The sequence below is a fragment of the Sparus aurata genome, chromosome 16 (assembly GCF_900880675.1).
Source record: "Sparus aurata chromosome 16, fSpaAur1.1, whole genome shotgun sequence".
NCBI lineage: Eukaryota > Metazoa > Chordata > Actinopteri > Spariformes > Sparidae > Sparus > Sparus aurata.
Genome location: NC_044202.1, coordinates 26,974,153 through 27,227,791, shown reverse-complemented (window position 1 = coordinate 27,227,791; position 253,639 = coordinate 26,974,153). Strand labels below are relative to the sequence as shown.

General features: G+C 41.1%; 2 protein-coding genes across 10 annotated transcripts; one reads left to right on the top strand and one right to left on the bottom strand.

The window, feature by feature from the left end:
• The first annotated feature begins 14,771 nt into the window (after positions 1-14,771).
• daam2 (dishevelled associated activator of morphogenesis 2) lies at positions 14,772-151,751 on the top strand. 7 transcript variants are annotated; one of them, XM_030443354.1, is made up of 27 exons: positions 14,772-14,961; positions 71,816-72,106; positions 86,922-87,011; positions 101,187-101,261; positions 107,073-107,167; positions 117,115-117,448; positions 118,079-118,189; positions 118,731-118,834; positions 119,168-119,234; positions 119,360-119,477; positions 119,896-120,034; positions 121,930-121,953; positions 122,462-122,520; positions 122,743-122,927; positions 123,762-124,067; positions 124,354-124,461; positions 126,176-126,205; positions 130,099-130,205; positions 133,300-133,384; positions 133,801-133,907; positions 134,846-134,934; positions 137,050-137,218; positions 137,612-137,719; positions 138,092-138,152; positions 138,609-138,740; positions 146,562-146,732; positions 147,189-151,751. In XM_030443354.1, exons 2-27 carry the CDS (start codon positions 71,939-71,941, stop codon positions 147,399-147,401), a joined length of 3,255 nt encoding a protein of 1,084 aa, XP_030299214.1. In that variant the 5' UTR covers positions 14,772-14,961; positions 71,816-71,938; the 3' UTR covers positions 147,402-151,751. The 7 variants fall into 7 exon arrangements, with proteins under 7 accessions (XP_030299214.1, XP_030299215.1, XP_030299217.1 ...); XM_030443355.1 differs by lacking the exon at positions 14,772-14,961 and adding an exon at positions 52,895-53,199; XM_030443357.1 differs by lacking the exon at positions 14,772-14,961 and having other exon boundaries at positions 71,939-72,106; positions 123,765-124,067.
• Positions 151,752-172,141: 20,390 nt separating this feature from the next.
• On the bottom strand, positions 172,142-196,360 carry mocs1 (molybdenum cofactor synthesis 1). 3 transcript variants are annotated; one of them, XM_030391719.1, is made up of 11 exons: positions 196,080-196,360; positions 195,232-195,343; positions 185,677-185,844; positions 183,274-183,438; positions 182,598-182,659; positions 181,415-181,526; positions 179,677-179,789; positions 179,134-179,244; positions 178,924-179,044; positions 177,192-177,239; positions 172,142-176,931 (listed from the first exon to the last, which is right to left on the bottom strand). In XM_030391719.1, the coding sequence occupies exons 1-11, from the start codon at positions 196,275-196,277 to the stop codon at positions 175,850-175,852; spliced, it is 2,292 nt and encodes a 763-aa protein (XP_030247579.1). In that variant the 5' UTR covers positions 196,278-196,360; the 3' UTR covers positions 172,142-175,849. The 3 variants fall into 3 exon arrangements, with proteins under 3 accessions (XP_030247579.1, XP_030247580.1, XP_030247581.1); XM_030391720.1 differs by having other exon boundaries at positions 195,232-195,340; XM_030391721.1 differs by having other exon boundaries at positions 176,536-176,931; positions 177,177-177,239.
• Between the last annotated feature and the right edge of the window lie 57,279 nt (positions 196,361-253,639).

Below are 253,639 nucleotides of genomic sequence, written 5' to 3'. Positions count from 1 at the left end.
TACTGTGTGTGTGTGTGTGTGTGTGTGTGTGTGTGTGTGTGTGTGTGTGTGTGTGTGTGGATGCTGTGGGACTAAGAGAGTGGCAAATGTGTACTGAGTGTAATGCAGCAGTCATTTAAGGTACTAGCAGCCAGATTGCATTCAAGCAAGCTCACACACACACACACACACACACACACAAATCATACGGAGGGATGGGTGGCTTTGACCCTGTCTCTAATTTCAGTGTATGTGCGTCATGATGTTTTTGGTATTTCACCTGAACCCTGTATGTTCTCCCAAATACAGCCTACCAGGAGAGTGCTTCCAATTGTTTGGTTCAAGCAGCTGTCAAGGCAGGTACTCCTGGTCGTACCTAGTGTTAGGACAACCTCTAAGCAGTAAGCAGTAAACACTTCAAAGAAGCAGCTTTTTTTACAGGGCCTTCGGGTGGTGTAACACACACCCTAGCAGCCATGTTGGGGGTCCACAGCTCAACACAGTATTAAAGGTCCACTTTCTAAGAAAGACGTTTTTGAGTCTCTTTCCCAGCTCCTGAAATACTGACACTAACACCCAAATGAAAAATACACATTTTACCTCCAACCTGTTGTCCTTTGTATTCATCTAAATTGTTATGGTGTGAGTAGCTGAGTTTTGGTGTTATCGGAACTAGATGGCATTCGGCTAGCGGTGCTCAAAATTATAAGAAAATATATCTGAAAAACTCAAAAGCATTGTTTCTGACTATTATTTCTGAACAGTCGGTTCTCCAGTAGACCTCTAAAATGTCTATGTTTTACAGTACATACTATAGAAAGTCTTTCAGGAGGAGATCCAGTCATGCAGATGACAGGCAGTCATCCATGGTAATACTAATTGCTATATCATAGGCAACTGGACTGGACAGTTTCTTGAAGACGTTTCACCTCTCATCCAAAAGGCTTCTTCAGTTCTGAACTGAACAGTTGTCTACGATATAGCACTTATCTAGATGGCCATATCTTAACAATGAATCACATACATTCCAGTTGAACCAAAAACAGAATTTCTTGCACTTCTGGAAACCGGGGACAATGTGGCATCTGTAATACTACACAGCTGTATTAGTAAGACAATCCTCTGCTGACATCATCATATTTTCTTTATCTCACATGACTCCTGAATACTGATTGTGACCTTTGCTTTATCAAATATTTTTCATGGAGTGTGACGCATGACAAACAGTAATTGTTTGCAGAAATTCTGCTTGCTTAATCACTATTTCCCCTGTTTCTTAGCAATGGAAATGAACAGAAAACTATTTCCCCATTAAGGCCATGGCAACAAATATCAGCAGAAATGTTAAACCAATATATAGATTATACCACATGATATCAAGATAGAGCTTTTTCATACAAAATGCAGACTTTTTGATAAGTGCCATGAGTTCCAAGAAGGAAGCAGCCACGTCCACTTTCTACAAAACAATTATACAGTGCAGTTAAATCTGGTTCCTTGACAGAAAAGTGCATGCAATAAACACCAACCGAGGGCTGGACTGGGCTTGTTAGGGAGCTGTGAACTCTCTTTTTGTAATATCCTGTTTTGGTCCGTGAGTTGTCTTTAGCTTTAGCTGACATAGCTGTGGTTTCACCCCAGAAGAGGCAACCAACTGTACTGCATGAGTTGGACACACGGAAACAGACTTCAAATCTGCTTGCAACACGTTCTTTCACAAAAAAATAAGTCCCAAAAACACTCTATATTTAATCTTCAAAAGCATTGCCTGCATGAATGCAAACCAATGGAATTCTTTCCTTAGGCAAAGTGAGGTAATTTACTATTATTTCCAAGGCTTTTATCAATGATTTCCCATACTAATTTCCACTGTTTCATTTTTCCTCCTGTGTTGGTTTCACTGGAAGATCAGGTGACATTTAAAAGTATGTAAGTGTCACAATGACATTGTCACCATGGATGATAATCACACATACTGACAAGTGCAGGCATGCATGCACACAGTCACATTCACACAGGTACATGCTTCATCAACCCTGAAATGACTGTGGTACAGTAAAGTCTGTTTTGATATATAGAAAAGTTGAGACTACTTGCCTCAACTGAGTTCATTTCAAAACTTGTATAACCTTAGAGGCAAAAACAACTTGTGCTACAGCAGCAAAGAAAAAACCAGTTTTTTCAGTAATCTATGCCAGCATTCACCACCTTTGTCTCCAAGCACTGACCTGGCATTTAATCAAAAAGGTGTGCTCAGTGTCAGAGCATTTAGCCTTGCTGGGAGTGTGTATAACACTGCCTTGACAGACTGTTTGGTTTGGTTTGTGATTGCAATTCTGTTTGGATGTTTGCAAGATGACTTTGTACCAACTTCAATGCATTAACAATTACAACAGGATCAAACATGTATCATGCAGCGAGGATACAATCTAACAATGACCTAAACAGAGAGGCAGACAGTCCTTCCTGTAAATATACACATGATCTTGAACTTTGTCATGTTGCCATCACATCACCCTTGAATAACATCAAACTTCTCATTTGAACAGTCTTGAACGACATGAAAACAGAGTAGCTATAAGAAAATTTGATCTTCTTCAGGGAAAGAGTTGTCTCAACAGTTTCAGTCCTTGTTACAAAATCCAGCCCCATTAGATAAATGCACACAAGAAGATCACACATCTACAGTACTTGCCCCTGCCTGATTACAGTGCAAGAGTAGTCTGACACCAGACACAAGCAATCTGTGGAGTACTTTCTCACTGTCTCTGCCGGTGATTATTTACATGAATGCATGGGTATGTACTGTACCTGTGAACATCATTTGCAAGTGCACACACCCAGTCTACTAAGCTGTAAACACTGTCCCCTCCACAGCCCCTGGCTAATTGATCCCTTATGAATGCATCTTGACTTTCTTTTCAAACTGAGTGTTTTAGATTTCGCCAGGCCAGTTATTAGAGACTAGGGGGGAAGATGATGCTTCAGTTTAAGTATTGCCTCTCAGTGATGTAATTGTTGAGGTTAGATAGTTTCCATAGTGTTTGTGTATATGTGTGTGTTTTCCCAGTTCTGTCTGAGGGTGTCCACAGAGGCTTTGTGGTAGAATGCCAAGATGTTCCTTTAACCACAGGGACAATTAGAGGCAAGCGTCTGCTACTATGGTACCTTGCTTATAGTTTAAGCCACTCAGTTTCACCACCCATATGCTAAATGTTAACACACGTACACATATGCAGTGGTGTATGGAAAGTCATGTTTTGAACACTGGGTAAGTGGTGACCATGTTTACTGCCAAAACACAATCAAATACAGACGAACCATCAAAAAGATTTAGCATAACCACACCTTCAGTCATACTGAGTATTCTAGCTACATGGGAGATGCTTAAGTTACATGTGCATCCACCACATTTACTCAGCTATATTGAGTCAGCCTGGGAAAAGGTTAGTGCATTTGTAAAGTGGTTGGGTGCTCGAGCCAGAGAAGGGATGGTGCTCAGAGAGTTAAATTCAGAGTGAATAACTGTTCTGGTAGCTGTGGTGACAAGAGGGCAGCCCATGCACTGACCTTTACATGTAAGTTCTCGTGTAGGGTTTATATATCCTATTTTTACCATGTCACCACTGCTCTTAAAATGTTTAACATAGAGGAAGCAATAACTTCTTCAGTTCCAGTGCTCACACTTACCAATGATGTGTCTGTAAGGACTGTAAGTGTGTGGAGCATTTTCAGAACTCACCAATAACAGTCATAAGCCTGAACAGATCTTTCCAACATTTCACTTTGCTTTAATTTTTTTTACATGAAGAGCAAATTACTGTTGAACTTTGAGTATAATTTAATTCCCTTTTCAGTTTAATAATAGTATTTAATTCTTCTTAATTCTTTATTCTGCTGATTGGGTCGGTTATGTTTTTTATGAATAAGGAGGTTCAGTGAGCTAGAAGCACAGATTTTTAAATGCTTACAGCTTTGGATCAATGAGTAGAACTCTTTAAAAGCTGCAATAATACATTTTGTGGGGGCAGTCCAACAGTTAATTTCAAGAAAATATCTATTAACAATATGACATGTAAGAAGCAACATTAGATTTTATTTATTCATTCTCCTTTGAGCCCTATTTTGGTCGCCACCTTATGTGGCTCTAAGTAGCCTATATATTTTACTGTCATTTCAATTATGGCCAGGAGCAGCACTGACCACATTGCTGAGCGTCTCAGGCAGTCACAAGCTCTCCAATCCATGCTTTTTTTAATGTGGGGTTGCAGCAGCTCTCCTGCCTTCCCCTCCAGTGCGCAGTTTTCTGGTCAGTAGCTGTGTCCAAGGGAATTCTTTAGGGCTTTGGCTATGCGTTGTTCTCTGAGGCTTCTGCCCTCTGTTATGCTTGCTAGGCCAAGGCATATCAGACATTCTTGAAATACTGTATATGGATCTCCGAGACCAGCAATATTGCTGGACGGATTTAGAGATGAGCAAGAAGTCATGGACGGAGTGACATTAAAAGCATATTTTGATCTGTGGGAAAAAAAGTCAAGGAAATGGGAAAAGTATATGCTTTTGGATTATTTGTTTAGGAATATGTGCTTTCTTTTTGCTCTGCACTCTAAATGAGTTTTGTTTCACCGCAGACAGAACATGATGCAATCTCTGCATAATGCAATCTGAATGTAAAATACGATCCATTGTAGGTTTATTTATTGTTTGACATCCCTTAACATGAAAGAAACAGAGGGCAGAAAATGCTTCACTGTTCAACCAAAAATGAAAATCATTTCTGGAGCTTCACAGCAAAACATTCTTGCAAAAATCTGAAGTAGCTGAGGCCTTGCTTTAAAACATAAAAAAACAAACGAACAATAAAAATGAATATAAAGGCTTTTTACAGCTCATCCAGTGCCATCCAAGTGTCGAGAAAGTCCCAAGATTTCAAACTGATTTTTGAGACACTGTACCCTGGATATAAGGTCATGTTTGTGCACCCATTTCACTCAGGCTAAATGTGGATTTGTTTTCAAATGTAAAAAAAAAAAATAGAAGGCAGCCATAAAATTGCTCAATTCACATTATCTGACGTAATCAGATAATGACGTAATCAAAGTTCCTGGAAGCAATGGAATCCCAAACTGACTTGAAAAGACATCATTGCCCTATCAGACAGGGTACTTGCTAACTTGCTTTTAGCTTATCAGCTACAGTGAATATTTTGGCTTTAAAAGAGTGTAAATAACATCTTTTCCAATCAATTTGGGATCTTGGGACTTCCAGAGACTTGGATTATGCGTGATGACCAAGTTCCCATCTGCTTCAATGGTTAAGTAGAGTGCTGCTGCAATGCTGGTTTCTGGTCCAGAAATGTTTGTTTACTGGGAAACTTCAACCGACTTTCTATCATCATGGGGCCGAGTAAATAATGACAGAAATGTCATTTGGGTCAAGTGTTCTTTTAAGCTTATCCTTATTTAAATGTCACAATATTACCAAAATTCAATAAAAGTACATTTCCACACAACATTTCACTCAGTACCTTTGCTTTGCACTATGCAGTGACTAATGCAGCATCCATGTTCTTGAGGATTATCATTGAGTTATATTTTCCTACTGTCGGTAAATATTTGTTTCCTCATAACTCTCTTTGTAGACCTCCTCATAACAGCTTGATCAATACTTATCAAAGTACTTGCGGAATTATTGCCAGCATATGTAACTGATCTATTTGCCTGGAAAATATGATGCATACCTTCTCCTTTTATAGCAACTCTCATGCTTGGCATTTTTAGCAAGAGGGAATTTTAAGGCCATTGTTGCAATAATAGACATGTCCAACATTTTGCTGATTGCAGTCCAGTAAATCTCTTGTGTCTTATGTTAGCTTGTTGGAATTCCTCTTGAGCATCTGTGTAAATGACCACTAAACATTTTTAAAATCATTATTTTTTTCATTCTCAACTCCTCTGACTTTTATGTACATTTATTTAAAAAAATAGATTTTTGTGAACTTATGTTCACGTAAAAGCTGTAATTCACTTACAAGTATGGATAAAACACATTTTGGCTGTCGTATAGCTTTTCATACACCTTATGTATATGCCTGTCATGTTACTCTCACTCCTCCTTGTCTATTCCTTCCAGCCGCACCATCTCTTCACCCCAGCTGCATGTGGTCAGGAGTTTGGACAGTGGGCAGCGTCATGGCTGGGCAGTCCTGCTGGCCTGGCGCTGCTAAGCAGTGGGGAGAGTGGGTGGATTAGGCCCCTCCCTCCACGGGTCTGAAAGGCCTGGAGCTCAGAACGCAAAGCTAACCGCTCTCACTGCACAGTATAAATAGAAGAAACTTGGGTTTGAGCAAGCCCATGTCTTTGCTTCTTAACTGTAAAAGCAGACAGGACAGGCAAGAGCACAAAGGACAGAAAACAACAGACAAAAATGTGTGTGTGATGAAAACATAATGTTATTGAGAGGTGGAATTTCCTTGTGAACTTTTGAAGTAAGCAGGAAAAGAAGGATAGGGAGGGCAGAGATGGAGAGAAAATGAACACGTATGAAATGAGAAACAGGGCTGAAAGAGCACTGGAGGATTATTTGCAGCTGGAATGACAAATTCAGTTGCTAAAAGATCTGTAATATATTGGAGATACTGGCAGAAACTCCACAGTAAATCCACTTTTTTCCATCTTCTCCAAGCGATGACCAAGCAGAGCCAGCAACCTTCTGTCCAAATCCACTTCCTAACACAAGCCAAGTCCAGGTGATTGTTCAGCACACACAGTGTTATGTAAGAATAGCGGGAATGCTTTCTGGCTAACGAGCTGAGGGGGAATTTGACATGAGAGCCCCTGCAGGTCCGTAGAATTCCAGCTGCCATGGAGGATTCTAGCATCCAAATTCCTCTCCTCCACAATGTGGTAGAGTTATAATGAAATGCCTAGTGGTGCTGAACTCTTCTGTCTTTGAAGTCCTATTCAGGACTGTGTGCGTTGGGCTACTGTTGTTGCATGCCATTCCTCACACAATAAACTGTGTTATGTCACTGTTACCACTGGCAAAACCCTGTGCTGTGTCACATCAGAGGTGGCTGATCCGTGCTCCAAAAAAAAAAGATTTCTACTTTTTAAAACAGTGCAGAAAAAAACATTAAGTGGTCTCAATTGCTTTACAATGCATATGACCCTTACGAAAAAAGGGTAAGGGTTAAGTCAAGTAAACTTAAGTACAGTTCAAGTATTTGTCCTAAGTCTACTTCATGTAGTAAGTACACTAATAACAATGTACAAGTAGTGTACTTGTGTACTGCTTCAGTAGTTCTTAGGACTAAATTGGCCCAATTTTGGGTATAAGAAAGTACACTTCTGAATGAACTTTAAGTGTAAGTTTTGAGTACATAACTAGTTTACATCAAAGTTTTATTTTGTAATGCAACTATAGTGTGAACTATACTATCAATGAACCTAAAATTTTAGGTTATGTTAGTTACAGTAGTTCCAAACAAAAACCAGCCGACACACGGTATGAATACAGACATAGGGTTGGAAACTTTGTGTCAAAATCAAGAATATAAGTATATCTAAAGCATTCTTACTTATTTTTAGTGTAAGAGGTATAGTTATAGCACACTTCAATAAGCATATGCTTTTTTAAGGGAAAGTGTTCTGAAATTTTGCCATAACCATTATGCATTAAATTATGCATCAACTATGCATTATTTACCACTTTATAGCATAATGCTATAAATGCGCAAACAGCGTGACTACAGCAGTGTGACTGCATTTGTCTAGAAGCTGGCACAACCAGGAATAGGGACAGTTTATTGAGGATATTTCGACAGCAGCAATGGGTTTGTGTATTGATTAGTAGCTTTGTGTCACTTTCAATTAGGCCATACTGAAGAGATGGTAGCATGTGTGTGTTTGAGGGCACTGAGAGACAGAGAGAAAGAGAAATGTAGGGAGGCTTTGTTGACCACCAGGAAATGAAAGGGAATGTATCACACAAGGCAGAAATAGGACAGAGAGCCATCTTATTGTTTCTCTGATTTTATATTATAATCATCAAAGCTCATGAAGGAAAGGGAGGAAAACGGAGAATGATGGAGGCAGCAGGGGAAACACATACAGATAACTTTGGATTGTTCCCAGTGAGAGCTAATATAGAAGTTGATTTGGAGGTATAATTGAACTTCACTCTCTCTGTCTCTCACATAGGATGGATGAGAAAATTAGTAATATATGCGTGTGTGTGTGTGCGCGCATGCATGTGTGTGTGTGCGTGCGTGCGTGTGTGCGTGTGTCAAAGGAGAGTAGACAAAAATCAGCAGAGCATGCAGTTTGATGCACAATAGAGAGCCTCTGTGTTGTGTTAACAGCCAACCAGGTCATCTGTTCAGAGCATGTCAGTGGACGAGAAACAGGAAGCTTGCACACTCCTGTGTGATAGTGGTTTTCAGGTATTCACTTTTTTCAATTGTAGCCATTTATCTCCTGTAGGATCACAAAAACACTACCTTCCAAATGAAAAACACATACTGTGTTGTTTGTCATTTTGAATCATTTCGTATTACAAGACCATTGTGTTTGTGTGCATGTTTAAAGCTTGTACTCTCTACTGTTTTGCTCAGCCCAGTTGCCAGAACAAATGTTTGCATTTTAAGTTTCTGCAAACCACAGATATGTTGGATTGGCACATTTAATTTGTATCATATCAATATTTTTACATTACATGTCATATTGCGCTTTATAACGCATTTACAATACTGACAATCACGTCAAGATCGGGAGTGACTGGTGGTGTCTTGACAGTTAGGTGAGCTGGCTGCCAGGCTAGAGACCACTGTTGAAGAAGGTGTTTTCAACATTTGAAATAGCTAAAACAACTGCTTAGTTTTAACGAAATGTGGGGATATTTTTCAGCTGTCAAATGAACTTTTTCAACAAATCCATGGTTTGCAAAAATTTACATTTATTGTAACATTTATTCTGGTGATTTGGATTGTTTTACCAGGCTGATGGCTAATATGTTGTTTTGTAATAGCTTACATTGAAATTATGTGGGATGCAAAACAATGGGCCTCATTCACCAATATCTTCTTAAGAATCTTCTTAGATTCTTTCTTAAGTTGTTCTTTAGAGGTTCCTTAAGAAAACCCTACGTCAGATTCACCAACTCGTTCGTAAGCCTCAGAATTGTTCACAGCTGTGTTCTTACATTGATGAAAGCCGCAGGAGCAATATATATGCCATTGTTTTGCGGGCCTTGGATGGAGAAATGCCACGTATAAATAGGCTGGGGGGCTTACTAATTGATGGCATGTTTCCAATTTACTTGAATTTTTCAGTAATCATTTTATCATTGGCACATTTAATTTATTTTAGAGTTTAAATTCTTTGTAAATTACCAAAAATATGAAATAAATAAATAAATGAATAAATATGACAGAATTATCACTGTAATATTGCATTTGTGCAAACACAACCATGCCAACATTTTGGCACTGAAATGTGCGTAAGAGTACTCCTGAGTGTTCGTAGGATTTGTTCTTGCCTAAGAAAAAATCCTAGATAAGAAAAAATTCATGAATGCCACAATCTTTGTAAAATCTTCGTAAGTGGGACTTAAGAACAAATTTGTTCGTAAGAACGGTTCATGAATGAGGCCCATTGTGTTTTTAAAGGTTTTGTACCTGTCATATTCCTCTCAGTGGTTCGGTCCACTAGTCCAAACCCACACCCACACACGCCAGAGCAAGTGTCTGTGGAGCAGTCTCTGGGAGTGTGTTGGTGGTGGTGGTTGACCTCCAGTAAGTAGCTACTTTTAAGATGTTAACTCAAAATGAAAGATGTGTCTGATTTACCTTTACCACTCAATAGAACAAAAGACATTTACATTTACATTCAGAACAGGACTGCCTTTTGTTTGGTCCTGTACCTCATGGTTGAACCTTGTGTGTCAAAATTGCCACAATATTGGTACTAATCAAGTTTTTTACCAAGCTGGCATTCACCTTTCAGTTATTCAGTACAGTGTAATCCTGGTCATTCACATTTCCTTTACATACATTTTCGCAAAATAAAGTTGCACCACATTTTATTTTTGTTGGCCATGCACTAGAACAAGTGGCATTTTTTGGAATTATCTACTCCGCATGTCTATCTTTGTGCTTTTATAATTTTAGTTTAGAAGAAAACTGTCCTTAACTCTATTGTGAATGAATATGGTCAGGAATATTCTGATTTAGCTGTTAATTTCCAGTTATGCAGTTATGGCCTTTGGTTTCCATCATCACTCAAAAAGCTAAGCGGACACACTTCCTGGAGTAATTTTCACCTCTTGCATTGAATTTTTCAGCCATTTATTCAGCTGGCTTGTTACTCAGGCCATCTGAGGTAAGTGCCCCTGGTCAAGGGCAACAAGTAATTTCATGCCAGGAGGTAGACCTAATAAGCAATGCCATATCTAGAGACCCACAATGTTATGCACCTGCACCCCATAGTGTGAATAGAAATTCATCATGAAGGTGCTATTAGGCTTGCGCACCATGGCAACGATGTTTAATTTTGACCTTGATCCAGATACATATTAAATAAGGACCTTTTGACTAACTTGAATACTTTTAACATGTTGAGATGATTTTGGATCCCACTCTTAAAAGTAGGCGCTCAGAACCATAACCCTTTAATAGGCAGGACAAACAACAATATTACTTATCTCATTTGAACCTAAGTTCAACATTTCCACACATATTTCTTGATAATGTTTTATATTTTGGATGTTATGAGTCATATCTCACAGAAGAAATTGTCCTATAAAAGTGTGAACATTAGATGAAGAAATGTGATACATGATACAGCCATTACTACTTTTACTACTATTACTACTGCAGTTATTACTACATTACTAGCCTTACTTTACTGTACCTCTATTATAGCCCTTACCATTAATGCTAATACTACTACTACCACTACTTGAAAATAACTAGGATTAATAGTCTACTTAACACCTAGTAAGTAGTAGTGATTTCTGATCAGGCTTGATAAATGATTACAGATAACCTGGTCTGATTGAAAACCTTTAATCATGTCCCTGACACAGTTTGTACCTCCGGTTTCATGTTGCATGTTAAGTTGTGGAACTCAGTAACAGATTTAAAGGCAAGAATGCAGTGCTCAAAAAGAATCCTGTATGTTTTTACGTTTTGAATAACATATCCATAATCATCTAATGTTTTTTTTACCACTTTGGAGGGGTTTATATAGATCGTTTGATATTATGGCCCTATTTTGTGAGTGTATGTGTGTGAATACACAGCACCATTTCTGTTCTGCCCGACACCCCCGAGACCCAGAGGTGTGGAGTGGACCTTTTTCACATCTGCAGCCCCATCAAATCAAGAATGTCGACAAAAACAACCTGGCTCCTGTCTGATAGACGCTCAGAGAATCCTCCTGTAACTGCATCTGTTAGTCTTGGCTTGTCTCTGTGTTGGATGTGAACGGTTCGAGGTGTGCTCAATTTTTGCTACCTAGACAGTCTTAGAATTGGGCCTTTCCTTTAGCGAGATTCTGAAGTACAGCAGTCCTCTTGTCTTTCAAATGTTCAAAAATTCCAAGTAGAGTTTGCCATAGCCTGTTCCCCACTAATGTCTCTGAGGTCAGTGTAAAACCTGGAATAACTATCTCTGAGCCTTGGACAGATATGCATGTGTTCACTGGAAAAATACTTAATTTGTGCTGCCATCACTAAAGACACCGTTCACTACAGGTTCATTATATATGTAATATCATACGTCATATACTTGTGTTAGAAACAATAGAATGGTTAGGATAAGTCTGAGCTGACTGCTGGCACCAACAAAAGTAAATCTTGTCCAACATTGTGTATGCGGGTGTCTGTGCGTGTACATATGTTGCCAAGGCTTATTCACTGACTCAGTTTTGGAGGTTCGGCTAAAATTCTGAGGTTAAATGTACTGACAGAGTGTCATTATCTGACATGAATCTAACTCTAAATAAACCCTGGTTTTGTCCCAGGGGCTGCCTTGCTCGATGCCACTGGAAAATGTCATCTGGCCTGGCCACTGAGCTCCTGGATAGTTCTTTTTACTCCTGAAAGTGAAGACACATACTTGTCATCTGACAAACATGGTTCTTACAGTCAGTCAGTGCGTTTACATGACACTCAAGAAAACCGAATTACTGCGTTAGTCTGACTAAAATCGGACCGGATCGGATTTCTCATAGTCGAATTACACCACGTAGATTATTCGATTGAAAGTCGCATCAACTCGAGTGACACAATAATTCCTTACCAGAAGGTGAACAGAAATGTGGTGGCTTGGGTAAGATTATAAACATCCTTTCAGCCCCATCCCAAACCCACAGTCTCAGGTCTTTTTTTATCTTATTTTATTTTTCTCAAATGTGTATGTTTTGCAAGGTTTCTGGAGAGTTGCCTGTATCAGAGGTTATTCAAGGAAAAGCGTAGATTCCAGGTTGACCCACCTTTGGGCTAAATGACTACGAAATACTCTGCATCTGTTCTGCTGCTTTTTGATACTTGGGAAGCTATCTTTACATAATTAAAGTTTTTAAGGATTTTTTTATTGAATGGAAGCACAATGACCACTAATTACCAACACTGACTGCTACACTATTCTGTATGTGCTATGAGCTTTCAAAGCTGTTTTGTACAAATAGCATGAAGGAATTTAAGGAATCCCGAACAATGCAGGTAGCAGCTGTGTTTCTGCTTTCATTTTTACCCCATATAAAATTGCTAGCTAGAAACCCTTTACTTCTTTCAACTGCTCTTCAAATGACATGAAAAGCAAATCATGACAAACATCAGTCCTCTCTCACCTTGGAGAATGTTTTAACCGTCTGACCATTCTGCTGTTTGTTATGTGTGGCAGTCATGAACCTGCTGAACATTAACAAGCAGCAGAAATTAAGGTTTGCTGACTTTTCCTCTAATATTGGTCAAGCTCTAAAAACACTCTATGCATTGGCATACGGCATCTGAATACAACATTACCAGGGTAACAGCAGTTTGTCTTAACTTTAGTGAGCTTCCTCTGCAGCCACTGACGACACTATACAACTGTTTTCCAAGGTTAAAGTAATAGTCCTTAAGACAAGTAAATATACTTCTCATGTGTTGACAGAAAACATCGCTCCAGTTGTGTCTTGGTGACCTGCCAGGCTCTAAACATATTCTTACTTTTATCAGTCAGAACTCCACGGCACTTAGTTGCTGAGTCCCCATTACGTTCATTATGTTTGATTGTGACAAGTTCAGTTCAGGCCACAAAACTCACTTCTGTGACACTCTGACAGTCTTGTTTGTGGACCTTCAGCACCTATATCTTTCAGAGGAATGATCTCACACACTCTACCCAACAACATCACAACAGGACTCATTTCATTCTCAAACACATGAAATTAGTATTGATGTCCCTGTTCGAGCCCAGGTCAAAGTGGATGCCCAGAATTTGCAATTAATGGAGGATTAGAGGCTGTGAGGAGATCAAAACACAGCCAGTCATACTGTTTCTTCATATTTCAGAGGATTAAATGCTTGGCAGCTGCAGCAGCAAGACCTTTATTTTTGGGAAACATGATTGTACATTACTTCATTGGAAAACATGAAATCTGCAGTATATTCTAACCTGTTCAAAACGGACTTCAGTTTGTTTGGGTCAAATATATTCACTATCGATTAATCTGCCAATTATTAGTTAAGTCCACACAAAAATGAGAATTCAGTAGTTAATTCCTCTCCCATATGCTGATGGAAAGTTGGGTGAAGTTTTGTAGTCCACAAAACATTTCTGAAGCCTTACTGCAAATAAATGTTGCAGCACTCTCCTTAGCAGCTGAGGATCCATACAACTCATCTGGCCTAATTAAAGTTTCTGGATGCCCTGAGAACCCAAACTGAGTTGAAAATGTATTTACACACTCAACAATTGGTCTTGTGTCCACTTCAGACAGGGTACATGCTAACTTGCTTTTAGCTTTAGCATCTACAATGAATATTTCACCTTCATTAAGGGTGTATATAAAGTCTTTTCGAATCAATCGATTATGCTTGACAAGCTATATGGAGCCACTGGGAGGCTCTGGAAATGTTTGGTTGATTGCAAATCTTTCCGGTAGTGGGGTAAGTCGATAATGAATTAATTAAAATTTTCGGGTGAACTTTTCCTTTAATTGATTAATTGTTTAGTCTAGACATAAGCTGTCCAAAGGTTTTGAAAAATGCTTGTCACAATTTCCTAGAGTGCAAAGTGACATCTTCAGATTGCTCCTTGTGTCCAACCTCCAGTTCAAAGCACAAAGACTAATCATTTCTATCATAAATCACAAAGAAAAGCAGCAAATCCTCACATTTAAGAAGCTGGAACCAGAAAACATTTGATGACAATTTATTTTCTTTTGATTGACCCCTAGATTAATCGCCAAATCACTGCGACTCTAGTTTGTAGTCACTCAAATGACAGTAGCTATATAAATATATGGCTTTATTATTTAATGTGCTGGTATTCGGCCTTTTACAAAAAAAAATTCATTTCCATAGTTGTTTTCCTACAGGGAGCATTTAAATGCAGTGCAGTAACATGTTATTGGATGCTTGGTTACTGATTGGTATCAATGACAACATGACCGAGATAATTCGCTATTAATGGACACACACACACACACACACACACACACAGGAGAGACAGACACACAGACAGGCAGGCAAACAGACAGAGTGCGGTAGCTTTAAGAGGGGAGGCGTGGTGCTGCTGTTTTGACCGATTTGTCAATCCCTTCACTCGCCACTATCATTCAGCTGAATGAACAGCCCCGTACAGCCAGCACAGGGCATCGGCTCTCTGTGTATTCAACCCGCCGAAGGACTCGATTTGGTCATATTTGCTTGGTGACAGCGACAAGGGATTATTATTATCGGGCAGTGACTGTTTCTCCGTAACGAAGCTGGGAGGTAAGTTTGCGAATTTACTGTAAATCGAGCTGAACTGACGGTGCCGTGTGATGGTGCTCACTCCCCGGTTCCTTCTTCATCAACCGTGGAAGCAAAGGGAGCCATCGGCTGCAAAATCACACACTTCTGGTGGAGGTTCTGATCGAGGGCTAGCAGCGCTGGCTCATTTTGCATATGAAGTGAAGATAGAAGGTGTGAGATGGAAACGTGTTTTGACTGGCTGCTGTTTTTCCGTCCATCATGCCAATTAAGATCCAATACCTGATTTGAAGCCTAACTGTTCGCTGGTTACGTTAATATTAATGGGAAACGTGATACATGGCTTAATAGCACCCGTTTCCAATTCCAATGGAGCACTTTACTGACCGCATATTGATGCACATTGGATAATTTATATGCATTTCTGCGCATGACAGCCTGCTCCCATTGGTTGTTCTTCAGTGTATTTGACGTATGGTGACAATATGATCATTTTCGGTTTTTAATAAGAGTTATGTGATATAATGATGGACAGGATGCGCAATGCATTTGACCCCGATATTAGGCGGCTGTATGTTCACTAGGCTAAACGGACAGACATGTAGTTTCTGTGAGCATCCATGGAGGGCGCTGCTCTGTCGCTACTCTGCCCACCCCAGTCACACTGTAAAAAATGTCTGTTCACCTCATCTGGGGTAATTAGTCTTACCATTAGATTTTGCTCAAATCCGCTTAAAGATTTCATCATTTCCGATTGAGCTTTACCCTACTTTTCCATTTTTCCATTTGTTTTTTCTCCAAAGAAATTTGAATGTCAATATCTTGATAAAACACAGTAAGATTCTTACGAACTTGACATTGTATTTATGGAAATCCAAATGAACCAGGATGAGGGGATTTATATCACCCCTTTGGATGATATGCTCTTGTTAGCAGAAAAATGCGACTTTCAGACTGAATGTCAGCATACGTTCCTTGTTGTGATGGACTCTTCTTGCAGTGGCTGTTGCTATTCTCTTGGGCTAAATTTGGCTGCACTAACTTTTCAGGTTGTGTTTTCCATCCAGACATCGGCATGTCAAAACATTTGTTCCTGTAACATAAAACAGGTGTCTCTAAATATTAAAAATGAATCGAGACACTGCTGATCATCTCTCACATCAGTTTCAGTTTTGGAATAGTTGCTTTGTACCAAATTTACAGCAAACCAATACTTTTCGCACTGTGGAGCATCCATGCAAAAGCTCACACTGCTAGTCGGTTTATGGGATTGATAGGCATCAAGAGCTGTTTTAATCTTGCTGAACATCTGGCAGAGATGCAGCATAGGATCCTCTTGGTCAGTTGTTGAGGCTTTACAAGCACAACGGCATGCTAAGCACAAAATTATCCCCTCCTCCTCAGCCACACGACTTTTCCTAAGGAGTACTTAGTATCTGCTACATTCCTCTTAGTGGATTAAAATTGCACTTCTTACGAGTGTCAAGCAAGCCACAGTTATCCTTAACTGTTTTTGGCCAGTTCAGAGAAATAGAAAAAAAGAGGGGAAAAAGTAAGAACGATGATTATGGGTGAAAAGATTGAAATGGATTTAGACATAGAAATGACATTTTAATCAAGCTTACCCATTGGGAGTTAGTGGCTTGCAGGATTTGTCCATGTGAGGCAGCTGAAGGAATTCTCAACAATGTGTAATGTACATACTTTACAGGCATAAATAGGCTACCCACTGAAGCCCCAGACTTGTTTAATGGATGTCAGTGCTGATGGATTTATTGAAAAGCCCTGCACTATAACAGAGCTGCAATCCATTGAGCTTTTAATACATTTTAAGCTTTTTCACAGGTTCAGCACCAAATTGATCACACACTTAAAACAGGAATATTTGGCTGTTTACTCTCTAGTCAGACTGGAGCAGCTGTTCCAGCAATTTGGCTGGAGTATTTTTAGGTCCACTGTTTGGATTATTGTGCACATCCTTGTCCGGAGGGAGGGAAGAAAAATAGGTCCGTCATCCAAGAGTAACATGGCCACTGGGCTGAGGTGATCTACTCCTGGCTGTGCCCATGCTGACAGAGCTTTTGGTTGTGTTTCTGTGGCGGAAAGATGACTGAAAGCCATGGTCAGCTCAGGGTGGCTACGTGTGTGATACCAGGTATTGGCCAGACGGGGCTGTGGTGTGCGAATGTGCCCAGTCTCTGCCATGGAAAAAAAAGGTGGCTATGCAGCAGGGGAAATACAGGGCCATTGTTCACAACCAGCCGCTGAGGCTGAGGCGTACTCACTTCCACCAGGGCCAGATGTTTTGGTTGGCAATTGACTGTGCCAACTGGGGCTGTAAGGTGAGAGTCTGGTGTGGTGGGCAGGATATGGCAACAGCTGAGCCAAGGCAGACTGCTTCTTCTGTATCCCTAACTAGGGGGGTCAAGAATCCCCAATTGGTTCGACTTTTGATTTTAAGGTCATGATTCAATTAGATTTTTGATTGAACTGTTTTGTTTCACCATTGACAGCTATTAATTTCTTATTTACATTTTCTGATTCTTCTTTTAGAAGATAAGTGTATGTTATATCAACGGCTTGGCTTTACTCATTTGACTTCTACCCTTAAATCCCATTTGCAGTATAAGGTATTGTGCCAGTTTCTACTCCTACCCACTTTTCTGTTTGTGTGGTGGTCAGGGAGCTTACTGTATCTGAGAAGAGCTTCTGGCACGGAGTGAAAAAGTCTGGGAGTAATTAGCTGTGAGGGTATAATCCTATACCAGACACAGCGTCTGTTAAAAGTGTGTGCCCCCCCCTTCTCCTCCCAGACAAGTGGTTACGACCCCAACAAAGTCCCACCTCCTATTTTACTACCACCTTCATTTATGAGTACATGTGAAAATAGTGAAACTAGTTTGCTTTGCAGATTTGTTTTTGCAGCAGGGGGTGACCATACTATCACACCATGAATCATACTCACATAGGCCTGCACAAGGAGTGCCAAATCTCTGGAGAAAAGGGTTTGCTTTTTTGATTGCTTTTTTGTTTTTGTTGCAAGATGTCGGTGACAAATTGTACACATGCACAGAAGCAGCCTAAAAACTGCACATGAAAGGTTTAAGACACATCTAACAAAGAAGCTGCTCTGTTGTCTGGTGGTACGGAGGGGGATGCTTCTGTATCAGTGTTGTCTATTAATGTCCTTTGAGTTCTGTGCAAACATTTCACTTCACTGATATTACTGATACTCAGTAGATCTGTACCAATGATGTTCTGGGAAGTTTTTATCACCTGCTGTAGCTCCTTGTGTACGAGCCATTCCAGTTTGTGATGTTTCCTGTCAGAATTCTTTATATTGCTCCTCTATTTTATTGGGGATGCTAGATTATTAGCAGATTTTTACACATTTATTTGTAATGAAAATATATGTATTTCTAAAAGAGAAATAGTAACTGATTCTTGAGCTTTTCATTAACCCCAATGAACAATCTGGTCCCAACTTTTGTAGAGGGGGTTCCAGCCACCAGAACTGTGTGTGCAGGATTTGCTGATGGGTGGTTGCAACAGGGTGTGGTCCGTTTCTCCCATACAGTAGTGAGGCTGTCTTCTGTTGTGAATAGTCTGATTTGGAGAAGATTTGTAGCATGGCAAGACAGCCCCGGAATGTAAGACAGCCCTGGTATCAGATTGGGGTTACCCAACTGTGAAGCAGTGCTATGATATGATCTTAATGTAAATTAACTGGCATGTTCTGTTCTTTGGATCCCTCTTGCATCGTTATTATGGTGTATATATGAAGTCATAGACTCTAATTACAGTCATTTCTTGGAAAAACCAACATCCATGGGTCATGTGTCATACCTCTGGGTTGAAGGAGGAAATCTCTTGTTCAATTGGAACTATTAAACAAAACACTGCAAGACATTTTGTGTTCTTCCTCTACCCCTCCTTCTTCTTATTTCCCCTCCTCAATCTGTCCCTGTCGTCTAATTTCCTGTCAGTTTCATCACATACTCCCACACACTATCCAAATGTAAAATAAACGTGTTACACAATGATATGGGTAATTAAAATATCAGAACCCCAGCTATTTTATTGTAGGAAAGACACCTCAAGTTCTGTTTTTGCAGTTCTACACAGTGTATCATTGTTAGCCAGGCTTTTATGCACTCTCCCCACTGTAGTGTTTTTGGAAACAGTAGCTTGCTGCCTTGACTACCTGATTAGACTTGACTGATTTAATTCTTGGTTTCAACATGTATTGTTCTGATTCTGCGGAGGGGAGCTTGAGGCCACAGTAAAGATGGTATTTCGCATTAAGTGTGCATGATGGCAGGGTGACGGGTCCTTCAATCATATCAGGACCAAACAGATGGGGAGCAGGTGCTCATGTAAGATTGTCTCTCTATGTCTTGAAGAATTGTTCCTCCATCACTGGGAATGATTTAGCACTGGGGGTAATGGAGGTTAAGAATATCCTAATGTGTGACAGCTCCCTGCCCCCTACCTCACCATCCTTTGTCCCAGCCTTGGCCCCCCTTTACCCTCTACCCCTTTCAACCTGTAGTCAACTAACTCAATGCAATGGTTGTTTCAGTCCCCTGTCTTAATGTAGTCACAGGCAATTAGCTCCTATCAAAATACGCTGCTGGATGCAGGGTTGAAACTCAGGCATCCAAACTCTTTTACCCTGAGCTAATGAGTAAGGGCCAGATAGGTTTTGTCAGTAGATGGAAGGGATAAAAAGCAGGAGGGGTTCACTTGGGACCTGTGCATGTGCTACCTCGCTGAGCACAAAGCAGCTCTTTCACTTGGGATCTTGAGCACATATGGAAATGTTTACTAAACCTCCAGCGCGTAAGTCCCCAGTATTCTTTCGGCTGCTGGTTTCTTCTCACCTCCACAGCTCAGATTTACTTTGCTTTTGAAATTTGCTTGAAACTGGACATTATCCTACATTAGCCCTTTCTCCTTGGTACTCCTCAAAATCTGAATCCAACAGTACAACACTACTTTGAGGTGTACTCATTTAAAGTTGATGATGTTCTGTTTTGACCTTTTTGGTCTGTATCCAGTAGACATAACTGACCACTGTGATTTGTGTTTTTGAGCCACTAAAGACCACTTACATTCATCTACTTAAGATCATGTCTGTAATTCACGTGTTCACATGTGCCCAGTTAATATTACACTTAATTCATTGGTACTTTCACCACGGAACATGGCATTCATTTATGGCTTTGTTGAACTTGTTCAGTTAAGGTTGACCCATGTGAATTCAAGGTCCATGTTTAGTAGTGTTGCTTGCCTTTTCTTGAATGAATTAGTACCCACACAAAATTATAGGAACACTATTTTAACAGGAACACAATGCCAGCGTGACATCATCTCCAAGGATCGGCTTCTAAACTACACAGCTGGATGTAGATAACGGAGCTGCTTGGATGTTTATTTTTTCCCTTCTGCATTCCAGCTTCTTATTTATAATGGCTACGATATCCCACTCATGGGGTTACTTCTATAAAAGGAAGTTGGAAGACTTTTGCCGACCCACTCAAATAGGAGGCTTGCATGCCACATTTTCTCAAGATGTAACCATTAGATTTTCAGGAGAAAGACATCAATCACACGGCAAAAAATTGTGAGTTTGGCTTGGGTCAAAGACAGTGAGATACATGACTGAAATCTTGATTGAGAGCACTGAGTCAAAACATAAAGCTATCAACTCCCTCAGTGGGCTTCTGCTTTCTTATTATCCAGGTGTATCCTCAAAGCAGTTTTTTCTCCTCTATTATGATTTAAAACTGCAGTAAGGAATTGTGAAAAGAGGCTGTATAAAGTGATCAGAATAGATGCAGCTCTTTGTATCAGAGGTCAAACCTATGTTTTTGTTGAGAATATACTCCACACATGGTTAACTGTGGTGAAAGGTGACCTTTGACACACGACTTGGTCCAACTGCCAAGCTGGCCCTCGAGGAAATGGATTGTGTTTACAAAGAGCTTGTCATTATGTGCTTTGAATGAAATTATCTTGACATGTTGGGCTCGGTAGCTAATGGCATTCAGTATCTATTTGGGATCATGTGGCCTTGCTTTTCCCTAAAAGCAAGAGCAGCCAGCTCCTCTTTAACCTGAGAATTTCCTCTACTTGCAAACTGAGTAGATTGGGTCTCCATTATCAAACTGACAACAAATCATTTGGCCTGGATTGTCTGCCCTCAAGATCTTTTTAACATGCATTGTTGTTTTCCCAGGATCAATTTGGCCCTAAATTAGCCTAAACTCCTCAACATTAACAATCCAGATGTCCTCAGTGGCCTGACACCCGTCATTTAATGCCTAGCAGATGGTATTTGTTGCAATGGATTTTGCTGAAAACAGATTACCTTAATGAGGTCATTTTCCAATGAACTGTGTGGGTTTGGCCAAATCATCTGTAAGAGGCCCAAACTAGGCCTCTAAGGTTCAACGATTTACTTAAGGCTACTTAAAGGGCAAACAGGCCTGGAAGAAAGTCAAGTCCTTTCTTGCACCACTGAATATCCTTCACAGTACAGTGTTTGTCAATCGAGTGTATTCACTGTGAGGGGCCTATGTACAAGAAATGTGACATAGGATGTTTGTCTTTGGGCTGTGTTATTATAACTATCAGATCTTCCTCCTCTTTCCCTCCCTCCCTCAATCTCCTTGCTTGACAAGGGTCCTTTTCGCTGGCCCTTGCAGTTCTGTTTGTGTATTTGATTGTGGGAAAATTTCTTGACTGTCCGTGAGAGTCCCCCGCTCTCTGGACTGACTTTTCCCTTGGGGTCCTTCAGGCTCAGAGAGGCTGAGCTCCACCATTGCGCTGAGACCCCTCTCCTCCCAGCAACCTCTTGTGGTAGCAGTGGTAGTAACATTCCCTTGCCTGGTCTTCTGAGTCCCAAACCGCTTGTCTGAGCTGTCTGTGTGTCGCTTATAGCCAGGCTCGACTACACAGTTTATCTTCTTAGAATGGGGAGAGCTTTCAGGCATTTAAGCACAGCGATAAAAAAAGCCTGGCAAAAAGCACTCTCTACCAATAACTCATTTCAGACGGGGGCTGAGATCAAGACATGGATATGTGACACAGAGTTATGAGACTGGGCCAGGCTGTGGTGGGTTTACTTTGGCTGCCATTGAGGAATATGTCTCCAAAGCTGGATATTGAATATGAGAGAGGTCAAATTTATAGCTTTTTGTTTAAAGTTCCAATGATTAGACTTGTTCTACTTCAGTATAGGTAATTTGACAGAGTGGATTACCTTGTGTGGCATTTCATATAGATTGTGAGTTTCAGTTTTCCTTATCATTCTCATGTTGTACAGTAAGGTACCCCTCACTTTTGAATGCCCCCCTTGCCCCTCAGAGCGGGGTTGTTGTTAAAAAGATAAAGGGTAGTGGTTGAAATTAGACAACGCTTCAAGACGCTCAAACATTGTCAGTTGTCATCAATTTCATTTATGTAAACTGATGCAACTTGACATTTCTAATATGCGGTCTTCAGCTTTGTTGATGTCTCTTGCTTTACCATGGCAATTGTGGTATTCACAATGCCATTTGTCATTATCTGATGCCGATAAAAAAGAACACAGCAACGTTGCCTGGCCACTAGTGCTGCTTTATAGACTAAAAACAGTAGCAACCCCTGCAAGTGTGCATTGATATTGGAGAGCAGTACCAAGTGCATCAACTTCACTGTTGGACTTAAGTTTCAGGAGTCATATGCCTTCAAAGGGGGGAAATGCAACATTGAAATACTTAAAAAATGCAGAACTACAGTGTTTCCCCCTAATGCACCTAGCAGCTGCTCACCTCTGATGCTGAAACGTAATTTTGAATGCTGAAACGTGATTTTGAATGCTTGAACTTGATTTTTGTTTAAAGGGGGGACAGGAGGAGGGGGAGGATAGGTGAAGACAGGAGATGAGGAGTGGAGAGGACTGTGTTTATCTGTAAGGATAGGCCTATTTGATTTTATGCTTTGGACGCCTCATATCTAGGTCAATTAACACACCTGCAATTGGAGCATATGAACAGAGGAGATGATGCCTTCTTCAAATTTTGAACACTAAAGTTGTATTTTTCCTTGCTACTGATGCTTCATATCCAGACCAATTCACAGACAGGAGTAAAGCATTAAGCATATAAACAAGGTACTTGTTCGCTTAACTGATTATATCAGCTCAACGATTCAATGATTCAACAGCAGGCAGTAGATGTCAGCACTGAAGCAAGTAAAGCTGAACACGGATTCATGATTATCATTCTTGCAGAAGGGGAAAAAACTGTCCGGCAACATCATGAGTGTTGAACATTAACATAACAGCAATGCAGCCATTTGGAACCACAAATCTGTAAAATAAAACATTTGGAAGATACATGTTAATATAGAGATAGTAACATGCCACATGCCCCTACTGTTTTCCCCATTCTGAAGGTCTTACTGTGTGCAAAAGACACAGTCACGCAACAGCTCTCTATCAAAGACAATCGACAGAGGGCCTCAGAGATATTAATTATTATTCATAATAAATATTCATAAAAGATCATAAATGTTAAGTCATCATTGAAAGTGTCGTTAAATTCAAGCAAATTAACACTGATCATTCAACACGGGTGATGCAAGTTGAGTCAAGATAAAAGAGCTTACAGTGAATAATTTAAGAATAAATGACAGCTAGCTAGTGAATGTAAACAGAGACACACATAAAATAATAGCTTGTTTGTCAAATCACATGGGTGGAATCCCAGGGGGACAGGTGGGTCATGACCCCCCCTATCTCTAGAAACATTTAATTTGCCTCCCAGTATATCACTGTAAACCCAACTAGCAGTGTTCATAGGATCAATGTAATTTTTCGTAGTGGACACAGTGACAAGTGTTTGTTTGCAGAGTTACAGCACTACTTTTGAGGTCCAACTCCAATTTATGTATGCCTTCCAAGGTCGATATTAGATTTTCACCCCTGCGGACACCTCCGCTGTTGCAACTCCATCCTAGTGGAAACACTGGGCTGTCACGCAGAAACCAACAGTAACAGTGTAATGTTTGCTAGCTAGATGGTAAGTTACTGAGACATCAGCAAACTACACTGCTCAAAAAAAAAATTAAAGGAACGCTTTTTTTATTGGGTATGGCATGAGGTCAATTGAACCTGTCTGATATTGATCTGGCCGGTTTAGTAGCAGATGGCGTTGTTAATCAGTTTCAGCTGTATTGGTGTTGATGGAATTAACAACAGGGGCACTAGAGTGGCAACAATGAGAAAACCCCCAAAACAGGACTGGTTTTGCATGTGGAGGTCATTTCAAGTTTCTCCCTCTTGATCTTTTTTGGCTGGTTTTTCCACTAATGCTGGTTTTGGCCAGAGTCATCATCACTACTGGCAGTATGAGGCGATTCCTTAACCCTACAGAAGTTGCACAGGTTGTCCAACTCCTCCAGGATGGCACATCCACATATGCCGCAACAAGGAGATTTAATGTGTCTCCCAGCACAATCTCCAGAACATGGAGGAGATTTCAGGAGATAGGCACTTACTCTAGGAGAGTTGGACAGGGCCGTAGAAGGTCCTCAACCCATCAGCAGGACCGATATCTGTTCCTTTGTGCAAGGAGGAACAGGTTGAGCACTGCCCGTGCCCTACAGAATGACCTCCAGCAGGCCACTGGTGTGAATGTTTCTGCCCAAACAATCAGAAACAGAATTCATGAGGGTGGCCTGAGGGCGCGACATCCTGTAGTGGGCCCTGTGCTCACCGCCCAGCACTGTGGAGCTCAATTGGCATTTGCTAGAGAACACCAGAATTGGCAAGTCCGCCACTGGTGCCCTGTACTTTTCACAGATGAAAGCAGGTTCACCCTGAGCACCTGTGATGGACGTAAAAAAAGTCTGGAGAAGACAAGAAGAACGCTATGCTGCCTGCAACATCGTTCAGCATGACGGATGGTGGTGGGTCAGTGATGGTCTGGGGGGGCATATCCATGAAGGGACGCACAGACCTCTACTGGCTAGAAAATGTCAGTGTGACTGCCATTAGGTATCGGGATGAAATCCTTGAACCCATTGACAGACCCTACGCTGGTGCAGTAGGTCCTGGGTTCCTCCTGATGCACGACAATGCCCGGCCTCATGTGGCAAGAGTATGCAGTCAGTACCTGGAGGATGAAGGAATTGATACAGTTGAATGTCCCTTGCGATCACCTGACTTAAACCCGATAGAACACCTCTGAGACATTATGTTTCGGTCCATCAGGTGCCGCCAGGTTGCTCCTCAGACTTTACAGGAGCTCAGGGATGCCCTTACACAGATCTGGGAGGACATCCAACAAGACACCATCCGTCGTCGCCAAAAGTGGTTTGTTAAGCATAGTTGTGGTTTTCACAGTAAAAAAATCTAACTTTTTCTACTCGGATTTCATGTTTTTTTGTGATTTTAGGTCCATTGTGTTAATACAGTATGTCAAAATAAAAAAAATAACTGTACAGTCACACATGTGAGGTTGTGCTAAAAATAATGACACCAAGTAAATAGCTTTTAAGATGAAATATAATGGCAAAATCAAAATTATAGCTGCTGCGCAGCGATGGGTCTGGTCCGGGCTATTTTTTGGCCAAATTAGGCAATTCTGAGCAACAAACAGGAGAATAGGAAGACAAGACAGTTGACAACAATGTTCACTTTGGACAACTTGAGGCTTGAACTCACAACTTCTGGAACCAAAGACTGTCATCTATCGCTCTGAGCTAATTGGCAAGTGGCATTATAACAGTGGCTTGACAAATTGATTAAGCCATGCACTGTTGTGCAGGTAGATTTGAAACCACTGTATGTGGTAATTTGTTTGTAAAAATAATTAATTTGCTCCATAAGTGAATAACTAATGTTTAAAAATGCTGCTTGCATTGACTGCAATTATTACCATGAGAGCAGAATTCAAAATGTTCTCAAAAATTCAGCTTTTTAGGTAAAATTCTGATATTTGTCAAACATCATCTACCATGACTCTAAAAAATGTTCAATTTTTTCATGAACATTGAAGAGTTATTTATCTATTTATTTGCAGGTAGGCTATATGTTTACAGTAGTGTTCACAGTCAAACATTTTCATGCACTGTAGGCAAAAATTGTGGGAGGTCTTCATACGTTTTACAGTTTAAAAAAAAACAGAGTGATGGACTTCATGATTTTTAATAGGTTTAAATGTACAAAAGTTTCTTTAGTACTGGGGCTACAGTTTGATGAAAGTGTGAAGTTCGAGCAGGTTGATTTATTATGAATTTTCAAAGTTTTAACTTTAGACGTTTGCTGTAGCGCCACCATCAGGACTATTGGGTTGGGTTTACAGCTGAAGTAATCTGGCATGAGACTGGACCTTTATGCAAAATTTGGTTAGCTTTCACCCATGGTCCAGTCCACGCTATTTGTTTTTATTTAATTTAGAGGCTTGCTGTGATGCCACCATCAGGACAATTGTCTTGTGTTTCTTATTGAGGACATCTGACATTTTGATCTGTCATCATCCTCATCATCACCCTTGCTGGGTCTCGAACACACAACCCTTGACACCAAGAACCAGCTCCTAACTCGCTGAGCTAATTGGCTGGAAGTGAAACCAGGTGTGTAGCTGCATTTGTCGACTCAGGGACTCAGTGTCCAGGCAGCTGTTGTCAAGGAAGATTTCAAAAATGGTCAAAATGTCAGAAATTCTGTTACCTAAACAAAAATCTGATAATACATAAATTGCATCTTGACAGCATGGAAATGTTGGCGATTTGTTTTTAACTCTTAAGTGTTTTGCTTCATAAGAGAAAATCTGATGTTTAAAAATGCCACTCTTACATAGACTCCAGTTGTTCATGAGAATTCAAAATGTTCTCAGAAATTCAGTTTTTGAGATAAAATTCTGATTTTTGCCAAACTTCATCAACCATGACTCCAAAATATTCTCAATTTTTTTCATGAAGATTGAAAATGTATTTAGCAAGAATTTGATAGTATATGTTTACAGTACTGTTTGCGGTCAAACATTTTGATGAACTGTAGGCTTAATTTTTGATAAATCAAAAATCAGAGAAACAAGTTTTGTGGAGGGCGGTCTGAAGATGCTCTCTAGCAAGTTTGGTGACAATTGAGCAAAAATTGTGGGAGGAGGTTTTATAAGTTTTACAGGTTTTGAAAAAAACTGAGTGATTGACTTCATAATTTGTAATGAGTTTAAGTGGACTAAAGTTTCAGCAGTATTGGGGCTACAGTTTGGTGAAAGTTTCAAAACTGTAGCATGTACTGTTGATTTTGTAGGTATTTTTAATTTTTTTTAATTTAAACGCTTATTGTGTTTTATCAAAGTTGTCTCTCTTTTTTCATCAGATATATTGTACTATTCTTATCCTGTCCTCACCTGCCGTATAGGAAGCTATACAACTATAAATTGTTTGATCTGAAGAATAAAAAAAAAAATGGTCTGAACAATACATTTTCAGAAAGGTCCTGCCTGGTGAGCTCACTTTATTTAAAACCAAAGCCCATTACTAGACAGTAAAACATTTTATAAGCTCAACACCCTCATAATTCTTGCTAAGAAAAGTGGATAGCTAAATTTGGCTTCTATATCTTCCCATGCATTTTTCTCCAATCATGTAATGACTTTATGGAACAGTTCAAACTAGCTCCTAAGTAGAATAGAAAGCTGTGACAGGCACTTTTAATGTGTTCTTCAGGCCTTCTCTCAGCTTGTAATGCATCATCTGAGCTAACCTCCAACCTCCATCTTATTGTATTTGCGTTTTGAGATGGATGGGCGAATGCAGCTGAGGATCCAGGAATGATAACATATGGTTCTGTCTTTTTGCTATCGTGTAACTCAAACAGACAAACACCAGTGAACAGTGGAACTGAGCCATAGATCCTTCATCCCTGGCAAGTTCTTTTCAAAAACTCTTTTTTGCCAAGTGACAAACCGCGTGGTTGGCAACAACTAAAGCATTCAGAGACCGTATGAATAGGGGTCTGTCTCAGGAGAGGCTTGTTGAAATGGGGCCTTTGGCTTTTATCCCTCTGGAGAGGCGAACGATCTCACAACGGTTTTGTGCTGGCAGTGCACTTCAAATGGACTGTTGAAAGGCAAGGCGTTTATTTGTGCTGCGTTATAAACTGTGTCCTTTTTCCCAGATTTAGCATCTTTGGGTGTTCCCCCCAAAGCACTACCAGACCATTCTCTCTACTCTTTACTGCTGCTGTTCTTACTTTCACCTGTAATGATACCCCTGACTCTACAACTTGTCTGTTATACCACTTCGTTGCTGCTTTCCTTGTGTACCTTAATTATCAAGAAGTTCTTCTTCTCATTAGAGCATGGTTTCCCCTGACCGAAACCCAGTACCCATTGGGACCTGTGAGGACCCTAGAGAGAGGGGATGACATGCGGCAAAGGGCCTCGAAACCTGGGTCGATGCAGCAAGGACCCAGCCTCTGCACATGAGGCACATGCTCTACCAACTGAGCTACTACCAACTGCCCTCTTTATTCTGATCACATCTCTATATTCAGGGAAGACGGGTATGCTGCAACTGTGGTAATAACTGCATGACAGGGTAACACAAAAAGCCTCAGAGGAGTGGAGTGGATATACACATATCATCATCATCATCATCCTTTGTTGGTAAATATCCAATGTGGACTTCATGTGACCCCCTCAGAGCTGTTCCTGAGTACTGGGATACTGGCCCCCCTCTTATCCTACTCTTAGTCCTCCTGCTTCATGCAGCAGCCTCTCAGAGCAGTGTGCTGTTTTTCCCCCCTTCATTTGTACAAACTAGGAAACTATCTACGATCAGCATTCAGGAAGTGTGGGGGTAAACAAACGACAGGAGCCAGCGGGGGAAACTCAAATGACCCAGCCATGTCCTAGCAACCATGAAGAGCAGGTTATTTTTGGTGGTTTCTGTGTCCATGTGCATTGTGATTGAAAGAAGGGCTTGTTTATATTTGTTTGTTACAAGGATTGATAAAATGAAGCAGCTTCCTTTCATTTCACGCATCATCACTGGCTGTGCCATATGGTCTATGATTCAAGGTATTTCCAGTCCTGCCAGTGACATGTAAGTTGGAGTGTATTCACTCCCGTACATGCAGTTCTTTGTGACTGTGGTTGTGTAGCTCTCTTCTCACTCCCTTCAAATGATATGCTGTTGGTAGTGACAGATGGTACCAGTTTTCCAGTTACTTAGTGTGTGTATTTTTTTTTTTCAAACTGAAGTGTCAAAAGAGTGACAAAGGCTTTAGTGCTGCATATGTGGATTTGTGCATATGTGCATTGAAAGGTCCATCCTGTCAGCAATGGAGTGATGGAGAGATAACCCATAAGCCATTACTGTGTATGCCAAAACTTGTGTCTGTTTGAGCCACACAGAAATTAGTCTGCACAGCTACTGGAAACTGATACAGTACAATTATCTCTCTCTCTCTTTGGACTACTAGAGGTGCAACGGATCAAAAAACCCACGGTTTGGATCGTTTCACGGATCAGAGTCACGGATCGGATCATTTTTCGGATCAGCAAAAAAAAAAAAGACAAGACAAATAAACATAACTTTGTTAATGCTGCGGTTGTTGAGCAGCCTTCGTTTTCACTCCTGTCAGTGAAACATCGGGGTGATGTCACTTCAAATGCGTGGCCATGCTTGATGTGTTTCCACTGTCATATGGCTTTCTTGTGCCACAGTGCCTACACACCGTCACGGTTTTATCCACTAACCTCTTTCCTTCATCATTATATTTGACAGGGAAGCCAAAATGCTCCCATACAGGGGATTTAAATGACGCGGGCGCTCAAACTCCTCCGTTCCTCCGCTCGCCATGACCACGCTGCACTTAACAAGTGTGTGGATTGAACATGCGCACTACTTTTTTTTTCATAAATCAATCTGCGGATCACGTGTGTGCCGAACCGAAGATATTGATCCGAACGAATCACGGATCAATGATGATCTGTTGCACCACTAATTTCTACCTCTCTCAATTCAATTCACTAACATTTCAATGAGCTTTGTTGGCATTAAAAAACCATCTAAAGCAGATATCAACAGTAATATTAATAACCAAATCAGTTATATATAGTCAATAATGATAAGTTACAACAACAGTAAGAAGATGAAATGTATAGCTACTCAGGGTTCTCCCCAGACGGTGGAACAGCGGCGCTGCGCCGCTCTACCGCTCGGTCAGCGCCGCTATACTCCGCGCGTGACAGTGTCGAGCGTCCGTCCGTCCGTCCGTCCGTCCGTCCGCCGTCCCCCGGTTGACGGCTAGGAGCTCCTGGCTGACGGCGATGAGCGTCCGTCCGTCCCCCGGCTGACGGAGTTGATGACCGGCTGTCCGTACGTCCATGTCTCTCCCCCCCCCCCCGGACTGACATTGACGAGCGGTCGCGCACCCCCCCCCCCCCCCCCCCCGGACAGACGGTGCGCCGCTATACTAAGAATTTCTGGGGAGAACCCTGGCTACTGTATATGCTCAGTGACCAACCCTAATAAAAAGGTCATTGTTATTTGAATATGACAGTCAGCACAAAGCATACAAGCAATCTGACTACGAAAAGCACAATCGGTTTTAAATCTGCTTGTGTTTCACTGGATGAATATTTAGCTGCACAGATGTAGTTTTGTGTTGTTTTGTTTTTCACTCGATAGGCATTTCAGTTTGTCCCTTTTATGAGTGTGTTTCAAATTAATTAAATTAAATTAATTGGAGAATTTTGGTAAAGAATAACACTCTTATTTCTGTAGATTTGTGGCAATGTTATTTAAAAGTTTTCTGTGTGCACCGTGCACATTCTAGGTGAGCCATCTAGAAAATGGCATTTTCTAAGGTCTCCCTCAGTCACACAATTCAACCCCACCTCCACCTCTTTATTCCAACCTTCACATTGTGCAGCAGCTTCAGGGATTAGCTGTGCCATGTAGCGAGGACCCTGAAAGATATTGTGAAGATCAAGGAGAGAGAGAAAGAGGTGAATTATGTGGCAGTTCAGCAAGGTGGCAGAGATGTTACCGGACTGTAACATGCAGAGATGGTAGTACACAGTGACAACATGATAGTCTGATTGTTTAACATAAAGTTCAAAGATTAAAGCAGGATGATATTTGATATCTTTTTTCTTATCTGAATCAGTTTTCTTTCAAAAATAACACATTTTCAAGAACTCCTCATAATCTGTTTCTAAAATCACCTGGCCTCCTTCTCTCTCTCACTCATTCCCTTGGATCTAAACGACTTGTGCTGGGCCCTTATTCGCTGCCAGGTTGCCTTGCTGACGGGTTGCAGTATATAAACGAGGTGATGTTTGGGAGCGCAGTGCAGCAAGCCAGGAAACCTTGTGCATTCTTATCTCTTGGCCCGTGGATAGTGCTCCCGTGGTCCTTGGTAGGGAGCAGGAGCCACATAATCAGTATTTTTAGACCTGGCCCAAAAAAATCAAAGGTCAAAGGTCTGGTAATGTTGTCCCACACTCTCAATATATATACATGCATACTGTACATTGTTGTAGAGCACAAGCCATGCTGTAATTTGTTTGTGGGTTGCATACATTTGAACTCACACACGTAGACACTAGCTTGCTTAGATGTACTCTCACACACCCTTCCCTTGCCTTTCCTGATATTCTATCCAAGAGCTTGCGGAAGAGGAATCGGATCTGCTGATCAGAGGCCTGCAGTTTTGACTGGTGAAACAGAATAAAGGGAAGAAGCCATGCTGTTATTCGTTTGTGCGTTGCATACATTTGAACTCACACACGTAGACACTAGCTTGCTTAGAGCACAGCTGATACAGTATTAAAACAGACGCTGATCACAAATCTGTCTCAGGCTTTTGGCTGCTGCTCAGTGGTGTGCGGTTCATTTCCAAGATCTCTTCCTTTTTTAATTAAAATCTAGTTCTTCTTAAAAACTTTAAATGTAATAGAATGTCATTTGTCATTACTTTTACTGTAGTGTATTTATAGCTGTGTTATTTAGGTTTGGATGGAAAGATGCAGACTGCTCTCCAGCTTGGCTTGGCTCCCTTTTTTCACTGTCGCTCTAGTAAAACTAAAACACTGGCCCAAAGCTGAGGAAGCCATTTTTGCTCCCCTAAGGAACAGTGCCACTCAACTAGGAGGCTGTTGACAGTGGGAGAGCATGATGGTGCTGAAGGAACCCTTTTCCTCGTTTATTGATCGGTTTCCTTCTTCTAGTCATCTCAGTCTCAAAGATCAGTGCTCATGATTATTGAAATGACCGCCGTGCGAAGTTGTGAAGCTAGGTCACTGAGTTCTATTGGATATCATGCTCTCCATCTAAGAGGGCAGCCATGTTAACAGTCTGTGAAAACCACAGCACAGACTGTAGTGGTCATAATAATGACAACAATAAAGTCAGGTCTCACTACAGTCCTAGGTGAAAGAAATCGAAGACTCATTGTTCTGCAAAGGAAACTAAGATGCAGGGAGAGGAAAAGCTGCAGGGGGAAAAAAATGCTGACACACATTTTTTTTTTCAGCGTGCAATGGGACAACAGTTCGAGGCCCACAAGACCATTTAACTTAGATACCATCTAATGGGAACAATATGGGTTGATTGTACACTGCAGAGCAGATGCGATTAACTCAGAATTGTACTACAGGGGTCAAGGCTTTTGTTCGGAGCAGGTTTTCATGCTGTAGGGGCCAGTGAATGGGACATATGCTCATTTTGGGACAACTTTTATATACTTTACAACCCACTGATGTATTTCTGCAATGATGTGCATTTTTGAAGCATGGATAAGGAAACATCTGCACTAAAATTAAATTAATACATTATACATGTAAATGAAACCTATACGTAGTTTTGGCCACCATCTTGTTCACTGGATGCTGTACATGCCCCCTGTGCATGTTGTGATGCCCCTGAAGATACAATGAAAGGTCACATTCTTGAGTACTGACTGGTGGCTCAAGTCATTCTGTTTCAAGTCATCAAATTAAGTCATGTCCTTGATTAAGGCAAGTGCAGTCCCCATTCGAGTGACCCCTTTCAGTCTTTTATATTGCTGACATAGGTCAGTAAAACACTGAAAGCCAGACACCCAAAACCCCCCAAACTAAAAATCTAATAGGAAAGCATAAAATGAACACAATCAACTCATTACAATCCGTGTGTCTCAAGCCTAGTCAAGTCACAAGTGTTTAAGTTCCACTTCCAAGTCAAGTCTCAAGTTACTAAGTTGCAATTAATCAATACCTCACACTTAAGCTGACTTTGGTACAATGATATTTCTGTTGGCAACCAGGTATTTGTGTCATGTGTGAATGTTTGATTGGATTATAGTTGTGAGAGACCAAACAAAAATCAACCAAGAGGAGACTTCCGGTTTGACGAGCATTGAGTAGGACGTGTTTTCCTCGAGCTCCCGCCACCTTCAATTTTTAAAACCCACCTTTCTAACAATTTTTCCTTCTCTCACGACTGCTTTGCTTTACTTTTTGCTAGTTAGTAGTTTTTTCCCTACCATAAAGCCGCTAAGGCAAGCGAAAAACGGGAGCCGGTGGCTGCTGCAGCTACTGGCAGCATTAGCAAAGTGGATTTAACAGCCTCGTTAGCCAAACTCAAGACGTCCATGCCAGCTGAGATTAAAAAATCTTTTGACTAACTGAACGGGAAATTGGACGGGCTCCAGGAGACTGTTAACACTCATGGCGAGCGCCTGAACTCCTTGGAAGAAAACGCGGAAACGTTTCACCAACACCTAGCTGAAGTGGAGGCTTGCTGTGAGAGGCTGCAGGCTGATAATACTAAGCTAAAGTCAAGGCTAACCGAGATGGAGGGAAGAAGCAGGAGGAATAACGTTCGCCTTATTCCCGAGGGGATTGACAGTCTGCAACCCAGCAGGTTTTTTTCGCAACTGTTACAGGACGTTTTTGGGCTGGACACTTTCCCCTCACCTCCGGAGTTGGACCGCACGCACCGCAGCCTAGCCCCCAAGCCGGGAACTGGAGGCAGGCCTCGGCCAGTCATTATCTGTTTTCATCGGTACCATGACAAGGAACTGGTGGGGCACTGTCTAGCTCAGTTGGTAGAGCGCGCGCCCCGTGTGCCGAGGCTCTGCAGCGGACTTGGGTTTGACTCCCGGCCTGGGTCCCTTTGCTGTGTGTCACTCCCCCTCTCTCTCCCCCTGTTTCCTGTCATATCTTCAGCTGACCTATCAATAAAGCCATAAAAGGCCAAAAAATACTTTAAAAAAAACCCAAAAAAAACAAGGAACTGGTGATTCGGGAGGCAAGGAAGAGGGTTGATTTGAGGTTCCAGAATAACCCATTCAGGATCTACGAGGACTACAGCCCCTACGTGGTTAGTCAAAGGAAGAAATACGCGTCGGTAATGTCAGAGCTGTATAAGCTGGGGCTGGAACCTGCACTGCTGTTCCCTTCACGGCTCCGTATTACCAATGCTGACGGCACCCGCACCGCGTTCAGCTCTGTGGCAGAAGCGGAGAAGTTTGCTGAGGACTTTAAGAACTCTAGACTGGTTAGTTTTGATACTATGATATGTGACTGCTTCAGTTTCAAGAGGTGAGTACTGCTGCGTGCGGTACACGAACCGTTTTATGTTTACCTCTGCCATGTTTACTGTTTTGATAAGGGCATGCTTTAAAATACTCACTTTACGTTCGTGATGAGGGTACACTAAGTGATTTGTTATGTGGTGGGTTATATCTTACACCTGACTAAGTGGGATGGAAGGGGTTTATCTTATGGGTAAACTAGTTAAGGAAGTATTACAGTTAGTTAGGGTGTGCTGTTTGTTCTAGCAGCTAGCGTCACCTGGGGGTTTGGGGGAGGGACACCTTGTTTCACTGTCTCTGTGAATGGACCAAAGTGTTGTAATTTTTTTATTTTTATTTTTTTTCTCTTCGTTTCTATCTTTTGGTACGCAGCCAGAACATCTGGGCCTTTAATATTGTATAAAAAGTTGATTAATGAGTGGATCTTTATTTTAACATCTGGATCTTTGATTTGATTATAATGGCTGGCTCACATGGAATGTTAGAGGCTTGAACCATCCGGTTAAGAGAAAGAAGGCCCTTACACACCTTTACACACAAATTTAAGTGCAGGAATAGCATTTATTCAAGAAACACACCTCAAGAATTCAGACAATGCTCGGCTGAAATGTGGTTGGGTGGGACAGCTCTTTCATTCAACTTTTCAAGGTAAGGCTAGAGGTGTTGCAATATTAATAAATAAAGGCATCTCCTTCACACCTTCCATAGTTGCAGCCGATCCCAATGGACGGTACGTTTTAGTAACCGGTAAACTTTATAATCGTAATGTTATTTTAGCCAACATATATGCTCCAAACTGTGATGACCCTCAGTTTTTTTCCCGTGTCATTAATCGGCTCCCTAGCTTAAATTCACACCTGCTGATTATGGGAGGGGACTTTAATTTCTGTCTGGACCCCGGAATGGATAGGTCATCTTTTAGGCCGGGATATGCAACATCTAAATCTGTTTCTTATATGCAGTCATTTCTTTCCACTTATGGCATTTAAGATATCTGGCACTTTTTACATCCAAAAGACAAGCAATACTCTTTCTTTTCCTGTGCTCATCAAACCCATAGCAGAATTGATTAATTTTTTATTGATAATAAATTAATAGCGGAGGTTCAGTCATGTGAATACCACCCTATAGTAGTATCAGACCATGCTCCTCTTTTACTTAAACTGAACATCCCTGATGCTATAACGCCCAGACGGACGTGGAGATTTAATTCTCTTCTGCTATCTGATGAAAACTTTCTGAACTTCATGTCCGACCAAATCTCACTGTTTTTAGATATTAATATGACACCAGATGTTTCCATGGCGACTGTCTGGGAGGCCCTTAAGGTGTATCTAAGAGGCCAGGTAATATCATTTATGGCCAAAAAAAAAAGGACTCAAAATCAAAACAAGTGGAGTTGGAAGAAGAAATAGCTGATTTAGATAAGAAGAATGCGCAAACTCCCTCTTCAGATCTGTACAAAGAACATTTAAAGCTAAATACGGAATATGACATACTTACTTCACACACCATTGAAAATGTATTGTTAAAAAATTGGAGTAATATGTATGAACACTGTTACGCCCCTGATCTAGGGGAATCAGAGACATAACATGATATGCTGCTCCCCATTCTTCCCACTCCCAAGAAGGCCAGTGTCACAGGATCTTTTAAATTAAAGGTAGCATTTTATTTTGCTTCAGAGGGAGAGGAGGCCAAAACAACAAACAAAAACATCTATCTCCCTACCTACCCTACACAAATCAAAAGTATTAACAAAAAGACAAAATCTTACCGAACTCCTAAACAGGGGAAAACAGGAGAAAAGGTTAAAGAAAAGGCTTCTCCCTCCTACTAGGCTACATACAATTTACTAAAAGTACAAGGTTACAAAAGACTCAGGTTGACAATTTACACTATGTTTCACAAAACACAAACTCAAAATCCTTAACAAGCTAGACACTGGTCCCAGTTGGATGTGGGTGAATGGTTGGAGAGAACGAGTGTAGTCAGCTGGTGGTTTAAAAAGGCTCCTCTCCCGCCTCTGGCCAATCCTGGAGCAGCAATCAGATGGCTCCAGTCAATCAGTGGGTCCAACCTGCTATCAATCATCCACAACACACTCAAAGCAGACTGCTCACACACTTGGAGAAGGAGGGACAGAGCAGCATCACATCTCTACACACACAAAATAATAATGACCTAGGGTCATAACAACACGGAGACAGAGCAGGGGAGGTTCTGGCAAGACAGCTGAAAGGTGCCAGGGCCAAGCAAATAATTGAAGGGTTGAAATCACAGGATGGCGAGATTGTCACTGACCAGTTAGGAATAAATTATGCATTTCAATGTTACTACCACAATCTTTATAACTCTAATAATTCTTGTGACCCTTCTGCCTCCCTTTAGAGATCTGCCTATTCCAACTTTGTCTCCAGATCAGAGGCCTGTACTGCCAAGGGGGCTCAACATAGCCAGGCTTTGTGCTCATGATGCAGCTCAACAAAGCCCCAAGTCCCCAATCAGAGTTAAACGGTACTGCGACGGTGGTTATCAACTTAATTTGTTAAGTCCGGTTCTCTGCTTTGTGCTCTGCGCTCGTTCACATAAAAGAGGGCATTTGACGTCATATTATTCTACTTCCGTGCGAAAATGGATCGATCCCGGGCCACATATTTTACTCAAGATGAGCAGATTCTTATTATGCAAGGTTATGAAGAATTCAAAGAAACCATCAGAAAGTAACACTGTCGCCGCCAACAGAGCGAGGGAGGGCTACTGGTAGAAAACTGCTGACCGTGTAAATGCGTAAGTTAACAATGATTAATATTATGATCAATATTATATTAAGCCCTTAGTGTTTTCATTTCTGAATGCTCAACATTATGCAACTTTTACATATTAACCCTCATCCATTTAAAAAATAAATACACTGAAGCAACAACTCTCTTTTTTCATTTTTGAATGATGTCTATATTGTTTTCACATTTTACTGATCTCAGTTATAGAATGCGCGTGTGTGTTTTATTGAAAGTGAGGCTGAGTGTGCGTAGGCTATAAAAGTTCAGTGTTTTTTTTTTTTGTATTAGTGTGTCGGGATGAACAAGCAAATGTAGCTACTGTCCCTGTACAATGACAATAAAGACCTTTTTGACAGTGAAAATAGCTCAAGCCTGTAAGATTTGTGTTTGGGCGTACACTGCCCTACAACGGGTGAAACAACTATCAGTTCTTCAGTTTATTCACGGCCACATCAAAGAAATAATTAACCTCACTCATTATATGTGACAAATAAATACTAGGTTGGCCTAATTAATATTTCATATTGCATTTTATTAAGATGTGGAAGCAGCAGTCGGACATGGCAGCAAGTTAGAGCCAAATACAAAAACATCATTCAAAGTGGTATGTAGCCAAGCTGCCCCATCATTTTGTCAGTGTGTGTTCTTGCTCAGATTGTCTGCATCACCAACTGAATGTAAGTAGGTTCCCGTGGCAACAAAACGAAGGGCTACACAAACAGTTTGCCCGACAGTGAGCGCATTCCTGACACTCGGCTCAATAAGTGAGCAAATGTACCGTATTCCCTCGGCTGAAAATCTATATCGCTCATAGAGAATTTCATCAGGAAATGCCAGCGGATCAGCGCGATCTCGAAGAAGCCGCTCACTTCGTAGTGCTGCCCGAATTATTCTTGCTCCCAGGTCCATCGGGTTCTCAATGAATGGTGACGCCATCTCCGAATGAGTTACACAGTGAAACAGCGGCGCTTTTATAGCCGATTTTAAGATGAAACTCTGAACATAACCTGGTCGGGACCAGGTTATGAGCTAAGCATAAGTTACCATCGTGATCTAGCTGGGTTAAAAGAGAGCCACCTTTGTAGTACAGGGAAGCCTGTCTTTAGACTCAACATACCTCGCTAACCCACTAAACTGGCTTCGCAGTACACCCCTCAGGTCACTGCCTTGGAGGCACCAATACAGCTGCAGGAGATTGAGGAGGCAATCAAATCATTACAACCCCGGAAATCACCTGGCCCTGATGGCTTGCCGAGTTAATTTTACGCAGCGTTTTCTAAACAATTAACACCTGTTTTTGCAGAAGTATGCGTAGACTCTCTAAATAGGGGGACTCTTCCTGATACTTTGAATCAGGCTTGTATAACACTGCTCCCGAAAAAAGGTAAAAACCCCTTAGAGTGTGCATCTTACTGGCTCATCACACTTTTAAACTGTGATTATAAAATTCTGGCCAAAATATTGGCCCGTTGTCTAGAAGGGGTTTTGCCCCATATTGTATCATCAGACCAGACTGGTTTTGTGAAAGACAGGCGCTTCTTTTTCAGTGTCCGTCATTTGTTTAATATCATATACACTCCACGTGCCAGACTGATTCTGAATGCCTTCTCTCCATGGATGCAGAGAAGGCATTCGACAGAGTGGAATGGGGCTACCTGTTTGAGACTCTGCGTAGGTTTGGGTTTGGTGATACATTTATATCATGGGTTAGACTACTGTATGCTTGCCCTTCGGCAATGGTACTAACAAATAACCATTATTCAAAATTGTTCAGGCTACATCGGGGCACCCGTCAGGGATGTCCTCTTAGCCCCCTTCTTTTTGTGCTAGCTATTGAGCCTCTAGCCATAGCGATAACAAACAACCATTCTATCCATGGCATTACAAGACTTGGCACTGAACATAAACTATCAATGTATGCTGATGATCTGTTATCATTTGTGTCCAAGGCTGAGACTATTATTCCCCCTTATTCTGGAACTTCTTGCAAAATTTGGAGAAATCTCGGGGTATAAACTGAACCTACATAAGAACGAATTATTGCCACTGAATTTGACTAACACAACATTACAAAATATTACAATGCCCTTTAAAATGGCCGTTAACAGCTTTGTCTACCTTGGGGTCATTGTAACAAGAATTTTTCTGTGATCTCTTTAAAAATAATTTTGATGCATTGCAACACAAAGTTCAGCAGGACTTATCCAGCTGGTCACTCCTTCCACTCTCATTGGTTGGTAGAGTGAATGTTGTCAAAATGTCTGTGCTACCCAGGTATTTATATTTATTTCAGAGCCTCCCAGTGTTCATCTCCAATGCCTATTTTAAGAAGCTTGATTCAGCAATATTATCTTTTATTTGGAACAGGAAGAAACCCCGTTTGCATAAAGAACACCTGCAGAAGTCAAAGCAGGATGGTGGCCTAGCACTTCCAAATTTTCGATATTACTATTGGGCTGCTAATCTTTGTGGTTTGTCCTTTTGGGAACATTGCTATTCTGGCAATAGTGTACCAAAGTGGGTGGAGATGGAGAAGCTTTCCTGTAGCTCCTTGTCCCTACCAGCTGTAATTGGTACATCAGTTCCACTACCTCCAAACATAACCTTTAATAATCCTGTTGTTCATAATTCTGTTAAAATCTACTTACAATTTAGAAAACATTTTGATCTCCAAAGTATGAGTCTCTCCAGCCCAATAGCATCAAACAACTTTTTCTCTCCTTCAATGCTGGATGCCACATTCCATGTATAGCAAAGGCAGGGGCTGAAAATGTTTAAAGACCTCTATATTGGAAACTCATTTGTTTCTTTTGAACAACTATCCGTTAAATATAACTTACCCCCTTCTCATTTTTTAGATACTTGCAAGTAAGGCACTTTGTGTCAGCCTCCATCCTGGGGTTCCCAGACAAACCTCCCTATAATGTTATTTACGAGGTGATGGGCTCTATCTTACACTCAGCGCAATTGACTTTGTACACTGGCGCTTGTGTAATTCCTATTTTGCATTCGGCGCACATTGGAATTTTCCCTCCGCAGACGCACGTCCTTAAATTAGGGAATGACTTTGGGGTTAGCGCAAAGAAGAGGCGTGTTCCGGCGCAAACGTTCACTGGTGCTATTTTGCTGTTTCAGAAAACACTTCCGCAACAGACCAGAAAAAACCTAGTCTAAAGTCAGTGGCGCTTATTCAGATGCTATTTTAAGGGCGCATGCTTGGCCATAATGTAGTGTGTGCTTAACGTGCATACACTTTGCTTCTCTCATCTACAAGGAAGCAGTTCCCATTTTTGCAAACCATACAAAAAAAAGTTGAAAAGATTTCAACAGAAGAACTAATTCTTTTTCCCTCTGATATGCCGTAGCCGTGAGGGTCTGGGAGTGGCAATGCGCGATGTGCTCCTAGTGGAGCGGGTGGACGGAGATGGAGTGGGGGGAGGAGGAGGAAGGGGCACAACAGGAGCAGGTGGTGCGTTTGGAGACTTGAGGCGATGCGCCTGAGAGGTCGCAGCAACATCAAGATGGGCATTAATACCTTGCCGCATCCCACACAGTGCGGTCCGGTCTGACAATGCTGCCACGGCGTGTAGGGGGTCTGGATCCTCTGCACCTTGGTGTTTGCGCTGCTCCCTCATCAGCTGGCTGTTGCGCACTGCTCGGCCCGTGTGCACTGCTCCCGAGGCCAGGTGCGATGTCCTGGGGATAGAAACAATTGTGGCAATTTCCTCCCACGCCCGTTTAACCAAAGCTAATTTGGATGGATTTCTCCCATCCCCATACAAGGCCACTTCTCGGTCTTTTACAGCCCTGACGAGAACGTCGGTCTCCTCGGCTGTGAACCGCTCCTGGCGTGCGCCTGGCAAATTCGCCATTAAAGTAGCAATGCGCCATGGAACAAGTGCGCCTGCTTTTAAAGGGAATGTGAGATGACGCTCTGATTGGTTTATTGCACGTTACGCCCAAACCACACCTATGACTAATGTAGCTACTTCAGACCAACCCATTTTAGATTTGCGTCGGGCGCAAGAGTCATTTATCCCGCCGGCATAATAGCAACAGCGCCTGAGATCCGCCCACAAAGCTACTTGCGCTTTGCGTTTGATACTTGCGTTTCAGATCGTTAAGATAGAGCCCGATATCTTTCAACCCAACTAAGAAAAAAGTAATTTCTATAATGTTATGCTTGATCTCCAGTTTAAATTCTCCTTCCATGTCTGCCATCAAAGAGGCTTGGGAGCGAGATCTCAAAACCGGTATCAGTGAAGCAGACTGGACTAAAGTTTTGAAGAAAATTAATTCATCTTCAATGTGTGCGAAACACTCTCTTATTCAGTTTAAAGTGGTACACCGAGCTCATTCACAAATCCAAACTGGCAAGAATTTACCCTCATATTGACCCAACGTGCGACAGATGTAAACTGGAGGAAGTCGCTTTAATACATATGTTTTGGCTTTGTCCCAAAATACAGCAGTATTGGGAGGATATTTGTGAAGCACTTTCTTGCGTACTTGGTGTAAATATAACATTAAATCCCCTTTTACTGCTTTTCGGGGTCACCGGGGACTGCCTGTCAGGGGTTGGAAGCTCATTGCCTTTGCAACTCTGTTAGCATGCCGCTTGATCCTCTTGAAATGGAAGGATGCTGCCCCGCCTACTGTTTCACATTGAGTAAAAGATTTATTATATCATCTTAAACTGGAGAAAATTAGATTTGTGTTGAGGGGTTCTGAAAAGAAATTTTATCTGGTGTGGAGGCCTTTTCTGACTTTTTTTAACCAACCATCGACAAAGGTACAAGAGTGAATCTTTATTCAGTATTCTGACTGATTTACTCACTGAAGGTCTATATATATTTGTGTTTTACAGATTGTTTTTTTTTTTCCTTTATTTTTTTTGTGTGACAGTGAGGGCAAGGAGTTTGTTTTTGTATGGGGTGGAGTTTTTTTTTGTCTTTCCTTTCTTGAAAAACTGCTGTTTTTTGCACACTTCTGTCTAAAGGTTAATAAATATATTAAACACTAAAAATCAAACAAGAACGAGAATTGATTCTATGACCTTGGAGAGCTCAAGCTGAGTACACTTTGGTACCCCTAAAAGCAGTAGTGACAGCAGTTTTGGGTGAAGTGGAAAGATGCTAGCATCCCAGGGAATGCTTGAAATTAAGTAACGTGTACAACGTGCTGTTTGACCAAATCGGATGATTTATAGCTAGCCTCTCACAGGGAGGGGTGAGATGCAGCGAGGGGATGTGTGACAAAGTGGGTGAGACCACACCATTTGTCCCTTTACATTTCATTTCTATTTGAGTTAGTATGCTTGTGTAGTTTGTTTAACCAGTAGTCCATCTTTGTTCAATATTATGCAGACACATCCTATCCCGGGTTTGGTTTGAGTTTGCAGTATATATTTAAGTACAGATCATTAACATCAACGTGTCCGGCTAAATCAAACACAGACAAGTAATGTTAAGTTAAATAAGTTTATTGGTTTAATTCAGTTTATGTGCAATTAAGTAATCTTTACAGATGCATTGTTTTGTTGCTTTTGTTTCATACTCACCATGTGGTCCATTGGCAAAAGGAGGAAAGGGATATTACTTCCTGCTTTTATAACCTGGATGACATCATCAGTGAGGTCATCGGGCGGTACCATCTATGGGGGGGGATGCAGATTGTGTGGGAATGCGAAATGTGCATAGTTTGATATGATGTGACATATTTGAGCACAGATGTGTGTGTGATAAAAGCCTATGTGAATTCCCATTGGGTGATGAAATTAAGATTAATAATATGGATGCTTACCGGTTTTTAGAAGGGAGAGGAGGCTTCCCTGCGGCTTGGGTGAGTCCAGGTGGATTCCTGTCTTTGGCTCCCAGCATGCAGGGAAGTCAGAGGAGTGTGTGGTGTCAAAGAGAGAGGACACCAGGTGTGCAGGAGAGTGCACAGTGTGTCTCACTGTAATATTGAGTGGAGTTATTTTCAGTCAAGTTGAGTTAACTGTTTTTTTCTTTGATACTTTTTGTAAATATCTTTTTTGTTGTTTGGTTCACTGTGCATTTTGGTGGCACTTTCTGCAAGAATTAAAACTCTATTTTTGATACTTGAACCCTGCGTTGAGAGTCTGCCTCCTACATTCCATTCACTCAGGCCAGCCCTACCACAGGATGTGCACATTTTTGAATCGTCCCATCTCAGAGGCCTTCATGGTATTGCTCTCAGTTGTTTCTATGTATAAAGTGAAGGAGTTGCCTAAAAACTTATTTTCTTAGAAATAGTGCTTGGAAGAGAAATTCAAATCTGCCCTTTTTACTCCACTCCAAGATCTCTTCCTTTTTCATTAGAATCCACTTCCTCTTAAAGTCAGTCTTTTCAAGGTTTTTCTCCTTACTTTTGAGTGTGACCATTCAGAAAAGCTTTAAAATCTTCAGTTTGTAGTCAAACAGCAGGTTGTACACACTGACCATTCACTGTGTGAAGTTGGCATGTTTGTTTGATTGTTCAAAACTCCCAACAGTGAAGAGAACAGGGGTAATGGGGTATCTAGAGACTGCTTGACAATCCAACAAGCACTCATTTGTAGGTATCGTGAACCCATTTGTTTTTCAAAGGGCAGCTAGGATCAGCTTTTGACAAGAATTTATTTAACTAAATGTCCCCATCAGTAAAGGAATACAAACTGGTGTATGTGTTTGTTAGAGCAAAGTGGTCAGATTCCAGCTGCATCACAGTAATGTGTATTGTGGCAGTGTATTTGTGTACACTTTAAGTAGCAGAGAAAGAAAAACCATGCAGGGCTTACCTGTCAGTGTGTGCAATTGAGAGGCCAGATGGATTTCAGTGGCACGTGGTGCTGGGCGTGTGTCTACCGCTCCAGGAGGCTGCCCTGGGCTCAGCTGGCTTTAATCAACAGCATCATTTACTCTTCTTGCGGGTAATCGGTGCACAATGGGCCCCCTCAGCAAGGCTCCCCCCCACCCCTGCTCCCCCTACACTCCCTCTCACAGCATGGTGCTCTATGTATTTACATTGTCTCTCTTGCACACACAACTGAACAGTATGTGTTCTCCCCCACGTCTAGAGAAACATGTTGCTCTGACACATATTGGCACAATGGATGTGGTATCCTGACTTTTGCTAAATGCAGATATTCTTTCTAGAACCTAGATGAGTAAATAGTATGAATAAGTATAATATTGATATACACTATCAATCCCCTGATGCATGGAAGCACTTGGTAATTCCTGCCTGTAGTACACAGAGGGATATGCTAAGCAATATTAGGGCAACAAAACATTAGCTGACAAATGATTAGTCAAAAAGCCAAAATTACCCCAAACAACTTTATTAGGGTTGAGTGCACATAATTACATCAGTTACAATCCCATTTTGAACAAGCAAACTATGTGCACACTTTACTTTTTTAGTTTTAACCAACAATTTGAGTAATAATTTTACAATCCATTTTAGTTTTTTTAACCAAATAAAATGGCTAAAATATCTAACCTGGGTGTATGTTTGAAGCCTGTCTATTTATCTGACTATTTGTATTTATTTGGGAAAGATGACTACAAAAAATATGATCCAAGTTGTAGGAAACCCAAAATTTCCCTAAGTAGTTCTTGAATGTTCTTTCTGCAAGCAGTTATGCAGTGTAGCACAGTGGCAGACATGGAGGGCGGGTAGACTTCTGTAGCTGTGATATCTTTTTGTGCACTGTGACATGGATAGGAAAGAATGGAGTGACAAATTAAGATGGGGCTCTTATCAGTTTAGGTTTTGGTGTCTCCACTCAGTTTGTGTATACTGTGTATGTGTGATAGCTTCCTGCAGACAGGCCTGAGTGCTACTTGTCAGCTGAAGCAGAGGTTTGGTCCCTGAAACTATTTGTTAGAAGGACCCCAGTTTGTTCCTTTCAAAAACTAAAGGAATGTGTTGACCCAACGGACAACGACATTATCCATGTGACGTACCAAATAAGGTCACTGAAGAAACTGCCTTGCAACTTTAAGGGAGCTCCTTCTCAGCTGGGGACAGGATGTGGTAAAGGGCCCCGTAACTAATGGGGATAGTCAATCAGTGTAATAACATGTCTGACCCTTCCCAGAATATAAAAGGCAGCTGGACAGACAAACTCTCTGTGTGGTTGGATGGAACATGAGGCACGTGTGCTTGATGTCAAGGGGGTTGAAGGTCAACTGTTCTTTGGCCTGGCTAGATTGCTAAAGAGATGCAGCATATTGCATGGTTGTAGATTCATTCATTATAGATTTGGTGCATTTTTGGGTGGACACTGTTTTCTGAACCTCATAGATATATTATTCTTAAAGTTACTGTTTTCCCCTTCTCAGTTAAAAATGGTACACGTTTCCTTCAACAGCAAGTTGAGTTGATAACCATTTGATTTGTGTTGGAATGCATAGCGACACAGAAGAGACAGCCATGACCTGCTGTATAGAGATAAACAGGAAGTGTTTGTTATTATTCTGTAATCTCTGGAGAGCTCAGCCCCTAAAATGCATTCAGAGCAATACTGTGGAGTGCAACACCCAGCTAGGTCATCATTCGTAGCGATTCATCTACTAAGAGAAAGAGAAAGAGGGGGATTGAGAAAAAATGAGCAAAAAGTGGCACCCTGTCATTTATTTCCAGCACTGTTGCTAAGAGTAAACTGTGGGTTCAGCTGGGTTGCTTGGGCCCATTATAGTCAAGCCAGACCTAAGAGTTTGTGAATAAAATTGGTGGGCTATTTTTATGAAATCCACTTCCTCTGGTTTGTGATAAAATCTTTTGAGAGAGGTTTTTTTCGTCACAGTGGCCTTAAAGGATTGGTCAGTTCTTGCTGTCTCAGCATTATGCTAATTCGTAATAACAAATGTGTTTTGTTCACTTTGCCCTATTCTGTGTGTTATGACACTAGCTAATCATCATCGTTTGCTCAGCCTGTCATTAGCTAACTTAAATATGCCTTGCATGTTTTTTGTTTGTTTGACGCTGTAATCTGCCATTTCAGCTGAGGTGAGCAACAAAAATATGCCCCAGTCACTGGTGCCCCCACCCTAAGGTAACATGACCTTGGATGTCTAGACAGCACCATGTGCGTCCAATGGTGCCACAGTGTTTAAAGTGTTTCCCACCCATGACAAGAGGTCAAAGGTCAAGACAAAGGACATAAGTTCATGGACGCACCTGTTCACGGGAGGCCTTCTTTAGCAGAACAGATGACTGAAGATATAATGACAGCCATGACCATGCGTGTGTGGTTTGACATTGAGGCAGAGTGGGGATACCCACTTAAAGCAAATGCACTTATTAGAATTGGACTAAACTTTCTATCACACTTGCCAGACATGCCCCACCATATATGGACATAGGGAATGGTTATGTGGGACGTAAAAGCCTTGATTTACATTATTTTTAATGGATTTTAAGAAGGGACATTCTTACACCTGGAAAAGCTCAGATGGAGGACTTAGTCTTGGGTTCAGTCCTTGGTCAGCAAAGACGGAGGTCATTCTGAAATGTCTCTCATGAAATGATCGGTACTTTTGAACATTTTCTTTTGACTGGCTGGAAGAGAAGCAGCAATAAATTGTAATGTCAGCCATACAACTGAAGTTGCACTCTGTAGAGGGAAGCCCCATGTTGCCAATATAATAGCGACTGGAATAAATAAACCTTGCTTTTGAATGGAAGCATCTGGAAAAAGAGCAATGCCCTTTCCTTTCGGTTTTACCATCAGTCTTTTTTTTCCATCAGTATTCTCTGTCTCCAATCTCTATTTTACAGTTCACACACCTGGATTCATTGTTGTAAAAAAAAAAAAAGTGAACTATGAGAAGGGCTCTTTGTACTTTGCATCATATATTTCTGAAACCTGAAGGTTATCATAGAAAAATTGTACACTGGTGCGTTTTAGAATGATTGCACTCTGAAATTTAAATTATTCTGACATTAGTCAAAGTCTAATAATGATGGCCTTCATGCCCAAAGATCAAGGCATTACATCATTGGTTAACATGATGAAGCTGTCATGAGTCAGTCAGCGGAAACCAGGACCATTGTCCAAACATGACAGCATGTAGCTGGCACATATCCAGGCAGACAGCAGAGGTACTGTGGGAGCAGGCAGTTGGGTGACCTCTGACCCTGCCCAGTCTGCCTCCAGGACAAAAGAGCCATTCAGATGCCCAGTACTTCTGCAAAACACCCAAAAAGCAGTCAGCTCACAGTTCAAATGACTGGTAATCCTGTTGAAATACCTGGTTTCTCTGTTGTAATTGGTAAAAGCAGATGGAGGTAGATGGATAACACAATGGTGTTGGAAGAGAAGGAAATATGAAAGGTACTCTTCACCCCAAAATCCCCAAGATTTTTTTTTCCTTTTACCTATAGTGTATTTTATCCATCTAGATATTGTCAATAGAGAAGTCTACTAATGGAGCTAGAGGGCACTCTAGCAGCTTTTGGTGCTCAAAGTGCCCCCCCAAAATTTTGAAAGACAATTTTTAAGAGGAAAAATTTGCATTGTTGAATTTGGGGTGAACTGTCCCCGTTTAAGGTTGGAGGGCATCCTAGCAGGTGATAGTTAGCATATTATATACAGGAGGGCTGTAAATGATACAAACAGGAAAGAATGTAACCATAAGAATGCAGTAACTACAATTAGATTTATGGTTTATGGCTTTACTGTCATTAGGCTACTTTTCTGTGGAGGCTCCTGAAAGATGGATGGTATAGTGTTCCCCCACTATCATGATTTATAGCTAACATACAATTACAGCATGTATAAAAATGTGCCCTCATGTTTACGCTGTTAGAGAGTTCAACCTTTGTGCAGTGGTGGTATTTTTCTCACTGGCAATTTATCTCCATGCGGGCATAAAAGAAATGGTTGTGTGCAAAGTGCTGTCACAAGGAATTCCTCACCGAAACAAAACAAACTTAAATGAGAGTTGCCTGGCCAAAAGAAACCCTAAATAATACATTAACAAACAACATGTCGTAAAACATGACTGTTTGCCATGTTTGCTCTGGCAGCTGCCTGCTTGGAGGACTCTTGCTACTTCTCTTCAGTGACAAACTCTTGGAAATACTGCTTCAGATGCCAATATCTGCAGTTTTAAATGCCTCTTAACAGCCGTTCCTCCAGCTATTTCTTCGCCTGTTATCAAGTTTGACTGCTCCTGGATATGAGAGTTCTGAAGGAGAAAGACCCACTTCTTCTTTTCCAATATTCCATTCACCTTTTGTCCAATTCTCCACCAAGTGCCAAGTTCCTTCTTACTGCCCCCCTCACTACATTTAGCTCTTGTTTTAGCCAGCCAAACACTGACTATTCCTGGACAGTTGTAATTTTTGTTTGTGAAAGATCACTACCTGGAATGCTCAGTTAAGTATTTCATCTTCTTCCTCAGTGGGGTCAGGAGGGTTTACACTTTAGCTTAGGAAGCTTCACTCAGCAGACTGACAGCTGACTGGCAGGTTGTCTGGAGCTACTTGTCATTTCACTACACACAGATCTGCAAAGAGGAAAGCATCCTACCTGAAGTGTCAGTCTTGCCAGACATACCCCTTAGCTAGTTTATCAGTCATGACATTTGCCATCCAGTGTGATTTACTGTGGGTAAACACAAACTTCGCTGGTGTTTAAAAGTATAAACCCACAGGGGCAGTGCAAGAACGCTGAAGAAAAATTTGAAGACCCCACAATCTGCTGTGATTTCCCTGTTACAGTGACAGTATGGAGCTGCAGATGAAAGTGTGTAACCATAGGTGTTGTGCTGCTGGAGTGAACAAGAGGACCGCTCCAACACTTCTTTGCTCCAAATGAGAAAACAAGTTTGCATCATCCAGTTGAATAGTAAATATTAAAGATATGAATTGCTAAAACTACTTAGTTGTACACCATGTTTTGATATAAGGTTGGCATATGAACAGTTCTTTATGCGCATCTCGTTACATTATGTATGTATTGGCCTGGGCACATGCATTTTCGTCCTGTAATTCACTCTTTGTGAGAGGGCTGAGGGACTGTCTGCATTTCACTCAACCTACACACTCAAAACAAATAACTAAGAGTAACAGCATCAGCATATGTGTTTAGGACCAGAGCCAAACTATTAACCTATATTCATTTAAAACGTGACATGGCATGACGAGTCCAGGCTTTGCGCACAGAGCCAATTACAAGCTTCTGATTTGTCTTTTTCCATGGCAAAAATATATTAGAAGTGGGACAATCATTATGACAGATGTGACATTGCACAGCAACAGCTTTAAACATTCAGCCTACCTGCTATAGTCGCTCCATCTGTCACCCACTCCAAAGTTGTCATAGTGCAACTCATCGAATAATTCTAACATGCAGGGGCAAATTAGCCTTGGACAGAACAATTACATGACATTTACTCGAGAGCAATTCATGAAGGGGACACCAAATATAGTGCTGAAAGAAAAATGTGTCACCCTGCCAGCTAAGAATAACTACATTGCTATACAAACACTGATAGTTGTGCTTACACTGATGTACTGGGGGGAAGATAATATTTTTTCCCAGGATGTGGAATCGTGTCCCCCTTAACTTACATTTTTCATGAGCTTGTATGATTCCTGTCTAAATAATCATTAATATCTCTGAGGGAATCTGTCAACTGTCTTCGATAGTCGTCACGCTGCGGTGCCCCTTGTGCCAAGTAGGCTATCCTCCAGGATGAAGAAAATGGTTCATGTGGAATACCTCCTGTCATTTATTAAGATGATCAAAGAAATGTTATTTATTTCACAAATTAGTGTCAACTTCAGTTTTCCCAACACATGATTGCGTTTGCTGGAATGTTACTGTACGACACTTAAGAAGTTGTGAGACGTTTTTTTGTCCCTCCTGCGAGAATGATTATCTTGAATCTGTGTTTAACACTGCTTAAGTGTGGTCATCTACCTGATGCTTGTTGTTAAAATTCTTGAGCTGACATATCAAGGTAAGAGCAAAGTTCCTTGTTCATATGCTTTATTAATTCAGTAATTGCACAACTTTTCTAAATGCACCTTAAATGGATATTTATTTAAGTTTTGAATACTCACCAATCAACATGGGACTGGACAAATATGCTTGCTTTATTACAATGTATGTTTGTTATTATTATTGCAACAATCCGAACCATATCTAGATATCTATATATATATCTCTATATATCTATCTATCTATATGTATCTATATATATCTATATCTATCTATCTATATCTATATCTATATCTATATCTCTATATATCTATATCTATATCTATATCTATATCTATATATATATATATATATATATATATATATATATATATGAGAGAGAGATAGATATGGTTCGGATTGTTGCAATAATAGCTAGCTATACAGATATATGAAGGCTATGCTTTTGTTATTTTTTTCAATAACAATTAATTGTTAAGAATAATGTTACTGTGTGCATGTATGTTAGTGCCGATCACATGCCGCACAAGCACATCTTAGGTGCACTCTTACTTTAACAAATAGCACTACACCCCTTTGTGTAACCTGTTATTTTCTTTCTCTCTACAAAATGAATGCTGTTGTAGACAATTGAAATCAAACAGACCCCTCAAAAAAGCAAGGAGAATAAATGGCCATATGGCAGTATTTGATTCCAGAGAGGGCATGATGTTGAACAAGCCTAGTCAATTTGCATCAATTAGCCGAAGTGCTTTAATAGTCTGATGTAGGACAGATGATGTGTACATGATACATTCACATGCGCCATATGTGCGCACTTGCACACATACACACATACATTCAGACCAAACTGTTTTTGGTTTTTTTTTCGTTGTTTTTTAATTACTATTTGGTATTTATTGTATTGTGTATGTGTGTATGTATATATGTGTATGTATGTGTATGTATATATATGTATGTATACACATGTATATATATTTTTTATCATTACTAATTATTAATATATATTATTTTTTATTATCTTATTTGTTTATTGTCTTGTTTTTCTCTCAATCCTTTTCTTCTTTCCCAACGTATGTGTTTTCTTTTATTGTTAAATGTTATAAAAATTTAAATTTAAAAAAAAAAAAAGAATAGCTGATGTAATTTATCATACTGTGATGGATGATACAGGGAGTGCACTTTACTGGACTTGAGCCTGAGCTTGGCCTTTTCCTTGGGGTATTCTCAGGTTGGTGTCATCTGTTTTCTGTCCCTCAAAATGAGAAAATAATAATGGTATTTTGACTCACCCTTCTTCTTTCTTTTGCATATCAGTGGCAGTATGTTTTCACAGTAAATGCATCAATAACAGATGGTGATTATTGTTACCATTTGGGCCCTGCTGTACAAATTAGGCAAGTGTTTCTCAAACTGTTTTCACATTAAAGACCCCAAAACTAACGCAAACTCGACCACAGAATTAATATACAGAGCTGTAAAATTCAGTTGAATATGTTTTGGACATGAATATGAATTTACCAGTTGCAAAGAAAGTATTTTTTGCATCTAGTAAATGTCCAAAATATATTCACAGTGTTGTGTCAAATAGGCTAATGCATCTTGCACAATCAACAAAAGAAGGAAAAAAGTCCTGAAATAACTGTCTTCTGATACCCAAGGAGTTGAATTATTACTAACCAAAATCAGGTCAGCAACCATTTAGCTATATGCTCATGGTGTAAGCAAGTCTTGATTTAATTGTCAAGCATTGATCAGAAATCGCCACCAGATGAGCCGTCAGTGTGCTCCACCTGTGTGTCTGCTAAGCAGTGTGCAATAAAGTTATAAATGTGTGACATCTACAAATGTCCTGGGTTAATGATACCTTGCAGATTGATGTGTAGACATTTTTCAGATAAACTGAAGACATAGTGTTTGGAATTCAAAAGTAGTTAATTGGCTCAAATACTTTGTTGATAACATTGTTACTTGAATTTATTATTGTTTTGTTTTTTGTTTTTTTACTTTGCTGAATATCTCAGCTGATAATGGCTGTGTGGAGTCAGGGGTGTTGTCCATGACTGGCTGAGCTAATGGTGTGAACTTGACAAGCTCAACAAGAATCAAGCATGTCGTCATACCTTCTTCTCAATGAACACTGATTGGGCCTCAGGGAACGCCTTTTCCTGTGTCTGTCACAGGGGTAATTCCTACTGGAGACTCCCATACTTGGTTTCCTCTTTGTGTGTGCCTGTGCTTATGTGAGTCTGTGTGCTTTTATGCATGTGTTGGCAATAAGAAGACGCTACAGGAAAAAGGGGTTTCCTTTGGGCGTTGTGCGTGATATCCCCCCATCCACAGCCTTGTTCTTTGTCTGCTCAGTTAGTGAATGCATTGGGTGGAGTTGGGATTGTGGGCAGGGGTGGGAAGCATAGGCTGCCATCGGTCATTTCCTTTATTCTTGCCATCTCTCTTGCATAAAAAAATGCATTCATATCAAAAGAAAATCCATCCCCTTCTCGCTGACATCCATATAAATGCTGTCATAAACTGGAGCTGAAATCTAGAAGGGGAGAGGAAAGGGGTGCGTGTGATCTTAAGACAGAGTGAGAGAGGGAGAGAGAGCAAGAGAGGGAGGGGGTAGAGAGAGCTGGGACAATGTCAACAGCTCAGCTCCCAGCACATTCAGCTGAAATTCAGAAGATCGAAGAGAGCAGACATAACGCAGCAGCTTCGACTGGGAAACATTGTTACCCTCAGCAAAGACATGGATTTTGTCCACAAAATGCAAAAACCAAATAGCAAAAAGAGGGATCTAAAGCCATAGGCTACAAGAATGCTTAAAAATGTTCTTGTGCACATTGCTTTGTTGGAGGGCACTTTAATTTCCATTCCAAGTGACGCAACACAGGGACAATCGATCTGTCAGGGCACCCTTTCTGAAGTGGGTAAGTAGCAGATACTTGATCTTGACACTGATACGCTTAACCTTCCCCATTCATTGTGAGTAATAGCTGCACCATAGTGGTCTTCACCCAGTTGGAGATTGCATACAAGACGGGTTACAAATGTTAAAGTGTAAACCTAGTTTGTCAATGCAGTGCGTCCTGCTGCTCAATCCAGCCAGAAAAAGACTACTGCAGCCAATAAAATAAACATGTCACTAGGCTCTGCAGAAAGCTGAACAAGAAGAAAGCATGTGGGCAAAAAGGGCTACTAATCCCACTAAGATGATAAAGTCTACAGTACTTTTTTCTTTTACTGCTGTGGCTTTATAGGTAATAAACAGCAGCAAAAGATGGGTTGTGAAATGTGCATCATGTTGATATTTGGGCTCTTTCTACAGTGGTGCCAACAGCACGCCTTGCTTTACCCCTATGCATGCTGGTGCATTACATGAGCAAGGCTTTTGGCATATTTTGGTAGCTTTCAATTCAAGTTTTAGCTGAAATTGCTAATAGTTTCATTGTCTTTGGAAAATGTTGCATGATTTCAAAGGCAGATGGGGGTTCAGCTTAATTGAGTGCTGGACGAGTAAGTCAGAAGAGATCTGATGTCTAGAACAAATATAATTTGTTCCAAGGAAATGTCTGGCATGTAAGGAATTAAGGGAGGATGGGACAGTGTCGTATATAATGAGTACAAAATTATTTTGGGATCCGAGACGTGGGCTGACCATCAACACAGTCATAAACAACACAGTCAAACCTTTGATGTAAGTAGTGGCCTGGCAGCACAAAATTCCATATATGGTGCACATCTCCTCCCAGCAACAACCAGCCTTAATTTGCTTGGGATGTTGTTGTTTTTTATAGACAGTGCCTGTACTATTCCTTCAAGGGAAGCCAATACACCATAGCATAACATAAAAACACGGTCCTAATCTTCCAGGTTTCTTCCTTTGAAAACATTTTAAAGCCTGCTTACCTGTTGAAGCATTGCCTATCTCAGTTGTATCCTAGGGCCCTGTCACACCAATGTTGGGACCAATGGTGAACGTCTGTGGCCCAAGTTGTTGTGGTGTGGATTTTGGATGATTGAGCATGTAGAATCAGCAGTGCAACCAGTTGGTGAGATAAATCACACAGATTGGCTCTGCACAAGAAAACAAACAAAAAAGAAAGGGAAAGCTCCCAGAGCCTCTTGCTGCAGTATTAGGGGTGTAACGATTCATCTACTACATCAATGAATCGATTTATATTCCTACGATCCAACTACATCGATTTGTGCTCGGCAAGTTGGCCTTCCAGGTGACATATATCAATTAAAAATCGTTTGAAATGGTAAAGAATCAATTTTATCGATACTAGGAAATTGCACATTGGATTTAAGCATGGCAAACTTATTTTTATATTATTTTTAGCATTTTTAACAATAAAGACACGTTAAACGTTACTCGATTCAGTCTGCCTGTCTGTGATGTCTTCGGCATGTGCCGGCAGCAGCGCGAATCTCAGAACGACAACAAAATGCAGCATGGCGGATAGCAGACGAGATGGCGAGCAGGAAATTTTCAAGCAACCATTTCGGTCCAGTGTGTGGAAACACTTTGGCTTTTGCAAAGATGGAGATATTCTAATTAAGTTGCTCGCTGTTTGTAGAATATGTAGAAGCCAAGTAAAAAACCACCGCAACACGACTAATCTCTCCAACCACCTACTAAGGCACCATGGGATTTTCACACAACACTGAACGTCCAAGCACCTCTTGCAGTGTTACTGTTGCAGCAGCAGCACAAGGTAACGTCAGCAGGAGTAGCAGGTACACCTACTGTTAATTCAACCTGAAGAAATGTTGGTTGCACTTACTGTACTCTTTTTATATTGAAAATGAGAGCAGAAAAGGTTAACCTCCTGGTTGCACTTCATTCAAATAAAAGGTTAATACATTTGCCATTAATGTTTTTTACTTGTTTATATCCATAATTAATTTAAACCTGATTCCCTTACAAGAAACATCAGGTATATAGGAAACTTCACCTGTACTGTCCAGTATCCAGGTATTTATTTCACAGTCACACTGGTTCAATTTTTGGCTAAAAAGTTACTGAATTGATTTCAAGTCACTGAGTGGCATTGGGTTGTATCGTTCTAAATGAATCAAGATCGTCCTTGAATCGTATCGTCAACCACGAACCGTGATACAAATCGAATCATTGTTAAAATGAATCGTTACACCCCTATGCAGTATGCATGATTTCACCCATGTAGTGCAGTTATACAGTCAGCGTGAGGTGACACAATAGTCGGCCTTCGGTGTGTCTGTGCCCTTAGCTGTGTCAAAAGAACAGTGATGAATGTTCATGCACCAACGTTCCAAATATCCATCTGTGAAATTAGTTTAGGATGCCTTCGTTTGGTTTGTCCAAGGTCCAATGGCTTGTGTATGGACAACATTCCATACAGATACCTCAGGGTTTGTGAACATTTAACTAGAGGCTAGGCTTTCAAATAGCTGACACGAGAAAAAAGTAATATGAAAAAGCATAAGACAAACACTATTTTTGCAGCTTTCAAGTCATTTGTTAATTTACGTTTAAGTTTGAAGGTTGATGAACGAGAGGTGACAGGGCCATGTGTGTTTTCATTGATGTCTTTTTGCATTGTGAACAAGATAGTCCATTTCCACCACATTAGAGGCTAACGCTCCAGTCTGCTGGAAATCCTCCCAGACTCACGTGCACAGAGGGCAAGCAGAGTGACATCACTAAAAGATTCAGTGTGTTGGGAGGGCTTTACAAAAGGTGAGGACTCACATGAAGCATACACGCACCCTCTTTTCATATTTCATCGATCATTACGGATGCATGAAGTACTATCTCAGGATTAGCGGGAGTACGAGGTAGAGTTAGTGAGTGACGGTCGGCCTTTCATCGCTTCAGCCCTGCTGCTGACTGGCAGCTCAACAGGCCTTAGAATAGGGACAGAGAAAAAGATGAATTCTTTAAAGCTGCTTAAATTCAACTATCTGATTTTTCTGATCTGATCTTTCTTCATGTTTTATTTACAGTAGCACAGTTATGGACAAAACTTAGGGAGAATTTAGGAAGAAGACTGCTGTTCATCTCCTTTGCTTGAAGTCCCCACACTGACTATGTGTCAGATGGCACAATTGTATGTGTGCCAGTGACACACTTTCTGGGGCTTATGATGTGTAAGCATATCTCCTCTTTACAGTCCCTCAATTGAGTGGAGTGTTACTGCAGGCTATTTAAAAAAAAATGCTGGTCACTTCAGAGGGCCGTCTGTATCTGCATTGCTATAACTGTCCCAGAGGAGCATTCCAGACATTACCCAGAAGTCCTCTGTCCTCTATACTGCAGCTGTTGACCTCTCACCCGGGCAAGATTAATAGCTTAACAATGAACTATATGGAGCACCTAGGTCCACCCACTGACGTCGATTGACATATTCAAACTTTGCCACAAATGATGAGCTGTCTGTAAGAACTGCTTCGCTAACCAGTGAGTTGTTAGCATGTATGTAAACAAATTGGTGGTTAGGGGTGATTTGGGTTTTTTGTCTTTGTTTTTTTTTTCTTTCACTGTCCAAAAGAGCAGGAATTTTCTCAAGCATCTGTATAATTTTAAAAGAGCACTCTACTGATGGCCAAGGCTCTTTCCCTCATAGAGACAAGATTCTAGGGCGTTTGAAGAACACAGGGTCTCTGGAAAGTCCAGCTTCTTTTCTGCCTTGATAGTCTTGTTAACCAGCTCTGAGGTTGCACTTGTGCCAGTTTTTTCTAGATATGTAAATATACAATAACACATCTTTAGTTAGACCGAGTGCTCATGACTCTGGCATTCCTCCCACATGAAATAAGAAAATTATTTGACCCGGCAGGGTAGCGCTTTGGGGTTTGAGGGAAAGGGATGCCGAGTATTGGATTTCATTCCAAGCCCTGTTAATATGTGGGAATGTTGGGCCTGTGGAATGTGCCATGGCCGACTTTCTTCTCATTCCCAGTATTAATAGCGCAGTTATCCCAGTGATCCGGTCTATTTGGTGAGCAGATATGTAACTCGCAGAGATGTGCCCATCAGCCAGGAAAGAAATGGGTCAACAGTGGGTCTGTGCTCTGGGTCTGTCTCCCTCCTTTGATACAACCTTCCTGAGGCAGCATTAACATCTGTACTGTTACAGTCAACTGGTGGACTTCTTATTGCAACATGTGGATGACTTTCTGAGTACTATGCAAACTGAATAATTGAGAGTAAAAGATGTCACGTGAGGTCGAACAAAATTGCAGTTTAAAAAAATTACATTTGAAAAGGAATCTCACAAAAGGTTTCCTGTCTGGTCTCCAAAATTTGTGATTGATTTGCAATGACTTCATCCTAATAGTTTGCTTCTGTTCGGGTTCTTATTTAAACTTTTGTTCATGCAACTTGTGTCTGTGGTTTGTGGGTACTATGAAGGGGTTTAACATGTTTATAATAATTTGCTTCAAACTGCAACTGTGTATGGTTGGGTTCCCCCTTAGCTGCTGTATGGAGCTGCTACATTTTCTCTGGTCAAAGCAAAAAAATCAATTAAAAAGCACAGTTGTAAAAACCCTCTGTACATCATATGGTCTGCACCATTATGAATGTTCCCCACATTAGGAAATTATTTTTTTTCAATGAATCAAACTAAATGGAATTGGTATTAATGACATCCCTCGAGGATTGGAAATATCTTCTCTCCCCTCCTACTTTTCCAGTGGTTTATTTGAGGCATTTCCTCTTTATGGGTGAGGTGGGTTACTGTGCCTCATGGTCCCGTTAAAACCAACATTGCTTATACGTTTGTTTTGAATGAAGCCAAAAGCCAAAAAGACCTCAGAGAATTCTCAAACATTTGCTGCGAAAGAATTTGTGATGTGATATTGAAAGACTGCCACATATAGGTGGTGTAAATCTGGCTTCTCACTGTTATTTAAACAAAGTGGTTGATTGATAAGAATGATACCATAGGGACAGTTTGAACAGCTTGTCCAGAATTGCACCTTTATAGCAGTTGATTCCTCAGTGATTAAAAAGCATTCAACAACCATTGCCATTACTCTAATTGGGAGGATCTAGCCTTCACATACAGATCAGTAACCAGTATGTAAACCTGGGGCGACTACATGTAATTACTTGTCCTTCAAGTGGCTGTCTGAAAAAAGCTGTTTCTAAATGTGATTTCATTTGACTTGGAGACATACTGGAAATATTTAAGCAACAGTTTTAACCACACTCTGTTAAAGTAATTAATAATAATTGTGGTCAATTTAAATGTAGGGACTTTTTTCCCTCATGTTATGCACAGTATATGTGTTATATGTTATATTGTATGACAGCCCCACGGAACTGACTCAGCCACACCTCCCTTAACATTGTTCTGCTGCTATTGTTAAAGATGTTACAATATATACAGAGACTAGAAAAGTGAGGCGCTTTTCATGTGCTTGAAGTCCATTGTCATTGTGCTTTAGAAGTATCACTATGAGGTTTTCCAGTGCATGTTTTGTTACTGAGTCAGACAGTCTTGCCATAGACTTTGTCCTGGCAACACTGTCTGAAGGCATGGCTCCAGATCCAACAGCTGAATAGATTTTCAGCTGCCTCATCCTTGCAGTTTCAACTATCTGATTGCAGGGCAGAAAGGAAGCGATTGAGAGAGAACGTAAGCAAAGAAATGAGGGAGGTTTGCAGTACTGGTAGAGGGTAAAGAAAAGGGTGGGTTTCTGATCTTCTGATTCTGGGTTCTTTTCCTGGCAGATGCACGTAGCCATAAGAGCACAGACAGCCCTTATCAGTAGCTGCCTTAAATCCTTGGAGTGTCTGTGAATTGAGCCAGAGCATGGTGCCCATCAATATGGTTTCAATAACTGCTTATTGCTCACACAAAACATACAAGCAAACTAGGGTTGCAACACTTCAAGATTTTCCATGACTATCTCAGAAAATATTGTGGTTACACAATATCTCAAAATTAAACAATTATTATTATTTTGCTTTTTCAAAATTTTCAAGGGCTTTATCATAATTTTAGAAAAATCTTTTGTCCTGACAAACATGAAATCTGATACAAACTTGAAATATATGGTAAGTTGGCAATATTGAGGCTGGCAGTGTGATTGGAGTGTTGAAAAGGAGGGTAGTTTTGTCATCAGGGTCATCAGGTGGGACCATTTTTCATTGGAATTTCATTGATTGGCCCACAATTTCTCCAGAGCGCTTAACAGTGATAAAATGTATGTGCAACCCCCCCCCCCCTTAGGTCCATAACCTCCTGTCTTAATTTTTCAGACCAGTTGTTGTCTTACCTTTTGATCCAAAGCCAATTGCTGCTTTTTTGCTGCATGTCACAATGATTTTATTGCCCCCTCAGTTGCCAGTTAAGCATACTTGGTCTTTTCTTTTCGCTAATAGGTTTCTTCTAAGGCACTTTCTCCGAGGGCCATGACCAGCCTTGCTTTGGTTCATTTGAATTCTTCCTTGTTTAAAAGAATCCTTTATTTTTTTTTTACTAATCAACAAGCCTCAGAATGCTTTGGAGACAAATCATGCTGTCATAGCTAAAAATAACTGTCCCCCTGAGGATCAGATGCGCATGGGTTCCAAAGCAAGGGGGGAACTTTTGGCATTGCACATGCCAAAAGAACTATCCCTGCCTGCAGTCGCCTACCCTTTCAGGCCCCAACAGTATTGTCCAAACCAAATCCTCTAGCCCATTGTCCAGGTCCACATAAGAGAGCCACTTGGTGTACAGGCACTCATGAATTGCTGGCCTTGTGTATGCTTTCAGAGTTAGAGCAGGAATGCATCTCATGCTAATGTGCCATGATATAATGGCAGTTCCTCTGCTGTCAGCTCTGGTCATTTATCAGCTGAGACTTGTTACTAACCACAGAGACTCACACTGAAATGGATTACCTATGTCACACATCAGGAATGCAAATATCAATGTGAATGATGGACTCAGGACTGCATGTTGCTAATGCACAGTTTATTTGTTAATGTTTACATCACTTTGATTGTGGATGGATTTAGGCCAGCTGTTTACACTATTCACAAATCACCATTTCTTTGCATAAATCTGGTGAACTGACCACCCATGGTGCTAAACCTATGTAATTAAGGAAGTGATGCATGAATTAAATCTCTTAATTAGCGTGAGACAGTACAAACTAAAATGTGCACTAATGTTACTGATTAGCACTACACTGTGGCCTCTGACCCTTAAAGGGTTTGATGTATGATGTGTACATGGCTTCACCAGGGCATGTAGCAATGACTGTGGGTGGGCCTCAGGTCCAATAGGGTCCATGAGAGGGTGAGTTTTTAGTGTCCCAGGTGATTTGGCTTGGAGCCAGTGGCTTTGGAAGGAGAGAAAGAATTGAGGGCTAGGTCCATTAGTCAAGGGACAGACAGGCAGACAGAAGAGAGGGAGGGTAGGGCTGTCGTAGAGGGCATGTCTGGGGCAAAAGCGTCCAAAGGGTGGCATGGCTCCAATGTTTCTAACTGCTAGGTTGAATAGCTATTTCATGTCAAATTAATGAGTGTGAGTGATTCACTTCCATGTCAAAGGACACATGCAATGTTTACATATCAGTACACAACCAGTACTACCGACAAATATGAGGTCATGCAGACATGTGCCAAGACAACACCATTAAGACCTTTCGGTGTGTTCACATGTCCCTCCATGTTGGTATACTGCTTTAAACATTTATGGTTCCAAAGACAGTTAGGATAGTGCCTGCCCCAATTGGAAGAAAGGTATGAATGTACAAAATCTAAATCAGAAATTATGTGATGGTCAATGGTTGGATTATTCCATCCACAACAATAATCCGAGAGGAAAAGAGTACTTGAAGGATATACTCAAGGTAGCACTGTCACTTTAAGAAAGTAAAGCTAAGTGTAGTTGTGTAAAAGATAATTAAGACAAAAGTAAAATGTCAGTTAGAATATACTCTGTGGTCAATTAAAAATGTAATGCAGTAAGGTTTATTCAAACACATGTTAAACCACACAGACCTACACATTTTATCACACCCCGCTTAATGCACATATACAATGCTATGTAGCTAGGCAATGCAGCAGTCCTTCCCAGTAGTTGTTCTACTCACCTGACTCTTTGTTCATCTCCTTACCATTTTCAGTAGATATTATAAGCTCACTTAGCATCCACTGCAAAGAGAACATCTCAAACGTTTTTGAGCTGGAAGAGTCTGCAATCCCAATTGTGATGGAAACTGTCGAAGACAACAGAAAGGGTGTTTGGGCCATAATGTTGCTGTAAAGTGAATTATGTAATCAGGTGTCACTATTATAATTAGCATCAATTATTTTAAGTAGGAACCCATCTTTCTGTGGGCAGGTGTTTACTCCCAAAAGGTAAATAGTTTTTCACCGCTGTCGCTGTCTGTACTGACGCTGAGGCTGCATTTAAGTTATTTAAATTTTTTTGGCAAAGGAGAAACTTTTGTTTGAACATCATAAAGAGCACGTACAATGGACAATAAATGGACCAAGTGTTCAAGAAAGAAACATTGTCTTGAAGCATCAGTCAGTTGGTAAGGAAGTTATCAGCGCCTTAAATTAAGTCGTCTGAGCGAACACATCTCAGTAGCTTGAAGCATTGGCTTAGCTCCTACAAAGGGCTTATTAAGCAATACACGAAATTTCACTTTTGGAGGATCCAATGTGATTGTACTACTGGACAGGAACAATTGTTCAAGAAAGTTTCCACAATATTACAGCAATAGATTGACATCATCAGCGTTTAGATTGGTTCCCTATAAACCTCGTTTTCTGTCTGCAGTTTTGTTTTCCAACAGGCACGAAATCTCCCTGGAGAATCACTGGTGATCCATTCAGGCTGACATTCTGGCACCATTTGTATCTGTTTTCATGTGTCCATTTTAGACTAGATGAATGAATAAATGTATGTTTAGTGGCGTGTTGTTGGTAGATGCGACTCTGACGAAAATGAAATCAAATCTTTGCCATGGCAACGCCAAGAGTAATACGACTTGTAAACACAAGGGGCAGCTGAAGTAAAGTTACGTATTTAAAACAATACTCAAAACAGTGCAACTACACACAAATAACAGCTTTTGTAAAGTAAAGAGAGCAGATGCAATGTTAACTTCCATCCCTGGTTATCAGGTAATCCTTTCTCAGATCACTTTCCATTGTTGATTCTACTATTTGGCTGACATTTCTTCAGAAATAGCCATTCATTGGATTAACATTTTGAAAATGTATTAATGAATTAGCTTTTATTGCTACAGCTGGCAACATCTTCCTTTCCTGTGCTGGATTCTAATTGTGTACTGAGGCACAAAGGAACATACATTTGACCATGAGCTCCATAATGCCATGTTGGAAGACTGTCTTCCTTATTATAATAATGGGAATTAATAAATCCTCTAAGCTGCGCTGCAGCCCTGCCTTCAAAGCCCCTCCTCATAGAGGAGCCTGCTGTGCACGAGCAGGCCTGTAACCACAGTAACAGAAGACCCCAGATAACCAAGATGGCGCATTCAAAATAACAACAACAGCATTGTTCCTGATTGTTCTATTTCTGACCAGTAAAACTAAAACACAATGACGAGTGCCTCATGCTGATCACTGTAGATATCCTGAGAAATAAACAATATACCTTACATCGCGGTAGAAGAAGTTACTAGCTAATCATTCAGGTAATCATCATCCCCATGCTGCCTTTCTAAAGCATGAGTAATTATTTCTCTAAACCAATTCAACTACTTCAGAGCGTCCTGAACACAAACTGCAAACATTATAACTGCCTGGCCACTTGAAAGACACTTTTGCTAACCAGTAGCCATAAACACAAAGCTAAACACTGGAGTTAGCATACAAGCTAACAAGCTAGATTTGGCAGCAAGCTACGTAGCTCAACTGCAACATCACATGGCGATATGCGCTGTTGTGAGCATTACTGTAACCGCTGCCACCATAGCCTTGTGGTTAAAACACAGAGTGAAACATCAAGCAGGGGTCCTTACTTGTCCAGCAGAAAAGTCCTTACAAATCCCTCAGCTGCATGCCACCAGTTTGCCAAATGATGCCAAGCCTTTACTCTTCATGGCATTTGGCATCTTGTTCCAGCCTGTGCCGGCATGGCACTGCTCCCATATCTCTGGTGCTTATGTAAGTCTGACTGTACCCTCCTCTGCAGCCCAGCACCCTGGAGGAATGGTCCTCATTTGTGGAACCCAGAAACAATGTGTGTGCAAAATACTGTCTGCTGCAGGCTTGCATCTGATCTTTTATTCAGTGCCTCTTTAAAATATTCTCACTCTTTCTTCTGTGCCTCTGCCTTTTCAAGTTGTAATTTATTGCAACCAGTTTTGCTTTTGTTGTTTTTTTGCTGCTGCTTCTTGTTTTTCAACCCACATTTCTCTTTCCTGACTTTCTCTGCTTCTCTGTCTCTAGTTGGCATTATTTGGATGAAAAAGCTATATTGGTAGCCATTAATCCATGCATGTAATACAAAGAAGAAGACAACGGCATCTTTTTGAAGTGAAAGTAAGAACCAGGTACAGATACAGGTGTGTGGAGGAGGGTGGAAAAGGGAGGAGAGTGAGGGAGGATGGAGGTGAGTGAGAGGCATTTTAATGAGTGAGTACACTGCAGTAGTTGTAGTTTAAGGAGAAAGAAGGAGGGGAATGTGCAGAGTACAATTTGGAGACAATGGGTGAATGATGCAGCTTTTTTAGATTTGTTCCAAGCATGTCTATCTATGAGGGACTGCCAAAAAAACCCACAAGCAATCCGCTTTTGTACTTGCTACTAAAAGCATTGAGTTGTGTGACAGATGTTGGGGAGAGAAATGAAATTATGCAGGCACAGATGTTTGAGAGACTGATCTCTGCATAGATATATACCTCATCGTTTGACTCTCGTCAGCACACACATACACACACAATCCTCACTGCTGCCCCCTCCTCCTCCACTGACCTACTTCCTGACGCTTGGGATGAGGTGATGAGATAGTGGGCTGGATGAGAAGTGGCAGCAGCATCTCCCTTTATCCCTGCCTCCCTTCCTCTATCCCTCCCTCCTTCATCTTTCAGTCTCTCCCTTTCTCCTTGGCTGCTCTCAAGACTCTCCAAACACAGAGCAGCCAGCAGGCTCCTCTCTCTGCTTCAGGGCTCTGGGTGTGTGAGTATGCAAATGCTGCATGTGTGTATGTCGTTACATCTGAATCTTGAGTGGGTGTGTCTGAATCTTGAACATGTGACAGTACGACTGTGCAAACACGTTGCAGGGTTTTTGCTGCAGTAGCATGGAAGGAGGGAATTTGTCATAATGTGTGTTTACATGGTTCCTACTGGCGTATGTGTGTGATGACAAGTAGTCAACAGTGATACATCTCTATGCACCTCTTCCTCTATCTCCCATAGTGACACACAGATGTTTTTTTTTTTTTTTTTTTTATATGTGTTTACTAATTTTACATCATAGACAAGACACATGACAAGACCAAACAGGGACGAAAGACAAGCTGGGAGTAACGACACAAAAAAAACAGTTAACCAGTTCCAGGTGAACACGACAGGTACATTATACAGCACAGAGTGAAATCAAGTCCAATGGGAGCCAAATACAGAAAATTGTCTTCTTTTTTATACAAATGCTCTAGTCATTATTGCAGAAATATTTACATTAATATAGTCAAGAAATGGTTTCCATATTCTTTCAAAGGCATTCGTTTTGTAGTGCAGGAGACAGGTCAGAAAGTCCAGAGGTATATATTCCATTATTGTCCTCTGCCATCCCGCAACCGAGGGGGCTTTGTCTGAGATCCAGTGCTGAAGAATATTTTTCCTGGCACAAAATGTCATAACATTATACAGTTTTTTCTGATACATATCAGTTACACGGCCGCTAGGGAGACCCAAAAGGAGGGAAACCGGGTCAAATTCCAGCTCCTTTTTCAGAACCTTTTGTATTTCAAATAAGACTTCACTCCAATACTTTTGTATCCTAACACAGGACCAGAAACAGTGAGTAAGATCACCAATTTCTGTCTTACATTTAAGACAAAGTGGAGAGACATCCTTTCTGTATTTGGATAGACGGTTTGGGGCAACATGTGCTCTATGCAGTATCTTAAGTTGCATCGCTCTAGTCCGATTACAAACTGTGATTTTCTTTGCATTATTCCAGATGTCATCCCACATCTCCTCAGTTATAACAACACCCAGCTCCCTCTCCCAGATCACCCCCAGCGCCCGAGCACTGTGACCCGAGCGATCCCTCAGACCAGCATAAAAGGCTCCAATGGAAGCATTCCCCTGAGAAAGAAGCACTTGTTTTTCTATCTGTGTGACATTAACATCAGCAAGCAGCGATGTGTCTTTTATAATAAAGTCTCTGACCTGAAAATAACGAAACAGATCATTTCTTGGTATGCCATATTTTCCCATAATTTGATTGAAAGTCAAGAGGGTAGAACCATCAAAAAGGTCTCCCAAGGAAGAAATACCCCTGGCTGACCAGCACCTGAAGGCCGTGTCCAAGGTCCCCGGGAGAAAGTCAGGGTTATCAGTAATCGGGGTGAAAACCGATGTGAGCCCTGATCTGCCTTCCATATGCTGTGTGATCCTCCATGCTCTACACAGATGTTTTTAAGTAGCACTAGCCTATAGAGATCCACATGCCTTTACTCTTTCAGTGATAGCTTCCTTTTCCTGTGACTTATAACACGACCATACATGCATCTTTTTCCCAGTCACGAGCTGGAAAGAGCGTGGAAGTCTAGTCTGGGTGTGCGTGTGTGTGCAGTTTTTCATGTCGTGAGCAGTTGATGTGTGACAGCTCCCTAACATGAAAAAGACCACAGAGAGAATAAAGCAACTTTGAAAATAGAGAGCTTATCACAATTGGCTCACAAAGAAAGATGAGAATGATTATGAGTTCAATGCTTGGGCATGCTTATGTCTGCTGTAAAGTTGGGCATTTTGATATGGTGTCATATTGTCAACCAAGGAACTTCCACATTGGCTGGATTTTTCAGCCATGGAGGTTGCCGCTTGGTTGTAGTTGCTTTTTGAACAAGTACAGTTCATCTAGGCACTCAGTGCACTTGTATACCACTTCCGGATAGTGTTCTGTGCCATATTTGTTTCAGTTTGAACAGATTTTGATGTTGTTTTCTGTACGTGCATGATTGCACTAAACTAGGCACCAGGTGACAACAAGACTTCAGGAAGCTGCACAGTCACTGAACATGGCAGTTATTAGCCACGAAATTGTTATAGCATGTAATCCCCCTAGCTACCAAGTTATAATTTTTACACTTCTACAATCTACACTGTACTCTGAGTTTAGAGAGAAGGGGAACAGTAGAGTGGCAAAAAGGCAATGAAGCTGCAAGGAGTAGATGCGATAAGTGGCAAGAAAAATGACAGATGTTATTGTCAGAGGGGGGTTGGTGGAGGGATATGTCAATCTAATCACCTTAGTTCCTCACCAGAGAGGAATAATGGGAGATGACAGCGAGTCAGAGAGGGAGGAGAGATGGAGGGAGAGAGGGAGGAGAGATGGAGGGAGGGAGAGAGAGGGATTAAATTAAAAGGTGAGAGATATGAGGGCCTCTTAGGGACACATATGGCAGTGGACATGGTCAATTTGGATTGTGTTTGTGGGGTGACTCCACTATACAGAGAATGACAAATGTCACACATGCACAATCACACAAGTGTTGATGCTCCCTTATATTTCCATATACACTACTCACAATAAGTTAGGGATATTGTCATTTACATGAGTGCTTTTCCTATTTGGTCTGAATTTTAATGAAATAAGTAAAAGTTCCCTTTGATATTACTAATAATGAATGAGAAGAAACACCATTTTCATTAGTTTAATATTTATTACCCCAAAAATTTAGACAATAACAAGGATAGCCCCAAATAACAAAAATTGACAGTGTCAGTAGTGGGTGTTTCCATCATTTGCCGCAATGACAGCTTGACAGCGACGTCTCATGCTCCTCACTAGCCTCATGATGTTGTTCTGAGGCAATGCGTTCCACTCCTCCACAAGTGCTACACGCAGTTCTGCCAGGTCACGTGGGGGTGGGGTACGATCATCCAGTCTCTGCTTCAGCTGGTCCCAGACGTGCTCTATGGGGTTCAGGTCAGGGGGACATTGCTGGCCATACCATATGAGGCACTCCGACTTCCTGAAGTCGAGCTGTGACAATTCTGGCACGATGTGGTGGAGCATTATCATCCATGAACAGAAAGTTGGGGGTGTGCTGGCTGGAATTGGGGGATGATGATGGGTTCTATGATGTCTCTGAGGTAAGAACGTGCAGTGACTGAGCCATCTACAATAACCAAATCTGTTTTGCGCTGACTGGTGATGCCTGCCCAGACTGTTGCACCTCCTCCACCAAAGGGAACCCTGGGGACCATGTTGACCTTGGCGTATCGCTCACCTCGCCTTCTCCAGCAACGCTGACGACCATCATTTCTGTGCAAGGTGACCCGACACTCATCAGTGAACAGGACGGTAGACCACTGCTGCATTGTCCAGGTCACATGGTCTTGTGCCCACTGCAAACGTTCACGGCGGTGTCTTGGTGTCAGTGGAGTCACCTGCAATGGTCGTCTGGTCGTCTTCGAATGGTTTGTCTGGAAACCCTAGTACCCCTCACATCTCGTAACTGGGCCTGCAGCTGTGTGGCAGTTGCATAACGATGTCTGAGTGCATAGGTCCTTAGGTACTGGTCATCGTTGCGGTCTGTCACTCGTGGGGCTCCACTCCTGGGTCTGTCATGAACTCTGCCAGTAGTTCTGTGTCTTGATGCAAGTCTGCTGATGACACTTTGAGACACACCAAGTTCACAAGCAACATCTGACTGCCTGCCACCGACCCGAAGGCGCGCTATGGCCAGGTAGCGCTGCTCGTCCGTTAAGTGACGTCGTGTGTTCATGGCTGTTTGAATGATGAACTTGGAATTACTTATTGTCAATACCAGCTTTTTATACCCACAGAATGTTGAAATTGATGCCACATTGAAAAGGGTTGTCTTTTAGTTTTTTGGTATTGGCCCCAATATATAAGGCACACTGTACACAGTGAGACCATTAAGTGGAAAACACAAAATGAGGTGTGTCTATCACCCCAATACAATTGCCTCCCTATCCCAAAACTCTCTGAAGTGAAACAAACAATGTATGTATGAAATCCACTGAGTCTCTCACAATATCCCTAACTTATTGTGAGTAGTGTATATCCTTATATTCCTGTGTGTATTTACTGTATAGTGTGTATTTGGATTTCTTGGCCTACTTTCCTTAGGCATGGGGTGGAAAGTGACCAGCAGAACTGGTGTTGAGTGAGGGCTGGCCACACGTGGGGCTCTGTGGGAGAGTGAAGATAGAGACAGTCACTCAAACAAACACACAGATACTGGACAGAAGGTTGCGTTTTATGCTGAATGGCTTTAAAACCCTGTAGAGTGGCCTCTTTTCCATTAGGCTCCGCCAGCTGTCCACAGCAACAATAACTAACTCACCACCATTAAGATTAGGCTTTGGCTCGTACTTTATCTTATGGTAATAAAAACGATGAAAAGCTGTCACTGTTAATAGTTTGAGGCAAAGCCTTTTTCAAGTGTTAATGTATGGAAAAATCTCCATGATTTACCTCCCTGAAGTGGGCTTTTGTTACAGTCATCTCACTGCTTAAAAGCGCTGTACTGTTTCCTTTTTGGCTGAAGTTCATAAGAACCTTAAAGGATAAGTTCATATTTGTCAGGTCCATCTAAAAACACCACACACATCCTCATATGTGCATTGAAACAGTATTTAGTCACTGTATTTGTCCCTCATGTCCATATTAGTCCTCCTGCAGTAAAATTTCTTCCAATGTAAGCAAAAGAGAAATTTGCACTTCTTTTCCTGAGCAAAAACATACACTGCTATTATCAGCAAAGCCTTTTCCATCTGAGCCAGCCCAATCAATCATGAAAGTGCAAATTTATATTATTTAGGTGCAAAATTCACTGTCGAGGAAAATCAAACAGGGAATGATGGATGATGTTGTTCTGATTTGTGTTACTAAGACTGCTTAAGGCTGAAGTTAATGTCTGCAACAATTTCTGCAAATACAAACTGTATTATTTTACATTTAGGCACAAGGGTTAAATTGAAAAGATTTGCCTAGCCCTGCCTAGTAAAGCGTTCCACTGTCAGAGTGCAGTGTCGGTGCTTTTATCATATCGGTTGATACTGTGCCTATTTATTTTTCATAAAATGTACACAGTAACTGACACAGCATTTCTGGGTCTCTGCGTTGAATTGTGTAATCTGCTATGTCCATTGTACACAAAGGGTCCCTTTAGTATAGGCAACAGGACAGAATTAGAGACCAATAGTAAAGATTTTAACAAAGGACTCAAACAGTGGCTAAAATCTAATCAACAGTGCACACATGAATTGTTCTTAACTGGTTTACTGCTTGCTCATATTGCCTTTGCTCTGTTGTCTTTTTATGTTCCTTATTTGAAAATTGCTTGTATGTTTTTGACTTCTTTTTCCCATAGTTTTGTTGCTGTTTTTTTTTTGTTTTGTTTTTTTCTTCTTTTTTTCCTATCTTTGTCTGGTGTTTCCTTTTTCCATTCTTGTTATTTTAATTGCCCTATTTTTTAATTGCCCTATCTTTTCAAAAGCTGCCTATGGACAAGTGTTGCGAATTAGCACTTGTGCTAAAACACTTAAACAATGCATCTGGTTTGTCCAATGTAATTGCTATGTCCATTTCAAATAAACATTAAAATAAAATACATACTCTTCACTATACACAGGGAACAGATGACCAGTAGATGCCCACAGGTGACTCCTGCCCTGGAGCTCAGTAGCAGGTTAATCCCCCCTCACTGGGCGTTTGGGGTTGACACCTCAGCTGTCATAACACACTCACTGGTGCAGTATCCAATGTACCTCACATACAGGCACACATAAACAAGATGCCGCACATTGTATAATTTCCATTGAGCACACTGATGCAATGTCTACGAAACAGTCTACAAATTTGACAGTGGTTATACCGTACAGAATAATTGACTTGTCAGAAAATTAGCCAACTGATGGTTGCACAGGCATCTCCATGTTCAAAAAGAAACCAAAGAAGAACTTGCTTTTCATTTCAAATAGCCTCCAGTTCTGCTCTGCTTCTTCTGCCCTGAGAGGGATAGCAGATTCAAGGAGGCGAAAAAAAGTAAATGAGCAAAATCCAAAAAGGCAAAATGGAAATATGATGTTTTTCTCTTTTCATTTTCTTCCCCTTTAAGATCCTGTCGAGGGCCTAGCACATTCATAAAGAATGTACCAGCCAGCTATTTTTAGGCTGCGCAGTGATAACTCCAAGGCTGAACAAATGTGTGAGCGAATGATGCCGGAGAGTCATGCTCAGTCAAGATGTAGTAGACTGTAGCTTTTCTTTGTGGAAACTGAAGTCATAAACTTTCACTGCCATGTTAAACGCTATAGCCAATTCTTAATGCTTGTTTAGTTTACACAATCGGAAATCTGAAATTGAAAGTGTATGCTATTTAAGATCTGCTTCTGTTAGTGTTGGTCATGTTTTCCTGTTTGCAACTTCATGGATTTTCCTACAAATGGCATCAAAATGGATTTTTTGGTCAAATACTTTTGTGGGATGTGCATGTCCGTGGTATTTGCATAACAGGCTTGAACTCCATTCATTCAAAAATACAGTAGATTGTTGCATAAAGTAGAGCTTTGGCAACTGTGTGAGCCGCTATGGGTGTAAGCGCACATTATGTAAGTTAAATATGCAGTTGATGGGACATAATATGGTGTAAAGAGTGTATTATTCATACTGTCAAGACCACCCATATCCTTTTTCGTTGTTTTGAGGATATCCTCCAGGGTGTCTTGGCCTATTCAGTCCTCTGCTCCTGTTGTAGTTATTGTCATGCATGACTGTATAAACACACACATATACACAGTGTCTGCTCCATTGAAGAAGTAAAGGCACTGCTGGGGCAGCTCTTGGTGCAAATCTACACAAACAACACACAGACACACACACTGCACAGCCACCATTGTACCTTAGGGACAAGAGGTTTCTTTGTCGAGGGACAAGAACAGCCAATGACAAGATGAGGATATGATGGTGGCCCCTGCTGTGAAGGGAATAAAGATGATGTGGAAAGACATCCTAGAGCATGTCTGCAGTGTACTTTCCAGGGATAGCCTCTAAATAGTCTGTATTCCAAGCACCATGTCATCTTTTTCCTAAAAAATTCCCATGATTGAGTTAAAATGTTTCTTTGGTAACATTCTTCCATTGTGTAGCTGTAGTACTGCTGCTGCTTGTTTATCTTCCTGTATTTATTTTACACTAAATAAGCAGCTGGAAACAAATCCCTTCATTTCATGTGCACTAGAAATTATTTCATTGCTAGAAAACATTGACTGGATTATTATTATATTATAACATAAACATGCTTGTCTAAATGTATTGAATGTCATAGAAAGTTATTCTAAAGTCCATGACAATGCTTTTCTTCTCTCTTCCAGATCATGCCCCCTAGATAACAGCCTCATCCTCCTCTCCTCTCCACTCCCCCTCCCTGCCCCTGGCCCCTCCCTCTACCTTCCTGGTCCAGCACCATCATTGCCACCTGTGTCACCACAGCCAACATGCCCCCCAGGAAGAGGACGCGGCCGGGCCTGGGCTTCCTGTGCTGCTTTGGCAGTAGCGAGCCCCCAGAAATCAACCTCAAGGACAGCGTGCCCCTCCAACTGCTGGAGTTCAGTGCCCCCATGCCCCCCGCTGAGGAGCTGCATGCGCGTTTCTCCGAACTGGTGGTAAGTGAGAAAGAGAAATCTTAAAGGTCCCATGTTATGCTTTTTTGTGGTTTAGGCTGTCAGTGTTTGTATAGCACCTAGACCTGCTTGATATGGAAACAGAAAGGAAATCCCACTTTCTAAACGATGGGCCCTTAAATCAAGGAGTTGAGCAAGCTAGTCTGATGAGTCTTTCTCTCCAGTGAATTTAACCAGTTAGGCCTAGACCTGGGCCTCAGTTTTAACACAGACCACTTTGCATTTGTGGTATCATAAATTTGAATTTTAAATCAATCACAATCAGTAGTTTCAGTAGTGGAGCAAAATCCCACTAATGACCCTTTTACACTGGACAAAAAAACTGCAAACATCACCTAAAATCTGGCTTTTGTCTTGTCTAATGTGAACGGGTACAATACACTCCACAGTAGTCACAGACATTTTTTTTTGGCCTTTTAGGGCTTTATTGATAGAACAGCTGAAGATATGACAGGAAATAGGGAGAGAGAGAGGGGGAGTGACACGCAGCAAAGGGACCCAGGCCGGGAGTCGAACCCAGGTCTGCTGCAGAGACTCGGCACATGGGACACGTGCTCTACCAACTGAGCTAAACAGCGCCCCAGTCACAGACATCCAGATCTGACTTGCTGTGATGGACACACAACAAGCGGCTGAACACGCTTATTTCCACAATGGTATTACCTAAGTCTAAGCTCGGGATGCTGGTTTGTTAATACTTGCCATCCAAACTTTGCTGAAGCAGCACGCAGACTTCATTAGGTGGCACTGAGTTTGAAAGAAAGACTGAAGTAAAAGATACGTAAAAATAACTACCGCTGACTTGGTGGCTTGGCTTTCGCCTCACTACACAAGCCTTGCCAGCTGCCTGATGGATAATACACACGTGCAAATCTCAACAGAGATGAGGAAGAGAGGATGTCACACTCCTTAGCTACTTCCTCCATCAGCTACGGAATAATAAGTGTGTCTAATAGGGCTGGGTATTTACTACAACCTCACGATATGATACCTATCCCGATACGGGGGCTATACACGTAAATTTTGAAAAATGACAACATCCTTTACACAATTAACAATAGTCCTTTATTTTAAATAATAGGACTGCATAGTTAGATGCATTATCTGTCACTAAAGCTGGATTCTTATCACCAAGCCCCCATTCATCCATCACAGACTGAAGCAAATCTGCAATATCTGATCCAGTGTGGCTGACAAACATTGCTCTTGTTTGCAGAACATGGGAGACAATCTCCCATTCTGGAGAAATGTGGTTGCATGTAAATGTCACATATGACTGTGTTGCTCTCGATGTTCATGCATCACATGTGATGCCGACTCTCTCTGCAAAGGAGATGGTTTCTTTGACTTTTTCTTTCATATCTTTGTACAACTTCGGCACTGCTGTTTCTGTGATGAACCGAAGAGTGGGAATTACGTAGCATGGCTCACACTCGTTGAGCAGCTGCCTGAATCCTTTGTTGTCCACTACGCTGTATGGGCGCAAGTCCTTACAAATAAAGCATAAAAGTGCCTCTGTAATCTTCTGTGCCCGTGCAGAAGTAGATGGGTAATTAGACTTGAACGCGTCACTCATTTTTGGTTGAGACGGCATAGAATTCCCGGGTGTTGCCTCCGTAGCACCTCTGCTAGCACCTATTGCTCTGGATGGTGTCTCGCTATGTGGAGATGGAGGTTGGTCGTATTACTGCAGTATTTCACCTTGCATTTACAAAGCCTGCATACTGCATAGCTCATGTCCAAATCCCGACCTCCGGCTGTTCTCCAAAATCCAAAATGTGCCCATATCTTTGCTTTTAGCTTGGATGGGGGTGGGTAAACTTTCTCATCTATACTTGTTCATCTGTTTTGGTGAAAAGCGTGCACTGCATTGTGTAGATGGCCCTCTACCGCCACCTCTGGCCAATATATGTACTGCACCTTGGAAAACGTGACTTGAAATGTCAGTCTAGGCATTTATGGAAATATCGATTCTTTAAAGTGTGCATCGATGCAAGTATCGGCAGAAGTTTGTGAAGGTATCCGGCCATATCAATTTTTTGAACAGGCCTAGTAATTCGGAATATTATTGATAAGACTTCAAAAAACTATTTTAAAATCTTCTCAATGTGGTATTCTGAGATATGACCTGTTGCTTTACACTGGTCCCTGTGTTTTTGTGATGACAAATAGTCATGCTGGCCCTAATGTCCTGTATTACTGTACTGGAATTTCCTTTTTTCAAATTCTGAGCAGTCCAACTATTTTCCTTTTCCTTTCTTTGCACCTAGTTTGTTATCCTGACCAAACAGGATTAGGGACAGAAATTGGAAGGACTCAGATCTGGTGGAGGGGTTCTTGATGGTTGTAGACCACACCCCAACCCAAACACCAACCCCCCACCCCACAAATTAAGGGGCTCATCCTTTCCACTACGTACAGGCCACCCTTTCGTAACAGTTCTATCACGTGCAAAGATTACACTTGTTGGCAGAGGTTGTTAGACTGTATTTGTGTCAGACTGCCATGGCTGAGTTGGCACATTCCCATAGTGTGGAGAGGGATCGAGCATAGCTGTCAGAATTTAAAAATCTTCTTTGGGTTTCAGCTGCCATGTGAGCCAGTTCTGGCTTTGCCGGAAGAACAGGGATTTGCTGTTTCTGTCTACTTGTTGCTCAGTTCCTGTCTCTTGGTGTGTTTAGGCCCTGTCTGTCTCCATCTCAGCACTTTTGTTATTCTCCCTCAACCTCAGATTTCCTTCTTTCTCTGTCTCGGTCGCCCTGTCTCTACAATGTGCTAAGTTGTGTGGCTTCAGGACTCTCCCTGGCACTGTCAAGTTTTAGTCGTGGGGAATGCTAAACTCCACTGCCTGCAGGATATATCACTCCTCCAACTGTCAAAATCAATTCAGGAAATTAAGTGAAATTCCATTTGTGATAGGAAATTATTCACTGTTATCAAGGCATCTGTTTTCCCAATGGTAATCCTTACCCTTCCTCTCAAACTAATTGACCAGACGTGACTCTAGGCTCTTAATCTTAGTAACATACGAGCCATTTTCAGCAAAAATTAAAACGTAGAATTGTAGCAGTCAAGACACGTGCCTCAATCAGCGTCCTTAGACTTTAATGGTCTAATGTCCTTTCAGTTAAGTTTTGTTCCAAAGGACCTAAAGTTTATTTTTTCAAGTTTTTACATGGAGAAAAGTTTTGTAAAAGAGAACAGAGACATGCAATGCTGGGCTAGAATAAAACATGTCTGTCATATGGGAGCACTTAGCCAAATTACAGCAGTCCTTGGGATTGAGAGGACCAAAAGACCCACAATTTACTGTGGGGTAAACATCCACGCATGCGATGAAGCTGACACAGATGTATCAGCTGAAGAAGAAGCAGAGCAAACAGATCCCCAATTTTCAAACCCTCTTGACTTGCAGCTTTTTGACCCAGGAGAGAAAGAGGATTTGGCGTTTCTCATTTAATCTGCACCCTCCCACATGTTGTAAATATATTATTGTCATGACAGTTGTTGGATGGCTACGTCTGATGGTGTCGTTCACGAGCTTAGATGTTTGGTCTTTGGGGAAATGTCTGTTAGGATGTGGTTCATCTTGTCTATAGTGCAGAATCCCAGCACTGAATTTAGCACTCAGTGGTGTTGTGTCTATAACATCATACATGTGTGCCCTGTCGATCACATGTAGTCTCTTTTTCTTTAAGATGTCAGAACACCTGCACTCTTGAAGACTGCAGGCAGTCAATCAAACATAGACAGGGACACACTCCTCTACATCAACATTTCTGAGATTTCCTCCCAGTGTCTTTTTTTTTTTTACAGCCTTTTTAATAATAAACACCATAAAAACATTTAAAAAACATGTTGACATTATTATTTTATACAAAAAGGGAAGATTGGACAATTGTGACTTCACTTTAAAGTCTCTATGCTATTATGTTTGAAAAGGAAAAATTATGATCCGGTTAGATAATAACTCAACCCGTAAAAGTTTGATTCATGTCAGCTTTGATTGGATGACCAATGCACAAACAGCTTCTGGTCATCTGGCTAGGACATTGGCCCCTCACATCTGTTGTACTGATAATGTAGCCGACATGCTGGCAAATTTTGACTGGCCATTAAAAAATCTGTACAACCAGACCCCAAGCAGTCACTCCTTGTGGACACAGTGCTTGTAATGCTCACTTAGAGCACCAATATCATTAGAGGATAAGCTGTGCTTCAGAGGAGGATAAAGAAAAATAGATAATAACATACCATAGTGTGTTTCCATGACAACAGGAGATGGGGATTATTGTTATGAAAGCCTTCCCTGAGGAGGAGAATGAGACTCAGTGGAGCCTCTGGAGTGGGAACGACAGATCTGGGCCAAACGGAAGAGTAAACCACCTCCACCTGTCCTCACATCCATAATGGGGTCTTCCATTGTGTCTAGATACTGCAAAGTGCACACTCATCTTACACTGTTAATGGAAAAACAGACTTATCTCAGAAATATTTATATGAAAAATTGTTGGCCTGAAATTCTGTAGGTTTAACTTGTCTGTTGTGCCATGGTGGTTACTCTGAACATTAAATGGAATACATATTATCATGTGTCTGTCCCTTGTACCTGTTTGTCATCTGACCTGGTGCGGGTAGTCGAGGTAGAATAGAATAAATAAACAACTACGAACCTCTCATCATATTTATTTCAGCCATTGTCAAAACCCAAAGAAGCACAAGCATGTTCTGTTATTCAGACCACACTTTCCACTGCTGCTTTGCTATTGATCCTAAATATTGGAAATGTATAACCTGTAATCAACCTCTAACTTCTATGCAGGGCCGTTTCTGTTTTTTTGGGGGCCCTATGCAAGATGCTGTTTGGGGGCCCCTATTTTGTCAAACTACGATGGATAGATTCCTAACCCTTTTGGGTGATCCATAAAGATGCAACAATCTATTACATTTTAAGAGGAAAACAAACATCTTAAGTTGACCCACACTAGTAAGGTGAACTGATAATATGATATGACAATACAAGGTAAACAATAGGGATCCTTGATAGGTCAATAAATTAAACTGATGGAGTGTCCTCAATTTTATTTTATTTTAAGTTGACATTAAACACATAACATACATACACCCAAAACTAAAGTTGAAGTCGTAGAGAAAATAAAATAGGCTTTACTTAGAAAAGAAAATCACAATGAGCCAGCATCCATATCAATATGCAAACAATAAAAACAAAAAAACTAATGAGAATAATACTGTTAGTAGTAGGTAGTAAGGAACCTTTCAAATGTAACACAAGCCCATCAGGACCAACACAATAAACCAGCATACAATATAAATGCAACAATGAAAACAAACCAACAATAAAAACAATACTTTAAAGGAACCATACAGAACTATATAACACAATCACACCACTTTGTGATGATTATCAGTATCATCTGAGTCTTGTGTTTTAAGCAGATCTACCTTAAGCCCCTCTTCAAAATTTCTGCTTCCTTGCCAGCATATGAGAGCTGCTTGTCAATCTCTGGTGCTGAAGGCGGCAGTGCTGCTTCCTGTTCTGCGGCTCCAAAATACTTCAGAATTGCTCCTGCAAAGACAAAACTCCTCAGGTTACCAAGCAAAACAGATCCTAAGCAAATATTCATACTATATAATTGAGTTATGTTACGCTAATGGAGAAATTCATAATCTGTTTTTATTTTAAACCTTGCAATATACAGCACAGTGTCCCTTTAAAGCATGCACCCAATTTCAAAGTTGTCACTTTTAAGCAGTTTCAAAGAGTTATAAAACAAAGATAAATGACTGATGAGCTTTATGTGATATTGAAGGAATATCTAAGTTTATATTTCACAGAGTATTACAAAGTGAACTACTTGCTTAACTGATGATTTGGTCTTAACATATATTCTGTGGGCAGAACTAAAGGTCCTATATAGTATAGTTCACTTTAAATTGACTTGTGTTATTATGATTCTTTTGAATAAAACAAAGTAATAAATCAAAAACATAACTAAGCTGTAGGCAAATGTGTTCAAATTATATTGTCCTCAGAGCAATAATCTTCGGCCACAATAGTCCATAATAATCCACAGTAGGCCTCATATGCATCAGGGTTGTTTAGCACACTTCACACTAGAGACCTACAAACTGAGGAAACACTAAAATTGATAAATTAATCATACAAACAATCCTAAAGTAATGTTATGTGACAAACATTGAAGAGCAGAGGAGGTCTATGACGGACCAGCAGCTCTACTGGATGAGGATCCAGCATGACATGACAGATATCTGCCTAACACACACACCCTCCCTCACAAATATAATGCCAACGAACTGGACCTGCTGTGATTCACCAAAACGGGTGTCACTTCAGTCAATCAGTGTTATGGCATTCACATGTGAGATACATTTTATTTTAGCCCTCTCCTAAAGCAAACACTTAAGCTAGCTAAAAAATTTGGCATTTTAGCTAGCCCCTCCAACCAACATAACGAAAAAAAAACACTTACCTTTATCCAGCGAGCGTTTTTCTTCATCTTGTTTCTTCTTTTTTCTGCGGCAGATGAATACGCTAGTTTGGTCGCCATGCCGTGAATGACCTGAACTTATGGCTCAGCGCAATTCCCCGCCCCCTCCTAGTTTAGTAGTACTGGTCGTCATAGCAACGCGGCGTGGTATACACCAGATCTGACCAATCAGCGGGCCAGGTGTCAGGTCCTTTTCACATCTTTTCCTTCGGGTCATTCCTCAAGTATTGCAGCTGACCTTGCAACTTGAGGGGGGCCCCTTGTGGCGCGGGGGCCCTATGCACCCCCATAGTCCGCTTATAGCAAGAAACGGCTCTGTTTCTATGCTATTAGGAACAGTGCAGAAGAGATGACTTATTGACTTTGCGGTGAAGCTTACAAAACGAATACTGCAGAATAAAGCATGTGTGGGAGCCATGCTTGGTTCCCTTGTGCAAACTCTTTTCTGCCAAATGTGCAACAACTTATCGCAGAGTAAGTTTAAAGAATAGACCTGTTTAAGTCTGACACGAACCCTTATGTGCCAGTAAGGACCTGCCAAACTCATGCAAATGAACCTGGAAACAATTGCCACTGATTTGAAAACAATGAACAAAGACCACATCAGAGGGGCTATTGGATAGCATCAATTAAACTACATATTTGCAGCTGGCTGCATAATTTCCTGATAGCAAATGTGCCACTCTGGGTTCTGTATATTTTGGATCTGTGTGCATTTTAAACAGTTGCTTGGAAACACTGATGGAAAGTGTGCACACATAGTTCATATATGTGCCATGTGTGAAGTTTGGTAGACCTTTCAAGAAGAATGACGACTTTATTTGTTCATTAAGGCATTTCTCCGATAATAGCGTTGTATTATCAAATGTAAAATTGCTGCTGCTCAGTTATGCAAAAAAAAAAAAAAAAAAAGAGTGAGGTCGGTTGGGGACAACTATGGGGCTTTTTCATACACATGTAAGGGCTCAGTTTGACTCAATACCTCAGCCTTGCATGGCGCTATCCACTTGTCTGTAACTGATGACACACTTGTCTTGTGTAGTGGTCAAACGAGTGGCTGTGAGTGGTCAAATCCATTATATTTGTATTCATATAGTGTCAATTCACACCAAAATCTATCTCATGACACTTTCCAGTTGGAGCAGGTCATACTCTTTACTTAATTCAAACTGGTCTTGAAGTAAAATCCAGAGTGTTCTTTATCTAAGACCGAGACAAGTCAAAGTAATAATATAGTCAATTTCTAGACCAGACCTAGACCAGACCTAAAAAGTAGTCTTGAAGCTGACTTGAGTTTTGCATCCTTTTTGAAGGGAAGAAGAGGGTCATCATTAGATCATTGCAACTCACATTGAGCCATTTGAGCTTGTTTTGCCCCCACTCCAGAGCTCCATCTCAGGCACGGCTTGGCATAACTGGTAATGGAAATGCAAATCGTGGTTTGTCTCAACATGACCAAAAGTGCCAGTGGAAATACCCCACCTGACAGCCATTTACAAGTTACAGCTGAACACATCGTATTACTTTGGAAAGGTCAGCATATTGTCACAATGAGACGACACATTGCAAGGGCCTGAACCCAACTACACAATGCCACTAACCATTACGAACATAAATGTTTCAGAAAGACAAAAATAAACAAAGAAGATGCAACCAGTTTAGAAGTACTCGAGTCAGAGAATATTCTGTGGAATAAAACTGATTACACAGGCCCACTAGATTGTTCTTGTGAAGAAAAGAAAGATGCCAAGTATGACTCAGCAAATGGCATTATTTCTTTTGCATTCAGATTGAAAATTAATGTACTCCCCTTCTTAAAAGTGAGACTGGTTGTCTTATTATTAAAAAGAGACCCTGTCTCTCACCCATCTGCAATGAATTGTATGTTGAGATGAGAGAGGATATAATGTACAGTATAGCTAGCCAAATTGGCGCAACTGAATCAGGTCTACTAGGCCAACATCTGGCAAGTACAGTACTGGCAGACATCAGATTAGTGTGTGTTCTCTCTGCCTTTCTCTCTGCTCTCTTTTTCTATCTGCTTTGTCTGTCTCTTTCCTAAAGTGAGAAATCTCTTTCTTTCTCTGTCTCATCAGTTTTAATCCAACCACTCTTGGCACTCGTTCAGCTGTCCAGTGTCAGACGCACAGCATCTGCGTGCCGCAACCTTTAGTAGCATCCAGTCACTGTTTTTAGAACCACATAGATTTTGTTCAAAGCAGCAATGGTAAAATTAGCCTTTCCCATTTGAAACCTCCACTAGCTTTTTCCAGGAGAACTGGAGAAACTCTTTAAAACATAAATCCACTACTAATGCTCCCCCCAGTGTGATTTTTGAGCCGGACATGAATCAAAAATGCATTGCATAACAAGAGGGAATGGAAATATTCTCCACCCTCTGCGCCACTGGGAGTGAGTTTCCTCCACAGTGTACGCATTGGGATGCACCATCTTTCCTTTCTGTTCCCCTCTCTTCTTTCCCTGAATTTGTCTAAAGAGCTTCCCATTTTGAAAGCTCCCTTCCTACCTCTGTTGTAAAGCCAGCTCTTACTGTCCTGAGCCAACCTTATCATGGAAGTGGTCAAGCCTTGTTTGGCCAAGGGGAGAGGCAGTAGGCCAACACTGGCTACTGGGTGACTCATCAAAGAGAGGATAGTACCACACCTCTGAATGTTGCAAAGTGGTGTGAACACAGTGTGTGAGTGTGAGTGTGTGTGTGTGTGTGTGTGTGTGTGTGTGTGTGTGTGTGTGTGTGTGTGTATGTGTGTGTGTGCGTCTGTGTGTGTGTGTGTGTGTGTGTGTGTGTGTTTGATGTGATGAATTGTAACATGAAGTAAAGCAGTCAATTCCATTCTTACCACAGCTTAAGAATAGAGGTTGGTCCTTGGATTTTTCTTGGTTGTGATAAATGTTTCAGATCCCTCCCTTGCGCACGCACACACACACACACACACACACACACACACACACACACACACACACACACACACACACACACACTGCATGTCATTTGGGTCAATAATGGCAGCTACAGCTTCCTGTGAGTCCTCTGGAGACTTCATATGACTTCCTGCCATCTTGCCTGTCTTTCCTCTTCCTTCCTCTCTTGCCCAGAGAATGCTGAAGGATATATATACACTGTGTGTGTGTGTGTGTGTGTGTGTGTGTGTGTGTGTGTGTGTGTGTGTGTGTGTGTGTGTGTGTGTGTATGTGTGCTACGGACCGGATAGACCCTGTCAGCCTGTACTGTTAGATTTCACATAAGGTAAAAACATATATTCATATTCAAATTCACTCTGGAAATGCCACTTCATGGACAAACATATATATGACAGGATATAATTCTTGGGCCACACACATTTCCCATTTAGGTGGAGCCTCACACATTCTCAGCCAGTTGACTGAGACGCACCCACTTCCACTCTTTTGCCAGTCACTCACATATACTCACTGACACTCAGTAACCACTTTCCTCACACTTTTTCACCATTCCACTTTGCCATTCTACCTCGACTCCTGTGGTTCATCTCTCGTATTCACTCTCTTAACCTGGAGTGGACATATAGTCGAAACAGTAGCGAGTATATACATTTTCCCACAGTGCTCTGACTCCACCCATATTTAATTCCAACTTATCCTTCTCCCTTTATGCTCTTTCCATATGGCATAGATACATATTTCAGATATCCCACAGACACGTTTCATCATCTGATTGCTGTTATGTCATGCAAACTAATTTATGTAAGGCATGATTGGTGGCAAATATGCTAAGATATCTCAATCATCATAATCCCTGGGGGTTGTTAGAGTACAGAACATCATGTTGTTAACTGTGTCCTGGCGAAGGACCACTTTACTAATAGAGAAATGGAGCAGGGACCCCCTACTACATATATTGTGTAAAATCTCTTGCATGTTAGACTGGGCCTTCAATAAGGCTTTATAGGCCACCATATAAAGTGATATGAAAAAGTTTAGGCACCCCTCTGAGGCTGCATAATGATTTACTCTCATTCATCTTCTAACAAAAGCTGAGTACTGGGGTATTTTCCAGACAACGATTTTAAGTGTAGCATTGTTCAGTTGTATGACATTAAATCAGACGTGAAAAATAGGCTGTGCAAAAATGTGGGCACCCTTGTCATTTTGTGGATTTGAATAACTACTCAGCATTGATTAATTGGAACACAAACTTGGTTTGGTGAGCTCATTCAGCCTTGAACTTCATAGACAGGTGCATCCAATCATGAGAAAAGATATTTAAGGTGGCCAATTGCAAGTTGTTCCTCTCTTTTATGCTCCTCTGAAGAGTGGCAACATGGGGGCCTCAAACAACTCTCAAATGACCTGAAAACAAAGATTGTTCAAAATGATGGTTTAGGGGAAGGCTACAAAAGGCGATCTCAGAGATTTCAGGTGTCAGTTTCTACTGTGAGGAACATAGTGAGGAAATGGATGACCACAGGCACAGTTCTTGTTAAAGCCAGAAGTTGCAGGCCAAGAAAAATATCGGAAAGGCAAAGGTGAAGGATGGTGAGAACGGTCAAAGACAACACACAAACCACCTCCAAAGACCTACAACATCATCTTGCTGCTGATGGTGTCACTGTGCATCGTTCAACAATTCAGCGCACTTTGCACAAGGAGAAGCTGTACAGGAGAGTGATGCGGAAAAAGCCTCTTCTGCACATACGCCACAAACAGAGTCGCTTGAGGTATGCAAAAGCACATTTGGACAAAGCCAGCTTCATTTTGGAATACGGTGCTTTGGACTGATGAAACAAAGATTGAGTAATTTGTTCATAACAAGGGGCGTTATGCATGGCGGTGGAAAAACACAGCATTCCAAAAAAAACACTTGCTACCCACAGTAAAATTTGGTGGAGGTTCCATCATGCTGTGGGGCTGTGTGGCCAGTGCGGGTACTGGGAATCTTGTTAAAGTTGCATGGATTCCGCTCAATATCAGCAGATTCTTGAGAATGATGTTCAAGAATCCATCACAAAGTTGAAGTTACGTCAGTGCTGGATATTTCAACAGACAACGACCCAGAACACTGCTCAAAATCTACTCAGGCATTCATGCAGAGGAACAAGTACAATGTTCTGGAATGGCCATCCCAGTCCCCAGACCTCAATATCATTGAAAATTTGTTGAATGATTTGATGTTATTTTATGTTGAGGTTCCCAAATTTATGCACCTGTCTAATTTAGTTTTGATGCATTTTGCATATTTTCTGTTTATCCAATAAACCTCATTTCACTACTGAAATATTACTGTGTCCATCAGTTATTATAAATGAAATTGCTGAACCAAACACCCAATGATTTATACCTGAAAATAATGGAAAATGTCAGGGGTGCAGTACACCTCTGCAGTAAGTCTGAGGACCCCCTAGGAGTCGCAGACCCCTGTTGAAGAACCAGGATTAAGAGGATTAGTTCAGAACATCACAATATGCACTTATATTGTTTGCAAATAACTTCATAGTAACTCATTTATGTAGGGGCTCAACAGCTGCCTCTAGTCTTTATAGTAAGCTTGGCTAATGTTAAACATGTACAAACTTCAGGTATGTACCTAATGCACTGACACTCTACCTTATCTCCTGTGCTATTGCAGCACATGTGAGAAACCACTGCTTTTGAGGAACAGGAATTTGAACGTCAGGGCAGTTCAGTCAGTCTGAAGTCAACATGACTAGCAATCTTGAATGCCCTTTTTTAATTTGTAACATTATTCAGATCTGGAAGTTACCTGCTCTTCTGAATGGTTGAACCTGTGTGTCTCAGACACCTAAATCCTCATTTTCATTGCTTACGTATATCCTCCTCTAATGCACTGCCTGGCCAAAACAAGGTAACCATCTGAATTTAACTAAACAAATGGGTAAGAGCCTTCCATTGGATAATTACTGCAGTTATTGATATGTTTCAGCTGGCAACAAGATATTTAACCCTAACTGATGCAGTGAGTAGCTTCTCATTTCTTAAACAACCTTGTCGGAAGATATATCCTGTGGTCGTGGACAGATGGAACTCTTTCGTTTCAGAAGGGTCAAATTATTTGCCTGCATCATGCAAAGAAAACACCTAAGTAGAATGCTAAAACTACTAAAATTGGGTTAAGAACTATCCAACGCTTTATTAAAAACAAGCTGGAATGATAGTGCTGAACTGAACCATTATCTTTGAGGAAGAAATATGGTGTGAAAAAAATCTTGAATGATCACGATCAGAGATCTCTTAAACGTTTGGCGAAATCAAATCATGAAAAGTGTGAAAAGTTTAACAGTGAAGGTAAGAGCATTTCCACACGCACAACGTAAAGAGAACTCAAGGGATTTGGACTAAACAGCTGTGTAGCCTTAAGAAAACCGCTTATCAGTGAGGCTAATCAGAAAAAAGGCTTCAATTTGCTAGTACCTACTGTACAAGCCTGTGGGGGCATGATCAGGGGTTGCTTCAGTTGGTCAGGTCTATGTTCCACAACTAAAAGTTTAGGTCAGCTGACTACCTGATCATATTGAATGACCAAGTGTTTCCATCAATGGATTTGTTCTTCCCTGATGGCACAGGCATGTACCAAGATGACAATGCCACGAATCATCAGGTCTCAAATTGTGAAAAAATGAAATGGTTCAGGGAGCATGAGACAGCATTTTCACACATGGATTGGCCACAATAGAGTCCAGACCTTAACCCCATTGAGAATCTTAGGGATGGGCTGGATCTCGACTTTTTCTTTGGCTGTGCAGTATATAACTCCCCTAAAATTGATAGGCCTGGGGAGTAACGGGGAGGAGAGAGAGAAAAGTTTAAGTGTAGAGATCATCTGCCATGCTCAGTTTCCATCTGGTTTATATCCAGGGATCTCATTCTCACTGATTTCCCCATCAACTCCTCCAAACAGCAGCAGCTTGGACAGCAGGGTTTTGACCCAGCGACCAGGCATTAGGCCAGAGATGAGCTGGCTTCTCTGCCATGAAGCCTGAGCATGTTGAGAGAGGACTGGGTCCAACCCAAAGCTGAAATCTGTAAAGATAGAAGGACAGAGAGTCAGAGGTTGGATGATAAGCCACCTCAAGATGGCTAGTTTTCTGACTGAGGCTCAAGTACACGAATAACAGCAGCATGCATTTATAGTTGCTGGTAATGTAGACCCTGGGTGATCAGCTCTGTGTGTGTCACAATTAATCACTGAATTCATGCTGCTGGGATGAAAACTTGGACCAAAGATTCTAAAGTGTCTTTGTAGTTTGTATTAGACCCCCTTGAAGTTCACACCCTTCAGATTTCTTTTTTTACCAAAGCTACAATAATGCTGCTGCTGGTTATCCCATGAAAGGGCTGGATGAGAGATGATGTCATTCCTCATCGTGTCAAATAGTTGTAATGTGGGCCACCTCAGCCCACCCCATCCAGCTGAATGGATGAAAACAAACTCTGTGAATCTACTGGCCCGGCTTTAAGGGGCCCCACCTTTGGCAGCGGTAGCCATCTTCACTCTGGGGGGCCTAGGAGGCCCGGCACTTCTGGCTGACGTCATGGTAGCAGAATCATTATGATGAGATTAGTTTGAGCTTGGGCACAAAGCCCTAGCACTAGAACATCTTATCTTCGCCTCTAGTTTTTTTTGTCTCTAGTAATTTCCCAAACCACCTAGCCCTTTGGTATTTCTTTCTTCTCCTCGTTCTATCTGTATATCTCTCTTTGTCAACTTCCTCCACCTCTCTTCTTCTCCCCTCATCCCTGATTTATCTGCCTCTCTTTTTCCAAGACTTTACTTTTCCTCCCTGGCACACAGAGACTCATTTCCTGGTCTCATATGCATTTCAAAAGGTGCAGGAGGCTCCTTGCACCAAGAGGAAGAATTGAGCAGAACAGCAGGGTGAATATTAAAACACTCCTCTGTAGTCGATGGAGACCAGCTCTCAGTCAGGCAGTAAGAAGGTTGGCCAATCAGATGTCACTGTGTGAACTCCTCACCCAGTGATCTGCATGTTTTGTTCTATCCCGCTATTAATGTAGGGACAACAGAACAAGGGATTTTCGGATTGTGTCCTGAGGGATGGTGTGATTATGATCATTTTTCTCCCAGTTACTACTTAAAATGGTGCTTGACTGTTATGTTTGTTTTTCAGGTTCTGTCATTATGAATATTTTTGTGATTCTTTGTGTGCTAATTTATTATCTAATATCAAGTTCTACTGAATGGTTTGTGCAGAGGTTTGGAAATCAACAAAATGTGTCTCTTCTTGTTGCAGGATGAACTGGACTTGACAGATAAAAACAGGGAGGCCATGTTCGCTCTGCCCGATGAGAAGAAATGGCAAATCTACTGCAGCAAGAAGAAGGTGAGTTGGTCCCTGCAAGATGGCAATTTGGTAATTTTTTAACAGGTAGAGCATGATATTGATCCAAGACTAAACTGACCGAATGGTGCTAACACTTACTCCAACCCTAATCCCTAAAGTGAGGGTTGGTATAATATTTTATAGTATTTTACTTCCTATGCCCTCAGTTCGGTTTTAAGTGGGTATATTCGCTCAAAACGTGCTCTGTGCCGTTTAATAGTGGCGCATCACATTGCGTCAGCTTGTAGCCACAGTGTCAGATATGAGTCACACTTAGAAAAGCCCATGGGATGAATAAACATGTTAGTCCTTTCTTGATTAAAAGCTCTGTTTTCACAGTCTAATTTTCTTGGACTGTTCGCTCTCGTCTTTTCTGTGTGTATATATGACTGACTCAAATCAGCCAGCTTAATGCTTTACACAGATTGGAGTTGCCTGAGCCACTAGTGCTGTAAAGGCCAGAAAAGCTGAACCGGTTGTGTAAAAATGTTAATAATTCATATTTATTTACCACTTATAGATCTGGGTCTGGATAGGATGGCTTGTGGGTCAGTACCTGAACTGCAGTCTGCCTATCAGCCATCTCATCTACTGGTCCCTGCTTTCCTTTACTGTACATATGCTTCAGTCTCTGGCTGGCCCTCAGTTGACTGGATGCCTGAACCCACAGCTTAAATCTGAACTGTCAGCAATGAATGTTATTGAAGGGTAGCTTCTTAACAGAACCAATTCTGAATCAGACGTTATCGGAAACATGTACACATATTACGCCAGCTACATAATGCACAATATGTTTTGCAGGCAGAAGTAAATACAATAGTATATGTACACATACAGCACACACAGAGTACACAAATACACCCCAGGCCCCTATTCCAAGGCCCTCAATCTCCGAATATCCCTTCCCACCTTGGAGCAAGCATTCTCCTTTCGCTGCTTAAGAATTGTCAACATACCATGGAATAACTAGAATATTCTGGTTAGACCTCTCTTTCACCCCTTTCCCCTCGCCAAAACATCTCTCGCTCTCTTCATACTCTTAGGCTTGTCTCAAATACCCGCCAGGAAATGACATTGTGCTTGGAGAAAAATGGGGAATTCAGCCCCCCTCTCTCACTCAATAGCAAATTGAATAAATGGTCATAAACCCTCCCCTGTGTCTCTTTGCTAATTTGTTTTTTGGCAAGGGGTTGTGTGCTGGAAGCACAATGAGGATCGTACCCCTCCTTCCTCTTTCCAATACATGCAGGCTCAGCTTTGCTGATATGATGGGCTCTGACAGCCTTTTCAAAAAGGAGTAAACACACTCCACTGTATATGTGTGCGGACGCGTGTGTGTGCACCTGCATGTGTAAAAGCTTGTACTTGTATTAAGGCCAGTATTAAGTTACTAGGAAAAAGAGCAGCAGTGGAATTGTGGTGTATTTGGAGGGATGTCAAGGCGAGGATGGAAGCTGGAGCACCACACTACCTTACAATGAAATGCAATACTGGTAAATATTATACAAGAGGAGGCTATAAACCTTTCCCTGTTACATTATGATAACTATAGAACTTACAGCCTGGTGCACCTTTTGCATACATTGCATTGTATTTAAGGGGATTGAATTATTGTCAGAATGTGCATTTGCACATGTGAACCCACATAAAAGGTGTAAATTCAGTAATCCTCTAATATCAGTCATTGAATATCTTATTAAAGCAACCACAGACATTTGTGAGAACCCTTTGTGCTGTAGTAGAAGCTAGTGGAAGCAAAACCTTGGCACCTTGGCAATTATTTCCTCTGTGAGGATACAGTGAAAAAAGCAGCCATGTGTCCCGGCCAGGAAACAGAGAGCAAAGCCGGGGTAACAGTGCAAAGCGGAAAGCTCCAGGAAAAGTCAGACAGACCCCTTATTCATGGATAGAGGCGGCGTAACGGAGACTGAGGGAAAAAAATAACTGCCCTGCAATATCGGATAATAACTTGCATGTCCATATGTGAAGGCATGAATACTGTCCCCATGTGCATGAACCAACATAGACAAGAACAACCATATGCGCAGGAAAATGAGAACTCACAGGTTATTCTGACATAACCGACTCACACTACACAGTAGTGCCCTGTGTTTCCATGAATTACTGCATGACAGAGATTTGAATGGAGAGCACAGGACAGCAGAATTTCCCTCACCCGTTCCTGTCAGTGACAAACACTGGTTCTATTGTTTACTCCAGCCAAGCGACGGCTCCAGTTGTTGTGGTTGGATAACACTTGGAGGGAGCCATTGAGGGCAAGACAAAGGGACAAACTAACTTTGTTCACCTGAAAAACAAACTGGCCAACACATTACCCCAAACCACCCCTGTGTAGCAAGTTCAAATTATTTGCTGTACAGTAGAAACTACATAAAGAAATTGAATTATTTTAATGTTTTCACATAAACTAAAGAACTTAATGTTTCTTCTTGGCCACTTCATATGCTATGCTGCACCAGTTAAGTTGCTGTTCCTGAGCTATGGCGTTAAATAATGGCCATCATTTTATGTAGAACATTATTACATCATAGTGAAGTTGACCTTCGACATTTTGGATATAAAATGTCATGACTTCATAATTTGAGCCTATTCCTACATATCCTACGTGTGTTACATTTAGTCAAATTCATCATTTAAGTTATTAAGTAATGGCTAAAAATGTTATTTATGAGGTAACTGTGACCTTTGACTGCCAAACTGTTATCAGTTCATCATCCTTGGATGTTCGTGTGAATTTTGAAGATATTCCCTCCAGGCACTCTTGAAATATTGGAGGGTCCAAGTGGACATGTGTGCAAAATTTGATGAAATCCCTCAAGGCTTTCTTGAGATATTGCATTCTCAAGACAGACTATTGCTGGTATGAAGATATAATTAATGATTAATGCAACTTCATACAGAACATACAAGGTAAATGATCAATGAATGTATTAAATGAACAGAAATCATGATACGCTTTTCTATAGGTGCATTATTCACACACCAGCATCAGAATTCATTTCTGTAGTTTAGTTTAAAAAAAAAAGTTTTGGTTTGTTTATCTGACACTGATCCTCTTATACTGTCCAGCTAACACCAGTCAGCAGTGATGTAAGGAAATTTGCTTGAATATGGTCTCTGTGTACCATGACTAACTCAAATATCTTCTTGAGGCCTGAAGCTGCACATACACTAACTGTATCTGCACATCTGATCTGAGATCCTCAGCCAAGGGTGTTGGGTGTCTATGAGAGAGAGAGCGAGAGACAGAGAGAGAGAGAGAGAGAGAGAGAGCCTGTACAGAGGCTATTCCTCTCCTCTACCCCCAAGAGGTTAAAAATGAAAGTGCCAGGAAGGCCTACAAACAAAAAGCGTTGAAGGAAAAACCAGAAACACTCTTTTCTGACCTATATAAGAGTGGAGATATCAGCAATCTGATCTTCCTAACAGACCAGCCACTAGCATGGCACTCCTCTATCAGTGCCCACTACCCATCTGTGAAGAAAGAGGGAATATGTAACGGCTGGAAACTAAAAATCAGAGAGGTAGAAGATCCAGACTCTTATCATGGCAACAGTCAACTTGTATAAGAACGGGAACCTCAAACAATTTGAGCTGGACTTTCCCCTTATAAAGGAAAGGGCCCAACAGGAGAAGTCCACCCCCACTGACAACACCCATACTCTGCCAGCAACAGACACCACCCCCACCACTGACCAGCCCCCTGAGGAGAACGAGCCCACCAACCCAGAACATGCCCAGGACCCCCAGCTGAACCACACCATCACTGATATGAAGGTGAAGTTTACAGTGTTGGAGAGAGAGCTGGTACAATTAAGAGAACTGATCAGCCAACAGCCGACCCAGAACACCACAGGACATCAAGACTCCTGTATCATCAGCACAGAACTGACCAAGCTTAGAGAGGACAGAGACAGCTACAAAAGAGAGCTGACCACCCTGAAGACCGAGGTAAGAGAGCTGCAGCAAGATGGAGAGAACCGCATGGTACTGCTGACAGCTCTGACAGAGGAGGTGAGGGAGCTGAGAGGAGAGAGAGAGAGCTACAGGAGAGAGCTGACTGCTCTGATGGAAGAGCTTCAGGAGAGAGAGAGAGCTACATAGGCCCTGAAAGAGCAGCTGGACTCATACCCAGACCACAACCAGGACCCTGTGAGCCCCACTGACAACAACCAGGACCCACCAACTCAACACCCTCCCTCTACCCACAGCTCCATCTCTAGCTCACGGTCTAACACCACACCCAGACCTCCTACCAGCCCACAGATCAACACCACCCCTCATCCCTCCAGACCAGCACAGCAGAGAGAGAAGCCAGACATTGTCATCCTCATCGACTCCAATGGCAAATTCATAAATGAAAAGAAACCCTTCCCCATCCACACAGTGGCTAAAATCTGGTGTCCAAACACCCAACATGCCATGGACCTGCTGTCAGAGGAGCGGCTGGGATCTCCAAGCCACATCATCATTCACACTGGCTCAACAACCTGAGGAGCCAGCAGGAGAGAGTGTCAGGGTCACTCAGAAGAGTGATAGAGAAAGCATCCACCACCTTCCCCAACAGCAGAGTGGTCATATCAACCCTGCTACCAAGGAAAGACTTCCACCCTGACACCATCCACAGGATCAACAGCAGCATGTCCAGAGACTGTGTCCTAAGGCCCAACGTACACCTGGCCCACCACCCCACCCTGGATGTCAACTGTCTCTACGACCATGTCCACCTGTTTAAAAACACAGTCCCCATCTTCGCCCGGACACTGAAAGACGTCGCTCTCAACAGAGACCAATCAACACCCCGCAGAAGGAGCAACTCGACCCACAACCCCCTCAGACCAACAAGGCCCCCCACTGGACCACCAACCAGACAACCCCAATGGAGAACAGATCATCCTCACCTTCCTTCATGCCATGTCCCACTAAGACCCCACCAGGGCAGCTATGATCCCCCTCAAACCAGACCAGAGCCACTCTTGCCCCCAAGGCTCCCACCCCAACCCCAGCGACAGGAGCTACACCCTGGCCCACTAAGCTATGCTCAGGCAGTGAGGAGAGCAGCAGGCCATACCCTCACCACCCCCCCTGCCCCTGAGCCCACCCCCACACCCCCACACAATGAGCTGAGAGACATCCAGCAGATGCTCGGCCTGCTCTGCTCTCACCTGGTAGGTCAGGTACCACAATACGCAAATGTATTTATTTATTTATCTTTTTATACATTTCTTTATTTATCTATTTATTCTTAAAAAGAAAAAAAAAGAGTGTTATGTTCTGAAAAAAAAATGTTATTTTATATTAATGGATTGAAACTGAAATTTGAAATTGAAATTTATATAGTCAATGTGTTCTTAAATTAATTACTTTATTGACAAAAATAATTCTGGAAGTTTATCTCATTTTAACATTAAATGCTTTTTGAGGTTAGTTTTTTTAGATAAATGAAATCTAAATCACTTGTTATTTCATGTTGGAATATCCAGGGTCTGAGGTCCTCTGCTTTTGGCCTCAAGAGCAGGACCCCAGACTTTAAGAGAGAATTAGGAGATACAGATGTGTTAGTTTTGCAGGAGACTTGGAGTAGAGGAGACATGCCCACTGGTTGTCCCTTAGGCTACAGAGAGATAGTGTTCCCATCCACCAAACTAAAAGGAGTAACCCAGGGCAGGGATTCAGGAGGAATGCTGATTTGGTATAAGGCAAACCTTGTACACTCAATACAATTAATCAAAATAGGCGAATTTTCAATTTGGATCAAAATAAAAAGAGAAGTAGTTGCCACTGATAAAGACATATTCATGTGTGCAGCATATATCCCTCCATGTCTCCATTCTGGAAGATGAGATCAGTCACTACCAGGCCCAGGGAAGTGTACTGATCTGTGGGGACCTTAATGCCAGGACTGGTATAGAACCAGATTCTATTACTCCACAGGGAGACAAACATATACCTGGCCAGATCAGCATCCCCCTCCCTTCTTACCCCCACAGGAACAACTTTGATAAACCTGTCAACAAAAGCGGGCACCAACTACTGCAGCTGTGTAAAACACTGGGTCTGTACATGGTTAACGGTCGGCTTCGAGGGGACTCCTATGGTCTCTACACACACAGCTCTCCTCTTGGCAACAGCACCGTAGACTATAGCATTACAGACCTGAACCCCTTCTGTAAAATAACACTCTACATTAGAAAGACATTAACAGACCCTCATGCAGCTGAACCCACTAAATTGAACTATACAAATCAACCTTATAGATGAACGACCAATAGCAAGGACGACTACCAGAAAGCAATCAGACATCAAACAATTAAATCTCAGTTAGACCATTTTCTTTCCACCTCATATGCCCACAGTGACGATGGCCTGAATCAGGCTTTACAGAGTCTGAACAACATATTTTACAACGCAGCACATTTATCCAACCTGAAAAAACACCACAGATCAAAAATGTCAACCAGTGAAAAGTGGTTTGATACAGACTGCAGACATCTGAGAAAAACACTCAGGAATTTATCAAATCAAATACACAGACAACCCGACAACCCTGAGCTCCGCCTCCATTATTGGGAAACACTGAAAAAATACAGAAGAACACTCCGAACTAAAAAGCAGCAGCATGAACAGCATCAACTTGATGTAACTGAAGAGTCCATTGACTCAAATGATTTCTGGAAAAACAATACTTTGAAAACCTGTATAGTTCTATTACACTGAATTCAGCCCAAAATGATCTCCTCAACAAACTACGAACTCTAGAATCAGTCGTTAAAGACAGTCAAAACCCTTTAGACTACCAAATTACTGAAGAGGAGCTGCTGGCTAAAATCCAGGCCCTACAACCAGGGAAGGCCAGTGGTCCTGATGGCATTTTAAATGAAATGTTGAAATTTAGTGACTATAAATTCAACATTGCCATATTAAAATTATTCAACCTGGTTCTGAACATTGGACATTTCCCTGAAATCTGGTGCAAAGGAATCATCACACCAATCTTTAAAAATGGAAATATATTTGATCCAAACAGTTACAGAGGCATATGTGTCAGCAGCAACCTGGAGAAGTTATTCTGCAGCATCTTAAACAGCCGACTGCAAAACTTCCTCAGTGAGCACAATGTCCTGAGCAAGAGTCAGATTGGTTTTACACAACAACATCGAACTACAGACCACATCTACACCCTCCACACTCTCATTAATGAACACGTCCACAAGAACAACAACAAAATTCACTCTTGTTTTGTAGATTTCAAAAAGCATTTGACTCCATTTGGCATAATGGTCTGTTCCTTAAATTGATTGAGAAAGGTGTCAGGGGGAAAACCTACGATATAATTAAGACAATGTACACAAATAATAAACGTGCTGTGAAAATTGGCAACATGGAAATAGACTTCTTCCCCCAAAGTAGAGGAGTGAAGCAGGGCTGCAGTCTGAGCCCCACCCTGTTTAACATTTATATTGATGAACTGGCCAAATCCCTGGAAGACTCAGATCCCTGGTGTCACCCTGTCTGACACAGAAATTAAATGCCTACTTTTTGCAGATGATGTAATACTGCTCGCTCCATCTAAGGAGGCATTACAACAACAACTGGATCATCTGCAAACCTTCTGTCAGACCTGGGCACTGACAGTCAATCTGGAAAAGACTCGAATTATGGTCTTCCAGAAACGACCCAGGAGTCAGGGAAACCCACACAGGTTCTTACTGGGCTCCACTGACATAGAACACACACACAGCTACACATATTTAGGACTAAAAATTACTTCAACAGGGAATTTCAATCTGGCCGTGAATGATCTCAGAGACAAGGAAAGAAGGGCTTTCTACGCTATACAAAAGTCTTCAAACATTGATATACCTGTTAGAATCTGGCTGAAAATATTTAAATCTATAATCGAACCAATCCTTCTTTATGGTAGTGAAGTGTGGGGTCCTCTTGTAAACCAAGACTTTGAAAAATGGGACAAACACCTAATGGAAACCCTGCACACTGAGATCTGTAAGAGCATCCTCAGAGTTCACAGGAACACCCCCAATAATGGATGCAGAGCTGAACTGGCCCAATTTCCCCTTTTAATTGGGATACAAAAAAGAGCCATCAAATTCTACAAACACCTAATGGAAACCCTGCACACTGAGATCTGTAAGAGCATCCTCAGAGTTCACAGGAACACCCCCAATAATGGATGCAGAGCTGAACTGGCCCAATTTCCCCTTTTAATTGGGATACAAAAAAGAGCCATCAAATTCTACAAACACCTAAAAGCAAGTGAGCCAAACTCCTACCACTACAAAGCTCTCCATCTCCAAGAGGAGCAGATAGAGAGGAGTCCCCTCAGCCAGCTGGTCCTGAGGCTCACCTCCTCTAACAGCACCAGGCCTCAGGACCGCCCCCACGAAATCTGGACCAACCAGATTATAGCTAAACAAAAAGACAATTACATTAACTATTGGGCATCCACCACAAAAACTCAAAGCAAACTTCAATGTTATTCAGATCTAAACAGACAGTACACGCTGACAGAGTACCTGACCACCGTGACTGATGAGGAACTGAGAAAGACTTTAACTATGTACAGACTCAGTGTCCACCGCCTGGCCATAGAGACGGGCCGACACCGGCAGACCTGGCTGCCCAGAGAGGCCCGGCTGTGTCGGCTCTGTCCACACAGACAGCTGGAGACTGAGACACATTTCCTGCTACAGTGTAGCGCATATCAAGACATTAGAACAAAGTTCTTTACACAAATTGAATGCAAACGGCAAGATTTTGATTCACTCTCTGACCAGATAAAAATGCAACACGTACTTGGAGAAAACAGTGTCAGCGCCATAGAAGCAGCTTGATATGTGAGAGCCTGTCACAGCCTGAGAGACGAGCAGCACAACAACACATGACAGCAGTTTGTCTCCTCACTCACCAATCACCTCCTCTACTCCATGTGGGCTTTTTGTTTGTTTTTTTGGGGTTTTTGTTCTTGATCTGTTTCTTTGTTGTTGTTGTTTTTCTTTTCTCTTTTTACATTGACTCCTACCATATTGTATTAATATATTGTTGTTAATTGTTTCTTTCTTTATTGATTCTAAACAAACGTTAATTACTTATATGCCATTTTGCCATTCTGCCATTTTTTTCTTTTTATTTATCTATCTATGTTATTCTATTTAATAAATTTTTTGTGAGAGAGAGAGAGAGAGATTCCCATTAGTAATGCTGTAGTGACATATACACACACACACACATACAGGCACTGTGCTATCATCCCATTACCACTCAATATGACCCTTTATCAGAGTCAAAAAAACTAATTACAAAAAAAAATTTCTGTGATATTAGTTTTGCTTTCCAAGTTCATATTAATATGTGTCCTCATCTCAGATTCTGTGAGTGGAATGCCATATACGTTTTTAAAGTGTGCTAGCTGATGGTACCATATGGACCCACACACTAGCCTCGTCTAACATAACAGTAGCTTAAGGATAAATGATTCGCCATGTGTGCTTTACACGAATGTGACCCCTGGCAAAAACTTCTGCTGGAGCATGTGCTAAAATATGTGTAATGTTAGCAACCTGAAACAGGCGGCAAGCATTCAATATCCTGTCCATTTCCTGCTGCCCTAGGTGAGACTTAATATACCGGCTTCCTTAGATAAATATTACCTATGGAGAGATCGGCTCTTTGTAATTTCGGACAATCCCATTGCGCAGACAGGAACATGCTGTGTTGCCAGCTGCAGCAGAGAGTGCTGTACAGAAGAAATACTGACTTATGTATACTTTAATGACAGCTAGTGCATTACAATGTCTTGCTGTAACAAAGTGCTAATGGTAATCACTGAATGAGTATGTTGGTATATTTTGGTGCAGTTGTGTCTTTCATTTCTGGCCAAATTAAACATCAAACTCAATTATTTTTGCTAACAATTTATTTTAGGATCATCAAAGCTAAATGATAAATTTATGTTAATTAAACTTTAGTTAATAGTTATTTCACTGTGAATAAACCATTTATTAAGCAATGTAGAGGTTTATAAACATCAGTTGCAAGTTTATGATAAATAATTGCTTAACTTGTAGAGCACATGCCTCCGCCAAGGCAAAACAGTCCCTTATACAATTGAGCTGAATCCAATATCAATATCATACCCACTATATCTGGATTTTTATTTCCTTTTGTAATTCCTCTCCTTTGTGTATGAAGTGGCCTTATACAGTGTTAAATTCAGTACTGTGCTGCTTGCCAGTGCTTTCATGGTTTTTGACAGCTCATGAGAGCCCCCATATTACAGACAGGGGACCCCCTGGGCCTCTCTGAACACATGGGAACTGAGTGTGAGCTGCCTAACAAGCGCTCCAATTGCCAGAGAAACTGGAGACCTCATGGAAACATGTTAGCATGTCTCTGAGAGCCAATGTATAGACTACACTTGAAGGAGCGACTGGGCCAAGTTGGCTGCCAAAGCTCGGACAACATGGAAGTGAAAACATGGCTTCAGACTAACTTTTTACACCTTACCTTTTCATTTAGGTGCACCAGCACATAATTTAGGTACCCCCATTAACACATTTAATTAAATTTCTTTTAAAATTATGTAAATGATCATAAGGAGGAATAAAGGTGCAGATAAATGTTTTTCTTCATTTGAACCAGAGCACACATGACACAAATTTGGGACCTCAATTGTTAAAAAAATAAAAACACAAAGTTCTTGTGTATAGAGTACTTGACGTAATCAAATAGGCCTAAATAAATCAACCTACATTATTATTTAAAAATATATATATATTGTTAAAGATACATACTATAGAGCTGGCTGAGTATAACTTTAATGGCCTAATGATTAGTTAGTGTATGGCCAGTCCCACACGGACGTGCACATGTACAAGACATACGTAAATCCTACTACACACTGACAAATCTATAGAAAATATGTTTATAGGCTAATATTAGTCCAAATGTAACTGTTTCAGCACCCAGTTAGTATAAGTTAAAAGTATTTTCTTGGATACATGTTTTTAGTGTGACCTGCTATATATAACTCGCACAGGTACAACCAATGAAAAATCATGTGTTTCACAGATTTTGGTGCATGTGCAACCAATATACTCATGTCCTGGTGTCCTGGACAAATATGCTGATTTCTTTTTTGTGGAGCCGTCTAATATGAGTGTTCAACAGGTTCAATAACTAAGCTCATGTTGAATCACCTGGTATTGTTTACCGCCCATCATCTCGTGCTCTTGCTCATTATATAAAATGTAATTTAAAATTGACATTAAAGTGCTCTTTGCTCTTAAATATGGCTAATTTGACCTTTCTACCCCAGTTGTTCCTGAAACTTGGACTTGAAAGTTTCTAACAATCTGCTAAATTACTATTGTCAGTGAAACCTTTTGGCAGTTTAGAAATCTTTAAGAGGGCTTGTAGCATAACAGCGGAGGAGCTGTAATATGTCATTTCATCTACTCTTTCAACAGGTGCCTCCACAAATGCAATAGTCTGCCAAAAAGTCTGGTTTTACTCAGGTGTTTGGGTCTTGAGAGAAACAATATATCCCTCAACAGATGGTTGCAACAAGAGGAACACCTTACAGAAATATACCTGATACACTGCTGGGGTTTTCTGTTGTCCTTTGCTGCAATCGGACTGTAAATCATATTTAATGTTACCAGACATGAGGAATGTACAAGTTAGTGTAAGTGTGTATTTGCTGTAATAGAATGAAGGGGTTGACCTTAAACTGTAGCAGCAGAGCATGTGAGTGGGATGTTTTCACCCAGAAGAAGAACATAAGCGGAAAAACATTCAGAATATACATATAAAGTCTTCAGTGCTATTCACATGTGTATGCATACAGACAAACACAACTCTATTTCTATTCTCTCAAAAGTATATTGTTTGCTCTATTCATTTATCACTAGCTCCGTTTGTTGGAGTCTGGTTTCTTATCATGATATTTTAATACAGGTCATCAACTGTGATTTCCTCCCAAAATGGTTTGATCAAGAAGTAAGCACACACAAATCATTTGATCCTTTCAGAAATGTAATTAAATGGGCACATTTTTAGGAATTGTATGGACTGATATGACTAGGACCCTTAAAACAAACCTCATGTTGTGATCATTTCATTTGTACCAAAACAAAAATTACAGTACTTTACTCCAGCTTGTGAAACTGCCAGAGTAAATGTTGTATTGGACTCAACATGTTTCTGAGTGTGTGGCAGCAGTTCACAGCTGAATGGCCTGAGAGAGGCAGTTAAGTTGTTAATCTCAGCGTCAGAAACTATCTGGCATTGCATCCCAAGCTTTTCAGCAGTAAAGTGGATCAGGCAGCCAGCTTGAAAACACAAACTGGGTAGTACAGTAAGTTCTATTGTTTTTGTCTTAGTTTAGCTCTTTAGTTTGAGTTCAATAGCTGGCACTCAGTTCTGTAGATCTGCAGCGGCCATTACAGGGACTAAAATCCAAACTGGCCAATTGCTGTTTTTGCAGCTCAGTCTTATGTCTAGGCTTGAAGTTCATAAGATAATAGAAAATATGATGATTTTATGTTGGGAACAGTCTGGTTTAGAAGAGAGTGTCTGGCTTGATCAACAGAAAAGTTATCATTTGCAGATATTGAAGCAACATTTTAGAAATAAAGTAATTTGGTGGCCTAACATATTGATTTAGAAATTGGCCATTGGTCATTTTTGGACAGCCAGGGCAATTCATGCAGGTCAAAGGGCTGTTTTGTCTCTGACACTGATTCTGATCATTTTTGGGTGAGACGTTCTTTCAACACAAATTGAATTCCAATCTCATAAATAATCTGTGGGTGGGGCATTTTCAAAATAACTTTTACAATATACTTAAATTTCTTTTCAGATGTACTGCCATGGAATGTTTGTTTCTTTTATTACTGTCAAACATAGATTCATTTCAGCTGAAGGCCTTGCCTTTCCACAAAATGTATAGAATATAAAGAGGCAATTTTTTAAATGTCCTCTTAATTTTTGATTCAGAGATTAATTTGCTAACATGTGTTTAGATTGAAAAAATTTCTTTAAACCATATCCTTCGAAAACAATTCAATTTTGCCTTAATGTGGGATACTGTAAGTTTCCAAATTTCACTGACGTGCAAACGGTAAGAAGAACAACAACGCTCCACCAGTACTCTAAGCTCAGGCTAAACAATACCAGATGTGAACGGGGAACATGGTCTCTGTTTTCTCATGTGCCTTAGTTGCTCGTGGCATCATGCTTCCTCTGATTGGCCCGGACAAATTGATCTCAGACAGAGCTATTTGAAAACCATTGTGGAGTGCATTACGTTCCTTAAGGCAGTTCTTTCTCTCTGTTTTTTCTCCTTCTCCTTGTGATAAAAGCTGGACCAAGTGAATAGTCTGAGATGTTGTGACCCAGTTACAAGTAGTGGGATGAAGATGTTGGCATGTGTAAAAAAAGGGTTAGTCATCTGTAGAGCATGGATGATTTCTGTAAATTTCACAGCTGTCCACAAAAATTGATTTTGGTATTTCATTTTTAACTGATGGTTTCTCTAGTGGAAAGGTCAATTTCATGAAATACACCAATTTATTTTGATACCTTGTCATGATGTCACTAATGACAATAGACAAGTAAGATATGTATGTACTCCTCATGTCACCAACACATTGAGGAGAATAAAAGTTCTGAGTCAAGTTTGAGCCCTTTTGCAGTTCAAAGCTCACATACACTAACATGCTCACGTGTCCAGCCCACCTTTGCTCCACGAAACTGTGGGTTTTTTGATATGCACTATTTACTTACCCTTTAAGCAACAAATATATAACTTTTTTACTATGACATAACAGCTTCAAAATGATTGTGATGGTACAGCCATAACTTGTTTCTGCAATATGTCACTTCACTGACAGGGTAGCATCACAGTGTTGTTATGGCATAGTGAGTTTTGCCTGTAGTTAGCACCTTCATTACATCTGACACATTTTTCAAATGTAGAACTTGTATTTACAATTGTGGTGTTGGACTCAAAATTGTGAGGGGGCATTGCAAAATCACACAAAATGACAATTTCTACATGATGTTGCTTTAAACCAGCTGTAAATTGCAGTCAATTTTTAAAGTGACTCAATCTGTCTTTGTGTTCATGCACAGGAGCAAGAGGACCCCAACAAGCTGGCCACCAGCTGGCCTGACTACTACATTGACCGCATCAACTCCATGGCTGCTGTAAGTCAAACACATTTCACACAAACACACTGTCTATTTCCCCTCTGAAATCCCCAAATGTATTAAACTTCCTTGACAATTTTAATTTTACTATAACAATGTTATTCACTTACCCGAGGTCACTGTTTTCTTAGTCATATTTTCTCAGATTCTCTTGGCTTGCTTTTATCGCCTCCTTGCTCTCTGCTTGTTATATTTGCATGAACACATTCTTTTGCCGTGACCCCAGCATTCACACATGCTGTGATGACAAACAGACCATTTAGACACTCAGCAGTTCGGTCAGTGGGAATGACTGTCAAAGACAGAGAGCAAAGCCGGGATGACAGTATTCATTATTTCTAGCCAATATGAATGCCAATAAAAACAGCATGATGCCATCACAAAAACTGCCTTCTACCATGATCTCAGTATCATTTTAAACATTACTGCCGTTTTGTGAGTTGTAATATATTGAATTGTACATTCAGTGTTGACCAGTATGTGCTGATGACATCTGAACCTGATTCCTTTACATGGATGACAAGATGGCTCCAAAATGTTTTTAGATCATAAAACATGACATTTTAAGGCTGTTTAAGGATGACATATAAGCCTGAAATTTAGAGGCTAGCAAGTCATTTGTGGAGACAGTCTTCCAGCAAGAGCCTCTCCTGTAAGTAATGGACTTTTCAGCATTCCACTTTTTTTGTTGTTCAAATTTTTTTTCCAACATTTAGTACATTTTCTTTCTTTCAAATCTTTCCAGGCCATGGATCAGATAAACTGTTCAACAATAACTCACACAGACCACTGTAAACATGGAGCCAAACATAATGGCATTTAATATGTTTATTTCCGTTTTGTTTGTTTTCTGGCATATACGCCTGTAGCAACAACCCATGTTGAAGGTTGCTGTTTTTACAGCTGTGATTGTTTATCGGCTCCACTCAAGAGACAAGAATGAGAATGAGCCACTTCTGAGTGGTGCACAAGTACCTGAGCTTGAGGGTGAAGTCTGGAGAAACAATTTTACTGACTTTGTCTTAAAGGCTCAAACAGCATCCAAACAGATAAACAACGTATTTTGAATATGGTCAAAAAAAGTACTGATTTCTGAGTTAAGATAAGTCTTTATTGTATGAAAGTATGAAAAGTGATGTGACATCATAAGAAACCCTTGTTTCATCTGGGTCCATCTGTTATCTGTCTCACCTTGCTGATGAAATCATGTGAGTTTTTGATGTGGTGTTGAGTGTTACCGACCAGAGGAGCTATGATACTGGCTAGGTGCTTAGATATGTTATAATTAACTGAGTTAATGCTGCTGCTGATGGGTATGAGTAGTGCTCCTTCCTTGTTTATCTTGGGGAGTCCATAGATGTACAGGATGGCTTCACCCTGGTACAGTCTGTAATTTAATGGTCTGTTCGGAAAATTCTATAACTGTCTTTGTGTAGCCTTTGGTAGCATCTCGCCTCAGAGTCTCATAGATGTTTGTATCACTAAGCAAATCAGTGACTTTGGCAGGATGGTGATGTTCCACTCTCTTCTGAGTGTTGCCAGGGCCATCCTTTCCTCAGTAGTGAGGTTAGAGGGGGTTCTTTTGCATTAGCAAGAGCGGCTGATACTTTCACTGTAGCTTTTCTGCCTCTGTGTCTGCCAGTTTGTTGTTTCTGATGGCTGACTCTGTTGCTCTTATGAGATCTACTACTGGTATCTGTTATGGAGCCGCTGCAAAATTCAGTCCTTTGGACATCCTGGTTGGGTGAGCTCTCTCACCCACTTCATTCTAAAAAAGCACATTATTAATTTGAACAGTCAGGAAAGTCACTTAAAGCCATTTCAAAACAGTTACAGGAAAATAAATGGAATAATGAAGAGGGAGAGGGAGGTGAAGATGGCCAAGGGGAATTTAACCAAATGTTATAATTTCTGTATGTATACTTTTGACCCAGCAGAATTGTCCAATTTTCATGAATTCATAAATTCATTTTTGAACCAAACTTCAGCAATGTTTTTTTGTGACAAAGTTGAATTCCAAGGATTTCTACAAGTGTATGTAAACCTATCACAATTTTTGAGATAATTTGACTGACACATGCTTTAAAATCAGTTTTATAAATGAGGCATTCCTTTACTGTACACTAGCTATTGACTGGTAGAAGATCTGCAGGAGGCTCTTGCGCACACTGTAAGATCTTGGTCTCCTCAGGGACATGGGTCCGTTCTGTCCCTCCATTAAGAGGTGTTGTGTGTTCAGTGTCATTTTTTATAGATCTGGACCCCATGGTACTTATTGAGCCATCTCCACTTCCTCTCCCTAAATAACCAGATAACTGGGACAGGGGGCTCATGATGCTCTTGTAGTCCACCACAGCTCTTTGGTCTTGTTGCTTCATGTCATTACATTTGCATCAGTCTTCTATTCTACTCCTTATTGTGTTTGCTGATGCATCCTACAGTGGAGCATAACAACCTGAGTCTGTAAATCATTTCAAAATAGTCTACACCATCTAGAGTCTTCAAAATCTCTTTCCCTTCTCTCAAAAAAACAAGTTAAAAAATGTGTCAGTGTAATTAGATATTTTCACTTTCTTATTTATTGTAGATAGTGTCATCAATTGGAAACAAATGCATTCACATTGCAAGCGAATTAAATTAAATTAGAACAGTGGCAGAATTAGCTTGGCATGTAAAGGAATATTGCAAATGTATGACTCTATAAAAGATGAAATAAATGAATGCGAAAAATATTTCTGCTGTCTGCATTTTTGCACAAGTAGCCTCTTGTTCAAGCTCCACTATGGCAAAGTCTTTCTGAATCACCATATCTTCACCAATTTCCTCCCCTATCTGAATCATTTTTAACTCCAACTTTCAGTCTTTCATTTTCTCCACCAGCATGCCTAGACAACCTCTTGACGAGCAAATTTTAAAACTTGTACATGACTTCATGTCTTGGCTCCCAGGCAGGCTCACCAGGGACAGCCCTTCCACAGTAGCTAAGTTATTGGATGAGCTCATTTTAATGTTGCTGCCCAGATAGATTATTGTACAACCAGCATCTTGATGTTCATTCATAAAACCTTGTCAGAGCTCTGAGGTAATTCTTTGGTTCACAGTGAGAATTCAGACGTCTTTCTGACTCTGACAAGCGTTTCTGCAGCCTTACTGTGTCCAAGCTAGTGTGTTTAGCTTCATAACTTAATCATGGATATGGTCTTCTATAGATAGAAGGAGAAGACAATCAAACACTGAGGCAAGCTAAAGGTCTTCTAAAATGCCAGGGATGTAAAGAAACATGCAATACTAAGCAATTACATTTTTTTCAAATTCTCAACCACAAAAAAGTTTTAAAACACAACATTTTCTAATGCTGATTTGAATCCCTATTAAATGTTGTATTGTTGCTGTAAAGACACTAATTTAATGAAGCCTTTACAAGTACATTTATTACAATACATTATGCATTTCAATTATTAAATCTGCAGCAAATCTTTTCAGCTGTTCATTAGCTTGGCATAGCTCTATGCAATAGAGAATTATCACCTGAATCTGCAGCTTCTCTTAGCCTGGCTGAGCTTCATATAACCAATCACAATCTCTCTTACTAATCTCTGGGTAGAAAAAACCCTGTGCCATGTAGCTTACATGATTCTTTGTGATGTTATTTTAAGTAAAGGTTAAGGTAATGATTCAGGACGGAAATTGATCACAGAAATAAAGAAGTTTGCACATTTCACATATCAATGCAATGCTAATCAACTACCAGAGGCCTACTTGGAAATGATGATACGGTCTATAGTGAGTTTCAGTTCATAGTTTAGCTGTCAACTGACAATTTCTTGACTCACCAAACTCCTAGCTTAACTTTAGTCTGTAGCAGCTAACTGTGTTCAGCATAAATGCTGTAAAAACTCATTGTGCATTACCTGTCCACCAAACAAAAGGCAGACACAGTAAAAGATGAACATAGTAGAGCATGTAGCAGCTAAACAGCCAGACATTTCCCTCCATAATCGAAAGGGAGCTAAAACAACCTAAAACGAGAGTGAATACTTGTCGACGTTCAGAAACCTGAATCCAAATGAATGATGATGTTGATCAGTAACTGTTGGATGTGTAAATAAGCAATTGTTTGTTTCAGCAGTGGATTAAGCTAGTCACAACTTACTCTGAGTTCATTCATATATTATTAATGTATTTATAGTCTATATCTGTCTTATCTTCTGTAAGTTTTCTATGACAACTTAAAAGTGACAATAAAATGTTTTGTTCATAAACACTCGCTGCCCAAAAATGTTAACACAGCTTTAAACTTTCTATTATTTATTTTTGTGTGCTTTTGTTTAACTTTAGCAAATAAAGTTTTTGTACTTGATTTAATTTTCAGTTCAAAAACTGCTTTGAATTGGAAAACTCGTTGGAAAACACACTCTAAACACATTGTCCCTGTAAAACTTGACAAAAGGCTATTGTTTTCTGAGGTAAATACTCACATTGTAATGTGCTTCATTAGTGGAAGGTAGCATTTCAGTGGTTTATATGCAGTCATATCAATTCAACTGATTTGCACACATAATAAAATGCAAAATGCATTGGATGCAAAAAGGTTGTTGTAATATAACACTATTGTAAGACAATGTCACAATGAAATGCCAATAAATTGGTTTGAAAGTTGTTTTTTCCAATTACCGCTTTCCACTGTAGTCAGTTTTAGTTTTTAGTCCGTAGGAACAATTGGATAATAGTTAGGTTTCAGCTAACATTTTGTCAGCTAAATTAGGCTCTGTGCCTCTAAAAATAATGCTGGTTGCTTTCATTTATGTTGACCAAATACTTTTTCACTTGGTGTATCCGTGACCCATGTGGTCCAAATTATGGTTTTGATGAGCTGCATTCATCCCTCACTCAGTTAATGATGTACTGACGACTAGCTTGGAGGCATAATTCTGGCTCTGGGGGGCACTTCTCATAATAAGGATTTAGGGGAGGACCTTCTGCTGGTTTACCAACTGGCTATAATAGTATCCTTATGTGAATGTTGGCCACAGGTTCGAAGGAGCTTACAAATAGCAGATGTAGGAAGGAGTCTTTTGGCTAGACTCATTGACACGGTGAACTGGCTCGCAGCACGTCCAAATCATTCACTCTCCCCAACACTTGTTGTGTCCAACTTCCCATTGACTATGAACATATTCGTTTTGGGAAACAGGAGCCAGAGCCTTTTCTTCCTGGCACACAGTCCATGAACCATCTGGACTTGAGGCTAAGTCTTCATGATGGATGTTTTGACTGCACTGTTTCTAGATTAAACACACTCACACACTGTACAGAACAGAGCTGTTGTTAAGTAGTCAAACATGGGGTCTGACTTCAGCTAGCCGTGTAGGTGCTGTTGGTCCAAAAAATGTTCTTGCCAGGAATATTTACATCTAACCTTGACCTCTATGTATTTTCTAAAGGTTTACAGATTAGAAAAGAGGATGACATTCAATCTGCTTAAACAGTGGTGTCTGAAACATTAGCCTGTTAATGAGGCCATTATTATCTGTGATGATAACTGAAATTAACACATTGATGTGTAAAGGAGAGGAAATACGTACTGTTGCTGTTTAATTGCTGCCAATTATGATTAACATTCTCATGTTAAACCAGTAGAAACAATGAAAATATTTTATATAATGGTAGCATGTTGCATAAAATTGCAGCGTTGTTTGCCACCAGGTAGCTTTCCAAATGGCATGGTATGAAGCCAAATTCAGTCATTTTAATCAGTTGTCTCCACACTGAACTCCATTTTCATTTAATTTCTCACCATTCCTACAGATGCAGACCCTATTTGCCTTTGATGAGGAGGAAATGGAAATGAGGAACAAGGTGGTAGAAGATCTGAAGACAGCACTTCGGACTCAGCCAATGAGGTAAGCAAATCTCTCCGCCCAACTAAACTGAGAGCTTTTCCTCTGCTGCAGACAGTACACAGCTCCGCATTGCTCGATTCTTCTTTGAATTGTGCATTCCTGCTATTTGATTTAATGACATTGAGTACAGTTCATGTAATATGAAACACAAAATATTTACTTTTCATTTCTGCCTGTTATCATGTCAGGACTGCAGTATAAGAAAAGAAGCCTGTTTAATAACTTTGAATTGAAATAGGCCCAAGCTTTGTTATTTAATGATGTACATTTCTATTTCTCCCCGCACATGGTCATCAGCAGCTGTCAGGCCTCACTCATCACCACAGAGTAACATTCAAAGGCGCAAGACAGCCAACTATTATAGATTGCCTCCCTCTCCCCCATCAGCAGCTCCTTTTAAAGATGTCATTCAGCCTATGCCAGTTGTGTGACACAATGGTCTGGATCAGAAAGTATGTGTTGAGTTTTCTCAAGGGGAGCTATGAAGTGACAGACATAGTGTGCAGAGTGACAAAAACCAAGAACAACGTCACTGTCTGGGTCACGTCTGGGTTGTGAGTGTGTATGTAGGCCAAGTGTGTGTGTGTGTGTGTGTGTGTGTGCGCATGGTTGTGCATCCATGTATGCACTTTCACTCACTTAACCATCTGATGTTGACACTTTCAAAGTAAACCATAAATTTGATAAACACTTGAATGAAAATGGTCCCGGTTAACTCTTTATAATCAATAGATTAAGCATTACGGATGAATGAATACCCTCATTTAACTATTCTAGGAGTATCATGATTCTCAAAGTCCACAATTTAATTGATTGATTTTGATTAGATTTGACCTTCAATAATAATAAAAAAAGAATAGAAAATAGCACTGATGGCTATGCTATTTTGAGACTTGTGTCTTCAGTTTGTTACAAGGTTTGTTTTCTTTAAATATATCCCCAGCTGGCTATGTCGTCTTTGAAATGCATTCCTTTTTTCTATGGTGGCACACGCGTCTTTGGTTTTAATTATCAAAATTCATAGATTTTGTATTTAAAAATCAAAATAGTGACCACCTTAATTCTCATCCATTCCAGATTGGAACTACAAATGTAGCCGGTGAGCCCAATGTAAGCACACTATGAAGAAAATGATTATTTCAGCCTGTACAGCATCAGAGACATGATTGGGAGAGAAAATTCCAATTAGTGGGATAAGGTCTTGGAACTACATTTCATGACACATTGCCACAATATTCCTTTATTAATCCTGTTGAGTGCTGAAACATCTGTTAGAAACTACACTGAAACATAGTACAGAAGCAGTTTGAGTGTGGGATTACTTTTTTTACTTGAGATGATGGGGTCAAGCACCATTGCATATTTTAAGATAACTATGGACCATCAGAAAAATAAAATAAAAATGGAGGACCATTTCTAGGACTTAAATGAGGCAGAGTTATAGATACTTCCTTTTAAAGGAGCAATGTAGCAATTTCTTGTACAATGAAGTTTGTACAGTTCAAACTGTAAATATAGTTCATTATTAAAGATGATTTTGATACTATGGGAAATGGAGAATAACCCAAACACAGTATCCGATACTTCAGGTCAATGCTGATATGGCTTTTTTCTGGTTTTTGCCACTCTGCTTCTCTCACACTCATTAACTCCATGTATTATATTCAACTGCATTTGTTTTGCCTCATCAAGAGTCACTGTGTTGCACCTGCAGCCATGCTGTTCTCAGAGTGAGTTATTGCTCATTAGCACACAGATGTGTTTAAGCATTGGTGTGGTGATGTGGGTAGCAGGTGTATCCCACAGAATATCGGTGTTGGGCATATGGGCAGTATGTTAATGTCTTTCCAGGTCTCGCCTTTGGGATAAATGGGCGACTCAAACAAAAACAATGACTTTGTGCTTGACAGTTTAGATGTCTGTGGGAACTGTGTGGTTTGATGTGGAAAGTTTCACCTTAACACCCCTTTATTTGTCACCTCTGTGTCGTTGTTCGCGGGGTTATGCAGTATCCCTCAATGGCAGCATTTTATAAGACGATAATGGTGATGTCTATCTGTATTCTTCTTTGATTCATGCCTATCTTTGGATGAAAGCCTGAAAAATCCCCCCTTCTTCCTTCCATTGGTATTTCATAGAGGCAGCTGGGCCCGGTTGTGAAGAGGTGCCCTTGTGCTCTCAGCTGCCCGCTCTCTCGGGCCACAGGACCCAAACACATGGTAGGCGTGCAGGGTGCCAAGCAGAGCGCACAAAAGCAGCACTTGTCAGCAAGCCACCCACTGTTGCCAATGAAATGACAAGATGACATCTTCAGGTCACATATTCTGTTGCTTGTAACTGTATATGGGATGTGAAAAATGAATTTAAAGGTGTTTTTTCCTTGCTTCTGCTACCAGTTACATTCATTAAGTTGCAATGGTCATCAGACTCAATTCTTAGTGCAACTACCATGATTGGCCTCAAGTTACCCCTCATAAAATGACCCTAACCTGTTCTACAAGTTACAAGTCTACAAGTTAGGTTAAGATGCTATATATGGTGGTGAGAGGGATATCAGAATCTGCAACAGGAGATAAATGGGGACTGGTGCATCCCCAGGTAAAAAAATAATAATCAGTGTTTCTCAAGAAAAAAACGAAGGTAAAAGCTGCTTTTTTTTTAGCTTTTGTCTCACAACTCTGCCATTTTGGTTCATCCTCACCTCTCACAAAACATCGGTTATTGCCGCAGCAGGCATCTGTTTTAGCGGAAAAGCACTCTAAGCCCCTCACCTGATTAGAATAGAAATTCATGTGAAAACATTGGGTCAGAATACATTTTTGGCATGTGCATTTTTGTTCTCCTTGTGTCACATTTTCAGTGTAGCTGCTATTAAGTGTAGGAGACAACTTCGCCCTTTCCACTAGTACAACTTTAATGGTAAACATCCGATTTTAGTGTCAGTCCCACAATTGAAGTGGTTTTCACGGCGGTTCAATTGCTGTATCATTTGATATTATAGACCAGAGTGTACTACAGATAATGGATTTTGTAACTGACCATAGTCACAGACATTTTTCTTTAACTGTGTAGTTAAATGGTTTGAATGATGAGTCTGGTGAATACCAGCTGTATTATCTCCAATATTATCTGTGCATTTGAAGTAGTCAATCATGTGCATGAATGTAAAAATAGAAAGTATTAAATTTCACAGTACATTTCTTTTAAGGCCATTGTCTCACTTTAGTAATACTCTAATGCACCAAACTTTACAGTTTTATTCCTTGCTATGTATATTTGTAAGGATTTTACAGGTTTGCCCATATATCATTCATAGCTTGATTTGTGTTACAGCGTATTGGCGAAGATAGATTGTTAGATATTTTCTGATTTATAAATAATTATGATAAGTGAGAGAAATTCTAGAAAATGTCAAAAGGCGTTGTGGGTCGTCTAGGAAATGTTATTTTACATCTTAAACATTACCTGAAAACAGTGAGAGGAGACAGCAGGTAGGTAGGTTTCTTGCTGTGAGGGATGCACTTCATTAGCTGTTTACCAGAAATTGTTTTAATAGTTATAATCATTAAGGAAGTTTAATGGCCCAGATGTCTTATTACAAATACAAATAAAATTGACCAATTAGAAACAGCTGTAAAAATGAGACATTTGGAAAATTGGCTGAATTTCCATCCTTATGTACAGCTCATCTCATTTTCTGTACCGTAAATATGGCTTTGTTTACCAGTAGATCAGATGGAGTTTGGACGGGTTGAGTGTTTACTCGCATAAAGCTGAATCTCAACTCAAGAAGGCATGTTGGGGCCAATATGCAAACATAAGCTGCTATAGCCAGCTATATAGTCAAATTCAATCTGCTCAGTCTGGATTACATTTTAATTTAGTTTCCAAATATTAAAATATTTATATTCTCCTGTGGTACTTTAACTACTTTGTTAAGTGTATAAGCGCCGCTGACCTATTGACTCCTCTTCACATCTGAACTGATGTTTATGTCTGTGCTGATGAGCATACTGTGTGCATTCTTGTATCAAAGATATGACGGTCCTCAGTCACTGTCATTTCTGTGATCAGCAGAATTGCAGGAGGACAGGATATGAAGTTTTCCTGGAAGTTGTTGAGGCCATCCTGGCCCAGAATGCACTGAAGTCCCAGGCTCATGTCAGTAGAGCATTGCAATGCTTCCCAAGACAGCTCTCTGGACTTTGTATCTGCAAATCTCTTCCAGCAAGAATATTGACTTGAGTCAGCTGCTCCTGTGTCAATACGCCTTTGGACGATTTGCTACCACCACATGCAAATATTATCCTTCAAAACATTTTGCTGCCAGATCTCTCAAAGGTTCCGCTTAGCAGAGAGTGAACTTTATAGCTGTTTTCATATATTACCAGATACATTTGTGGGAGAGCTGAATATCACACCTTAACAGAGTCTTGGATGGAGTAATGTTTTTTGCTTTTCTCAGCACAGATTTCTCACCGCTTTGCATCTGAGGGTCTTAAATCAGGGACAGATAGGTACAATAGATACAAGCCAGTTTAGAAGTAAAGAGACTGAGCCTACTTGTGAGGGAGGTTTGTGTTGGAATAGCATGAAACATATGTAGAAGAGAACAAAGGTGGCAAAAGTGGGGATATATTCAGCCCTTACTTTGATCCTAGATACATTTGGCCTTCCACATAATTATATACATCCTGGTGAAACCTTTGAATATATGAATGTAAAATGTTATACTCAAATGTTTAGATATAAATTGTACTTCTCTAAAGATAAAAAAAAAGTCTACTGTGGCCTAGGAACAATAATGGCCACCTTCACCATAACCCATCATGATGCCATCCTCAATTTTATGGAGTTGTGACAGCACCCCTCACACAACCCATGGCACTGGGCCAGTAAAGGAAGACATTTAGAACATGTATCTTCAGCTGAGTGACTCCTCTCTGGACATAGAGGTCTCTGAAGCGCTTCTCTCTTGATCTGGGTCCTTTCTTATGATTCTCACACAGTTTTTTAAGACTTTACTGTGAATTTTGTTCCAACTCTGTAGCTGATGCAACTTCAAATGTAGCAAAGTACAAATACTTCAATGTTTTTTTTCTTATTCTCTGTGCCAACTATAACTTTGGTCTAAGGGATTATGTTTTCTTGTGAACGCGATATCTCAGGAATGCCTTGAGGGAATTTCTTTAAAATTGACACAGATTCCCACTTGAACGTGTCAATGAACTGATTACATACTGGTGATTAAAGTATTTTACACCCTTATAGACATAAGGCTGGTATTCAGCTTTAGGTAATTACTCTTGCACCATGTGAGAAGGCTAAAAGTGAAAACATACATGTCAGTAAATTGCAACTTAACTGTTGTGTTGGGCATAAAACAGTGAGGCTGTAGTTCTAGTTTAATACACAAAAAATGTTTTACAGGTATACAAATACACCTTTGTTGCAGTGAAACGAGTAAATGTAATTCATTACGTCCAGCCTGTGGCTTGGTAAACAAGTTAAGGAGCCATTGTGGAAGCATTGCCCACTTTACTCCAAGTCACACAAACAGACATAGACCTGTCCCTGTATAGGGAACCTAGTCCATAAGAGCCATTTGCCTAATGCCATGATATACTGTACACATCACAGTTGTGCACCTTGGCCATCAGTTTTATTGTGATCTGTATATGTGTGTGTATTTGAGTCAGTTTTATGTATGTTGCCCTTTGTTCAGCTCCTATTTTACCACGATAGACCTTACATCAAGAAAAATGTATTTGAGTGAGAGCAGACACTTCTGTAAACTAGTTTAAAGCAGCACCTCTGAATAACCCCCTGGGCCTTTGTCCACACTCAAGTCATTTGATAGTAGAAGACGACGTGTGTGCATGATGTGTGTGTGTGTGTTTGTGTGTTGCCTGAACGTAGGTGAGTGGATGTTTGGAAGAGATCTTAAGTGTATGGCAAATGTGGTGATTTAAAAAAGGGTTGAAGAGAGGCGGAGAGCACATGGTTTGCTTGAATGTGTGTGTGTGTGTGTGCGTGCAGGTGTGTACGTGTGTGGAAATGTTCCACATTGATGAGTTTGTATGGTTAGGCTTTGAGGCAAGCATGAACTCTCGACCGACTGCCGGCAACCTGTGTTCAAAAAGGCAGAATGTTTTGTATGTGCAACTAAAACTTTAAAAAGTCCAGTTGGTTTGAATGAATTTCAGAATATTAGCATCTGGATTAGTTTTCGGCACCATCCTGATCATTTAGAATACTGTCTGCCTCTGGTTGAGGGGTTGAATGCTTTTTTGATCAATGGAAATTACATGACCCGAAAATGGTTTTGTTTGAATTTTGATCAGCAGCAAACCAAATGTTGCATTTGACCATTCTTGTCACATGCACACTGCATTAATTTTTTGTTCCATTGTCACTTTTGTTTTGACTAGTCCAATTCTAAGTTGTGTTCCTCATTTCTTTCTTTTGTCTGTCTGAAGAATTTAATGTTTGTGTGTGCGTAGTGGTATTGTTCAGCTCTGCCTGAGCTCATATAGTATGCAGTGGTTGTCTCTGTCTTGAATGCAACCCTAGTGGCTTTTCAAGTATGCAGTGGTTGTTCCAAAAAAGGGGAAAAAAAGAAAAAAGCCTGCACGCCACTCAGCTGAGCATGAATGTCAGCAGATAGGAGAAGAGGGGACTCCAAAGTCAGAGGAGATGGGGATCAATTGATTCAAGTGCTCACTGGAGAGAAAATGAGAGATGGGGGAGGAGAGAGTGGATAGATGTCAGCTCTCTATAAAGTTTTATTACAGTACAGTAGAATCGTCACTGTCGAAGTCATACGTATACGTTTGTGTATGCATGCATCTTTCCTCCTACATTCCCCTTTGCAAGCACATGCACTTGCATTTGTTTATGGGGTATAGGAGGTGTGCTTGTGTCTCTGGTGAGCTGTCAGCAAACCAACAGAGTGAAGTAAAGCAGGCAGTGAGCAAAGCCTTGAATCCCGTCCACCTTTTTGAACCCACACTCCAGAAACAACATGTCTCGCCCTCTGCTTTCCATACATTCATCACAAGGATGTTCAGCTTAATTTCTCCTGCAGCATGAAACCTCTGAGGTGGCCTCGTAGTTCACAGACAGACACAAGCGTATTGCTGCAGGAAGCACATGTCTGCTGAAGGGATGTGTGTGTTCTCTATGATTTCAATGCATTTCTAAGGAGGTCTGACTGCATGCATGCATGTAGCATGGCCTTCTCGATCTCATCCAGCTCTGGTGAAGATTTGAGGATTATATGTCTTTGAGAGATTTACTGGTCATGCCAGGTAAAGTGTGTCTGCGTTTATATGTGTGTTCTCATGTTTGGTATATATTGAGGGCAGGAAGTTTTAACCAACAGAGTGAGGACATTCTAGGAAGGTTAGGACATTTTACCAGGTCCTCATAGCTACAGAGCACTGTTCGAAGGGTCAGCCTTGGTTTTAAGGGTCAGGTTAATATCATGTTCAGGTGAGGCTTATGGTAAGAGTTCGGCTCAAAGGAACAGTTCTCCCCCAAAAATTTTCTTTCAGTGATCTATTCACCCCCATCTTGATGGACATTTGGGTGAAGTTTTTGTAGTCCACCTAACATTTCAGGAGCTCCACAGCAAAGTGTTGCAGCATTCTGCTAAACAACTAAAAACAGTGCTCACCATAGTGAGGATTTCAACCTAAGAAAGGGCACAAAAAACTCTTTTTCAAATCAGTTTGGATTGTCGGACATCCAGAGACTTGGATTATGTTGGACAAGCTCTATGGAGCCATTTTATGTCATCTCTTTGGTTGTTTTTTTACATGTTAAAACAAGTCCTCTCCTAGGCCTACTTATGTTCCTAAGGAGAATGTTGCCAGGCTGTTTCTGTTCCAGACAGAACAAGTGTGATTTCACTTCACTGAATTTTCATTTTTGGGTGACCTCTTCCTTTAAGCGTTTATTTGTGATGGCTAAGGTTAGGGTAACGGTCTAGGGAATACATTATGGAATTAAGAGTCTTCATAATATGGAAGTCTAAGCATGTATGCGTGGTGTGTGCTTATGTCTGAATCTTATGGAAATCTGGGACTGATTGTGTGTGAGTGAGGGAAGAGCTGTGGCCTCAGTGTATGGGATAATAACTGGATGATTTACATTTTTTTGTGCAGTGTTTTTTCCACGCCTGCCCGAGCCAAGACAGCAGTGGGAGGGGATGGAACTTCTGACATTAAAACAATGTATCTGTTACAATAAGTAGCAGTAAATCACATCTCGCAGACTTTCTCCCTCTTTCCTCACTGTCCCTTCCACTTTCTGACTCCATCTGTCTTTTCCTCTTTCTTTGTTCTCACTCGTCTCCTCGCTTCTCTCCCTCTGCCTCCCATTCCTTAACAAAGACCTCATTTGTTTCAGATAATTTATGAGGCCTATCAGGAATCTTAGTGCATGGGAAGGTTATTTACAATACAGCCCTCAGTTTGTTCGAAAGATGTGACATCTCTCAATGTTTACGTTTTCTGCCCGTCATTTGGTTCATGAACATACCTGTTCAGGATGGGAAAACAGCGGCTCTGAAGGATTTTTAAATTGCGTGCCTCATAATGTCGTCAGGGCAATCTTTGCTCATGCAAGTAGATTGGTTTTTAACAGTAAGTGTGCTTTAAAGACTAAAGTTGTGAAGTTTGTAAGATGTGGGAGGCAGAACGAGTCTAATTAAAAGAATCTATTGGTTGCTATTGGGCTGGATGAAATGAATATTTTCATTGGCGATTAAACTATTGATTATCTTTGTGATTGATAAAGTAAATGGTGATATTTATTTATAGTCATAGAGGAGTAAATAAACCAGAATATGTTCACATACTGGAATCAAGCTAGAATCAGAGAATGTAGTTTTTGTTTTTCTTAAAAAAATTACTCAAGCCAATTAATTGATTATCAAAATTGTTCCCAATTCATTTAATAGTTAACAATCAACCAGTGAATGGAGTCATTGTTGCAGCTCTATTGGTTTCATTGTGGGAAATGTGGAAACTAAAAGTCAGGATATCAACTTAATTCATTATTTAATGTGTCTTGTGAGTACCTGTGCTTTATGGAAGTCCAACACTAAATGACTGGAGTACATCTCTGACCAATTTGCTAATTGACAAAAAAACTTTTTTTCAAGCCACACCTTTGTTTTTTCTTACCCTTTAAATGTGAAACGTACTGCCTCTTTATCAGTCTTTAGATTATTGGGGTTTTTTTTTGTTTTTTTTTCTGCTGGTCAGACAAAACAAGTGAATTGCTGGATTTTGTGATTTTGTAGACAAAAATGATGCATCTAAATGACAGACTGAACAAAATATCTGATTATAAATGGTTTGCATTTTTATAGCGCTTTTCCAGTCTAACGGCAGCTCAAAGCGCTGTACAAAACATGCCACATTCACCCATTCACACACACATTCATACACTGATGACAGAGGCTGCCATGCAAGGCGCCAACTGCTCATCAGGAGCAATTTGGGGTTCAGTATCTTGCTCAAGGACACTTCGACATGCAACTAGGGGGAGCCTGGATTCGAACTCGTGACCTTCTGATCACTAGACAACCCGCTCTACCCACTGATCCACAGCCGCCCTTATCTGATTTGTTGCAGCCTTAAAATAGATTTGGATTTGAATTGATTGCTGAAATTAATCATTCTAATGCTTAAGAAGCATATGTTTTGTCTATTGTTATGTCTATTAATATTTTAGAGCATTCTGTGCCTTTACTCTGAGAGATATGGTGAAGGGTCCTCAGTTGGACTTGAACTGGGAAAAAGACACATCTTTTGTTTTTTAATGTTTTTTGTTGAGAGATCTCAAAAGGCCAACGTTACATATGGGTGCATTGTGTACATGCTATTCACCCTGCTCATGTTTTACTTAACTCAGAATCTTCACTCATTTTCACTCAGGTTCGTCACACGCTTCATCGAGCTAGACGGCCTCACCTGCCTCCTCAACTTCTTGCACAGCATGGACTACGAGACGTCAGAGAGCCGCATCCATACCTCCGTCATCGGCTGCATCAAGGCCCTGATGAACAACTCCCAGGGACGCTCGCACGTCCTTGCCCACCCACAGAGCATTAACACCATCTCACAGAGCCTGCGGACGGAGAACATAAAGACCAAAGTGGCGGTGCTGGAAATTCTGGGGGCGGTGTGCCTTGTGCCTGATGGACACAAGAAGGTGCTTCAGGCTATGGCACACTACCAGAAATATGCTGCTGAGCGGACTCGCTTTCAGGTGAGGCAAAATGTTGAATGTGCAGACAGCTGTCATGTTGCTTCAATTGTTGTCATGTCTCATGACACAGACATCTTTCTGGAGCCTTTACTGGAGACCTGGGGCAGGCAGAGATTATGGGAAAGTAATGCCCATATAAATCAAGTTGCAGTCATTATGCTGCAGCACCTCAGACTGCTGGCTTTAGGTTAAGTCAACACTCTGGTCATATTAAAGGCAGGTGAGGACATCCAGAGTTATAGAGCTCAGGGTAGGTGTAGTGCTGTAGTGACAAGCAGGACTGAGTCAACAAGCCACATTTCACCTGTCCCCCTAGGGTGAGTGGTAAATCGTGCCACCCCGGGCTAAGCTAACACCACAGGAGCTGAGTGATTCCAAACATATGAGGCCTTCTAATGTTTGTTTGAGTAACGAATAAGCTGCTAAAAGTATGACGGTGTCAGTATAAGAGGGAACAAAGGGTGTGAGAAGTGAAAACTGTAACCCTGTGTTGCCACTTTCTGTTCAATGTTGTGTTAACAACTCAGTTTTGGTTTTATTTTTGTTGCCATCTGATGATGTCAGTGTTGAATTATACTTTAGATCAAACACACTTGCTGACTAACCTTCCCATATGTCTTGACCATGTAGACACTGCTTAATGAGCTGGACAAGAGTACAGGCCGCTACAGAGACGAGGTCAATTTAAAGACTGCCATCATGTCCTTCATCAATGCTGTGCTCAACGCTGGAGCTGGGGAGGTCAGCATGCACACTCATGCCATTAAGAGTATAATCAAATACAAATAGTGTGTGTGTGTGTGTGTGTGTGTGTGTGTGTGTGTGTGTGTGTGTGTGTGTGTGTGTGTGTGTGTGTGTGTAGCCACATAAGAAAATGTGAAAAAAGTGAAGGGGTCTCAATACTTTCTGAATGTGCTGTGTATATATATATGTGCATGTATGTATATGTGTGTATATGGTTTACATTTAAGAAAAGAGTAAAACAACTTTCTTCAAAGTTTCAGTTAAAAGGTATTGTACATTTAAACTTAAAGGTTCAACATACCTACCTTAAGTTTGTTCATCCATCAGACACCTAGTACCTCTATGCTCTCAGATGGGAAAGCCCTTTAGAGAGAAGATTCACATGATTTATCTGTGGAACATCTTCGTTGATGACAACTTTTGCACAAGTGCTAAAATGGGAATGGGAATTATAAGTACAGATACCCAGATAAAAGCTACACATTGAATAGATATTTCATCATCGTCTGTTAATGTTCTTCTTTTAATCTTCCTCAAGGACAACCTTGAGTTCCGCCTCCATCTAAGGTACGAGTTCCTAATGTTAGGCATCCAGCCAGTTATCGACAAGCTCAGAGAGCACGAGAATGCCACTCTGGACAGGTGAGAATAAGACTAAGGAGCAATCAACCAATTAATGATCATCCTCCTCGGTTATCATTGTGCAAAGCAGGCATGCGTCACCTTTTTATCATGTTGAGATTTACTTTACTTCCATATTGTTTACATTATATATGATGTGCCAAAAATCATTCAAAGATGAACAAATGCAAACTATAAAATAATGCATTATTTTCTCTAGTGGGCTTTATAAGCTGGCAGGGCTCTTGAATTGTCAAAGAGGGCCTGTGGTCTCCAGGAACCCTAACACGCCGTTTAGTTTATTTGAGGTACAGTAAACTTGTTAATCTCATACTGTTGGTTCTTTCTGTCCAGGCATTTGGATTTCTTTGAAATGGTGCGGAATGAGGACGACTCTGAGCTGGCCAAAAGATTTGATATGGTGAGTAATGTCAAACTAATATCAGTTCCTGTACTTTCTTGGATGCATTGCTTAAAATATCCAAATTCAAGCAGAGCAGTGGTAAGACATAAAAGTAATTCAAGAGTGGTTCTTTTTATTAACAGACCCATGTAGATACTAAGAGTGCTGGTGCCATGTTTGAGATGATCAAGAAGAAGCTGAGCCACACTGATGCCTACCCCAACCTCATCTCCATCCTCCAACACTGTCTGCAGATGCCTTGTGAGTAGATTGATAACAAGAAGTTTATCTTTGGTAGTTGATAATAATGGCAATATATTCACATTTACTAGAGTAGTGAACCTTGTGAACAGACTTATGGGATCATATTGATTGTTGTAGGGATTAGTCAAACCATTAGGTGTTGCCAGAGTTATTGCTTGTGAAAAACCTTAGATTTTGATCGCAAAACACATTAAAATATAAATCATGGTCTTTCTTTCTTTGGCCGGTGACCATGGAATAAGTTGGATAATGCTCTTCGAAGTGATCATAGTCAGGAATTAATGACCTCTGCATCATCCATTTATCACTGAAAATTGACATCTCTTTATTCTCATTATCCCTAAAAATAAATCATATATGAAGTGCAGCTTTCTTCATAGGCCAAGTTTTGATTTTGAATTGACTCCACACCCAGATAAACGTGGCGGTGGCAGCCTGCAGCACTGGCAGCTCTTAGACAGGATCATACAGCAGATAGTCCTACAGGACGACAAAGGAGAGGACCCTGACATCGCACCTCTGGACAACTTCAGTGTTAAGAACATCATTCGCATGTAAGTGGAATCTTGCTTGACTTAGTCGAAGCCGTCTTTTGTCAGTCCTTTAGCAGCATTATACCCACTGATAGCTGCCATCCAGTATATTTCCTGTTCGCGTTACCATGTGAATACAAAAAGATGTCAGATGTCATACTCTCATTTCTGAACATATCTTGTGGGTAGTGCATCCGATCAGCATCACTTCTAGGATTAAAGACAGCCCTGATATCAGCACATTGTATAAAAATAAATAAGATTAAGTGTTTGGGGCATGGCTACAAGGCAGAACAGCACTGGAACTTATAACTGGAGTTATGCATCAGAACTTTGGTGTAAGGCAACATTTACAGCAACCAAGTATTCACTTGTGTAAAAAGACCTTGTTTTCCACACTCTTGGCCTGGCTTTCATTTTCTTTTTACTTTTGATGGGAGTGAAGAATTTGAGGTGAAGTGAAGGTGGCAGCAGGGGGCTGTGGGTAGAATCGGAGGAAGAGGGTGAATTGGCATTAAAGCAGAAGACTGAGATCAAAAGGAAACTGCTCTAATCGCATTAAGCAGGTAGGCTGGCCAAGTCAGCCATGTATAGGCGTGGCGAAGCAATCACTATGCTATATGTAGAAGATAACACAGAGAAATAATCATTTTATAAAGGAAAACAAAGCCATTATGACTTGGAATTAGATTTTTTCTGTATGTCATCAAGGGCACAGTCTCCAATGTCACTTACAGAGATTTGGATTCCAAATGATCATTGACATTTGCTGGTGTATGTGGTTTGGGTTTCCCTGACTTTAAACTGATCTGCACTTGTGTTCAGGAGGGAATGACCCTAGTGTGTGCTGAGTGTAGGTAGTGTTTAAAGATGGTATTCTGGGCTTTGTCCATAAAATACATTTGGTGTGTGGTTCTTCCACCAGTTAACTTTATTTTTACCTTCTGATGTGCTGTCATTCTTTTCTGTCATCATCTTTTTTGTATTCCACTAGCCTCAGGTCAGTGATGAATGTGTTAAGGCTCAGCGATGAAAGAAACGTTCAAATCTAGCGTGGTAAACTTTGGACCCTGCTAGCTCCTTCTTTATTCACTAATTCAGCAACTGTTCATGCAATCAACTCACTTCAATGTAATATCATACAGAAAGTGAACTTGGATCATGCTTCTAAGCCCAGCTGTCCATTACTGTCCAGTGTAGATCCATCACAGCAGTCAAAACCTATCCCTAACTTTACATTATTGCCAAAGTCTTGTTGTGTTTCCATTAACTCTCCTAGAGTAAATTATGCCTGGAAAGAGGGTGCGACCCTAAGCTTTCCTCGTGCTTTGGCCGCATGCCGGAGGCCCTGACTGTGAGCGGGTGAAAATGTTTGTCTGGTGTAGCAGCGGCTCAGAGGGGGATGTTAAAACAACTGCTAAAACAACTGGGAGACAAAGTCATTCATCATCTGCGGTCCCTATGAAGACAGCTCTGACTACTCACTCTTGACACAAAATTAACACTCTTGTACACAATTTCCTTCTTCCACAGCTTTGTAACGGTATTTATTTGACTGGTCAACAATAACATAATTGGGTCTTTTCCTTTAAATGAGTTGGATCCATGGAGTGTTGCCCAAGCTGTAATTAAAGTAGCACTGACTGTAATCAAGTTCAGACTGTCATGTTCACTAACATAAGCATTAAGAAGACCTGCATTTGATTAATGCTTTGAATTACCTTGTGGATTTCCTAGTATGAATTGATTACAAGTGTTAAAGTGTGAATCATTACCACATTGAAGTTACTTTATCCTTATTGGCAGACATTCCTCAGCTCTCTCCCTTTTTGGTACTTCGTTCTTTCATGCTCTGTCTATTTCATTGTGTCTCTGTGCTTAGTGACACTGAAACATGTGTGTTCTCTCAAATCTAGTCATGGCTTCCACTGGTGCTCAAGGTTTCACTCTCTAGTATTTCTCCATCTGAATTAATTTCTCAAAACACTCCAGTTGATAATTTTTTAACTTCATTCAGTTTTTGACATCTTACATCCTATGTTATATTATACCAATGTGCAGCTTCCTTGATTGCTTCATTACCAGGAACTCTCATTTCTCACAATAATGTCAGAGCATTGTAACCCTCCTCAACCTCAAGCCGAACATAACTTTACTCAGTACTGCAGGGTTTATTTGAGCACTAATGTGTCACACAGCTTTAAAGAGCGATCTGCGTCAATCCAGTCAATGTTGGTAATAAATCTGAATTCCCCTCACTAAAACTAAATAAGGAACTGATGTGATCAACAGATTTCCGATCAAATTATTAAACTTTCTTCAAAATGCTCTGACTTGACTTGGTTGGACTGCAGTTGACCTCTATGTGCAAGCATTTTGTGCAAGGCAATGCTCAGTTTGTCCGTCTATTTTTGTGTTTGTGCTAATTTCTGTCTGCCTGCTTCACAGGTTGGTCAATGAGAATGAGGTGAAACAATGGCGAGACCAGGCAGAGAAGTTCAGGAAAGGTAAAACTTGTTTTGCACACTGCACTCTGCAGGTTGAAAGAGAAAATGCATCATCAAATGTACCATGCATTCTTATCTCCATCCATCTGTTTTTATAGACTGAATGTAAATGTTTGCCAACAAATCACTATCTGCTTCTCTGTGTGTATCTCTTCTTGTTTGCATTTTATTATCTGAATTTATATCCCATTAACAAATGTCTGCCCCATTGTTTTCTTTGAGATCATGGAGAGCTGCTAGCTAAACTAGAGAGGAAAGAGCGTGAGTGTGAAACCAAGACCCAGGAGAAGGATGATATGATGAAGACTTTGAACAAGATGAAGGACAAACTCCAGCGCGAGGGAGTAGAGTTGCGCTCTGCCAGGGAGCAAGTCCTGGACCTGTCCTCACGCATCAATGACATAGCTGTGAGCAGCACTGCTTTTAATATTACATTACAATATGAATCATACAACCTGCTCCATGAGTCTGTGATGTGCTTTTAAGTTATGGCATAGCCTATCGTTAAGTGATTTGTTCATCTTAGAAATGGACTTTTCTTAATTAGTTTTTTTCCTACTTTTTTACAGTTTCTTAAAAAAATGATTTGACTAAGTTTTTTTTTTTTAAATGCTTCAAAAAGTTTTGATATTAGTTTGCTTTCTCACCCATAAGACAGGTTTGGTATCAATGTTATCTTACTGCATTCGCTACAGAGATTGGTTCAAGGAATGTTTAACCTAGCATAGCTCAAACACTTGTGGAAGGAATAAACATTTAAAGCTGCCTCCCAACAATTTCAAATAAGTCATAGTTACCCATTGCACATTTACGTGTGTGTTTGACACAGGTAGTAAGAGAAAAGGAGACACTGTAGCTCCATGAGCTCAATTTACGTTAGCTAATGCATTAGGGCTAAAGCTAGCTATAATGTCAAGATAGTTCGCTATTTTATTGGGGTCAGACACATATCGTTGTCTTGTTTTCTAAAGTCCATTATGGCAGTCAACAAGCATATTTCCCAAAACGTCATTATTGGTATTTGTCTCTGTTTCAGGCATGACATTATCATTTTTAAAAAGCACTTGCAGGGTAGCTCTCTATCATATTTCAGCTGTTTATTTGGAAGGGTGACACTCATTTTTGATGACATGTAGCCATTCAATTTAAATACACCTTTCAAGCAAGATGAAAGTCTAATGAATTAATGTAATATGATATTCAACTCAACTTTATCTGTTATTTTCAATCTCCCGCTCCAGCAGGGCAGCAATGTCCCTTTCCCACCTCCTCCTCCCCCTCCTGGTGGCCCCATGGCTCCACCTCCACCACCTATGATGGGTGGCTTTCCTCCACCTCCTCCTCCACTACCATTCAGCTGCCCACCTCCACCACCACCTCCACCTCCACCAGGAGCACCTCCTCCTCCGCCAGGAGCCCCTCCCATTTTTGGAGCACCACCTCCTCCTATTCCCTCGTCATTCAACTCAGCGAGCACAATGCGCTCCAAGTCCATCCCTCAGCCTTCTCATCCCCTGAAGTCCTTCAACTGGGCCAAACTAGGAGAGGTAAGAATACAGTGAGCACATCTATTGTGCCAAACTGTTTTCCTATTGTGTAAAAACATTTAAACTTCAATTCATTTGAAAGAGAGAAGCTTGTTTTGCACTATATTAATGACAACCACAGTTGTACAAAATGTAAGATCATTATACTAAAATCAATTAGTAACTAACTACAGTACAATCAGTAGTTAGTATTGAGTAAGTCATGTAGAACAACATTAGAAGTAGTATATTCAATGTTTACCAGTATTTAATTGTTAATCCCTTGTGTTTTTTTTCCCATTTTCAGAATATGATCAATGGCACTATCTGGAACGACATCGATGACCTGAGAGCTTTCAAGATTCTTGACCTCAAAGACATAGAGAAGATGTTCTCAGCCTATCAGAGACAACAGGTTTGCACAGTGGAATACAGTATTCTGGAATGCAGTTTTCTGAACTGTGGTGCAGTGGGTGTGTTTGTTTTAGCAAGCATCAACATAACAACAACATACAGCATAGACACAGAAATCTGTTGTATACCTGTTGTTTTAATAACTGTTAGCATATTGCATTTGAAGTCTGAATTTTCCTTGATTCACTAGTGTGAGAGAGAGAGAGAGAGAGAGAGAGAGAGAGAGAGAGAGAGAGAGAGAGAGAGAGAGAGAGAGAGAGAGAGAGAGAGAGAGAGAGAGAGAGAGAGAGAGAGAGAGAGAGAGAGAGAGAGAGAGAGAGAGAGAGAGAGAGAGAGAGAGAGAGAGATAGAGAGAGAGAGAGAGAGAGAGAGAGAGAGAGAGAGAGAGAGAGAGAGAGAGAGATGGGATGAGGAGTGGGATGTTGTAGGAGGACTTTTGATCGTGCCAAGGCTCCAGGCTAACATGAGCAGCTGTTCACTGCTGAATGCCTTATTGTAGCGATGCCACAGAGCTCAGGCTTTGCCCTGGTATCTGCAATGCATTTGTGTGAGAATTGGGACACTGACTGGGTCTTCAGGGGCTCATGGATAAAGGCAACACAAGGAAACAGTCATTACAAATACTGCTACAGATACTACTGAAGTCATAAGTACTCACGATAAAGGAAACTTTTTACTAAAGCAAACACTCTAAAATGAAAAAGCAATTGACTAAACCATGTTGAACCAGGGACTAACTAATAGGATGATTACAGTATGCACGCTTTTGGGGCCATACCATACAGAACATAGCAATTACTCCCCACTGTGCTACAAACTAATTACACACCACTTGTCATGTGATAATATTATGTGCAATTGCATAAAATGATTTACTGCCTCCAATGGTTTTAATTGGAACATCAATATGCTCTAACAAGTTTCAAGCAATCCCAATTTAAAGTGAGGTCTCTGCGGCTCAGTGAGGAGCATTCCTTTAGCTTATTGTAACTGTTTGATTCCTTAAAAATACGTTTTACCGCCATGTTTTAACACCTTCTGACAGAAAAGAGCAGAGGTTCTCTGTTCAGGCTTTTATAAAAGAGTAATGGGTCATGTGAAGTTGTTGCTGACACTGGTTTACTTTGGGTATTTCTGTATTTATGTAAAATGCAGATCTTTATGAATATAGCTACATCAAAACCCAATACTCCCTGGCTTTGACAACTCAGTCCCATTTAGCAAGTGCGAGAGTGAATTTAACTGGACAATAATGAAATGTTTATACATCGGATAATTGCTTTTTTCAGCTCGTCACTGGTCTTCCTTTCAATATGGTCTTTTGTTTACACTCACTCTCTTTAGGATTAATTAACTGCATGCATTTTTTATATTCTTGTTTTTCATGTTATGTAGATGCAATCATAAGAATACATTATAACAATCTTGACCTCTTGAAGAATACAGGAACAGAATATAGTTTAAAAGCTTTTTGGTTCAACTATGCAGCTCAGAGATATTTCAGACTTTCACTAAAGATTTCATGAGCCCCTGATGACTTGGAAAGTAGATTCATATTGTTTTTTCAGACAGAAGGCTTTCCAGCTTCAGCTTGTAGTGTGCGTAGTTGTAGTTCTTTGCTTTAGCCACCACTTTTTTTCTGCTTGAGGTGCTAATCTTTGCATGTGTTTTCAATTTGTTTTGTGTCTCTCTGCACTCTCCAACTGCCTGGGCAGGACCTGCTCACTAATCAATCCTTCAAACAGGTGAGTTAAAGATCTTCCAGCATCTTCATTTCATTGTTACCTACCTTCACTGCTCTGTCACCTTTTCTTCTGCCAGGCTGCAGCCACCCAGAGAAGCCAAGTGTAATTAATGTGTTATTATGTGACTGGTTGTAAGATGTGGATACAGTGTTTGCTGTTGTTCTTTTTGAAAATGTCTTAGGATGTGTAAAAACTTTTATCTTAATGGTCCAGACCTTAATGTTAAAGCTGCTAGTCCTTTTTTATATATGTATTGCTTTTTCCATGTAAACACCAAACACAGAACAGAACAGTTCAGACATGACATTGCAAGATTAAAAGTAAAAAAACTTGGTAAAATAAAAATGGTTCTTCCCCAACCTCCCTGCCCTCCCAGCATGTAAACAAATGGCAAAGTTATGGGAGGGATGTTTTTGAAACAGTAAAGGTGTAGAGACAGGCTATCCAGGTTTAGGTAACCCTGTAATATGGAAGATAACCGTGTAGGTCCAAAATGCACCAAGTAAGGGTGCCAGACTTTATAGAAAGCATTCACTGAGGAGTGGTGCATACATGTCATGGATTCATTAGGAATACACTCCATTATATGATTGTGTCATGACTTCATTGTGGGAGCAACTTTCTTAATCCAAAAAGCTAAATATTCTCCCTCATGGCAAAAGTCAAGAGCTTAAACAGTCTCTTGTGTATCTAACACAAGAAGGAGGCACATAGGGTCTAACTCTTGGAACAACAAAAATAATTGTTAGTTCATTCACAATACCAGACCAATTGTAGCTTGACACATGACCAGAAACAGTGAATATGATTGCCAGTCTCAGATTTACATTACATTACATTACATACACAGTGATGAAACACATTAGCATCCATTTTGTTCTTAAGAGCAGGTGTTATATGTGTGTGATCTACAATTCTAAAATGAATAGATTTGGTTCAGTTAGATGTCTCCATAGTCTGTATCCATACTTCTTGCCAATCCAACTCATCAGTTGAAATGGCAAAGTCCCTTTCCCAGGCCTGGGAAGTTAGGAATGAATTGGAATTTAGGGTTCAATAAAATACAGTAATGCATTTATTGGATAGTTGCAAAGATAAGGCCCTTTTTATGTGTGCGATCTCACTATTGGTTGCTAATGTGGTATCCTTAGTGATAAAGTGTCTAACTTGCAAGAACCTAAAAGAGTCACCCTTCTGTAAGCTGCTTTTAGCTGGGGTTAGTCCAGTCATGGAATAGATCTCCTAACTTTGTTATCACCTTGATGACCCAAGCCTCAAAGCCCTGGTTTTAGCAGTCAGGCAGAACATTTGGGCTGTTTAGAAAAGGAGTAAGAGGTGATGTTAGCTGAGAAAAGCCCTCAATGGTATGGCTGTGCCTCCAGGCTTTAAATATCCGATCATATGAGGGATTTACATACACTCCCAAATATAAAAAACAATTAGGGTGACCAGCGGAAAGGAAACGGCTCTGATAGGTTTGAAACTGATGTTAAAGATCCCAGCAGTGGGCGCCGTTTAGCTCAGTGGTTAAAGCAGGCGTCCCATGTACAGAGGCTTTGTCCTCACTACAGCTGCCCCGGGTTGGAATCCTGGCCTGGGGCCCTTTGCTGCATGTCACTCCCCCTCTCTATCACCCTGTTTCCCATCATCTCTTCACCTGTACTGTCTATAAAGCCATATAAAGGCCAAAAAAATACATTTCCCAGCAGCATAGCCTCAGACTTTGCAAAATTAATTTTAGACCCTGAAAAAGTGCCAAAAGACTAAATAGCTTTGGTTAGGTAGAAGATGGACGTTTCTGAACAAGATAAAAATACCCAGTCGTCATCCGCGTGAAGAATGATATTGTGCTTTCAATTTCCAGTGAGGATACCAGATATTAAAGCATTCTACTGTATTGCTTGAGCTAGTGCTTTGATAACAATATCGAAGAGCAGCAGACTAAGATGGTCGCCCTGTCTATTTCCTCAGCAAAGAGAGAAATTGCTGGATATGAGCCTATTTGTCAGAACTGCTGCTGTTATTGCCCAGGCCAAATTTATCCAGCGTATAAAACAAATGCCTTCTTTGCATCAAGAGAAGCACAAGAGCAGGTCCTTTAAAAGGCTTGAGATAGCCAAATTATATTAAGGATCCTCAAAAGAATGGTTGAACCTAGCCAACAAGGGGTTTAAAACTTGCATCCAAAACCATCTGGCCCTGATGGCTTTCTTACAAAGCAAGCAATGCTTCCTCTCATGTAATTTGGGCAATTTTACTGTAGTTTTTGAGCATCTGTTACCTGCAGGAGTCACAAGTCTGAAAAAAAATTAACACAAAAGTTCTAGGTCGTTAGCTATTCAGATGTGTATAAATTTGAGTAAGAAAGTGCAAATTCCTTATTAATAGTTTTTGAATCAAATGGTCTGACAGCCTTGAAGTCCCTAATTGAAACAGAAATTTGGGAATTGGCCCTCTTTCTAACGAGATTAACAAAATATCTACCAGTTTTCCCGCCGACAAAGTTGGTAACTAGCTGTTGAACATGGCAAAGGAGCTGCTGAAAACAGCTAAGGACTCATATTACAATATATTTTGTCAAGAGATGTAGGAGACCAAAAACTCAGAATCAGAGTCAGATATTGGATTTGTGTATGTTGTGTCACCAAAAACACATTAATATTCATATTGCTCTGTGTCTGCTGGATGCTTAAACACCTTCACTGTATCATATTAGTAAGGCAATAATATGTCAGTGCTGAAACAGTTTAGAGTATATAGCAAGTGAAAGAAGGTGCATAGCTGGTTGGCTGTAAGCTTGGGCAGTTTCCCAGAGAGGAGGTTCAGAAAACCCTCATGTAAATGCATCATACATCTTAATCATCATTGCCATATTTTTAATAATCATCCCCATTTTCATCTTAGTTATTGTGTTGATTACCATCGTTACCATTATCATCTTTCTTTGCCGTTGTTGTAATAATTTATCATCATGAACTGAGCAGAGACAAACCTATATTTCAAAGCAGCCACTTGTTTAAAAAGCCATTACAACCAGGTTGCCTTGTACAGGAGAAAAAAGCAGTCCAAAAAACATGACCACATTTCAATCATGCCACTTAATAACTGTTATAAAAGATGAAGGCACTAGTCTCCAATTACATTGGGTTGAATGCACATGCTATATACAAGTAAGCCAAATAACCTTTAGTGCATGGGCAGAGTGGGCTTTTGCATACCCAGGAAATGGGAATTGTCCGCCTAAACCACTGCCAACCTCATTCTGCTGTCAGGCAGCTCAGGTCAAAGCAGGCATGGAAAAATGACATGTTTTTTTTAACAAGCCATGTCTGTTGTACATACATCATAGTCAGCAACCTTAAAAAAGAAATTTTCGGGCAAGCAGGAAACCAGCTAGGACCTTAAATAGAATGTGTTTTGCGTATAGCCACATGCATTCTTTCTTGTGCAGATTTTTATTACTACATTTGTGAGAAGATAACACAAATATCTGACAGGCCTGAACCAAGTTTTGAGCAGTTTCCTGTTTCTGAGAGGTTTATAGGTCTGCCTGCATTGTGTTTGTTGTGGTGACTCATCAAATAAAATCTACCATCATGAAGTCCTGCTTTAGATTTTCTGTTGGCATTAGCATGAATTTTTTTACTTTGTGAAGCCCAGAGTTAAAACATTTTAAAACAGTCATGCACCATGGCCTAAGTGACTGCAGAAGCAGGCAAGGGAACCTGACCTGAGGCCAAGGGGGTCATGTCATCTCTCAACACGATGAAAATGTCAAACAGATGTGAGGAGGCGACATTTCATTTTGCTGACTTTGCTCTTTATATGAGCACTCTTATAATCAAAACTATTTTCCTAAATTAATCTCATTCTTTGCTTTTATCTATCTGCAGAAAGAGACGGGCTCTATGGATGACATATACGTCAGCACGCGGAAGGTCAAGGAGCTGTCAGTCATCGACGGGAGACGTGCACAGAATTGTATCATCCTACTGTCAAAGTACGATCCCAGCTAAACAATTATTATACACACTGCTCAAAAAAACTAGGGAACCCTTAAATCACACATCAGATCTTGATGACTGAATTATTCAAGTTGAAAATCTTCCATCATTATTGAGGGCTGGATTGAAAATCACACCAAAAATGAAAATTAGAAATTGAAATCACAGGCTGATCCAACTTGCATGAATATTACCGGCAACTCATAATGACACTCAGTAGTTTGAATGGCAAGCCAGTTAATCAATGAGCTCCTGGACGGTCTGTTACGGTACTTGGCTGTGTCGGATGCACTATGTATCACTATGACACAACATCCCATCAGTGCTCAATAGGATTTAGGTCGTAGGAACTGCCTAGACACTCTGGCAACACGACCCAGGGCCCACTGCACCAGTGTACGGTTTGTCAATTGCTCTTAATCTCGGAAGCTAACAGCAGTCAGGGTACCGTTGGCTTTGACATGGGGGTCTGTGCTACTCTCCAAGGATGTGTCTCCCTAAGCCATCACTGACCCACCACCAAACTGGTCATGCTGGATGATGTTAAATCAATCTTTATTTGTATGGCGCTTTTCATGCAAAAAAGTAGCACAAAGTGCCTTACAGAGATTAAAAAACAGCAAATAAAATCAAGAGAAGAAAATCAAAAGAACCCAACCCTCCCACCCCCACAGATATGCACAGAGACATACACAAATACATACACACTCACACATATGCACACAGACACACAAACCCACAGACCCACACACTCACACCCACACATACACTAACTGTCACTAAAGAGACATGGCTGGGCAGCGAGACCTGAGGCGCAGAGGAAGCTACCTTTGGGGGGGCCAACCACACTAAGAGAGATCCCGGTCCAAGGCCGCAGAGAGCACCACCACAGAGACCACCCCAACCCGGGAAGACAGAAGGTCCCGCACCAGGGTGCAGAGCCTTCTAGCCACTCGGGCCGAAATCGTCCATGGGACAGCACCCCCAGCGGCCAGACCAGAGACAACTCCCAGTCTGGCAGGCCCCCATGTTACAGGCAGCATAACGGTCACAAAGGCATCTCCAGAGTATTTCACTCCTCCCCCGTGTGCTCAGTTTAAACCTGCACTCATCTGTGAATACAGCTGGGCACCAGTCGCGGACTTGCCAATTCATAGGTTTCACGTGATGTTGGGCTCCCAGGGAGCGCCCCCTTGGAGGGCAAAAGATCATTCTCCACAGCATAGGAAGAAAATTATAAATTTAGTTTGGAACCAGGATCGTTTTGCAAAATGCCAAATAGTCATTGTGCTATCGGATGCACTAATAGGCGAGGAGACAAGCCTGGGCTATGCCTCTACCGAATTTCGTCCGAAAAGAAAACCCAGTGAGGAGATTGTGGATTTGTGCCATAAGATGTACCTAAACAATGACAGCCGTCCAAATACACACGTATTTCCAGCGAACACTTCATCAAAGTTGAGCTCAAGTAAACACAAGTACATACTTTTATTAATTAATTATCATATTTTTAGCCATAAGTCACATCTGTTTGTAAATGTTTTGACATGGTTTGTTGTCGTGTATCAAGGTGACCAACTGCAGTGGTCTTGATGAATTAAAATTAGCTACTTAGCTGAGGAGCTGGGATGCTGCTTTGGCCACAAATAAAGTCATAATGCAATGATTTGGAAATCCCTTTACACCTTTAAGCTTGCGTTTAGACTGATAAACTTTGTTGGTTGATTTTCTTTGGTGATGTCCAGGGTACATATGGAATAATTTCATTAATACAATAAAGTTAAATATCTAGTGTTGTAGTACTCGCCTAGGACTTTTGCCACTTTATTGCACCTGTTGTCACTTGCATCATCGTTATATGTCGTTAACATTTGCACCAAAGCAGGTGAAATTTAATCATGAGTGCTTCCTAAATGGACAGAGTAATATCCCTGAAGTTTAACTCACTTGACACTAAGATTATGTCGACTGAGTGTTCCCTTAATGTTTTTGAGCAGTGTATATTCTACCATCAATAAACAAGTAATTATCTGTTGATAAGACTATAATCTTTGTGAAATACATGACCCTAAAGCTTTTGCGTCAGGGTATAGAGCTATAACTCTGAGTGAAGTCGCTTGAGGCAGGTGCTGCTTATGTCTGGTACAGGAGTTTTACAACTGTCAGTCTTAATTGAATTACCATCCAAACACTTTTCTGAAATAAAGAGCCAACAAGGTCATATGATGGATGGAAAAAATTGTCCAGGTGAGGATGCCGCTCTGGAGAAGTATTCAGATTTGAAGGTTTTTGTCTATTTTTAAAGGACATCACCATGAAACTTCAACAGTTGGTTACTTACATTAAGGCAATTATATTTTAATTGGAAGATTCCTAAAATGTTGTGTTTAAATATGCAATGAGGCATTGTCTTATCAAATTAATTAGTTGCTTCAATTTGCATACATTTCCAGTACAGAGGAAATTAAATTTCTTGTTTCATTATGTTGACTTCGTGAGGCTTTTTGATTAAAGATGCACTCATTTGCTTAAATGTCCACAACAGAAATTTGAACTAATGACCTAAATGTGTATTTTTGGGCATTAAATTGGCCAGAATGGCAAAATTAACCACTGCAAGACAAAACTATCCCCTTCAGTCATATAGAATGAATTAAGACACAGATAAGATCAACCAACAATATGGTTACCATTTGCAGTCTCCTAACAGCAGCGATCCAAAGCCCTTTAGAGAATTTGAATCTTAACCCTTCTTCAAAGATCAATAAACAGACTTCCCGAGACCTCTCTCTGTCAGACAAAACTGCAACATGGTCCCTGAGCTCAATCACGTGTCAAAAGCAAATGGCCTGAGGGCACAAACTAGACCCAAATGGGGTCAGCAGTTGGTCAATAAGGCTTTGATGCAGCGACTAACAATGCTGTTATTGATCCCAACCCAGCACACTTGATACTGATGAGACACACTGAAAACAGCTGCCAGTGCTCCTTGGGTTGGTGCTGGTCCAGACCAGTATTCAGAGTATCATAGTTTTCTGTATTGTGTTTTTACATGGCAATCTAATGGTAAATTTAATTCTTGCTATGCAGGTTAAAAATGAGCAATGAAGAGATCAAGAGAGCAATCTTAGAGATGGATGAGAGAGAAGAGCTAGCCAAAGATATGCTGGAACAGGTAAGGTTCGGTACTTGATGAATGATGGTGTGTAAAGTGTGTAGCATGGTAGTAGCATTGGGCTGTTTGGGTTGGTAAAAAATAGATTTGATTGATTGGGAGAAAAAAACAGCTGTTCTATTATTCTAATAAGACTTCAAAGAGGGTTGATGTACCTTGCCAAACTAGCACTTTCCTCGGAAAGTGATCTATATTTTTATTGTTTAATGTTAAAAGGGCCTGGGTCTCATCAAATGATTTTGGTGCAAAATGTTGTACTGCCAACATTTTTGTTCAAAATATTACAGCGAAAATAAAAATCATAGTCAATTAAAAGTATTGCTGAATTTCCTGAAAAAGTTCAGTACCATTTACTTAAGTTTGTTCTGCAGAACTGCATTAGCATTTGGCTTAATGCTCTTCTTGTCCCATTGCAGCTGCTGAAGTTTGTCCCTGAGAAAAGTGATATTGATCTCCTGGAGGAGCACAAACATGAGCTTGAGCGGATGGCCAGGGCTGATCGTTTCCTCTTTGAAATGAGCAGGTACAAATACTACATTACTATATAACACTCTGCTTCAGGTGACAACTTCTTTGTGATAGTTATCTGGTTTCTGTATCTACTATACTTTTAATGCAGCCAAATCAACTGCAAACCATGGAACAACACAGATCTGCTAATTGCAGGGCTGGTTGATTTATTTACTTATTTTTTATTAGGGCAGTTAGGGCAGGAAGTGAATTATGGTGAGGAATATATAGTATATCAGTATTTTGTGTGTAGTGTATTTTTAAATGTAGTGTAGTCTATGTCATGCATTTAAAATAGAAGATATAAGAAGTGAAGAACCTTGCAGATGTTTTGCAGAATCAAGACATCAGCCACAAATAGATCCTAAAATATTGAAAAGCACAATGTCTGTTCATGAAGAATAAGCTATAAAGCAGCATTGGAAGGTTGGGATCAAGATCAAGCCTGAAACTTCATCGTGATTCATCATTTAGCTGAGAAAATAAGTCCCGGCTTCGTTTGAGGATTTGCATCAAATCAGAGAGAATCAGACTCTTTTAGAGTCATTTCCTTTTTTTCTGCAATCCATCCTTTCTCAAAATCTGCTCTGTTTGTACAAGATAATTAAACCTTTTCATTCCCTTCAGGGAAATATTATCCTGTCCGCTTTCTTTCTTTCGACTGCATTTACTTTGGTCTGAGGAATACATCTGGGACTTATTTATTTTTTGTGCCTTTTTATATTCCCACTCCCTTCCTCAGTGAGCATTTTGGCACGTTTACTATACCCATTTGTCAACTCTCTAACTTGATGAACCTATTACAGTAGATGATAAAAGGCCTGGGAAAACTGACAGAGAAAGTTTTTTTTAAATTGGGTGAAGCTTTGAACTTACACTCTCCTGGAGACAAATCTAACTCGCTCCTTTTTCTCCATACCCCTCCCTTTACCACTGTCATTCCATCATCAGAATTGACCACTACCAACAGAGACTGCAAGCTCTATTCTTTAAGAAGAAGTTTGCAGAGCGTTTAGGTGAAGCCAAGCCAAAGGTTGAAGGTAAGGACGATGACCTTGGAGAATACAAACTTAACTCTCAGTGATTGCTCTTTTAAGGATTTGGCATGTAATACCTATATTTGTCTTGGTATCTTAGTATATGATAGTGTCAACATATCCCATCTAAAAGACTTAAAAAAGTGTTTTACACATCTTGTGACTGATACATGTCCTTCCTCTGTGCGATGGTGTTATATACATATTATATATACATATAATTTTGTCCCAGCTTTCCTTTAATTGAGTAATGTAAGCTTCTATTTCTGCCAAACTTCGCTTGAAGAAATGTAAACATAGGCACACATTTTACAGCGTGCAGACTGGAAGAGACTGAGTTCTACTAATTCAAAGCCATTAACCATAACTGCACAGACATAGATAATCTTATTTCTTGATGGTCTTATTTGCTTATTTAGGTCATATAGAGGCCAATTAATCTTTTTCAGAATTAGTTAAAAACTCCTTGTAGTATGTTTAATAGTATCGTTGCCAAGGATGTGTTGTTATTCTCTTGAACCTCTCCTATGTGCCAACAAACTTATACTGTATGACTGGTTGTTGTGTGAGGCCCACTGTGGTTTTTATGGACTATGTTGACGATAAGTAAAATACAAAATGGCAATAGCTTTATTCTTTAAACTGCAGAAATATTAGGCTCCTTTCTTATTTAAAACTGTCCTTAAACAGTACACTTTTTACTTATTCTCGCAACACTGTTGAAGCATAAGATTACATTTTGAAGAACATGCTTTTACAGCATACTAAATTCAAATGACTGTACACGCTTCCATGCCTAGAAGTAAAAAAAAACAAAAAACAAAGGGACCACATTTGAATGATGATCAGCTCTTTTCACAACGACTTCTTCGGCAGCACGTGTGTGCACAGTGGGAGTGGGGGGGCTGACTGTATATTTGCCCACTGTAGTTTTCCCTTCAAGCCAAGCTTCCAAGTTACCAAGGAGGCTGTTTTGGAAAGCTGGCCCATGTCGAGAGGGGAGAGCCTTTCTCGTAAACACTGCAGCTCACTTCAAAGACTCTGGGAAATGGTTTCCAATGAGGTCCATAGACGTGTGCGTGCACATGTGTACACATTGGTGTATCATGACTGAGTGACTTGAAAACAGCTTTTCTGCTGGCTGAAATTACTTTCTCGGTTTTGATGACCACCGTAAAAATATTTTTGCTAACTGTGTTTTATTTGCATCAATTGCCGGCTAACAGTTTAGCCCTTTGTTTTTTTTTGTTGCCTTTTTGACCCATTTTCTGTTCTAATCTGAGATGGAATAAAATATATCTTCTGACATACATTCCTGGCTGCAAGGAATGGAAAGAAAGAATGAACAAATGAATACTGTTTCAAGCCTCCAGAATCTTTGTTGTTGGATCCAGAGGTTCCCAGACCACACTGTTCATCTATGCCCATAATGAAGTTCTCATCCCCTTTTATTATTCATGTTTCTTTGTCATATACTTTAGATGAGACTATATTATTCTGGACCACCCAGCATGTTCAATAGAAACATTTTAAAAGACAGTGCGGTGGGCTGCCAGGACTATCTGCATTCAGCAGAACCCTGTCAGCAGAGCCAGAAGAATGGTTCCCATGCTGTATCAAAGCAGTCAGAACTCTAACAATAACAATATGGATATATGAATATGGTTAATGATTTTCACATTCATGCTGAGGTTTCCTCTGTGGAGAGGGGGAACCACCTGCACTTTGCCAGATAAGTCTGTTCTCTCGAGGGGAAAGAAACAGGCAGCATGGGGTTGTGTTTGGAATATTCCCTTCCCCCTGCTGTTTTATGGATGGTTGGAAGGACTTGATGGGTTTCCCCATTGAGCTGCCCAGTTGTTTTGGGGAATATTGATCAATCATCATGAAGAATGTTAAAAACAGAGGAAATAATGAGAACCTTTGGGCCATGTACAGATTAGACATAGTGTATCTGTGTATCTGTGGGGGCTGAGTTGAGAAACAGAATGCAGGAGAGTGGAAAAAGGCCAGTTCATTATGCAATATAAAAAATGATGCACTCAGCAAAGTGCACATGTATCAATCACCAACTATATGATCTCTCCAGCATGCTTCTCTTTCTCCATTTTCCTTTAGCCATCCTGAACGCATCCAAGGAGGTGGTCCGGAGCAAGAGGATGACTCAGATCCTGGAGGTGGTGCTGGCCTTTGGCAACTTCATGAACAAGGGCCAGAGAGGCAACGCCTATGGCTTCAAGGTCTCGAGTCTCAACAAGATCGCTGACACCAAGTCCAGCATAGACAGGTGGGCTAGGAGAGACTGTGGACATGACATGAATCATTAAACGATCACCCAAAAATAAAAACAATCAACAATCTTGCCCTCAATTGATGGATATATGGGATAAGTATTGGAGTCCACAAAGGATTTCTGGAGCTCCACTGCAAAACTGTTGCAGCAGTCTCTTAAACAGCTGAGATAGATGGAGACTTGTTTTTTGAGTGAACTTATAAAAACGTTTTTTTTTTTTTTTTTAAATGAATTGATCATACATTAATGTTTAAAGTGTCACTGGGACTCCTAGCAGCTAATGCAGCATGATTTTCCATGGCTTAATATAGACAAAATGCAAACTGGGTAAAAGCCTAGTATTCACGGTGGCACTTTCTTTGTGTGTCCTCACTTGTGATTCAACAGGAACATCACCATGTTGCACTACCTGATCATGATCTTTGAGAAGAACTACCCTGACACACTGAACATCCAGCAGGACATCAGCAGTGTACCAGAGGCGGCCAAAGTCAAGTGAGTGCACAACATCTCACAATACACACAGTATGTATCTTTATTGAGTGGTGTACACTTGTCGTACTAACTGCATGTGGTTTAAAGTATTAAAGTGAAACAGTTGGCATATGGTTAAAAATACTCTGTAAGATATTTGAGTAGTAGTTGATTTTGATTATAATTTAGTTCTTTTCTATCACAGATTTGGAATCTTTTACTTCCATCCATCCATCCATCCATCCATTTTCGTCCACTTATCTTTTACTTGTAAAATTAATTGAAATGGAAATCAGGACACAACATTTACCCCCACAGTTGTAGAGAATTGCAGCACAAGAAAATTGACAGAGATGGCTTCTATAACAGTTTTTTTTTTTTTCCTGTCACTAGTTTGGCAGAGCTGGAAAAAGAGGTGCACAGTATCAAAAGTGGACTAAAGGCTCTTGAGGCGGTGAGTTTTTTTGCGTTTGTGTCACGTTCCTTCCCATTGGTTCTTCTCCTGTCTGTAATTACGTTTTCCGAGCATGACAGAGATGTACAGCAGGGTGAGATATTTAAATGCTGGCAATGCTGACATGGAACGACAAATGTCACATTTGCAGCCCCACACGGAAACAAGGCCTTTGTGCATGCACACATGAAGGCACACCACAGAGATGCACATTTTTTGTAGTTTTGAAAAAAATATATTTTCCTTTAATGAGGAAATTTAAATCATCCCCATCCATCAGATGCTCTTCCTTGGGCTTTAGGGAAAGTTCACTTTCTCTCTGTCTCTATTAGAGTAGAGATAATTGTGTGCCTCAAACACTTAGAGAGGACTAAGTGTTTGAAGCACACAGTAATCTCATAATTTTAATTTCTATCTATTTCTAAATTCACACATCTGTATCTTGTCCCCCTTAAGGAGCTGCACTACCAGCAGAGCAGAACGAGGGAACGTGGGGATAAGTTTGTGGCTGTGATCGGGGACTTCATCACCGTGGCTGGCTTCGGCTTCTCTGAACTGGAGGACCAACTGAGTGAAGCCAAGGACAAGGTAATGAACTGCTGAACCCCTCAGCTCTACAGTGAACACTAAATGTAAATGTGAAAGTTGTTCTGTCAATAACATGTTGTCTTCTTTCATACATTTTGTGTAAAAGGTGAAAACAGTTGAAATAGTGTGTTCAAACAGCTGTGATGGAGGCATGGAAGCGAACAGTCTGGTCCAGCAATGCAGTGACAAACACCTTTTACAAGGAAATAAACAACTTATTGTATTGCCTTTAATGCCTAATATACAAAAACGCACAAAAGATTTAGAATTTACATCAGCTGTTTTGAAAAGTTTATGAAGTTTCTCCTCACTCACCACATCTTAAAGTCACAGAATATTTCAAGTTTTTCCGAATTTTTTTCAGGTATATTGAAGGATATTGCGATTTCCATTTCAGGTTTGATCGGTTGAAACAGACAATGTGTTAAAAAAAAAAACATCTGCTGGTAAGACTGGCAGGCTAAGAGCCCAAACACGTAATTTATGGTACCCCAATTGTTTGTGCTTGAAAAATGTGGTCACATGTGGCACAGACCACCTCCCAGTGTGGTCACGGTGATCAGATCTTAAATGTGTGATCAGATCACTCAGGACAGGTGTTAATACCAGGTCTGGACAGGACCATACTCTAAGTTCATATGTCCATGCAGGTGGCTTTAATGCATTCTTGGCTAGTTGTCTTCACTGTCGAACCCCCAACACAGACAGAAGAGGAGGTGGGAAGAGAGGAAGAGAGAGGCAGAAATCATGAAACCCTTCTGCAATCCTTAGTGCAGTGTGATGATCTCTTGACAGATTACCTTGAATTCCGCCCCCTACTACAACTACACCCTCCTTCTTTGTACAACTGGGACAAATGGCCCTTTGAACCCTGCTGGCTGATGTATTGATGTGTAGCAGGAAGTACGTAAGCTGAAGACATCAGTGGGACTATGAGAATCCCAAAGTAAGGCAGTGTTGAAAACATTTATGTCAACATTTTATTTTATTTGCATGCCTTGGTACTTCATTGCACATTTAGCAGCCTGATGCTGACACATAGGACACCTTAAACATTGCAGACTAAATTCAGTAGTGACATTAGTACAAGTATTACATCCTACTTTATCAAGAGGCTCTTCATTTTCCAAAATAATTGACACAGTGGTGCTATACACCCACGGAAATTGCTTAAATTCTGTAAAGAATCAACTGATTGTGAAAGAGAGATGGAGAGAAAGAAGGAGGAAAAGCCCTCGGGTTTCATTTAGAGCCTCCCCTCTAATTAATTATTTGTTCAAGGGGGAGGTCGGTAAGAATTTGGAGGGAAAACTGGCCAGTTGGTACGTCATGGGAAAAGAACGAGAGGAGCAAGGCACTGGTTACTGCTGTAAAACAAAAGAGCCTGTGTTCACCGGCCCAGACTCTAAACACATTTTTCCTAACATGACTGTGTGTCTCTGTGTGTATATACTGTATGTGCGTGCATGTGTGTGTGTGGTTAGTAAATGGGGAGTCTGACGCTCACTTTAACTCAGTGCTTGTCAGGGCTCTCTGATGCTACATTAGGATCCCAGTGGAATACGAATATGGATGTTGGTTTGCACTCTGTGTCTCAAAAAAGGTAGAGCAGGATGACTCAACAGTGAAGGCAGTTCCGTGAGGCTCATAAAGCTCCATGGCAACAAAATGTGTGTGTGTATGTCTACAAGAGAGTGGGAACGACACACACAGCCTCAGCAGACGCCACTACATACATTACAAAGGATTACAGTTGTCCAAGGTCATGTGGGTTATTGGGACAGAGGTTTCCAGAGAAAAGAAGGGATTCCTGTTATCCAGAGAAATTGGCTGGGTTTATTCTTAGAGACAAATCCACAAACCCACTCATTGACATGTTCATAGACAATATAAGATTCAGCTCAGTTTCAAAGAGAGAAAAGTAGAGCAAGACATGCTTTAGGATATTTAATCACCTCATGTGCTGTTGGAAGGGTAAATATGAAAATAAAAGACAAAGCTGAGCACAGTTGTAAACAGCAGCTTCCAAAAAATCCTGGTTCAGGCACCAATGTAAATTTGGCAGGGTCGGAACCATTGCTGCCCGACATCTTCTAAAGCTGACTGTTGCGTTGATTGTCCTGAGTGATCTTATAAATGTGTTTTTTCAGCTTACAGGCATTATAGTTTTAGTACAGTATAAGAATTAACCTGTAGAGACTTGAAAGTTACCTGGTGTAGCTCATTTATCACAGCATGTGTAATGTCTTGTATTATTATCCAAGTTCTGTTATCATTGCTGAATCACACAAGTGTACTTGCAAACTGATTTAAAACTGTGGACTTATTTGCCACACAGCAATGATGTGTATTTGACCAAAAAATAATACTCACACAATAATGGGTCATCTCGCACAAGTAAGTTGGTCATCTCGCACAAGTAAGTTGATTTTTCAGTTGGATGATAATGTGGTTAGAACAGCAATGCTAACATGCCGATATTTAGCAGGTATAATGTTTACAATGTTCACCATTTGCTTATAAATACTAAACACAAATTGCGGCTGAGAATGATGGGAATGTCATCAGTTTTTTCAGAAAACAAAGTATTGGACACAGAGCCGGCCCGAGGCATAAGTGAACTAAGCGGCCGTTTTTTTTTGTTTTTTTTTGCATATTAAAGACATTAAACAAGTAACATGAATTAATGAATATTTAAAAAAAAGATGATTCTGATTTCAGGATCAATATACCTGCCTACAACTGATGTGTTTGCCAGCATTTGAATCATGCGCATAAACTAGACACCTCGCGTGCATAGACAAAGCAAGGATGGAGTTCCTCTGAATGAACCTGAATGACCCAAGAGGTGAAAGAGCCCTGAAGCCCAAGTCGTGGCGTGAAGTCAATACCTCAACAAGTCAAAAAGCAAAAGGCTGGGGCGCCGTTTAGCTCAGTTGGTAGAGCGGGCATCCCATGTGCTGAGGCTCTATACACACACACACACATATATATATATATATATATATATATATATATATATATATATATATATATATATCTATATATATATATATATATATATATATATATATATCTATATATATATATATATATATATCTATATATCTATATATATATATATATATATATATATATAGTGTATGTATGTATATAATGTTGTTTCAAATCGGAAATCTTCATCACAGCTATAGTCTCCTGGCATAGAAGCACATGGGTCTTATGCTGGTTGGAGGGAGAATTAATGCACATTTTTCAGTCCATTCTTCTTTGAATTGCCAGTTTTCACTGTCCACTTTTCTTTTAGCAGTGAACTTGGAACACGCCATTTTCGTGCAATCTAGAGGCTCTTACAGCCGGCACAATGTCAATAGCGAACTGCTCCAAAAACGAAAGTGACCCTTTGGTGAATCTAACCAAAGCTCTGCAGAAAATGAAATACTACATTTTTTGCTGCAATATTTTTTTCCAGTGTTCATTTCGACTTATTTTCCACTTCCCCACTGCGGATAGAATGGACTAGCTCACAGCTGCTAATTCATAATGCTTTGACTACTAGACAGTCTCTCAACTTCTTTCTTGCAGCGCTAAATAAGCTGGCGCAGCGTAGCTGTCAGACTGATATGGTGGAGGACACTGTATTAGTGTCCGCAGAGGCTTAGGGATCAATAGGACCGTATTGATTGTTTTAGGACATCCCTCTCTCCCTGTACTAGTTCTTTGCGCTGAATAAAAACAACTCGTGCTTCATGTTGTTTGTAAAGATACAGTATGTGGTTCAGTTAATTAGGTCTACCATGAGTGCATTTTCATAGCACGTTCTCACATGCAGAGCAGTCACAATACCTCTGAATAGCTGTCAGTATTGAAGCAGTGGTTGTGGAGAAAGACCAAATCTGTGATGTGTTAACCAGAACTAATTTGAAACAGCCAGTAAAATTCAGTGGATTGGAAGACTTGACGGTGTCTCCAATCAACATCTATGACAAACAAATACAAATTTGAACACAAAGGGCATGGACATATAAAAAAACTCTGTCAAGGCAAAAATATATTAAGCCTTTCATAGAGTGCAGCATTGTGTATGTGTGTCCGTATGAGGTAAGCTAAATCCATGTGACTTCACATTCTCCATTTCTGTTCATGTGTATGCATGTGTGTATGTGTTTACTCATTTAACCCAGACCCGAGGGGACGAGAGGAAACAGATTTGACCAGACACATAATTACAGGAGGGAGAGGGATGATGGTGGGGGTTGCCATGGTGACCAGCCCATAATGATAGGAGGATTTTGTATCCTCAGAAAAGAGCAAGCCCCAACTCCCTCATATCACAACACTACAACCACATGCTGTACATTTGTCTTCTATAGACTAAGATAATATTTTGTATGTACATTTACTCCAACATAGGACAACAATACAACAGAGCTTAGTGCAGCAAGATTATGTTGGGTCACAGGGTGTTGTGCTTCCTATGATTTTAAATCTACTGAAAATTCCACAAATTCCACAATCTGAATGTTTCACTCTGCAGATGTGACAAAACAAAAGTTGAGATGGACAAACATTTGTGGAAAAGATAAACACAAGTACTTAAAAAAATCCAGGAGCATCATATTTTTCATTCAAAAACCTCTGATCGCTCACCATCTGCACTATAAGTACTTTTACTTATAATATCTTAAGCTGCACCAAGCAATACTTCTATAAAAAAAATAGTACAACAACAACAACAACAAATTACAACATCAACTTTTAAAGGGGTTACCACAGTAATGAACCAAACTCTGCAGTTCCGCTCAGTTGTATTGACTTTGAAGTAAAAACCTATAGTTTAGCTCTACACTGGAACTTTGAAAAGTTAAGAAGCCAATCCTGTATTTCTTGGAGATGGTAGAAACCAAAACAGTGATGAAAAGAAAGTCAGATCAGAACCTAAATGAACACTAATGTTGCTGCACGTCTGCTGGATGTACAATAGGCAACATGGCAGCAAGTTATTTGTGAACATGTCTGCCCCAACAACTTTGTACAGGGACCATTTGTCGACATTGAGTTTTCAGCATGTTCCGCTGCCCCCCAGTGGCCAAAATATATAATACTTAATGCAGCTTTAAATACTGTACATTAAACTGATAACTTCTGTTCTTCCTTTTAAACTCATACCATGCAGCATTTGTTGCTTTTGTGAACTCATCATTCAAAGGTGTAGTTAGCGGTTACCAGAAGGAAAGATGATTCTCAAGTATTATTACCAGGTCTCCAAATGCTGGTGCTATGGGTTGCTGACTCTCCAACACAAAGCCTCAATATTTTACGCTCTGGAAGTGAGAATGATGACCTGAAATGTTCAGAAAAATACAAATACAAAGATACAGAAACCACCATGCAGTTTGAATGGGTCATGAATGATTATTAAGGGTCCATCCATTGTGTTTTGTTGCTGTTGTTGTTTTTTTTTTTTTTTTACTTTTTAGGGAAATACTGCACAGCATACCTTTTTTTAAACTCATTTTTTGAAAGCAGTGCCTTTTGCTTTTAATTTCAGTCCTTGAAGGTCTTTCACTAATGACAAGCTTATGTCGAGTAGTGGTCAAAGAAGTGGCAATAAAAACTCTTCTTCTCATGCAGTTTAGTCAAAAAATTGCCGTTAACAAAAGTTCTGCTAATTAGCTAATTTCCTAATAATCCTTCACAATAAAATTCCTCCAGCATGTTGAGCTTTAAAAGCTTTTCTCATGAGGCAGTAAAATCAGGGAAATCTTAATTTTCACCAGCAATAACCATGACTTCTCAAACAGCTGAGAGTGACTTATACCAAAGGCCAAGAAATTCAACAGGAACACTGTTAATAAGCACTACACAAATGTACATTTTCTAAAATATAAGCAACATTTAGGGGAAAGGCATCTTTTAGAAACACTACTTCAAGTTGTGTTGTATCAACTTAAAAAACTGCGTATGAAGTGGTGTATAGTGTAATCAGGATTAATAATCTTAAAAGAAAAATGATGTGCAATCTATTTTTTCCAGAACAGTGCAGCCACACGTGTAATGATTTGTGTCATTGTCCAAACGTCTTTAAGAAAGAGTGGATATGGAAACAACTGACTGTGACCTCTGCATATCAATTTACATTTATGTATTTTAGGCCTTGATCTGTTTTTTTTTACTGTAAACTAGTGCAGTGCCTGTAGGAAGTATGTATTCCTATAGAAAAATGGGAGGTTAAGTAGCTTTTTCATGGATGACCAAATGACGCTGTGTTTGAAGGTGAGACATCAGGGATATTAAGGTTTGTTGTGAAATCCGACATTCCAGGGTATAATTGGCCGTTTTTGACTATTTTTGATTTTGCCATAATATTTCACCTTAAAAACTATTTACCTTGCCTTGCTTGGTGTCATTATTTTCAGCACAACCTCACATGTGACTGTACAGTTATATTTTCATTTTGACAAACTGTTATAACACAATGGACCTAAAATCACAAAAAACATAAAATCCGAGTAGATAAAATTTAGATTTTTTACTGTGAAAACCACAAATATGTTTAACAAACTATTTTATCACTTATAATGAAATATATATAAATTGCTGTTTGCTAAAAAGAATTTGAAATTAACAAAGTTATACGTAGTGATGTGTTTCCCCAGCTCCTTCCTGCCTGCTGAACATTCAGCAGTCTCCTCATTGTTTTGCCTCATTAAACAAAAAAAACGACTCCACTACAGACTAAACACTACATAACACACTAACAATACACTCCAAACACGCTAAATGTCACAAATCTCTCAACTCTCCAAACCTGCTGTCTCTATCACTGTTACTGTCTAGTTTGAAGGGCGCACATGTACACACACGTCGGAACAGAGACTCACAGAGGCTGCGTCTTGCTGCTACGTCATCTTAAATTGGTCACGTGAGGCACTGGCACATCCGTTGACTCAGGTGGTGGTGGTGGGGGTGGGCTAGGGTTAGGGTTACGAACATTCACAGTTTGTTGTCCTTGCCTGTCTGGATCTCTTCAGACCCGAACAGACTCGGTCCGGACTCATTCAGTCTCATTAATCCACAACAGTCAGTTTAGATGCACAGAACGGCAAAATCCCAATCTAGCTCACGCCGCCCCAGCTATAAATCTGCTTGTTTCTTAAGGTGGGCTCTGCAGTGATTGGCTCTGGTGCGCACGTGGCTACGGTGTGCAGTGATTGGCTCTGGTGCGCACTTGACTATGGTGGCTATGGTTAGCAACGCTAGCGGAATTGGTCAATCATTTATGAAATAATTTATTAATGGTATCATTGTAGTCTAAACAAATGTGACGTTGCACACCCTTAAACCACGCAGCAGCCATGTGGAAACTCTCAGGTCAGTCTGATCCTGATCCGCAGAGATATTTAAGGCACACAAACACACACAGACAGACAGACAGAGATTCCTTGCTTTTATAGAGAGATAGTAAGCTGTTTGGATGAATGTAAAGTAGGTTTGGCTGCAGGCATTGACTTGGCACAGACAGCTGGACAGCTTGGTCTGAACAGGGTGGACATACGGTGGTCAAATCATGTAGTCTTTCTCACAACTGTGTGTCTGTGTCGTGTGTGTGTGTGTGTGTGTGAATTCATGCAAATGCATGCATATGCAGGCTCACATGTGAAATTATGATAGATCTTGGTCATGGCAGATAATACACTACATTTGGTTTTGGTGTATGTTTCAGATATGTCCATGTTTTTCTCAAAAAAGCTGTTCACAGGCAAGATTTTGGTCACTTCATATCTACATACAAAAATGATACTTGTTATCTGTGTGCAGTTTACCAATTCTCTAAAGCACTTTGGGGAAGAAGAAGGGAGGATGCAGCCCGATGAGTTCTTCGGGATCTTTGACACCTTCTTGCAGTCATTCAGCGAAGCACGGCAAGACCTGGAGAACATGCAGCGACGTAAAGATGAGGAGGAGAGGAGGGCACGGATGGAGGCCATGGTGAGACAAACATTTAGAGTATAAACCTGAGACTGCAGACAAAGCAGAATTTTTTTTTTCAGATCAAGTCTTCAAAACATACAGACCACACAATAATTTGCAAGTGATCAGATTAAACTATTGTGTCCAGACATCACTAACCTGCTAATTTGCATGGGTCACTGTGGTAACATCGTAGGCGTCAGTAACTACTTATGCTGGTGGCACAGCCTTCCAACACAGAAACACTAGAAATGAAGATTCATCATCTCGCCCTTCAAACAATCCTACTGTCAGTTTAAACTTGGCTTTACTTTGTTTTTATTGTGTTATTAAAGGAAGAATAAATGATTTTCTATCACCAACAAGTACCTTCTGGTTTAAAATTTCATTACGAGTATTTTAAACACCTGCAGAAGTTTTTACTCTCTGCTCCTGTTTGTTTCTTGACTTCAACTTCATGTCTCCATTTTCCAGCTCAAGGAGCAGAGGGAAAGAGAACGGCGGGCCAAGAAGAGCGGAGCCTCAGATGAGGTCGGTGGGGAATTTGACGACCTGGTGTCAGCACTGCGTTCTGGTGAAGTCTTCGACAAGGACCTGAACAAATTTAAGCGGAACCGCAAACGCTCAGTCAACCAGCTGGTGGAGGGTGGTGGCCGCGAACGAGCTGTCACCAAGGTCAACTACTAGGTCAAGTAAAGGAATGATAAAGAAAAGACTAGATGCCTAAATTCTGCCGTGGTGTAGATCTCTGAACACCTTTAGTCCAGGTACTCAAATGGTGACCATTGATATTAGAGAGGATGTAAGTAACTGCTGAACTAGACATGTAGTTACACGTATGGACAGCCACACCGTTTTGAAGGATGCCACACTCTCCTCTCACTGGTCTTGTAAAGCTTTTTCCAACCTGTTTGTCCTGATCTGGAAGAAGAACAGTTGGAATTGATGGATGGATGGACAGACCACTGTGATACATTATCCCATATCTTTTGACCATATCCTTTTAACACTGTGCTAAAGCTTCCAACTCTCTATCATCCACTGTTTTCACTGCTCGTTTTCCCTCACAAACCCTTTGCTGTTCTCCAGTAAGTTCCTTGGTGCTGGATCAGCCCTGTCTTTTTGCTAACTGGCTCTAAAACACACAGGACATTGGGATCAGCCAGTCACACTGTAAATAGACACAAGGTGGAGAGAAATTATTGAAAAAAGGACATCAGACAGATTAAAAAAAAAGAAGAGAAAAAGAAGGTGGGAAGGGGGAACTAAACCATAACCTCCACAGTCATGGTTGTCATGGTGCCCCCCAGAAAAAGAGACTTTTGAGCCAGGGAAAGGGTAGATAGTCTTTGAATATATAAACTTCCTTTCTTATCGCTTCAAAACAGAGGATTCATCCCAGTGTCCTCCAGCACACAGCATTCCCAGGGAGGACATCCCACTCTTCTCAAGGAAGAAATCTTCTCAGCTTGATCCGCCTGACAAAACGATGACTGTGCCACGCGGGTCAGGCCTCACCTACACTACCCAATGGTTTAAGCATTGTTCTGGCATGAATCAGTGCCAAAGCAAAGACAAAACAAATGTAAATGTATTAATACAAAACATACTGCAGTTAGGCATTGATATATATTTATATTTAGATGCAGACAAGCTAATTGCAAAGATGTAGAGGTTTTTTTTACGTTTTCATGGCATTTGGGGGTTTTGTACACGCAATGCATTATTTGTTGGTGTTGCAAGTTCACATTGCTGTTGAAGTGAATTTCTTATACATTTTTGTGCTATGTAAAAAAGATAATTACTTATCCTTCTCTAACACATCTTGTTTGCACTGCAGCTTTTCTGAAAGAATCCTAACACTCCTAGGGTTGCACAATGTCCTCTGGAAAAGTCCACTCTGTACTTAAGTTTCCTTTATCTATAACAAAGAAAATGAAGGAATGCCATAGATGATTTTCAACTTCAGGGCAAAATCTGCAGTTTACAGTTCTCTTCCTGCTCAGCTGCCAGTGTGAATGGTTCCCATCTGAATCGAGGCAACTAAAATGCAGACCATGTTGGCAGTTCTCATTAGGCCTTTCATTTCTCATTGATAGTGTCTGTAGGATCTGTTCCACTGGTGCTAAAACATGTGGTCTCTGGACAGAGCTGACAGTGTAGTTGAGGATTTCTCCAATTAAACTAGGATTTGTTTACTGTGTTACCAAAATTCAGGCTCATGCAGTATTTCTGTGCATTTTTCATATTTTAGTTGCCATTGTAATGAGGGACCACACCATGTGAGAAGTCTGTATTTGCAAAGTCAGGGTTCAACAAAGCACTTGAAGTGAGTAGAAATTGTTATTGTGGCTTGATCAGTTTAAGGGCACGAACTAGAAGAGGGTAGCCTCAGAAAGCATTGTAGAAAACAATTAATTCCATCTTTCCTTCCAGTGTCTTTTACACATTTGTTTACATATGGCTAGACACTATGTTATTGCTATGGGCAGCTTGTTGCCAAACAATAGTCAGACCGACATACTGTTGCCAACCCATGTCACATTTTCGAAATATTCACTGTAGTTTGCTTTATGTATATTTGTATTTCTAAAACCTTAGCAGTAGCTATGACAAAGGCTGCAATGTAATGTACAGACTCGTCTCATTACAACACACTGTACATCTTCTCGAAGATGGACATACAGTAGCTTGCTACAGGAAGTGTACCAACAGAGAAGGCTTTAAGCCTGAAATAAGGATCCACTGCTCCAAGTTCCACTCCACTCTTGGTCAGTTCTGATGGAGATGAGGAAGCCGGTTTCACACAACATTTTGGAACATAAAATGAAATAATCAGTTAAAGCCACATTTGAACATGATGTCAGGTAGGTAAAGGGCAATATTCACATGAAGTTCAAGGACTCCAGTGGGAATATTTTAGTGCTAACTGACAACATTGACTCATCCTGTGTTCAATCTCCCCATTCACCCACATTTATCTAATAATCCAGAATTACAATAGGGACACCAGTTAAGGCTTCCTCTCACTGCTTCGTGTCTTTCAACATAACCCTTACTTACAGTACAAATTGGTTGTTTGAGTTTGATAGGCCAAAGGATTTGCATAACAGCCCCTGGTTTGTAGGTGGTTGTTTTCATAGTAACACTGTGGTCAACACCAAGAAGTCATGGTGCAGTTCCTTTCTCCATTCCTCATATTAAATTAAATTAACTCAATAAGCAATTGTCGTGTGTCACAAAATGATGAATTGCTGAACATCAGTTTTTATTTAATTCACAATGTTTCTGAACAAACTGATAGACTTATCACTGAACATCCACCAAGTATGTCGTGATGATGTCTGCAGTAGTAATGGCAATCCAAGTTTGTCTTTGTTCATTTACTGCCAGCCATTCTGTTCTGAAACATATTCAAGTGCCTCTGACCCTGTTATCATACATGTACCATTGTTATCATTATGTTTTAGACCTTAGAGCTTTCTCATGTACAACAAATTGCAGCTGAGGGTTAGAATTAGATCCATTGGCGCCATCTTGTGGCTTCAGATTGAGAACTTTGTGTCAAACCTGATGCCACAAGCAGTTCTCCAAACTGTGATGAAGGACTTCATCCTAGCTCGAGGCACATAGGTCACCAAAGTCTCCCGAAGGTAGAAGAAGTATGATCTATTACCTGTACATCTAAACCAGTAATTTTTCCTCAAATTGAAACAGAGAAACTGATCTGTGGCTAAAAAGACTATGTGAGTGCAGAAAGGGCCTAAGAGGTCCCATGTCCAACACTTTAGAGATCAACTGATACACCAAATAGACTGAGAGAGGTTCCTTTATATAAGGGGAAAATGACATGATTGCCTATTCTTTAACCAGCATCTCATATATATTTGAGCTATTATGTTTCCTAACCTCTGCTCCTTTGTCTTTCCAGTTAATCAGAGTTAGTATATCACACTTTGGCAGACCCTTTAAACTCTTAATCCAGAGCTTTAACCTGTATTGTATTGCATACCATTTACTGAGGGGTATTACAACATTGTCAGTATTAGTACATGTTTATGTTGTTACATGTTCGGATGTGTATTTGGCCATTGACTGGCTGATTTTGGGGTGTACAGATGGAAATCAGAGGACTGAAATTAGTAGCTTATTCAATGCACTTTTATTATGGGACATTCCCATTTGCAGCACCATTGAGGGCTTAGATCCCTTGAGAAATGAGAAGGGTGCAACAAAAGAGTGGTGCAAAAAGAAAAAAAACCTGGTGTGAAGAAGAGAGAGAAAAAGGGCAAGTGAGATTCGTCACTCCGGCTGGGCCGCTGGAAACACATTTAGTCAATCTAATGGATGACAGAGATGTGTAGACACAAAGAGGTGACACTCATATGAACATGAGTGTATTTAGTTTAAATCATCACTTGCCTGTGTCACCTGCTCTGGTGTGTAAAGGAAAAAAAAGCTGAATGTTTTCTAAATCACCACATTTGTGTCAAATCATGCACTTGGCGTTGACCTGCATGCCTACAGAAGGGTGCACAAAGTATGATGTGTTGACTTTAACCTTTAATAGAAAATTGCTTGCAATATGGAACACACATGTTAGACGACAATTTGTACTACCTGAGAAAAGTTGCACCTAGTTTTAGAGGTTGTATAATTGTGAGGAGTCATTATTTTTATGGTTGGAAACAAAAAGTATTCTCCACCGATGTACAGTTGGAATAAAAGCATTTTGTACACCATTCTTGATGTTTGAGATCAGATTAAAAAAAAGATCACAACATTGAGGAATGTTACATTTACCTGTAAATTGTACCTCTATTTATTTGCCTTATTTAGTTTGCTATATTTTGTATGTACACACACGCATTATTACAAAATGTTATATAAAAATATGAATAAGACTAATTAAACTGTGGTCCGAGTATGATGGATAGTTCTGAGACATGTATAAGATTAAGATTTTTTTTTTCATTTCTATAATTTTATTTTTGTTCTGTCTTTTGTAGGGTTAAAATAAACGTTTGTCCCTTCGAAGTGAGTGTTTATTCTTTCTTTCACAATCATTTATTGAAATGAGTGTTTGGTGATGATGCACATGAATGATGCAGATTAATGCAGAATGTAGTATCTCTATAGGCTTATACTGTTGTGGTAGAAGTTGTGGGTCTTAGTTGATCAGTTGATTGATTGTACATCAACAAACACTGATAAATATATATAATGGTTAAGTCATTTTTCAAGAAATATGCCCAAAAGTGAAAAGACCCTTGACACATGTTCGAGCTTCTACACATACTTCAGATGGGCTGTGCACTCATGCTTTTACAATACGATATGATACAATATTATTATTGATAAACTATTATCCCTATATGGAAATTTGTCTTGGACTCAAATGCTGCACACATAAATACCTCCAAGTGACAGTAAAATAAACTACATGAAACAAAACAGCACCAGATGTCAGTCACAACAATAAATTGCACAGGGTTAGGGGTATAGGGGCTGAGTGCCACTTTTCAAGTAGCGATTCATTGCCTTTCCCAATGTTTTTTTGAGGGTTTGGGGTTAGGGGATTAGGTTAGAAAAGATAAATAGTTTTAAGGAGGGGGAGTCCAATGACCCTCACACTTGCACGGGCACATGGGGTTTTCCTTTTTTCTCTTTTTTTCAAACTCAGACAACAAAATCAGTGAGGAAAACATTTTTATACACATATTTATTCGGGTTATAGGGTGCCAGAATACCATCGTTGGTAGTCTGGCACCCCTCCCTTCACCACCAGTTCACAAATAGCCTGTAGTGTTCTACGTACGTAGCCCAGAATACCATTGCTGGTAGACTGGGCTCTTCTGCCTTCACCATCCACGACATCATGTCTCCGGTCTGCCTGCTCAAGTTTACAGGATCTCATTGAGGCCCATAGGTACCCCAGTTTTTAATTTTTCGATCCAGAGCCTCTCGGCCCGTATTCTCTGTGCCGCAGACCAGTAAGGCTGGCTCTCCAGACCCGCAATTCTGAGATTATCCATCCCATGTTTCGGAAATGGTCGTAAAGCACTGACACTTTAGTTGTTGTGTTAATATGGTAGAGGTGTTGTTTCAGTCGGTCCAATAACTTATTTTGTGTTTGTCCGACATACATTTTCTCACATATTATACAATCAATCAAATTAATCACATTTGTAGACTCCAGCTGCACCCTGTGCCAAACCTTAGCCCCCGATGATGTGTGTTTATTTGAAGCAAATGTAATTGCCCTGAAGTGTTTGTTGATATGCTGTGGTGTGTTCGATTGGAGGGAGGCGTAGACCAATAGATCCTTCAGGTTTTTATTTCTTTTAAAAACGGAAATGATTTTAAAGTCCGAAAGTGATTCTACTCTTCTTTTGACACAAGAGTTTAGATGGAGTGAGGTCGAGGAGAAATGGGTTACCAGATGAACTAAGTTTTTATTCTGTTCTGCTCTGGTAATCCATTCTCCCCTCTCGAAGCCTCTCTCCACATCCATCTTGATTGACCTTAAAAAAGTACGGCTGTAGCCTCTTTTCCTGAGGGCACCAAAGAGTGTTTTTGTTGCTTTTTCTACATCATCATGCTTAGAACAAATCCTACGAAACCTTATAAACTGAGATTTTACAATCCCCTTAAAAGTGTGTTTCGGGTGGAAACTGGTTTTGTATAATAAGGCGTGTGTGTCTGTAGATTTAAAAAACACTCTCGTCCCCAGTGTCCACTATGTTACGTCTTCCCTAATGATAAAAACTTCCGTGTCCAAAAATTCCACGTGAGAACCTTGTAAATTGTATTTGACTTTTATGGAGTCATGGTGGCTGTTCAACGTGTCGATATAATGTATAAAATCTGACTCGGAGTGTGTCCAGACCCCAAATATATCGTCCAGGTATCTCACGTATAGTAACGGAGTTTTAAAACACTTGGGGAGGAGAGTCCGTTCCCAGTCAGCCATATAAATATTGGCGTAGGCTGGGGCGAACTTCTTTCCCATTGCTGTACCGTGAACTTGTAGATAAAATTTAGAGTCAAAAATAAAATCATTCCGCGTAAGACCTAATTCAAGGAGCTGGAGAAGGGCCTCATCCGGTCTCCGCGTATCTGGATATCTCTCAAACGTGTGTCTGACTGCCTTAAGGCCGAGTTTCGTATTTATATTTGTATAAAGAGCATCAATGTCCACCGTAAAGAGCATTGCTCTGGCTGGGACCATGATGGTGCGGATTTTGTTAACAAATTCATACATGTCTTTAATGTAGCTTTCATGTCTCTGGGACAAGGGGTTTAAAAAGCTTTCCACGTACTCAGCGACTCTACAGGATTCACTCCCGCAGTCGGAGACAATCGGTCGGCCCGGGGGAATTTTGTATGGAACCGTCCAAGTGCCCGGATCCTTATGGATCTTAGGGAGCAGGTAGAATTTCCTTGGACGGGGAGGATCTTGACCAAACAAATAAAATCTTTGTTTTGAAGAGATGTATTTCTTCCTGTACAAGTCCTCTACAATCCCCCGGACCAGATCGTGAGTCTCCGACTGTAGGGAGTGAGACAGTTGTTTATAATGAACTGCATTTTGCAGCTGTCTGTTAGCCTCAATGAGATATTGTGTTCTATCCATGATGACAATCTTAGACCCCTTGTCCGCCGGTTTCAAAACTACATCATGTTTTTTGGTGAGATTATTCAAGGCTCTCCTTTGTTCTCCCGTCAAATTGTTTACATCTTTGTTAGGGTCACAGCTCCTTTTTAACTTCCGCCTGTCCTCACGTATAAGTTGTTGTAATGGTGGTGGGACCAAGTTCCATTCAGGCTCCCATTTAGAATGTTCGATAAATGGTTGAGGAGTAGAATCTGTGGAAAATTCAAAGTGAAACAACAATTTAAGGCGCCTGTGATAATCATACAAATCTCGTTTGAGTATATCTCTATCCAGCCGTAGCGGTGTTGGGTCAAAAGAGAGGCCCCTCTCCAGCACCTCCTGTTCCGCTTGGTCCAAAACAAAAGCTTCAGACAAGTTTAAAATATTGGATGGAGTGGGGGTGGAAACTTTCCTTCCCCCGGCTTTTAGTTTAACTGGCTCATCCAGTTTTTGAATATCTCTGTAGCAGTTTTAGCCGTCCAGTGAACCGGATCCCAGTCATTCACTGCAAAAGCATTCTCTTCCACCATCTGTAGTGTAATGAAGTGTTTTTGCAGGAAAATATTTGTCTGTTGCGCTAGTTGTTGCTGTTTGGGCTTCAGTTTGTCTGAACATTGTATTAGTGGCACATATATTTGTGCGTTGGGGAATGTCCTCCGAGCTAAAGCGACCAATTGTTGAAACTGCTTTGTAATGGTATCCAACAAGTTTTCTCGCAAACAGTTGTTGAGACCTACAGACAATACAACCTTCTGAGTGGCAGTGTTAACATCCAGTTTAGCGATAATTCCCTTAAGGTGGTGGATCTTAGCTCCCGGGAAGCTCTCCACCTGAACTGACGGGTAACCGTGAGCAGGGACTCTAGATAGATTAGAATCTCCCAGGATTACCACTGGATCCGTCACCTCAAATGACCACATCCGAATCTTTTGGATGGCATTTGGGTGGCATGTTGGTTTCCTCAGTGGGCCCTGTGGGGCAGATTCCAGGGTGGGAGGAGACTCCCGGTCGGCGCGGCTAGTGAGAGTAGCCTCCCCTCCGGGAGGATCCTCCCCTCGCCTGTTATGTTTCCCGAGAGTTCCTCCACCATCCCACTGGACGCGAGCACCACCACATTAGACAACACTTGGTTGCTTTTATTTGAATTATCATCTGTTTTATCAACAGTCTCTCTCTCCAATGACTCATCAGTGTCGTCTAAACCGCCTAAGTCAAATGTTGGACATAAGAGAGGGTCCCGTAGGTTCTCCCCTTCAGACATCAGTTCTACTACCACCTCCTCCTCACAATGGTGGAGAGATGTTGTTGATAAGTTCAAATCATTAACTCCCTCCTCCCCCGACTCTCCAGCACGCCCCACATGAACCGCCGCCTGTATAACAACTACGCGTCTTATCCCCCGCCACAGTTTGGCAAGAACTCCCCTGAGATGATGGATTTGGGCTCCCGGGAAGCTCTCAACTTGGAACGATGGAAAGTTTTGGCCAGGGATCCTGGATAAGTTAGAATCTCCCAGGATCACTACTGGATCTGTGACCTTAAATGACCACATCTGGATTTTTTGGATGGCATTTGGGTGTCGTGTTGGTCTTCTTATCGGTCCCTGTGGAGCAAGTTCTGTGGTGGGAGGAGTCGGCACGGCTAGTGAGAGTAGCCCCTCCTCCGGGGGTTACCTCTCCCCCGCCTGTTGTGCTTCCCGACAGCTCCTCCACCATCCCACTGGACACCAGTACTGCCACATTAGACAACATTTTCTTACTAGCAGCCATAGTCTCATGCTCCAGCAATTCGTTGGTCTCATTCAATACACCCAAATCAAATTTTGGACATAAGAAAGGGTCTTGTAAGTCCTCGGTTCCAAACATTGGCTCCAACCGTACCTCGTCCTCACAGTGAGGAGCAGACGTTGACAAACTCAATTCCCTCTCCATCTCCTCCCTCAGGTCTCCAGCACGCCCCACGTGAACCTGCGCCTGTACACTCACACTGCTCCCTGCCCCCAGACAGGTGCCTCCACCACATCCCCAGCCCCAGGCTGTGGGGAGGCTGCCACATCCAAGGAAGTGGCGGAGCCATCCCGAGCGCCAGGAGCAGAGGCAACATCAGGGGGACAGCTGGAGACAGGGGAGGGAGACAGAGGAGAAACACTGGGAGGTTATAGGACGGGTTCTGGAACCGGAGAATGAAGGGTTAGGTGTGGAGGAGGAGTGGTTAAGTTTAGGCGTGGTAATGGAGTAGTTAAGATTAGGTGTGGAGGAGGAGTGGTTAAGGTTAGGGGCCATGGTCTGGGCAGGGCCTCGATGCAATCTAGTGTGTGGAATACACTGTGGGAGTCCTGATGGCAAGCCACTAGAGGCAAGGCAGAACCGTACATCCTCAGGTGGATATGTCGGGGGTCCCAGACCTGGCCAATCCGCTAAATGCTCCTCAAACTCCAAAGTAGACTGTCTCTGCATCTCTGCACGGGGCGTACTCTGTGTCAACCCAGTCAGTGTTTCAATAGATGAAGGGGTCAATTTATGCCTATATCTTATCCTCCCATAAGCAATTGCCTTTTGTAATGCTTGTGGCTCATAAGGAGGCAGGTCTTGGAGGATTGTAGCAATGACACCATCATAATGCTCTTCTAATATTTGCATATTAGTTTGCATCCACTGCTGAGTGTTCTGTTTCACTTTTTCCTGCATCGCCTCAGTTGGAGAGGAGGGCTTAATGAACGCGGTTAGTTTTGTAGTGTGGCGTGACATGCCGATAGGGAAGTCACCCGTCCGTTTTGTCTGCGCAATGATTTCAGAGTGATGGACAGCCTTGTAGCACCTTAAAGTAAATTTTTTGCCAGTTTATTGGTATTCATATTTAGGTCAGGAGCAGTTGCTCAGCCCTCTATATGTCCTTCGTTTTTTAGAAGGCATATTTTACAATGTATGAAATCACAATTTTATTTGGATGAAACAAGTTAAGAAATATATATAGTTTCACAAGATGTGTGCACAAAATTAAAGGAGCAAGTTTGTTGGAGATGCTGGTAGGATGTTATTTCAGATGAATCCCTCTTAATTTCCTAATTGGGGAAGTGGTTTTTAGAAAAACCTTTAAGAAAAGTATAAGTTCCCCAAATAAAAATACCATAAGATATCTCTGCACTAAAGTGGCAATTGTTCACATGGGGACCAAAGACAGCTCTAAAGTTCCCCCAAAGAGAGCACAGGTTTACTCCATAAAAGGAGCCAAACAAAACACTTCAAAATCAACACTTTGAGGCCAAATCCTTCTCCCAGGAAGTGTTAAGGAGCACGTTTCAGGCCATTTGGAGTATATCTATACCTATAAAAAAGTTGATTTTTCCAAATTGAACCACTTATTCCCAACGTTTTTTTGAGCTGAAACTTGAGTTTTTCGGGTAAAACTCGGGCTTCGAAGGTCGTCACCAAGCCGATTGGAGTTGGGGAGGTGGGCGTAAGTTGAAAAGATGGGGTTTGCAAGGTTTAAACCTTGCAGAAAGTGTTTAGGAGTGTGTTTCAGGCCCTTTGGAGTCTATCTATCCATCTGAAAAAGGTTGAAAGTTTTTTGGAAATTTTCCTGAAATTTCAAGTATTTCAAGTGTCAATGTCAAAATTCTTCTTCCAGAAAGTGTTTAGGAGCCACACTAAGCATCAGATGGGCTAACAAAAGGCTGTAACATCAAGCTTGTAGAACCTAGTAAAGGTGTGTGGGAAGGCCCAACTTGCTGCAGTTCAAATCTCTTGAATGGAGATCCCCTTTAAAAGGGCCAACAAGGTGGCAAGGCCCCTGGGAGAGTGTGCATGCAGTCCCTCTGGAGGTGGCAAACCCTTAGAGCTTATAGCCCCCAGAATCCAGTGAGATAGCCGCTGCTTTGAGACAGGTATTCCCATGCAGTTCTTTGCCCAAGACACAAAAAGTTGGTCACTTTTCATACAGCACTTGTGGACAGTGTTGTCCATGTAAATGTGTAACACCCGCACCAGACACACGGTTATGCTGTTGCTCCTCTAAGGAAAACGGCAGGGGATACAGGACACCAGTTCAGTTGAGGTACATGACCCTTGAACACCTTAGCCATAAAGGCAGGGTTCATCTAAGTCAGGGGTCGGCAACCCGCGGCTCTAGAGCCACATGTGGCTCTTTAGCGCCCCCCTAGTGGCTCCCTGGAGCCTCTTCAAAAATGTATGAAAATGGATGGGGGGATATATTTTTTGTTTTAATATGGTTTCTGTAGGAGGACAAACATTCTTAACGGTTTCCAATGCTGTAAAAATGTGCATAATAAATATTAAATTTCAACATTTCTGTCAGTGAAGATTTGCGTCATAGCCTGCGACACACGTTTCAGCGCGGCGCCGTGCCAGGCAGGTGGCTGTTGTAAACAAACCGGCGGGTGTGTCAAGGGCCATGGATCCCAAAGGGAAAAAGAGAAAGATAGCTGATGAGAACAGAGGATTCAAGGAATAATGGACCGAATCATTTGCTTTCATTGCCAATGCGGAAGGATTGCCTGCATGTTTGCTTTGTAATGAGAAGTTGTCGAACAACAAAAAGAGTAATTTGGAAAGACATTTCCAGGGAAGGCATGCTAAATTTGCAGCTGACTACCCAGTTGGGAGTGAGAGAAAACGTGCGATTGCAGTACTTCTGGAGAAATTAGAGGAGCGCAAAGGTAGATTTAAGAAGTGGATAGTATCTCCAAACTCCACTACTGCTGCAAGTTTTGTTGCAACCCGAGAGATAATAAAGCGTGGAAAACCGTTCACGGATGGTGATTACATGAAGGTTTCATTCATCAAAATATCAGAGCACCTATTTTCAGACTTCAAAAACAAAACCGAGATAATCCAGAAAATTAAAGACATGCCTCTCTCCGCAAAGACGGTGAAAGAAGGGGCCATTAAAATGGCAGGCGACATCACCAATCGGCAAATCAAGGACATTAATTCAGCTCCAGCGTACTCAATTGCCTGTGATGAGTCGTGTGATGTGATCGATATCGAACAGACAGCGCTGTTATGCAGGTATGTACGGTGGCCGACAAGGGCAAATGCGCAGTAACGGCCAAATGTTGCAAATACATAAACGAGCAGAACCAAAGACACGCAAAACACATGCAACAACAAAATGCTGCAAACAAAGAAACGATGCAGAACCAAAACGACACGAACCCCAAAACACATACAATAGAGAGGTGTAGCAAGCTTTTCAAAAGTGCGGGGATATATATATATATATAGGCTATATAAATTACACAAAAGACAAAGAAAATATATATTTGACCTATTTTGGCCATAAGTGGTTGTATTGACCGCGCATCATTTTGCAGGGTCTCATTAACAACGAGACTCCACATTTATTGTGGTTCTTTGCGAATTTACTTGCAAGTTAATTAATCTAGTTGTATAGCCTGGTTGGCATGCGCAAACATAAACGGGAATTCCCCCTCCGTGAAACAGCGTGCGGAGCTGTTCGGTGCTGAAGAGATGCGACTCTGACTGTGTACCAGGGAAATCCGAGGAAGAATGTCTGCATACTGAGCACCATGCACACAGGTGTTGGCACCTTTAGTGGGGCGAAGGCAAAACCAGAGTCTGTGATGTACTATAACAACACCAATGCTGTGTGGACGTCCCGGACCAGATGGCGAGGGCGTACTCCGTCAAAGGCGGTATGGAAGATGGCCAGTGGCGGTCTTCTATAACATCCTCCTCGACCTGGTTGGGATCAATGCCCGCATCTTATTCAAGGAGCACCAGCAGCAGGAGAGCCTGGAGGAAAGTCCTGCAGCAGCTGGCAGAGGAGCTGAGGGCAGAATACATGAAGGGGAAAGCGGCCGCGGCAGTCGGCACAAGGTGGGCAGCAGCGGAAGCAACCACCGCAGCAGCAGACACGGAGACGGAGGCAGAACCAAACCTCGGACACTTGAAATGCCACAAGCCCGTGTGTGGTGACTGTGAGGAGAGCGGAGGTAGTCTGCAGACTGTGACCAGTGATCAAAATGGCTCTTTTTTGTTTTAGATCAGCTCCTTTCAAGCTTTTCTAGTATTATTGTTATTATTATTATTTTAAGAGTTAAAATAAAATGTTTCACAACCAAATCTTGTGTATATATATGCAATAATTACGGTTTACTATGTGCATGATATGAATATTGATAAATGTATAATTAAGCGTGTTAAAATGTACATATTGGTGTTATTTCGTTTTTTAAAAAAAAATCATGACACAATGAATGCATTCGTCACTCAGTTTGGTATTTACATGAGAGATTATAGAGTTTAATATCTAGCGGTCACAATGTCAGCTTATGACCGTTCTAGTAGAGTTGGAGTTCAGGCCCTTCTAGTGTTAACAAGAAGCATTTTGCTTATGCAAAAAATAATAATAATAATAATCTGCTTAAACCAGATATAGTATTATATTAAGGTTTGTGTCGTTTTGGTTCTGCATCGTTTCTTTGTTTGCAGCATTTTGTTGTTGCATGTGTTTTGCGTGTCTTTGGTTCTGCATCGTTTTACGTATTTGCAACGTTTGGCCGTTACTGCGCGTTTGCCCTTGTCGGCCACCGTAGGTATGTGATCTCTGATGGGCCGCAAGAAGAAATTATCGAATTAATACCACTGAAAGGCCAAACACGGATTTCTTTACTGTATTTCTATAATTTCATCAATGCAACAAAACAAAATACATTAATATTGTAATGGAAGTTAAACTTAAATCACCAAATATCGTACAGCAGAGTAGTCACGTGGTGTGTCATTCTCGCCAGGATGCACTGCAGGGAAAATAAACCTTTAATCATGAATGCTCATTATGTATTTGTAGCCTACTTAGTCATTTTGATAGTAGGCTAATATAGCTAATATACACTTACAGCCTGTGTTGCCTTCATATAAAGCTTATATAAGGCTTTTAATTTTTTGCGGCTCCAGACAGATTTGTTTTTTGTTTTTTTTGGTCCAATATGGCTCCTTGAACATTTTGGGTTGCCGACCCCTGATCTAAGCCAATCGTAGATGTACATGTATACCAGAATGCCTCACCTCCTCAGCGGCTCCACAGCCACCTTGGTGCATTTCACGAACAATGTTGGGCTTAATGAGAGACCAAAAGGGAGGGCCAGATACTTGTAACTTGTCCCTAGGAAGGCTCTGGGAACATGCTTGTGAACAGAGTTGCTGCAACAAGCGGAGACAGCCTGGGGGCATAGCAGTTCCACTCTCCACATGGAGGGTTTTCAGGCCAGCAGCTTCTTCTTCCTCACCACTTGAGATGAGGCGGGAGGTGGTTGCTCAGACCAGGTCCCTAAGCCTTTTTCTCTGCCATGGACCCTTCGGAGCCGATGCCCTGGGTGGAGCCTGAGGGGCTTACTGAGGCATGTGGAGCCTGGGGATTCTGAAAGTGGGAGGAGGCCATGCAGCCATCTGGGCGGAGGACTGGCAGTGTGCCCGACGGATGGCTGAAGAATCGTCGTTGTCCTTGTATGCAATGAGGAGACCGTCCAAATCATCATCCCTCATTACATCCAGCCAATCCCACCAAGCCTATTGCTAAGTCAGGACTAACTAAGTCCTGAGGCAGTGGGTTGATGAGGTCATGCTGAGTCCCCAGCTAGGCAACATTGTTGGCCGAGCTTCAAGGGTCATCGGCTCAGCCAGCTAGAGCAGAAGCGTTAGGGTGGCTGTGGACCTATTGATATGCTGTACCTGATAATGTGCTTATGCCAACCTGGTGTGGTTAAGTACATGCAAGGACCGACTGGGAGTGTTGTGACTTCCAGGTAGATTAACAATTATAGTGTAGAATTGCTACTTGGTACTGTTTGCTCCATCTTATTTCTAAAACAAAGAAATTAAAGATTTATATCGATAGCACATAGACAAAGTTGCTCTTCTTTTTTAAAAAAGATTATTGGTTAGGACATACATAGTAACATTGATTTACACATTTAAAAGCTGAACACATCTGATTAGATATTAAATGTTTATATATATGTTTTGCTTTATTCAGATTGAGGATGTGCAATTTGAAAGCGACAAGCTGTGCTTCTCTGATCTCAGCTCTAAAGTCCAACCCCTTCCACCTAAGAGAGTTGGATCTGGGACTAAACATGCTGCTTGATTTAGGAGTGAAGTTTTTGTGTTATTTTCTGCAGAGTCCACACTGTAGACTGGAGAATCTGAGGTCAGTTCACAGAATCTCTGTTGGTATTGTAGATCCTCATGTAATTCAAAATTGAACCTCATTCATATTCATACATAACCTATGCATAAAGGTGTACATTGCTTTTTGTTCATATTTAATTGTTTTAAACCAAATTGAGTCTGCAGTCAGCAAAGACTAGAAAATATCCACTGTTAGCTGTTTAAAGTAAAGTAAATTATTGTTATATTGAGGTAAGATTGGTTAAAACTAGGGCTGTCAAATGATAAATTTTTTTAATCGCGTTTAATCACATTTTGTCCATAGTTAACTCGCGATTAATCGCAAATTAATCGCAATTTTTTTGGCACATTTGATTTTTTTCATGTTCTTAATACTTTTAACAACATAAGAAAGGGCAAATATGCTTGCTTTATGAAAATGTTTATTCAACACTTCAAATCAAGCAGGAAAATAAAAGGTTCAAAAAATATCCCCTCACCCTAAATGGGATCAAAATATGGTGATGTCTGCTTTTGGCGGTGGGGGCTCTCTGCATCTGCCATGTGTTTGGCTTGCAAATGATATTTGAGACTCGACATACTTAAATGGTAACTCATTTCAAGTCGACAGTACGTGCAGATAACTTTTGTCCCATCGACCGAACCATCTGGCAGTGTTTTGAAAGTAAATTTGCCGTTCATACGTCCTTTCTCCATTTCCTTTCACTTTCGCTTTTCAGTCCACCGTGTTTTTCCCGAACGCCAATCCTGCTTCTTCTTCTTCTGATTCCCTTTCTTATTCTTCTGCCACCCTCTGAATCAAGACTACAGGTGCCATCGACGGCCATAAATCAAACAATGCGCATTTCCTTTTTTTTTTTAATACCGAGTGTTAATCGCAAATTAACAGCGTAAAGAGGATGTTGCATTAACGAGTTATTAACGCGTTAACTTTGACAGCCCTAGTTAAAACACAATGATATTGATCTTCTCCAGTGCATGTGCGCACACAAACACATATAAATGGTGTGAATTAAAAAGATTTAATATTGTAACATGGCAAGAGTGGGAGCAAACATTCATATTTATTCACATTTAAGTTTTAATTAGGGATTTAAGAGACCAATGGCTTGTTTGATTCAACCAACAATTCATTGTCATTTAATCTTTTAAGTTTTCAGACCTCTAGCGTTTGACATCCTTGAGACAGGCAAGGAGTTAAGCTTAGCTCATATGGTTAAAGGACTGAAGAGAGATGTATAACTTTATATTCTTCGCAAAACAATGGTCAGACAAGTGGGGTTTTGATTGATCTGGCTGGAAGGAAGCATGTAAATTGAAAAAATAACAGAAAGCCAAGAATAGATCCTAGGAAGATCAAGGATACTATGAGCAACTGAAGAACAGGTAAGAACAAAGAAAATTCTATTGAGGTAAGAACATAGGAATTATAGAGCTAGCACTGTTTTTGAGACAGAGCAAAAGAAGAGAGTAGTGGTGTATTTTAACAACGATTCGATTTGTATTACGATTCATGGTTGCCGATTCAAGGTAGATCTTGGTTGATTTAAAACAATATGATCCAATAAGATTCAGTGACTTTTTAGCCAAAAAATCAACCAGTGTGACTGTGAAATTGTCATGACTGTAGATTCATATCCTTTTGTTATGTTCAGATTTTGGTTTTGTGTCTTGTATTCTCCTGCATTTGATTTCCATGACTTTTGTCTTGTGTCTCATGTTTTGTTTTTCCATGTCTCCTGTGTCCTTTTGTTCCCCTGTGTATTTCCCTTGTTGAATTTCCATGCCCCTCTTGTGTCTCTGGACCTTTAAGTGTCTTAGGTTTTTTCTCTGTCTCCCTCTGTCTGTAGTTTTGTTTCCCTCCATGTTTCTCCTCTGTGCTCCTCCCCCGCTCATTACCACACCTGGCCTCCTCTCTCTCCTCACCTGTTCCTTGTCTGATCGTTAATGTCTATGTTTTAAGTCTGTGCTTTCCCTCTTGTCTTTGTCCGGTCATTGTATGTATTCTGTCTGCATCTACGTCTGTTCAGGCTCAGGCTCAGGCTCAGGCTCCTGTCATGTTCTCCCAGTCTCCCCTTGGTATGTGTTTTTGGACTTTGAGTTTTGTATTTTGCATTTTGAGTTGAACTTTGATTATTTAATTTGCTACTTTGGCTTTTTGTCCTGGATTATTTTTGTACCTGGAACCCTTTGTTTTTGCACTTCAGCTTTAAGTATAAAGCTCGCCTTTTGTTTTTCCCTAATCTTGCCTCCTGTCTAACTGCGTTTGGGTCCACCTCCTTTATCCATAGTTTTCCCCTTTAACCCTACCTGACAGAAATAAATACCTGGATACTGGACAGTACTGGGGTCTGTTTCACAAAGCAGGTTTAGTGAAAACTCTGAGTCTGTTAACCCTGAAATGAGGGAAACTCTGAGTTTTCCGTTTCACAAAGGGAGGTAACTCAAACCAGAGAAAGAGGGGTAACTCCAGCCTGTTTCACAGAGAGAGGTAACTTAAGCTCTCGGTCAGTTACCATGGTAACATACTCTCTGAACCTAACCTGGTCGGGACCAGGTTTTTCTCAACAAACCTCGAGTTTCTCTCTGTCTCCGCCCTCTTTCAGCCACACACGGTATTTGATTTCCTCATTCATTCAATCAGCAGGCGAGTTTTGGCGTAGTGTAGTTCTGCCTTCTGTTTTTTAAGAAAATCATTGCAAAAATCAGTCAGTAGGCCTACATTAGAAGTTATATTAGGTGGCGACTATTTTCACTACCATGGCATGTCCTTTTGATAATGATCCCGTGGATGAAGGTGCAGCATTACTGCACAGAGAATTAAATATTCGTAGGGGGATGATTATCAGACCGCGCATAGATGTTCTTGCATTTCCAGACAGTTATCTTTTTGAGCGGTACCGTTTCACGTCACAGTCCATCATTTACATACACAACCTGATCCGTCCTTACATTTCCAACATTACCAACCGAAGTCATGCTCTCACATCCCAGCAGATATTGTGTGTTGCGCTGCGTTTTTTTGCAAATGGGAGTTTGTCATACAACGTCGGCGATGCAGAGCAGTTGAGCAAGGCAACTGTATGCAGAGCGGTCAGAAAGGTGTGCCTCGCCCTGAAACGGCTACTACCCATCTTTATCATTTTCAGCTCCTCTGCCTCCGTTAGAGGTGGCGGTGCTGGGCCACCACCCGTTATACGGGCATCTGCTTTCTTTCTGTTGGCTGAGTAGAAGTCTGTGTTAGTTTAAATAGGCTTAATTATTTAACAGAACATGATACAGATGAGAAGACATTTATGTGTGTGAAAACAGCATTATGTTGGGGATAAAACAACTGTACAGTCAAACAGCCACTTAATATTTACTTTACAATGTAAAACATGATCAAAATGAGTTACCCCCATGAGATTATGCCGAGGTCTTACCTGTTTGAACAATGTTTTTATGTTTCATCTTAAACTACTGCCAAGTGTGCTTCTCCCCCGTGGGATTGCCCCTAAATGAAATAAATTAAATGGCTACCACTCAAGCAGTTTCCCCCTGTAATATTATTGTGATTGCAAAGGACTACATTTAAACTTACGCATTGACCCGAGCACCAATGTTCTCCAACGCCGTCTCCCTCTCTTTTGCTGCTGCAGCGGTGTTACACTTCCTTCTAAAAACGTGCTCAAACTCACCGTATGAGCGCATTAATATTTCCAATTCCAGTGGGGTGAAAAACATAGCCCTCCTCTTCCCCGTTGCCATGGTGACTCGTCAAATCGGGGCTCCATTGATACTGTCTTTTTATACTTGTGGTGCACGCGCTTAACTCCAGGTGAAACTACTCCGAGTTGATCAAACTAACTCAAATCAGCTGTTCTGGAACCGAAAACTCAGAGTTTCCTATCTCAGAGTAGATCAACTCAGAGTTCAGGGTTAGACTCAGAGTTTGTTGAACCTGCTTTGTGAAACGGACCCCAGGTGAAGTTTCCTAGATCCCTGTTGTTTCTTGTAAGGGATCAGGTTTAAATGAATTATGGACAACAATTAATGGCAAATGTATCAACCTTTTATTTGAATGAAGTGCAACCAGGAGGTTAACCTTTTCTGCTCTCATTTTCAATATAAAAAGAGTACAGTAAGTGCAACCAACATTTCTTCAGGTTGAATTAACAGTAGGTGTACCTGCTACTTCTGCTGTTTACAACATAAAAGTACAATAGTAATGCCAAAAACGGAGTGCAATCGACATTCTGCAGAGCTGACGTAACCTTGTGCTGCTGCTGCAACAGTAACACTGCAAGAGGTGCCTGGACGGTCGGTGTTGTGTGAAATCCCATGGCGCCTTAGTAGGTGGTTGGAGAGATTAGTCATGTTGCCATGTTTTTTTACTTGGCTTTTACATATTCTACAAACAGCAAGCGACCTAATTAGAACATCTCTGTCCTTTGCAAAAGCAAAAGTGTTTCCACACACACTCGCCGTCTCCTCTGCCATCCGCCATGCTGCGTTTTGTCGTTGTTCGAAGATTTGCGCTGCTGCCAGCATGTGCTGATGACGTCACAGACAGGCAGATTGAATCGAGTAAAGTTTAACATGTCTTTATCGTTAAAAGTGCTACAAAAACACACATCCTTAAAGTAGGGCTGACCTCCAATAGTCAACTATTCGACGATTCGATTCGGAGAGGTCTGATTCGACGAATGGTCCGAAAATGTTATGTAAACAAGACTGTACCATTCTGACTATATGGGGATGCCTACGGCTGCTGAGCATAAATTGTTACATGGAATGTCTTTTTGTTGTTATATAAAAGCCTATTTTGATACAAAATCTGCCTACTTTATGTTAATAAAGAGTTCAAAATGATGTGTGCGTTTAAACGGTAGTCTTAGCTTCTTACTACGTATTAATAAATCACCCATTGCAGTTGCACAATCCAGATGAGCGGAGGTGCGCAGCACACTACAGAACCGTTAGCATTTACTGATTTATTGGCTCACAATGGCTACTAAGGCCCCGTCCACACGGGCGAAAACGATCTTCTTTTCTCCGTCTTCCTCGTCATCGTTTTAAGAAAATTTGCATCCACACGGATCCATTGAAAACGACCGGAAACGCTGTAGTTCATATTCCAGGCCTATAGGTGGTGCTTAACATTCACCAAAAACGGAGAAGAAGACACGGAGCATGCGCAGAAAGCTTGCGCATGTGCAAACAGACGGTAGACGGAGAAACCGAACACGAGAAGAAGATGAAAATGGCGAAAACAATACGCCGTTGTTGTTATGAGACGTCGCGGGTTCAGAGGTCAGAGGCAAGAGGTCGAGGGGTGTGGCCATGGCGTCATCGTTTTGGAAAGTATGCAGATTCGCCGTCTACACGACAACGGGAGGGCTGCATTTTCGGAGCCTGCTATCTATAAAAAAAAAAAAATTTTGACGATCAGTCGACTACGGCAAAATCTGACGAATCAGATTCGACTATAAAAATCCTAATTGAAAACAGCCCTACCTTAAAGTTTGCCATGCTTAAATCCAATGTGCAATTTCCTAGTATCCATAGAATCGATTCTTTACCACTTCAAACGATTTTTAATCGATATATGTCACCTGGAAGGCCAACTTGCTGAGCACAGATCGATGTAGTTGGATCGTAGGAATATAAATCGATTCATCGATGTAGTAGATGCATCGTTACACCCCTAGAAGAGAGAGATCAATTGTGTAGAAGGCAGCATTCAAATCTAAAAGCATGGGGACTGAGCAGTCCCCTCTAACTGCTCTAAGACAAGTCAGTCAGTCAGTCAGTCAGTTTTCATTTGTAAAGAAACCACAACAGTAATAACTAATGATATGATTGAGAAATTAATATCAAGAATACTAGTTCAAGTCTATTTATGATGATAATAATATGGGGAAGAATCCAAGTCAGTAATGAATGTGTAAAGATAGTGGGTCCTCTCTCTCTTGCTTAGTGCACATGGGAAAAATCCCGGCAGTTTAAACCTATGACAGCATAGCTAAGAGCTTGTGCAGCCCCTAAGCCCACTTTTAAACAGAGAATCTGCATCCTTTAGTGATTGATGGTCCGGATTTTTGTAATGTTCCATAGGTGAATGAAGGCAGCCCTTATAATCAGTTTTATGTGGGAGTTAAAGGACAAATCCTCATCAAAGATAACTCCTAGATTCCTTACTGTGGTGCCGAAGGCCCGAGTAATGCCAACCAGGGTAGCTGTATCATTAGTTAATGTGTCTTTAAGATGTTTAGGACCCAAAACAACAACTTCTGTTTTCTCTGAGCTCAGTAGCAGAAAATTGCAGGCCATCCAGTTTTTATGTCCTTAATACCTGAATGCCTGAAGTTTAGCTGACAGGTAAGTGTCATCTGACTTAATGGATAAGTATAATTGTGTGTCATCTGTATCACGCATACATACAAATCAATAGATTGTTTTTTTAATGACATCCTTTATGTAGCACCGGTATTAGATCTGTGCTAACTGAGACCTAGGTTCTTGGGAGTAATAGAGAATACGGATACAACTGACAGTTTTATTTCAGTACAAAAACACAAAAATATCACAGTTACAGTGAATCAAAAAATATTCCCAAATAAAATGGAGCTCTCTTTTGTTTAAATAAAATAAAAATACAGAAATAAAATTCTCTGGAAAAAGAAATGATTGTCTCTGGATATAGTCTCCTTCGTTCAGTTCTTGTGGTACTGGTACTGTTCTGTGTGTTGTTGGTCTTATGTTTCGACTGTACACTACCCGGGTAGGTATTAGTGTATGTGTTCACGTGCTTATCTGGAAAGTCCTGTTGCGTTCCACGACGATCTGACTGTGAGGACCCTGTAGTAGCTGGCCAGTCTACTAACAGAATTCCTCAGAGTTCTCCTGGTGGGCTTGGCTAGCCATCAATCTCAAACTTCTCTCAGTGGATCTGGGGTTACCAAAAACCAGTCTACACATATTGTGCAGAACAACAAATCAAATTACTTCATCATCCTCATTAAAAAATGATATCATCCATAAATGAAATAATAACAGATTCAGTCAATCAAGATCTTTTTTCACTTAACCTTTTAACTTATAGAGATAATCTCCCCATGAATTTACTATTTTTTTAACAGCGTTCCTATCTAAACAATTATTTATCAGATTTTTAACAGTATTTAAACATGAATATCTTCACATTCACAATGAAATTACAGCATTTTAAATAACACACTAACATGTTTTTAACCTTTAAACATTTTTATAAGGGGTTCAACACAAAATGATGAACTCATAAACACAATATAGCAATATAATACTCAGTAATGTCCAGCATAACTTCCAAAATACTCCGACTGGTTTTAACTCACATACTATCGCCCTAAATGATACTAGTGTGATTAGTTAGCTAGCCGACGGTCTTGCTAGCTGACAGCCATGCTAGCCGACAGCTACACCTAAATAATGCCTTTACTCACTGGAGTTTCAAAAGTAGGTCAACAATAATCCTGATCCGTCAATGTAAGCGAACGCTGCACCTCCTCTCACACACTTTTCCTCTCTTTTTAACAGTTTTCTCTGAGCTCTCTGTTTCCCCAAGCACATGCGTGGGGTCTCTCTCCTTGCACTTCCTTCTCGGGTTTTTTCCGTCAGTTTAACGAGCGGAGGATCGGCCCTGACGTCAGTACAGGTGCCAACAGGTTCAAAACAAACAACTCGCGCAGAGTTAACCCTATAGTGACCAAACACTTTTTAGTGTGGGTTACAATTATAAAGGAAGTAGTGGTCCGAACATAGAACCTTGTGGAATGCCATGACTAACTCTGGTATATGTAATGCAGATTCATTGTAGTTTTTTTTATTGCATTGTACTTGTACAAACTGAGATTGATCTGATAAATAGGACTTAAACCAACTCCCCAGCAAACATTTTCTCGACCTGCGTCTAGATGAAGACGTCCAATCGACGTCGCGTCACGTTGTGACTTTAATTTGACTGTTTTTCAACATGATAAAATAATATCAGGGCAAATATGACCTAAAAAAAATATGCATTTTAGAGCGGTTTAACTGAATACATACTGCCAGAAAACATTTTCTCAACCTGCGTCTAGATGAAGACGTCCAATCGACGTCGCGTCACGTCGTGACTTTAATTCGACTGTTTTTCGCGAGATAACATTAGGGGGAATACGATCTCAAAGAAAACATATTTAACTGAAAAAACACTGTCAAGAATTATTTCCTCTACCTACTGCTGTGTCGAGATGAAGATATCCAGTCATGTCGGGACGTTTATTTCATGTCTGATTAATGTCGGGCAGGCAGGTTGATTTGACGTCTATCTGAGGGGCTGAAATGACCAACATAATTTCCACAGCTCTTAGATGGCATCAATTTACGGTGTTGAAACATTGTTTAGACGAAATATCAATGCACGCGAATGTTAAAGAGTATTCGAAATGATGGAAATATGTTTGTGAATTAAAGAAAACAATGTGGGCTGAAATGTTTGTGATTCTAGCATCCATCTAGGAACTATTTTTCCTCGCGTAGTTGGCGCACCTAGCGGTTTCCGAGGCATGTGCAAAAAGAACTTGGCAGTGGCAGTTGATGAGGAGATACTGAGAGACCGACATGTGTGAAAGGTGAGTTACGAAATGTACTCTAATTTAAACTGAAACTGTGTTTGGTAAGATATTATACGTTTATCAATTGCGTTTATCCATGTTGATTTTGTTGCTGCATCGTGTATTGTTACAGATAGCTGATTTTTGATTTTATTCGTAACCAAGCGGCGGCTAGCAGCCAAAATGGCTGCCGTGTGAAACAGCTGTGTGTCCAAAAACCTTTTCCCATGCATTGTGCAGTGACCTTTTGGAATATATGTTGTACCCGGTCTTCTTTTTTTAGTATTTCAGGCTTTGAGAGCGACAGGGATGATAGCTTCGAGCTAAATGGACTAGCCGAGAGTTGGCTCACAGGCTACGTGAGGTGAGGACAAACAATGTCCGACTAGGCCTCGTACTGTTTTCAATCCCTTAACCCTCTAAAACATGTTTTACAAAACATTAAATTACTTCTGAACCGTTTACGATAGGTATAGGGTCTGTGTAATCACGTAACTTGTACGGGATCAGACGCCAAACCGAGCCTAGCATCGAGCAGTGCAGCTCTATCACACAGCCACCTGTCAATGACAGAGAAGTACATTTCCACCCAGAAATGACACTTTTTTGGGCTCAAAGTGTGTGAATAATCTTGCTAACTTGCAAAAAGTATGAGATAAAACAAGGTATGCATTTCTATTTTTGAACAGAGTTTGCCTGGATAAATGGGATGTCATATTTTTATGATGCTTGTTTGGTGTTTTTAATAATTGTGAGTCAGTCGATATTAATAATTAACAACTATGTTTTTGACACAATGTCCTCAGGCCTCAAAAATACACTTACTATGGTAGAAAAAGCATTTATATTGTTATGTTGACCTTTCGTAAGACTTTTTCACACCTTTATCAGCCAAGGTGTGTTATTGAGGTGCGCCATCTTGGAAACCTGGTAGTGTCACACAATACTAAACTTTAAAAAACATTAAGACATCACAGGGGAAAGACTGTAGAATAGTTTAATCTGCAGAATGGAAATTAACTACTTCACAAGTCTCCAATAACAACTAGTTTGCATTTACTTCATTCAAAAAATTAACTGGAATATAATGAGTGAATATAATGTTTTAGTTATGGTACAGAAATGGCAATATTTCACTTCCCCAAGAAGTAAGAACTACTTCTCTACAATGCAGACCAGAGAGAAGATCATACATGGAGCGATACTGACAAAAAATGAAAGTGACATACATCAGTTATCATTTCACCACACAGTAAGAATGACACAATTTTATACAATTCCACATTTTGAGTAGAAATCAAACCAATCAAGTTCATTTCAGGGGCAAAGAGAGGGAGGAAAGGGAAGAACAAAGAACTACAACAAAACTTAATTAGTGTACGTGGTATTATAAACCATGATATTAATAGTGGATAGTTCAGCAGAGCAAAAAGAAAATAGTCCCCCAATAGTCCTGTCATCTTCTACTGTAATGTGGTTTGAGTATAAATAGCTAGTTTTTCCAGTTGACCACAAAGGTGGAAGGGAATGACCAAAAACTAGAGAAGGGAGTCCTGAAGAACTTGCAGTTGTGAATGCTGCTGTTGAGAAACCAACGCCAAATGCGCATGGCTGGCTTTGAGAACTATGTCAACCCCTTACATACCAATACAAAAGTCTGAAAATTGCTGAAAAGTTATGAATGTTTGAACTGCAACTGTTCAAAAAGTATGAATGCTGTAAAAAAAAAACCTGAATACTGCAAGAAAGTCATAATCTCTGAATGTTTCACAGTCCTAATGCATTTTCAATGAGAATGTATAGAGGGAGAAAAGTTGGAAAATATTTTATTTAATTTGTTTTATATAATATTTTCAAAAGTTTGAATGCGATTTGAAAGATAAATACAACCTTTAATGTAGACAAAGATATGCGATTTCAAAGTTTCTTTCTGGAAGTGTGAATGACTACACAAGTAGAGATGGTCCGATCAGGTTTTTTGGGACCGATACCGATCACCGATCACCTAAAGCCTCACCGATCCGATTACCGATCAGAACCGATCGATCACGTGGAACACTATTATTAATATTTATATTATTTTACTCTTTTTTCCCCCCATTAATTCATCCACTCATGCAAAGGCCTTTGTCTTTCATTTATGTTAACCTTGTAATTATTTATTTATACTACTAGATGCCTTTATTTATTGCATAACAGTAACTTCAATATTCCTTCATAGCAGCAGTGGCACTGTGGAAAACAATATGCCAAAATAGCCTCTAGAAGTCAAGAAGAGCTGAAGGTTGAAAGTTCAGTCATTTATTGATATTAGCCATTTAAAGAGCAACTAAACCCCCAAACCACTTTTTTCTGCTGAAAACCAATGTATTTGGGTATGAAGTAGTGTTGCTGAGTGATTCTGGTCCAACTCTTGACATTTTAGTCGAAGTATTTCAATTTGGCGTATTTTGTAGTAAAAATGTAAGTGTGACTGCCCTCTATGGGTTAAAACCCGGTTATTACAATCGAATTTTCCTATTGGCTGACATGGAGGCAGATGATGTTTTGGAGGCAGCTTTCGTCATGGTCCACCACGGTTAGCTCCGCCCCCTCCTATAAAAGCTAGCACCTGCCGATCTGGAATCTGTGGCGAGTAGGTTTGATTGAGAGAATTGCGAATAGAGAGGCATAGTAATTATTGAGTAGGTAGTTAGCATAGCATAGATTGTTTTTGGGAGATTTTAGTTATTACGTGTGTTAGTTTATAGTATTTAGTACTTATTTAGCAATTTTAGATTAGTTAGCTTGTTTAGTTTTTTGTATTCTAGTAGTTACCGTGATCCAGAGCCGTACCAGCTGTATCAGAGTCTCCGGTTGGAGACTCTGGAGGAGACAAGTCCTCCACCTCAAAGGACCTCTCTGTGGCGAAAGTGTCTGCGCTACTGTCAGAGTCACTCATGATCAGATAGCTAGCTAGCATAAATGTCGATGTTTGTGTTTATGATTTTTTTTTTCTGCGTGTGTGAATGTGGTGACGGTTAGGGGGGAGGGGGGAATCGGAGAGTACTCCTGGAGCCCCGCCCATAATCAAGGCATTTTTTGAATTTCCAGCTTAGAGCACGTCATCCAAAACTGAGGGGTTTAGTTGCTCTTTAAATGGCTGTATTGTTGCATACATAGTATAAAGAAATAAAAAAAAAATTGAGCCTATATAAGCTATATAGCCTTCTTGTGATTCCCATGGCCTTCTCACCGCGAGGGTTGTGGGGCTGCGTGCTCTCCAATGTTGTTTGCAGCAGTGCCTGTGGGGTCGGCGTTGTCTTTTTCTTTTCGCTAGTTAGTTGCAGGAAATCGTTATGTTCTGTGCTGTGAAACGACTAAGTGCCGAATTAAATTGGTAGTATTAAAACTACTTGGTTTGTTTCCCCCACGAGGCACTAAACGCTTGCATGCGTTACAGCTGGCGTGTGTGACATCTGTCTCACATATTTCAAAGAACTTCCATATAACTGACATGTTAGCAGTGCATGCAGGCAGTGTGACCGCAACACAACACTTCTTCTTTGTTTTGAAGCGGCAGCGGTTTGGCGCACTACCGCCCCCTTTGGATCCAGAATGTAACAAACACAAGCACATGTATAATATATGTATAATGCGATCGGATCGGTGATTTTAACCTTTTATCGGATTTCCCGATCGATCGTTTTTTTACCATATCGGCCCGATCCGATCAGTTACCGATCGATCGGCACCATCTCTATACACAAGCTTTGAAAATGCTTGAAAAAGTGTAAAATGTGGGATTTTTCTGAACATTCTGTCATCTGCATCTGAATAAGACAAAAATGCCAAAAAAACAACCTTAGAACATATCTGAAATTATGAATGATGTCCATGAGAAAAATAGGCAGGCTCATTTCTTAATTGAGACAAATATTTTGGTGTGTGAATAAAATATAAAAATTGTCAAACTAGTTAGCGGCCGAAAAATCTGACCCAGAAGATACAATAATAAATAAAAGTAAAGCATGTGTGCGTGGAAGAACACATGTTGCCTCCAGCGTTCACAACCAACTAAAATTATATCCAGTAAATGCCCAACTTAAGAGCAAATTCACTGACAACATGAAGTAACATTACTGAGAAGTTTCATATAACTGATTTAACTAAAAAACTTTCACAGCGCTGTGAATTACAGCAATTCAGAGCAGGTCAGCAGAGGAACAAATAGAGTATGAAGTATTTTTTGACACTCAAACATGTACTCCTTTGCTCAGCTGTCAGCTGGCTTTCAGTTGAAATGGAATTTCCTTCAATGCTAATGGCAGTTCTTAAAAAATAAACACATTCTTTCTGTCTTGAGTGCTGAGCCCATCCTCAGTATGTTCTTTGCTGAAAGAATTCCAGGGAGGCTTGTGAATAAAGCACTTAAGTGCCATGTAGAGATAAAAAGAAACACTGCAGCTGTACTTCTGTTGTTCACTACTGTTGCATGTCAGATACTGTATGTATACAGAAAAAAAAATCAAGTATATCTGAAAATATGAATAGAAAATATAATAAAACCATCTCAAAATATGTTTAGATAACATGATTCATTAATTTGGGATAAATGACAGACAAATCATTACAATATACATAACATAGTATTATGTTGCTTATAAGTCCTCAATTTTTCTTGGGTTGAATTCATTGATGGGGAGGAGGTCAAGGATGACGATTAAAGTCTCTCTTTCCACCTGTCTTTCTTAGTAGTTTTACATCCGTGATGATAATGTCATGGCTCACTGCCTTGCACATGTCATAGACAGTGAGTGCTGCCACAGAGACAGCTGTCAAAGCCTCCATCTCAACTCCTGTCCTGCCTGTAGTGTGACAAACTGCTGTGATGACTGCAGCATTGTGCAGCTCATTGAGCTCAAAGGTGACGGAGGTGTGATCTAAGGGGAGCAGGTGGCAGAGCGGGATGAGGGCTGATGTTTGCTTGGAAGCCATGATGCCGGCCAACTGGGCCACGGCCAACGCATCACCCTTAGCCAGCTGGTTATCTCGAAGCAGTTGAAAGGCAGTGTGGCCCAAGATGACAGTGGCATGGGCTGTGGCTGTGCGACGCGTGGGAATTTTACCACCAACATCTACCATTGTGGCTCGACCCTGGGCGTCTGTATGCGTTAGCTTGGCTTCAGTGGTTTCATCATGGTGGCCTTTCATGTCTGACTTGGTCTGATCCAATTTGACACTGGGGTCTTTGCTGGAACTTTGACTGTGAAATAGTCTAACATTGTCGTATTTAAGACTTAGTTTGGCATTCACTGGTAGTGTGCAAAAAATAGGAGTTCCTGGGGTCCTGAGTAAGTGGCTCATCAAAGCAGTAGGACCCCTGGCTTGTGCGTACCTGAGACAGTCTTCATTAACGTAGCTCATGATATTTGTGTGTGTAGAAATACTTGCAGTCTTAGTGTGACAAATGTTGATAGTGAGACCAAAGTCAGAGGAGTGAAGGGGCACTACACTGTGGAAGCCGTCCTTCCCACTAGGTTTTGCTTTGTTGATATGCGACTTAACATTTTTACTTCTTCTCACTAAGGACTTAGAGCAGCAAATATGGGCTGCCTGTTTAGTGCAGTCCGGAAGGCACAAATAATCTTCTCTCCTGCTGCCTGAATGGCCATTGAAGGGAGCTGGTGTTGTAGAGAGGAGTGTGTCATTTGTAAGCTGACAAACAACGGGGAAAACTTTCTGGCTGTCTTGTGACTTTGGCAGAGACGATGGCCTTTGTGATGTGGTGCCTGTTGGAAAAAGAGAACATTAGTCAAGAAAGATATTTCACAAACAGCCATTCACATTGAGACCAAGACCAATATTCACAGTTCAAATAAAAGTCAGTAATCATTAATAGTTAAAACATAAATGCATCCTGAAGCTAAATAGTTTACTATGAACAGGCTGTGAGTTAAAAAAGCATAACTTAACAAAAAAAACATCATGACTGAGCAGTGACGGAACAAACTGAGTGTCAGAGATTTGTACGTACAGCTATGTCACCCACCAATGAGGATCATAGGTCTGTTCTTCATCTGGGAGATACTGAACATGCCTGAACACAAACAGGAAGATGTTACAATCCAATTGAACTTCAAACTCCTAAATGATGAGCAGCGATGGGAAGTGTGAACTGGAACTGTTGAGAACAGGTTCCAAATTGTCCAATCCATCAGAATAGCACACCTCTGAATTAATCGATTCCTTTTAGTGGTGCCGCCATGTTTTTCTGAAAGTCACACTTTGCCACACAACAAAATTAAACTTGCTGCTGAAAACTTGCAAGGAGAAGGAGTCATGAGCCGTTTTTACACAGCCTCTCCGCAATATTTCCGGAGCGTTGGTTCGCCAATTCTCCGCCAAATGGTGATTCACACAGAGCGAAGCATCTCCGCCTTCAGGTGTGTAATTCACACAGAAAGCCAGCGCTGCGGCTCCTAAAGAGGCGTGACGGTACACGTCATGTTGATGATGTCGGTGTTTCCCCAGGTGTTCCCCCAGGTGTTCCCCTGTTAATCCAAAATCCGCGGACAGTTTATAATCATATGAATGCTGTTATAATGTGTAGTGATTGAGATCCTGACCCACCAAACATCCTGGAAAGTGAAGGAGTTAAGTTTAAGTGATTTATTTTCATCACAAACACTCGGTGAGTTAAAGTTTTTTGCCGGTGACAAACGCTGTTTTTTGAGCAGAAATGTGAGGAAGAGTCGGGAGGACAGGTGGAGGACAGACAGGAGGACAGACGCTTCTGCACGTACAGCTGTTGTATTTGTTTTCCTCATATAAGTTGCCAAAGACAGTTACAGTTACTACGTTTCTTTTGTTCTGTCTTGTAACGTTGCTTTGTGGGACATTTCTCTGTATTTAGTTGAGTGAAGGACCTGTGTAGTTATCAGACTGTCAGACCGACACGCCCTCGCTCCGCGCCTCCGGATTATCCGTTCACACTGGGACGGTTCACCAATAATGCGGCCCTGATACTACCTCGAGAGGAGGATCAGCGCCGGAGCGAAATTTCCCCCCTCTCCGCATCTAAAACTTTCACACAGAGGCGGGGGTACGGCAGTGTGAAAGAGGCTATGGTTGACAGGAGGACACAGCCCAATATCTTGAAGTCTCAAATGGGCGATCTCCGAGTTGCACGATCTCCGAGTTGCACATGCGGCACTCAACTTAACGGGGCTCCGGTGTGAAAGCTGGCCAGCTGTGAGTGTGACGGATACATGTCACAGGACACCATTGTAGCTTAGTACATCTACTACACCTGAACTTTGTAGAAGACCAGTTTGTTAAGTGATTGAGAATTGTACCACGAACTACTACAAAAAATGCACTAAAAGTCTTTGACAGGGCATGGCGCTAAAAAAGCTAAAAACCTTGGAGGTTTCATCTAACAAGTTAACAGACCTGTTGGCTGCCATCCAATGAACTGACTGGTAGGTGAGCTAACCAGTGGACCATGTTTAAACAGTGGAACTGCTGCACACCTGAGTCCCATGCATGTTGTTTTTCTTCTCTTTTTTTTCTGATTTTCAAGACTTAGTTCAGACTCAGCAATACTATTACCGTGGCACTGACAATGAAAACCTGTGTAGGCCTACTTTTTTCCTCACAGGAAATTTCTCAGGAATCAATAAGGGAATCGATAAAGAATCAGACCAAGAAGCAGAAGCAATTAAATATAATCAAGTCTCATCCCTATCCCTGATTATACCATACAAGAGTGCAACGTCTACCTGCATGTTGTTTCTTCTTCTTGCCCACAGCACCTCCAATGATTTGCAGAAGTTCTTCATCTGAAGCCCCAGAGCGCAAAACATCCCTCAAGGATACCTCAGAGTTCCCAAACAAACACACCTGAGAAAGGACAGGAAGAAGTAAGACATTAAAACTAGATTCATGGACGGCCACACACACACACAGACACCCTTTAACTGTAGCTTTACCTTGAGGCTGCCATCTGCAGTGATGCGTAAGCGGTTGCAGGAGCCACAGAAATGGTCAGACATGGAGGTGATGAAGCCAAACTGTCCTTTGAAGCCGTGCACTTTAAATGTCTGTTACAAGACAAAGAATAGAGTCAAAAAGTCAAAGTCAAAATCCCTTTTAATGCCATTTTTTTAAAAAAAGGAACATTCAAGCCAATGACAGTGCTTGATCTGGTTCTTATGCCAGATAATTTATGTTTTTCTCAGATCTGGCTGGGGATCAGAGAAGATTGTAAAGATTGATTCAGTTTTCTGCTGACTAACCAATAAATCAATTATTAAGTCCAGCCTTACGGGTTCATGCCCGATGATAAGATGTCACGATGTTCTGACAGGAGGTCTCAGTATTGAGCCAGAGGAAAAAAAAATAGCCTAAAGAATGGCACTTAGGGACCTCTTGATTGATACATCAGGAAAATCAGTGTGCTTCTGAATCATCTTTGCTGGGGTTCTGGGGAGCAAAAAATATTTGAGAAATATAGTACAGTTGGAGACAGTGACCTTGGCAGTGTCTGAATGTCCAGTTTGAAGCTTTTCCAGGTTGGGCCACTGCTGCCTAATGTGGTCCAGCATCTCCTGGTAACTCACCATCTTCTTAAAATTCCACTTGTTGCCTGCAGAAAGGAGAAGAGGCAGTGTGGGTCAATTATATTTATGTAGCATATCATAAGCTACACATTATTACAAGCTGTCAAGCTAGCACAGTAGTATTGGGGACTTTTGGCTGCTCTTTCATTCTTGAGTCACAAGTTTGCCAATAGCTTCAGCAATTAAACTGCTCAGCCTTGTGGAGGACTTTGGTCATGCACATTATGCTTGGGCGAAATTTAACAAATTGGCATAATGATGTCCACAATAAATCATTGCAAAGGACGATGCCATCATTTTTCTGGTGGTGGCGGGAAGTTTCTTTAAATTAGGTAGTATGTCCTCTCTGAGTTGCCATAAGGCAGGGTTGGCATACTGGCTAACCACTGTAGTCACAGCATTTCCCACTGTCACTCTGACAGCAACCTTCAACTGTCTTACCTGCTGATAAACTGTCTCCCATTACCAGTGAAGGAAGAAGGCAGATTGACTCTCAAAAACCCCTGCCAGGCAAGCATCCAACATACAACATGCAGGGGATAAAAGTGTCTTTCCCTCCGTAGTGCATGTTGGTAACTTAGCTGCATTCAGCCTTTGAAATGTAACACAAAATTAGCTGGGTAGCTGCACAGAGGAGGCTAAGGTTAGAAAATGCAATGGGGTGTCCCGAGTTTGAATCACTGAGTTGGTATATTAAGAACAAAACCAAAATAACATTTAAAAACAACCATAACTCATTTTCATAATCTTTCCCACATGTCACAAATGCCGACAACTACTACTTTGTTGGCAGCTCTGAGGAGACAGAGTGCTTTTTATTCTCTTTGGTGAAGAGAGGGCTTTTAAATCATGATGCTACAATGGTAGAGGACTTACTGTATTGTACTGTTTTATAACCATCAGCAATGGACAATGGCATTGCCCATCGACACAACCCTACTCTAGAATGAAGTTCAGTCCTGCTGCAGCTGCAGTGAGCGTTGTATGCAGAATTACTTTTTTTACATATTGTGTTGAAAGGTGCCATTTGCAAGAACTGGTCACCTTTCAAATTCATACTCAGATAGGGGGAAATGTATCACCAATGTAACCACTTAGTGCTGCTCTTAGCTAGTTGCAATACCTATAAAAAAGTAGTCACCCATTTAATAACATTTTATAGCTTTTGTAAATGGAATAATGGTCAACATACAAATATAGACAAAACAACAAATGTACAAAAAAACACTTAAATGTCAATGTCATTGCTATCCGGAGGCAGCGGGAAGTGACAGCGCCATAGACCAACAAAAAGATGAGTGTTAGCTTTTACAACCCTAGCCCAGGGGCTTTCAACCAGGATGGACTGGGGTTAACTACTTAGCATGCTAACTTCAGTAGATATCTCTGCAGTATAATACACTGACATAATGCCAAAATGGCTATTTATCCACATTCTGTTGATTATTTGTAGGCACTGTTTTTTAAAATACTCATATATTGCCCCTATAACATGTTTACACAATTTATCAACAAATTACAGTAATTTATATCGAAATGTCTTTGGATGTCCTAACAATGCGTAAAAGTAATTTATGACAATATCCAAGTTGTATAATCTGATACCTTTCCAGAACTGTGTAGTAAGATGTTGTAAGAAGAGAGCACTCACCATCAAAGGGCATGTATTCGATGAAACGCACCTCCAGAGGCTTCTTTTCCGTCAGTGCCACAAAATCTAGAAGCTCATCCTCATTGAGGCCTCGCATTACCACACAGTTAACCTACAGAGGCCAGCACAGAACAATAGGCCACTGATTAGTACAATATATTAATATGAGATAAAGAAGTTGGTATAGCAATCTCCTGCCTGGTGTCTTTTTTAATTCCAATTATGTGTCAGTATCCACAATACCTGGTTTTGTAGTCAATATCCTACATATTAGATATTATTTTGTTTATATTATGCAAATGCAAATTTAAATTCATATACAAAATAAACAACAACATAAATTTAAAAAAAAAGAACAAAGAACACAACACATAACCCTTGAAATGTAGAGTGATGCCAGTGAGTTAGTTCAGGCAGAAAACTTGAGCTGCAAGGATACACACATGACATGCCCCAGTCTCTACACTCACCAACTAAAGGCACCCTATCAATTTGGGAGTGGATTTTGGGCGGCTGTAGCTCAGAAGGTAGAGCGGATCGTCTAGTAATCAGAAGGGCACTGGTTCGAATCCTGGCTCCCCCCAGCTGCATGTCGAAATGTCCTTGAGCAAGATACTGAGCCCCAAATTGCTCCTGATGAGCAGTTGGCGCCTTGCATGGCGCTGATGGCCTCCGCTATCGAGTGTGTGAATGGGTGAATGTGGCAAGTATTGTAAAGTGCTTTGAGCGGTCAGCAGACTGGAAAAGCACTATAAAAATGCAAGACAATTTATCATTTAAACTGCAAAAATCTCCCATCTCAGTGCCACCACTGCCCTGTGTCAGAATGCTGCATGTTCTTTGAGCCCGACCACCACCCCAGCATGCGCCTGTAGTTCAAAATGTTTTGCTCATCACTATACCCAATAGCACTATGTAAAAATATCTGCGGGCAGTGCTGAGATCGCAGCCTACTTGCCAAACTCTACCTATGTTCTAATAAAGAGTTAATAAGTAGGTAAGTAGATAATAAGAGTTAATAAGAGAGTCTAATAAGAGAGTTGTCTGACTAAAATACATGTATTAAGATTTTTTTTTTTTTTTTTTTATGAAATGAATGAAAGAGGGATTTAACAGACAAATATGAACTACAATATAGTAAACATTTCTAGGTAATGCAAGTTTAAAAAGATCAACAAAATACCTTGACAGGATTGTAGCCCATTTCGATGGCCCTATCAATGCCCTCCATGACCTTGTGGAAGCCTGGGAAAAGGAAAACAGAAATTGAAGAAGAAACTAGGATGAGATATCAACATTTTGTGATTAACATGTGTCTGAAAATGTTACACCGAATCACATGACACAATGTACCCCTACTTCAGCTTTACGGGCCTTTTTCAACATAGATTTTAATTTCTCTGTTTGACGCCTATAATATCTGACTAAGCCCATGATTCACCAAAAAACTGATATGTACATGTCTCCAACTTATCCCTTTTACTGAAAAGAGAACAAAGCAGTAATGCCTTTGCTCCTTTTTCTCTCCTACATTTCCTAATCCCAGTCCGTCTGCATCTACCTTTCGTATGCCAACCACCTGGAGCTTTGGCCTACTGTCACTTCTACTCTACGGTTTAGAGTTTACAGGCTCCTTCAGTAAACCGGAGGGATTAACCCACAACAACAGGCACATACTGCATATACAATATTGAGTACCGAGTAAGATTACGTGTACCAGGATATCAATAACTGTTTGTATCTGACACTTGTGTCCTTGCACAAATCCCTGTTTTTCATACCATTACACATCCTATTATATTCACAGCTTCAATCACTTAACCTGTCCTGTAGCTGATCACTGTGGATACATTTCGTACCTTTACGCCTGACAATGAATTCAAATTTTGCAGGGACGAGTGAATCCAAGCTTATGTTGATCAGGTCAAGGCCAGCATCTTTCAGCTTAGGCAGAAGCCTGGCCAAGTTCATGCCATTGGTTGTCACTGCAATGGTTTTCAGACCCTCCAACTTCCTCAGTTCTGCTACAGAGAGACAGCAAACATGGTAAAGAAAGAAGGGAAAGAGTGATACACATAAAGATACTGTGGTGCTAAAAACTAGTAAGCAATACCAAGGGGTAACTATTGCACAGCTAACTGACAAGACTTAAGTTAGCTTATTAATACATGACCCCTTTAGAATAAGGACTGAAAGTATTCATATGAAAACGATAATAATGATAATAAAAATTTGATGACTTTTCCACTGATTTAGTTTTGCAATCGCAATGACAAAATATATTTATCATTGCAAACTGTTTCATCTGCATGCTGCATCACAGTCAAGAAAGTGCATTTTTGTCAACTTTTTGACTGCAATCGGATTAAAAAAAAAACTAAAAAAAAAAACACCATTTCCAATTTGCTAACTGGAATAAGGCTGATAATAAGTTACAATAATTGGCACACCCATAATTAGTCACAGAAAAGTATGCAGTATATACAAATACATAAATACAAGAATATTTAATATCAAATACTTTCAGACTTTTACTCAGGTACTGCTTGTATGGCTGATTTTCACTTTGAACATGATTGACTAGGGAAATATTTACTGAATGTACAGCTTTCGAAATTACCCAATTTCAGAAAACAGCAATAAATACAGTACCTTAAAAGTCTTATTACTGTATCCACTAAATGCAAATCATCCACTTCAGTAAACTCAAATAAAGGTCATGTGACATCACAGTGTTTGTCACATGACACTGTGTGTCTAATGCCAATCTTTATGGCAGCCTATGATCTTCTTCCAACAAAGACATTGCCAATCGGTCACACCACAATACTTTGTTTATTCATGTCATGCTTTAATGTTGCTCCCATAAGCATCAGTCTCAGAACACATGCCACATTAGCTGAGGCTGCATTGGCTAATCTACAAATTACGCTGTAAAATTGAAATGGTTTGATAATAGATCACCAGACCAAGCTCATACTGTAGTTCCATTGTAAGCAAATGATTTTCCCTTCCCCATTCAGTAGTGTCTTAATTTAAAGGCGTAAAATGGAAGATTAGTCCCGCTCCTCTCCTCTCTCCCTCCTACTCTCCCCTTGACACTCAGAAACTCAAAAGGGTTACCACAAGAGGTTTTAGCTCCATTCACATTGCCCTTTCAGCGCGGGAACCATGTGTCAAATCTCTGATGCGTCTGTGTAAAAGTTACAGATGCGGAGATGGGGGACAGTTTTGCTGCGGCTCCGATGCGATCCTTCACTCATCAAATAAAGAGAAATTACCAGCAGAGCAACATTTCAGGTCCACAGTAACGTAATGTGGTAACTGGTACTGCCTTCTGAAACTTATACGAGGAAAGAAAGTCTGCAGTTATACATGGAAAAGTGTCTGTCTGTCCTACTGTCTCTTTATCACATTTCTGCCCAAAAAACAGCATTTGTCCCCGGCAAAGAACTTTAACTCGCCATCTGTTTGTATCCTTCCACAATTGGGTTTTTGTAGTTACTGTCTTGGAGAAAATCACCATGATGTTCAGCCCTACCGACAGAGACATCAGTAAACTTCAGACAGAGTCCGCTGTTAACTAATGGTGATTATGTCATTAAGAGCAAAAAACCTAACTTTGACACATTTCAGGATGCATGGTGGGTCAGGATCTGAATCACAACACATTATAACTACACTCATATGATATTAAACAGTCATCAGATACATGTTTAGATTAACAGGTGGACACAGGTGAAACAAAAAAAACACACGGCTGTCAACGTCATGATGTGTACTGTCAAACCTTTTTTGGTTCCGTAGCGCTGACGTGCTATGTAAATTGACACACTGGTGCAGCTTTATGTCTGCACTGTTTGGTTCAGAGTGAACAAACTAAGGCGGAGAAATCGTGAGCCTTCGTTGTGTCAATAATGCAAGATTCTTCTGTGTGAAAAGGGCTAGCGTTAGTCTGATATGAAACACTGAATCATTCTGCTGAAAAAGCCGTCACTACATCCACTAAGTCATATGGTAAAGCAGCCTGTATTTGCCTCAAGTTGGTAACAACTGTTGAAATATCACAAAAAATCTCTCTACCTCCTGACTGACTGTAAAATAAACTGCACTCTAAAGGAGTGGTGAGCAAACCCGTATTTCTACATACTGTAAATGATGGGTCAACTCATTTGACAGGCTGGTAGGACAACATACCCTTAATACACCATTGACTGAAATAAGCATCTCCATCTACTCAAGTTTTTTCATTAGTTCCTTACAGATGATATCCAGCACATCAGGTCTGATGAGGGGCTCTCCTCCAGTAAGACGGATTTTCTCCACCCCTTCCTGAACGAAGAGGCGAGCCAGGGTCAGTACCTCTAAGGTGGACAGCAGCTGGGCCCGCGATGTAAGCTTCACACCCTCCTCTGGCATGCAGTACTGACCTGAAAATCGGAAACAGGTACAAAAGGTTACCAGATACCAAAAATGTAATTTGCCACTCAACTGATCCTTTTCTCTTACACTGTCAAGTTGAAAACAAAGTCTGAGTTGTTTAGCCACAATGACCAGCAACAGCTTTGGAAGCATGAAGGTGAGACCTTTACTGAAAGAACACCTTACCTGCTGTCAGTCACAGTAATTGTAGTAATACTCGATATAAGATTGAGGATTATCTCCAAATTCTTCAGGAAAATCTAAAATCATCAGCCTGAAGATTAGGTCCTGGGTGCAGTTTGGTGTTTCAACAGAACAGTGATCCCAAACATGTTTTAAAAGCAGAAAAGGAACAGTTAAATCGGGCTATAATTAATATTTTCAAATGGCCTTATCAAAGTCCTGACTTAATCCCCATCGACAACATGTGGACTGTACTGAGAAAACAAGTCTGTGCCAGGAAGCTAATAAATTAATTGTACTTTAGTGATTCTGTCAAGAAGAAGGGTTAAAAATTAAGCCAAAAGCTTGTGTACCTGAGGGAAAATGGACAAGGGACAAAGATTAGAATTACTGTATGTACTGTATACTTTGGACCCAGCAGATTGTCAGATTTTCAGAAGACCTATAATAAATTCATTTTTGAACCAAACTTTTAAGACAACAATAAATCGCTCTACGAAAAAAAAAATATCAAATTAAGATGTCTATGCTATCATTCTAATCCTCGTTCTAGAAATGTTTTGTCTCAAATTGAGCTCTATTTTTTGTTGTTGTGGATATTAAACTATCTAGTGCATCTTGACCAGCTATATGCTGGTAACTTCTTGATAAACAACATACTAATTAAGCTAGACACTAATACATGTGGTTTGAGAGTTTTTTTTTTTTTTTTATTAGCACAGATACATACACATACGTCCTTATACCCACACAAACATATTACAAATAATAATAACAGTACTATAAAGACAGAAGAGAAAAAAAAACAAAAACAACAACAACAAACAAACAGAGAGCAAAACACAAGCAGACAAACAAATAGCACGCCCCTAGTCCCTCCCAAATCCCCCACCCCTCCACCCTTTAAATGGTCTCAAGCACTATAACTACAAACTTCATAAGCAACCTCAAAAGAAATATCAAGAGGACAAATCATCACGTACATGTACATCACAACGACATCAAATAATTTTCCATTGGAGCCCAAATTTCAACATAACCCACGTCATTATTTTCCTGACTAACCCCTTAAGGAACACCGTTCCAACATAGGAACACCCTTCACTAAACGAACACCCTTCGTAAAAACTAATAGTTTTTTTGCTAATAGTTTTAAGCATCAGATCTTAACAGTATATACTCACTGTTGGAAAGCTGAGACTGTCGTGATTATTTTAAGCCCAAACACAAAGGAAAAAAGTTACAACGCTACAACGTCATGCCAAAATTTTTTTTTTCATAGTTCGCCAAGAGTCCATAGAATGGGAATATCCATGTCATTTTACCCAAAACTAGCTACAAGTGTCAAACAAGCAAGAAACCCCAGGGTCTTAGCTTTCATTTGAGACCAATATTATGTTTCTAGGTAAAGGGGTTCTCAAGTTATATCTTGGAAAAAAAGGACTCAAGCAAAACGCACAGACATGCCTTTAGAGAAAAAGTTGGGAGAAATCAATTTTTTAGTCTTTTGACTTCAAATTTTGAGTGTAGCAAGCTGAGACCTGTGGCTATGGCCTAATTGTGTCTGCTGTGTCTATAGACATACCTGAACCCTTATATCTTAGTCAGGTTTTGGTTTCCGTCCAATTCAAATGTCAATAAACTGTGTTCCAACCTCTGTAACTCTGTGTCAGTATGTCATGGTACCAAGCACATCCCTGAGTCTCAAACTATGTGGGAGCTGTCATGCTTTTAATTTCGGTACGTCGTTTTGGAAAAAGAACCTTATAATGGGGGTGTTCACTAAGAGGCTAAAGGCTACTTTCTCTAAATTCACTGCCTCCATTGCCTCGGTGACCCACTCCCTCTCCGATGGAGTTTTGGCACAGATCCAGTTGTTGATGGTCACCTTTTTTGTGATCATGCATAAAGAGAGGAACACTTTCTTGTCCTTTGGTGGAACTTAATTAAAATTATGTAGATCTCCTAATATACATGACTCTGGTGTTAGTGGAAAAGTTATGTTAATGTGGTTCATTGCATGTTTTGTTATACTAAACCAAATTTATTTTATGGCTATCCCAGAGTAAATGAAACAAAGTTCCATCAGTATTGCCACATTTTGGACATTTACTGTCTTCTTGTAAGCCCATTGTAAATAGTTTTGACGGTGTGTAGTATAATCTGTTGAGTATTTTGAATTGTCTTAGTTTATTTTTTATACATCGAAAAGGTTGCCTTGCATTTTTCCATATACCGTTCCAGGACAACTCTTCCTCTCGTTTATGCAGATCTCTGGCCCATTTTTTTGCACAAACATCAAATTGATCGCCAATGCTATCATTCAGAGTTGAATACCATAATTTAACTGCATTTTTATTTGGCAGGTTATGACTGTGAAGAATATTTTCAAATGCGTGTACACAAATTCTCAGCTTTTCTATCGACACACATTTTTCAATACAGTGCCGTAAGGTAATATAGTTCAAGTACTCACTCTATGGAATATTATAATCAGTGATTAACTCATCAACATTTTTAAAACAATTGCAATTATTATTAGAGAAAATGTGACAAAGCCCAGTTACTCCATTTTCCTTCCACTTTTTCCAATTAATAACCTTTTTGTTCACTGACATATTTGGGTTCTGCCATATTGGCTGATTTATTGAACTATCTGTGTCAATTCTTAAGACCTTTGTACATGACTTTAAAATTTTGAATGACACTTCAATGGGAGTTCCAATCAGTACCTTAGGAAATGTTTTCATATAGTATAGACATCCTGAGTCAATATTTAAGCTTTGTAACATATTCTCCTCAATGGTTTTCCAGTCTTTAATCACACTGGGATCAAAAAACATATTTACTTGCTGACAACCAAATGATAAATAATAATGAAAAAAGTTAGGGAGCTGCAGACCACCTTTTTTGTATGGATTAGACATCCTCAAGTACGAGCATCATGCCTTTTTACCATGCAAAATAAATGCAGAGATTGCTTTATGGATAGATGTCCCCATTAAGCCCACCAAATCTGCTTTTCAGACATTTTTAATGTATACTGCCCCAATTAAAGTCAGAACATTTTAGTTAAAATGATAGTCTAATGTCTCATTTGAAGTGTCAATAATTCATTTATACCAATTTTTAATGTTTTTATTGTTTAATTTGTCAAAATATGTCAAAAGTCTGGCATGGGCTTAATGGGTACTTAATGTACCCATTAAGCCCATGGGTGTTCCAAATAAGCCCACTTCATGATTTGTTCATAAATAAATATACACTACGCACAATAAGTTAGGGATATTGTTATTTACAAGTGCTTTTCCTATTTGGTCTGAATTTTAATCAGGGTTCATACACATTTTTCAAGGTCAAATTCAAGCACTTTTCAAGCACTTTTAGGGGTCATTTTCAAGATTTTCCAGCACCTTTTTGCTGGGGTAAAATACATATCTACAGGAATATATATACTCATGATTTTTTCTTATCACAATTATGTACATTGTATTATGCTGTAAACATCTAAAATTATGTTTCATGATAGCAAAAACTTCAGAAATTAATTATCCAGTCTGATCCCAATTTTGTGGAAGACAGAGTTATAATGTCAAGCACTTTCAAGCACTTAAACTAAAATCCAAGTACTTTTCAGACCTTGAAAACACAACATTGAAATTCAAGCACTTTCAAGGATTTCAAGCACCCGTACGAACCCTGTTTAATGAAATAGGTAAAAGTTCCCTTTGATATTACTAATAATGAATGAGAAGAAACACCATTTTCATAAGTTTAATATTTATTACCCCAAAAATTTAGACAATAACAAGGATAGCCCAAAATAAAAAAAATCGACCATGTCAGTAACGGGTGTTTCCACCATTTGCCGCAATGACAGCTTGACAGCGACGTCTCATGCGCCTCATGATGTTGTTCCGAGGCAATGCGTTCCACTCCTCCACAAGTGCTACACGCAGTTCTGCCAGGTCACGTGGGGGTGGGGTACGATCATCCAGTCTCTGCTTCAGCTGGTCCCAGACGTGCTCTATGGGGTTCAGGTCAGGGGACATTGCTGGCCATACCATATGAGGCACTCCGACTTCCTGAAGTTGAGCTGTGACAATTCTGGCACGATGTGGTGGAGCATTATCATCCATGAACAGAAAGTTGGGGGTGTGCTGGCGGAATTGGGGGATGATGATGGGTTCTATGATGTCTCTGAGGTAAGAACGTGCAGTGACTGAGCCATCTACAATAACCAAATCTGTTTTGCGCTGACTGGTGATGCCTGCCCAAAACTGTTGCACCTCCTCCACCAAAGGGAACCCTGGGGACCATGTTGACCTTGGCGTATCGCTCACCTCGCCTTCTCCAGCAACGCTGACGACCATCATTTCTGTGCAAGGAGTCCCGACACTCATCAGTGAACAGGATGGTAGACCACTGTTGCATTGTCCAGGTCACATGGTCTTGTGCCCACTGCAAACGTTCACGGCGGTGTCTTGGTGTCAGTGGAGTCACCTGCAACGGTCGTCTGGCATTCAAGCCAAAGCGGTGGAGTCGGTTTCGAATGGTTTGTCTGGAAACCCTAGTACCCCTCACATCTCGTAACTGGGCCTGCAGCTGTGTGGCAGTTGCATAACGATGTCTGAGTGCATAGGTCCTTAGGTACTGGTCATCGTTGCGGTCTGTCACTCGTGGGGCTCCACTCCTGGGTCTGTCAGGAACTCTGCCAGTAGTTTTGTGTCTTGATGCAAGTCTGCTGATGACACTTGAGACACACCAAGTTCACGAGCAACATCTGACTGCCTGCCACCGACCCGAAGGCGCGCTATGGCCAGGTGGCGCTGCTCGTCCGTTAAGTGACGTCGTGTGTTCATGGCTGTTTGAATGATGAACTTGAAATGACTTACTAACAATACCAGCTTTTTATACCTACAGAATGTTGAAATTGATGCCACATTGAAAAGGGTTGTCTTTTAGTTTTTTGGTATTGGCCCCAATATGTAAGGCACACTGTACACAGTGAGACCATTAAGTGGAAAACACAAAATGAGGTGTGTCTATCACCCCAATACAATTGCCTCCCTATCCCAAAACTCTCTGAAGTGAAACAAACAATGTATGTATGAAATCCACTGAGTCTCTCACAATATCCCTAACTTATTGTGAGTAGTGTATATATTTAAAAATCTTAACAATCCAAACTGATTCTACTAAAAAATGTAATGTCTTCGCTCTTAATAGCTATTTTCATTTTGTCTCCACTCCTTTCCTCTGGCCTGTAAATGGCATTTGAAAAAGGCGTGATCAGCCTTTTGCTGTGTTGTCAACACAGAAAAAGCTAAACTTACAACATGTCTTCTTTGGAATGTAGCCAAAAAACTATTCATTAACAAAATCAAAATTAGAATGGAAATTACTCTTCAATACCTCATCTTTCAATATGTGTTGTCACTTTGTCTGTATCTCTATCCTACATTGTAATGTTGGCATTTACAATTGGCCATGTATGATAGTGGGCAGCATTCTCAAGATGTAGTTGACAGTAGGGAGGATATTCATTTTTACAATATTTACTTGACCACACAGAGATTAGGAAGGCTTGACCAGCGATCAATATTTGCTCTTATTTTATCATAGGTTTGAGTGAGATTAATATCTCTTGTTTGATAGATACTTGATGTAATTTTTAGTCCCAGATATGTTAATTCTGTTTGTTTCCATTTTATTTTGGTATTCCGTACACATGTGATAGTACAAGTTTTATTTAAGGGCATCAATTCACATTTCTCCCAATTTACTTTATATCCTGACAGAGAGCCATACTGAGTAATGATCTGTGAGAGATGAAGAAGAGAGGATTCTACATCTGTTAAATACAAAATGATGTCATCACAGTACAGTGATATTTTATATGTTTGACTTTCAATGTATATGCCTATTGATATTATTTTCAGATCTTATTTTCTCAGCTAATGGCTCAATTACCAAAATAAAGAGACCTGAAATTGGGCACCCTTGTTTTGCACCTCGATGTAAAGTGAATGGTTTTGAAATTAAGTCATTTGTTCTTACTGAAGCCATAGGATTGTGGTAAAGCATTTTTATCCACTGTATAAAGTTGGTGCCGAACCCATATTTCTGTAGAGCACTAAACAAGAATGACCATTCAATGTGGTCAAACGCTTTTTCAGCATCAATAGTACACAGTGCAGCTGACAGAGGTAGCTTTTTTGAATGTTGTATGATATCAAATTATTTCCATGTATTATCAGATCGTATCGTTTCTTCATGAAGCCAGTTTGGTCACTATGTATCAGCTTTCCTATTACCTTAAATAATCTTGCTGCAAGAACTTTAGCCAGGATTTTGTTATCCAAGTTGGCTAGAGATATTGGACGATAGTTCTTGCACAAGAGAGGATCTCTACCTTTTTTATGGATTAATGTAATATGTGAGTGATTAAACAACGGTGAGAAACTGACGTTTTCATATGATGCTTGATACATCTGCAAAAGGAGGCAAAAGTTATAGGCTGCTCTAATGTGTGTTTTTCGTCTTCTGTTAAGAAGGGAAGCTTTGCATTATTAAAAAACTTTTCTAGTGACTCTAGGGTCATCATCACCTTCAGACTCATAAAGGTTTTTTGTAAAATTCAGTAAAAGTTTTGTTTATTTGATCTGGATCGGAGGATATCGAGTCATTTAGTAATCTGATACTAGAAATTGTATTTTTTGTCATTTGTTTTTTCAGTCTTGAGGCTAACAGCTTTCCTGCCTTTTCCCCACTTTCATTATCATTTAATTTTGCTCTCTTTAGTTTATATTCAATTTTTTTTCTTATAATGTCATCATATTTCATTTTTAGTTTGCACAGTTCTGTCCATATTTCATTCTTGTATTCGTTTGACAGTAAACTTTGTAACAGCTTAATTTTTGTTAGCAATTTGCTTTCCTCTTACTGCTGTATCTTCTTCTTAAAGCTACCGATCTTAATCAGCTCCCCTCTGAGGCAACATTTTAATGCTTCCCATATCATTGGCAAATAATTTGTGGAGTTTTTGTTAATATCCATAAATGTATGAATGTATTCACTTATTTGTTTCTTAATTTCTGGATCTCTGAACAGAGAATCATTGACCTTCCACTGTTTAAAACACACTGGTGCTGATTTTAATTCAAGGTCAATCTGAATAGGACTATGATCAGATATCACTATTGGATGTATTAAGCTTTGTGTCACTTTTTAACAATATCTTGAGAAACTAGGAACAAATCAATTCTTGAGAAGGTTTGATGCCTGTGGGAGTAGAAAGTATAGTCTCTTACATCATTGTGCAGAGTCCTTCAGATATCAACAAGCCTAACGGCATGCATTAACTTGAGTAACGTAAATACAGATTTTTTTGGACTGGTTGGTTTATCTTCCCGCTCTTATCAACCTGTGCATTTAATGTTAAATTTAGATCTCCCCCTAATATAATTGTTGAGTCACAAAAATCTCATAATTAACTCTCAATTGCGCTGAAGAAGCCTGGACAGTCTTCATTAGGTGCATATACATTTCCTAGAGTAAGGTTGTTTGATTCCACAGAAACATTAATAAGAATATATCTCCCGAAAGGGTCACTTGAGCCTCTTCTTGGCGAATAATTTCCGCTGTAGGCTCCTTATTTGTTTGAAGTGACAAATATGTTGGCAGCTGTAAGCAGTCACTTATTTATTTACTTATTTATTTAGTCTTTGTAAGACAGAAGTATCTGTTGCTCAAACTTTTATTTTAGTTTGGTTATTTGTGTGACGAGGATTTCATTTACGCATACTGATCTCTCGACTTAATAAAGTTATTGTTGTTCATATATGCGTGAATTATTTATATTGTGACTAAAAAGAAAGATAATATAGCACACCACTTGTGGTGCAGAGAAAAGTGTTGGTAAACAAGCAAGAAGATGAAGAACAGAGGAGTCCGCGGCGCACGCCTCCGAAAAAAAGTGAGAAGGAAAAAAGATGCAACAGGGTGTAATTAAGTTTAATATTCACTCCTCAGTTACACAGATCAAAGGGCTCTGTATGCAGACATGTTACTCCACGAGAAACTCGAAAATCACTCCATCCCTACTGTGTGCATGCATTATTTGTGGAGGTTGATCAGCCAGTGCAGGAAACCATTTTAAAGAGATTGGCAAACAAATATTGCCTGTCTCGAGCGTCTGCACACGGGATTCAATCTTCCCCACAGCAGTGTGCAGTGATTTTAGCTGCTCAGCTTGGCGAGTCAGAGTAGACTGCATTGTGTCAACTTTTTTCTCTAGCCGACTAAATCGTTCTTTAGCAACATCATCCGCTTCTTGAAAGTGCTTGGACAGCACAATTTCAATGAATTTTGCAAGTCTTTGCAGTCAAGAGCAGCATTGGAAAGTTGGCTCATTGTTTGGCGTTCGCGTGAGGCGACTCTCCTAGTGCGCATCAATTGTGCAATGCTCAGCGCTTTCCTCTTATCAAATCTCAGGTATTGCTCATTTACTCACGGAGGTGCATCGGAAGAAAAAAAAAATCTCGCATTAGGGTATTTAATCCATTTGTGGACGCTCGGAGAGAACAGTCAGCGTCACTCTGCCGCCATGTTGGATCAGGAAACATGTGGTTTGAGAGTTGATTTGAATCAGTTCACAAATATATTTTACACATTTAAACCAGGTGCAGAACTTTTTAACATAGACGCTGCACCCATGTAACATTTACTTTGTTTACTGTGAAAATATATTCCAAATTTTACACTTCTGGTCAGATATAAGCGGATGACCGTCATGATGACCATCTTCTTGGCTTTCCCTCCATCCCTGTGCCAAGCCTACTTAGACTGCACAGCACTTGATAATTTCATAGAGAGAAGTACAAAGGTGTTATGATGTTTGGAACAACTGCTTTTTAATCATACAACAAATGTTTTGCATCCCTCTCAACAAACAGCCTACTGCTGAAGAATCTTTGGCTAGACTGACAGCCACCTCTGCAGGGTCCCCATAAGGACAATTTGATAGGGATCCTAGATCTGATGAGCTTAAATTATGGTTAAGCAGTTAAAGGTGGTAGGTGGAGGTGTGCGCTCCAAGTGAGTGCCATTCTAGTTATTGCTCCATGTGCTTTCTTCAAGTGGCTGGATAGGAAGCAGGGAAAATAAACCAAAGCGGCCTTTAGTATGGCACAGTGGAAACATCTACTCACAGCGAAGGTTGCATTTCTCAGTCAGGGAGATGCGCAGGTAGCTGTGTCTCCGGCCAAAGCCGTCTGTCAAAATCGCTGAGAAGGGTAGTAAGCTGTTGTCTGGTCTCCTCTTCTAGGGGATACAAAAAAGAGGATAACTATGGAACTAATGTGACAGCTGATAATCAGGGTACAGTGGCACTGCTATCTCTCATTATGCATCAACCACACAATGTATTCTCCCTATACATCTATTATATCCTTTGTCATGTCATCTCCAGAAAACTTTTCATAAACTTTTCACTAAACACCAGTGGTGAAAACACAGGGATATGTGATAACCCTGTGTTGGCTCCATTTCAATAACAGTATCAAGCCATAAAAAGGCTTCACTCAGTCAGTCAGACTGGGAGTGTTGCACATGTGTTTGTAAATGATCAGACCTTTGACTGTCAACAAAGGGCATCTGTTACGTCAGAAATGATTGGCAAGCATGGCACGTGACACAGTGGTTGGTTAAACAAACAGAAGTTTCACCCATTAAAACATTCAAATTAAAACTAACCCTAACCCCTCTTTTTACAGTTCATTCACCCCGTCGGTGACAGTGCAAATATCTGCAATGCTGTTAAAGCAACTAGCAAATAGTTGCTGTTATATTGCAATTTACTGATGCCCTCACAAAACCTTTGTGTAATACCGCCGCAGTCATTAACTTAATAGGTCCTAACTAGACAGGTTCTGGCTACCTTGACACAACTTGACACCTAGTGACCTAACCTTAGCTTATAACTCCAGTAATTTACATGTTCACAGTTGTAATCCCGCCCTGACTGCACTGTTAGGTAGTATGTCGTTTTCAGTATTACCTCTTTTGGCCTGGTTTTCAGAGATGCGTTGAAGTTCGGAGCAGATAAAGTCGAGTTCCCAAGTTCAAGCTTATTTTTCTTGTGCGTAGCACCGGAACACAGTCGCTGATTGTTCCTATTCAGGCATAATTTTTTTAAATATGTTACACTGTTCTGTCTGTCAAAGAAGCGGCCGAACATGCGAGCGTGAGCAGCCATAGTTTTATATTCGGAAAGGTCCAAAGTCCTCCTCTGCCGTTTTAGAGCTGATGGCGTGAGCTCCACTGCAATAAAACATGTCAGCTTACCCCAAGACTGGGGAGTATCAGGGGCGGGGTTACGTCAACCAATCGGGCAGACGTACGGAACTGCTGATGCACGCTGGGTAGCGTAGTCGGGACGGGATCTTTACACAGTCAAGTCTATTAATGTGTGACTCCTTCTTTCTTATTTCAGTTGTGCTCAAACTGTGTATATTTTATGTTCATTATTAGCATTTTAACCAAAATGTCCTTGTAGTGTGGGGCCAGGTTTGCTCATTTGCTAACCCAGTCTTGCACAAAAATGGAATTTCTCATGTGAGGAGCATTGCCAGTATTACATTCACTTTGTTTCTCTTTTCACATCCAGGACTTGAGCTGAAGCCACAGACAATATATCCTCAAAGCCTTGGCGACAGACTCTTGAGTCAATAAAATGATAAAATCTTCACTTGCTCTGCAATGACGGGCCGAGTTCTGGCTTTATTGGCTGAATAATACAAACACATTTTGTACACCCTTTTAAAGAATAATTGAAGAAACCATATAAAGAACTACATTTCATTTACTCATTTGAAGCAATAGCCTTCTTGAAATGTGAGACAAACACACAATTCAACAATAACATAATTGGACACACACACACACACACACACACACACACAAAATGAATGAATTTATGACCCTACAACCTCCATATACATTTACCTTTATCATGTGACAAAGGTTTCTTGGGTCATGTGATCATAATTGAGTCACCTCTATTTGCTGACAAAGACTGTATATTGAAATACCTAAAAAGATAGACCTTTGAGTCAAGACTGTATAACACATACCCAAAGTTTCCATAGTAAATAATAAACTCCATACCAGAGTAAGTCAATTTTTTCACTTTAGGTGTATTCCGTTTTTTTTCCCAGTGTGAAACTTGTACCATTTGCCAAGAGGAAAACGTGATGATGTGATCCTGATATCACATGGCTGAAATGTCATGCTTTCAAAGTTCATGTGATTACAATTCACCATTGCTATGACCACTGAGTAAATCACATTACTGATGAAGGCTGAACAGATCTATGGGTGTGGGGAATTCTGAAGAAGTATGATGTAATGTTATGATGTAAAAGTAAATGAACACTACAGTATGCGCATATAAACTCGAATATACAGCAAAAATATGTTTTCTAATTTAATATGGATTTGTAACTGACAAAAAAGTCCTAGTTTCACAATGCAGACATAATCAATTTCATTAGAATCGATGGGTTCTGAGAGAACGTACCCCTGGCTACAGACATGTAAAAGGAGCCTTCCCTTACATACCATGATAACCCACTTTAATTAAAATTAACAGATCAGGAGCAGAAATATGACTGTGGGTTGTTAAAGCAGACATTAAATGTCATCATGTTTAGAATTTAAAGGGTTCGCACAGATCTTAAAAATCCTTAAAAGTGTGTACATTTGACTAGAAAAAAAATCAGACATACATAGATATGGGAAATATATATATTTGGGTCAAATGTCTTAAATTGATTTATTTTTGTTCAATAACAGAAATTTAAGTTCTGTAATATTTTCTAAAACTTAAAATGTGTAAATTCTGCTGACATTCTGCTGTCTGCATGTGTGCATGTGTGTCACTCACAGTTTTCTGCCATCATTTTAACACAGCACCTCCCTCTCTTTTCAATTGTTTGTGTTACAGTTTTAAGGGTGAGCCCAAATGCAGCCAAAATAATGAACATATTATATGGGAGTAACTGGACACAGGAGACTATGGCGGAAACACAGGGAACTTCATGGGGGACATCACACACACATTGAACTGACAACAAGTGCAGGGAAGACAAAGACTATATACTCAGACACACTGATTATGGAGCCAGAACAGTCTCATAATGGATAAATGCACACATAAAGAAATAAATGCACGAAAAAGGACTCACAAATGTATTTGGGGAGTTGTGTATATATATATGACTCGATACACAAATGCATTTTCAATGCACAGACAAATATGCTTTAATCCATATATAAGTTAAAAAAAAATAATTCACATATAAAAATAAGATTTGTAAACATATTTCTTGTTTTAAATATGTGCAATAAAAATTCACAAATGTACAAATCGTCAGTTATTTGCAATTTTCACCAAAAACATATTTGGAAGTTGTTACACTGATATATGAATTGTCAAACACACATTTGTCTCAGTGCTTTTAATTTGTAAACTCCCTGCATTTGTGTGCGGATTTTTGCGACTCATCTAGCACGACTCCGATTTTCTACAAGGGGGTCGTCTGCAGCCAATCAGATGTCTCACTCCTTTACAGCCAATCACATGAGTGCCTCCCCACGAGGGTTTTTTAACTATATCAATGTAACAACTTCCAAATATGCTTTTGGTGAAAACTGCAAATAACTGACGATTTGTACATTTGTGAATTTTTATTGCACATATTTAAAACAAGAAATATTTGTGTGCGCATCACAAATATGTTTACAAATCTTATTTTTATATGTGAATTATTTTTTTTTACTTATATATGGATTGAAGCATATTTGTGTGTGCATTGAAAATGCATTTGTGTATCGAGTCATATATATATACACAACTCCCCAAATACATTTGTGAGTCCTTTTTCGTGCATTTATTCCTTTATGTGTGCATTTATCCATTATGAGACTGTTCTGGCTCCATACTAACCTGTTTTAAAATTCAAATACAACTGAAAAGGAGGGACATTTAAAAGTCCCATTCAGTTTATTTGATGTAATCCAACAAGCCAATATATACAATCTTTGTAGTTAAAATCATCACTGTAGCTGCCAAGCTGAAAGCGTTAACACATGCCTTTCTGAAATGGGTGCACGAGCTTGACAGTGCATCAGCGATATAAATAAAATCTGTTTTGCTGTGAAGCCCCTGATATTTTTTGTCAGCTATGAAACATCACCCAACATTCCATCTGCATGAAGGTGAGTAGATAATGACTCAGTTAATATTTTTGGGTGAACTATTCCTTTGAACTTGATCAGTGTCTCAGACTTTGCAATGTTGGGTCCTTGAGTTTGAGGGAATGGGGCCTGGAAAGTCCTTAATTAGTCCTTAAATCTGATGTTCAAAAAGCTGTGGGAACGCATAATTTAAGATACAGAAGTTATTCCTCTTTTGAAAGTAAAACTTTTTTGAAAACAAAAACAAAACAAAAATTACCAAATCTACTATAGCTTTAGGTTTTTATAGTCACTGTATAGGCCACTGTACTGTGCTATGCTCATCACTACTCCATCCTATTACTTACTGTAGGATTCTGTTTGCAGTGTGAATTGTGTCCACTAGAGAGCAGTGCAATGTTAAATATATTTCATGGAGCATACACAGCAGTTTAGTGTTTTTAATAGAAGATGATAAATATACCAGATAAATGTAATGCTAAAGAGCATTTGATTACTGGAATACTCTTCTGGAAGAACTATCAGTATAATCATATCTCATATGCATGATGTTATAATGATAAACTGCAATGTATATAAAAAAAACATAGGGTATGAAGGTGAATGTTCTTGCTGTAAAATCTGTTTGGACGCTCCTAGACAATCCAGTCCACATTTTTGAAAAGCTCTTTCCCAAAGCTAGAAAATAGGACTATTGGATCTGCAGAGTATTTCTGTTTCCTTATGAGGTGTATTATAATCAACACACCTCATCTAGACTACAAAGCAGTTTGTCTTAAGTATATATGTTGGCAGTAACCCTGCTTAGTTCAACCCTGCTGCCAGTAAATATCTCCATTTCTGCAATATGCATCTTGTGTGAATCAGTCTAATTTACATCTGAACCTCCATTACGTGTGAAAATATGTGTGTGTTCTTCCTGGCTAATTAAAACCAGTTATAGAGAGTGAATCATGCTGTTGCATGCTGCATGGATAATCTGCAAAATCAAAATCATGTACCACAAACAGACGATCTGCTTTTATTTTAGGCAAGGCAAGGCAAGTTTATTTGTATAGCACAATTCAGACACAAGGCAACTTCAAAGTGCTTTACAGGCACACACAAATTACATTAAAAGACATAAAAAATTAATTTAAAAGACATTAAAAATTGCATTATAAAACATTAAAAATAGCATTTTAAAACCAGTACAAACATTAAGAAACAAACATTAAAACAAGTAGGCTAAAATAGAAAAGCTTTAAAAGAAACAAGACTGTAGAATAAAAGTCATAATGCAGTTCAAAGATTTGAAATTGCTTCAGTTAAAAGCAGTGGCAAAAAGAAATGTTTTAAGTCTTGATTTAAAAGAGGTGAGTGTTGGAGCAGACATGCAATTTTCAGGGAGTTTGTTCCAAATATGTGGCGCATAGCAACTGAAAGCTGCTTCTCCATGTTTACTTCTGACTCTGGGGACTGAAAGCAGACCGGTACCTGACGATCTCAGAGGTCTGGATGGTTCATAACGCGGCAGCAGATCAGAAATGTATTTTGGCCCGAAACCATTCAATGCTTTATAAACCAACAACAGGACTTTGAAATCTATTCTTTGATAGACAGGAAGCCAGTGTAAGGATCTAAGAACTGGAGTGATGTGACCTACTGTTTTGGTTCTTGTTAGGACTCGAGCAGCAGCGTTCTGAATCAGCTACAACTGTCTGATGGAGTTTTTAGGGAGTCCTGTAAGGACACCATTACAGTAGTCGAGTCTGCTGAAGATAAATGCGTGAACAAGTTTCTCCAAATCCTGCCCAGACATGAAGTCCTCTTATCCTGGATATATTCTTAAGGTGATAGTAGGCTGACTTTGTCACTGTCTTAATATGGCTGCTGAAATTCATGTCTGAGTCCATAATTACACCAAGGTTTCTGGCTTGGTCTGTAGTTTTCAACATTACAGATTTAAAAAAAAGCAAACCACTAGATGAAACAAGTTTTGTTCTTGCTCTTGAGCACATCTTATCTCAGCTGCATGTGTTAAATCTCAGCTTATCTCAGCTGCATGTGTTACACATGCAGCTGAGATGTGCTCAAGAGCAAGAACAAAACTTGTTTCATCTAGTGGTTTGCTTTTTTTCTCTCCCTTTTACCATTTCTCTTAACAGTGATGTGAATCATATCATAACTGCATCCACAGAGGTGATCAGGGGGGATGTTTGGTGGAATCATGCAAAAGTTAATGTATTAGCAGCACGCAGTCCAGAAAGGTCCAGAGGTGGGTGGCAGAAGACCCTCACAGGTGACAGGGCTCTACCAGCATAATGAACCAGCATGTTATTCTATCCATCATCACGTTACTACCATATTTTACATTGATCATTTGACACTGCAAGCAAACCTTCAGTTTTAATCTGAGACTACATTTTATGTCATGTCATAGTCATGTCAATTCTTGGAGACTCATGCTCACAAACCAAGGGATTGCGTATGGATGTTAGAGACATGTCCATACTATTATTTTTGCAAACTAGTTCACCTTATCTTTGGAGTGAAGTAGTGTTAGGTAATTCAGTTGTGTCCACATAGAGGCTGTGTCTCCAAGACAGTTAGTGCTGCTGTTGTTTCAGAATCATGGACAGCGCTGAGAGAGAGACAGCTGAAAACAGTTGAGTGTTGATTTAAACAGTCTTCATAATAGGCCATAAGATGAACTAGGAAAAAGTGGCTATAAAGTGATTTTTATTCCCACGTCTGGGCACTACTTTTTTTTTGCATTTTTGTATAGACAATACCGTTGTGGACATTGGGTTAAAAGTTTTTTTAAGAGCCATAAATGTATAAAAATGTGAAAACGAAAATCTTATGTAGCAGCTTGCTTATACATTTATTTACATTCATTTTGGAAACAAAATCTCTCTCACAAATTGACATTTATACATATACCTAACATCTGAGACTTGTATTTTTGCATTAGCATACTTACATTTGAATTTAGACCATGAAATATACAAAAAAAGAGAGAAAAAAAACGCTTCAATTTAAGTGAATAGCAACCTGTACAATTGAACATACACATGGTACATTTAGCTAAACAATGATGTTTTATACATTAATAAATTCAGTAGTTTCTGTGTTATAAGAAGAAATTAAAAATAAAATAAAATAAAGAACACTTTGGCCCAAAATGACTGACATCAACCAAAATATGGAATAATGCCGAAAAATGGACATTACAACAAAAGATGCATTACAGTTCAGAATCGATACACAATATGGTATAGAACAATATGTACCTGAACAAAACAATGTTTTGATGTCACAGCAGATCTTTAATATTTTTTTATTTTATTTTTATTATTATTATTATTATTATTATTATTATTATTATTAATTAAATGTGCATATTGTTAAAGCCATATCTCAAGAATGCTTTGATAAATTATCCTCAAATTTGGCACAAACTCACACTTTATTAGAGGATGAACTGATTATATTTTGAAGGTCAAGTGCACTGTAACCTCACATTTTGTTTTTATTTTTAGTATTTAACTTAACTGAAAAAAAAAGAATACTCTCAAATTTGGCAAAAACTCACATTTTGATTAGAGAATTAACCGATTAAGTTCTGAAGCAGAAGGTCACTGTGACTTTGTGTATTCTGAACGAGGGAGACATTGTCCATCTCTTAGTCATCCCTATTGCTATCATCAGAGCCATCTTCCCATGTGGTTATATCCTCTGTTTCCTTGGAAATATTGGCACAATTTTGGCACCGACACAAATCAGTACAGGACAGTCTTGCAGACATACAGGAACATCTTCCCGCCTCACATTTGCTCTGCTTGCAGCTGCAGTGGACTACCTTTAACACACTCTCAGGGACAGGATTTGTAGTCATCCATGTAACTTTTAACTCCCCATCCTCAATGTGCCATCCATTGCCAATGGGTGAAGGGGCAGACATTATACCTTTGAGAGAATGTCTTATTATTGCAGCCTGGTAGTTTGCCCTTTTGCAGTGTTGGTGCAGGGCGTCACTTGTAGGGGGCATTGAGAGTTCCGGCAAAGCTGTTGATGCCATGCAGAAGTCTTTGTACCTTGCATCGTTAACATTTTCTGCAGATGACTGGCCATACAGGTGGCACACATATTTGCTCAGCACATCAAATGTAGACTGGTCCAATTCAAAACTGCTTCCCAGATGTGTAAATGCAGACAGGTATTCTTCCTTTTCGCAAGCAACAGAAAACAGCTTTCTTTTCCCATTGCCATGAAAGGTGCTTGTGGAGTCGCAACCTGAGAAGGTATGAATTCCAATAAGTGCCAAACACACACTGTTTCCAAGGGCTGTTAACACCTTAGCGAGGTCAATGATTCTTGTCCTGTTGCCAACTTCCGTGAAGAAATACAAGCTACATGAAAAATCTCTCTGCAGACTTAAAGCAATAACTGCCACATCTGTATCAGCGCTCTTAATGATGACTGTTTCATGTTCCCGTGTTTAGCATGATGTGCATGTTAGAACACCCTTGTGTCACATTCCTCATGATCACATTCAAGTTCCTTAACAGCACTTACAGTTTGTGAACCATCTGTTACCTTCAAGCAGTGACACAGTTCTCCATGTGCTATGTACAAAGTCAAGTCCTTGCCCACAACAGTTAGATCAGCATCTTTCCACACATCAAAGAAGAATTCAGCCAGTGCCGCTTTGTTTGTTCCATCAGATAGAAACTTTTTCCATTGGGTTGGTGTCTTCTGGTCCCTTCCATAAATTTGCACCTGTTGTGTGCCACCAACAGCTCTTCGTGACCGTTCTACATTTTTAATGCTCATTTCAGGATACTGGTCTATCACAAAGTCTACCCTTTCACACTTGTACTGCAGAGCAAGCTTGACTAAGTATTGTAGTATGGTCTCAGCGAGCTCTCCAAAGGTGGGTGGTCTGGACTGAAGGGCTTGTATGACCGCCACGCCATCGAACAGAATAGCTCCATTTGCCGGGATTTTATCAACTAGGCAGTCCCCACCTTTAGCCTCTAATAATACATGAGAGCTGATTTGTTTGTTTTGGCAAGTGAACCATCCGTACTGGCTAGAGGATAGGAAACCATTCCCAGGGAGTAGGATAGAATTTCCCTAAGGTCAATTTTTCTACTCTGGCCTATTATGAGCAGTCTGGAGAACAGCTTCTTGTCAGCCCGTAGAATCACATCCTTGCCCGCTGAAGATTTTGCCTGGTCAAAGACGAAGAAGAAATCATCTAAGGGTTTTCAGTTTTAGTGCCTTGATGGGAGCAAATATGTCGACAGATCTTGACCAAAGTGGCTGGTCCATAAACTCTTTGACAGCTTTTTCCCCCTTGTCTGGAGCTGCGAGCAAATCCATCTTGATTTCTTCAACTGCTACTGTCCCAGAGCTAAGACACACAATACCATCGTGGTGTGTGTCAAAAGGGTTCAGCATGGAATCTAGGGTGAAACTTATTCTTGTCACAGCCTTTTCATCAGCATGAATCCGTGTGCTGTCAAGGTCTTTTCGTTTCCGTGTTTCAGGAGACTTACCTGCCATTGACTTTTTCTTGTTATAGCAGCCCTTTCATGTTGTGATAATATCCAGCGATAAACTGCAGCACGATTCTGAGTTATCCCTGTCCAACCACCTTTTGTCTTGGAATCTCGGTTGCATGTTTGCTCAATAGCCTGGTCACAGGCAATCGAGGCAAATCCATGGACACTTTGACGTTGGACAGTCCACTGGCCTTTAACGCTGAGGTCGTTGTGGCAAGAAGGATGTGTTACAGGCAAATTGACCATTTCCAGCCAGTATGAAGGTAGATAGCTAGCATGATTCACACGATCGTAAGCAAAAAACCATGCCATCATCAAGTGCACTGTTGACAGGTGAAGTTGCCAGTCTGATTCTCGCGTAGCTGTCACAAACAGAAGGAGTATTTGCACCATGTCGATGTATGAACTCCAGAAGGCAAACATTGGGTTTTCTGCACTTCTCCTTTCCACAAAGTCTGCATAGTTTGAACACATTTTGTCAAATATCTTGTTTGCACCCAAAACATCCATTGTTCTCTCTGGGAATGCACATTTGATCTCATTAATGACATCCAAACACTCATCTCTCTCCACTGGTGGCAAAGAGTCTAAGAAGGTGCTAACTCTGGTGTGTTGCAGACTCTCATACATAAGTTTGTGTGCCCCGGTGTGATGTGAGTGGGAAAGGAGACGGACAATGCATTTTTAGACATTACAGAACTGACACAACGCACAGATGCGGAATCCATGCAGAGACAGAGTTTGCACCAAGCGGTTAGGTCTAATCTGTATAAACTGTATTATTCATTGTTAGCACTGTGTTGTATATGATGTTGCTGAGGATTGGATCTCTGGTAGGCAGCATGTAGCGCCCGCTGATGTAGTAATGTCCGCAAACGTAATAAACCACAAAGGTAATACAAATCTGCAGCATTTAATATAATAAACCCATAAATGTAATACATTTTCCACAAACGAAGTGGCGCTGCCTACTACAAGCTTGACACGCTACTTCCCACAAATGTAGTAACTATTACGTTAGACTTGGCAGGTAGTGATGCGTCAGGGCTTCTTTGGTTCAGCACCGGACAGCGGAGAGTATGGAGGACTAAACCTGACATAAGTATAAATAAATAAATGCATGAATAAATACATAAATACATAAATTAATGCTGAAATAAATAAATAAATGTATAAATAAATAAATGCATAAATAAATAAATGCTGAAAAAAATGTATAAATAAATAAATGAAAGTATAAATAAAAGAATACATGCTTTTTATTTATTTCTACATTTCTGTTCACCTACATTTATTTATTTCTGTATTTCTGTTCACCTACATTTATTTATTTCTGTATTTCTGTTCACCTACATTTATTTATTTCTGTATTTCTGTGTCCATATGTAAATCAGGAGGTAGGAGGTCCTAACTTTAGTCAAGAGCATGATTGGTCAAATTGGAGAGCCAGACAAAAGCAAACGATTCCTGATCCCAAGCCTCGCTCTCTGTAACATTGTAAACCAGCTCCAGTTAGCTTAATGGCCTCGACCAGTGTGACAGGTTAACTGGCGTTCATTTTTAACTTGCGAGGGTCCCAGATGTGCTGGTGGTGTGGTTTGAGAATCCTGTCTTGAGAGAGAGGGGTCCTTAACTATGTCCGCTAACCAGGAAAAACATTCTGCTCATCGCTCCAAGTCATGTATATGTGTATTCGTTTTGACGTGGCTTGAACACTTCTATCCACACAGAGATGCCGGGGCTGCGACTTGCAAACCACTGTTAGACGAACGCTACAATTCAATTCAATTCAATTCAATTTTTATTAGGGACACATCTCATGAGAGGTCCATAGCACAATAAAAATACATTAAATAGAATAAAATACTTATACGCACATACATGTACATACATATCCCCCCTCCTGCACATGCGCGCGCGCACACACACACACACACATACACATACATACACACATCATATATTTACATACAGGCTTGAACGCCAGTGGTTCCACATTCTAGACGAGAACCTGGTAGAGCTCAGTTCAGAGCTGATTAAGGCTAAAATAATACAATTTTCAGAGTCAGATACCCTACACATATATCTATATATAAGATTCCTTATTACAGCAGAGCAAGTGGGTACACCAACATTAGCAAACATTTGGCTGGCACTACAGCTTCTAGGAGCTTTTAACAGCAACCTCATACTGTCATTGTAGGCCACTGTAAGTCTCCGCATGCAGCCTTTTTTATAGCACCGCCACAGGTGGGCAGTGTATAAAGGGGTACAAAAAGCTTTAAACAGGGAGGTCTTCACAGGCACTGAACACATACTGAATTTACGCGCCAACGTGTTTGCTTGTGCATACAGCTTTCGGCATTGTCTGTAAATGTCCTTGTCATCTGATAGATCATCGGTTATGTAAAGGCCTAAATATTTTGCCTCATTACACACTTTAAGGGCAATGTCAGACAGGAAGAAATCAGGAAATACTAATTTTCTGTCTTCTCTGCTTCTGACAATCATAATATTACTCTTTTTTACATTATATTTGATGTCAAAATCTATCCCATATTGTGAGCATATCCTCAATAGCTGTTGAAGACCAGCACTATATGGACATAGAATCTCTAAATCATCTGCATACATAAGGTGGTTAATGAGAGAGCTGCCAACCAAGCACCCTGTTCCACATTCATTTAACTGCAGTGATAGATCATCCATATAAATGTTGAAGAGAAACGGGGATAAAATTCCACCCTGTCGAACACCATTGTTCACATAGAAGGGAGTAGATATAGAGTTCCCCCATTTAACTCTCATCGGTTGATGAGCATACTAGAAGACCAGAATTCTCACTATAAATCTAGGAACCCCTCTTTGATCTAATTTATTAAATAGTTTTTCATGATTAACACGATCAAACGCTTTAGAGGCATCAATAAAACACATAAAAATTGTAGAATTTTGCCTGTTATATTTATCTAAAATCTCCTTTAGGGCAAAAATACACATATCTGTGTCATGTTTACGTTTAAAACCAAACTGGTTATCAGTAGTCAGGATGTATTGTTCCAGCCTATTTAGTAAGATTTTCTCCAGCACTTTGGATAAAGTGCTAGCTAAGGCTGTAGGTCTGTAATTCTCAGAACTGTTTAATTTACCAGCTTTATCTTTAATAACAGGCACTAATACAACAGATAGAATGGAGTCAGGTTGAATACCATGGACTAATAGCCCAGTAAAACAAATAGCAACCAGAGGATAGAGTTTTTTGCTAGCAAATTTCAAGTGTTCAGCAGTTATATTGTCCATACTGCATGCCTTATTATTTCTCAGCTTCATGACTTCCTCATAGACTTCCTGTGTAGAAACAATTGCGTTTTCATTGTTATCTAAGCTGCCTACTGAATACGAATTGCTTTTAACACAGTTGAACAGATCAGAATAATGTTTCTGCCACAGCTGAGAAATTTCATCTGCACCACTTACTCCATCAATATTAGACAGTAGTGATGTTTTGCAGTTGTTCATCATTCTAACTTCTTTCCAGAAATCATTGTGGCTATTGTTTTGCAACTTATGTGCAAGTGAGTCAGCCCTCATTGTTTTCTCATTCCTTTTGATAAATCGAAGGGCATATTTAAAATTTGCATTTGCACGTTTCTTATGTTCAAATAAGGGTCCATATTTATTTCTACCTGACTCAACCCATGCTTTGAAAGCCCTTCTAGCCTCAACATGAAGCTCTTCTACGTAGTCATTCCAGCCTGGCTTTACATTGTATACATTAGTCTTGAGTCTATAATAATGCTTACTGGAGGCAAGAAGAGACTCAACAATAGAATTATACATAGACCATAAGTCATTACTATGTTGCAGGTTCTTACAATTCATATCACAGCATACAGTGGCATCTTTTGGTAGTTTAATACCTCCCAGAAAGGCGTCAGAGTGAGAAGTGTATTCTTTAAGATCCTCCTTAGTTAAGTTAGACCAGTCTAGTTTCCCTGCATTTGTATTGCTATCCACAGGCAATAGCAAGGGTACACTGCACAGATTCAACGATATAAAAAAGGGTATATGATCAGTAGTGGCCAGATTGTAAATAATCTTCATCTCATCTAAAGAGTCATGTGCATCAGCTGTGCATACACAGTGATCAATCCATGAAGTAGTGTGCCAAGCATCACTGATATAAGCAAAGCTATTATCTGGCATTAGCACCTTGCTAGAGAGAATCAAACCACCATCAGAGCAGAACTGCATTAAATGATTGGCAAATAGAGAGTTAACATCAGACACATCAGCATTCATATCTCCAACTACATAGATGCAGGTAGAAGCATTGTCCTGAATAAAAGACATGACACATGACAATCTATTAAGATATTCATCTTCATTTTGGTAGCACTCATATGGTGTATAGATGTTTAAGATAATGACCTTATTATCATTACAATTAAACTCTAATCCAACAGCCCAATCCACATCCAGTCTGACCACATTAACCAGCTGATCATATTTCTTATTCCACAAAATAGCAACACCACCTGGTATCCTGCCTTGGATTATTTTAGTGCTGAGGTCAGTAGTGGATTCACCAGCCCCATAAAAGTCTTTGTGTACAGAACTGAGTCTGTCCAAGTCTTGTTTGGCTAAGAATGTCTCTTGAACACACAAAATATCACAGGTCTCCAAGAGTTTGTCCACAACAACGCAACGTGGTTTGTCCACATCACTGTGGCCAACACGCAGCCCTCGTGCATTATATGACACAACACGGATCTTCATTTAGCCAACATAAGTGTGGAGAAAAGTTTAGTAAATAGTTGACTATGCCGCCTTTACGGGCTACTGACATTTGCCCGACCGAGTGCCAGGCTGTGACTCACATGTGGAGCTGCAGGTGTATTCACAGAGCGCTGCAGGTCACTCACCTCCACTGGACCGCAGGCCGCGTTTTGGGACAAACTTTTGTACGAGCAACATCAGCCTCTACTCACCTCATCATTGACTTCGTATCACTATACGTCGCCACAGTTCGCGGACTCCTTCGCCCCCAAGAGGCAAAGCCTCCCGCCATCGTTCTGACAACTACGGCAGAATAAGTCACCGGTCGCAGCGTCACTACGCTCCGGTGAGATCCCCCAACCGGCCTTCATCTTAAAAAAATAACCGATTGGACAGTAGTAACTCTCCAGAAAACTTTAAAAGACAAAGGAATTCTGTTTCACCGAACGGACATAACGCCAAACTTTTCTCCACACTTATGTTGGCTTGTTCCGTCAACACCAGCGCTCTTCTTGGTGACGTCATCACGCGCACCCCAACATGCCGTGACGTCGACGCTCCTGTTAAAGGGACAGTACAATTAAATACTACAGCCCAAAGACAACAGAAAGCTCAAAGACAACAGAAAGAGCAGCAGCAAAAGCAGAGACAGAGATCCTCAGCCAGATCAAATGACTCTAGAGTTCTGCTACCACCTCTCGTCATCACTCCACTCCAGAGAGAGCGCCCAGATGGATTTCAGGACCCTCCAACCCTCCAACTCATCGGCACAAGCAGCCTACAACATCAAGGGCAAACGTCATGGCGCCCACTGCCATCCAGTCCCAGCCATCACAACAGCCAATCTTTGCAGGGGCTTGTGGCACCGGGATGCCAGCGCCCTTTACTTCCCGTTTCCAGCAGCCACAGCAGAATGCTTCAACTGGGGCTCATGGCACCAAGATGCCAGCGCCCTCGGTCGCCTGTTTCCAGCAACCACAGCAGCTCGCTTTTACCAGAACTCCTGGCACCGGAATGCCAGCGCCCTCTGCTGCCTGTTTCCAGCAACCACAGCACCTCGCTTCAACCGGGGCTCCTGGCATCGGAATGCCAGTGCTCTCTGCTGCCTGTTTCCAGCAACCACAGCACCTCGCTTCAACCGGGGCTCCTGGCACCGGGATGCCAGTGCCCTCTGCCTCCTATTTCCAGCAACCACAGCAGCTTGCCGTAGCCGGGGCTCCTGGCACAGGGATGGCAGCGCCCTCCGCTGCCTATTTCCAGCAACCACAGCAGCTTGCATCAAACGGGGCTCCCAGCACCAGGGCTCCCAGCACCGGGATGCCAGCGCCCTCTGCTGCCGGTTTCCAGCAACCACAGCAGCTTGCTTCAACTGGGGCTCCTGGCACCGAGTTGCGAGCGCCCTACGCCGGGATGCAGGGATCTTCCATCTCCCAGCTCCATTAGTCCCAGCAGCCATGTCGGCTGGGGTCGTCGGCACCAGGATGCCAGCACCCGTTCTTCCCCCTCAGCAGGCAACCACTAATTTCACTTTATCCACAGCTAACCACACTGAGCCGCACCAAAACGAGAGCTTCAGCCTTCTCTCGCCTGTCATCGGCAGCTCCACCAGCACCCATACCTCCAAAACAGGTGTCATCTGCCCCTTCTGTTATCTTTCCTGTAACCAACAATGTAGATAAGAAAGGCAGGCTCGTCATGCACCAAGGACGTCGTTCGATTTGCAACAACTTCAACAGTACCGGATGCACCATGTCCCAGTGCTGCTTCCCTCGGGCCACGCCCGCCCTGCATGCCTGCACAACTTACCTCGCTGAAGCTAGTTTCATATAAAGGACTTGAAGAAGGTTTTCACCCTAGACTTACCACACAACCATCCATCTCTTTCGAAATCAAAACTCTTCAGTCGGCCATAACCGAGCCGGAGTCAGTCGACCGCCCGCTCGCTAAGAAAGTACAGGAAGGTTTCGTGACCCGACCATTCGCCCGTTCTCTGTTTCCTAACTTCCGCATCAGCCCACTCGGTATCGCAACCAGGAAATACTCCGGAAAGCAGCGCATCATCGATCTTTCAGCACCCCACAGCAGTGTCATCGAGTGAGGACTTCTCCCTTCACTACGCCACCATCAACTATGCCATCGCCCTTATCAAACTCGCCAGGAAAGAGTCGTGGCTCTCAAAAAACAGACATCACCAGTGCTTTCAAAGTCCTCCCAATTCACCCCGACTTCTGCCATTTCTTCAGAGTCCGCTGGCGTGGTGCATATTACTTCGCTGTGAGGCTCACCTTTGGTTGCAAAGCAGCCTAAACTCTTTGACACCCTATCTGAAGCCCTCTGCTGGATCCTATCAACAACCATGGGATTCAATTCCTCGTCCATCTCTTGGACGATTTCTTATCATTTCCCCCCCTCATCGCCACCCGCTTCCGGCCTGGTTACCCTGACTTCAGTCATTTCTGAACCTCGGGGTTCAATTGTCCACAGAGAAAATGGAGGGCCCCTCCACATCCCTTAAGTTTCTTGGAATCACTCTCGACACAAACAAGTTTCAGGCTTCACTCCCGGTCAGAAAGCTCAACCGAATCAGCCTTCTGATCTTCAATTACCTCTGCGCCCCGTGCTGCACCACATGTTAACTTCAGTCCCTTCTGGGCAACCTCAACTTCGCCTTACGCATCATCCCCCAAGGTTGAGCCTTTATCTCTCACTATCCTTCGCTCCTTCCGTCCCATTACTCTTGACTTCCATCTCCCTGGATAGCTCGAGCCGTGCTTAAATCCATGACTCAACCGTGACTCAACCTTTTCACCAATTGGAACGGAATCCCTTTTCTTTTGTACGACGACCAACCGACTCACCTGCACGACATCCATCTGTTCATCGATGCTGCTCCTTCTGGTGATTTTGGGGGTTTCTACGATGGAAGATGGTTTGCAGCAGAATGGCTTGAGCTCGCAAATGAATGCCAGAAGTTCAGAAGCTTGGCACCTCACGCAGATACCTTCCTGACGTCGGTTCCTCCATATTCAGCACTGACATTTAACTCGTAAATCCTGCGCTAATACCCCTGATAGGCGACTCCCAGATCTCCATCATCAACAGTCTATCGCCTTCAACCCTCTCTTCCAATTGGACAGCTTGGCAAAGCTTCCATTACTACAAGGTCGCAGATAACAACAGACTACACAAACTGATCAGGAGGGCCGGCGATGTCCTGGGGGAGGAGCTGGACACTCTGACGACCGTGGCAGAGAGGAGGATGCTGTCCGAACTTAAGTCCATCTTGGATAATGTCAAACACCCTCTCTATGACACACTGGCCCAGCGGAGGAGCACATTCAGTGGAAGACTCACCCAGATGCACCACTGAGCGCCACAGGAAATCATTCCTGCCTGTGGTCATTAAACTCTATAACGCCTCCCTCCTTTTTTTTTGTGTGTCTTATATGTCTTTTTTTTTTGTTCTTCTGGCACACACATGCCACAGCGGCCCATCTACAAGAATGCCAAGAACTGATAAGAATTGGCTTTCAGGCAAAAATAGAAATCACGGGTGCCTTCGCACGGACCCATGCCATCCCACCGGAGATAGCGAGACCGCCGGGCACCCCATGGATTGTTATCGGGTCCAGCAAGCACTGGAGGCGGCGCAGGGAGAGGAGGCAGAAACGAGGATGCCGGGCAGGACTACTAAATCAGCTTAGGAACCAACCACACAGACCTCTGCTACCATCTATCTTCCTCACAAACGCAAGATCCCTTGCAAACAAGATAGATGAGCTGCAGTCACAGATCGCCTACAACCGCCACATCTATGACTGTTGTCTTTTGATTGTTAGCTAATCCTGGCTGCGCCCACATATCCCCAATGCTACCATGGAGCTTGCAGGATGCACGTTTCACCGCTGCGACCAGACTGAAGCCTCCGGTAAGAGCATGGGAGGGGGACTCTGTGTTTATGTGCTTGAGGACTGGTGCCCGGACAGCAGAGTGATAGACACCCACTGCTCACCGGACTTAGAGGCCAAGTCAGTTCAGTGCCATCCCTTCTACCTGCCACGGGAGCTAACGGTTGCCATAGTAACCGTTGTTTACATCCCTACCCATGCTAACGTTAGCACAGCACTCGGTCAGCTTGAGCTCATGGTATGTAAACAACAGAGGGCTCATCCGGATGGCGTGCACATCATTGCTGGGGACTTTGACAAAGCATGCCTCAAGACTGTTCTCCCCAAATTTCACCAGCACGTCAAGTGTGCAACCAGGGGAGAAAACACACTTGATCATGTTTATTCTAACATCAAGCATGCCTACAGAGCGACCCCCCTCCCCCACCTCGGACAATCAGACCACCTCTCTCTGCTCCTCTTCCCTGCCTACACCCCCCTCAGAAGGCAAACAAAACCAGCCACCCAGACCATCAAAGCCTGGCCTGAAAATGCTCTCAACCAGCTGCAGGACTGCTTTGCCTGCACAGACTGGAGCATTTTCGAAGATCAGGACCTGGACACAGCACCTGATGTAGAAGAGGACAGACTCGGTGTCTGTCCTCTTCTACATCAGGTGCTGTGTCCAGATCTTTCCAAACAGAAAGCCCTGGATGACAAAGGAAGTCCAGACCCTGATCAGAGCTCGTAACTCGGCCTTTAGGACGGGAGACAGAGCTCTCTACAGCACTGCCAGAGCTGACCTGAGGAGGGGCATCAAACAGGCCAAGGTCTCCTACAAGAACAAAATAGAAGGATACCTGACGGACAATAACCCGCGTCAGATGTGGAGGGGCATCCAGGCCCTAACCAACTACAAAGGCAACCCCCCTCCCACATCCTCCAACAGCAGCAGCACACTGGCAGAGGAGCTAAACAGCTTCTTTGCCCGGTTTGAGACCACCACAACACACCTGCAGTCACTGCCTCCCCCTGGTTCCAGCACCCCACCTCTCTCTCTCTCCAGGAGCACGAGGTGAGAAAAAACGTAAGCGCAGTGAACCCCAGAAAAGCTGCTGGTCATGACGGTATCCCAGGGGCAGTGATTAAAGCATGTGCAGACCAACTGGCAGGGATCCTCACCAAAATCTTCAACCTCTCCCTGACACATGCCACCGTCCCCACATGTCTGAAGGCCTCTATCATTGTCCCCATCCCCAAAAAACCTGCCATAGACAGCCTGAATGATTACAGACCTATCGCTCTGACGTCTATAATCATGAAGTGCTTGGAGCGATCAGTTTCCCAGCACATCAGAGACTGTCTCCCTCCCTCCCTCGACCCCCACCAGTTTGCCTACAGGGCAAACCGTTCTACAGAGGACGCCATCGCCCTCACACTCCATACAGCGCTGAGCCACCTGGAGAACAAGAAGAGCTATGTGAGGATGCTCTTCGTGGACTACAGCTCAGCATTTAACACCATAATTCCAGACATTCTCATCACCAAACTGCTGGAACTACAGATCCCCCTCCCCACCTGCAATTGGATTAGAAACTTCCTGTCAAGTCACCCACAGTCTGTGAGACTCGGCCCCCACCACTCCACTGCACTCACACTCAGCACTGGTTCCCCTCAAGGCTGCGTTCTGAGCACTCTTCTGTACGCCCTGTACACCTACGACTGCTCTCCAAATCACCCAACCAACCGCATTATTAAATATGCGGATGACACGACAGTGGTTGGACTCATCCGAGGCAAGGACGAGACAGCGTACAGGGCCGAGGTGGAGGAACTGTCGCTATGGTGCGGCATGTGAGCATAACAAATACCATTTGTACCCAAACAATAAGTTGAACCTGAGAAAATTGTATGGTCCAAGGCCAATGCCAGTTGTACATAGCAGGATGTTGTTATAATGTGTATCAACAATGTGAGATAACTTAGGTACGAACACTGTGACACTACTGTGAGTTATCAGAAGTTCTTCTGAGCTGTGAAGAACTCAACTAGCCCTGTAAATCGGCACACAACAGTAGACACACATGTAATCTGTATGTACTGTCTAGAGCTTGAATTCAGCTCTGTATGCTACTGCTGTAATATGTTTTGTCAAAGGTCATAACAAAAGAAGTTGAAAAAAAAAAAAAAAAAAAAGAGAAAAGAAAATGTAAAATGCAAATGACAAGAAAAGATCAGGATGAAGATTTTATCCTGTGGGTAATGGGGGCGGGACTTGATAAGCTTTGGCTTCTCCCGCTTTTCCCTTTCGGCCATATGTATTGTATTATTTGAACAATGATGAAATGTGATGTTTATGAATTGACATGCCCGAAATAAACAACATAAATAAATAAAAAATAAAAGACAACAACCTGACCCTGAATATCCAAAAGACAAAAGAACTCATCATGGACTTCAGGAGGAACAGACATGACCACACCCCCCTCCTCATAAATGGAGAACAGGTGGACCTTCCACCACCTTCAGGTTTCTGGGCACCCACATCTCCGCAGACCACTCCTGGACCTACAACATCAGGGCCCTGGTTAAGAAGGCTCAGCAGCGACTACATTTCCTGCGTGTCCTCAGGAAAAACAAACTGGACACAAAGCTGCTGCTGGCCTTCTATCACTCCTCTGTGGAGAGCGTGGTGTGATACGCATGAGAGGTGTGTGGTACGCAGGCTCAACAGCCGAGGACAGGAAGGCGGTGCAGAGGGTCATAAACACTGCCCAAAAGATCATCGGCTGCCCTCTGACCAGCCTGGAACACATCACCACATCCTGCTGTCTCAGGAGAACCAAGGCCATCACAGGAGACCCCTCACACCCTGCCTACCCCCTGTTTGATCTGTTGACCTCTGGGAGACGCTACAGGTCAACAAAGTCCCACACCAGCAGGCTGACAGACAGCTTCTTCCCCTAGGCCATACGAACTACAAATACGAACAGATACACTCACAAACCCCCCCGCCCGACAAGAACAAACCCAATCTACCTCCTCCTACCTCCCTTTAGCACCTTAAAGGGCTATATATATATAATTTATTTATATTTATATTACTATTTGTTCTATGTGTTGCTTTTTTTTATTTGTTGCTGCGGGAGCACCCTCAATTTCATTGTACTCTCCTGTACAATGACAATAAAGACTATTCTATTCTATTCTATTTTAGAGAGTCAGAAAACCCCCCTTCTGTAACCTGACTCAAGCAAAAATACAGACAATCATTCTTCTTTTTTTTTGGTCTTGTTTGCACTTTTTGCACATTATTTAAACTGTACATTTGATCTTTTATATATTGTTATATATATTTATATATATATATATATATATTGTTCTTAATATATGTTGCTTGTATAATATATGTTGTTTGTATATCTGGAGTGTGTAACAAAATAATTTCCCCCTGGGATTATTAATGTATTTCTGATTCTGATTCTGATACTTCACGACCAATATGACATAACCTTTCCTTCGTTCGAGCTCATCACCTTGACGTCTTTCATTACTTATGCCCATTCCATCATGGCATTTAAAACACACACCATCAAAGCTTACCTTAGCGGTATCGGCTTTTTTTCCAAGCCAATAACCGGCAGTTTGATAACTTCCTTTTTAAATGACTCCTACGTCAAGAGCCAGCTAAAAGCCTTGATGTCTTCCTCTTACTGCTAAATCCGGACAAGTGGCTACTCGATTCCTGTTCCACCATCACTTTCGCCACATGCTCTCTTTGTCTGGTAACGTAGCGTAAAGCGTTAACTACTCCAGACACTCCTTCAGGATCGGAGCGGCCACTTCAGCCTCCTGTAATGGCATCCCAGAACACTTAATGCGACTCATGGGCCGCTGGTCCTCCCAAACGTATCACCGCTACCATCCGTTCAGATCTCAAAGATCTCAGATCCACACAATCTCATCTCAAATGATTGGAGGTTTTTGGGGGTCCGTCGCTGCCTGGGTGCAGCAGCGGATTCTCTACAGAGCTTCCCCAGAACGCACTCGAAGAACTCGAAGAGCCAACATTTTGTTTTCTTTTCTCTTCCAAATAAATCATTTAAACGCATCTTGTTGACGGTTTGGTCCTTGCTAGTGAATTGAAGCTTATATGGCGAAGTTTCAGGAGTAGGACCTCAACAGAGCCAACTTCCGATATTCCTATAAATAACCACCTGACCCTCTCCTCTTCTTTGCTCTCGTATTTTGCACCCCCTCTTTCCTCTCCTTCGTAGGACCATGAGGGGGTCCATCACTGCCCGGGTGCGGCAGCGGATTCTCTACAGAGCTTCCCCACAACGCACTTGAAGAACTTGAAGAACTTGAAGAACCAACGTTTTGTTTTGTTTTCTCTTCCTAATAAATCGTTTAAACGCATCTTGTTGACGGTGCGGTCCTTGCTAGTGAAAGTGCCTCTTTCTTCGTATTCATGCTTTTACACAAAGGATTGACTCATTTACATTCACAAAGTGAATGTAAGTTGGTTTAGGCACTAAAATACATTTTTAGGGTAAGGAAAAGATCATGTTTTGATTCTGGTGATAAGATGCCTTTTGCCACAAAGATGACTGGAAAATTTGTATTTTAGAGAGGTCTTCTCAAAAATACATATCGCAAAAAATAATGCTGTCATCATTTATAAAAAAGGGATCCAAACACAGACACAGAGGCCGGCAGGTTGAACAACAAAAGGCAAACTATAATGATGAGCCAAAAACAAAAAACCTAACAACAAAAGGCAGGTAAAGGAAAGTCCATGAAAGCAAAAGGAAGCAAAAAAAGTACAAAAACTAAACCAGTACAAACTGGAGAGACACAATGAGCATGAATATATCAAGACTGGGAAACAAATGTGAAGAGCAGACAAATGATCAAAGACTGAGAGTACAGGCTTAAATACACCTGTCTAGAGTACCAGTCTAAACCATGACACACACTCAGAAATGTTGAAAACACTGTGGTCCCTCATCAAAACTATCCAGTGTTTTCACACAAATTTTTAAATGCAATTTCAAACTGCAGTCACTGGGTTTACAGCCTTCTTCCCTGTAACTGCAGCTCCTGATATGACAGTCAGGTCATGAACATGCACTGTGATAGTGTCAATATGCTACATAGCCTATGCATGTGCAAATGTTAGTGTATTGTCACTGGTTTGCATAAACATTAACTGCCGCCATTTTATCTGAACTGCAGCATAACTTGAAATAATACAAAACAGTTAGACTACAGCAAAGACTCTCTACCAGCAATTATTGTCACAAAAATTTACAATACAGAAATTATCACACAAACTGAAATAATAGTGATTGGAATGCCATCATATCAAGTCTGGATTTGAACCTTGTTAAAACCATTACAAGTCTGACACATGGATGGTGTTGCTGTGGTCTTGAAGGGTGTAAGGAGTACATTATGACATCATTTTGCTGCCAACCAGCAAGCACAATTCGCTGCAGATTCTTGCCAACAGCCAAAAAGTGTTTGGTAGTCTGCAGTTCTGTTAGTCCCCTTGAATGGTTGAAATGGCTGTGGTAATTATCCTGTCATGACACAGCAATTAAACAGAGGCATTTAAAGCCAGCTCTGCCTGTGAAAGAGATTCCTCAAATGATAGGCTCACTTCCTACTCTTGTCCAGCAATATTTTCTCCTTTTGTTTGTGAGTGTGTGTGATTTATTTTTGAAAGAAAGAGAACATGAATTTGCAAGTGGCTAACACTAAGCGGTGTCACATTGTAACAGCTAATCTCTGGAATCTTTTCTCTCAGCTCTGCATGATGGAAGGATTAAATATGTTCAGCCTGTCATTCGAAAACTGAATGAGAAACTCCTTACATTATTTACACATAGTATTTTTGCATTTATCTTTTATCAACATGCCCACTTACTGAGTTGTAAATATCATATTCTATATGACAAGCATAGTAAATTAAGCCATTGTCCCCCAAACACATCACTGGGTAACTCAACAATCCTTTTAATAAATTAGCCAAACAAGTTATCTTCTCTTCTCTAAACCCTCCTTTGATACATACTCACCTTATAAATTTAATATGGCAAATTTATGAGCAAACAACACATTCTTTACAGCACACCAGGAAGCTGCTTAGCACAACCACACTTAGGCAGAGCCAGGGGGTGGCCCCTCCACCACCTCTTTGTCGGCAACTTTTTGTTTCTGTTTCCCGCTGCCAGAGAAGAGGTCGCAGGTAAGTTAGCAGAATTAAGTTTATTCACTATGTTTGAAATGTTTCTTGTCCCAATGTATGTATATTATAGCTGGCGTGCTGGAGTTGAAACAGATATGGTTAAGTTTGCTAAGTTAATTTAGGCTATTATGAAAGTCGCAAGCTATAAAGTCGCAAGCTATAAAGACTTTCACTGTGTCAGTGTCATTTAAAAGAAAATATTCAGTTTTCACAAGCCCCAGCATTGTAGAAGGCCATTAAAAGCAATGTCAACTTTCAGTGCTGATTGAGCTTGATAATGTTGGTCAGTCTGTGTCATATTCTTGAAAGGGAATTAAAATTTGTTTTTCCGTGCATTCACGCTAGCATGTTCTGGGGTTCAATTGCATGAGTCTCAAGAGGAAGAGGAAAATTACTTCCTACTTGGTCAGTCAGTGTAGTAAGCCCAGTCATGAGAGGAGGGAAAGTGGTGTGGAGAGGAAGATGTAGGATGACAGTGATGAGACAGAGACAGACAGAGAAGGAGAGCTCACGTTTCTCTTCATGGAAGTGAACAAACAGGTACAGTACACCACCTGGCTTATGAATTTAGCTTACAGGATTCTGTCTGTAACAGCCAATGTGCAATTTACTTTTCGAAGCCATATCGGTGAAAAAAAAAAGTTAATCATCTTAAAATCTGGCGTGCTGACAATTTTAACTTTTCTTTCTTTACCAACAGATGATCGACTTGCCCATTCAGATAGCGAGTGATGGAAGAGTGGATCGCCCAGAGTAGTGTTGCACGGTAACCCGATACTAGAAAGGTACCGCAGTACCCAGCCCTTACAAACAATACTTTTTCACGTTTTATTAGTATCGGTACTTTATGAACTTTGTGTGACAGCGGGGCAGCGTATCTGTGTGTGCAGCTTCTCTCTGCTTCCTCACTGCCTGCAGCCGGTGGGGGTGGTTTCACAGTGACAGAGCAGAGCGAGATAGACATGGCTGAGAGTGGCATGAGTGCTCCTGCCGACTGCCCCAAAATTGTAGAAAAAGCAGATGCATGGAGCGAAATATGGAAGTATTTCGCTTACGTTGCGGACAGTAAGGGCAAGCCCACGGTGATGCTTGAGATCCGTAATGACGAAAGGAGCCAACATGTCCAACATGGCGAAGCATCTAGCCGACAGAAATGCGGACTTGTTCAGAGAGTTCAAAGAGCTGCAGGTTAGCGATAGATAACATAAATATCCCCCGGGTGTAAGTTAAGCGAGTTTTTTTTAATAACAATAATAATGATAATTAAAACTGCGAACAGTGATTAACGGGCCCTCGCAGTCCGCGCGCATGTCGGGGCGTGCTGCCGTCCAAACGCGCCGCGGCTGAAGCCCCATTGCTTGATCGTTGTTCACAGAGGCAGCAACTGCCTGTGTTTGGGACGGTGCACACCGGGGTTGAATATCAGCCTCTTCTCCCAACGTGTGTTTGTAACGTGGTGGGTTGCCCCTGCCAGTATTAAGTGCTTTCAGGTGAAGTCAGAACAACTTCCTGCAATTCACAAAAATCCGAATGGACTAGAGGTGAATGATTTCTAAAACATTTAGCAATCAGGTACGTTTTGACAATCGATTCTGCACTGTTTTGTTGTGTGAAGTGTTACGGCCTTCTCTTTGCCTTTGTCTGGAATTCAGGCATGGACACCTGTGTTTTTGCAGGGAATAGATTGGAAGTGGGACAGAGAAGGGGGGATTGTGGCTTGCAGTAAACTTCCTCCGCCCTAAATTCGAACCCGGGTCCACTGTGTATGTGGCATGCACTCCAACCACTCGACTACCGGCGCAGCTAAGACACTGCCTTCTGCTGTCACTGTGAAGGCAGGAAGGCAGCGCATCATAGGGGAGGATGGAAATGAAATGCCACAGATTTCGATAGGTAGTGGAGTGCAGCCAGATGTGATTCTTCCTTTTGGAAAGGGACAGCGGTCAAGTGACCAGGTTTGACGAGCGTCCTGCACAGTGGCGCCCCCAGAACATTTTCATTGGGGGGGCCAGATGGGGCCAGTGACAATCTTAGGGCGGCACACCAAAATGGTCCTTGTGGCAACTCAGATTCGGCTCCAGTCTGTGGCTGCGTATTGCATTCCCCTTGACGCTTTTTCATTAAATTAAATTGCATCCAACACATTTACCTCAAGTTTGAGAAACACACAAACATTTCAGAAAAACACAAAAATGTTGTTGTTTCCTCTTCCGGTTCTTGCGCTGACTTCCCGTCAGACTGCACACCTTTCAGCACATTAGCACCCCCACAGGTGGAGATTTAAATTACAGTTCCCTATTGAGCATATTAGTCAGTCAGGGAAATTGGTGGGAGCAGTCGGGTGGCCAGCAATTTTCCAGGGATCGCCATGGCCCCCCTGGGGGCGCCACTGGTCCTGCAGTAGCTGTGTTTAACCAAAGAACTCACTCAGTTGTTTAAAATGGCAGGGGAAGCCACTGTGTTCATCGTGGAAAAGTTGGTCAGAATCACAACTCCACACATCTTGTTTTGTAGCACACTAACAGGGCAGACACAACACACAAATGGCATTCTTAGCAAATTGGCTTGATTTAAAATTGTGTGCTGTGGCTTACTACCACTGACTTATCCATTCTGTGGCTCTGAACATTACCCTTCAATTATTCCATGTTGTAATGTGCAATTTAGACAAAACTACCTGCAAATGCAATGTACATCTGACTATGTTTGTCATCAATGCACATAAATGAGTGAAAAGTACTGCTTCACTTGCCTTCTTTCAAAAATGTATTTATGGCTGTCTATTAATGTCAAGGTTTTGATCTAATTTCTGCTTTGTTTGCTAGTTTTTATTCCATAAAGTGCGTGCAGCCACATTTTGAAATTTCAATAAAATCTGATAAATATGAGGCTGACTTCCTGCAATGGAATGGAATTATCTAGAGGTTATCCAGAGGTTGCTAAGCACAAAGGATACCTGTGACCTGAAAGACAACAATGCCATCTAGTGGCGACCTGCATCACGTACACCATCAATTCACGTGCTTCTAAGCAAAATTGACCATTTCCTGTTGGACTGAGAGTGTGGGTGTAAATGAGTCATTTGTGCGTCTTGTCATAACATACCTGCGTGCCAAATTTCATTAATGTACATGCATGTTACATACAGATTGTTATTCACCATTAACAAAAACAATTATGATTAAAAACAATTTTAAAACAGTTATAGATGATGGGTGGCTGAGCAGGAGTCCCTGCAGTGCTGCTGGGCTGGATGGTGTCAGTGGGACATCGTCTGGGTCGGTACTCAGGGTGTTTGGGGGTCCAGTCTCCTCTGTCCACCACATCGTCCGTCAACCGGGTCTGCAGTTCTGACTCAATCGACGGCTGCCATGTCATTAAGAATATTTTAAGAAAGAGGCAGGAATTATAATTTCATACTCTAATTATAATAAGAATAATAATCATAATAAATTACAGCAAATTAAACTATCTACCAAACATTTAAAATACAATGCCTTTAAAATCATAATAAAATCATATGTGGTGATCAGCAGTTTATATGTCAGCATTAACGTGATGTATCGGTATGTTAATGACCCCAAACTGTTAGCTAGCTAATAATGATAATATTGATAACATTACTGTGGGTTCAATAACAGGTTTACCTCTCCACGGTCCTCTCAGCCGGAGATAAACCAGAGCCGCTTCTCCTCTTCATCCACAAGCAGAAGGATTAAAAAGGAAATCAGGAATTCCAGAAGCTCAAACAGATCTGACAGTCAAACTTTACTCTTCTTGGTCACTTTCGCAGACCTTACCTCACTAGAAATAGTGAGGTGCGGGTAGGGGCGGAAACATCTGGTGACGCAACCAGGAAATGCTGCGAAGGGTAGACCGTCCAATTTCACAACAGGCTGACGTGGCCTGCAGGTCTCTCTGAAGGACCCTGCCTTTGCTGGCGCCGAAGGATGGGTCCTTGAAGGATGCTACCCCTGAATTCGGACACAGCCTATGTTTGTCATCACTGCACATAAATGAGTGTAGAATAATGCTTCACTTGCATTTATGGCTGTCTATCAGTGTCAAGCTTTTCATCTAAGCTCTGCTTTGTTTGCCAGTTATTATTCCAAGAAGTGCGTGCTACCACCTTTTGAAGTTTCGATAAAATCTGATGAATATGCGGCTGACTTACTGGAATTGAATGGAATTATTCAGAGGTCATTCAGAGAGGATACATGTGCCTTGAAAGACAACAGTGCCATCTAGTGGCGACTTGCATCACCTACACCATCAATTCATGTGCTTCTAAGCAAAATTAACCACTTCCTGTTGGACTGAGAGTGTGGGTGTAAATGAGTCATTTGTGCGTCTTGTCATAACACACATGCGTGCCAAATTTCATTCATGTACATGCATGTAGGACGCCCAAATTGCCTGAAATAAAACTTGCTTCATGTTTCCAGTGGGTGGCGCTATGTATATGACACAGCATTGATGCACAGATCTATTCAGGGCGACTCCCTCTAGATTCCCTCTAGATTTGGCCGAGCTAGGAAATAGTATGAAGGAGTTATCAGGACTTGATGCTTCATGACAAAGGATTGTTGTGGCGGGCTCCGCAACTGCCAGCAGGTATGACGTAGGATAAAGATTTCCATATCTTTTCATCTTCAAGGTCAGAGGATGCTACTGAGTGACTTTGAAGTCGGTGGTGTTACATCTGTAGGAGGAGATAATTTAAGTACGAAGATTGGCATAATTCAACATGGCGGCCAAAAGCAAAATGGCAGACTAAGTATTGATGCTGAGATTTTTTCGGGGAGACAGCCTCTACAGTTACGAGCAGTTTGGTGTGGATAGGAAATTGTATGTTGAAGTTATAAAGCCTCGATGCTTGACGGCGTGAGGACAAAATGGTTTCCACTGAACGGCCAACATAAGGTGATGGAGGGTTCAGGTGATGGAGAGCTTTGAAGGTCAGGAGGAGTATTTTGAAGTCAATGCGTTGTTTGATAGGGAGCCAGTGGAGGGTGTAGAGAACAGGGGTGATGTGTTCACAGGACCGGGTGTGAGTGAGGAGGCGAGCAGCAGAGTTTTGGACCGTTTGGAGTCTATGGAGGGAATGAGAGGTGATGCCAGTGAGGAGGGAGTTGCAGTAGTCAAGACGTGAGGAGATGAAGGCGTGGATAAGGGATTCAGCAGCAGGGGGGAGAGGCAGTGTCTGATTTTGGCAATGCGGCGGACGTGGAAGTAGGAGGTCTTGACAGTGGAGCTGACATGGGGATCAAAGGAGAGGGTGGGGTCCAGGATAACGCCAAGGTTGCGTGCCAGGGGGGAGGGAGAGATGATCGAGCTGTCAATGGTGAGTGAGATGGGTCCAGTTTTGTTAAGAGTGGATTTGGTGCCAATGAGGAGGAGCTCTGTTTTGTCACTGTTGAGTTTGAGGAAGTTCTGGGACAGCCATGTTTTTATTGCAGAGATGCAGGTTTTCAATGTGGTTGAGGGGAGGATTTTGGGTGGGTTTGGTGCGAATGTAGATCTGAGTGTCGTAAGCATAACAGTGGAAGTTGAGGTTGAGTTTGCGAATGATGTGTCCAAGGGGGAACAGGTAGCAGATGAAAAGAAGGGGGCCGAGGACTGAGCCCTGAGGGACCCCCTGCGTAACAGGAGAGAGGGTGGATGTGTGGCCAGAGAGGGAGACGAACTGTTGCCTGTCAGTGTGGTAGGAGGTGAGCCAGTTGAGAGCATTGCCCTCGATACCCTGCTGGCGTTAAGGCTGCGCTGAGGTCTAGTAGTAGCAGGATGTTGAGGGCACCGGCGTCTGCAGAGGTGAGGAGGTCATTGACGACTTTAACAAGGGCAGTTTCGGTGCTGTGAAGTGGGCGGAATCCAGATTGGAGGGGTTCATAGAGGTTGTTTGACTGGAGGTGGGTGTGAAGTTGGGCGGCGACAATGCATTCCAGAATTTTGGAGAGGAACGGCAGGTTGGAGATGGGACGGTAATTGGAGCGGTTGGTTGGATCAAGGGTGGGCTTTTTGAGGATGGGGGTGATGGAGGCAAGTTTGTAGATAGAGGGAACAAGACCAAGGGATAGAGACTGATTGAAGAGGGTGGTGAGGTGGGGGATGAGGACGGGGAGGCAGGCCTTGGTTAGAGCCGTTGGGAGGGGGTCGAAAGAGCAGGTGGTTGTTTTGGACACAATGATGATGTCCAAAATGTGGGAGGAGTCAATGGGGGAGAAGGCAGTGAGAGACGAGGGGGGGGGGGGGGGGGGGGGGGGTTGGGGGGTCTGGGAGGGGGAGGGGGACTGGAATGGTGGTGGTGGAGGAGTTGCCGACAGCGGCAGTCAGGGAGCTGTTGATTTGGGAGATTTTATTGTTAAAGGTGAGGAGGAAAGAGTTGCAAAGGTCAGGTGAGGAGGGTGGATTGATGTCTGGCGGCTGGAGCAGTTTGTTGACAGTGGAGAACATGATGCGGGGGTTCCGGTTGGTACTGTTGATGAGGGTGGAGAAGTGGGCGGATTTAGCAGCTTGGAGAGCTTGGAGTTTCATGGTGCAGAGTTCGGGGGTGTACCAGGGGGCAGAGTTGGTGAATGAGACAGAGGACGTTTTCCAGGGGGCAAGGGAATCAAGTGAGTCAGAAAGGATGGAGTTAAGCAAGATGGCATAGTCGTCAGGGGAAGAGGGGGCAGAGTCGGGGGGGAAGGCAGAGGATATGAGCTGGGAGAGGGAGAGTGGGTTGACTGATTTGATGTTGCGGTAGGAGACGGAGCGCTTTTTGGGATTATGGGGGGAGGTAGGAGGAGCGGAGAAGATGATGCATAGATGATCAGAGAGAGGGAAGGGGAGGGGATGGGGGTTAGAAACGGGTAGGGAGGCGGGGCAGATGATGTCAAGGATATGGCCTTTGGTATGGGTGGGGAAGTCAATATGTTGGGTGAGGTGGAAACAGTCGAGAAGGGAGAGGAAGTCAGATGTCAGTGTGGTGTTGGGCTGATCAATGTGGATGTTGAAGTCACCGGTAAGTAGGAGGCGGGAAGAGAGAGAGGACGCAATGGTGAGGAGTTCAGACAATTTAGAGAGAAAAGATGGGTGTGGCTTCGGGGGACGGTAGATTAGAACAGCAGTGATAGAGTTGGGGAGGGAGAAGGCAAGGTGTTCGAGGGATGAGATAGATGGGAGGTTGAGATTCAATTCAGTGATGGTCAGGGATTGTTTATGGAGAACGGCAACGCCTCCCCCTCGGCCGGAAAGGCGGGGTTTGGCAATATAGCTGTAGTTGGAAGGAGTGGCTTGGTTGAGAGCATAGTAGTCCAGGGGCTGTTGCCATGTTTCACAGAGGAGGAGCAGATCAAGGTTATTGTCCAGTAGCAGTTCAGATATAACAGGTGATTTGTTGGAGAGGGAGCGACAGTTCAGCAGTGCGGGGGAGATGGATGGAGGAGCAGGGGAGGGGGAACAGAGGTTGTTGAGGTTGGCAGTACGGCAGGTGGGAATGACGGGGGGCGAGAGTTAGTCCAGAGTGAGGGGATAGGTGAGCCATGGGGGAGGTGTTGGTTGCGAGGGGGACCAGAACCACGGTGGATGAAGCGACGATGGCGAAGGATCCCAGCTTTGCCAGCTGCGGTGGCAGCAGCAGCAGGGAGGCGATGGTTGTTGTTGAGGCAGTGGAGGTCAGCGGCAGTGTAGGTGAGAGGGCGGGGAGTTGGTGGAGTAGAGGAGAGGGTCGAGAGAGTCTGAAGTAGCAGAAGTGAAAATCCAAGGTGTGGATGAGTCATTACAGATGAAAGAAGGCCAGGTAGGATGTTGGCAGTGAGTTGTGTGGGCGCAGCAGTGGACCAGGGGTTGAAGTTGGTGGAGTGGGTGATGTTGGTTGCCCCGGACCGTACCCGCGCGGCAGGCAGGGCCCACATTGCCATGTCAGCAGTCAGCTAGGCTAAGGCAGGCGAGCTGGCAGGGAGTGGGGACTCTCCCCAGGTACGCCGGCTGGATAGCGAGACAGCTGGGCTGATGTTATTAGCAATGCACTCAGCTAGGCTACCGCTGACGAGCAGGCAGGAGTGGGGGCTCCCCCCCGAACGCCAGCTGGATAGCGAGACAGCTGGGCTAATGTTGTTAGCAGGGCACTCAGCTAGGCTGCGTTTGACGAACTGGCAGGGAGTGTGGCTAATGTTGTTAGCAGCATACGTAGCGGGACGGTCACGGGTTGGCACAATCACCACCACAAATACACAAACTTACTCACCCAGGTCCAGAGCAAGCGATCCACACACTCAGAGACACAGGTAGATCAGGTAGATTTTTTGTGACAAGCAAACTTTTTTTACCATCAGAGTTGCACGAGGCAGTCAGGGGTAAAGCGAAATGTTTAACAGTCCGATGTGGTCCCACACATCTCTGTATGCAAACACAACGTTCACACTGGTAACATGAACTTTACCATAACATGAGCTGGTGTTCACAAGTATGCTGATCAACAACACCACTTAATTATCTATTTTAAGTCAATCAGTACTAGTAATATAATCATAGCATGTAAATGTATATTGTAATTTATATTATTAGAAAATGGTCTGATTAGAGCACAGACCTCCACCAGATCTGGGTCATTTGTGTTGTCCCAATGAGAAAAAAGTGGTCCAAAATACGTCAAAAAGACGTGTTCTCTGTACATAAAAGACATCCTCAGATTAGCCAGAATTAAAGTTTTTATTTAATCTTTTCTAGACGTTGGATAGACATCTTGTTTTGGATGTTATATGGATGTCATTAAAAGACATTATCAAGACATAATTATTAAACATCCAAAAGACGTCATTCAAGGAGCCAGAATGAACATTATTAATACACCAGTCCATCGCAGAATCCTTACTGATGGCAGAGGCCGCCACACAAGGTGCCAACTGCACATCAGGAGCAATTTTGGGGCTCAGTATCTTGCTCAAGGATACTTCCACATGTAGCTCAGTTCTGCCCCAGAGGAGCCAGAATTCGAACCGACGACCTTCCGCTCACTAGTCAACCAGCTCTACCCACTGAGCTACAGCCGCCCCGACAACATTACATGGATTTACCATGACAGATGATTTTAGACATGGCAAGCAGCAGTGTTGGGAAGATTACTTTGGAAATGTAGTTGGTTACAATTACAAGTTACCCTGTTGAAAATGTAATAGTAGTGTAACTATTTCAATTACTTTCTCAATGTAATGTAACTAATTACATTTGATTACATTTTGATTACTTTTCTTAATTTTGAATGAAATCTCTCAACTGCTAACCATTTTCACATTTTAAGACCTATAGTGTGATAAACCTTTCAGTTCAAAGGTTTAACCATATATTATGAGTCTGATCTTAGGCCTGACCTGCGAAGGAGGCTCACTTCCTCACTAAATGGAGCGACAACGGGCTGATTTCAGCCAAGAGGAGCAGGTTGTTTTAATGGAGAGAGTATGAGGATACAAAAAAAGCCTGATCACAGCCTGAAGCAACAGTGTTGCTGCAAATATGACAAGAGGAGGCTGATTTTAATTTCTGACAGCTCTGCATTGAGCTGCTTTTAAATATGAAGCTTTAGAGCAACAACAACTGTTGTTTTAAACTGTGTTTTATATTGTTTTCATATATTTCACTGATCGCAATTATAAAATGCCTGTGTGTTTTATTGAAAGCGAGGCTGGTGTGCGTATGAAAATAGGTTACAGTGGGTTTTTTAGGTGCTGTAGCTACAAGCAAATCTCATGTTGTCTCTGTACAAAGACCTTTTTAAATGTGAGAAAACAGAGAAGACCTACTCAAGATTTGCGTTTGGGCAACACATAACAGGCGAAACAAATAATTTATTCATGGCCACATTAAGTTAAATTATCTGTCCTGCTGCGAGCGCACAACTTCTTTCAGTGGTGACTGACTGTATATAAAAGTAAATAGGCTATAGCCTAATAAATGACCTCCTGACGTGAGTCGGATCATCAGCTGAGCAGCGTATCCCCTCAGCTGAACATCTGTAGGCGGAGACGCGGAGAGAAAGTAAACAGCAGCGGATCAGCACGATCTCTCCCTCCGTACAAATGCTCCGCTCTGATCCAGCTCCACTGGACTTTCAAAGTAAAGGTGACGCCAGCTGTAAATGAGTTAAATCGTGAAACAGCAGCGCTTTTATAGCCGATTTTAAGCTGAAAGTCTGAACAGAACCTGGTCGGGACCAGGTTATGAGCTAACCATAAGTTACCATGGTGATCTAGCCGGGTTAAAAGAGAGCCACCTTTGTAATACAGGGATACGATTTTTCATATGTAACTTAAGTTGTAATCATTGAAATTTCCAAAAGCAACTGTAATTTAATTACATATTTTCTCCCAGTAATGTAACGGATTACAATTACGTAAATTTTGTAATTAAATTACGTAACGTCGTTACATGTAATTCGTTACTCCCCAACACTGGCAAGCAGTTATAGCTGAAACAAACAAAGGACAACAGAATGGCATCCCCCACTCTTACGAACACATTCTCACACACACACACACACACACACACACACACACTACTTATACCCCCCATGATCACTCATGGCTATCAATTAAGCCACTTTAGGAAACTAAGCATTTTGTGGCTCCAGAGCTAGAAAAAACTTGTTTGGCAGCTGGTTTGTAATCAAATGTGTGATAATATTTCTTTACGTTTCACTCTGAGAAAGTGTGACTGCCAGGAAGACAGGGAGACACCCAATTATCCTTTGAGTCGATTGTTACTGGAAAATTAGGCTTTTTGACCAAGTATATACTCATATTTAGACATTTATACTCTAGTGGTTTAAATAAAAGAATCAAAGAAATTACTTATACTGTTGGGAAAGAGCAAATATCTTCATGGTTATGCCCCTCCTTTATTTGATTAATATGCATTTTTTGGTTGTCCTTTTTTTTCCAGCATGTTGTTGAGGTCAAACTGTATAAGGACACGACACGTTCACCTGAGAGGGACATCATAAATTCTCACCCGGGCCAACCTTGGCCCATTAACACATAAGACAAGTAAAGCCTGTTCGTATCTCTCTATAAAAGCAAGAAATCTCTGTCTGTCTGTGTGTGTGTGTGTGTGTGTGTGTGTTCCTCAAATATCTCTGCGGATCAGGATCAGACTGACCTGAGACTTTCAACATGGCTGCTGTGTGGTTCAGTGGTGTGCAACTAAGCATTTGCTTGGACCGCAATGATAGCGTGAATAAATTATTTCATAAATACTTTAAAAATTCTGCAAGCATTGTCCACCGGAGCCACCACAGTCACGTGCGCACCAGAGCCAACCACTGCACACCGTGGCCACGTGCGCACCAGAGCCAATCACTGCAGAGCTCAAGCCCACGACATACCTTAAAAAACAAGCGGATTTATACCAGCAGCGGCGCCAGCTGGACCGGGATTTTGCCGGCGGTTCCGTTCCATTCTGTGCATCTAAACTGACTGTGGCGGTTCCGTTCCATTCTGTGCATCTAAACTGACTGTTGCGGTGGGCCGTGTAGCTAGCGACTAGCGGCCGCTAGCTACACGGCCCACCGCCCGAGTCGACGGAGCGGACGCACTGGCACGTCCAAAACCGGATTTAGGGTAAATAATGTCCAACACGCTTTTTCGCGAACATTGCCGTTACGTTTGCTTTATGTCTGGTGCAGGAAGAAACAGTAAAAATGTGCTTTTGTCACGAGCTGATTTATACCTGCAGCGGCGCGAGCTGGACCGGGATTTTGCCGGCGGTTCGGTCCCATTCTGTTCTGTTCATCTAAACTGACTGTTGTGGATTGTAATGAGATTAAACAAGTCCAGACCGAGTCTGTTTGGGTCTGAGGAGATCCAGAGACGCAAAGTGGGATCGGAATCTGTGGATGTTCGTGTGTAGCTAGCTGCTAGCCGCTAACCGACCCACATGGCCCACCTCCCGAGGTGACGGAGCGGATGCACTGGCACGTCCAAAACTGGATTTAGGGTAAATAATGTCCAACACGCTTTTTCGCGAACATTGCCGTTACGTTTGCTTTATGTCTGGTGCAAGAAGAAACAGTAAAAATGTGCTTTTGTCACAAAAGTGTCCAAGCAGCAAGTTTGGTTGTTGAGGAACAGGAAGATGTGGGAGGGACATCGGCGGATGATTGACAGCAGCAGTAATGTGTTGGAGACGGCGACAGAGATAGCGAGTTTTGAGAGTTGAGAGATTTGTGACATATAGCGTGTTTGAAGTGTATAGTTAGTGTGTTATGTAGTGTTTGGTGTGGTGTGTTTAGTGAGAAGTGGAGTCGTGTTGTGAGGCAAACCAAGGAGGAGACGGCTGAATGTGGAACAGGCAGGAATGAGCTGAGGAGCCTGAGGCATTGCCTGCATTTAAATGTAAATAATTACACATAGCTTTGTAAATTTCAAAAACTTATGCACCAATTTAGTAAACAACAATTTTTATTTGCATTATAACTAATGCAATTGGTTCATTAAACATATTTGTGGTTTTCACAGTAAAAAAACAAACTTTTTCTACTCTGATTTTATGTTATTTTGTGATTTTAGGTCCATAGTGTTAATATAGTACCTTAAAATGAAAAAATAACTGTACAGTCACACATGTGAGGTTGTGCTAAAAATAATTACACCAAGTAAGGCAAGGTAAATAGTTTTTAAGGTGACATATAATGGTATGATCAAAAGTAGTCAAAAACAGCCAATTATATCCCTGACGACCCACCTTCAAACACAGCCTCATTTGGCCATCCATGAAAAAGCTACTTAACCTCCCACTTTTCTATAGGAATACATGCTTCCTACGGGCAATGCACTAGTGTTTATAATGTCACATGATTACAGGAGGAGGAGGGTTGAAGGAGGCCATCAGCTCACACACTCACTGATTGTCCCATTGGTTTACTCATGAAGAAACCCCCTTTTCTGCGTTATAATTTACCCAGAATGCGTGTGCGTGTGTGTGTGTGTGTGTGTGTATGTGCATGTGTGTGTGCTTGTGTTTGTCACTATTATATTTATTTACATGGGAACAAGTTGCAAATTACATAAAACTACAGCTTCTGATCACAATCACATGAAATTATTATGAAGTTATTCCACTGCCCACTACACATTGTTATCACATATAACTAGACCCACTGTCATTATTTAAATGTTTGTGATCATTAATTTCAATCATTTTGGATAAATTATGATTTTAGATGATGTTGCTATCATTAGATAATTTACAGTTTCTCATAGACTCTAAGGCTATATATAAAATGACGGAATATTAGGGCCACAGAGAAAAAAAAAAATCACAGACTTAGAGAATAAAGTCATAAATTTACGAGAATAAAGTCACAATATTGTAACCCGTTGTTTTAAAGGAGGAGAGTTGTTAAAATTAGGGCTGTGGAGCATTTCGTGGAATTGTACTTCAGTATAGGTTTCACAAACAAGGAGATATTTAATCTTTTGACACATCAGCATCACATTGTCATAAGTATCTGGAAGAATATGCAAGAAAATGCATCTTTTACGCAGAAAGAACCGGTCTCGAATTTATGGCTTTTTCTTTCTTCCTCAGTGTGGCCCTAATACTAATACCCTAATACATATCCCATATAAATATAAATACACATCAAAGTGTAACATTATGTTCCTTTATTGAATAAGGATAAAGCAAAACAGGTAAACCATCAGCTCCTTTCAAAACATAAGTCACACAGTGACTCTACAAGATGGAAAGCACAGAATCAAAGCATATTATACAACACAAGGATAAATACACATTTAAAGGTCTGTATATAATACACTCCGCATGTCTGCACACTGAAATAAATGCAGGACAAATCCATACACATCAAAAGAACAGACAAATGAGTGGATGCAGTAGCCTCCCTGCAAGCTTGTACACACAGTTTACAGCACAAACATCATAAGAGGCCAAATCAATTTAAATTAAATTAAAAAACAAACAAAAAAACAAAAAAAACACAAATTCCTCTGCCACTGCAGGACATTTTTAACTGAAATTCACAGCATGCGTCTCTACCACTGCAGGACATATTTAACTTGAATTTAAAGCATGCATATTAACTAAAATAATTCAACACATATTGGTTATGGCCATGAACTTTGGGTCATGACCGAAAGAATAAGATCCCGGATACAAGCGTCCGAAATGAGTTTCCTCCGCAGGGCGGCAGGGCGCTCCCTTAGAGATAGGGTGAAGAGCTCTGTCACCCGGGAGGAGCTCGGAGTAGAGCCGCTGCTCCTCCACATCGAGAGGAGCCAGCTGAGGTGGCTCGGGCATCTGTTTCGGATGCCCCCGGGACGCCTCCCTCGGGAGGTGTTCCTGGCATGTCCCGCCGGGAGGAGACCCCGAGGAAGACCCAGGACACACTGGTGTGACTATGTTGCCCAGCTGGCCTGGGAACGCCTTGGGATCCTCCCGGAAGAGCTGGAGGCAGTGTCCGGGGAGAGGGAAGTCTGGGTGTCCCTGCTCAGGCAGCTGCCCCCGCGACCCGGCCCCGGATAAGCGGACGAAAATGGATGGATGTATGGACATATTGGTCCCGCTACAGTTGCTCACTCGCCATTGTCAGAGCAGAAAGGAACACACCATTTTGGGCCTTCATATAGGCTACTGGCTCACTTGACTTTACGAGGATTGACCTTTCATTTTTTGTATTTAATTTGTGTCATCTTCTTGGAGCTGGGGAGGAAAGGAGAATAATGATTAATACATTTGTGTTACAGTCAGCATACAGTGTGCATTGAAGGCATAACTCACCTCCCGCTCAAGTTTTTTTATTTCAATGTTCAATTTTCTAATTGTCCTCTTTTTTATTTTGGACTCCAGTGCAAGGTTTTCCATCTTTTTCTTCTTGTACTGTATATCTATATCTGCCAGTTGTATTTGGCGCCGGAGGTGGTTATTATTATTATTATAATTAGCTCATCTATTTATCAAAGAGTTATACAGTCTGATGGAGTTACATTTACAGTTTCACTCATATCTGCAGTCCATTTCAATTAAAAATTCAACTGATTCATAATCAGAGTACAACTGTGTTTTTGGAGATGTGAATTAACTATTGGATTGTAATTGTGATGTTTCAGCGGAGCGGTGAGTGTGTAATTGTGCACTTCTTACGCATTCAGGCGGTCAGCAATACTTTGCCACGCTTTTCTCTTTGCTTTATCTCTGTGGCGGTGTTGCCTTTCTTTTTAATTATGTCTTTTATCTCCTCGTATGCCTCCATGAGGATTTCTGCCTCCGGCGGGGGAAAGTAAGCCGCTCTACTTGCCATGGTGAATCAGTGAATCTGTGATCGGTGGCGGGGTCTATTTGAGGGAGCCGTGAGCACGCACTTATCCAGGATTGGTTTCACCTGGCTTGATGAATCCGTGTCTGCTCATCCTGGCTTGGTCTTTGTGCAACCAATTAAGCCTGGACGCTCTTGTTTTGGATTCATTGAGCTCAGCTCAGTCACTTATCCTGGATGTCTTAATCCTACTTTTGTGCAACGGGCCCCAGGTCAGACTGGACTATAATCGCAATGTCATTTATCAACAAATTCTGGCTGTGATATGGACGTCCAGATATTGGTGTAGCAGAACGTCTATTTGTAACTCAGTTTGGTTGTCTCCAGACGTCCAGAACCGGGTCAGACTGGACTATAATCGCAGTGTTATTCATCAACTAATTCTGGCTGTCATATGGATGTCCAGATCATGGCCTAGCAGAACGTCGATTTGCAACTCAGTTTGGTTGTCTATAGACGTCCAGAACCGGGTCAGGCTGGACTATAATCGCAATGTCATTCATCAACTAATCCTGGCTTGTCATATGGACTTCCAGATCATGGCCTGGACCGACCGACTTTTCTTGGACGTCCATAGATGTTGCTTGCTCAGTGGGGTACTTTAGTGCACTAATGTAGTTTGCAGGCTAATAATCCAGGGTTTGAATTTGATCAACATGAAATGCAAATTGAAAATTTCCCCTTTGTAGGACGAATAAAGTATTATCTGATTTTATGAATTGCCAGACTTACAGTTAATGTCATTTATTTTCATTATTTTTATGCTGAATAAAATTGTAGTTAATGTGCTGTTAATTGTTTTCTACTACAAGCACTTAGCTTTAAATGGAAAATCAGGTTATTTGATAATCTCTGAGAGCAAACAAGACAAATGAATAAAACAAGAAGACACTTGTCTTCTTGGATACAGAGATGCTTGTAACCACATTGGCAGCTAAGTTACCTATCAAAACTGAAATATTATTATTGTCATTATTATTATTATTATTAATAATAAAAATAATAATAATAATAGTATTGAAACATAAGCATAATTTATCCATCTCTGCCCCCCACCCCATACAGACAAACAAACAGATGTAAGCACAACCTACAACCAGCAAGTTGAGGCAGCCTTCCCTTCCAGCTCTGTTTGATAGCAACAGAAAGTACGATAAAGACTCAAAAGATGCAAAAAGACGGAACAAAGCAGTAGCTGAGTTTATTTGTCTTGATCAGGTGCCAATATATACAGTTGAGAAAAGTGGATTTCGGAACCTTGTGCAGCAGCTGGACAGAAAATATGACATGCCTCTGAGAAATTTGTTCATGTATAGTGAAATACCAAAGCTGTACACTGAGACCAGGAATGTTATTGAGGCAGAACTTGCACACCATCCTTCTTTCGCCTGCACTACAGCCATCTGGACGAGCAGGGCAGCTGATGCAAACATGGCAATCACATTCCAGTATATTACTGAATCCCTGGAAACACAGTCCTGGTGTTTAGGATGTTCAGCTTTGTATTCAAATCACACATCAGATAGTGTCCATGAAGCCCTGGAGGAGATTGTGTCTGAGAAATGGGGACTGAACCTGTCAAACATGGCCGGGATAACCACTGACAATGCCTGGAACAACAAAAAAGCATTTGAGAGCTACACCTGGATACCATGTTTTGGCCATAACCTTCATCTGGCTGTAGGCAAGGCTTTAAGCCTGGACCGTGTATCAGCGAGCTTGTCCAGACTCTGAAAAACCGTGTCTGCCTTTTCCAGGTCAAACAAATTGATGAGGAACTTGAAGGAGAAACAGAAGACCTTGAACCTACCCGAACACAAGCTCATTCACGACGAGCCGACACCCTGGAACTCCACCTTTGAGATGGTGGACAGATTCTGTATACAGCAACAAGCTGTCTGTGCTGCTTTGGCTGAAAATCGTAAGAAGTGGCACCTGATGCCTAAAGACTCAGACGTGACAACCCTAGAAACTATTAGAGAGGTCTTTGGCCCACTAAGCAGCTTCACAGATGCATTGAGTGGAGAGAAGGACCCCACATTGTCTTCTGTGCTGCCCCTGAAATGGAAAATATTTTCCTGTCTGACGGTGAAGGATGGAGAGAGTATTCTTTCACATGATATGAAAGACAAAATAAGGACACTTTCATTACCAATGAAGAAGATGTGAAGGCAATACTGTTGCAGAAATGTGATGAAGCTCCACAGCAGGTCGAAGTAGCAGACCAGCAGCAACAGGAAGATCAAGGAGGGGCAAAAAAAAGAAAAAGCGATTTGAAAAGTCTGCTGTCCACCATCAAGTTTGAGAAGAGGGAGGAGGCAGGTGGGGCTGAGGGCAGGGTGGGTCACTCCACATCCCGTGCTGACCAACTTGCATGTGAATTCTTGTTGTACAAACAAATGAAAGAGATAAGTGCTTCTGAAGACCCTCTCACCTGGTAGAAGAACCATGCAACCACCCTGCCAACTCTTGCACATTTTGCCAGAAAGTACCTGTGCATTCCAGCCTCAAGCTGCGATTCAGAACGAGTGTTCAGCACATCAGGCCCCATCTGCAGTCCTAGACGCGTGAGGCTGACTGAGGAGAACATTGACATGCTTGTTTTCCTGGCCAAGAACCTTAAATTGGCCAAAGAATTGTGCAGATAGTAACAAACATGTTATGGTTTTCATATTTCCATGTTATGTGACAAATCTTTTTATTTTTTAAACAGCTGCATTATCATTTCATTGTTATAACAGGTTAAGTAGCTATAAAGCTCAGCAGCTTTTACAAAACTATATTTTTATTTTGACTTTTTAAGTTTGTTTTTTAATCAATAAAAATAAATTAATCATTTTAAGTTCCACATTCTGTCATCTAATATTTTATTCCATTACTTTCTACGATGTTTTAGTTTTCTGCTGTGGTATCGTTTCAAGAACCTTATTTTAAAAATGTGGTTTGGTGTAAATATATGTGGAAATAGGTAAATGTGTAAATCGGTGTGTAAATTGGTGTAAAATGTATAAATCGGTTTGCTTCACATCACAACCACCGAAGAATACGACTCCTGTAAGTTTGTTTGGCATGAGTGTGTTCTGTGATATTGTAATGTGATATGTACATGATATTTGTAAATAAGTTTGAAAATCAACATGAGAATGCAACTTTGTTGGTTTGCTTGATAAAAGTGCCTTCTATAATATTCTTATGTGGTGTTAATTGTAATCATCATGTGAGCTTTATCACCAATTAAAAAGACACCAACTGTTTCTGACTGTTTCTTTTTTCACGTCAGTTTACGAATACATTAAAAAAGCTTATGTGGGTCTTCATGATGTAATTCTACATGGCAATCACTGCCTGAATAAGTAAATTAGTGAGTGACTAAGAAACACCACTAGATCCACAGCTACTTGCCACACAGAAAAAAAATATGATATCAGTTTATGTGCAACCCCTGTGTGAGCTATGGTCTCAGTCTGTCTACCCCTATGAAAATAGTCTGGCTCCGCCACTGCAACCACAGCCTGATCTGCTGGCCACTGAGAAACTCCACTGGAGTAGTCAACTTCTGTGTAATGTGTAGTGAGCAGATCAGGCCACAGTATGGAAAAGGCAGGAGAGATCAAAAAGTGGCCAGTGGTATGCCACTAGTGGTTCAAATGTCAATCTCCAGAGTGGTATGCTGCTCATGCTCCACCGGCCAATGCAGTATACTGACAACAGGTGCAGCTTTAAATTTATACAGTACTCACAAACATCGCACCATTACCATCCCTTAATGAAAATTTGAATGTAATGCCAGTGGGCTGGTTTAAATGTTCTGTTTTTTCTTCGGCATATGATGTTTAGACCATTTATAATGATGTTTTGGATGAAATGGCTATCCAAACACCAAAAATGAGATATGTTATATCCAAAGTGCAGCAAAACAAGAAGTGGGTGAAACATTAACTTTAATGAGGAAAGCATTAATTACTCTATATTACCTTCAGCAAGTGGTTAGGGGTGAGGTTAACATACAATGCTATTGGCTGCTGTCTTATTTAACAGGGAAAATGTAACTGCAGAAGCAACTGGCATTATATTTGGTGTTTCATAGGGACTTCAAGAGGGCTGTTTGTTACAGTGCTATTGCATGATCCCTGTATAAGAAGGCCTTTTGTTTGCTGCTGGGTAGGCCTTATTCATTAGGATTTTACAGCATTTTTACTTTGAGCAACTGACTAATGTGGCTGAAAACAATGCAGAGTAAGTTATGAGAGTGAATCAAAACATTAAAATTGCACATATGCTTTTGATCAATTTTTGGTATCAAATTAGTGATTAAAGCTTTTAATTTCAATTTAGCCATAGAGATCAGCAGGACCTTTCTGGAGTCAGAGGAGTGAAGTGACAAACTGAAATAAATCTCCTAAAAAAAATGGAAATAATGACTGAGTCACTTTTTTCTTGTTACAGATTAAATGTATTTTTGTGGATCTGTTCTTTGAAAGGGCTGTGCTGAAAATTATTCATTACATTCAGCTCCTACTAATCTGGATGATTTCCGCTGAGTAGCAACAGGATGCCAGTTAAAATTATTTCTGCCCTCAAGCAGGAAGTCATTGTGATGCTGGCAACAGTGAACCTCGCTCTGTAAGCAGGTGGTGCAGGTCCATGAGGCTATTTAGTCATCAGTCATCAGCATTTGTCATGTTATTTGATGCACTGAGCCCCCACAAATATGTTGCTTTTAATTTCAATTTAGCCAGATTGGGGATGGGGGGAGCTGAGTATCTTCCTGTTCTCCACTGATCAAAATATGGCAGCTTTGTTTTTTCATACATTCATCACACTGAAGGCGTCAATAATTATCGAGTGTTAGTGTTAAAGACAATTAACGGTCACCTTTCACCAGTAACACCGGGTATAAAGAGTTATGCATTTTAATTTTAAGTACACTTACATTGCCCTAGTTTGTCTTACTACCATGTGGTTTATTTAAGAGACAGGGAGGATACGAAGATGTGCCATTGTTCTGTGACCAACGGAGCAACCCCCTGTTCGAAACATGCCAAGGTCACTGGGACATCAACTGATCTGCAGTAACCTAGAAAAACCACACACTCTAGCTATTGTCATGTTAATGTAATACACATTCCAAATTTACAAGCTACCTAATTGGGAAAAAAACTGTTCAAATTAGCCTCCACTAGAAGTCTAATTCTCCCATTTAGTAAAAATATCAACAACTTGGTGTCTAATGGCTGCACAGCTGTCATCACTGGCAGCTACATTTGAAAAAAAATCCAATATTGAATGTAACGTTTAACTAATTACAATTGTCTTATATTAGTAATGATGCCTCTATAAGAACATAAGCAAACCAGACCATCAGCCAGAAGATTGGCTATTTCTAGGAAGTTGTTCTTAATATCTTCTCCCGGGTCGGATTCAGAACATCATTTATGGTGGCATTCTGAGGTTGAAGGGAAAGCTGGTCTGTTTTCTGGTGGTATGGCATGGGATACACAACATTTTATGTTAGCCTTGCTATTGAGCAAAAACTTGCTGATGGCTTAATGTTATGAAGACGTAACATAACAAGGGAGTGCTGATAACTTTAGATTTAGCTCAACAATATTACTATTACTGAGCAACCAAATCTGTGACTGTAGGCTTACATATAACCTTGATGTATAAACAGCACTCAGTTTACTTGTTGATGTATCTACAAATAGATGCGTGACCTTATGCATCACGCAAACAGATGTAATTTATATATTTTGCATCTTTCTTTCTCTCTCCTCCAAAACAAATTAATGTCCTAGCCAGATCAAGATTTTTGTGACACAGTGGCTGCCAGAATCAACACCAAATAAAGTTCCTTGTGGCCGTTTCAACTCAAATTACATTGATTCATGTACTTGAAAACTAGATACCGTATAGATAGTTTGTAGAACCTGGTTTCACTTTCTAACAAACCAATATTTAACAAGACAGTCCATTTAGCTACTTCAGACTATTTATATGGTTTAACTACATGGCTAGCAAATGAAAATTACAATATTGGAATAATGCTCGAATGTTTACAAGTCACCCTGTGATGGGCTGGCGACTTGTCCAGGGTGTACCCTGCCCTTGCCCAGAGACAGCTATAATTGGCTCCAGCAAAAACCCCTGTGACCCCATAAAAGGGATAAAGACAATGGACAAAGACAAAGACAAAGTTACAGATAAAGGATGGATAGGATGGATGTTTACAAGTCAGAATGATGGGAGATTTTCCCTTTCTGCCAACACTGTATGAAAACAGCATTAAGGATATTCTTCACATAATATATATTCATACAGAATAAGCAAACCGGGTACGCAGGTGGTCAAGTGGTTGAGAGCGCATGCCACATACGCAGCGGACCCCAGTTATTTGAGGATTAGACATTGTCCTTTGTTGACTTTATGCTCTAGCAGAGGGACATAGGGACTCCCAGCACATGCGGTGCATCTCTGAAGTTAATCCTTAGGCTTTTATCAATCCTCTGCCAGAATGGGTGTTAACCACATGAGACAGCTCAGAAAACACAGGGATAAAAAAGATCTTCAGAAATTGGAGGAAGGCAGCTGCAAAATAACTGAGACATCAAATGATAAGAGGAACATCAATGGTTTGGTCAAAGGATTTTCCTATTAATGTTGTGCTGTAAATGCACATCGATTAAATCCATTGATTCTACAGTCACGCACCACAGTATATGGTTTCTCGGGCAGTGGACAGGTTAATGTGGAATGCTAAGTAAGAAGTGTGGTCATTCAACTTTTAGATTATTTTTGGTGTAAAAGTGGAACTTTTACACATGCATTAGGGAAATGCAGTCCCACAAAACGTCCTGTTAAACATACATCCATCAATTGTCTGTAACCACTTTATTCCTTTTATGGGGTCACAGGGTTTGTTGCTGGAGTCAATCCCAGCTGTCTCTGGGTGAAGGCAGGGTACACCCTGGAAACCTTCCTATTACTAGCCAACCTGCTCTACCCGCCGAGTTAAAGCTGCCCTGTAAAACCTATAAACTGCTATTAAATTTTTTTTTATAAATCTTTATCTATATGTCCGACAGTGAATATTGAAGAGCCGTATGTATGTATGTATATGTTGTACGTACACACACACACACACACACACGGCTGTCCTCCATCCCTTCACATCTTTAGAGGAGCTATTATTAACTCCTGCAGAGGTGAAGCACTTTTTAGTGCTCAGAGATTAATGAAAAGGTAGTCAGCATGTGAATAATTTAGTTTTCGCCTCCTCATTTATAGCTGAACTCAATTTGGACAGATACCTACTTAACCCTGCAGTTCCTTCTGCCTTCAGCTGAAATCTTTTCACGAATTTGATTGTAATGGTGTGACTTTGAAAACATGATCGCATAGTTTCCATGAACAGTCCATTTGTTGCAATTTTATGAAAATATTAGTAAGTTATGAGTAAAAACAGAAATATATATGATAACGTGAGGAGAATGAAAATGCTGTGAAAGACAGGGATTTCAAATAGTCAAGCCTCAGCAGTTCAGCAGGTGATATTCCTACTTCAAACCATAACTTAACAGAATTTATAGAACTGCTTCACTTGCAATTATGGAAATATAAGTAGCAACTTCAGCTATTTCCCTAGCCCTGAATATATATTTCAATGAAACTTGGTGCAGTGGGTTCATTGAAATGCTGCAGTGAATTGGAAATCATCTTAAGCATAGCTTGTCAGAAGGTTTACAGTGCAGTCATCAGCTCCCACAGAGTTTTCCAACTGGGACCTGTTACCGCAAATCTGCTTGAATCTTCAAAAGCTGCATCGAGAGTGGTATTAACTCCAACAAAGTCCAGCAACTAAGACAAAGTGCAACTGTTATTTTGCAAGAAAAGTGCTAAAATTAGATAAAGGCCAAACCACCAGTAAGCAGTTTGAGCTATTACCTACATCTAATTTTCAGTCTCTATGACAACGTCAAGCACAAACTTGCAGGTGTCTATACCAATACAGCTGCCTGGAAAGACTGAGTAAAAGGAAAAGAGGAAAGTGGTGTTTTTTTTTTATTTTATTTTATGGGCTAGGTTTTAAAGAGCTTTAAATTGCAAGATTTCGTGGCAGATCAAAGATCAACAATGTTACCAATTCTGTTAGATCTGCTTCCAGGGAGACGTAGTGGAATCCTTAGTATTTTCTTTAAAAACCTAAATATTTTTACAGCCAACCTGCATGATAGTCTTAACGATAGTCCAGCTGAAAGTAACTCTTCATATACAGATATTTTCAGTTCTCTCTGGTTTTGACCAGGAATGAAATGTTGATCTTTAAGAAGCAATAATCAATGTTTTATGTACACAATGGATCAAATGAAAACATATATGATAAATCAACTATTGATCTCGGGCAAGAAAATGAATTTATAGCTATGTTCCATTAGTAACTGTAGTATGACAATGGTGAAACAAAGTAACTTTTTTTTTTTACTAATGTTATGCAGCAAGGTTCATGTAAGCCTACAGCTAACAGTAGATTGCTCAGTAATTGTAATTTTTTTGAGAAAGCTAAACTTACCATCTCGTAGGAAGAGGGCCAATTCAGGATTAATTTCAAATCCTCCAAATTCCACCATTCTCTCTATCTCTTAAATGACAGACCATGGTAGACTTGTGTTTACACTTATGCTCTGTCACTCTTCAGTTTTTTTGTTGTTCTTCGGTTAATTCTTTTCTTTTTTTATTTGCTGATCCTGCCCCGGTATCAGCTTAACTGGGAACCAGACAAATCTGTGAGCTCATGTTTACTTCCTCTGGCAAATACGTCTGGCCATCCTCCTGTTCAGACGTAAGGTCAGGGTCACACATATGTGAAGTCAACATTTGCTCCAAGTTCACTTTCATTCTATGCGTGGGCATACAAAGGTGCAAAAACAAACACACTGCTTTGAGGACAACAATGTAAACATATTGGCCAGAGAATACAGATGGTTTGAAAGAGGAGTAAAATAATCTATGTCAAACTGGAATGACTGTCTTTGAACAAAGGAGGTGGCCTAAGACATTACTTATCACCCACCTACATTGCTATACTGAGTTCCCTCCCCAGTCAGCTTAACAACCATTCACACCTGGGCTCACCTAGCCCTAGCAACCCGAATGAAGGCCGGTTGAGTCAACGAACCACAAGTGGCCCTTTCAACTCCGAAACTCAGAGCTCACACGCGTACTTAATGACTCTGTAACGATACTCCCACACAGAGTTTAAAAGCCTTAAACTCCTCTTCAGTTAGTTAGAACAGAGGAAGTCTCTTGGATGAGAGGTGTCTTCAAGAAACTGAAACTTCCAATTCTGCATGTAGTATCTCTTGCTTCTCCCTTTTTTCAGAATGTGCACAGTAATGTTGGAATTTGTTCATGTGAAAAGTGAGTATATAGCCAGTGTATCTCAATTAAAAAACACCAAGTCCTTCGTCTTTGAGCAAAGAACAAGCTTCTATCCTGATCAGTTTTATTTGTGCTTGTTTTTCCCGAGGTACTGAGAGTGCTACAACTGCAGCTATGTACATGTATCCAAAAGTATACCGTGGACTATAAAATATTTCAATCCTCACCTCAAGGAAAGATTTTGCATCGCAGTAGCTTTGCAGCCGGTGACATTTTAAACAGCAATTTGCAAGAAAGTGATGTGAATAGGAAGCTAGCTCAACCATATGATTGAGTTTCCCTCATGTCCTCAATGATATTTAGAAAGGTGTACAGCTGAGAACAGTTGAGGTACCAACACATTATCCTCAGCTGGGTTTTCTCAAGAATCACAAAGTTATGTGGCTGTTATAGCCGAGGGGCTGTTAATTTCTTGTGGGATAATAAACAGTTTTATTTGATTTGTTAAACTATGTTCAACAAAATGCACGAAGTGATGATGAATACCCAGCTTCTAAACTGCTGTAGCGTACATCTGTCTGAAGATTAACACTCAAAGCAATTGTGGTGTATTGATTCACCACATATTCTATTTGCTAGCTAGTTATTGTATGGTAACTATGTTCCTGATCTATGTTAGCTAGATCTATGTGTAACCAGACCAGGTCAAGGTGCTGCGCGCATGCGCACTGTTCATTGATGCAGTATGGCTCAGTAAACAAGCTATGAACAGCATGTCGGCCTCCCTCTCGTTAATACACCACATTGGCGATGAGGATTAAAGCCTGTTTTCTTTACGGGGAAGGAAAGACACATGGTGTCGGTACTAGTGAGTACTATGGCCCTGTTTGGAAGAATTGATGAGTTTAAGCCGGAAAACAAGCCGTGGTCGGCTTATATTGAACGGCTTGAACAGTTTTTTGAAGCTAACGACATTGCCGACGGGAAGAAAGTGGAGGCTACTCTCCAAAAATGACCTCACGTTTGCCAAAGCATTTGCGATCACCCTCAACATGGAGACGGCTGACAGGGACGCACGTCAGCTGAGAGGGATGGAGAGCGAAACAGGCGGAGCTGCAAGCGTCCACAAGGTGAAGCTGCAAAGATCCAGGAACTGCTACAGGTGCAATGGAAAAAATCACAATGCAAATGAGTGCCCTTTTAAAGAGACTAAATGCCATAACTGTGGAAAGGCTGGACACATTAAAAAGGCATGTCGTGCTAAGACAAGGGCTGAAGATACGAGATCAAGAGACAAGAGACAGCAAAAGAAGAACACTAAATATCTTACAGCTGAAGAAGATTCTGACCTTGAAATATTTACTGTTTTGACTGTCACAAGTGAAGACACTGAGCTGTATAAAGCAACATTCTCAGTTAATGGGGTAGACTTTGAAATGGAAGTTGATACTGGTGCCAGGAAAAGCATAATTTCAGAGAGAACATATAGAAGGCAGTTTTCACACATACCACTGCAGAGTGCTAACGTAAAGCTTAGAGCTTACAATGGAGGTCGCATCCCTGTTTTGGGTCAGATCACAGCTACAGTTAAGTATCAGGGTCAGAGAGCAGTTTTGCCACTTTTAGTTATTAAAGGGCATGGAGCAACCTTATGTGGTAGAGACTGGCTGAGGCAACTTATACTAAACTGGGCAGAGATCAAGTTTTTTGAAGGAAACAAAATGTAGCTCAGTCGGGGAGTTGCTCAAGAAATACTCAGACGTGTTTCATGAGGAGTTAGGGACACTCAAAGACATAAAAGCCTCAATCATAGTCAGACCAGATGTGACTCCTAAATTCTGCAAACACAGGCCCCTCCCATTTGCAATGAAGGAAAGAGTAGAGATAGAGCTAAAAAGGCTGGAGGAAGCTAACATTATATCTCCAGTAAAGCATAGTGACTGGACAGCACCGATAGTTCCGGTGGTAAAGAAGGATCAGTCACTTCGCCTGTGTGGTGATAATAAGGTGTCAGTTAATCAGGCACTTGAAACAGACACCTACCCCTTACCTCGCTTAGAAGAGCTTTTAGCTACCCTTAGTGGAGGCAAGATTTTCTCTAAGATTGACTTAGCAGCAGCTTATCAGCAAGTTTTGCTAGATGATGACTCGAAGAAATACACGACCATCAACACCCACAGAGGGCTGTTTGTGTATAATAGACTTCGTTTGGGATCAGTTCCGCCCCCTCGATCTTCCAGCAGGATCATGGAAAACTTAATGAAAGACTTACCTGTGGTAGTTTTCCTTGATGATCTTCTCATTATGGGACGCTCAGAGGAAGATCACCTCCACAACCTTTAGAGGGTCCTGCGACGCTTACAGGAAAATGGACTACGAGTGAAACACTCGAACTGTGAGTTTGGGAAAACTCAGCTCGAGTATTTGGGTCACGTACTGGACGAGCGTGGCATTCACCCTTCAGAGGAAAAGGTGAGGGCAATACAAGAGGCTCCTGCACCTACCAATGTTAAGGAGCTACAAGCTTTTTTGGGTCTTCTAAACAATTATGGAAGATTTTTGCCCCAGCAGAGCACAGTGTTGGCACCACTGTACAGAATTCTTAGAGGAAATGAAGTTTGGAGATGGACTGAGGCAGAACAGTCTGCTTTTGTGAAGTGCAAGGACCTGTTGACGAGTGACCAGGTCTCTATGATCCCAGTCTTCCACTCACTCTAGCATGCGATGCCTCTGCGTATGGCATTGGAGCAGTGATCCAACACACCATGTCAAATGGGGAGGAGAGACCAATCGTTTATGCTTCCCGCACATTGTCCCCAGCAGAGAAAACATATTCTCAAATAGACAAGGAAGCTCTTGGATTGATTTATGGTGTAAAAAAATTCCACCAGTATTTGTGGGGTAGACATTTTACTTTAGTCACTGACCATCGCCCCCTCTTAACGCTTTTTGGCGAGCACAAGAGTTTGCCTACATTGGCTGCTGCACGCATTCAGCGGTGGGCAATTATACTGTCAGCTTATGACTACAACATTGTCTATCATAAGTAAGAAGAGCACAGTAACGCTGATGGACTCTCCTGTTGCCCTTTACCGGAGACCAGCGACACAGGAACTACTGTAGCATCGGCTACTGTCCACTCACTGCTTGCAGAACATCTACAAAAGGCGCCGCTCAAAGCCACTTCAGTAGCCCAGACGACACGCACTGACAGTGAGCTAGCCCGTGTCTACAAGTACGTCATGGAAGGTTGGCCAGACAAAGTAGAAGACACATTGAAAGTGTTTTTCACCATGAGAAGCGAGTTATCTACAGAGCAAGGTTGTGTCCTTTAGGGAACCAGAGTCATTGTACCCTCAAAAATGAGAAAAGCGGTTTTAAAGGAAATTCACTCAGGGCACCAGGGTATAGTGAAGACTAAAGCCCTTGCTTGTAACTTTGTACGGTGGCCAAATCTTGACTCAGATGTGGAGCAAATGTGTAAAGAATGTGAAACATGTCAGATGGAGCAATGAAGGCCTCAACACGTTCCACTAAACCCATGGGAAATTGAAAAGACTTCATTTAGACTTTGCCGGACCTTTTCTGATGTGTTCTTGTGTGCATGTTCTTGATTTTCGTGGATGCTTATACGAAGTGGTTGGAAGTGTTTCGGATGTCACAACTCACTTGTGACATCGGTGACAAAGCTGAGGAGACTGTTTGCCTCCTATGGATTGCCGGAGCAAATTGTTACAGACAACGCCACCACTTTCACTTCTGAGGAGTTTCAGACCTTTGTCAAGCAGAATGGGATTCTGCACACAACAAGTGCCCCAGGACATCCAGCGACAAATGGTCTGGCTGAGAGATATGTCCAGACTTTTAAAACAGGTATGAAAAAACTTGACAACACAACCGTGAACATTGATGACAGACTGTCCCTGTTCTTGTTGCAATATCGGACGACACCAAACTGTACAACAGGACAGTCCCCAGCTGATCAGTTTCTAAACAGACACGTCCGCACAAGGCTGGATTTCCTGAAGCCCTGCACAAAGGAGATCTATGTGTAACCAGACCAGGTCAAGGTGCTGCGCGCATGCGCACTGTTCAGTGATGCAGTATGGCTCAGTAAACAAGCTATGAACAGCATGTCGGCCTCCCTCTCGTTAATACACCACAGCAATGACCCTGCGAACATGGAGGGAAAACATTTGTAATGTTGCATCTGGTGTATGGGAGGTATGCAAATGATCAAGAACAGATTGTGCTGCACTATCAAAACAGACAAGTATTCAGTTTTTAAGTTTGTCTTTTTCATTCTTCTTCTGGCATATAGCATAATTTTTTGTCTTTATCTCTTTCCTAAATCCAGTTACTGAGGGGCATCATGGTGGCCGTAGAGGTTTTCCATATTATCACAACCCCATCGGTTCTATTCCAGTCACGCCTGCTGTCGGTGAGGATCAAAAGGTACAGTTGACCCTGGCCCAAGGCCTAGGGGCAGCCCATACATAGTCTTGTGTCAAATTGTACAAAAATGTACTGTCTGACCTATATCACATATAATACAGTTTATACTGTGTGTTTTCATGATAAATAGATAAATTGTTATCATTCAAACAAACAAACACACTTTACATTTGTAAAGTTGTGCGCATAATTAGTAGGGATGTCCCGATTCGATCACGTGATCGGAAATCGTGGCGATGTTACATCCCGATCAGGGATTGGATATAAAAAATTATATATACTAGTGCAGTGCCCGTAAGAAAAGTGTATTCCTATAAAAAAGTGGGAGGTTAAGGAGCTTTTTCATGGATGGCCAAATGAGGCTGTGTTTGAAGGTGGGAAGTCAGGGATATTTAGGTTTGTTGTGAAATCCGATATTCCAGGGTATAATTGGCTGTTTTTGACTATTTTTGATTTTGCCATTATATTTCACCTTAAAAGCTATTTACTTGGTGTCATTATTTTCAGCACAACCTCACATGTTTGACTGTACAGTTATTTTTTTATTTTGACAAACTGTAGTAACACAATGGACCTAAAATCACACAAAGAAAAAACTTAAAATCCGAGTCGAAAAAGTTAGATTCTTTTACTGTGAAAACCACAAATATGTTTAACCTTTTTTTTTTTTTTTTTTTTAAACTTATAATGCAAATATAAATTGTTGTCTGCTAAATTTGTGCATACATTTAAAACATTTACAAAGTTATATGTAACTATTTACATTTAAATGCAGGCAATGCTCAGGTCTGCCTATGCTCCTTAAGAGCTGGACTGCCTGCTCCACATTCAGCTTCTTCTCATTATTCTGACTCATTAAACAAAAAACCGACTCCACTACACACTAAACACACTACACCAAACACTACATAACACACTAACTACTAGGGCTGGGCGATATATCGATATAAAACTTATATCGATATATTTTTGAAATGTGATATGGAATTAGACCATATCGCATACATCGATATCGTTCAAATTTGCGCTGCGATCCTTGCTCCGGGCAAACCGCTGACCCGGAGCTCTCTGCACTGCTCCCCCGGAGCTCTCTGCACTGCACCCCCCCGCCCCTCCTCCTTCATGCGCAAAGAGGGGAGGGGCTGGAACAGACACTCCGGCACTCTTCAACAAACACTTTGGTGGCCGCCGTTGCCCCACACTTTGGCCGTGATACCCCGTGAAAAAATATCATCGCACGGCCACCGGTCAGCGTAGCGGGCTTGCCCTGAATTACAGCCACCTGAGTGCACAGTAGTCACTCACAGTAACTTCAGTGAGTCCGCGGTTCGCGCAGGTGGAGTCTCATCATCACGATGATCTCACGTGAAAGCCTCTCACACAGCAGCAGCGTCTCAAAACAGAAGAACGAAACTTACAGCACAGCGAGCGAGCTCAGCCGGTTTTGACACGATACGTAACTGACATATGTGGTAGGATTTAGTCCGGTAAAGTTGGAAATATATTCACAGATTCGAACTTCCCGGATCAATAACTCATAAGTGCAACCTTGTTAAAACACAAACGACGGCTCTGTCATACTGTACTACGATAGACAACGAGCTACAACCGTATGTTAATCTAAACGAGCGTCTGGACATGAACTCTGGTCTGTATGGTCAGCCAGCTGTGAGACGAGGGCGCAGGGACCGTCTACAAAGTGCAACACCGAAAAGAGAAACTACAAGAAATTCAATAACTTCACTATTATTCAGAGTGTAGTGTCACCAAAATCACTCCACACATCAGTGGTCTCCTGCTGGTTATTCTACAATTTTTTTGTTTGGAAAAAATGTGCTTTGCCATAATTTTGGGGAATTTCTATTTGGGAGAAATATTCAATAACACTAATATTAAGTAAGGTGTCACAAAACTCACCTCACTCTAACCCTACTTAAAAAAACTGTTTTGTAATGTAACATTAACTTGATATTGGTATTTAAAAAATGTTTTAATACATAATCCATGTCTTATTATAAATTAGGATGTTATGGTATCAGTCTGAAAGGTAAATCAACAAATTTTGCTCAGTGGCCTTTGTGCCCCTGCAAAAAAAATGAAGGCCAAATGGACTTGCCCCTAAAATGACGAAATTCCCACCCACATGTCATATTTGGCTTTGATTTTGACTGAACATTTGCTCTCACTTTGCATAAAAATATCGGGATATATATCGTATATCGATATTCAGCCTAAATATATCGGGATATGACTATTAGTCCATATCGCTCAGCCCTACTAACTACACACTCCAAACACGCTATATGTCACAAATCTCTCAACTCTCAAAACTCGCTATCTCTGTCGCTGTCTCCAACACATCACTGCTGCTGTCTCCAACACATCACTGCTGCTGTCAATCATCCGCCGATCCCACTTTGTTGACCGCGCGTCTCTGGATCTCCTCAGACCCGAACAGACTCAGTCTGGACTTGTTTAATCTCATTATAATCCACAACAGTCAGTTTAGATGAGCAGATCAGAACAGAATGGGACCGAACCGCCGGCAAAATCCCGGTCCAGCTCGCGCCGCTGCAGGTATAAATCCGCTTGTGACAAAAGCACATTTTTACTGTTTCTTCTTGCACCAGACACAAAGCAAACGTAACGGCAATGTTCGCGAAAAGGAGTGTTGGACATTATTAACCCTAAATCCGGTTTTGGACGTGCCAGCGCATCCGCTCCATCGACTCGGGCGGTGGGCCGTGTAGCAAGCGCTAGCTAGCGGCTATCACTAGCTACACACAAACATCCACAGATTCCGATCCCACTTTGTTGTCCGCGCGTCTCCGGATCTCCTCAGACCCGAACAGACTTGGACTTGTTTAATCTCATTAATCCACAACAGTCAGTTTAGATGGACAGAACGGAACGGAACCGCCGGCAAAATCCCGGTCCAGCTCGCGCCGATGCTGGTATAAATCTGCTTGTGTTTTTAAGGTATGTCTTGGGCTTGAGCTCTGCAGTGATTGGCTCTGGTGCGCACGTGGCCACGGTGTGCAGTGGTTGGCTCTGGTGCCCACGTGACTGTGGTGGCTCCGGTGGACAATGCTTGCAGAATTTGTAAAGCATTTATGAAATAATTAATTAATGCTATCATTGCAGTCCAAGCAAATGCTTATTGCACACCACTGAACCACGCAGCAGCCGTGTTGAAAGTCTCAGGTCAGTCTGATCCTGATCCGCAGAGATATTTGAGGAACACACACACACACATCTGGAGACAGACAGACAGACAGAAATCACCATTTTGGTCTGGAGGTCAAATGGCTCCATCCAGGCGCCACCTCAAATGTGTATTTTCTTCCTCAATAACAACCTCAACACTGTTGTTTCTTCACATTCTACTAGTAATGTTATTAGTTCGTTATTCAAATTTTCTAAACAAAAATTGTGGCCATGTCTTATTACCCCAAACACCAGCAGATTAGTGTGTCTCAAGGGTATTTTAACAACTTATCTGTTATCAGTAGCCAGTGGGAAGTGTTTTATTAAGATGCAAAACATTTTTTTATTCTATTCATTTATTTAGTGGTTTTCAAATTTTGAATCAATGCATTCTTAGTCTTATGTTTTTTTTGCCAGCACCACAAGAAATCCTGAACACAAAGAATTCCAGTCAGTGCGTTTACATGCACAGCTTAGTCAGATTACAGCCATAGTTCGACTATGCTGCTCAGTCGGACAACTGCAATTATCCGAGTATACATGCCAGTGAGAAAATCGAATTACTGGCCGAAAGCATGTCATACCCCGGTACGCTAGGTGGCGCTGTACCCATTTCAACTAGTGTTAACAGCGCACCTCTGGCTGACCTCTTTACGTCACCAGCTGCCTTGGCATTCAAGAAAGATGGCGTACGAAGAGTGAGACAAAGCTACATCTTTGTACACTTCGTATATGGTGTACATGATAATTACACAGACTAGGGGCACTCTGGCGCTCTTTCTTGCCGTGATTTCGGAGGAAAGCCGCCGCCGCCGCCGCCCGTCTACTTCCGGCTCACGGCCCCGGGGAAAAATCTCGCGCCTGCGCAGAACGCAAAATCCGATCCGATCCGCTGGAAATGTATACATGCAGGAGTAATGCGACTTTCAATCAAATAATCTACGTAGTGTAATTCGACTATGAGAAATCCGTTACGGTTCGATTTTAGTCAGACAAAGGTGTATACATGCATCTTAAAAATCCGTTCATAGTCAGACTAACGAAGTAATTCGGTTTTCTTGAGTGTCATGTAAACGCACTGATTGATCAATCTGGCACTCAATTACCCATAAGGTCTAATCAAAGTCCTCCTCCAAAGCTCTGTGTAAAAGTCTGATTCAACTTCTGTTATGTGTGCCATGTTTAAATGAGAAATACTTAAAGGTCAGTACATGTTCAGACAACACACCTTGCAGGGCAATCTCTTCACCCCCACTAGCTGTGGCCTTTGCAGGAAGAACATGCATTATTGACCAAGACTAACAAAGTGAGACATAAAGAGTCTCCAGCATTGGCACTCGAAAACCCTCTCTGAAAGAGAGGCGAGCTGCCCTAAAAACTAGATGGAGTGACCAGCTGTGAACAAGTAGGGGCCGCGGAGACGTGCAAAGCGATCATTGAGTGGGTAAGGCTGAGTGCTCACTCCACATCAGACCAGCAGACTGAAAAAACAAAAAAGGATGACCGAAAGGTCACCATCCTGTTGCTTTTATAGATTAGAAT

Bases quoted from the DNA above. Each gene is read 5' to 3' on its own strand.
- mocs1 (XM_030391719.1), bottom strand. From the start codon at position 196,277: ATGGCTGCTCACGCTCGCATGTTCGGCCGCTTCTTTGACAGACAGAAC. The intron at 181,527-182,597 runs GTATTTTGTTGA...TGGCCTCTGTAG, and splicing joins TGGGCTACAATCCTGTCAAG to GTTAACTGTGTGGTAATGCG. The intron at 179,045-179,133 runs GTAAAGCTACAG...GTCCTTTCTCAG, and splicing joins CTGCAGATGGCAGCCTCAAG to GTGTGTTTGTTTGGGAACTC.
- daam2 (XM_030443354.1), top strand. From the start codon at position 71,939: ATGCCCCCCAGGAAGAGGACGCGGCCGGGCCTGGGCTTCCTGTGCTGC. The intron at 101,262-107,072 runs GTAAGTCAAACA...CCATTCCTACAG, and splicing joins GCATCAACTCCATGGCTGCT to ATGCAGACCCTATTTGCCTT. The intron at 137,720-138,091 runs GTGAGTGCACAA...TCCTGTCACTAG, and splicing joins CCAGAGGCGGCCAAAGTCAA to TTTGGCAGAGCTGGAAAAAG.